Source organism: Gopherus flavomarginatus, chromosome 7 (genome assembly GCF_025201925.1).
Source record: "Gopherus flavomarginatus isolate rGopFla2 chromosome 7, rGopFla2.mat.asm, whole genome shotgun sequence".
NCBI classification, from domain to species: Eukaryota; Metazoa; Chordata; order Testudines; family Testudinidae; genus Gopherus; species Gopherus flavomarginatus.
The window spans coordinates 59,094,206-59,333,177 of NC_066623.1; the positions used below are offsets into that span (position 1 = coordinate 59,094,206).

At 43.3% G+C, this 238,972-nt stretch overlaps 4 protein-coding genes across 13 annotated transcripts; 3 read left to right on the forward strand and 1 right to left on the reverse strand.

Moving 5' to 3' along the window:
• Positions 1 to 205: 205 nt before the first annotated feature.
• On the reverse strand, positions 206 to 14,716 carry LOC127055827 (torsin-1A-interacting protein 2-like). Of its 2 annotated transcripts, XR_007775628.1 has the most exons (6): positions 14,544 to 14,716; positions 12,997 to 13,171; positions 9,458 to 10,030; positions 8,094 to 8,183; positions 5,289 to 6,123; positions 206 to 2,193 (listed from the first exon to the last, which is right to left on the reverse strand). XR_007775628.1 is itself a non-coding variant. In XM_050963275.1 (5 exons), the coding sequence occupies exons 2-5, from the start codon at positions 13,028 to 13,030 to the stop codon at positions 5,339 to 5,341; spliced, it is 1,482 nt and encodes a 493-aa protein (XP_050819232.1). In that variant the 5' UTR covers positions 13,031 to 13,171; positions 14,544 to 14,716; the 3' UTR covers positions 206 to 5,338. The 2 variants fall into 2 exon arrangements, 1 of the variants encoding a protein (XP_050819232.1); XM_050963275.1 differs by having other exon boundaries at positions 206 to 6,123.
• Positions 14,717 to 19,411: 4,695 nt separating this feature from the next.
• Positions 19,412 to 41,330, forward strand: LOC127055826 (torsin-1A-interacting protein 1-like). Its single transcript, XM_050963274.1, has 8 exons — positions 19,412 to 19,625; positions 22,164 to 22,238; positions 23,871 to 23,945; positions 25,066 to 25,113; positions 32,683 to 32,838; positions 35,811 to 35,870; positions 37,082 to 37,144; positions 38,710 to 41,330. The coding sequence occupies exons 1-8, from the start codon at positions 19,424 to 19,426 to the stop codon at positions 39,510 to 39,512; spliced, it is 1,482 nt and encodes a 493-aa protein (XP_050819231.1). The 5' UTR covers positions 19,412 to 19,423; the 3' UTR covers positions 39,513 to 41,330.
• Positions 41,331 to 49,150: 7,820 nt separating this feature from the next.
• On the forward strand, positions 49,151 to 226,982 carry CEP350 (centrosomal protein 350). Of its 8 annotated transcripts, none has more exons than XM_050962940.1 (39): positions 49,151 to 49,385; positions 66,223 to 66,308; positions 68,492 to 68,535; positions 70,094 to 70,208; positions 71,323 to 71,494; positions 88,939 to 89,585; positions 91,614 to 91,727; positions 101,684 to 101,797; positions 107,389 to 107,535; positions 120,440 to 121,104; positions 121,790 to 121,911; positions 129,602 to 130,662; positions 133,016 to 133,169; positions 136,742 to 136,905; positions 138,169 to 138,352; positions 146,022 to 146,239; positions 146,632 to 146,795; positions 147,470 to 147,580; positions 147,842 to 147,982; positions 149,337 to 149,473; positions 149,950 to 150,069; positions 151,930 to 152,096; positions 152,808 to 153,004; positions 161,209 to 161,393; positions 162,045 to 162,132; positions 162,533 to 162,679; positions 164,317 to 164,474; positions 170,319 to 170,441; positions 182,711 to 182,910; positions 185,171 to 185,382; positions 192,697 to 192,841; positions 206,436 to 206,596; positions 207,123 to 207,259; positions 208,545 to 208,627; positions 209,674 to 211,757; positions 212,852 to 213,253; positions 213,343 to 213,489; positions 214,753 to 214,875; positions 226,784 to 226,982. In XM_050962940.1, the coding sequence occupies exons 2-39, from the start codon at positions 66,236 to 66,238 to the stop codon at positions 226,946 to 226,948; spliced, it is 9,591 nt and encodes a 3,196-aa protein (XP_050818897.1). In that variant the 5' UTR covers positions 49,151 to 49,385; positions 66,223 to 66,235; the 3' UTR covers positions 226,949 to 226,982. The 8 variants fall into 8 exon arrangements, with proteins under 8 accessions (XP_050818897.1, XP_050818900.1, XP_050818899.1 ...); XM_050962943.1 differs by having other exon boundaries at positions 212,852 to 213,241; XM_050962942.1 differs by having other exon boundaries at positions 151,933 to 152,096.
• Positions 170,450 to 176,748, forward strand: LOC127055875 (myb/SANT-like DNA-binding domain-containing protein 2). Of its 2 annotated transcripts, XR_007775633.1 has the most exons (3): positions 170,450 to 172,628; positions 173,655 to 174,078; positions 175,822 to 176,748. XR_007775633.1 is itself a non-coding variant. In XM_050963412.1 (2 exons), exons 1-2 carry the CDS (start codon positions 172,079 to 172,081, stop codon positions 173,834 to 173,836), a joined length of 732 nt encoding a protein of 243 aa, XP_050819369.1. In that variant the 5' UTR covers positions 170,450 to 172,078; the 3' UTR covers positions 173,837 to 174,280. The 2 variants fall into 2 exon arrangements, 1 of the variants encoding a protein (XP_050819369.1); XM_050963412.1 differs by lacking the exon at positions 175,822 to 176,748 and having other exon boundaries at positions 173,655 to 174,280.
• Positions 226,983 to 238,972: the final 11,990 nt, after the last annotated feature.

The window sequence follows — 238,972 nt, forward strand, 5'->3', positions numbered from 1 at the left end:
GCTTTGGATCAAGCTTTTAGATGGGCTATGTTAGCATTGGACCTGTTCTAAGTATGGCTCTGTCCTATACAACAGATTGTCACGTATGTGCACTAAAATTCATTAGAAATGTATGAACAGTTTATAAAAAGACAAAGTTTTCAGTCTAACATTTAAGTCTTCACTGGGTTCTTTTACAACCTCATGATTTATTTATTTTTTAAAAAAAACTACTTTAAGAAGCACAAGGAAGTTTTTCTTTAAAAAAGCATAAAATTTCTCTACGCTGCAACAGCTCAACTGGTTAATGCTCATGGGCCATATTGCCCACAGTGCCTTATGTGCCTGAGAATCATTCCTTTCCATTGCACAGAAGACAATGCAGTAGAAACGGAATACATAAAATTATCTGTGTGTGGCACTTGACTTTTAGATGTTAATATTTTTTCAAATCATTGAACTTGCACCATAGACTGATCTCTTGCTGACTATTAAGTCAAAGCAAACAATAAATCCCAAGCCACACAGAAAAACAAGAAAGTGCTTCCATGTTGAGCACTTTGATTAAAAATGAAAAGCAGCCAAATACCCCTACCCCAAATTTTGTACAAAAATGTTCTTTGGACTGGACCCCTTGGTTTGCTGAATGTCAGCGAAGAGAGACTTTTTACAGCCACAGTTATTCATTATTTTCCTTAAAACCTGATATAGCCGAGTGTTAGAATGTTGATTGTGTCCTAAGAAACACTTCAGAACACCAGCCCACCTTCTGTAGTAAAACCTATTTCCATTCTGCAGAGGAGAAAAAAGCACATGCTTTTCAATACAAGAATTGGATGACATATAAAATGCCAACTACATAGGAAAAATGAACAACAGTCCCAAGACATGTCTTGAAATGGCCAGTCGTGCTGAAAAACCACATCCAACGCATTCTGTTTGCAAGAATAAAAGCAGACTCTATTTTCAAAGCAAAATCTCCACCTCCACCCCAACCCCACCCCCAAAAAATTCAGTCTCAATCCTGAGATTTGGAAATGCAGATGGGCTGCACCCCTGGGGCTGTAGTGAAATGAGTGAATACTGTGAGCTATGCTGTGAGTCAGCTTAGTCTTCCTTTGGAATGGTTCAGCAAGGCACCGCTGGTGTGCGGCACAGGCAGCATTGGTGTACAGTCATTAGAGGATATTTTACAAAGTTACCCATCTCAGAGCGTCCAAGCATGTTCCTGTTGTTGCTTAATTAAAGCCTATGTCTTTGTAAGGCCTATTGTGGGCAGCTCACCTTGATTGCTCGATCCTTCAGCCCTCATATAGATCGTGCTGATCACAACATGTCTTCCATTTGGGCAGTTATACTTGGAAGTAAGCTCCACTTCTTGCCACAGCCTCTTCTTCTCCAACCGGAAGAGACCTGGGCCCTGATTTTGCAATGTGATCTGTGCATTCCGACTCTCTGCACCCACACAGGTGCAGGGAGTCTGCCTGCAGAGATCTCATTGCAGGATTGGAGCCTTTAGAGCTTTAGCCTAGTAACCTGAGTCCCCTCCAGCATGACCTTAGTAGCTCTTCTCTAGACACTTCCCAGAATGCATCAGTACCTATGGAAGTAACATGCCCCCAAGTGGCTCAAGCGCTTCCTATGTTATGTACAGAAGATGATGTGCAACATGCACTGGTGTGCACCAAGCTGGGGATTCATAAGCTTTCAAACAGTGCATAAAGTATTAGCTCGTTACCAGCCATCAGTGCACTCAGTTCCCCAGCCATATGAAGCACTCCTATTACTCTGAGTGGCTGCTCCCCCCGGCTGGCGAGAAGGTGAGCTCTCCCTATGCAGAGAGATCCCATTGCGATATGTCCTATAGGGGCTGAAATAAATACCTCTATTAACAATTGTCTAGGGAACTAAAAGTTAATCATAAGAGCTACTTATAGAGAGACCTAGAGGCAACTGTGAATTACAAGATTATGATGTCCCTTTGCTGTTATCAGTAACATTACAAACCATGGGCCGATCACCCTTCCCAGGGCTCTGGTGGGGGAGGACCTCGCCCTGAGAAAAGCCCTTGCCAAATTCCTCCTGGCCCCATCCAGCTTCCATCTTGTTCTCCAGACTGAACCTCCACAGGATCTGGGGATACACTGCTACAGCGGTGGCTACGACTGCCCCTTCTGTATGGGAGGGAGCAGGTGTGCAGGTGGAAGGTCCCCTCTGTACAGAAAAAACAATGAGGGAAATTATTTTGGCAAGGAGCAGAGTGTGAGTGGCCTGGGACATCACCAGTGACCCAAAGAGGCCATTACAGCCTTGCTGCTGAAAGCTAATTTCTTTGAAAGGGGTTGTGATGGCTGGCTGGCTGGCTGGCTGGCTGTCCATAAGGTGTGATAACTGAAAGGCGGGGACAAGGGGGGTAGCTCCCTTATGGACATCCAGCCAGCCAGTTAGCTGTAAAATCCCTCTTGGTGTTTGTTCTCTGCTTGCTTTACCTGTAAAGGGTTAACAAGCCCACAGGTAAAAGGAAAGGAGTGGGCACCTGACCAAAAGAGCCAATGGGAAGGTAGAACTTTTTAAAATTGGGAAAGAAACTTTCCCTTTGTTGGTTGTTCTCTGGGCTGCAGGGACACAGAGCAGCAATACTGTAAGCAGCTTTAAGCCAGGTTTGATTATAGATTATCAATTCATACCTCAAACCTACTTATCTGAAGCCTCAGATATGTAAGTAAAATTAGGGAATGTCTAAAAAGATGTGATTAGGGTTATTTTATTTCTTATTGGCTTGTGGATGCCTCTGTGCTAACCCCAGATGCTTTTGTTTGCTTGTAACCTTTAAGCTGAACCCCCAAGAAAGCTATTTTGGGTGCTTGATTTTTGGAATTGCTCTTTTAAAAACTAGAAAAAGCCAAAGTTCCAGATGTATTTTCTTTCTTTTTGTTTTTAATAAAATTTACCTTTTTTAAGAACAGGATTGGATTTTTGGTGTCCTAAGAAGTTTGTGCATATGCTGTTTGATTAGCTGGTGGCAACAGCTAATTTCCTTTGTTTTCTTTCTCAGCTCTTCCCCGGAGAGGGGTGTGTGAAAGGGCTTGAGGGTACCCCACAGAGAGCAATTCCCAAGTGTGCCTTCCTGGATCCAAGGGAGTTTTTTTGCATTTGGGTAGTGGCAACATTTACCAAGCCAATGTCAGAGAAAAGCTGTAACCTTGGGAGTTTAATACAAGCCTGGAGAGTGGAAAGTATTAATTTTTAGAATCCTTGTGGGCCCCAACTTTCTGCACTCAGAGTGACACAGTGGGGATTCAGCCTTGACAGGGGCCATGTCAAGTTAAATATTTAAAAAAAAAACCCAAGCCAACAACCTTCCTTCACCTGTATTTTTAATATCATCCTAGTTTAAATAATCTAATTGAATTTTAAAAATCTAATCTGGTTTTAACACCATCAAATTAATTACCTTCTTGCATTTCTGTCAGTTTGGACAAAGAAATCACCTTCCAGTTAGTTTCATTTTCAGGTTCTCTTGCACTAACACAATGATGTGGGCCTGGTTCGGATGCTCTGACCACTGGCCAGATGCTCCAGTGTGATAAGTCCACTGTGCACCATGTAAACCAGTGCAAAGTGGACTAAGAGGATTGAGAGAGCCTGTGGAACTCTCTGCTTGTGGAAAGCTGGCAAAGTCATCTCCATCGCCAAACTGCACCAATGGGACATCTCATTCTATTTAACATGAGCAAGATGATCTGGATCTGGCCCTTGGTTTGCAAATACTGCAGAGGGTTATGTGTGGTTCAGAAAGGCCTTCCACTGGAATTTTTAATAAAAATCTAGTTTGGTTTTAGGTTTTGTCTGATACAGTTTGGGGGCAGATATGATCTGACAGGTTCCCTTCTTGGATAATATGGATCAATATTTTATCACTATTTTCCCTCCCACTACTACTCCCCTGCTCCCTTCTCTACCTGTCACTTTTCCTTCTTCTCTTTCTCCCACTTTCAGAATGGCCTCTCCTTTAACCATTACCAAATAGTGTCACTTGAAATGCAGCATTGTCACACAAATCTAAGACTCTTGAGATGCACAGCAGCTGGGAGACGTGGCACCTTTCCATATACAAGGGTTTCATATTAGATTGAAGGAGCTATGAAGTAGCTACTTCAATAATAACAACTTCAGATTTCAAAATCTCCCTGAGGAATACCTCAGGATACCCCCTCATCCCCTAGGAGGAATCCTTAGAACCACTGTCAACCTGACATTTTTTTTAATTGACTACTACTTTTAAAATTGCCATTTCTGGTTGAACACCCTATATACAGTGAACCAGCGCCTCAGCTGGTGTAAATCAGTATCAAGGGAGCTGTGCTGATTTACAACAGCTGAGGCTGTGGCCAGTATATCCTAATTTTCTTTTTAAAATATCCCTTAAGTATCTTTAACTGGGGTGTTCTGCTCCCCCATTTCTTTCAGTCAGGGAGAAAGAAACTGACACTGCAAAGGAAACAATGAAATCAACTTTTGCAAAGTGCTGTCAAATGTAAACAAATGGGACTGCGGGGGAAGATAAATATTTCAACCTAGTTGTTTCTGTCAGTTATAGTAACCTCCTGTGTTACATGTATCTATAAAAGGTACAATCTTTTCCAGGATAAATCTGCTTTTCATGGTGTTGTTATCCCTTCAATAACCACTCCCCTTCCTATCTATTCTCTCCATTGGCCATAATCTTCTAGCTGTGCAGTTAGCACTTTAAAGTACTAGCTCTTCCCATCTATTAATCCACAAATGGGAAGCATCATTCTAGTGTCTATTCAACATGATTGGCTGAGATGGCTTAGCGGCCAGGGGTCGGCAACCTTTCAGAAGTGGGGTACCAAGTCTTCATTTATTTACTCACTCTAATTTAAGGTTTCGCGTGCCAGTAATACATTTTAACAGTTTTAAAAAGTCTCTTTCTATAAATCTATAATATATAACTAAACTACTGTTGTATATAAAGTAAATAAGGTTTTTAAAATGTTTAAGAAGCTTCATTTAAAATTAAATTAAAATGCAGAGCCCCCCAGACTGGTGGCCAGGACCTGGGCAGTGTGAATGCCACTGAAAATCAGCTCACGGGCTGCCTTTGGCACGCGTGCCATAGGTTGCCTACCCCTGGCTTAGCCAGTTACGCCTGCACCATTGGGTCTCACTTTGAAAATTATAAAATCTTGCCAAGAGGTAAAAATAGATGTGACAGTGTCATGCTATTATAAAGTGAGCTCATTGTTCATTAATGGCTCCAGATCCCTGGCTTAGTAATAACTTGCCTCCTCTACACAAAGGCTTTGGCTGTCCTGGAAGCTGATTTCATTCAACACTATGGTTTGGTTTGGAAAGAACAGCCATTGTTCTCTATGGCTTTTACTGGATGGATGGGCAGGACCAAGTGGGAGATGCGGCTCCACAATCCACTCAGCTTGTCGGTGTCCATGTGGTTGTAGGAGCTGGGAGTGTCGGCATTGGTGAATTTGGCCCAGAGGAAATCACGAACTCTCTCCTCGACTTGCTGTAGGTGTATATTAGCCTCTAGCTTCTCTTCCTCCAGCAGGACCGTTAAGAGCAGTGCCACGTCTTTGAAGGCTGCGCTCTCATGGTCGCAGTACTTGTAAAAGATCAAGGTGGAGCCAGCAGGTAGCGACTCGAACCGGTGCACCACTGCGGCCCTCTTGCCCTCCTCAAAGCCGGTGCTCAGCTCATAATCTACCTCCAGTTTAGCTTTGTCGCTGTTGAGTGTGGCTTTACCAGCCCCGTCAACCTGGATCGTACTGGCACGGAGTGAGGTGGAGTAGGCATCTGCAATACAGTTGCTCAGGCACTTCAAGGTTTCTTCACCTTCGCGGGCAGCAGTAAAGATTAAAATAGCTGGCTCACTATGACTGGAAGTGTTGAGATGCCTCTGCAATAATTTTCGCCCTCTAACCCACAGGTAAGAGCTCTGGCCTGGAAAGCTGTCCTTCAGCTGGTTAAACCTAGACAAGAAGGCCTCCAAGGCTGGATTTTCTGGCACATAGTGGGGCTGTGAAGTATAGTAGCCATTGCAATATATGCTGAAACAAACCACAACTACCAGGAATCCCAGTGAAGCTGCAGGAAAGGCAAGACCTGTTAGAGAAGATTGAGGGGAAGGGACAAGAGAGAGAGTGAAAGAGTCTGACATGAGTACAGTGGCATGCTGGAGGCTGGCATAGAGATATGATTGTCTTCATCCACCTCCCAGATCCCAGCATCTACTTTCTAGAAATGATAGGCTCACCACATCAACCTAGTGATGGCCCTGAAAATGTTTAATGTAGCACTGAAAAAGAACCCTCTTCCTTGAGGTTAGGGGACTAGCTCTGCCACTGAGCAGAGGGCTCTACAAACCCACAGACTGAGCTATGGCCCGCAGCTTTGGAACCATGGCATGAGATCCTACACTTTCCCTTGGGAAACTTCAGTCCTTTGTGTGATTTATTGCCTTTCCCCCTAGAATTTAATGCACAAAATCCCAATCCGACAGCACTTTTTCACAGCTCTTTACTAATGCAGTTTTGTAGGCCATCAAGTTTAGGGCACTCAGTGGCGTGGTGGAGCTGCTGGGTGCTCAGGCTTCCAAAATCCAGTCTGCTTACTATCTAAGGTACTTATATGGTCCCTAGTGCTGTAGTGTCTGAGTGCCTCACCACCTTCAGTGGGCCTATCCTTAACAGCCCTCCGAGGTAGGGATGTATTACTCCTGTTTTATGGATGGGAAACCAAGGCACAGAGATAGCAAGGCCCAGATCCGTATGGGTATTTAGGCCCCTCATTCTCATTGATTTAAATGGGAGTGAAGTATCAGAGGGGTAGCCGTGTTAGTCTGGATCTGTTAAAGTGGCAAAGAGTTCTTTGGCACCTTATAAACTAACAAACATATTGGAGCATGAACTTTCGTGGGTGAATACCCACTTCATCGGATGTATGTGGAAGTGGGTATTCACCCACAAAAGCTCATGCTCCAATATGTTTGTTAGTTCAAATGGGAGTGAGGTGCCTAAATATCTTACCAGATCTGGGGCTAAGGGCCAGATTGTTAACTATATTTATTTAGACATTGCTGTGCTCAGCATTGCAATGCCTAACTGACTTGGAAGCCTAAATCTCATTTTCAAAGGGATTGGGGTATTTGGAATCCTAAAAGCCATTGGCTTTCAATGGGATTTTGGCCCCCCCCACAAGTGCCTAAATCCCTTTTGCAAACGAGATTTAGCCTCCTCACTCAGTTAGGCGGCACAAAGCTGAGTGCAGCAACACCTAAATACCTTTAAAACTCTGGGCCTTAGAGAATTGCCCAAGACCCCATACATGCCAAACAGAGGATTGAATCCTGGTCTCCTAAGTCCCAGACTAGCCACCTAGCCACTGGACCAGCCTCAGCCTTTTAGCTCAAATCTTAAATAAAGATTTAGCAGCTTAACTTTAGTCAACTTTTCTTAAAATCTTTGCCACTATTGCCGAGTACAAGTACCTTGTTGATATTTATTTTAAAGAGACAGTGGCCACCTTACGATGTCCGTGCAGGGAGGAGGGGACAAGTTACTTGGAGGGCCCTGTCATTGTTGCCAAGGCATGGTGCTGTGGGGTTGGGCTATGGGGAAGGAAGCATACCTTCCTGCACAGCGAGCAGGCGTGTCCCTGCACACCTTTCCATGCCCTGGGAACTTTAGGGAAAGCCCATGTATTATGGGACTGAGCCAGATGCACCTTCGTTATGGATGAGAGCTACTTTCCATTTCAAACCCACTTCTCTAAAATCCCCAGTAAACTAAATTTGCAGCAGTTTTTGCAAATCCTGGGCAAAAGGGTTAATCCACCTCCGCAAGAGCCTCCCGTCAACACAGGGGGTTAGGCTGGTATAACCACATCGCTCAAGGGTGTGGATTTTTCACATCACTGAGTGATGTAGCTATACCGATGTCAGTTTGTAGTACAAATCTGGCCTGAGAGGCTTGAGTGAAAGGGCTGAATGTGTTTCGTTATCTGATCCTGGTTGCTGACTGTTTCCAAGGGAACTGTGAACAATGAAACGCACAAAGAAACCTTCCCGTTCTCACCATTGCCTAAAAAGGACTTCTCCTTCTCTGGCGTTGCTTCCTGCCTGGTCTCTGTCTCTTGTGGATGGGCTTCAGCCTCTGACTTCCCCGCTGTGGGTCAGATATTTAAAAAAAGGGAGATGAAGTTTGCCACTCACTAGTAAAGGCAAAAATCAGTCTAATCACACTACTAAAAATAAAGTCTGCATCCATAGAACACAAGACAAATCTGTGAGACTGCTTTCAGCTGCAGACACCTCTGCTTTGGGAGGCTGTCATCACCCTGCAAAGAATGGAAAGAAACATGCAGCTCTTTAAAGCCTCACAATTTCCCTTCTTCCCGAGCTGGAGAGAGCCACTCAGTGAGAATGAGCCAGCTGGGATCTGTGCTGAGCTGGAGATAGCTTCATCCCTGCTCAGCTCTTTAGAAATTGCAGCTTGCCCCTGGGTCAGCTCAGCCTCCAAATTTTGGGTAGGGCAAGGATCTTTATAAGATGCTCCACCAGCAAGAATCAGTGGGGATGGGGCAGAGAGGCTGATGAGGGTTGTTTCTTATGCAGCTAAGGTCTCTGCAATAGCTGCAAAGCTGGGTGAAATGTCCTACAAACAGAAGCTGCCCTCGATTGTGATTAAATGCTTAAAGTGCGGTTCTGCTCTGAAAAGTGTCTGTGTACAAACGGAACCTTCTCAGAATAGCTCTGCTCTCGGTCTGTGCTCAGTCAGACTTCCTGAGTTTAGTGACAAAAGCACATTCTTGCTGCTCATTACTTCGGAACCAGCGCAACCCAGAGAGAGTGAGCTAGAGCAGCAGTTCTCAGCCAGGGGCCTGAGGCATCCTGGGTGGCCCTGAGCAGGTCTCAGGGGGTCCACCAAGCAGGGCCGGCATTAGACTCACTAAAGCAGAGGGCAGAAAGCCGAAGCCTTGCCGCTCCGAGCCCTGCCACCTGGGGCTGAAGCCAAAGCATGAGCAACTTAGGGGTTTCAATGAAACAAAACTATTCATGAACAAAGCCCCTGGTTGTTGTGAAGACTTTCAACTTTTTGTTGGAAAAAACAAACCTGCAAAAACCAAAAAAGCTTTCGTTTTACGATTAAAAGTCTAAATTTTCCACAGAACAGAAACTCATTTGCTGACTAGCTGTAGAAGCAACCATGTTGACTCTGAGGCCAGAATGAGTTTGCAGTGCTGGCAATCTGGGAAAACATCTTCCTACTTGTAAACCCAGCATAGGTGATCTGAAATCCTTGACTGAGAGACAAAACCCTCAATGCCATTCTTACAAAGCCCCTTTTCAGAGATTAACCACACATTAAGTTGAAGGTAAGGGGTCTGCAGAGACATTAAACATGGCAGCACTTTGTCATGCAAACTACTGTTGACTCACCTTCTGTCAAGTGTCTCTTCCTTGCTGTGTCTTGGGGTCTCTCCCCCTCCTTGTTTGAGATACTCTCTTTCATTGGTTCCAGGAAGTCTGCAGATGGAAGTGTGGTTTCTTGGATTATGGTATCTTGTGGCTCTCCTCTGGGGGTGGGTACACTGTTCTCCTTTTCTGTTGGGGGTTCCCCTATGATTTTCTCTTCCAGAGCAACTGGCCCTGAATGTGTTTTCCTTTCACCTAAGGAAGATACCATGTCTTTGTCCAGGGAATAGTCTGGTAAACTCATTGTGTTAAGGTTCAGAAGGCCTGGGGACTCCTCAGTGTTTGTTCTCAGAGAAATTCCATCAGAACTCACTGGTCTTCCCTCTGAGGAATCCTCTTCATTTACTGCAGAGGGGCTTCCAGACACACTGTTTGTCTCTTGGGGACCTAGTGTTTCTATTTCTGGGGAGGTTTTCAGTTGGACAGAACCAGAATCTTCAATCATCTTCTCTTGGTGGGTCCTCAATACAGTTTCACCTTCTTGGACCTGGGGAGTCCTCTCCTCCTCTCTTCTCACCAATTCTTGGGCCGGGTAGGCTGTGGGATCAAAAAGTCAAATACTGTTTATTTTCTTTAATATAATGGTCAAGAATACTGAGTTGCTGACTAGTTTTCTATAAACTCCCACCAAAACTCCTAGTCCTATATGCTCCAAAACTGACACACAACAAGAATGGAGATGAGATTCCCATGACTCCTCACCACCAATGAACTACACTGGACCATCTTCATAGAGGTCTCAACCTGGCCTCTAAATTTGTGCCTGCCACTCTGCAAATACAATCATTTGTTCACGCTAATGGTCCTGCAAAGATTGGATCCTGGCTATTTTAGAAATTTACCCCTCTTTCTGTAATATGCACCCAGCTGTCAAGACCAGCTGGGACATATAAATGGTCACCGAGAGTCTTAGGTGCAAGTCCTTTGACTCTGTAAATATAGTATAGTCCATCAAATTGCAGAATATGTCATAAGGCCTAACTATGTATCTGGGGTTTCCCTAGTTGATATGTCAAGGAGAAGAGGATGTAGATTATGTTTTGTAGTTTGGGGAGTTTCTGCTAGTGGTGTTGACATGGTAGCAGATTGATCTGAGTGAATTCAAAACATTTCTTTGCAACTACTGTACATAAAAAATGTAACTTGCTTCTGCTATATTTCTGATCTTTTTTCATTGACTTTCTGTGATTGTTCTACCAAAGAATTTAGGTTTGTTTGCAGAAACAGAAATGTAAAGCAAATATTAGAGAATATTTGCACAGAGGAAGTTTTGAACTCATAAATATGAGTATCTGTGCCAGGAACTTTAATCTTAGACTTCCAATCAGGGAACAAACAACAGATATAAGAGAGCTATAGGATCTAGCAAAACCAACCTACATGGTTCAGATTTCAAATACTGAATATTTGGAACAACCTGCTCACAAAAAATCTACAGCTCAAGAACTATTATCATATGGAAATTATTCAGCAAATAATTTTGAATACAAAATAAATCTGACAAAATTGTAAGATGCTCTCAGACAATTCAAGAACAGTGAAACAAATATATATTTGTTGAATACAATCTTTACTATGAATTACCCACTGAATTCTTTTAGCACAGGTGTGGATTAGGTAAAATGAATTTATGTGTTCAAGAGTTCTCTAGGGGTAAGGGGGACTGTAATTTATCTATTTTACACTAGCACAGTGGTTCTCAAACTTATTTGATCACGCCCCCTTCATTGTGTCTGTAGTAGTTTATGCCCTGCACCACACCACTACATATACCGATAAAAAACAATCAATTTGCAACTCTCACTAAATATGAAAAACAGTAAGGCACTGATTCAAACAGAGCCAACAGACAATTGTAATGAGTAAAAGCAACACTGAAATTGTGGTTGATGCTTACAATTAAAGGTGCACCCAGTGTCATAGCAAACAGATTAACATACAAATGGCAATGACTCTGTATAATGCTATTCATTCTTACCAGAAATCTGTCAAAATGCACATTGGGGACCTGAGGACCTGATATGTTTGGAGGAATCAGCTTTGCTAGTTATTCATTGCTGTGGGTAAAATGTGCACATTTTTCCCCCCTAAAGCTTTTCACACCCAATTTGAGAACCTCTGTACTAGAAAACAGAAGTACGCAGTATACATAGAAACAAAAATAAATTGTCCAGTTAGGCTTCTGAATACCCAAGTTGTGCACAGGTAATTGCTGTGAGGATCATTCTGGTTTACATATGCAAAATCTGGGGCCAGCAAGCTGGAGGCCATGTGTTGAACAGTTGGTCTATGATGTGACCAGCTATAATTTCCTGATCTCTGGGTTCTATGGAATTTGGATCTCAGAAGTGATCCAATTCTTCTTTGTATGGAAAACATGTCCCCCACAGGGGTTCTGGAACAATTTTATAGTGGGGGTACTGAGAGCCATTGAACCAAACTGTAAACCCTGTATATAATGAAAATCACTTCAAGCCAGGGGGTGCAGCAGCAACATCCCCAGCACTCACTTCTCAAACATAACCATATTCATGTTCTTAGGGAAACTGGGAACTTTAAATTCAGCTCTGCTTCCATTAGTCAGTTCATCTGCAATAAAAGCTACTTTGTTAATTGCCCCAAATGTTGGCCTGTGGGACCTCTGCCCACCCCTGCTTGAAGCTTAATTATTTCAGAGGTCAGAAGGAGGGATAGCTCACTGGTTTGAGCATTGGCATGCTAGACCAGGGTTGTGAGGTCAGTCCTTGAGGTGACCACATAGGGATTTGGGGTAAAACATCTGTCTGGGGATTGGTCCTGCTTCAAGCAGGGAGCTGGACTAGATGACCTCCTGAGGTCCCTTCCAACCCTGAGATTCTATGAAAGAAATTCCCCTCTATCCTCTACAGCAGAGAACAATTAGGTAACTGTACTGTGTTGAGGTGCAGGGTGGAAAAGGCTCTCTTGGTCTGAAGCACTGGTCACTGTCATGGATAGAACCCTGGACCTAGGATAGGTATCTATGGCCTTGTCAACACAGGGATGGCTTGTTCTCACAGGACTCTGAAATTCAAACCGCTAGCTTTGCTTTAAGTATGAGAGTGACTGTCAGGGGCTTCCTTTTATTGAACAGGAAATACAGAAATGAAACAGGTTTTTTCCTTTCCAGGTTTTAGTTTCATTGAGGAGATTTTCTCTTCCAGTGTGTCTGAAAATGCAGTAGCTAGGGACTATAGCACTGGAGACATGCATGGAACTCCCTTAAGACTCAGCTTTTCAACGAGAACTTTGTTTAAACACAGATGCCCCAGCACGCGCGCACACACCGGAATCCAGCCCATCTCTGCAAGCATTCACCCACTGTGTCCCCACCCTATTCTTAAAGGACCAACTCCTATTTCTCTTATTATATAACTAGTAATAATGACAAATACAACAGTACACAAATATTGAAAATTATTATTAAATATTAATCTATTTGTAAAACATCTATTCCAGGGGCCTCACATTCACACCAGACTTACTCCAGTGAGGATCCTGGTCTCCGTTTTCTGCCATTCTCTTGATTGTTTGGTGTTTTGGTTTTTTGACTTGATTGTTACACTTCCTGATTAATCATACAGATACCTGCTATCTTCTTTCTGGTCCGAATAGCTTGATTAGTCTCAACCAGCTCATGGAGACCATCCCCTGAGACAACTAAATACAAAGAATAAAGCAATGACTCATACTGGGAAACTTTAGACCTTCCCCACCACCACCAAAGCCATTAATAAAGCTGTTTGGAGCTGTGTGAGCTTGTTACCTTTGTGATGGAATATACCAAGATGCACCTCAGATAATCAGTGACATCTGAACACTTCAGGCCTAGTGCTGTTAACAAGCAGCAAATATGACTGTAAAGGTGCTCACCTGGGTCTATATGGGTGATCTTCAATTATGTTAAGATAATTTGACTGGAAAAAAAAAACAACACTTTTGCCCACGTATACAGAGCCCATATAGACCAGGCCTAAGCCCTTATATCTGAATCCCATTGGTGGGACGGTGATTTGGGAAATCACACTGTACCTGTCGGTGCTGTCTCTGTGGTCAGAGGACTTCAATCTCCAGGGCAGTCGCACCAGCAATTTAATCCACTCATTTAAAATAAGTTTGAATCAAACTGCCACACACAGAATATAAATGCTAGGGGTTGGGAGGGAGGGTGGATTTTTTTTTCATTTTTTTTTAGGTGAAGATATATTTACCATTGAAATAAACTGACATTGGAGGCCAGGGCATAGGCAGTTGTGAGCCAGATCTAATGCTGCTGCAGCCAGCGTGAATGCTGGATACAAACCCCAGGAAAGGCACCGCACCAACAAGTCCAGGGCTGTTCTCCCTACATCTCACGAGGCTTGGAACAGCCAAGCTCGAAAGGAAAAGGAAAGAGGAGGAATGCCTCTCAACCTGCTAAGGTGTAAGAATGTGAGCCTGGCTTTTGAACAGTCGCAAAGGCCCTAAGTGAGGGAAGGACACAAATAACACAGAAGAGCGATGTGGGATTCAGTTTCTTCACGTAATAATGTTTTCTGTCATTTCAGTTTCAAGATGATGCATTTTGTGATGCCAATCATGTATAGTCAACACTAGTGAGCAATGTATCCTGTTTTCAGACTTTGCTAAGAGGAATGAGTAAGTACATGGGCAATTGAAAAGAGAAACTTTCCCTGATGGCAATTGGCTTGCATACAAGATTTCTGCTTAGTACAGGATCTATATGCACAGGACCAGTAGTCTGTGCCCTCTGTCCCTAATACAGAGTCTAATAAGAGACTTCCCCACACCAGATGGCCTACCGTCTCTATTGTCATGCCCTCTAACTGAAGGCAATACCATATCTGGAGTTAAACAAACAAAACTGGTCCCTATGGAGGCAAGTGGTCAGATTTACAGCTCACCCCCCAGGAATTTCTGCACTCTGCCGCCCACTCCAACCCACCAGCTTTTGATTCTTCCTTTGTGTTATTTAGAAAGAGCAGGAAGCGAGAAATTAAAAGTACAGTAACTCCAAGAGTTGAACACTTACTTGTGTGGATTGCAGCAGCTGCTCTTAGCGGGGATTTCTTAGCAGAGGCGTTGTTACAGGCGGATCCAAACTGGTCCCTAACACAAATGTCCCAAGGGCCCTTCAGTTTCGATGTTAGAGGGAAAACAGATCCTCTCAAATACACACACCCATAAACTCTTAATCCTTCCACTGTCAACGTGACAGTGAACTTTGCACCCATTAAAGGTGCCATAGTGTGGAATGCTGGGATATGTAGTTCTGCCCCCACTCTTTGACTACAGCCACGTTTCTTTGAATGAATAGTCTCTAGTTGTAGATCAGTCAGTGGCTTTGTTCTGATTAGAAACGTGTATTTTCAGGAAATAACTCATCTGTTTGGACTTATTTACAGAATTCTACAATTGTACAGAGCATTCTTCAAACAGACTATCTCAAACCACTTTAGATGTTAAATAATAGAATTAAATTTATTGCAGCAGCAACAGCAGCATGGCAAATTCCAAAGGGACCTAGCCTCCTTGCAGCTCAAGTGGATCTTGAGATCAGATGAATCTCTAGCTCAGTCCTTAAGTTGGTCTGGCTGGATGTTCAGTCTATGCCTATCATTCATGACCTTATCGCACCACTGAATTGCCACCAAGCAGCCTCCAGATAATCCTCCAGATTTTAGCCAGCTCAGTATTAACCTGTCTCTATGGGACACTGAGCAGGTATCAACTGTTAAATACTTAAGAAGCATCTGTGCTTCAGCAGTGCTGAAGGATGCTCAAAAGATGTAGATGCTTGTATAGCAGGAGGTACTGCCATAGTTCAAGCCTTTCAGTGATCTCTGTGGGGACATCATGACATTAAGCTTGCTATGAAGCTGCAGATCTATAGAACCCTGGTTACACCAACTTTGTTGTACAGCAGTGAAATGTGGACATTGAGGAAGGCTGAAGAGAGTGGATTGATGTTTTTGATTCTTCATCAGCTGCTCCATATTAAGAAGCAGAACAAGATCAGCAGTGAGGATATTAACTGAACCCAGCAACTGTCTCTGTCAGCCCTGGTGACTTTCTTAATACAGATCTATTATTAGGATGGAAGACCAATTAACAGAATTACAACAGAGGGAGAAATTATAAAGAGGCATAAGGCAAGGGAGAAAAGAGGCAATTTATGTAAGTAAAAAAAAAAAAAAGCAGATACTAAGACATCACACTCTGGGCCATGTGTCTATGGAGTCAGTTCCTGTGAGCTGAAAAACGAAACTAGAACTGGCCAGTGGGGGATTAGGAAGGGAGTGGTGCGCAGAGTGATGCAGCTGGAAAATCACTGATCAGTCAGTATCTACAGCACTGGCAATGTAATATAGAAAGTGGGAAAGAAAAATCAGGGAAGCCAAGATTTATTGTTTTATCTTCTGGAACCCAAAACATCCCCATTTAGAAAATAAAGTGTCCAGCCCTTTTCCCGGTGGCCTTCCTTGCCTAGGGTCACTTCATTAAGCCAGCCTTGTAGAATACCAGGCTCCAGACTGGAGCAGGCGCAAAAAGGCTCACTTCAGTGTTAAAGATGGGACTGTTCAAATGTTACTATTATGCTAGGCAGCTTAAGAAGCAAAACTAAGCTGGAGTCAAGGGCCTTTTGTTTTTATCCCCTTCACTGATCTTTTAACAAATTTTCAAAGCAGCTTCATCTATTTAGTCATACCAAGGAATGCACTCACAGAGGGCATTATTTAGAAACTGGTTTGAAAATGTTCTCCTGTATATGAGAGCAGCTTGCTTCTTGGATATGCTTCCATTCACCTCTGGATGCATTGACAGGGCTGACTGTAAGAATGAGCTATTGCATGGATACTCAGTGGTTTAAGGGCTCCTCAACTCCTCCTAGCAAAAGGAGAAGAGAAAGAAAAAAGCCAAAGCCTGAAACCCACTCTCTTGGAACTTGGAGCCTCACAAAATGGAAAGGAATAGCACAGGCTGAGATGCACTGAAGGAGAATCTATTCTGTTTGTGTTCTTATACATCTGGTACATGGCTCACAGAGATATAAAACATGTCCTTCTGGGTCATGTGGCATAATCTTTTCCTTAATCCACATTTCACAAACAAAACGTATTTGCCACTCTCATAAATTAATAGATTTTAAGGCCATGCATTTTCCCATTATATGAGGTATTAATTTTCAAATGATATCTCACAAGGCATATTTTGTACAAAGATTATTACAGTAGAGTGTAGGGTGTGATACAGGAATACATTCGGTCACACAAGCTTGAAAACATAAAGCTAAACAGTTTTTGAGTTACAGGTGATTATAAACTACTCTGATTGGAAATGTTGACTTTGTCTAATTTTCTTTGTCTCCATCTAGCAAAATTATAACTTGTCACAATCCTGTTGTGCTTTGATAGGTGTGTATATATTGTCACTTAGCAACATTAACTTTTTTTTAAACTAAGGTTTTTGGGTTTTTTAGAAATATACCAAGTTAAAGAAGGTCAACAAATCAGTTTGTAGCACAGTAGTCCACTAGATTACGCAGAGCATATCTTGGAGTGCTGCTTTCATTTCAGTCAGTAACCCACATAATTTAATTCTTGTAAAGCCCGTTGAGACCTTCGGATGAGGTGACATGTAAAGGTTTTACCTGCATATTTACCAGATGAATCTATGAAAGATTATAATTAATTTACTAGATCTCTTTCTGCATAGTTCTGTGGACTTTAAAACCTCAAGATTAGATGATTATCTCTGTTACATCCTTTTGTGTTACTTAATAAAACAATGCTCAAATTCTTTGTTCTCCTATTCCATTTTAGAAGACTGACAGTTCATACATCTATTCCTGGCACAAAAGAAGGCATGCATAATTTACATAACAAAATTTCACTTGCTTCTAAACATAAATTGAACTTCTAGAGCACAATTGTACAACATTATTTAACACTTCTTTCTTCTTTAATAAACATCCGACTTGAGAGGTAGAGAGGCTAGGAAATGAGGAAAGCTGTCATCCCACATTCTTGCTTAGGAAGTGCTCATAGCATATCCATGTCTCCCCAAACACAATTTATAACCTTGCAGTACAAAAAAAGGCATCTTCCTGACTGTTATATATATTCTAAATAAGATGGACTTTGCTGAAGAAATCGCAGGAAGGAAATGCTCCCTTTCCCCTACCCATCCCCTTTCAGTAAAATGTAAACCCCTTAGGACCTCTTCATTTTGCAGTTAAATTTGCCTTTCCTAAATCGTGTTTACAGATATTCTTTGCTCAAATCCATACGAGCAAAATAAACCTAATAATGATCTTGAATTTATATCACAGCTTGTATCCAGAAGATCCCAGTTAACTTTATATGCTGTATTAGTAAAATCCTCTGGAAGTGACACACGCGTATGGTTAAACATGGTATTTAAAAAAAATCAAACTTCCATACTGTATGTTATAGGAATACTACTACTTTATGTTATTAGTTTTTAATCTGAGCATCTCATAGCACTTTTACATATATTAGTGAATTGCAACTGTAACAACCCTCTGAGGTAGGTATTTTATTAGTCCCATTTTATAGCATAACTTAAGTACAGAGTCATTAAGCCCCAATCCAGCAAATGCTAATGTTTGGGAGCAACTTTATACACTGTGTAGTTCCAGTGACTTCAAGGGGTTACTCATGGGAGTCAGGTTTAGCGTGTGTAACAGCTTGTCCAAGAACAGGCAAGAAAGCCAAGAAAAGAACTCTGCACTCCAAGCCCAGATCCACCTCATTGCCTTCACTGGCATACTTGTGTGGGTCAAGCTTTTGCATTGCTCTCAACAGGAGCAATACAAGGCCCAATCAGCATCACTTTTGTTGCTACTTCCTTTCACAAGCCATTCCCTCTGTCTCTCCCCTCCCGACGTTTGTTTAAAACAAGTCACCGGGGGACTGACTGAGGAGCTTCCCAGAACCATTTCCAATGCTCTAGGCTCTCTTAACTGCTGGATTTAACAAAGCTACGTGTGTGGGGGGTCATAGTCGATCCAAGAGCTTCCAGCAGCACCATCAGGGGGAGGAGGAGGAGGGTTGGGGTGAGCCTTTTTTAAAATCTATTTCAGAGACTATAGCCCAGCAAAGCCCCATGGCAGCAAGGACCCACCCTGCTCGTTCCTTTTTGGGGAGGGCTTCCCCCTCTCCCTGGACTCACTGGGGAGCCACTCCAACTGCCACTTTCCCATAGGTGTGGGAGCAAGGCAAGCTGCTGCACCCCTTGCTTTGAAGTGGTTTTCATCACATCCAGGGTTTACAGTTTGGTTCAATGGCGCTCAGCACCCCCACTACACAAATTGTTCCTGCGCCCCCTCGCCTGACCCTTGCTTTGCCGAGGTGCCTGGGGGAGGGGGTGGAACACGGGGCAAACAGACTTTCAATGGGAACTGGTGGAGATCCCCTCACTGCCAACCCCCTCCTCTGGGGGAAAAGGGACAGGAGCATAGGGAGAAGGAAGGATAGAAAAGGGCAGTAGAAGGGAAGAAAGAGGGAGCTGGGAGCGGATCGACAGATCCAGCTCTTGTGTTGGGCAGAGCTGCTGCTGGAGCCGCAGGTTTCTCCGCATCTAGAGCTGCGATGGGAGAGACAGGCGCTGACAGAGCCAGGCCACACCGGAGCGTTCAGCCTTGCGCGAGCTGGGCTACTGCCGCCTAACGCCCCGTCGCGTCCCAGTGAGGAGAGAGGCCGCTCCGGAAAAGCACAAAACGCCCCTCAAAATGGCGGCCGCCCTATGGAACGGGTTCCCCTAATAAACTTCCGCCCCTCAACATGGCCGACAGGAAGTGAGGTTAATCGAAGCAACAGAGCCTATCACCAGCGGGCTGCAGTGCGGCGGCTTCAGCCCGAGGAGGGGTGCGGCGGAGGGTGTATCCGGATGGAAACGCGGGTGGTGGAGGAGGCGTTCCGCGAGGACGAAGGCGGGAGAGCAGAGAAGGCGCAAACGCCGAGAGGAGCCTATTATCTGCGCTCCAGGCAGCCGCTGCGCCAGGAAGCGGTGGAGATGCAGACTCGGCAGAGAACCGGGGCCAAGCAGCTGGGGCCGGAGGCCAGGCGGCGGGACGCCCAGGCTTTGGAAAGTGAGTGACTGGGCAGCCGTTGCCGACCCGCGCTCTTGGTGCGGGCGGGCCCGCGTCGCGCCCCTGCTGTATCCTGTGGTTCAGAGCACACTGGGGTGCGGTGAAGGGACGCGGGCGGGGGGCTCGGAGCGCTGCGGGATGTCCGGGGAGGGAGCGGTGTAATGGGGGGCGCGGGCATGATCCCGTACCGGCGTGGGGGGTGGGGCTGGGTAGGCTGTGTCCCGTTCGCCCAGGGGAGGAGGGCGCCCTGGTCTCTGCCTCACCCGCTCCCTGCAGCCGGTCGGGCTCCGTGGGGCGGGGCCCAGGGGGAGGGGGTGTGTCAGGGTCCTGAGCCCCCATTGGGTTCAGTGAGAGCTGCCGTGCTCAGCAATCTAGGCTGGGGATCGGGGGGACCATCACCGTGGTCTGGGTCACGGTGCACCCCGTGTGTGTGCATGCTGGACCCGCCACGTGCGGGTCTCCCCAGGGGAGAGACACCGCGTGGCTGCCGCACGCTGGGGCTGGGTTGGGTTTCCGTTCCCCGGGTCTCAGCTTCTCCCTGAGTTTGCCTGCCCAGTGCCCAGAGTGGACAGCTTAAACGCAGCAGACTTTACTTCTATCATATGCAGCTAAACTGCTTCATAGGGGCAGGTGAAAAATGCAGGCAGCAAAAGTCTCCTTCGCTAGCAGGAGTGGCATTACATGCTTCCCTTAAAACTGTTTCCAAGATAAAGAAGGCTGGGCAGACCCAGGTGCAGAAGATGGGACAACCTGGCTCCATAGGAATCCTTAATGTGACAGTGACATCTGGCTAGTAAACTAATCTGCTTAAGCAAATCAGTTGTGCTGCAAGAAACAGGGGAGGGCCAACTGGCTTTTGAAAGCAGAATAACAGCTTTATTTTGGGAATTACATTCCATTCTCTTAACTGCTTGCACCTTTTTTCTTTCATACAGTCAATGTGTATCTTTTGTTTCTAGCATGATTGCCATTTTGAGGAGGGTAGAGTTTGCTATTAACCTTCAGTGGTCTGGCCTGTCTGAGGTAGGAAGGGAAGAGATGTGGTACAGGGGACATCTAGCTTGGGCATTGTGCTGAGCATTTTCCCACCAGTTTTTGTCTATGGTAAAAATCTTTAGGGAATCTGCATGGAGATGGTTGAGTTGTGCAGTGTGCTACATTCTTCTTAGCTATCTCCCCACAACATAACTTTGTATCCAGCATCAGTTTTCTTTCAAAGGACCAGGAAGTGTTTAAAAATACACCATCTGCCAATGAATTGTAGTTATCAAATAGTTGAGATGTTACATTAAAGTTGTATAGAAGGTATTTTTAAAAGTGAATCCCCAAAAGACTGGAATGACAAAGCTGAAGTTACTTGTACACCATTAATTCAGCCCCCTTGTAAGTACTGTGTTGTAATACATATTTAATTATATGATTGTGTACTTTTTTGCGGGCTCCTGCCTCGTTCATTGTGCCGGTTGGACTCTGCACTGTGAAGACTTAATTCAGCTACTATTACTCATGTTGAGTAATACCATATTACTTACGCAGTAGCATTGATCTTAGTGAGTAAAGGTAGCAGAATTGGACTCTGTGTGTAAAGTGTGTGACATATTTAAATAGCTCACTGAAACAAGTGAAGAGTCAGGCTGTGCACTATACAATTGCTATGTCTGTTGACATGGAACACTTCCTCAATGGAAATAAAACTTACTCAAGTATTTTAAACTAAATAACTTGTAGATCTGTGCTTACTGCGTTATTTTGATCCTCCACAATGAGTTCACTCTTGCCTTATTCCCTATGCACCAGAGACCAAAATTTGCTCTGTTACTTCAGTATACATTTAAAACAGGGAATTCAGCTTTACTTTGTAGCAGTGTTAATTGGTAAACAGGCCTCCCCCATTCTCCATGTAGTAAATCTAAAGTGTGGTAAAACTTCTGGCTTGTACATAGTTCTAGATTTGTGCATGAGAAGGGGCTATCTTTTATAGCTGCTGTCCTGCAAAGTTCTTCACATCCCTTAATGTATTTCACACTTCTCTGAATAATTGTTTCAGGCTCTCTGCCGACTTTGTCAGGCTTCATTACATCCGTTTCCAGTCAGCTCACAGTGCAACCATAAGGGGTTGAGACGTCATTTTTTATTTTTTTTTTTGTTTTTACGCACCAGTTTAATTTCTGGTAGGGATGTAAATACTGTTTAAAAGTTAACTGTTTAAACAATAAAAAATATTTAATTTAAATGGTTAATTGCCGAGATCTATTTCCTCTCCTATCCCTATACTCTTAAAATTAAGCAGGAAGGCTCAAGTTGAATAGTAAAGCCCATGCATTTCAATATTTAATGACAAGTCTTTTATGCACAGCTTGCCTCTTATGTGGTTATATGAGTGACTTTACTAGTTCAATCTCAGTGCTCTTATAAACTGAATAAAAATTGAATTTCCAGACTGATTCACACATTTTTATTTCTATAGATATGTGCACGCTAAATTACCTGTTTGTTTCTAAAGTACCTGTGTTTTTTTTTTCTGTGAATGTTTTGAAGATGAAGTGTCCGCATACAGAACCAGAAGACAAAGGGACAACACAAATTACAACAGCCAGACACACTTGACAGAAGGTAACAGTGGGCTTCCTTTCCCTTCCCAGTTAGAGGAAGTCTTCCCCTCCCAGATCTTACGAATTGCTATCAACAATAAATCAGTTCCTTAAAATATCTACAATATCCAGTTTCAATAATTTACCTATCTGCAGAGAAATATTAGACTTCGCTCTAGAGTATTGTGTCTTCTTTCAAATACTTAAGGTAGGCACTACTAGATTTTTAAATGGCCATTACACAGTAAAGGCACTCTTGTGCTCTTTCAGATATTTCAAATTAAGAGGATAGTTACTGTGAAAAAGGTAGCCAAAGCCCTTTGCAAGGAAATTAGTAGGAGTCTGATTGTTATTTTTTTGTATAGTCTCCATTAATTTATGATTAATAAAAATATAGTATTACAAAAAATATTTATTATTGAGGCCCCTTGGGTCTCAGCACATTGTTTGATTTTGATGTATCTAAACTTTTGTATGTAGGATTCTGCTAGGCCAAAAAAACCCAGTATTTATTTATTTGTTGTTCATACAATGGTGTATTCTTGAATCAACGATTGGTTTCCTAATCCATTGGTATTCAGTTGTTCCACATGGTTAGGGATTAGAAGGATGGTATTACTAAACAATTTTTTTTTAGGACTTGTTCTCTTGCTTTTATTCATCTCTGGGCCTCTTTGATGCTTTAACCTCTCTAGGATTAGGGTTTTTGAGAAGGGTTGGGTGAGGAACTTCACTTCCTCTTTAGCTCCCCGATAACACATGGGGAAGTTTCATGGAGCCTAATCATTGATTCTTTAGGATTGATCTAGGGGCAGATTTTGGGGCAAGAACAAACATTGCTTCATGTAGAGAAGTTTGGTCTGACTCACCCGGTGAATGAATGACTTCAAAGCATGTCCTGTCTCAGTCCCTGACATAGAATCTTACGCTGTCACTCATTCAGGACTGAATTCTGCCTGACCTGCATCTTAAGCTAGTGCAGTTTTTGACCTTCAGATCCAGAGCACTGGCCAGTACCCCTTGAACTAACTAACTGAGCGACTGCTTGCGGTAGTAGATTGTAAGCTTCTGTGTAGACCCGCTGTTAGAGGGTGATGAGGCACACACTTTGTCAGTGGGTTTTGCAGCTATTTGCCATATGGCAGAAGAATGCTGAGACTTGAGGATCCTGGGATCGATTCCAGCCTCCAGAGAAGTGTCCTCTAGTGGTAATAGACCCTTCTAATGCATTCCCCTTGTTTGTCTCTGCCACTCTCAGCTCCTGTTCCTGTCCCCGTATCCCCTTTGCTTCTGCTCCCACTTTGCTGCCCATACCCTGGATACACTAGCCACTTCTTGTCCTGCACAGACCCTACAAACCTCAGGAAAATTGCCAAACTGGAGTTGTGGACTTGAGAAGACCATGTTCTTGAAGAGATGGAGTAGAGGGTTAAAGTACTTGTGGGGGAGGAGTGACTGCTTCGTTGACTCTCTGATCTTATTTGCCATACCTAACAGTCTCATAAGAGTTAACAGTCCACCAATCAGAAACTAGCATATTTATAGAGCATTTTCTCTGCTTAGCGGAAGTATGTCAAACTGTTCTATAAACCCATCAGAACCCAGTTTTTCAAAATGTTACACTTTTAACGTATTCCTCTCTCTCTTGTTTTAGGGAGTGAAAGTGCATTTGGCATAGTAGATATATCGCCTTTGGTTCGACCGAGTATAAGAAAGAGTCGACAGACAGGTAAATTAACTTTTAAACCTAAAGGATGGGGCTTTTGCTAGTTACAGTATGTTAGTGAAACACACACAGGACTTGTGGGAGCATAGTTAAGTGATGACAGCCGGGAGTGGGAATTAGGGGACCTCAGTTCTATTTCTGACTTTGCTGTTGACTTGCTGTATAATCTTGGGCAAGTCACTTAATCTCTCTGCATTTTGCTTTTTTCTCTAAAATGGGGGTGGTACTCTTCTATCTCACAGGAGTTTGTGAGGATTAATGTACGTATGTAAAGCCTCTGAGATCATCAGATGGAAAGTGCTATACAAGCATATATTGTTTTACAGTGCATGAGTTGCAGTAATAGTTGGCTGGGATATTGCAACATATAGTAATTGAGTCAGATAGCATTGTGTGGTTTTGTAAAAGCACTGAGTAAATGCTATGACCAATAGTATCTGTATTTATGCAAGCTAAGAGAAGGGTAATAATTTGTATCTTGAAGCATGAGATCTTAACAAGGATTTTGGTGGCACCTTAGAGATTAACAGATTTATTTGGGCATAAGCTTTCGTGGGTAAAAAACCACTTCAAATGCGAAGAAGTGGTTTTTTATCCACGAAAGCTTATGCCAAAATAAATCTGTTAGTCTGTAAGGTGCCACTGGGCTCCTTGTTGTTTTTGTGGACACAGACTAACATGGCTACCCCCTGATACTTGAAGATATAAATTGACTCTCTCAAAAGGGTTGGGAAGGGATCCCTCCCAGACCATCCAATGTATAGCATTACACTTCACCAAATGCATTATTGGGATTTGACAGTACCACCTCTAAAGCATCAAGCATAGACCACTGCCAGATGCGGGTTCCTGGGCTTGATAGACTAATGATTAGGTGTAATTTGGCACATCCCATGTTTTGTTAAAAAACAAAAATATGAAGGACGTAATGAAGTTTTAAATTGCCAACCTCTAGTGGTTGGGAGGGGAGCTAGGTCTGTTTTACAAGTGAGTGTGCAGCCTTTGCAGTGTCCTGAGAAATGTATCAGTCACTGCATCAGATAACCACAGCACGAACATGACTGCTTCGTTTCCTTCCTTTTTTTCCTTTTGTTAATCGTTCTTGTGGTGTTTTGTCTTACAGAAAACACGCTCTCCAGTGCAAGTAGAGATCTCAAAAGGAATGAGTCAGGTTGGTTCAAGTGACTTTTTTTCCCCTTTTAAATATTCTGGTCTGCTTACTGTTATAGGATTGTTTCTGTGAGTTTTGCTTGTTATGACTGTAATGCCCAGATCGAGAGAGAATAAGAGCACATACAGAAATGAATGTTGACAGTGGAGTTTGCTGCTACTTGAAAAATGCCGAGATGTTGAGTGTTCCAAGTATAGACCTTTGACAATGTGCTATTGCAATGACTTTTTCTGACTTCCGCCCCCACCCCTACAGTAAGGTTGAGGTCTAACTTCATGACACTGGAAGCTGATTGGGTGGATTTTTCTTTCGAAAGGATTGTAGTTTACTCAGCACTGCATTTGCTATGACACCTCCGTGAGTAGAACTGAAACTTAAAAACCAGTATCCTAGTGCAAAAACTTCAAATAGCATGTGACACAGTTGCAGCAATGCCTCTTAGTGGTTTAAGCACAGACACTCACTACAGCGACAGGAGGGGTTCTCCCATTGCTGTAGTTAATCCACCTCCTTGAGAGGCAGTAGGAGGGGGATGGAAGAATTCTTCTGTTGACTTTTTGCTGCAAACAACGAGGGTTAGGTCATCTTACCTATATCATTCAGGGGTGTGGATTTTTCACACCCAGGAGTGATGTAGATGGGTCAACCTAGCTTTTTAGTGTAGACCTGGCCTCAGATGTCAGCTATATTTTTTAAGCTATATATTTAAAATTTATGTAAATGAAGAAAGATTAAGAAAGTTATAAATGTCAGTGCTCTTATTGTTTTAAAAACAAAACCCTCCATTTTGTAAGTGATTTTTGAGCTGAATGCTTGTGGGGTGGATTTGAAGTCTGGTCCTGAAGTTTTTTTGCTGCAGGATGGCCACCTTAAGGTCTGCTATAGTGTGGCAGAGTTGGCATCGAGATGGAACTCTGCCCACATATCTACACCAGCGACACCATCACAGGACCTAACCAGATCAGACACACCATCACCGGTTCGTTCACCTGCCCGTCCACCAATGTAACATACGCCATCATATGCCAGCAATGCTCCTCTGCTATGTACATCGGCCAAACTGGACAGTCTCTACGGAAAAGGATAAATGGACACAAATCAGATATTAGGAATGGCAATCTACAGAAACCTGTAGGAGAACACTTCAACCTCCTTGGCCACACTATAGCAGACCTTAAGGTGGCAATCCTGCAGCAAAAAAACTTCAGGACCAGACTTCAAAGAGAAACTGCTGAGCTTCAGTTCATCTGCAAATTTGACACCATCAGCTCAGGATTAAACAAAGACTGTGAATGGCTTGCCAGCTACAAAACCAGTTTCTCTTCCCTTGGTTTTCACACCTCAACTGCTAGAACAGGACTTCATCCTCCCTGATTGAACTAACCTCATTATCTCTAGCTTGCTTGTATATATATACCTGCCCCTGGAAATTTCCACTACATGCATCTGACGAAGCAGGTATTCACCTACGAAAGCTCATGCTCCAAAACCTCTGTTAGTCTATAAGGTGCCACAGGATTCTTTGCTGCTTTTACAGATCCAGACTAACACGGCTACCCTTCTGATACTTGTCACTTTGCATAGTGGATTTTGATAACTGTAGGAATGGCTGAGCTCTATACCGGTTTTAAAAACTGGATTCTGAAGAGTTTAAAGAACAGTCTTATATGCTTTGGCTATCAGAAAATACTCTAGAAATGGTAGATTCTAATTGGCTGGGATGTTACCCTACTGTTGGGTGTGTCAAATAAGATCAGTCACCCAAAGAGGGATGCTCTGAAGACCCACCATGTAGGCAGGTGATAGGCACAGTCTAAAGCTGCTGATTACAGCAGTCTTGTGTTAGATGTGGCTTGTTAACTTCTCCATTCCTATAAGGGAGGTGGGAGTGATTCTTTGGGCAGAAGGATCCAGGGTCTGGGACAGTAGGGGCCAGAGGGAAGAACCTAGGAAAAGCTAAGCCTGAGGACAAGGCTCAGTCTGGAATTTGTTTCCCTTTTTGATAAAGCCAGACTCCAGGCAGAGTGAGAGTTTGCTGTACTAAGAGCAGGTTAAAAATGCTACCTGTTCACACAATAACTTTTTCCTTCTCAGTCAGGTAGTTTGTGTTACTAGCTGGTGAAATTAGGCAAGATTTATACCCTAGTATTTAGTTTCACGAGGGAAGTGAAATTGCAGATCTCTGCATCTTCCTCTTTCCTGTGACTTTTGTTCCTGTAATAGAGAGCTTATGAAAAAACCCTCCAGTTGACAAATAACTGTTTAATTCTGCAGATTTCTTTTAGGATGGGTTTGTTTCTTAAAAGGAACTTGACACTGAACCTTGTAAAAAGAAACCAAGCTGTGGCTTACGTAGCTGAAAAGGATGGTCTATACCCTTTTGCTGTTGTTTCAGAGATTTCTGTTTGCATAATTTCATCCCCCTCACAGCCCAGTTTCTCCAAGATGATAGACCACTGTTACCTGAGTTAAAGGAGACTCCTCATTAACCGTTAGTGTTATAGGGCCCAAGACATACAGTTGAACATTTGAAAGTTGCTCTTGAACTGAATTCTTATGTTTCCCGAACTTCTGTCCATAGCAAATATTACAGCCAGGTTAAAACTCTTTGGAACTGCTAAAGTCTGTAAGGGAATTAATAGCTATTGTGATAAACTCAGGACAGACAGCTGCAAGGGAGGGGTAGGAATCAGTACCAGAAGGTTAAAAGGCCCTCCTCCTTATCAACTGAGAGGCAACCACAGGTCAATCAGGTTCAGCTGCGAAAGGTTACCAAGGTAGCAAATTAGAATCAGCTGAGGGGGGAGCTACCTGAGGTTAATTGGGACCAGCTGATTCCAACTTGGGGCTGCCTGAGACCTTTTTAAACCCTTCCCTGTGGAAGGAAGGAGGGGAGAGTAGAGAGAGAAGAAGCCCTGCTGCCAGGAGTGCAGGAGCAGAAAAACAGCGAGACCCTCCAGGAGGAGAGGCAGTACTTTCTCCCACAAAGGGGTAAGAATTCGCTAGCCAGGACTAGTGGAGATATGGGGAGCAAACTTCCCTTGTGTCACAAGGGGGACTGCATTACCTGAGCCTGTCTCACCAGGGCTAAAAGCAGCAGAGACTGGGGAGATTGAGAAGGTGCCTTGCCACACTATATTAATAGTAGTAATTTAAGTAATATTAGTAATTTAAGGAACTGTTGTATTGTTCAATACAGACATCTGATTTTATATTTGCAGCTTTTACATGCTATAGCAGTGAGTTTTATTTCACAGAAGATTAAAATAATCTCCCACTGTTTCATTATGCTGTTCTTATTGTTTGATAACTGGAGAGTATTTTTAAAACTGGACAAATACATTTTAAATTTAGCACAAAAATTGGTGAGAGTTGTTCCTAGAATAAGTATCACTTTTTGTTTCCTTTCCTTTCCTTCCATCTAAAGAGAGACTGCGAGATGATTTGCACGATTCACCTGCATGTATGTTGCCTAAACTATTAGGAGTGCATGAGTGTCTGGATAGCCTAAGAATGTTAAAGATGAATTGACAAGTAGTTAAGGCCCCAAATGTAGGTGTTGCATGAAAGACTCTAATGAAAATAAGCTATACTGGTGTAAGCAGCTTTATACCCATGTAATTGTGTCCACAGTGTGGAGTTGCACCAATCCGAACGATCAGGTTTTAAATTGATATAGGTAAGTCAGTACTTAAACTGTGTGTAGACCAGCCCTTAGCATAAAGAAATGTCTTTGTGAAAATTTAAATAAACACTTCAGCAAAAACAGTGTCATATTCTTTTGGTGGTGAAATATTCCGCAAGAGTGTTGGACCTCTGGCACCCTCACAAAACTGAGATGCAATTGTGCTATTGCGTGAGAGCCAGGAAGTGAATCTAAGTAAAAGTGAAACTGACTAGACTAGTTTTCTGATCAAGTTGAATGTGATGCAAACCAGACTGCATGCACTCTGTGTTTTTTTAAGTAGAGGTTTCTGAATATGTGAGCAGTCTGTCTTGAGTTCCTTGACTATTTACTTTTCTGATAGCATATTGCAACAGTCTTGAAAACCCATCTTCCCTAGATTTGCGGAAAGGTCTTGCACTTGACCCATGACATTGATGTTCTAAAATCTTGAAAACTGGTAATGGAAAAAGCTGATTATCCCATCTACCAAGGGTCAGGGTAGGACTGTTCCTATAGTATATTTTCCAGTAGTTCTAGATGCTGTAAGTGAGGAGGCAGCAGTCTATTAATTACTTATTGCAGTAGAACCTCAAAGATATGAACACCAGAGTTATGGAGACCAGTCAACTAGACACCATGTGAAACTGGAAGTAACCAATCAGGTAGCAGCAGAGACCCCCTCCCTCCCTCCAAACAACAACAAAAGAGATACTGTACTGTGCCTGTATTGCATCTTAAAGGTAGGCATGTCTGGGCTTCCTGTTCCCATCCCACCACCAAGCACGGGGCAGCCACTTACAGCTAGGATGTGAAGATGTTGGGGCTGCCAGCCCAAGGCAGCCTGAGACAGCGGAGCAGGAGCAACACTGGGGTCTGTGCCGCTTCTCCCCCACTCCCCCCAGCTGGGAGGGGGATGCATTTTTTTTCAGTCCCCCGTCCGGAAGCGGGATATGCTGTTTACTTACACACTCTCAATACCCCCCCACCCCACACACATCTGGCTGGGAGAGGGACAAGCTTGCAAACTCAATCCGACCCAGGGAAAGAAGCTGCCTGCAAGGAAGTTGCTGGTGCTGAGGAGGGAGCTCAGCTGCTAGATCTGAAGCCTGAACTGCACTTTGTTCGGAGTTACGAACATTTTAGAGTTACGGACAACTTCCATTCCCAAGGTGTCCATAACTCTGAGGTTCTACTGTAATAATGACCTTACAAATAGCCAGGCAATTTGTTTTGTAAACATCACCGATATTCCATTAGTAGAACTAATTCACTTCTTTTATTTTGCACTGATACGTTCATTTTGTAGATAGGAAATTCCTATTACATTTAAACAGGATGTTTAGAACCCAAGATACAAAAAAAACTTCCCCACTTGCTCTCTTTCTAGAGTAAATCCTAATCTATCAGACAAACAATTTAGAGTGAAGCATATAAATTCCTTTTAAATAGGCAAACAGACTGCTGTTGAATCACTGACTGACACTGTTGCAACAGAAGCAGTTTTTTAGTAGTTAAATCTCCTGGAATCCCAAAAGATTTCAAAGAAAGTAAAGCCCTGTCTGAGCTGTTATTGGTTTTTGAGATGTTTGAAAGCTGTACATATTTCTTACATGCTATTAGGGCGTAAAATAGCAGTCTTCCCTAAACTGGTCTTGGTGGCCACTGTGAGCCACACTGTTTGCATTATAGAGGGGAGTTTTTAACTATTAATCGCAAGTTTAGGCTTGGAAGAAGCCCCAGTACATTTTTAGAAGTGAAGATTGAAATAACTTAATGTGGAAAGGCAAATCTGAGATCTTGAGCACAGTTTGAGAGCAAATGACTATGAACAGCTTCTGCAGCTATCAGCCATGTAAAAATACCTGGCCTAATGGGTTTGTTGTGAATACAGTGGTGACTGTGGCACACTTCAGGAGTAAAAAAAACTTTTGCTAATACTTGCTATGCCCCTTTTTATGTAAGTTTTAAACTAACCCCCTCCTTTGGAGATGATGGGGAGCTGTAACTGCAGAAAAGTATAGTGTAGAAATCAGTAGTCTTGGGGGTCCCCAGTCATGGGCCATACTAGCATCAAGAGGCTTCTTGCCTCTACCAGCACCATTTCCCCCTACTATGTGTTGATCCTTGACTTTTTGCAACCTTGTATTTCAATATGAGATTCCTACTTGTGGACTGAGATTTTAAAACAAACCAAAAAAACACATTTATCAAAAGGAAATACACCTCTACCTCGATATAACGCTGTCCTTGGGAGCCAAAAAATCTTATTGCGTTATAGGTGAAACTGTGTTTGTATTGAACTTGCTTTGATCCACCGGAGTGCGCAGCCTCCCCCTCCCTCCGGAGCATTGCTTTACTGTGTTATATCCAAATTCGTGTTATATTGGGTGGCGTTATATCGAGGTAGCAGTGTAATTGTATTTGTGGAAGGAATATTAAACTTTATGCTTCAGGGCTTAAGCCCATCTCTAACTGCTAGAGATCAGGAAGAGACCGAACGTGGGGGTCATAGTACTCCACATCTGCTAGTTGTGCAGTTCTTACCCCTACCTCTGAAGTGTCTAGTGCTGGCCACTGTCAGAAATGTGATAATGGACTAGATGGACCTCTGGTCTGATTTAGTCTGGTGGTTCCTATCCAACTCTGTTCACTTAAAGTTCTCAGGTTTGTTTAGACTGTGGCTTCTGAATTAGAAAGCCCATGACTTCAGTGATACAATGCAATATTATTTTGTGAGGTATCTTTAATATAGACTTAGAGTTAAATATAACTAGGGGGTGGATGTGAAACTGAGGCTACGTCTTCACTACCCGCCGATACGGCGGGTAGCAATTCATTGCTCGGGGATCAATATATCGCGTCTCATCTAGACATGATATATCGATCCCCAAACGCTCTTATATCGATTCCGGGACTCCACCAACCCCAGCGGAGTTGCGGAGTTGACATTGGGAGCCGCGGACGTCGATCCCGCGCCGTGAGGACGGTGAGTAATTCGATCTTAGCTACTTCTACTTCAGCTAAGCTATTCATGTAGCTGAAGTTGCGTATCTGAGATCGATTTTTTTCCCCCATAGTGTAGACCAGCCCTGAGAGTTAATTATTATTTCACAGATGAGAAGTTTTGTCACCTAAGATTTGAAATGAAAAGGAGTAATATAGAAGAACTGTTTTGGATGGCAGGAACTGCAGAATAGGCAATGATATTTTTATGAAGGAATGCTGAGAAGGCTGGTATTACACAAGGCAGGAAAGGGCTATTTCTTTAACAAAACCAAAAAACTCTTCAGACCTTTATTGTAGTCTTAAGAGAGGCCAGTCTGAATTGGTCACCTTTCACCTTCAAGGTGCTGTACAGCTCTGCTCTTCCATTCACAGCCTCTTCTCTGTTCGTGCCCCATGCTTTGTCAGCCCTGTGCATTTGGTCACCCTCTTGATTTCCTCCCACGGTCTGCTCTGTGCCATCTATCATGCTACATCCCTACTGAACACCTGAAATATCCCTCTGATTCTGTGCACCATATGGTGGTACCTCGCTCTTTCAAATCCTTCTCCTAGCTTGATTCTCTTGGTTGACCTGCCATCTTGCTGGACTTCGCCCCTTCCTAGTATTAACATTACCCAAGGGAGAACTGTAGTGCCCAAACAGTTGCACAAGTTGCCAAAATAGCAACTAACAAGATATGTACATCCAGTAGTTTGTCTTACAGCCTTTCCTGTTGTGGCCTTCAACTTTTGGTGTCCCATGATTAGTGTAGGCCATAAACTTCTTGAGACAGAGACCTGTCCTTTTTATTCTGTAAAATGTCATGCATACAGGTAGTGCTGTTGGCCATATATAATAGCCTTTGGGTTGTGTGGCAAGCAGTTCTTAATCTTTATATAACCTGTTGTCTTTGCAGATGATGATGAGGAGGAGGAAGATGAAGAGAATGCTGATGGCTACAGTGATGACAATGAATCTGAAAATGATGGGGAAAATTATAAGACGACTAATGTGTGTCAACCACCAAGCAATAATGGAAGCGATGTTTTGCAGTCGTCCCTTCTGTCAAAGGGTTTGTCTCCAATGATTATCAGTTCAGTTTTTTACACTTGTAAACTTTGGGCCAGAACAAAGCAAAATGTGAGAGATCATTACAGTACGGTCCTGTATACATGGCAGTACAGTTCTGTAGTTCAGTGTAGCATTCTGAAAATTTGGGCAGAGAGAACCACTCTTTGATACGTATGAAATATTTGTACAGTTGAGGCAAAGTTGGTGAGGTTTCATCTTTTGTTGGAGCAAGTTCTTGGTGAGAGAGGCTTTCAAGCTACATAGAGCTCTTCTGCTGTGGGAGGGTACTAAGAATGTCACAGCTAAATGAAAGATTGAACAGATAGCTTATGCTAACTACTCATGATATATTCTAAGGGACCATTCAAGCTGAAGTGAGCTGTTAACACCCCTGAAGTCATAGGACTAAAAGGGAGTTAGTGGGTTACAGATTGTTGTAACAAGACATAAATTAGTGTCTCTTTATTAAGACCATGATTTTTAGTGTTTAGCAAAGTTATGAATTTAAGCTCCGAGGCTCATCTTTTGAAAGTGTTGTGCAGGTTTCCTTTGAGGATGAGGACTGTTTGCCAACAGGTGATCTGGTATTTTTATCTTTTTCCTGTGAGTTCATTTGAGAGCTTAATTACTAGTTTCACCACATAGTTGTTGAGGCATTTAGTGCACTGGATGAGTAGGACCCATGGATCTTGAAGGATGTTTTGTGTGGTGGGGTGGGGGTGTTGATCACTGTATTAGTTAGGTTAGGTTTTGCGTCTGTTGTTCTGACTGAGTCTGGTACCGCTTTGAGTTGGTGTGCCCTGGTCTGTGGTGTCTTGGGCTTCTGATGATGGACATTTGCCATCTCTTGCTGGAGGTTGCTGAAAAGTAACAAACATATGACACAACATAGTAGCCAAGATTCATTTTCTAGCCTGCTTAAATCCTGTTTAAACATGAGAAATCTACTATAAATCATTTCGTTTAAATATAATAAAGTTGAAGCTCTCCTAATTTTATTAAAGGAGCACTGTTAATTTGAAACCTAGTCAGTTGAAAAAAGCTCCTTGACAATTTTTGTGGATTTATATATTTATTTATTTTACATAATCACTATACCGTTGTGTTAGGCCAAAATGCTCAAAAGTGAAATCCTAAATTTAAGTGCACATATAGGCTCTGGTCCTGCAAACACTTAAGATACATGCTTGATGAGACTCATGTAAATAACTTTATTTCTGTGTTTTCAGGAGTGGGGCCATAGCCACTTAATTAGGTGGCCTTATTTTTTTCCTAGAAGAGCTGTGTTACTAACAGCTCCTAATGACTCCGGCAATGGAAACTAACTATACCTGGTGCTATCAAATAAAGCGATGACAGAGAATTTTTTCCTCTACTCTTTCTCAGTTAGTCATCTTAGATGTGACTTGTAACAGTATGAAAAGACTTTGACAGAAGTGGGTTTTTTAAAGTTGAGGGCCCCTTTAAGACATGATTTAAGATAAATTGATTTGCAGTTTCTTCAACTGATACTAAAGTGTCTGAATAGATACACTGGTGGAGGACTGGGTGATTGAGGACTGGTAATAGGTTTTGGTATGAATCCAGTCTGGTCAAAATCGAATCAACTTGCTATATGATTGCTTATGGGAGAAGACCAGGGAAGCAGCTAGGTGCTCTAACCTGACAAAGCACAGAGATGAACTGGACTTGGAGATGAGAGAGGTGCATGCAAAAGCAGAGCTGTGCTGGCCTTCGTTCAGTTTCAAGGAGGTACCTACACAGTCAGTATGCTTTAGCACCCTTGCCCCTAGGCATGACCCCTCAGACTTCAGGTGCATGGTGAGATGACTGGCCTTGTTATTAAACAAGTGGTTTTAGTTCCAAAAGGCGTGAGTCTGGTGGTGCCTCTCATGAGAATTAATTTCACTTTAGTTATAACTTTCCATCCTCTGTTTAGAACTCCAGTGACTGAATTCAAAGACTAGCAAATAAAGACAGCTAAGAGCATAGGTAGGGACAGGCTGCATGAGAAAGAAGTGACTGTTTTAAATTGCCCCCAGCATCCCAAATGCCAAGCTGCCCTTTGAGTAGCAGTTTGGAAGTACTATGTCCATGATTGATTTGTCTCCAAATTGGTCAGTGTCTGTTAAATTTATGATCTCTGTTCATTTTATTGTGGTTCTGCTTCTGTGATTTGAATGTAATCATATGTTGAATTTCAAACAATGAGCAGCCACTAATGAGGACACTGCCCAATGTGACAGGCATGTGTGGCTGCAGCTGAGCAAACACTGTGTTGAAGTATTAGACATGATACATAGCATTCATGTCCTGTATGTTCACTTCTGAGTGTGTGTGCTCCTAAACCTCTGATCAGGGTCAATTGTTTTAGGTTATCTCCTGGGATTCTGGGCTACCTTTCCATTACCCATTCATCTTCCTTGCTCAGATTCTGCCTGCCTGTTTCTGCTAGCGTCCTCTACTCTCTCTCCATTTGTGACTATGCATCTATATACTTATCTATATCTGAGATCTTTCATCTTTGAGGCAATTGCTGTGATTACACAGGATTGATTTGACTTTAGGAGCCATAAATGTAGGTGGTTTTGTACCATGTGAGTAAACATTACATGTACCCTCACTGAAACCATAACAACAGATAACTGCATGGTGTGCACATTCATACATGTTGATGGAATGCAGTTTACACAGTCCTTTTCAGGAGTTACTTTTTAGTATCTTTTACCTTCTCATATTTTTTTACATGAATACTCCCAAGGCTCACTTTGATATAAAAGCTTGCATTTTGGGTTATAAAGCACTATCTGGTCCAGTTTTCTCATGGTGTTACACAGCACGTTGGTGTGCAGAAGAAACGTTGAAGACTGAGATTGTGCTTGACAAAACTACTTTTCTTCTGTTTCTTGAATCTCATATGGTAATAGTATTGCTTTAAATTATGCATGTGTTTCTTCTGTTACTATGTTCCAGATCCCCCAACAGTTGTACAAAAACGAGTGTTTAACCAGAAGATGACATTCAGGAGATCAAGTATGTGGATAAAACTCTGCCTCTTGTTTACCTATTATGACAGATCCAAAGCAGTGGGTTACAGGAGTCTGGTAGAGGGCAAATATACTAGTCACTGGATGAGTAGTTTTCTGTTCCCTGAGTGACTAATCAGGAACCTGCTAGAACCAATTAAGGCAGGCAGGCTGATTAGAACACCTGCAGCCAATCAAGGCAGGCTAATCAGGGCACCTGGATTTAAAAAGGAGCTCACGCCAGTCAGGTGGGGGGAGCCAGAGGAGAGGAAGTGCGTGTGAGGAGCTGGGAGCAAGAGGCACAAGGAGCTGAGAGTGAGAGGGTGTGCTGCTGGAGGACCAAGGAGTACAAGCGTTATCAGACACCAGGAGGAAGGTCCTGTGGTGAGGATAAAGAAGGTGTTTGGAGGAGGCCATGGGGAAGTAGCCCAGGGAGTTGTAGCTGTCATGCAGCTGTTACAAGAGGCACTCCTAGACAGCTGCAATCCACAGGGTCCTGGGCTGGAACTCGGAGTAGAAGGCGGGCCCGGGTTCCCCCCAAACCCCCCAACTCCTGATCAGACACAGGAGGAATTGACCCAGACTAGGGGGGAAGATCACTGAGGTGAGCAAATCTGCCAATCAGTGCAGGACCCACCAAGGTAGAGAGGAACTTTGTCACACTATGTATAGACTGATTGCTATTTTCTTTTGGTTGTTCAGCATTTGAGGAGTTTGTTAGCTCTACATAAGCATGTTTGGTTATTTGTGCTTTTCTGAAAACGGGACTTGGGAGGAGAGTGGATGGGAAAATGAAGCTGGTCTGCCAGTTGAAAGAGATCAGTTTGCTGGCCTGAAATAGTTGTGAACTTGCCATTGTATTTGTCTCTGGGGATGGGGCAGGGCTGGCTTTGAACTCTTTGATGCAAACCTGAAATGAAATCCTTTCCAACTGATTATTTGTTACAGTAGCAACTAGGACTGCTGAGTTCATAGTCCCTTCCTCACTTCTGTTAGTGAGACAATGCTGGCTAAGCAGTGTTCTCAGTGAGGTCAAGTCATTTAACTTTTAACCTTTCTGCCTGTTTTACTGTAGAATTAATCTTCAAAAAGAAGGAGCTAGACAGAGTTTAGAGCTAAAATCAGTTTTCATAATTTCTCACCCCTTCCATTGATAACTAGATAAATGCATCAGGATTCTGTCATCTTAACTCCCCTTCCTTCCAATCACTCCAACAGATGAAGCTGAATCTCAAGTTCAACCCAGTACGCTGAAGAAGCATTCACAGCCTGCAGCCAAAAGTAAGATTTATGCTTTCAGATTGTTTAATGTATATATAGCATGTAACCATTTTTGTGCCCATCCTTGTATTCAAGCTCCTTTAACTTGGTGCTGTATAGTGGGTCCTGCTAGAACAGACCTGCATTACAGATCCTGCTTATCAGGAGACGTATTTTCAGCACTGAGGGAAAGACAACTCAAGAGGCCTCTTGTCTAATCTCTGATTTCCACCTGGTTTGCCCTCTACTCCTTTGACTCTGGCATCAATATGAGATTACATTTGGAGCACACATAGTGATAGTTCTGTGTTCCATAGGCTTTTTAAATTAGATGCTTCAAATTCAGTTATAGTAATATACAGAGAACTTTTGTCATCCTGTTTTCTGATGTATTTAGGATCCAAGAAATGCATCTCCTTACTATGGGTCTGGTCCTGCTTCCAAAGAAATCAATGGGAGTTTTCTTAGTGACTTCATTGGAAGCAGAATCAGACCCTGTAGGATTCGGGGAGGAGGAGGAGATTTCTAAGAACATGATACAAGCTATATTAATGTTAACAATAACCCTGGTTAATAGTTTAATCATTTTGTTAAATTAACATTTAAAAAACAAGCTTGTAATCCATCTTCAAATGTCTGATTTCCCATGCATTTCAATGGTAAGATGCATTTCCTGTGTTCTCTTCATCCTCTGCTTTTACTTTTTGCGTTCTCTGAATGAATGGATGAGACCATTTCACTTCTGGGTTCTTATGCACTAGCACACTGGTTCTCAAACTTTCTGTATTGGTGACCCCTTTCACACAGCAAGGCTCTGAGTGCGACCTCGTACCCCCTTTTAAAAAAATGTCATTTTAATGTATTTAACACTATTTTAAAGTGATATTTGTATGATCAATGTCACTTTTCGCAGCAGACTTACTAGCGCAGACTTCACAGCAGACTTGGTAGGTAGCTGGCAGGCATTTACTTGCAACCCCCACAATATGACCGTGCGACCCCTAGTTTGAGAACCCCGGCACTAGCACAATGCAGTAATGTTTGAGTTGCAAACAATGGCAAAGAATGTTCATTTTGTTTAAAAATGGCTTTGAGATTGGTTTCTATGGCTTTACTTTTTTCCTTTCTGTTGCCTTCAGATTTTGTAGAAGATTATTCTTACAAAACTTAAATATCGGGCCAGGTTTGACCTGCCTCTTTAAGATACATTTTAATGTGTTTTTAATAACGTATAATTCTTTGATTAGATAGAATGGTTAGAATGTGAGCACAATTTTCAAAAAATGCCTCAAGTCCCATTTTCAAACTGTGACTTATGTGCTTAAGTTGTTTAGGTGATTTTGAAAAATTTACCCTATGTCTTGCATTACCCTGCAGTTTTTCCTTTAAGGAAGTTAAGTCCTTCTTTCTCACTCCAGGGTGTCTCCATTATCTTGTGGTGTTCAGTTGTTTATGGGATAGGAAAATGAGTCTTTTCAAATGTCACTGTTCACTCATCCATACTAATTGATTCCTCATTTAGCATGACGAAAGCATTTGCTTATTTTTAACATCCAACCCCTCTGCCCCCATTCTCTTTTGTGCAGAGCCTGTTGGACAGTCCAGTTCAGGATGGTTTAGGATGTGCATTTTGGTATTAGCAGTAGCTTCCGTTACTGTTGTATGGCATGTCTGGAAGAATCAATCCTCCAAGACTTTGCCGAGGGAAGAAATCAAAGTTGTGCAAGCATTTGAGACCCAGATGAAGAAACTTAGGAATGTCTATCCAAATCAGGATCCAAGACTGTGGGAGAGAATCCAAATGTTCCTTGTGAAACGACTCAATACCACCCATCCCCACTCGCAGCCTGCCATCTTACTGCTCACAGCTGCTCAAGAAGCTGAAAAGTCTCTAAAGTGCTTAAGTAACCAGATTGCTGAAGCTTATTCCTCCTCGCTGAGTGCTGCCACAATCGAGATTGATGGGGCTGGAAAAGCCACGCTGGATAGTGATGTTGTCAAGCTGGAGGTAGATAATAAGCTAAGCTCTGGGTTCAAGGAAGGTAAAAAAGCAGCTGTGGTGCATCGATTTGAGTCTCTGCCTGCAGGCTCCACTTTGATCTTCTACAAGTACTGTGACCATGAAAATGCAGCATTTAAGGATGTAACTCTTCTGCTAACCGTCCTTCTGGATGAGAAGTCACTGGGAAAGAACCTCAGGCTGCTGGATGTTGAGGAGAAAGTGCGGGATTTTCTCTGGGACAAATTCACCAATTCAGACACTCCCAGCTCCTATAATCACATGGACACAGATAAGCTGAGTGGACTGTGGAGCCGCATATCCCACCTGGTCCTGCCTGTTTGGCCTGAAAATGCTCTCTCTAAAGAGGGCTGCTTACAGATGGATTAAATATAAGACATGTGAGGATAGGAAAACAGTGTTGTGGTATCTGGGCAGTGCAGAACTTAACTGCTGAGCTGAGGCAGCACACAATATTCTCTGTGCAGAGCAAGGATTGGTAGGGTTATTCCATTTAAAAGAACTGGAGTTCTCTCTAGACAGTTGGAGAACATAAGTATGGAGCACAGCTGTTAGGTTGGTCTCTCCTCAGTAACTCACTGGGCCCAGTGCTCTGTAGGTAGAAATATCTTGCCCCCATTGTAGAGCCATCCCTCTGTATGTAAAGCTGTTCTTGTGTGCAGTAGACAAGTGTCTCTCTGCTGAAACTTTTCCAGCAGTAGGTAGTACTGCTATTGGGTCTGGCAAGATAATGGGATTTAGCGGATTCTACAGACTCTTCTCCTGTCTCCTCTACCTACTTGCAATCTACCAGAATAACATTTCCCCTCTATTCTCAGAGGCTTAATTTTATTAATTGGCAATGGAGATGGGGCTACATGTATCCAGCCATCAGCTTTCTTTCTCCAGCTGACCATGGCCTTGGGTATAAGTTACCTCTGCATGTTTCCTGGACTGGCTGAATTGTATAGAAGATTTTCTGGTTCAGGAGAGACTTCTCAAAGCTGTTTTTGTTCTGTTTAGAAGATCCTGGTGCCTCCCTCCCTCTTCCCCCCCCCCCCCCAAAAAAAAAAAAAAAAAAAAAGCTCTGGAGGCTGGGATGAACAAGGTGCAAGTGATTGCTCTGGGTGTTGTTAACACATCAGTTAACAAAGTAACCTCTTAGTGCATCTGCTTCCCAGAGCACCCAGGAATCCTCTGTTCTGCATCCAGTTTTAAGACCTACAAATCTTGAGGAGGAAGTGTTAAATGCTGTTCCAGTGTGTGCTAAAAAGACCTCACCAAACCCTTCTCAAAGGCCTAAGATGTGTACATTCTGAACAGATTATTTTGGCTAGGCCAAAGGTTTTATTCAAAGAGTATTTTTACATCAAGAGGATTTGTTTATTACAGTTGTAAGCCTTGTCCCAAATGAGTCCCCTGTATGTCTGCATAAAACCTAATGCTTCCTATGTAAATTTTAAGAAAAATAGACTTGATATGCGTGTGTTGAACATATTTTATTGAGCGGCTCATGCCAAAAATCCCTAAAATTTATCACCAAATGAAAATCATGTATGTATTTCTATACCCACAGAAGAATTGTCATACTTTCATGCATCTCTGCTGCCTAGTATCTCATCTTGGTTGTCTCTTGTTCCAGATCCATTCAGTTTTTTTGGATTTGAAGGAAACTGCTCACATTTAAGAAACGTTTTCTTATAATTGCTGTCAGATTGATGGCACTCTAACACATCCATTACTCAATCTTCCCCTTGCCTTGCTATAAAAGTCCTTAAAAGGGATTTATCTGTAGGGGGTGGAAGGGCAGCTAAGTCCGCATGCTGAGACTACCAGAAAAGACACTGGTTTGCAATCTGAAATGGGCTGGATTAATGACCAGTGCAAGAAAACTCCATAGACTTGGAGCTGTGACCACTTATGCCAGTGGTGGATTTGGCTCTTCTTCTTTGAGAACTGGAAACTGACCACGAATTTGTTTTATGTAGTGGTATTTATACAGCAAAGAGACATGGAAGTGCTGCCATTTTGTGTGTAAGAACAGCTCATGAAGAAAAGAGATTTAAATGTTACAAACACTTCCGCTGGACAAGGGTTTTTTAAAATCATATGTTAGTTTATCAGTTGGAAATGACCAGTGATTTGTAAATAATTTAAAGAACCTATTTTAGTAACCATGAGAAATAAATTTACCTATTTGTTTTATAACCTGTTCTAAGACTGCTGATAAAATTTTAAGATGTGATCAACTTTTTTTTTTTTTACAGGCCAGCATTTTCAAATGTAGTTACTTCTGAAAATCAGTCCACTTTGATTTAGGTACTTGAATGTAGACTTAGTGCCTAATTTTGGGCACCTAAACTTGACAACTTTGGCCAAGATCCTTGAATTATACGTAAATCCAGACAGAGCTGTTTGAAGAGGCAGAGGCTGGTCTACAGAGACACCCCCTCCCTATCATCTGAGCTGTTACATAAACTTCATGAAAATAATTTTTGGCTAGTGGGAGAAAGCTGCATCACATTCAAGTAGATTGGGAGTAGTTGAGAACTTCCTCATACCTGGTGTTCTTGCATCATTTCTTACTAGGGACTCTGAATTGGACATACTTATTCTGAGTTGTAAATTGTTTGTCTGAGATTTTTAACCTTGTCAGCTGTCCTTTTCACCTCACCCAGACAGTTTGCATTCAGACTGAAAACACGAAGTTGTTACCTGTTTTTAATGTAGGAGGCACCTGTAATTGCAGTTGGTTTTTCAAGATTGAGGGAAGAATGATGCAGTGTCTACTCTGCCACCTTGCAGGCTGCACTTCAGTTTCCAGTCTTTTTAGTAATTGGTATGATGGAAGTGATTCACAGGTGTTTTCTTACCTGTCTAAGCATTTCCACACAGGCCGAAGAGCTAGAAAACCAAATGTTTGGCATTTATAGGGGATGTCACTGGAGGATATCAACATGCTTTTACAAGCATTAATTCATTAAACTTCACCCAGCAATTATACTTTTTTCTTCTTTCTTCATGTACATTTGATGCTTGTGAACTGTCAATGACAGCCCTGGAGGTGTATGTTCTCTGTCGTATCACAGAACAGTTACAGCACAGACCTCAGAAGCGCAGGTTTCTCTACACTGTTCAAAGGTGCCCCAACCATGCACTGGAGAAAACACTCTTAGGTAGCGTAGTCTCCTTGTCTTCTGTGAGACTGCCTCTAGGAGATTAATGAGAGTGTTGGACCAGGAATACTAGTCCTAACAGCTGTTGAAATAATCTCTCGATCATAGCCAGTACAGAGAAGGCTTCAGTTTATGACTTGGAGATGAAAGGCTCCATGTTCCTCTACCAATAATTACTTGAGCCATCCAGTTCCCTCAGAAGGGAGCTGATTTTGAAGGGCTGTGTGTTTAGAAGAGGAATTTTTTTCTGTCTGAAAAGGTGAAATGAGACCTTGTTTAGTACATGCCTCTCTTTTACTCCTCACTGAAGATGTAAAGGAATTTCAGATATTCTTTGGCTAGCTGGGATAAAGCAGCATCATGTTACATGTATGTAAAATGGAATATAGTTCCAGATGTAGATTGCGGCACTTATCTCAGGGTGGGGAAGTAAATTTAAAAGAGAAAAGCTATAACCTGGCCCACATTTGACTGTTCGTATACCACCTCAGTCAGGTGAAATGAGGGCTGTATGCATCCTTCACGTGGTGGCTGCTGACCATTGTCCTCTTCAGGCTTCCCTTTCCATTACAATGTCACACCTTCCATTGAAAGTCTTTTCCAACCACTCCACAACACCTTGGCTTCTAGAGCAACCTCCTCGCTGGAGAGTGAAGCGGAGTTGGATCTAGCTGTCACAGACCAGTGAACCCAGCCCACGGAAATGAGTGAGTGTGCTTGTAGCAGCTAGAGCAAGGAAAAGTGTAATTCACTTTTGTCTGATAAAAATAAAAGTCCTACTTTGTGTTCTGCAGGCATATGCTGGAGTAGTGTTTTAAGCTTTGATTGGAGATTCTGGGGGCGGTTGAGACATCATCTTTAGTGTTTGCAAGTGAAAATGAAGGGCAGCTGAACCAATTACAGTAGCATAAAGTGCTGTATAAATACTGTGGCTATGAGCAGCCAGGGTCCAGTGGAGTCAGTCAGGAGGAAAGCAAGTTAGTTATATCAGGGCAAAAACTCTGAAAGAGGAACCATAGTCTAGAGTAAACTTAGAGGGAATGTAGTTACCTATATTACAGACAAATACTCAGGGCAATTGATTTGTTTTTAATAGTGATGAACAAAACCGCTCTAAAGAGTACAGTATACATGGTAAGAAGCAGCAAACTCAAACATAGACTGAAAACATACCCAATGACAGAACTGAAGATTGATGGCTTTCCATGTCTAAAGTGCTGTATTACAGATAAAAGTACTAGGAAAGGAAAAGAACGTAGCATTATGAGAACAAGAAACATGGGCAAGTCAGTGTGTGGTGCCTAAAGGTGAAAAACATGTAATACTGGCTGTACGTAGTAAATTGTTCAGGGTAGCACATCAACAGAAGAGACTCCAACCCATCTCCCTGTTTGTTGCCCTCTCCACCATTCATCCAGGGTGGTTAGCTACCACTTCCAGTTACCCATCCCTGAACTTCTTGACCTGGGACCTTGCCTGAGTTCCTCTCCTCAGTAGGCACAGTTCAAACCATTCCTCTTGCTCTGGGCAGATGACTGGAGCTGTATGGTGACAGTGATGGATCCTGCCCTCCTGATCCCGTGTCTCCTCGCCGTGGTGGCCCAGTCCTCCTAGCAGAGGGCTTTGCAGCAGTTCCTGCTTGTCCCACCTGCTTGCCCTGAGTTTGAGAATACAGCTCTCCCCTCCAGTGGTTTATGACATCACAAGCACCTAAAACAATGCACAACCAATCAGTACGCTTTGTCTTTCACATCCTGCTCTAACTGAGTGGTCAGTAATGTTCTCTGCTGCTACAATGGGCAAAGAAGAATCTTGAATTTGGTTTGCAGGTTAGTAAAAAAAAGGCTGATTTCCCCCCCCCCCCCCCACATTTTTCAAAAAAATAAGTGTATATCCAGGAATATGGAATCCTTACTTTAACTTTGTGTGTTGACTGGCAGGTATTTGGGTAGATTCTCAATTTGGTACACAAGTGCAGATGTGCATACATGTTGAAATAGATATATAGGTAAATTAGTAAATACACTGCTTTTTATACATTATTGTTGTATACCATCTGGTTAATTGGCAGCGTATAACATACAGAAAAGAGAGCCTGCTCTTGGTGCTGCATACTGATATGTGTGCGTGTGCACACACCTGTAATCAAATTTTGTACCAAGGTATGTAGATGACTGGGAAGCTCTCTTGTATGATGATCAGTGTGTGCAATATCTAATACAAACGGGGAGCTAACATCTAAATACCCTACAGTACAGCTGTTCGTACTTTGTTTTATGAGCCCAGATCATACACAGGAAATTTTCATTTTCTTTATATAAATTTTCCAGTTCACCTTTTAAAATTCTAATATAAACGTATGTACCATATTTTCCTGCAACTAGTTTTGTACCATTTCACAGTTGTCTTGTGCCCTGTTTTTACTGTTGGGTTTTGGCAGCTGGATTTATAACTGAATGCCTGCCCAACCCAGTCCATGTTCAGCAGGTGGAGATAACCCTTTCCAAAATTCCTGGATGGCTTTAAGGAAGCTTGTCAGTCAAAGAAAGGGGAAGAGGGGGGGGATTTACAGGGTCGTCTTTCAGGCACAATAGCCAGCTGCCCCTCTCTATTTTTAGAAGGGGTGTGCTTGGGTACTATGGAGTGGAAAACTTTCCACAGCCTGGGTGTTAAAAGCTGTAATAGTCAGCACAGTGTAAAATGAGATGGTGCTTCTTTATGTTTAGTCCTCCTTCCGGCCACTGCTTTCTAGCGCTTGTGCTGCACTGCTGCAATATATTCAATAATGCTGCCTGGTTCTGTTACCAGTTCGTCAAAGTCATATTGGAATTGAGGGCACTTGTTTCTTCCTTTCTCTGTTAGCCAAGGCTGTTTCCAGGTAAAGGATTTACTTTGTCTCTAAAAAGGCTAATAATTTTAGCAAATTTAATTGAAAAGAGCTTAATTTTCACAAGAAAATTAAGGGAATTTAAATTCATCAGGTGTTGTCTCCAATTTTTTTTACATGAAAGCTGACTCTGGAAGCAGCATATTCTTTGATCATTTGCTTTAAGATTTCGTGCAAGAGTTAGAATTGAATTCTATTGCTACATAGAAAAGTCCTGACATTTTGCTAATGTGGGAATAATGTGGAAGCAAAGTCAGGGCAGAGGGGATCTTACTTCTTAATTTTGTGTAATGACTAAAAATAAAGAAGCTAAATTAGTGACTTTCCTATTCAGTGTAAATTCTAATGCACCCTAGTTGTCTGGAGAACGAGGGAAGAGTGAGGAACTAAATTAACTGCTAATGAGTAAAATAAAATGTTACGTTCAAAGACAATTTGAGGCAATATGTTACAGAAAGTGATGAATAGGTGAAGAGATCTGCCAGTAAAGTACTATTAAGCAACAGATTTAAGCAAACACTAGGTGACTATATGGGATCTAATCAGAATTAAGAGGTCTTGGTCTATGGCTGGAACTGTTAAGCACTTTGGTAATACAAATAATAGTCACTTTGGTGCTTGGGCTACCTTTCTTAGGAGTCAGGAGGGAATTAATCACGATCATGCTCCTTTTCCCTACTAGAGATCTGTTTTGTCTTTGTTGGCAGGGATTTTTTTCTCCTCTGGCAAAACAGATACATATAATTTTAAATTTTAAGATAGAGATGTTAATTGCTCTGAACATTTCAAACACCCTGAGGCCTGTGCTGTGCACTGAATGAAGCAGGGTCATATGGAAAATACAGTACACAATAATGTAATTTAACGCTATTGTACTACCTATGCAGGAGGGAACAGAATGTTGAATGGGCAGCCTTTAATTCTAACACTTTGAAAGTACTGAGTGCTTGGCTTTGCAACCTTAATGTTCTTTTAACATAATGGTGGGGGTCTTTTGCACGTATTATCAGAGGCAGGGCTTGTCACTGCCTATTAAGGTTGCCCAAGACATCTTATAAGACACTGGATTCCAGTTGCTTATAACTTTGCCAAACATCAGCTGTTTGGGCTGAAATTTTCCAAACAAATTCAGCCCACTACTGACAACCAGCATGGAAAATTTCAGCCAAAATGGTTCAGAGTGAGGCTAGGGAAAAGTGTTTTGCGCGTGCGCACCCACACCCACCCCGAAAAGATTAGCATCTGCATGATGACTGTAATTTATTCTGAGAATCAAGGAAGATTAACAAAGCAAAAAACTTTGGACTCATGCACCTTGGTCTTGATGTGTCAAGCAATAAAAATACCTGTTGGAGTTACACATGAGATTATGCTGAATCGTATACTATTAACTTTTTTTTAAACTGAAAGTAAAACTTTTCTGAGTTTTCTGCCTCTGTGTTGATCAATAATGGATTTGAAGTGAGGAGGTCTCATTTTTCAAATTAGGTGACATACTGTTTCTTTAAGCAAGTAGCATGATGAAAGTGGATAAAGTTGTAGGTAGAAGCCCTTAAGTGAAGCAGGCATGTGCCCACATGCCTATACATATACAATTGGCTCTTTAAGAATAATGCTGTTTTTCCTTTTCTAATGACTTTCCTTCTTCAGTGTTAGAAGAAATACTTTACCTGTGTTGCCTTAGTGCAGGGGGCTTGACTAGATGACCTTCTGAGGTCTCTTCCAGCCCTACATTTCTTTGATTCTATAGCTGCATGATATCACATGCCTGCTTTTCAAATACAGTCCTCTTTTTATAATGTACCTATGATGAGGGGGAGAAAAATCCTGCAAGGTAAAGAAGTATTGGAGGTATTCTAAAAATGATATCCTAAACATTTCCCCTTCCCTGCATTTTTAATGAAACTTTATTAAAAGTGAAAGAACTTAACTTCAGTTTTCATTGTATTTATTTAAACTGCTTGTTTGCTACATTTTTCACTTAGAATTCACTTTAAATTTCTTTAAAAATATTTAATTGATTTTTTTTAAAAAGGTGTAAACATCTGTACTCCTACTTTTTATAAATTTTTTCCTGTTATTTGCCTAAACATTATGTTCTGGGTCTCAGTGAAACAGTCACTTTAATTAGTCTTTTTTTTAATTAAGTGGTTCTTATAAGAATGATTTTTTCAGTAGATACAAAAGTTGGAAAAATAACTCCCCGTTTTGGAGTAAGGAGGCAGGTTCAAAGATTTGGCATATGTAGACTTCCTGGAACCCCAGGTTTATTAACCCTGCACCATTTATTCAGGCATCAGAAATAGACTGAGTTTCAGGCAGATTTCTGTCTGTATAACATTTGGATGGGCCTTTACAAAGCAAATTGTTCTTTCACTCTGATAGCCATTTATGTAAAAACTAGAGTTGGTCAAAAAGTGGTGGAGAAAAATTATAAACTAAATTTTGAAGTAATTTCTGTTTTGTGGGTTTTGAAAAAACTTTTAACTCATTCAAAAAATTGCACATTGCTTTTGAAATGGAAAATATTTTAATAACTTAGTTTTTTAAAATTTTTAATTGTTTGATTTTTCCTGTTTCTTCCTTAGTTTGATTTTTGCACTGAAAAGGGAAGAGGAAAAAGGGGGAAATAAAATCATGGGGAATAATCCTGAATGTTTTGTTTTCTTTTTTTTAAAAAAGAGTAAAGCATAGTGGGAGGCAGAAAAAAAAGTTGAGGGTAATAGATCTAAAAATTTCCTTATTTGAAAAATTGACTATCCCTATACCACCCCAGGGCCCTATTAAGACTTGGGTAAGAACTGAGGTGTTACCTCTGATGTCATTGATTGCAGTCCTCCTATTTGAGTTGTGTAAGGGCAGCAGCTCACCCCTAGCACAACAGTGTTGGCTGCAGTTAATTAATCTGGGCTACAGCACCACTTGATAGGGCCCTGCTGTGAAAAACATCGTGGATGGTGAAATCTGGTCTCCTCTGTGACATTTGTATAGTACAGGGTAAAAGTACACAAAAGATCATGATTTCATGTGGAAGATCAGTGTTTCTCAAAGTGGGGATCCTCACCCAAAAGTGGGCTGTGGGAGAGGGGTGTTTGCAATGTTATTGTAGGGGGTCCCAATATTGCTACCCTTACTTCTATGCTACCTTTAGAGCTGGGTGCCTAGAACGTAGCAGCTGCTGGCCAACTGCTCAGCTCTGAAGACAGCATCCTGCCAGCATTACTGCAGAAATAAGGGTGGCAATGCTGTAAACTCTCCCACCCTCACCCCACAACTCCTGTTTGGGTCAGGACCCCTACAGTTACAATACCATAACATTTCAGATTTTAAAATCTGAAGACTGTGACATTGAAGAAAATGGATTGTGAATTTGGTAGGACCTTTTTCATTGATTTTAATGGAGGTTAGGAGACTACACTACCTTTGTGGAGCTACTTTTGGATTCACTGTCCCAAAATTTTCTTAACGGAGAGTTAAGATGGCGTAACCACCAACACTGAATACATCTAAACATAAACCCTTGAAAAGCAGCCATTCCAGGGTTAAGGTATACACCACACCAGCTCTGCAATAGACGTCCTGCAGGTCTTAAACTATGTCTCAACCTTAGCTGTAGGGGTGGTCTCCATCCCTTACAAAGGGCAGAAGAAATAGCTGGTTCTAGGTACTGAGGTTCTAGTCAAACCATTGCCACTCTGGGAGCACGTTTTGTGAGGAATCTTTCCTCTCCTTCACTGCTCAGCTGTTGTCCCTCCAAAGGGTAGCTCTGCCTTCTCTCAGATCTAAAGCTGAGGTGCCAGTGCCTGAGTATTACATCGCAGCTGAGGCAGGTGCGCCGTGACATATGCAGGAAGCTGTGCCACACCCAATATGGCCGAAGTATAGTTTGGGGCAGGAAGTCGTAGGGGCGCCGCCATGTTTGGAAGGTCATAGATTAGGCCGTTCTCGCGAGGCGTGGCCGGCTGTTCCCGCCCTGCCTCGCGCCGCTGTCGCCGCCGCTCCGTGTCAGTCGTTGGCCGGTAATGGCGGCCGGTGAGCTCCCCTGAGGCGATCGAACCCGTGCCGGGCCCAGGGTAGGACGCAGCCGCCCGTGGAGGAGCAAAGCGAGGGGTTCTGCTAACTGCACCGGGCTCCCAGCCCCCCCAGGATGCGTTGGGAGCTGCCCCCGGGGTGGGAGGCGGTGGCGGCGGCGACTCTCAGGTGAGGAGCCTGAAGGGGGAGAGCGGCTGGCAGCGGCCTGTCCTCCGTCCTCAGCCGGGCCCTGCCCTGCCTCGCCCCGCGGCCGCCTCGGCTCCTGGTCTCCTGGGACGAGGTGGAGCCCCGGGGGTGGGACGCCCTGAGGTCGGGCTCCGGGGCTCCATCCCCCGTAGAGCCGGTGTCCGGGCCGTGACTCGCCCCCAGCGCTGCCAGACCCACTGGACCTCCGCCGCCGGGTCTCCATAGCGCTGGGCAGCCCTGGCTCCGGGCCATGCTGTCATTCCCTGTTTAAAGAGACCATCCTGTAGGGCTATGCCCCGCACTAGCCAGCGGCGCTTTCTGCCGGGCTGCTAACGCCGCCGCGAGCGAAACCTGAGCCAGCTGCTCCGCTCAGATGTGTCTAGGGGCTGGCTGCTCTGCTTCTGCTCCGCTTGGAAAATGAAACTGGGTTAGCCTCGATCACGGCCCTTCCTAGCCCAGTTCCCTTTCTGCTTCCCATGCTCGGGCATGACATCTGGGTGGTGAACGCTGTTCAATGTTCACAGCCACTTTTCATTTTAAATGTATCTATTTAAAAAAGTCTCACACACCCCCTTGTGTTAATATTAGGCTTGTAAAACCTTGTTTTAAAATACCAAGTGTACATTTGGTGATGGATTGACTTTCATAGCCTTGTCCTCACTTGTCTACAAAAGTGTTGAAATGCTTTGAATGTACAATATCTATATGTACACCTTGCATGCACTCATAACACAGCAGGCATTTTACAAATTTTTGGTTAAGCTATTTGTTTGTGGCCTGATCTTTACACAGATTTTGTACTGCTGTGACTGTGATTTTGGGTTGTGATACTTTTTTAAAAAAACTAATATCATTATACTGGTACAACTGCTAATGTGGATTTGGCTATACTGGTATCACTTAGAGTATGGCTACATTTGGAACTTCAAAGCGCTGCCCCGGCAGTGCTGCAGGAGCGCTGCCCCGGCAGCACTTTGAAGTGTGAGTGTAGTCGGAGCGGCAGCGCTGGGAGAGAGCTCTCCCAGTGCTGCATGTAAACCACATCCCTTACTCGTGTAGCGTGCAGTGCTGGGAGCCGCGCTCCCAGCGCTGCTGCCCTGATTACACTGACGCTTTACAGCGCTGTATCTTGCAGCGCTCAGGGGGGTGTTTTTTCGCACCCCAGTTGCAACGCTGTAAAGTGTGAGTGTAGCCAAGGCCTCACTTCCCTTTCTGTGAGCTTGGCTACACTGGCACTTTACAGCACTGCAGCTTTCTCGCTCAGGGGTGTGCAAAAACACCTCCCTGAGTGCAGCAAGTTACAGCGCTGCAAAGCGCCAGTGTAAACACTGCCACAGCGCTGTAAGCTAATCCCTATGGGGAGGTGGAGTATGTGCAGCGCTGGGAGAGAACAGCGCTGGTGCCGAGACCACATTCACACTTCAAAGCACTGCCACGGGAGCGCGCTGTGCAGCTCTAAGTGTAGCCATACCCTGTGAGGGTCTGTCTTCACTACCAGTGATAAAGCTACGTGTACTTGCTATACCAGTGCTGGGAGAGAGCTGTCCCAGCTCAGTAAAAAAGCCACCCAACCAAGGGAGTAGCTACTGGTGCACTGTCTACACTGCCACTTTACAGTGCTAAAACTTGTGTCGCTCAGGGAGGTATTTTTTTCACACCCCTGAGTGGGAAAGTTTCAGTGCTGTAAAGTGGCAGTGTAGACAAGGCCTAAAGGAATGAGTTATACTGGTATAACAACTGCATCTGCAGTTGTGGCGGGGAATTATCCTACTTTAACTGTAATTAAAGCAGGTAAAATTTCTTGCGTAGACAAGCCCTGTAGGGCCTGGAAATATAGGTTTTTATTTTAATGCGTGGTTGAATTTGTGCAGATCTACATCTAGACTGGTCAATTTTACTTTCTGGTTCTCTTTCAGTTTACACCATAAAACAATACCTTTCATCTGAAAAATGGCTAAAAATTCTGCTCTCAGCAAAAATTCTGGGCAATCTGGGATAGATACTATGCCTTAAGAGTCCCAGAATGTACTGATGCATCCAAATTTCTAAGGCACACTGAGTGTGGATTCAGTTAAATGTTTCTGTCAAACTCTGATATTGTGTGGACGCACTAACCTGTTATAAGGGCAAGTGAGACAACTAGCTGCTTCATGCAATCTTTGTCACTAAAACAGTTTCATTACTAAAATGATAATGTTAATGGTGTGTCCACACTAACACAGTAAACTTTTTGGAGCAAAGAGAGAGATGCTATTAAAACAAAGGTATGCGGTGTCTCTTGAATACAATTTAAATTTGTTTTAAGAATTGTCAGGAATGTTCGTTTGTCTCACACCCATGAATCAGATTACTCACATGAATATTCCATTGATTTTAATGGGACCATTCTTGGCTCAGATGAAGCAATGTTTTTATGCCCATGTTCTTAAGCCTAACTTTAAGCATCAGAATAATACCAGTTGAAGTCAGTAGGATTACTAGTGTACTTAAAATTAGACTTTGTCTACAACTTTTATATTGGTATAGCCATATCAATTAGAGGTGTGACTACCAACATATTTTACCAGCTACTGTCAATATAAGCCCTAGTATGGACACAATTACACTAGTATAGCTTATATTAGTTTGAACTGACATAAACTATACTGGTATAACTGTCCACAGTGGACGGGTTTTGCCAGTTAACAGCATAGGTGCCGACCCTGTGGGTGCTCCGGGGCTGGAGCCCATCGGCAGCTCTCTGCCCCAGATCACCTCCGCCTCCTCCCCCGAGGGTGCCTTCCCCGCTTCTCCCCCTAACTCTGAGCACTTGGAAAGTGCTGGGAGGGAGTGAGGAGGAGGGGGAACACGGTGCGCTTGAGGAAGAGGAAGGGCTGGGGTGAGGATTTGGGGAAGGGGTCCAACAGGATCAGGGAGGAGGCGGGGACTTTGGAGAAGGGGTTGGAATGGGGTGGGTCTGGGCCAAGAGGAGGCGGGGCAGGGGTGGAGTCGGGTCACGGCTGGGTCAGGGGTGAGGGCAGGGGTGTTGAGCACTCACCAGTGCCGGGAAAAGTTGCCTATGATTAACAGTACAGGTATAACCATACTGGCAAAACTCTCCTAGTGCGGACAAGACATTAGGCATGTGCTGAAGTACTTTTCTGAATTGAGATACATATGAGTAAAGTTTCTCATGGCCATAAGCGTTTGCAAGTTGTACAGGTGTTACAAACTTGAAATATTCTCATGACTTCTGTCTAGTGTGACTTCAGTGGGACTAGTTAAGTGAGTAAGGTTACGCACAGGCACAAGTTTGCAGAATCAGATACAGTATTTGGTTGGAAGACTTGTATGAAAGAACCACAAACAAAATGGGAAATAAGTTTAACTCATTGACTATACCAAGTCAATTGAAACTGACCAATAACAGAGAGTGAAATCCTGATCTCATGTAAGTCAATGGCAAAATGTCCATTGACTTCAGGGGGTCCAAGATTTCACAAAGTGCTGTCAAATACAAAAAGTAAACAAATGACAAAAATGGAAGTTTTTTTCTTCTAATCTTCAATTATTAATATTACATGTAATAATAGTAGGTAAAAATCAATCAGACGGAGGTGTGATTCCTTTTTTAAGTTGATGTTCCTGTTAAATTGATACAGACAACTCTCATGAATGAAAATCCAGCAAATGTCAGCGTTCCTAATGAGGAAGATGATTTGTAAATGCCAGGAACTGTATGGTCAAGTCTTGGGAAGATTTCTAGGTTCTTTATTGCTGTAGATAAAAGTAGCATTTTCTTTCCAGGATGCAGACACTAGCCATAAAGGTGGTATAGCACACAATGCTAGCTATCAAGATGGTACAGCAGAAGAGAAATTATCCATGAAAGAAAAACATAGTTTCCAAGTTATACTATTTTGAGCTCTATGTACATGACAGCCTGAATTCACTGTGCTAAAATCAGTCATGTGCTTTGGGATTTTGGGAGAAAACTTCTGATACACTGTGATGAAAACAATGTTCAACATCTTAAAGTTTTCTGAATGTCTGTTTCTTACTGATATTCTTTTTGTATTAATGTAGGTGGAATATATGGGCCCAGAGTCAAAGGTGTTAACATAAGCCAGTCACTGTCCACCATTAAATAATGTTAAACTATATTATGGGTTTAGTATACAGAGACTTCAGCATGCTTAATACCATGGAGCAAACAGCGTTAAAAATCCTTTTAACATTTTCTTGGAGATACAAAGAAGAAGGGGAAAACAATTTAAGCTTTTGAAATGTAAAACATTAAATTAGGCTTTCATTTAAAAAATATCCATTGTTCCCTTTCCCTTTAACTGGAGACAATCTTTAAAGGAAAAAAAAACCCTTGTTTGACTCTCTCTTGTGTGGTATTAAAGATGATGATAACTTGTCCTTTGTGGGGAAAAGAGAAGTTAGTTGGAATGGGCTGGTGATGCTGCTGCGGCTTTTGTTGTTAAAGTCTAATCCCGTTTCCTAGAAGACAAAACAAGACAGACACACAAGTGAGAAAAGAAAAGAACAGAACAGCAAAGGTGGAAAATGCAGCTTCTGTCTCTGGTGTTGACTCTCACTTGCATACTCACTGCTGGAAAAACACAGGCAGAGCACACTCTCTTGTCAGCCACTCTAAGGCTTGTCTACACTACTGGGGTAAGTCGACTTAAGTTATTCAACTACAGCTCGTGAATAACATAGCTAGAGTCGACGTAGCTTAGCTCGACTTATTGCGGTGTCTACACTGCCCTGCGTTGACGGAAGACACTTTCCTGTCGACTTAACTTAGGGCTTGTCTACATCAGAAAGTTGCAGCGCTGGTGAGGGAGTTACAGCGCTGCAACTTAGGAGGTGTACACATCTGCAGGGCACCACCAGCGCTGCAACTCCCTGTTTGCAGCGCTGGCCGTACTCCCGTTTTGTCTCGGGTGTAGAGGATCCAGCGCTGGTGATCCAGCGCTGGTAATCAAATATAGACACTTACCAGCGCTTTTCTTGACCTCCGTGGAATAAGCAGGTATCCCAGCATACCTGAGGAAGCCTCTGGTAATCAAGCTGGTCTCCTTCCCCGGTTTGCTCTCGCGTTCCCCGAACCCCGAGCAAGCAGGTCTCCTTCCCTGAGGTTTGCTGGGTGGTTCCGGGAACGCGAGAGCAAACCGGGAAAGGAGACCAGCTTCGCCGCGGTTTGCTCTCGCGTTCCCCGAACCCCGAGCAAGCAGGTCTCCTTCCCTGAGGTTTGCTGGGTGGTTCCGGGAACGCGAGAGCAAACCGGGAAAGGAGACCAGCTTCGCCGCGGTTTGCTCTCGCGTTTCCCGGAACCACCCTGCAAACCGCAGGGAAGGAGACCTGCTTGTTCGGGGAACGCGAGAGCAAACCGCGGCGAAGCTGGTCTCCTTTCCCGGGTTTGCTCTCGCGTTCCCCGAACCACTCAGCAAACCGCAGGGAAGGAGACCTGCTTGTTCGGGGGTTCGGGGAACGAGAGAGCAAACCGGGAAAGGAGACCAGCTTCGCCGCGGTTTGCTCTCGCGTTCCCCGAACCTCCCTTGAAGCCGCCCAACAGCGCTGCAGTGTGGCCACATCTAACACCACTTGCAGCGCTGGTTGCTGTAAGTGTGGCCACTCTGCAGCGCTGGCCCTATACAGCTGTACTAATACAGCTGTAACAACCAGCGCTGCAAAATTTTAGATGTAGACATGGCCTTATTCCTCTTGTTCCAGTGGAATATCAGAGTCGACTGGAGATTGCTCTGCGGTCACTTAAGTGGGTCTTCAGCTAGTGTTCCCTCTAATTTTTTACGTTCACGTGGGGAATGAATTCTGTTGTGTGCACCAATATGGAGGTGATATTTGACACATCACCTTCATATTGGTGCACATAACAAAATTAATGTGGTGGAGGTGGCACTGAGGGGTTCAGCTTGTGGGAGGGGGCTCAGGATTGGGGCAGAGGGTTGAGGTGCTGGGGAGCAGGGCAAGGGCTCTGGCTAGGGGTGTGGGGTTTGGGTGTGGGCTGCCCCAGGGCTGTGGTGGGAGAAAAGACTCTCCTTAGCCCTCTCTCTCCACAGAGAGCAGCTCCGGTGGGCCTGAGATGGGCCAGCGGGGAGGGGCGCCTCTCGCCTGGCCACGACACGGCGGCGCTAGGGGAGAGGCCTCTCTCCCTACTGCAGTCCTGAGCCCCTGCCTGGGGCTTAATAGGCAGTTGCATGGCTTAGAGGGAATTTAGGTCTTCACTAGACCCACTAAATCGATCCCTGCTGCAGCGATTGTAGCAAAATCTGTCCATGGTAAGTGTAGACATGGCCTGAGACTTGGCATACTTGTACCAGCATCGGAGTTTTTAGGGCATTGCATTTAGTTGCCTCTCTGATCACACGGCAGTGTTGCAGAATACACAGTCTTGGTCAGTTAAGCTGGACTTTTATTGGACCAAAAAAAAGAGGAGAGAGACATAATTGGGGAGGATCTGTGGGGGACAAACTCTCACATCCCAGAGGATATTTGGGATTTAGCTGGAGCTGGCGATGTTATCTAGCTCACTCTGTGCCCCCTTCTGGTTAGTACATCTTTGAGGATCGGGATGAAGAAGTTCTGGGGTTCCCAAGAGACAGTAGGCATGGCAGCCATGATGATAAAGCTCACTGCAGTGGTTGTTTGCAGAGAGCAGCTGCTTCTGCTAATTTTTGCAAAAGGTATTTTCTTTGTAAGGGAGTGTAGGGTGGAATAGTCCATCTTCTCATTATTTTATCCACCAATAGGTCCAATTTCAACAATTAATTTTTGGTTAATTCATTTCCAGTCCTCTTCATCTCTGATTTACCAGTTTTTTCTTAACACAGTCCTTGAATGGGATCAGTAAATCCCTTTCTGTTTAAATTAATTGTCTTTCTTAAACAATTTTATATAACAGAACATTGGTGACTATTTGTGAACTTTCACTCATTGTTTATAGATAATCTTACAATTAGGCAGTTATTACAACAACTTGTCCTCACTAGGTATCAATAAACAGTAATTTTTCTTAGAGGGTCTCTGTGTATTCCTTCACTTGGAATCCAGGCATTTGCTTGGCAAGGTTCTGGACTATCCTTAAAGCTATTTCTGTTGGAGGCAGTGTGGTCCGTGCTTCATAGCACTGAGTGTTCAAAGCCCGAAGTTATAAGTTATTGACTGCACTTCCCTTTTCAGTTTCTACCTTCTTGTCATACTTGGCGGGTGTCGGAATATTAAGCTTGTGCCTGAATCAGACCACATCAAATGTTCCTCTTTATGCAAACCTTTGGTAAATAATTGTAAGGTATTTTAGTTGTGTTTAGCTGTGTGTGTGTGTGAGAGAGATAACTTAGCTTGTAGAACCACTGTGGTTCCAGTGCTAGCTATTGCTAGGTGGTACTTTACCTGGGCCATCATACTTGAGTGAGTTAGCCGTAGCCTGCCTTTCTCCACCTTTTTGTTGGGACTGAATTGGCGAAAGAAAAGTAGTGGCATTCTCAGATACTTGCCCAGAAACCAAGCTCTGCAAGCTTCAGATGAAAAAATGAGACACCTATTGATTATGCAGATCTTTCTTTGATGATCATTCCTCAGCTGATCAGTCTTTCTGACAGAGAATTTTTTTTTAAATGAAACCTTAGATTCTGATGCACAGGCTGGTAGACAACTCCTCTCCCCTCCCAATTTCAACTGGCTGAGCTACGCTAAGCGAGCCAGTTTGAGCCTTAACTTTCTTCAAGGCTATGCCAGAGAAGGCATGTTGCCTGTGTGAGTTTTCCCTCAACTAAACTATCTCTGGTTGGTGAGGGACTCGGTAATTTGGATGAAGTCTACCTGGCTTGGCTTTCTTGCTTCCTCTCATCCTTTATTTTTGTCTCTCATAGACTTTAAGACCAGAAGAGACCATCAAGATTGTCTAGTCCAGGGGTTCTCAAACTGGGGGTTGTGACCCCTCAAGGGGTCACAAGGTTATTACATGGGGTGTCACAAGCTGTCAGTCTCCACCCTCAACCCGCTTTGCCTCCAGCATTTACAATAGTGTTAAATACAAATTTATTTAGTTGTTTTCATTTGGGGGTGGAGGTCGCACTCATAGGTTTGCTGTGTGAAAGGGGTCACCAATACAAAAGTTTGAGAAACACTTGTCTCGTCTGACCTCCTGCACGTTGCAGGCCACAGAACCTCACTCACCCAGTGCTGTAATAGACCCCAAACCTCTTGCTGAGGTTGTTCTCCATGTCCACTGAAGCTAGGACAAGAATTAATGGGCTTAAACTGTAGCAAGGAAGATTTAGGTTAGATCAGTGATACTCAGATTGAGGCTTGTGAGCCACAAGTGGCTCTTCAATGTATCTCTTGTGGCTCTTTGGGAAATGCTATGCAGTTTTTATGCAGATTCTGTTGTTACTGTGCTGGTGGAAGCTGAGGCAATGAAAATGGTTTAAAGATATGGAAGACTTCCATACGAAGAGAGCTGAAAATATTAGGAATTTGTAGTTTAGCATGGAGAGGAATAAGAGATTGCATGAATAGTATATAGAGCAGGGGTCGGCAACCTGTCAGAAGTGGTGTGCTGAGTCTTCATTTATTCACTCTAATGTAAGGTTTCACATGCTAGTAATACATTTTAACATTTTTAGAATGTCTGTTTCTATAAGTCTATGATATACAACTGAACTATTGTTGTATGTAAAGTAAATAAGGTTTTTAAAATGTTTAAGAAGCTTCATTTAAAATTAAATTAAAATGCAGAGCCCTCCGGACTGGTGGCTAGGAACCGGGCAGTGTGAATGCCATTGAAAATCAGCTTGTGTGCGGCCTTCGGCACACATGCCGTAGGTTGCCTACCCCTGATATAGAGGTTGGTTAGGAGCCCCTAATTCTCATAATAGAAGAGCAAGGGAAAAACATTAAAAATAAAAGGTAATAAATGTAAGTGATAAAAGGAAGCACTTTTTTTTTTCTTTTTTAACACTCTGGATACAGCTAACATGTGGAACTCTGCTTGCATACATGATTGAGGCAAAGAGCTTAGCAGAATTCCAGGACCTTATGCTTATTACATAGTTGTCCATTAGGAGGTTTTACGTCTTCTTGGAAGCATGTTACTTGCTACTGTCAGAGACAGGCATCTGTGCTAAATGGACCAGTGGTCTTATCTGTTACGTCATTCTGAATTCTTAGTTAGAAGAAGGATTATGAAAAGTGCCTGCCATGGGGGGGAGGGGGAGGGAAGAGAATTGGGCTATCTATAAACATGTTGATTATATAAAGAGCTTCCAAAGATTTGCTGCTGTTTGGGATTTTTATGATGTCTTACAACATTACATTAGTTTTTGAAAACACAAGAATAAAAGATGTACTTTTAAACTGGTTTGTTTCAGTTAAATATCAACATTTGGGTCATTAACAGTAGTGCATAATATAACACAATTAAACATGTGACTTCAAGAATTTAGATTGCACATCTCTCTAACAGTAGCAGAGTAATTTAGGATTTAAAAGCAATTTCTCTAATATTAATAGGTTTACAGCTAAATAGGTGATGACTCTTTAAGTGGGCTGTTTGTTCTACCTTTGAGCACATATTTCAGTGGGTTTTTCAGAGAGTAGCTATATCCTCAGACTTTTCTGGTAAATGTTCCTTCCTGCTTTTTACACCCTGTTCTTTCAGTCTACCACCTTAGTTTACAGGATAAGTATTTGACTAGTATTTTAAAGGAAATTTGGTTTGTCATTGTTTATAACAACTTAAGAAATTGACCAGCAAGGGAGCCAGGCACCTTCCCACTTAGCCAATACTGACTTGATTTTCAGTAAGTTTTTAGATATGAATTCGTGTGTGTGAAAATGCATATTTATTTTGCTCTTGCAGTAATTGATATTTATATGCAAATCCTTAATTGCATACCCACATGTCTAGAGTGGTGCGATTTTATCATGCGTGCATGAGTAAATTGTGGATTTGCTTGTGCATCTGATAAAGTGTGCACAAAATAGGTTGTGGTGTTTGGCACACATTTGCTTATGTACGTATATACTGAAAATGAGTCCCAATTTTCCAAGTTAAATTCAATCCTTACTTTAAGTTTTGTGTATTTGAGTATAATACTGATGGATCTAAAGCCAGTTGAATATAAAGAATTTCCTGTTGTCTTTCCTCAGCAGTCACTTCAGAATGTTATTTTTAGAATGCATATTTTTCTGATATTACTGAAATTTTGAGATAACTGGTTATTATGTTGATATATAAAACTATATACAAATGAAGTTTGAGCTGTTTGTGTGTAAAGCTATTTTACGAACTATCCTTTCCAAATCATTATTCATGTCAATAAATATAAGAGTTCAATCAACATTATCATGGGTGGTAAGCTTAAAAATAGACATACTAGCTGTGTTATGATTTGCCAGCATATAAATGTGATGTTATACTTCTTTCTACCTGTCTTTGTCACGCTGAGCAGGCAGGGTGTTGAACTACACAAGAGGGTAGGGTTAGGTTCTCTGCCTGCATTATCTGAGTTGAAACAGTGGAAAGATCTGAAGCCTATCTCCCTGGACCAAAACAAAACGCAGTGTGCGTCAACATCATTGTAAATAGGGCTTGAAAAGCCATTTAATGTTTTTCAAGCCCTTATAGTCAAATGGGATGCAATATTGTCTTTCTGAATCTGTAAACTGCTCCAGTATTCCCGATCCCCTCATATTTTTCTCAAACAGCAACAGTATGAGATTAACAAGACTGGCTAGTTGCACTGCTGTTCACATCTCTGTGTGCAGAAATGAAACTGACAAGAATCATATACAGTAGAACTGCAGAGTTATGAACAACCTCGGGAATGAAGGTTGTTCATAACGCTGAACAAAACATGGTGGTTCTTTCAAAAGTTTACAACTGAATTTTGACTTAATATACCTTTGAAACTTTACTATGCAGAAGAAAAAGGCTGCTTTTAACCATTTTAATTGAAATGAAACTAGTATAGAAACAGTTTTCTTACCTTGTCAAATCTTTTTTTTTAAACTTTCCCTTTATTTTTTAGTTGGTTTTTTTTTTCTTTTTTTTTTTTGTGTGTCTCTGCTGCTGCCTGATTGCATACTTCCAGTTCTAAATGAGGTGTGTGGTTGACCGGTCAGCTCATAACTTTGGGGTTCTACTGTAATTGAATAGCAGAGGCAGGCAGTGGAGCTATTCACAAGGTGGAGTAGAGCAGAGCATACCATGCCCCTGTTTGTAGAAGCTTGGAGCTGGGGAGAAGTTGCGTAGCAATTGGGATGCTGAGGTAGTAGACCTTTATACTCCTGTTGTGGCTGTGTTCTTAACCAATAGTGATTGTCTGCAGTGGAAGAAGTTCAGAAATTTAAGAAAATGTCAGCTGTATATTTACAGTTTTGTTCTTTTGTATTGCCTTGGTTCAGCTCAATCCACTTGACTTTTTGCTCTGGATGCAAGTTGCAAGCCACAACTTTGAAGAATATTTTTTAACTTCTCTATTAAAAGCTTTGGGAACACATAGAGTTCAACATTATACTGCATTGTTACAGAGTAGTGAAATATAAAATGTAAAATGTTTGGTATTTTTACAGCACCTACCACGGCTGGGTCCTGATCCATAACTAGGGCGTATAGGTACCACTATGGCTGGTCCACAACTGGGGCTCATAGGTGAATAATAAATACAGTTAGTTACACAGAACTTTTTATTTTATCTCATCTCTATATTAAGAAAAGGTGCACTGGCTAGAAGTACTTTTTGGCCATAATTGCTGTCCAGTAGCTTCCAGTATGTTGCTGTTTGGGCTAAGATCTTGGGATGGATGCACCTGAACTCTCAAAATTGCCTTTGTGAAAGGATGGAAAGTTCTTTTCATAAACATTTGCTTTCCACTTTTCTAATATAGCAGTTTTCAGCTGGTTCATGTCTCTTTGTCACTGGATGAGATTTCTAATATAGGGCAACATTGTGCCTTGCAGCCTGAATCATTTGATACCGAAAGCAGCTGATCGGCATGAATGGTTTCTCCAGTCTCCATTCCAGAAGCAGAGTTCTGGAACTTAGCTTGCCTGATTCTTGTGACTCTTGATATTAAATTTAGCGCTGTCTAGAACAGTAGTCACCAACTGGTAGATTGCAATCAATTGGTTGATCGTGGAGCCTCTGTCAGTCGATCTCGGTCACAGTCTAGGGTTGCCAACCTTCCTGCAGCCAAACTGGGAAATCTGCCACTAACAGTCCAGTGGCGCAGCAGGGCTAGCCTGCCCTGGTCCTGCGCTGCTCCCAGAAGTGGCTGGTATGTCCAGCAGTGGCTCCTGGGGGTTGAGGGTCTCTGCACACTGACCTTGCCTGCTCCCATTGGCTGCCTGCACCCCAACCCACTGCCCAAGCCCTGAGCCCCGTCCCTGAACCAGCACCATGCACCTCCACCTCGTGCCCCAGCCCTGAGCCCCCTTCTGCACCCAAACTCCCTCCCAGAGCCTGCACCTTTAACTCCCTTCTGTACCCCAACTCCCTGCCCCACACTCCGAACTCCTCGTCCCCAGCCCAGAGCCTGCACCCACTCCCGCACTCCAACTCCCTGTCCTAGCCCTATGAAAGTGAGTGAGGGTGTGGGAGAGCCAGCGACAGAAGAAGCAGAGATGGAGTGAGCAGGTGGGGCCTCGGAGAAGGGGCGGGGCAGGGGTGAGGATTCGGGGTGGGGCAAGGGTGTTTGAGTTTGTGTGATTACTGTTGTTTCTACATTTTCTTTAAGGTAGAGCCTGGGTTGCACTTAAATTCAAAAAGTGGTCTTGTGCTTAAAAAGTTTGGAGACCTCTGCTCTACAATTTCTGCAGTGCTTACATTTCTACACTATTACACACTCCACTAATGTGTATGTTCCCTCTTCCACCCATTGCCTTTCCAGCACTTAGCTAGGTATGTCTGCTTTAAATTTTCTCTAAAGCAAGGGGAATCTAAAGGTCTGGACACTACAGCAACTTGATGAACCTCTCCTTTCTTACAGCTTTTGGGAGGCATTGAGACACCTTCTATAGGGTAAGTTATATGTAGTGTAGTTGTAGCCATGTCAGTCCTAGGATATTAGAGAGATAAGGCAGGTGAGGTAATATCTTTTATTGGACCAACTTCTGTTTGTGATAAAGACAAGCTTTCGAGCCACACAGAGCTCTTCTTTGGATCTTGTAAAGTTTCTCCAAGTGTCACAGCTAAGTGCAAGGTGGAACAGACTGTTTAGCATGAGCTAAATCCAATGTGTCTGTTCAGTCCATGATTTTTAGTGTTTAGCAAAGTTATGAATTTAAGCTCCCAGGTTTGTCTTTTGAAAGTGTTGTGCAGGTTTCCTTTGAGGATGAGGACTGATAGGTCAGACAGAATGATCGTCTTGTGAAAAGTGTTCACTCAGGTCATAGGGTGTTCTTGTCTTTTATAATTTTTCTGTGAGAGTTTATTGAAGAGCATAGTGATTGTCTGGTTTCACCCGCATAGTTGTTGTTTAGGCATTTAGTTAACTTTATGTGGTATACCACATAGTGTGATGGGCATGAGTAGTTACTCATGCGGCTGAAGTGGTAGCAGTCGAAGTGGGAGATCTGAGAGTCCAGGTTTCAAATTTTGCCATTGACCCTTTTGGATGTCCTTGTAGTTTACATGATAGATTTACCATTCACAGAAAATACTAGAGGTGACCTATTGGCTAGCAAAGTGGTGTAAATTAGAAGGTTTTGGTTTCATGGAGCATTGGGCCACCTTTTATGGGAAGAGAGGCCCTGTATAATTGGGTGGCCTTCATCTCAACAGTCGAGGAACAAGTCCTATGGGTAACAGGGGAATTTGGGAAGTAATGGAGGAAGAGCCTCTCATTCAGAACTGCTGGGCTCCACAACAGGAGGAGAAGGTTCGTGTCTGTGGGTATGGGGTAGAGGAGAGAGGGAACTAGTTTTCTCATCCCAACTCTACAGTCATTGATGAAGAGCAGGGTGGATCTTTCATGTAGTGACCTGCCTTCTGGATAATTTGTTAAGGGTTGACATCAGTTATTCTGAAGGGCACTAAGAATAGCTCTTATAACTTCCAGTATAAATCTTGATCACATTTTAATGTTCATTTTCTAATTTTGCTTTTTCATCCTCCATAACAAGAATTTCCTCAAAACCTTGTGGTAATTGTTGAGCTATTGGTAGACTATATTTAAGTTCATGGGCTTTGAGGGAAAAAGAGTTGCTGACTAATGAGATATCTTGTTGACTGTGGGGCATCTTTTCAGGACTCTTAAAACACAGTCCTCTTAAAATCACTTTATTCCTTTGTACTGCTCTTGTTTCAAAGCACTTTCCTTTTAAATACTCCCACTCCCAACCTTTATTTGCTTTTTAAAGAAAATTCATATGTATTATGTAATCACTTTTTGCATAAGTTACTTATTTTTTCTAAGAGATCATCAATCCATACTATTGAGTTGTTTTTTTCATTCTTTTTCAGGCAAGAATAACCAATAGTATTGAAGGAATTTGGATGTGTTCCTTGGCCTTAGAACATGCATGATAGTGTTCAATGGGAGTTTTACCATTGATTTCACTGAGAGCAAGATTGGGGCCTTGGTCTAATTCAGGGGTCAGCAACCTTTCAGAAGTGGTGTGCTGAGTCTTCGTTTATTCACTTTAATTTAAGGTTTCGCGTGCCAATATTTTTAAACCTTTTTAGAAGGTCTCTTTCTATAAGTCTATAATATATAACTAAGCTATTGTTGTATGTAAAGTAAATAAGGTTTTTAAAATATTTAAGAAGCTTCATTTAAAATTAAATTAAAATGCAGAGCCCTCTGGACTGGTGGCCAGGACCTGGGCAGTGTGAGTGCCACCAAAAATCAGCTCGTGTGCTGCCTTTGGCACCTGTGCCATAGGTTGCCTACCCCTGCTCTATTTCCTGCTTCCAGCGTTGTGCTCTGCAATCTAGCCTGTCTCTACAGAAAGTAGTCTTAATTTTCTCACAGAAAGGTCTTACTTACCGTATATACTCGCTCATAAGCTGAATTTTTTTAGTAAAAAAGGAAAGCACCAGAGAAGGGGGTTGGCTTATGAATGAATATAGAGAGGGAGAGGTGGGACACAGCCCCTCCCCCCAACAGAGGGAGCAGGGAGAGTCTGCACAGCCAGCAGAGACAGAAGGGAAGAGATAGGGCCAGATTCTCTCCACTTCTGGCCACAATGCTCTCCCTCAGCCTCCAAAGCAGCTGCAGCTCCGAGTCTGGCAGGCTGCGGCCCCGCCACCGGAGCAGGCTGCGGCCAGGTCAGAAATATCCTCCCCTGGCCCTCCCCAGATAAGGTGGGAAGGGATAGGATGGGGAGAGTGTAGAGGTCCCGGGCTAGGGATGGGGTCATGTGGGGGGTGGTCACAGGGGTTACTCCCCTGACTCCCAGCTTCTCCCTCCCAAAAATTTCCCCACCAATTGCTGTCCCGGCCCATCAGGATAAGTAGCTGGCGTGCTGGGACACTTTGTTTACTTAGGTTTACCTCTGTGCCTGCAGACGCTCAAAGTAAACAAACCATCTCGGCCCACCAGTGGCTTTTCCGGATGGCCTAGGAGCCAAAGTTTGCTAACCTCTGAATTATAGGGTCGGCTTATGAACAGATTATAAAAATTTTCCATTTTTACTTATCCATCTTGGGGAGAGTCAGCTTATAAACGAACTGGCTTATGATCGAGTATATATGGTATATAACCCTCTGAAGACAGCTATTTAAAAATTTGTTTTCACTGTTCTGTGGAAGTGGGTCTACATGGGAGTCTGCTTCACACCGAAGTGACAGGAAGAGCCATTTCAGATACTAGGATACTATTACAATAATGTGGGCTATATAAATCCCTAGATTGGCTTCAGGACAGAGGTCCATCAACCTGAGGAATTTCTGGGGCCATTGGTGTCAGATGACCCAGAATGGCAGGATGATTACCGGTCTTTAACCTTCAAAGTTTGTTCCTCTGTCAACTTTAATCTTCTTGGTTTTACCCTACCCGAAGCTCTTTAAGGATAGCTTCTGACTGTTTGGGTTTAGAGGGGGTACTTGGATGCATGAGCAGATCTGTACAGGAAACTGCTTTTGGTGTTCTTCTAGCCTTTAAATTGTGTCATCTCTCTGAAGCTTTTGGAAAGATGTCACTGAATATTGAGTTGTCTTATGCTCTTTTAAAAAAAATGTCTAATTATTACTTTTATTGTCATGCTTCTCGATCTCAGTCAGACTTCAGACCCTTATTCCTTTTAAAGGCTAAGGTGGCACATGTGTCAGTTGTTCCTTTCATTCATCCATTGGCAGAGCCAGACATTTTCAAAGCTTTTCAAAATTCTCTAGGGATGACCCTTGACTGTGTTTTATTTCCTCGGTTCGCTGTTAATGTAGCCTCTTTATCAGGGTTCGTCTTATCATTTCTGCAGACTTAGTGGAGCGCTTGTTGCTGTGGACTGACAGGTTCTCTCTGTCTTTCTATATTGAAATCTATTATAGTGTTAGAAGCCTTACCTCATACCTTCTGGATTTTTGTCTCTGGTCACCTTCAACCTCCTTTGTAAACATTCTTATTCACAGTGTCTCCCATTGTCAGTAGTAGTTCACTCTTGTTCCTTTTTAAGAGAATTACAAGCTGTAGTCACCTTTTTGGAAACTCAGTGTTGCCTGTCTGATCCAACTGGTGATGTATATAGTTTCAAAATGTAATTTGAAGGTAAAACATTTTCTTTGGTCTTATTGATCAAGATAAGAGAGATCTTTCTTCACTTTTATTTTGTATACTTTTGGTCCTTAGTGAATGTTTCTGTTTGTAGGTAAACTAACAGGATGTGGAGCAACAAATCGAAGGAGGTGCCTTTACAAAACCCAAGGCACACTCAGAACAGGGATTCCCTCAGAGGTATGGATTTGCTCTGTTGTATCACTTTGCTTTAGAAGCCATTTTATCCTAGATAGTGTAATATTTTATACTGTATTGTAAATTTTGTAGATATAATTTGTCTTAATTGAGTCAAAGGCTAAAACCATATCTTACATAAGAACGGCCATACTGGGTCAGACCAAAGGTCCATCTAGCCCAGTATCCTGTCTACCGACAGTGGCCAATGCCAGGTGCCCCAGAGGGAGTGAACCTAATATTTAATGATCAGGTAATCCCTTTCCTGCCATGCATCTCCACCCTCTGACGAACAGAGGCTAGGGACACCATTCCTTACCCATCCTGGCTAATAGCCATTAATGGACTTAACCTCCATGAATTTATCCAGTTCTCTTTTAAATTCTGTTATAGTCCTAGCCTTCACAACCTCCTCAGGCAATGAGTTCCACAAGTTGACTGTGCACTGTGTGAAGAAGAATTTCCTTTTATTTGTTTTAAACCTGCTGCCCATTAATTTCATTTGGTGGCCCCTAGTTCTTGTATTATGGGAACAAGTAAATAACTTTTCCTAATTTACTTTCTCCACATCACTCATGATTTTATATACCTCTAATATATCCCCCCAAGTCTCCTCTTTTCCAAGCTGAAAAGTCTTAGCCTCTTTAATCTCTCCTCATATGGGACCTGTTCCAAACCTCTAATCATTTTAGTTGCCCTTCTCTGAACCTTTTCTAATGGCAGTATATCTTTTTTGAGATGAGATGACCACATCTGTACTCGGTATTCAAGATGTGGGCATACCATGGATTTATATAATGGCAATAAGATACTCTTCGTCTTATTCTCTATCCCCTTTTTAATGATTCCTAACATCCTGTTTGCTTTTTCTGACCGCCACTGTACACTGTGTGGATGTCTTCAGAGAACTATCCACGATGACACCAAGATCCTTTTCCTGACTCATTGTAGCAAAATTAGCCCCCATCATATTGTATGTATAGTTGGGGTTATTTTTTCCAATGTGCATTACTTCACATTTATCCACATAAATTTTCATTTGCCATTTTGTTGCCCAATCACTTAGTTTTGTGAGATCTTTTTGAAGTTCTTCACAATCTGCTTTGGTCTTAACTATCTTAAGCAGTTTAGTATCATCTGCAAACTTTGCCACCTCACTTTTTACCCCTTTCTCCAGATCATTTATGAATAAGTCGAATAGGATTGGTCCTAGGACTGTCCCTTGAGGAACACCACTAGTTACCTCTGTCCATTCTGAGAATTTACCATTTATTCCTATCCTTTGTTCCCTGTCTTTTAACCAGTTCTCTATCCACGAAAGGACCTTCCCTTTTATCCCATGACATCTTAATTTACGTAAGAGCCTTTGGTGAGAATCCTTCTCAGAGGCTTTCTGGAAATCTAAGTGCAGTGTAGCCCTGATCCTGATTGGGGCTTTTGAGCACTACTGTAACATGTAATTACATTTAGCAATACTTAAAGCTGACTTCTTTTTACAAAGTGTTTGTCCATATAGTCTAAGGAAAAAGATCGTACTTAAATATTATTTCAATAATTTTGGTCATATTTCTAGATTTGTGAAGATAGTTAACTTTATGAATTTAGCTTGTAGAGGTGAAGTAAGTAAAGCTTATGAACCTATCACCCATTCTTTGGAAATCTTGGCTATATGTATTGTATATGTAACCTGTGAAACTTAAATATATAAATTGGTATTCAAGAGTAACAAGCTGACAACTTGTAGTCTAAATGGGAGCTTCCATTGACAATATATCCATAGCCTGTTTGTAAAATAAATAAAAATTCAAAGCATGAGATATAATGGAAAAACTCCATAGATATTTGTGTGTCACATGGGTAGTGAATTTGCTATGGATTTTTAAAATATATAGGTGTTCTGGCTTTAGCTGGAATAAGAAACTCAGCTTAATTTGTGTAACTCTTGTTAACTTGGATTTTTTTTGTTAAAAATATAGTTTTTAAAGAAAATCATAATATTGCATTGCTGTGTTTTAATGATGCTGTCTAATAATTACTCCACACACAGGAGTTTCATAGATTGGGATGAATTCATTAAAAGGAATTAGTTAGTGAGCCATGCAAAACTGTTTTAAAATGTTTTGTTTCATTGTGATACTTGAATTAATAGGAAACTTGTTTTTATTCTTTTATTTTTGTTTTGTGAGATCTAACCACAGCCTGGGATACTTTTTCTCAAACTAAGGCTGCAGTAAGTATAATTTTTTCTAGATTGAAATCAGTTAATGGCCATGGCAGTTTTATTTAATGCATTATTTTCCCCATAGTTTGATGGTTATAAATGTAAAAAATGGGACAGGTAGTTGGTGGCATGAAGATGATGGATGTTCTTATTGCTTTGGACCGCAATTCTGACAATGTAACTTAGTGGTACAAGAAGCTCAGTACTGAGGTTAATGAAAAATCAGTCTTGCTTGGCTACTATAAAACTAACACCATTATCAATGAATAGTATTGTTTGTATCAGTCAGAATGGTATAACGAATGTATGGGTAACTTGTGCTAAATATTTTTGTAATTTGTTTTTAATTATTGCATAAAAGATGTAAATGTGAACTAGAATCTTGTGCTATCTTTACACTGAAGATTTTAACTAATATTAAATATTTCTTTATTTCTTTATTTGTATTATCATAGCGCCTAGGAACCCCAGTCATTGGCCAGGACCCCCTGGTGTTAGGCACTGTACACAAACAGAACAAAAAGACAGTCCATTCCCCAAAGAATTTCCAACCCCTGAAAGCACATAAGCTGCCAACTGGTAGCTCTATAGTAATCCTGGGCCACCAAATTACATGTCAGCTTTCACCAAACTGAATATTATAAAGAATCATTCTCCTGAAAACCTTAGTTAGAGCTAGTAAATATCAAGGCCAAAGTTTTTCAAAAGTGACTAATAATTTTGGGTGCCTAATTTTGCCACTTTAAAGTGTACTGGTTTTCAGAAAGTAATGAATGCCCATCCTCTGAAAATCCAGACTCCTTTACAATGTCAAAGTTGGGCACTTAAAGTCACTGCTTACATTTGAAAATCTCCAAAATCCCTGCAGGTGTGAGCTGTAGAGTGAGATCCCTCTGTTCATCATTTTAAAGGAACTAACTGTCCTCTCCTTACCTTCAGAGATAGAGACTGTTGAAGCAATATACATATGTTTCATAGTTCCATATGTACTGCACCAACCATGGAATTACTACCATGATGTGTGAACTTAAGCGATATACTCATGATGCAATGCTACATTTTCTATAAACTGGGGTACAGTGATATCAAGATGCTAAATTTCTTTGACAACTTAGGGAATTTATCTGTATGTTCATTACCCCTCTCATTTTTAATAGCTGAGTGAAGTGGTACAGTTTTATATGTGGAATCCTATTTCGTGTTACCTCTAGAGTAGAGCATTATAGAATACAGTGTGTTTTCGTTCTTAGTGGTTATGTTTCAATGAGGCCAAGTGTTAAGACCTTTAGCATTTTGTATAATTCTGCTGTTGGCAATGACCCACTTGTGGAAACAGGTTTAGTCAACAGAACTTAATTTGAATAATCTTTTTTATACTAATCTTCATCATCTAATGTTTCTGGTCACAAGACTATACAAGTTTATACCACCAGACTTTTAAAGCTGTTCTTCCCTGTAATTGTTTCTCACTATGAAAGTCAGAGGAGGTCTGTATTTTTTTTTTAAAGTTGTATCCTCAACATTCAAAAAATGAACCTGAATATTGTTTTGTGTCTTGAAATTCTAGTTGCGTCATATTGAGAATAAACTGGAGGTAGCGCCTACCAGCACAGCAGTGTTTGATTCTGTCATGGATGCCAAGAAACCCTCTGCCAGTGCTACCAGGAAAATAAGCAGGAAAGGTGTGTATTACTTATATAGGGCAGAGTAAGAATAAGTCTTTCTTAGTAGTATCATTTTTATTCTTTTAATCCTCTTTTCCTGGTTTCCTTTGTTTATGAACTTGAGAGAAAGTTGGAGCAATGTTTCTCTTCTGAATACATTGTCTTGGGGGAAAAAAAAAGATGCTGCCTATCTGGTGATGGTATTTGGAACTCACTAGAAAGGTGCTTTGCTGCAACTTGTCCTTGCCATAGCCTGTTACCTTGTTTCTACGGCATTCCAGCTAACAGCTACACACGCTGATGGCTAGCTCCAACAGTAGTATTACATTGGAGTGACCATCTAAATTTTTAACATTTCTTTAACTGGTTAACTTATTTTAACAGTTTCACAACACTCATTTTCAAGGATAAATGCCCTTATATTGCCTTTTTAGAGTGATTGTAATCATGACAACAAGGCTATGAAAGGAGGAAAAATCATATTCTAATGCTACTTTTAGAACTTAAACCACTTATGAAAAAATGTGTTCCTATTTGCAGAGTGTGTTTTCCTCATCTCTGTTCAGCCCCTATGGTTAGTCGTAATTTAACTCATTTGGCATTCTCATATGTTTTATATCAGGGGTTCTCAAACTGGGGGTCGCGACCCCTGAGGGTCACAGGGTTGTTACAAGTGGGTTGTAAACAGTCTGCTCAGTGAGGCTGACACCCCCGAGCCCCCATTAAATTAAATTCCCCCCCGCCGCCCCATTTTTAATTTCTAGATGGGGTCACAGTCAGAAGCTTGCTGTGTGAAAGGGGTCACCAATACAAAAAGTTTGAAAACCACTGTTTTATATTGACATGTCAGAGCAGCAAGAAAACTGGTTGGATCTCTATATTTCTCTCATTCAGTCAACTCTCTTAGGCTTAATCATTCCCTGTTATGATTTTTTAAATATTCTTTTAGAAATTTTATATGAAGAACTAGTGCAATGATTTGCTTGAGTGTTTACCACTTACCCCTGGTAGCTTGAAACAGCTTGCTGGTGAAGAGAAGGTGATAACTTAAGTACTATTCTTGAGCACTAATTGAATTGGAAGAGAGCTGCATTCTAAACCACTCGGCCCTATGAGCCTTCTCTTCCTGCAGATGTTAGGTACCTAGAGGATTCCTTGGTTTCTGCTTCAGCCTCCAGGTCCTCCAGCCAAAATAAGTCACGCAAAGAGAAGTCCTCCCGCAGTCCTCTTCGAGCTACAACTCTGGAGAGCAATGTGAAAAAGAGTAGCCGTGTGGAATTTCGTGAACCCTTGGCTTCATACGGGTTAGTGCAAGAGAGAACTGACATTTACTGTGAAATACACAAACTGGAACAGAGCTGTTGCCAATGTTCTTTTGAATACTTCAGGACTGGATTTATTTTTTTTCTGCTAATAGGTGGAGAATGAACAAAACCTCTTGGTTTTAGATTGAGCAAGTATAATGTCTGATGTGTTGCATAAGGGGCTTTATCATCCGTTTACAGGAGGATGGACACAATGATCCAATAGGTCTCTTATGTCTTTAACTTCAGTGATAATCCCCCAATATTTGGAATATCACAAAAGTGTTGTATTTGTTGCTGAAAATTCATTCTTGTTCTTTTTCTGCTTCTGCTAACCACCTATATTAAAATAATATGCTGTAATTATACTGTCTACTAAATCCAAGCATTTCATTCTTAGTATTGAGGCAAAACATTTGTTTTTAAAGATCAAGGAGCTGTCTTAACTGGGATTTTTAAAGGGGTTTAAGTGGGTTAGGAACTCAAGTCCCTTAAACTGTTCTGAAAATTCCAGCCCTAATGGTGACTAGTCACTATGACAACTTGTTTAAAAGGCTGCCCTTAACAGAGCTGCCACTGTTTACCAATATTTTAATTTTCTATACAGTGTACAGAATAAGCCAAAGAATCTTCTTCAGCACTGGTATTGCAAATGATAACAGAAAGACTGAAATGTTTTATTTAACTGCTGAATTGCTGTTGCAAAGCCAGCAGAGGAAGTAGAAAGCATTATTTCAAGTCATATGGAATTAGTAGCTATTTCTTATCTTCTTGGCAGTGGTGATAGATTTTAAAAACAACTTTTCCTACTTTTGATTCATCTTAGAATCTTTTTTCTAATGTATAATATTGGTGATGTAGAGAGAATGTTTTCTATCTTGATAACATTTTTTCTTTGCTCTTTTGAGGACTTTGATTGAGGACCAGCTCTTTTATTATTGCCATAACCAACAGAACGTGACACTTCATTTATTTTTGAACATCATAAGTAATGATAAAGTTTTCTTGGCTGTTGTCATGCATTCATGTAATTTAAATTTTTTTACTTCCTTGACATTTTACTTGTGGAATTTTTGCACCCTATTAAGTCAGCAGACAAACTGGTAAACTATTGTATAAACTTAGAGTCTTTAAAGAAACACCTTTAAAATTGCATAGGAGAGTATTGAACAGCAGGGGATCACTGTCCCTGTTGTAGGGAACACTGTCTGTGTCTCTCACATGTGCACGGGTGCAGAGAATCTTGCTAACTTTAAGAAAATATTGGTTGGGGGCAGTTGGAAGGTGTGTGGTGGGGAGAAATAATGATTACAAGGTACCCAAAAACCTAAAACAAGCTTGTCACTGCAGAGTTAGTTTGGTTAGTACTTAAGATTTCTGAGACTTGTAACATTTCACCATAAGTCCTTCATTACTTTTTTTCTCAGTTTGTGGCAAACCTTGGCCCTAGTCATAATGAATGACTTGTTTAAATTGATAATGTGTAGGATTTTTTAAAGTGCTGAACCTCTGCCTAACTCAGATCCCACTGAAGTCAATGGTAAAACTGTTGACTTTAATAAGAGCTGAATTAGGCCACCACTGACTGTTTCTTTAAAATCCCACCCTTTATCTCTTTATTTATAATGGGCCCAGCACCAACGTTATCTCAGTACTAGTAGGAATGAAACATAAGCAAACACAGAAGTTCTATCTTGCCTGCAGGCTCCTCATTCCAACTGTGGATTTTCCTCATTGACTACATGAGAGGCAGAGTTGGACCTGTCAGGCTGGGGGCTCTTTTGCTAATTAAACTGCTCCTATTGTTAGTTCCCCATCTGGAATAATTTTTTCCCAGACATCAGTTGCTTGGTGTAAAAACAGTGTATCAAATTGTTTGACTTCAAATGCAGGGGGGGAAACCATGAACAGATGAACTCTTATCAACCTAATATCCATTTCTCATTCAAATATACTTAGATATAAAGAAATCTAAAGTACAGGTAATGAAAAAGACTAGCTTTTGACATTGTGAAGATTGTAAGATCAAGTATTCAAGTCAAGGCATTCAAATTGTTATGCTTGTGCTGATTATGTTAATTCTGTCCTATTGCGTGCCCTGTATACTTTTATGATATACATTACTAAGAGTGTGATACCTGAAGGTCTGTATTTGACAGTGAAAAGAGAAATAGAAAATGCTGTGTGTATGCAATGTTATGCACATGGCTTCAAAAAGCTCCCTTGAACATATACTTGCCTAAGGACTAAGCCTACTAGCCTAGATGAAAAACAGTGTCACCTCAGTACTTCTGCCATTGGCACATATTCAACCCCTCTTCAATAAACCTTAAATAAATTCTGCCCTCATAGCATGCACACATCCTGGAATACCAAAAGAGCTGACTGAGAGATCTGAGCCATCAGCAAATGTTCAAAAAGTCTTGGAAGCCAGGAGAGATTTTAGAGGACTGGAAAAGGGAAAATATAGTGCCAATCTATAAGAAGGAAACAAGGACAACCCAGGGAATTACAGGCCAGTCAGCTGAATTTCAGATAATGGAGCAAATAATCAAACTGCAAACACCTAGAAGATAATAAAGTGATAAGTTACAGTCGTCATGGATTTGTCAAGAAAAATTGTGTCAAACCAACCTAACAGCCTTCTTTGACAGTAACAGGTTTTGTAGATGGGGGGGAAACAGTAGATGTGTATCTTGACTTTGCAAGACTTTTGATAGAGTCCTGCATGACCGTCTCATAAACAAACTAGGGAAATACAACCTAGGTGGAGGGTGCATGATTGATTGTAAAACTGTTCCCAGAGATAGTTACCAGTGGTTCACAGTCAAGCTGAAAGGGCATATCGAGTGGGGTCCCATGGGGATTGGTCCTGGGTCTGGTTCTGTTCAATATCTTCATTAATGATTTAGATAATGGCATATAGAGTACACTTATAAAGTTTGCAGACGATACCAAGCTGGGAAGGATTGCAAGTGCTTTGGAGGATAGGATTAAAATTCAAAATGATCTGGACAAGCTGGAAAAATGATCTGAAGTAAATAGGATGAAATTCAATAAGGACAAATGCAAAGTACTTCACTTAGAAAGGAACAATCAATTGCACGCATACAAAATGGGAAATGACTGCCTAGGAAGAAGTACTGTGGAAAGGGATCTGGGGCCATAGTGGATCACAAGCTAAATATGAGTCAACAGTCATTCTGGGATGTATTAGCAGGAGTGTTGTAAGCAGGTATCATACCTTTAGTCCCAGATTTGGACCTTAGCGTCCAAAATATGGGGGTTAGCATGAAAACCTCCAAGCTTAGTTACCAGCTTGGACCTGGTACTTGCTGCCACCACCCAAAAAATTAGTGTGTTTTGGGGCACTTTGGTCCCCCTGAAAAACCTTCCCTGGGGACCCCAAGACCCAAATCCCTTGAGTCTCACAACAAAGGGAAATAATCCTTTTTCCCTTCCCCCCTCCAGGTGCTCCTGGAGAGATACACAGACACAAGCTCTGTGAATCCAAACAGAGTGACTCCCCCTCTCCGTTCCCAGTCCTGGAAACAAAAGCACTTTCCTCTTCACCCAGAGGGAATGCAAAATCAGGCTAGCAAATCCAACACACACAGATCTCCCCCTGATTTCTTCCTCCCACCAATTCCCTGGTGAGTACAGACTCAATTTCCCTGAAATGTCTCAGTAAAGAAAACTTTAACAGGTTTTAAAAAGAAAGCTTTATATAAAAAAGAAAGAAAAATACATACAAATGGTCTCTCTGTATTAAGGTGACAAATACAGGGTTAATTGCTTAGAAGAAATATGAATAAACAGCCTTATTCAAAAAGAATACAAATCAAAGCACTCCAGCACTTATATTCATGCAAATACCAAAGAAAAGAAACCATATAACTTACTATCTGATCTCTTTGTCCTTACACTTAGAAACAGAAGATTAGAAAGCAGAAACTACTTCTCCAAAGCTCAGAGAAAACAGGCAGACAGAAAACAAAGACCTCAAACACACAATTCCCTCCACCCAAAGTTGAAAAAATCCGGTTTCCTGATTGGTCCTCTGGTCAGGTGCTTCAGGTGAAAGAGACATTAACCCTTAGCTATCTGTTTATGACACGCCCCCCAAATTGCAGACAGTGGGGAAGCTCACTGGCGGCGATTTCCTTCTAGAACTTTAAAATAAACAGATTACTACAACACATGCACCTTTACATATACTACTAAGAATATAACTAACAGACTTCTACATTTTAAGAACACTTTTTAACTACTGAATTCTGGGAAACTCTCACGGGAGAGTGCATCAGCAACTTTGTTAGAAGCTCCTGTGATGTGTTGAATTTTAAAATCAAAATCTTGGAGAGCTAAACTCCAACGAAGAAGTTTCTTGTTGTTCCCCTTGGCAGTATGAAGCCACTTTAGTGCAGCATGGTCAGTTTGTAGTTGGAACCGCCATCCCCAAACATATGGGCGTAGCTTTTCCAGGGCGTACACAATGGCATAGCATTCCTTTTCACTGACTGACCAGTGACTTTCCCTCTCAGACAGTTTCTTGCTGAGAAACACGACAGGATGGAAGTTGTGATCTGTTGCTTCCTGCATGAGCACTGCTCCTATACCACGCTCAGATGCATCCGTGGTTACTAGGAATGGCTTGTCAAAGTCCGGGGCCCTGAGTACAGGGTCAGACATGAGCGTCGCCTTAAGTTGGGTAAAGGCCTTTTGACACTCATCAGTCCACTTAACTGCATTTGGCTGGGTCTTTTTAGTCAGGTCGGTCAGTGGGGCAGCGATTTGGCTGTAGTGTGGTACAAATCGCCTGTAGTATCCGGCCAAGCCTAAGAAGGATTGGACCTGCTTTTTGGACCGTGGGACAGGCCACTTTTGGATAGCATCCACCTTGGCCTGTAGGGGGTTTATGGTTCCTCGACCCACCTGGTGCCCCAGGTAAGTCACTCTGTTTTGGCCTATTTGACACTTTTTGGCCTTAACAGTTTGTCCGGCCTGCCTGATGCGCTCAAAGACCTTTTCCAGGTGTAGTAGGTGTTCGGGCCAGGAGTCTGAAAAAATGGCCACATCATCGAGGTAGGCAACTGCAAATTCTCCCAGTCCAGCTAGTAGACCATCTACCAGCCTCTGGAAGGTGGCGGGTGCATTTCGGAGGCCGAAAGGAAGGACATTGAATTCATACACCCCCGCATGGGTGACGAATGCTGACCTCTCCTTGGCAGGTTCATCTAGCGGTACTTGCCAGTAACCCTTGGTTAAGTCTATTGTAGAGATGAACTGGGCACGTCCCAACTTCTCCAGTAGCTCATCGGTACGTGGCATTGGATAGTTGTCCGGACGAGTTACAGCATTTAGCTTACGGTAGTCCACGCAAAAGCGTATTTCCCCATCTGGTTTGGGTACCAGAACCACTGGAGATGCCCATGCACTGGTAGATGAGCGGATTATACCCATCTGTAGCATGTTCTGGATCTTCCGTTCTATAGCAGCTTGGGCATGAGGAGACACCCGGTAGGGTGGGGTTCTGATTGGGTGAGCATTACCTGTGTCAATGGAGTGGTATGCCCGTTCAGTCCGTCCTGGGGTGGCTGAGAACAATGGGGGAAGCTAGTGCACAGCTCCTTGATTTGTCGCCGCTGCAGACGTTCCAGGGTGGTTGAGAGGTTCACCTCTTCCACGCCACCGTCTTTTTTTTCCGTCATAGTAGACACCGTCAGGCCACTCAGCATCATTTCCGTGGACTGTAAACTGACAAACCTGTAAGTCTCTGGAATAGAAAGGCTTGAGAGAATTAACATGGTACACTCTAGGCTTTAGTGAGGAATTGGGAAATGCTATGAGGTAGTTTACAGTTCCCAGGCGCTCTTGGACCGTGAATGGCCCTTCCCATGATGCTTCCATCTTATGGGCCTGTTGCGCCTTCAAGACCATAACCTGGTCTCCTACCTTGAAGGAACGTTCTCTGGCATGTCTATCATACCAGGCCTTTTGCTCTTCCTGAGTATCCTTTAGGTTCTCTCTAGCAAGGGCTAAAGAGTGTCGGAGGGTGCTTTGTAGGTTGCTTACAAAGTCCAGAATGTTAGTTCCTGGAGAAGGCGTAAACCCCTCCCATTGTTGCTTCACCAACTGTAATGGCCCCTTAACCTTGTGACCATACACAAGTTCAAACGGTGAAAACTCTAAACTGGGATGTGGTACAGCCCTGTAGGCAAACAGCAACTGCTGCAACACTAGGTCCCAATTATTGGAGAATTCGTTGATGAATTTTCGTATCATGGCCCCCAAAGTTCCATTGAACCTTTCCACCAGGCCATTGGTTTGATGGTGGTACAGTGTGGCAACCAAGTGATTCACCCCATGAGTTTCCCACAGTTTTTCCATGGTCCCTGCCAGGAAATTAGACCCTGAATCTGTAAGGATGTCGGAGGGCCAACCTACCCTGGCAAAGATGTCTGTTAGGGCCAGGCACACAGTGTTAGCCCTGGTGTTGCCTAGAGCTACTGCTTCCAGCCATCGGGTAGCAAAGTCCACTAAAGTCAGTACGTACTGCTTTCCTCTGGGCGTCTTTTTTGGGAAAGGGCCCAGAATATCCACAGCTACTCGCTGAAATGGGACCTCAATTATGGGGAGTGGCTGGAGAGGGTCCTTGACCTGGTCTTGAGGCTTTCCCACTCTTTGGCATACCTCACAAGACCGGACATACTTGGCAACGTCCTTGCCCATCCCCTCCCAGTGGAAGGACTTCCCCAACCGGTCCTTGGTTCTGTTCACCCCAGCATGGCCACTGGGATGATCATGGGCTGAGCTTAAAAGCTTCCCCCGGTACTTAGTTGGAACCACCAACTGTTTTTGCGGCTGCCATTGTTCCCGGTGTCCACCAGAAAGAATTTCCTTGTATAAAAGTCCTTGGTCTATAACAAACCGGGATCGATTAGAAGAGCTGAGAGGCGGTGGGGTGCTCCGTGCCGCCGCCCAAGCTTTCTGAAGGCTGTCATCTGCTTCCTGCTCAGTCTGGAACTGTTCCCTTGAGGCTGGGGTCACCAGTTCTTCCTCAGACTGTGGACTTGGGCTTGGTCCCTCTGGAAGCAATGTAGGTGATGGGGTTGTTTTCGTTGCTGGTGAACCGCTCTCCGCTGGTGCACCTGAGGTTATTTCAGGCTCTGGCTGAGCCTTTTGGGTATGGCTGTCTGTTGCTTCTGCCAGTTCTGGCTCGCTGGCGCCCTCTGGCGTTGAGTTTGAAGATGTGGTTGCACTTGCTGGTGCTGGTTGCTGTTCCAGTTCCGGGCCTGGGACTGGAGGTGTTGTGGCTGTTTCAGTGGTTGGCATGGAATCCGGGTCCACTACCTCTGTCTGGGTCTCTGGTAACCCAGACGGGGCATCTGTGGATGGCTCAGGAACAGGAATAGGTCTGGAAGCTTGCCTGGTTTGGCTACGTGTAACCATTCCCACTCGCTTGGCCCGCTTCACCTGGTTGGCCAAGTCTTCTCCCAGTAGCATGGGGATAGGATAATTGTCATAGACTGCAAAAGTCCACATTCCTGACCAGCCTTTGTACTGGACAGGCAGTTGAGCTGTAGGCAAGTCTACAGCTTGTGACATGAAGGGGTAAATTGTAACTTTGGCCTTTGGGTTGATGAATTTGGGGTCAACGAAGGATTGGTGGATAGCTGACACTTGTGCCCCCGTGTCTCTCCACGCAGTAACCTTCTTTCCGCCCACTCTCAAATTTTCCCTTCGCTCCAAGGGTATTTGAGAGGCATCCGGGCCTGGGGATCTTTGGTGTGATGGTGGTGTAATGAATTGCACTCGCATGGTGTTCTTTGGACAGTTGGCCTTGATATGTCCCAGTTCATTACACTTAAATCATCTTCCATCTGATGGGTCACTGGGCCGAGGTGAGTTACTGGAGACTGGTGAGGTGGAATAGTAGGGTGTGTGTGGCTTTACTTGGGTGGTATGTGGGGTCTTTGGCTGTCCTCGGTTGTAGGGTTTATGGTCAGTGTGCCCCCTGGGGTAATCGTTCCCCTTGACAGTAGCTTTCTTGCTTTCTGCCACTTCCATCCATTTGGCTCCAATCTCCCCCGCCTCAGCGAGATCTTTGGGTTTTCCGTCTTGTATGTACCGTGTGATGTCTTCAGGAACACCATCCAAGAACTGCTCCATTTGTATGAGGAGGTACAGTTCTTCCAAGGTTTTAACATTGTGTCCTGATATCCAGGCCTCATAATTTTTTGCAACGTAGTAGGCGTGTTTGGGAAATGACACCTCTGGTTTCCACTTTTGGGTTCTGAAGCGCCGACAGGCATGCTCTGGGGTTATCCCCATTCTGTATCTGGCCTTGGTTTGAAAAAGTTTATAGTCATTCATTTGCTGCTTAGGCATTTCAGCTGCCACCTCTGCTAAAGGTCCACTGAGCTGTGACCTCAATTCTACCATGTACCGGTCTTCAGGGATGCTGTACCCAAGACAGGCTCTTTCAAAATTTTCCAAGAAGGCCTCAGTGTCATCACCTGCCTTGTAGGTGGGAAATTTTCTGTGATGTGGAACCATAATTGGCGAAGGGTTGTTAGGATTGGCTGGCACATGCAGCCCAGCTTGCGCCAAGTCCAGTTCATGTTTTCTCTGTTTTTCCTTCTCTTCATTTTCTTTTTGTTGTTTTTCCATTGCTTTTTGTTGTTTTTCCATGTCTCGGCGGTGCCGCCTCTTCTTCTTCTTGCTTCCTTCTGTGGGCCAACTCATCTTCTGCTTGTTTCCTTCGGTGGGCCAACTCTTCTTCTTCTAGTTTTCTTTTGTGTGCTGCCTGTTTGATTTGTTCTTCTCTTTCTTTCATCTCCATCTCTTTTTCGTTTTATTTCCAGTTGTCGCCTGTGTTCAGCTTCTTTGATTTGTTCTTCGGCCTCAATTTTTGCCTTAGAAGTCATGGTTCCTGTTTTCTTGGGTTGGGGTGCCCTCCGGTGTTTATCTTCTGCACTGCAGGCTCTGTTGCCTCCTAGAGTCTGCCTAGCAACAGTGCCTTTAGCTAATCTTCAATGTTAAGTAAACCTGAAAAACCACTTTATTTGCATGTATATAGTGCTGGTAATGACTCTCAATGTGAGAGCTATTGTCACAAAAGATTCTTTGTCACAGCTTAATGGTCTCTTGCTTATTATGCAAGCCACAAACTGCCAGAGAGAGCAGAAAAAAAAAATTCTTTTTTAAACCCAAACTGTTTCTCTCTGCTAAAAAGCCCTTAGCAGAGAAGAGAAAAAAATAATATTCCTACTGGCCTCTGGATTTTGTCTATCCCGTAACCGCTGCCACTCATATCATACCTTTAGTCCCAGATTTGGACCTTAGCGTCCAAAATATGGGGGTTAGCATGAAAACCTCCAAGCTTAGTTACCAGCTTGGACCTGGTACTTGCTGCCACCACCCAAAAAATTAGTGTGTTTTGGGGCACTTTGGTCCCCCTGAAAAACCTTCCTTGGGGACCCCAAAACCCAAATCCCTTGAGTCTCACAACAAAGGAAAATAATCCTTTTTCCCTTCCCCCCTCCAGGTGCTCCTGGAGGGATACACAGACACAAGCTCTGTGAATCCAAACAGAGTGACTCCCCCTCTCCGTTCCCAGTCCTGGAAACAAAAGCACTTTCCTCTTCACCCAGAGGGAATGCAAAATCAGGCTAGCAAATCCAACACACACAGATCTCCCCCTGATTTCTTCCTCCCACCAATTCCCTGGTGAGTACAGACTCAATTTCCCTGAAATGTCTCAGTAAAGAAAACTTTAACAGGTTTTAAAAAGAAAGCTTTATATAAAAAAGAAAGAAAAATACATACAAATGGTCTCTCTGTATTAAGGTGACAAATACAGGGTTAATTGCTTAGAAGAAATATGAATAAACAGCCTTATTCAAAAAGAATACAAATCAAAGCACTCCAGCACTTATATTCATGCAAATACCAAAGAAAAGAAACCATATAACTTACTATCTGATCTCTTTGTCCTTACACTTAGAAACAGAAGATTAGAAAGCAGAAACTACTTCTCCAAAGCTCAGAGAAAACAGGCAGACAGAAAACAAAGACCTCAAACACACAATTCCCTCCACCCAAAGTTGAAAAAATCCGGTTTCCTGATTGGTCCTCTGGTCAGGTGCTTCAGGTGAAAGAGACATTAACCCTTAGCTATCTGTTTATAACAGCAGGACATGAGAAGTACTGTATATACTCGTTCATAAGCCAAATTTTTTTAGTAAAAAAGGGAAGCACCAGAGAAGTGGGTCAGCTTATGAATGGGTATAGAGAGGGAGAGGTGGGACACAAGGAGCAAGGAGAGGCAGCACAGCCAGCAGAGACAGAAGGGAAGAGGTGGGGCCAGAGTGTCTCCGCTTGTGGCCACGCTGCTCTCCCCGCAGCCTTCGAAGCAGCTGCAACTCTGGGGCTGGCAGGCTGCAGCCATGCTGCTCGGCCCCACCCCACAGAGCAGGCTGTGGCTGCACCCCCTGGCCTGCTGGAGCACGCTGTGGCTGCACCGCCCAGTCTGACCTGCTGGAGCAGGCTGCGGCCACACTTCCCAGCCTGCCAGAGCAGCTCCAGCCAGGCCAGAGACATCCTCCCAAGATAAGGTGGGAACGAATGAGATGGGGAGAGTGTGGGGGCCCCGGGCTAGGGATGGGGTCATGTGGTGGTGGTCACAGGGGTTACTCTCCTGACTCCCAGCTTCTTTCCCACCCCCCTCACAAAATTTCCCCACCAGTTGCTGTCCAAGCCCGTCAGGGTAAGCAGCTGGTGCGCTGGGACACTTTGTTTACTTAGGTTTACCTCTGTGCCTGTGGATGCTCGAGGTAAACAAACCATCTCAGCCCACCAGTGGCTTATCCTGATGGCCCAGGAGCCAAAGTTTGCTGACCCCTGAATTATAGGATAGGCTTATGAACAGGTTATGAAATTTTTCCTTTTTTATTTATCCATCTTGGGTGGGGGAGGGGTCAGCTTATAAATGAACCGGCTTATGATCAAGTACATACAGTAATTCTTCTGCTCTACTCCGTGCTGATTAGGTCTCCACGAGAGTATAGTGTCCAGTTCTGAGCGCCATGTTTCAGGAAATTGGAGGAAGTCCAGCGGAGAGCAACAAAATGATTAAAGGTCTAGAAAACATGATGAGGGAAGATTGAAAAAATTGGGTTTTTTTTAGTCTGGGGTAAAGAAGACTGAGGGGGGACATGACAACTGTTTTCAAATATGTAAAATGTTGTTACAAGGAGGAGGGAGAAAAATTGTTCTTGTTAATCTCTAAGGATAGGAGAAGCAGCAATGGGCTTAAATTGCAGTATAGGAGGTTTAGGTTAGATATTAGGAAAAACTTCCTAATTGTCAGGGTAGTTAAGCACTGGAACAAACTGCCTAGGGAGGTTGTGGAATCTCCATCACTAAAGGTTTTTAAGAGCACATTAGACAAGCACCTGTCAGGGATGGTCTAGATGATACTTGGTCCTGCTTTGAGTGCAGGGGACTGGACTAAAAGACCTCTCAAGGTCCCTTCCAGTTCTGTGATTCTATAGGTTTTTGCGAACAGGGCTGCTAACAAGGACTTTTGCAAGGGAGTTCTCCAGGAGAAGGAGGAGCAAATACAGCATTCTTGGGGTAAGTAGCTGTCTGTAGTTTGTGTTTGAAGGTTACTTGCTGTGTGCTGAACTTGTGTTTGTCTGTCCATTTGGTTGTTTGAAGGACCATGTGCTGTGGCTGGCAGTTGGAAGCTGTGAGCCTCAAAGTAAGGTTTGAAAGCTAGAAGCCTCTGTTAATTGGCTGAGCCTTAGTCAGCGGGCGGGGCTATCAAGAAGGCCAGGGCTTTATAAAGCAGTGAGCATGTGCCAGGGAGCTTTGCGACCAGGGCTGCTAACAGGGAGTTTTGCAAGGGAGTTTGGAAGGGGAGTGGAAAAGGGGTAAGGTTCACCTGTCATTCTTTAAAACCTGTAAACTAAACTACATTAAAAACATCTTAATTTAAACAAAACCCTTTGATTAACTTAGGTAGCTGTAGGAGAGAACGCAGGCAGAAGCCCAGCAGCAGAGTGGGGGCTATCCAGTTTATTGCGTTGAGTGCAGAATGTATGATTACCTGCCCTGTGGATGGGTGGCGTTTGTGTGCATTCGGTGCAAGGAGACTGCGTACAGGCTTTGGAGGCCAGGGTGGTGGAACTGGAGGAGCTAAGGGAGGCAGAGAGATATGTTGATGAGGCTTTCTGGGACACTGTAGAATTGTCTCACCTCTGGTTAGATAGCCCGTGCGCTGTTGAGGAGCATGAAAGACCCAGGGAAGTAGAGCAGTCAGCGGGAGCAGAGGGAAACCTTCCTATAGTTGGGACCCTCCTTCCAGATGGTTTTAAGGTATCCTCTCACACTGAGGCTACCTCTCCAGGGAGGGAACTCCAGTCACTAGGAAAAGGCAGGTGTTAGTAATGGGAGATTTGATCATTAGAAACATAGATAGCTGAGTTTGTGAAGACCAGGAGAACCGTATGGTGACTTGCCTGCCTGGTGCGAAGGTTGCAGATCTCTCGAGGCATCTAGATAGACTTATGTGTAGTGCTAGGGAGGAGCCGGTGGTTGTGGTACATGTAGGTACCAATGACATAGGGAAGGGTAGGAGAGATGTCCTGGAAACCAAATTTAGGCTGCTAGGGAAGAGACTGAAATCCAGGACCTCTATGGTGGCATTCTCAGAAATGCTCCCAGTTCCATGTGCAGGGCCGGGTAGGCAGGCAGAGCTTTTGAGTCTCAATGCATGGATGAGACGATTGTCTAGAGAGGAGGGGTTTAGATTCATTAGGAACTGGGGAAACTTTTGCATTGGTGGAGCCTGTACAGGAGAGATGGGCTCCACCTAAATCAAAGTGGAACCAGACTGCTGGCACTTAACATTAAAAAGGTTGCAGAGCAGTTTTTAAACTAGGAGATGGGGAAAAGCTGACTGCTGCAGAGGAGCACGTGGATTGGACAGAGACTTCTCTTAGAGGAGAGTCTATTGACAGAGATTTTCTAGGTTTTAATCAGGAGGAGAGGATGGAAGAGAATAATGTAAGGGCCAGATCAGACGAGAAACATTCACATAAAAAAGAATCTGACACATCAGAAAAGGGCAGACAAATAAACAGTGACAAGTTCTTAAAGTGCTTGTACATAAATGCTAGAAGTCTAAATAAGATGGGTGAACTAGAGTGCCTCATGATAAAGGAGGATATTGATATAATACGCATCACAGAAACCTGCAGGACTGAGGACAATCAATATATCGGAAGGACAGAACAGGTCGGGGGAAGGGGACTATATGTGAAAGAAAATGAAGAATCAACTGAAGTAAAAATCTTAAGTGAATCCATGTGTTCCATAGAATCTCTATGGATAGTAATTTCATGCTCTGATAAGAATATAACATTAGGGATCTATTATTGACCACCTGACCAGGGAACAGTGATAGTGACAAAATGCTAAGGGAGATTAAAGAAGATATGAAAATTAAGAACTCAATAATAGTGGGGGATTTCAATTATCCCCGTATTGACTGGGAACATGTCACTTCAGGATGAAATGCAGAGACAAAATTTCTCAATATTTTAAATGACTGCTTCTTGGAGCAGCTGGTACAGGAACCCACAAGGGGAGAGGCAACTCTTGATTTAGTCCTGAGTGGAGCGCAGGAGCTGGTCTAACAGGTAACTATAACAGGACCACTTGGAAATAGTGACCATAATATAACAACATTTAACATCCCTATGGTGGGAAGAACATCTCAACAGCCCAACACTGTGACATTTAATGTCAAAAGGGGAACTATGCAAAAAATGTGGGGATTTATTAAACAGAAATTAAAAGGTACAGTGACTAAAGTGAAATCTCTGCAAGCTGCATGGCTGCTTTTCAAAGACACCATAATAGACGCCCAACTTAAATGTATAACCCAAATTAAAAAACACAGTAAAAGAACTAAAGAAGAGCCACCGTGGCTTAACAACCATGTAAAAAGCAGTGAGAGATAAGAAGGCATCTTTTAAAAAGTTAAATCCTAGTGAGGTAAATAGAAAGAAGCATAAACACTGCCAAATTAAGTGTAAAAATGTAATAAGAAAAGCCAAAGAGGAGTTTGAAGAACGGCTAGCCAAAACTTCAAAAGGTAATAACAAAATGTTTTTTGAGTACATCAGAAGCAGGAAGCTTGCTAAACAACCAGTGGGGCCCCTGGACAATGGAGATACAAAAGGAGCTCTTAAAGACGATAAAATCATTGCGGAAAAACTAAATGGATTCTTTGCTTCAGTCTTCAAGGCTGAGGATGTTAGGGAGATTCCCAAACCTGAGCCGGCTTTTGTAGGTGACAGATCTGAGGAATTGTCACAGATTGAAGTGTCACTAGAGGAGATTTTGGAATTGATTGATAAATTTAACAGTAACAAATCACGGGGACCAGATGGCATTCACCCAAGAGTTCTGAAAGAGCTCAAATGTGAAGTTGCGGAACTATTAACTATGGTTTGTGACCTGTCCTTTAAATCGGATTCTGTACCCAGTGACTGGAAGATAGCTAATGTAACAGCAATATTTAAAAGGGGTTCTAGAGGTGATCCTGTCAATTACAGACCAGTAAGTCTAATGTCAGTGCCAGGCAAATTAGTTGAAACAATAGTAAACAATAAAATTGTCAGACACATAGAAGAACATAAATTGTTGAGCAAAGGTCAACATGGTTTCTGTAAAGGGAAATCATGTCTTACTAATCTATTAGAGTTATTTGAAGGGGTCAACAAACGTGGACAAGGGGGATCCAGTGAACATAGTGTACTTAAATTTCCAGAAAACCTTTGACAAGGTTCCTCACCAAAGGCTCTTACATAAATTAAGTTGTCATGGGGTAGAAGGGAAGGTCCTTTCGTGGATTGAGAACTGGTTAAAAGACAGGGAACAAAGGATAGGAATGGTAAATTCTCAGAATGGACAGAGGTAACTAGTGGTGTTCCTCAAGGGACTGTCCTAGGACCAATCCTATTCGACTTATTCATAAATGATCTGGAGAAAGGGGTAAAAAGTGAAGTGGCAAAGTTTGCAGATGATACTAAACTGCTTAAGATAGTTAAGACCAAAGCAGATTGTGAAGAACTTCAAAAAGATCTCACAAAACTAAGTGATTGGGCAACAAAATGGCAAATGAAATTTAATGTGGATAAATGTAAAGTAATGCACATTGGAAAAAATAACCCCGACTATACATACAATATGATGGGGGCTAATTTAGCTACAATGAATCAGGAAAGAGATCTTGGTGTCATCGTGGATAGTTCTCTGAAGACATCCACACAGTGTGCAGTGGCGGTCAAAAAAACAAACAGGATGTTAAGAATCATTAAAAGGGGATAGAGAATAAGACGGAGAGTATTTTATTGCCATTATATAAATCCATGGTACGCCCACATCTTGAATACTGAGTACAGATGTGGTCATCTCATCTCAAAAAAGATATACTGCCATTAGAAAAGGTTCAGAGAAGGGCAACTAAAATGATTAGGAGTTTGGAACAGGTCCAATATGAGGAGAGATTAGAGGCTAGGCCTGTTCAGCTTGGAAAAGAGGAGACTTAGGGGGGATATATTAGAGGCATATAAAATCATGAGTGATGTGGAGAAAGTAAATTAGGAAAAGTTATTTACTTGTTCCCATAATACAGTAACTAGGGGTCACCAAATGAAATTAATGGGCAGCAGGTTTAAAACAAATAAAAGGAAGTTCTTCACACAGTGCACAGTCAACTTGTGGAACTCGTTGCCTGAGGAGGTTGTGAAGGCAAGGACTATAACAGCGTTTAAAAGAGAACTGGATAAATTCATGGAGGTTAAGTCCATTAATGGCTATTAGCCAGGATGGGTAGGGAATGGTGTCCCTAGCCTCTGTTTGTCAGAGGGTGGAGATAGATGGCAGGAGAGAGATCACTTGATCATTACCTGTTAAGTTGTCTCCCTCGGGGGTACCTGGCATTGGCCGCTCTCGGCAGACAGGATACTCATCTAGATAGACCTTTGGTCTGACCCAGTACGGCCGTTCTTATGTTCTAGGTTGAATCATTTCTACCCCATCTCTTTCCAGGCTGTCTGTTCTCAGTATGCTGCCCAAAGAGATGGCATCTACCTTCCTAGGTGCAGATCTCTTTTTTCACTTGAGTCTTTTATACCTAGATTCTTCCTCCCTTTTTTTTAAGGCAACAGAAGCTGTGGTCCACTCTACTTCTCACTCTTCCACCCTCCTATAAAAATGTAGCAGATCTAGCTGTTATAATTCCTTCTTTCCGTAAAATGTGCTGTAGTGTTTGGGCCACTCTGTTCCCAGTCCCCCTCGTTCTCTTCAAGGAAAGCTGCTGAAAACTGCTTTGCCCACTCAGTTCATTTGTTTGGCCAAAACCTATGCATACCTGAATCAGTAGATGTTACAAACTCTGATTCTGCACATTTGCATTAAAATACGGCATAAAAGAAATTTTGTCAGTCAGCTTCTGAAACAGCCTTATCTTTTGGCATTTTCTTGCTTCTGATTGCATGTTACTTGCAAACTGTTAACATCCCATTAACAGTTGTTGGGTTTTTAAAAGGGAGAGAACTGTTGGGAAGGAAGATACTGGGAGGTAATTAGCTTGCTGAGCTGATCACCTCTATTAGTGAACCTTGTTAAGTTCACTGCTCTACCCCCAATTCTGTCTGAAAGATCGGTAAGTTCCTTTCTCATCAGTTTTTCTATGCTGTGCACACGTCAGATGCAAGTTCCTTTTTCTGCAACTTAGAAGCTTCATTGTCTACTATACATTTTCTGAACTAAGAAGTGCTAACTTAAGGAACTGTGCACACATTTTTTTCACTCTTGTTAAACCTAAGCTACTGAAGGGATTTTGCTCAAACTTTCCAGGGGATGGGAAGGAATCACTTTCAAGGCAGCAACCAAGTATAGAAAATTTCAGCTGAAGTAGGGAAACATTCGAAAAGTAGTGAGCGTATAAAAATAGGATCATAATATAAACTTTTGCAACTTTCATTATATTAGGTAACATTAAGTGCCCATTGTAATAAACAAAGTAATTGTTTCCATGAGTCATCTAATAGGTGTTGCAGATTGGCATCTAGAAATCTATACTCTTCAGAGGTTTTCTGGTGTGTGTAAAAGTTAGTTTATCTCAGCAGATGTTGAAACCATTATTATGCTGACCATTATAGTTTAGGCAGCATAAGCGAACATCACAAATGTTAAAATTGGTAGATTTTTATACAGTGAATAACATTCTCTCTGATTTAAGAAACTCACAGGCGTTCATACTGTATACTTCATGTAGGTGATGATGACTACAGAGTTAATTCAAACCTAGTTTGTGGTGAATTTACTGTTGTGTTTCTAATGTTGACTTTCTTTTGTGGTAGGGAGACTTATGGTGCACCATCTTATCAAAGTGCTAGTCAATTGGAGGCAAAATGTTTGCTGTCTGGTTTAGACCGTAATGAAGCACAGGACAAGACTGAAGGAATGAGCTGTATGATATATGACAGGAATGAAAGTGACTTACATAACAGAAATTTTGAAAGCCCACATTCTTCTGCTGCAGATGACACAGTTGTTAGGTATTTGAATGACCGACCAGCAATTGATGCTTTGCAGAACATTGAATCTGTTTTTAAAACTTTAACCCCTACAAGATCAGAGGAGGAAAAGACTAATGGATCCAGAAGAGATGAGAGCAGCACTAAAACTCCTTTGAGTAGCACAGCCCAGGATGTGGAATTGAAAGGGATAAGGCTGGCAGAATCTTCTCCTTCCTCTACTAGTACTTCTAGTGCCCACAGGCTGGAAATCTTAAAACGGAGGCAGCATGACTCTAAATTGCATGATGCTAAATTGGAGAAGCTGAAGGAGCGGATTAGGAAACAATGGGAGCATTCGGAAGAATTAGGCAGCAAGGGACAACTTCTGGGATATGCCGAGCAGCCTGTAGTGGTAACAAATGTGGAGAACACAGTGACGCCAAAAGTCAGAAAAGTGGCAGTTGCACCCCCTGCTCCAACATATAAAGGTATGTAGACCCTCTATCTCATGTTATTTACATGTAGGGGGGGAGAGAGAGAGAAAGCAGAGTTTGTGTAGCGTGTCAAAATATGGGAATTGGCTTGTGACTTCTGTCTGTCTGGGTAGAAATTATTTAAATATGACCACAGGCAAGAAATTATGCCATCTAAATGTACACCTTCAGTATATTTTACATCATTTACAATTCCTCCTGCACCTTCTCCCCAGTCAAAATAGAAAATTAGAGCATGCCATCTCATTACTCTCTTAGGTTATCTGTATACTAGATGCATTTTCATGTAGTCCTGTGCAGGATTTGGTAATTTATATATGCTGAAAATTTTTTTCTTCTAATCACTTTGTCAAAGGTATGTTAAACACCAGTTGCATTTAAAACTGTTTAAAGGTTTGAAGCAAAAGCCAGGAAGTGCAAGGTTAAGCTTTTCACTTTGTATTTCAGCATGAACACAAAGAATTAAGACCAAGTATTTGTCCTAACTTCAGGCTCCCATAATTTCTGAGAGTCTAGAATGGCAGTGGTGGTGTTCTAACATAGTTTCTTAATAAAATTTAGACTTTTTTACAAAGAGAAAAATGCAGAAACCTCAAAAGGTACAATTACTGACTTTAACCAAAACATCCTTCAGAGTTCAGGTTATCCAATATGGGGCCTCTTTAGATTATATGACCGTATTATATTCTTATATACTGTTTAAAAGTATTGTTCACTCATTGAGTGAGTTAGGTTTTTTGTTTTTTTAAAAGCTGTTGCTGACTATAACGGAAATACAGTCTTGAGCACAAGAGCTGTTTTAATGGAACCTTTTTTAAATTGTTTGTTGCACATGCGCTAGAAATGGGCCCTTTCTGTGAAATTAGGATCCGGCTTTCCCCCAAACTCAGTGATATTTTTGTGAGTGAATAGAGAGTGGGTCTGCCTATAAATACATGTGGAATCCACTCCAAAGATTAAGGGTGCCTAGGCCCCTCTTTATGCACAGTAACTTCTTTTGAAATCTAATGTCTTGGTTGGTTTACACACTTCTCTGAAATCTCTAAAGATGAATCCTGGTCTTTTATTCTCTAAATGTGAGATATGGAATAGGTATGAATTTCTGATAAGACTTGGAAAATCAGGCCTTATCTGTACTTTTGGTAATGTTCCTTGTTAACCTGGTGCTTGTCAACTGTTTGCAGTGTAGTACTTTCTCCTAATGTAATATACCTTGGCAACTGAAAACAGCCTTAAGCACCATATAAAAGATATGTCTCTATTACAAAGATAAGTCAACCTGTGTTAGGTCGATGTACAGCCACTGCATTAATTACTGCAGTGGCTGGTGTCCACACTACCCTCTTTGTGTCTGTGGTGTGTGCCCTCACAAGGAGTGCTTCCACCGTCTGATGAGGGGCAGTGTCGGGGACTGAGAGCCAGGGCTCTTAGCTCCATGTAGCTCCCCACCAGGAGCCCAGCTGCTCCACGGGGCTTCTTGCCTTCCCGCTCCCACCTTGGAGTGGTGGGGCAGCTGCCTGGAGCACCTTGCCTCCATCAGGGAGATCTGCACTCAGAGTCTGGTCAGCTGCTGCATTCCCAGCGGGAAGCCAGGACCCTGGGAGGTGGTAGGGCTCCCACTGGGGAGTTGGGAGCCCGGGTGGCAGTCCAAGCTGGGAGCCTGGGTGGCACCCCGGCTTGAAGCAGAGACCGGGCCGCAGCCCTCTTGGGAGCTGGGAGTTCGTTTTCTTGTCAGTTTGGAGCTGTGAAACTGACAAGAATGACAGCCAAAATCTGATGTAAGGAACGCAGTGTCTACTAGACCTAATTACACCAACATAAGCTCTATACCTCTCAGTGAGGTGATTTTATTATGTTGGCATAGCAGGGGAGTTACATCAGTGAGAAGAGCATTTCAGTGTGTACATCTCCACTGTTTTGTCAACAAAACCATGTAGTGTAGACAAGGCGTAATAGCACAATTTTTTTCTCAAGGTTTTTAAAGTATTCTGCAAAATCTAGATAAAACTCTGTTTATCATAGGTTTCAATCCTGCTGAGATAAAGATTCGCACTCCTGATGGAAAGGTGTGGCATGAAGAGGAATTTCAAAACATCAGTAGGGAGTTGTATCGAGATATAGCACTCCAATTAACAGGTGAGAAGCAGATCTAAGCTTATTAATACACACAGGCTTCTTTGAGAAGCATCTAGGTATGCTACACACACAACTTAACTGACACAAACGCATGGGAAATGAAAAGTAGAGCTACCTAATAGTGCATAGCCTGGATTTCAGTGTTTCTTAAATGTATTTGATCACACCATTCTTTGCGTCTATAGTAGTTTATGCCCCCCTGCCACACAAGTAAATACACCAATAAAAAAAATCAACATGCAAGTCTTGCTAAATGTTAAAAATAGGAAGGCACTGATTCAAACAGAGCCATTTAAGTATGTAGTAAAGTAAATTTTAAGTGAGATGCTGCAGTTTTGGGCACCTGGCCAGCAGCCACCACTCTTCGGCTTCCTAGTTCTGAAGGCAAAGCAGAGGGCAGCATAAAATGTGCATAGTACATTTTTTTTCTTAAGCTTCCCACAGCAGAATACATTCTGTGGCTCCCAGTTTGAGACACTCTGCTGTACTCCATCCACAGGCACTAGAACTGGTTGAAAAAACTTTTGCCCCCCACAGGATTTTTTTTAAATAAGTCAAATGATTGTTTTATTTTGTATTATAATAAAAAATGCAGACTGAAGTGGAACAATTTTTCATTTAATTTTGAAATTTCCTATTGAAAAATTTAATCAGATCTTTTCCCACAATAAAATTGTTTTTGATGAGACCCCACTTTTTTGGGGTAAAATTTTTCATTTGAAAAAATGCAGACAGTTCTAACAAATGCACACCTTTCAGTTACCACAACTACTACCACTATGTGGCGCATCTTTAATTCTGCCCCTTCAACACTCCTTTTTACTAAATTACCCACTCCCAAAATTAGTTGTGGAGATGTTTTGTGTTGTAGTGTGTTCCTCTATGAGGTAGCTTAACTTCTCCTAAATTGTCAGGAGTGGAAAGTCTTGTCATATGCTAATCAAAAGATCACTGGACAGTACGGATACTTCAGGACCCAAAAAGGGACTTTTGTTGTCTTGACAACTCTTATCCTAGTTTCTCTTATAAGGAGTAAATTAAATCAAACCAGGTATTCTCCCTCAGCTCAAGGGAAACAGAAGATTCAGGTGTATCCAACTTTCAAAAGAGGAGGAGGAGTGGAAAAGTTTTTCCAGTAAGGAGGGTGCCAGGATAACTCTTCCCACAATCACGTTGCTATGTAACTCTTCTCTAAAGAAGGGAGACAAAAAGGGTGAACTAGCAGGAAATGAAAAAAACATTGTCATGATGTGCTATGATTTTTTTTTCCCTTACAGCACTCCTACATCGTTTTTGTCTGTTGTGAGGATTGGATAGGATCTTGGGGATTTTATAATTTTACTTTTTGTTTCTTTACTGCTACTTTGTTAACAATAATTTGATTTCAGGGTTTTGAGTTTTTCACAAGGGCTTGGCTTTGCTTATTTTACACTACCAAATGAACTTTTTTCTTTAAATGTTTAATAAATACACACACAAAAAGGGAGTGGGGGAGGGAAACAAAGAAAATGTTCAAAACTCAATGCAAGTGAATTGTTATCGGTAATATCCTTTGTTCCCTCTGTTTGTATAGAGAACAAAACTTTGCTTGATAGTCTTTTAAATAGCATTAAATGTCTTTGTGACAGGGGATCAATTTTAGTGCTAGTACTCAGGTTTTGTTAAGGCAAATGCTGTTTCTTAAGACAAATGCATACAAAGGACAAAAAGAAAATAGTAACCAAAGATGCTAAAATGTAGCCTGGCTTTGCTTACAGTTCAGTTGCTGAAAGACCACAAGTATAGCACATGCCCATTTAGCCACTCCAAGTCCTTGGCTTCACTCATCCTGGCTCTGGAAAATGTTTGGCTGCTGTTAATTGTCCTCACTTTCCTCTGGCAAGTCTGTAGAATATTTTTACTGAGATAAGGCTACTTTTTAGTTTGTCAGACTGGCTACATCAAAATTATACTGTTAAATAGCTTCTGATTCACTAAGCCAGGGAAGAAGAAGAGATGAGAGTAATAAAGTGACTATGGAAATTGACACACTAAGAGGGCGTAATGAGGATCTTACGCTTTCATCTCCGGAGTTGCTTGGATCATATCAAAGATAAATGTTGCCCGAATACCTGTACTTATCTGGGCAGAACATATTTCAGGCAAAGGAAAAGGACCAATTGTGTAATAGTAAATCTTTGGGCCCCAGTGTTAATGATGCTGGCTGAAGTAATGGTGGTTGTGATCCGTCTTCCTACTCACTCAGAACTTGCTGCCAAGTTGAAGAAGTTGACAAGTGATCCTCACAAAAATGTCCAGAAAGAACAACAATCTATTTTTATCAAAATTACCCAGTCAAAACAAGCTTTCAATGGTCCACATATGTATGTTCTGCCATATTTGTAACTTCACCAGGAGCCTCGAAGGCTCCTAATTTAAGTGGTGTTTTTAGTTCAAACAAGTTTAATTTGCATTTGAATAACTTTATTGAATTATGTGCTTTTTGAAATATTTTTGTCACTTTTACTCGTCAAAAAGATTGTTTACATCTTTCACCCACTTAAAATATTTCAAGATTTTAACCCAGGGTAGGATTCAACACATGTCCTAGTAGATGCCATCTCTGTTCAGAAATGGTCATTTTAAGTACAGTCCTTCCCTAAGCTCCAAAATGTTAAGCCTATACAAGTCATTTTCTAACACCCTCCCCTCCAGACGCACACACATACACGCGCATGCACACACTCTTCCTATGCATTCTCTTCCAGTAAAATTTGGGATTTCATAGTATAAGAATATTGTAAGTTGTGGTTCTGACATGGGGTTATTGACATTATTGAGAGTAGATCTAGAAATATTGTCTTTGGTTTTTTTTGCGGTGCCTTGCTGTTTTAAAAATATGCTGAGATCACATAAATTATCCTGCAAACATCTCCCAACAAAAAATAACTGGAGAATTCTGCACAAACTCTCTGGACTTTTATGGCTTTGTTATATAAGTATTAAAGATCCATTTTGCCTGTGAGAGACTGTTTAGTTTCTAAAAATTCAAAGTTCTTTTGTCATTAAACCTATTCTTTAATTAATTTCAAAATGATTTAATGTAATTATTTTTTCTCTGTATTTAAAAATCAGCACAAGAAAACAATCTAAACTCTTCACAAAGTCAGTTGGGGCTCACTTTGAGAACTATAAGCAAAATTTAGCTTTTCCCAGCTCTCTGTTAAAATCTTGTGGAATCCTCCTTAGCTATGTGTTATCTATCTGCTGTTGACCTTTCCACTCAAATTCACATTTGTTATCCTAGAGTTTTGGAAATGTCCATTAGATGTACCTTCACAATATCCCACAGCAGATGACTGTTCTCCCCAGATGATGATAATGTTGTGAGGTTTTTCTAACTTTTTGTGAGACCAACTTGCAAGGTGCGTGTTGTCATTCTGCCAGCAGAATCAGACACATGCTAAATAGCATACAAACAATTCAAAATGTATGCATGGTAATATAATCTTCAGATTTCTGGCTCTGTCACCTACACTACATTGATACCACTTAAAAGATTTATCTTGAGCAACCAAACCTATTTCTTTTACCTTTCTGTAGACTTAAACTTCTCCTTCTGACTTACAGGTTGTATTTTATGGATTCATGAAGTTCTAAATCTTTGGTGCCTTTCTGGCTACTTGTGACACTCTGTCAGTTCAAAGCAGCTGTAAACCTGGCAGATCAGTCTGCTGGTGATTTTTCTAGAGTAGTGATGATCCCCATTTAGAGTTAGACCCACCCTTCTTATGGCCCTTGGTGAAGGAATTATGGCTTGGGTCACAGTTCTGACAGTGATCCTTTGCTGCTGGAATTGCCTCAAAGGGCTTTGGGAAGCTGGGTGCAATTTAGAACTGGCCTGAAGTGGTTCAGAATTTCATCAGGGACTGGACCTGCTCTTGACTAGTACCATGACTGGGGAGCCACAGAGTTGTCTTAAAGCAATTTTGCTTCCTTTGCTGAAGTTCTAACCCGGGGTAGTCAATGGTGGACTGCGGACCAAATCCAGACCACCAGACTCTTTTGAATGGATCCTGAAATATTTTTATTTACTTACTTACTTCTCTAGAGTCTGGACCATGACTATACCTTGACCAAGAAATTTGGACCTTGACAAAAAATAGACTACCCCTGTTTTTGCTTAGGGTTTTTATTCAGATTACTCCAGAGGTGGGCAAACTATGGCCCACAAGCCACATCCAGTCCACGGGACCCTTCAGCTCGGCCCCTGAGCTCCTGGCCTGGGAGACTACCTCCGGCCACTCCCCTGCTGCTTCCCCTCCCCCGCAGCCTCAGCTTGCTCCGCCGCTGGTGCAATGTTCTGGCTGGCGGGGCTGCGAACTCCTGGGGCAGCGCAGCTGCAGAGCCCAGCGGCGATGTCGTGGCAGGCTCCAGCCAGGTGGCACGGCTGTAGCACCGCCAGCCACCGGTGTTCCAGGCAGTGCGGTAAGGGGGCAGGAAGCTGGGGGGTTGGATAAGGGGCAGGGGAGTTTGGGGGGTTGGTCAGGGGCAGGAGTTTGTATAGGAGTCAGAGCAATCAGAGGGTGGAGAACAGGGGGTGTTGAATGGGGGCAGAGATCTGGGTGGGGGCAGTCAGGAATAAGAGGAGGGGTTGGATGGGACAGCGGATAGAGGGTGGGGGCTGGGCCACGACCCCCTCCCCTAACTGGCCCTCCATACAATTTCTGAAACCTGGCCCTGAGGCCAAAAAGTTTTCCCGCCCCTGGATTACTCTAATGTTTATAGCTATCTTATTATGTTTAACTTACCTTCTTTTTTTTCTAGAAATCCAGTTTTTCTTTAAAAGTTTTATATAAACAGAGTTGTCCGAATTAAATAAACATCTAGTCCATTTCTCACGTTTTCCAGGGGACACATTTCAATAAGAGGAATGAGTTGTATGCAAGTTTGGCCATATGCCGCTCTTGATGCCATGTGTACACCAGCTGTCTGGAATGATCTCCTTCATTTGAAAAGATCATATCAAATAGCTGATTCTAAGTAACCAATCTATAGTCATACAAAGTACATACTGTAAATATATATCGAGGTTGTTCTATTAAAAGTGAACACATGGACAGAAAATCTAACATAGATATATTCACCATGTACTGTATGGACAGCTGAACCTATATTCTTTTCCAATCTGGTACTGAAATTAGCAGCATACCTGAAAAGTCTGCAGCACCTTCAAGAACATATCTTAGTGATTGAGGTTTTTCTTTAATTATGAAAATTAATACGTCTAATATAGAATCTCATGACTTGTTTTTTTAATTGTGATAGTGGCTACATGTATCCTACTCAGTGGGTATGTTGATTCTGAATCCCACCCTTGGGTTCATCTCTATCAGCTAAACACATGTTAAAATAAATCTTGTCCTGTCTACCCTAGAGTTTAAAACAATGTGTTAAAACACTTTAGCTAAATGCATTTTAAAATACCGTATTTATCTTAGTCTACACAAGTCCATTGGTAACAATGCACTGACTTGCATTTGGCTCACTTTTTGAATGCTTTCTTTGCAGCCATAAGGGCTAAGGCTTCAGTCTTTTTTTTTAATGAAAGCTTAAATGATGCAGAAAAATTTTGAATCAGTGAATATGTCTACACCGCAAACAAACACCCATGGCTGGCCTGGGTCAACTGACTCAGGCTCAGGCTGCAGGCCTGTAAAATTGTGGTGTAGAGGTTTGCCCCGTGAGCCAGAGTCAACTGACACAGGCCAGCAGTGGGTGTTTAATTGCAGTGTAGACATACCCAGTTGATGTATTCTGTGGCAAATTCTGCAGGCACAGTTGCAGAAAGTGCAATTCTCCGTTATTTAGTCTGTCACATTCTGATGGTTTGGTTGGGAGCCAAGGATTAAATGTGCTAGCATGTATAATGTAAAGTTAGAGGTCATGTATTCAACAATGAAGGAGCTAGACGAAGCCCATTCAGGTGGAGCATTAATATGTACTTTGTAAAACTTAATTTGTCCTTCAGTAGAATAAAAAAGCAACATTAGCTCAGATATGCCAAACTATTAACATGACTTCTAAATCCCAAAGTGAACTTCCTAACTATCTGTTACGGCTGTTATCTGTGCATACTTATGACTTTGCAGTTTTCTAGTATTTATATAGACAGTGTTTGAGGCAAAATGTTCATTCTTAGTGTGTTTGGGCAAAGCTATAAGGGTAAGCCTAAGCAATGCATTGTGGAGTCTAACCCGTGGGCCTTGGAGTAGCAGTAGAATTCTACCTACTGGTGAGCGTGGTACATGTAGGTACCAGCGACATGGAGAAGGATAGGAGAGAGATCCTGGAGGCCAAATTTAGGCTGCTAGATAAGAGATTGAAGTCCAGGACCTCCATGGTAGCATTCTTTGAAATGCTTCCAGTTCCACGCACAGGGTCGGTTAGACAGGCAGAACTGCAGGCTCTCAATGTGTGGATGAGATGATGGTGTAGAGAGGAGGGGTTTAGATTTATTAGGAACTGGGGAAGCTTTTGGGAAAGGGTGAGCCTATACAGGAAGGATGGGCTCCACCTAAACCAAAATGGAACCAGTTTGCTTGTGCTTAAAATTAAAAAGGTAATAGAACAGTTTTTTTAAACTAAAGGATTGGGGGAAAGCTGACAGGTGCATAGGAGCATGTGGTTTGGACATCCCTTTTGGGAGGATCTATAAACGGAGATTCCCTATGTCCTAATAAGGAGGAGAGGATGGAAAATGATAAAATACAGGGAGGATCTGATGAGAAACAGTCAAATGAAAAAAGTCCCATTCAATTACATCATGCAAAAAAATGACAAGTTTTTAAAATGCTTATATACCAGTGCTAGAAATCTAAATAATAGGATGGGTGAACTCGAGTGCCTAGTATTAAATGAGGATATTGATATAATAGGCATCACAGAAACCTGATGGAATGAGGATAATCAATGGGACACAGTAATACCAGGGTACAAAATATATCAGGAGGACAGAACAGGTTGTGCTGGTGAGAGAGTGGCATTATATGTGAAAGCATAGAATCATATGAAGTAAAAGTCTTAGATGAACTAAATTGTACTATAGAATCTCTGTGGATAGTAATTCCATGCCTGAAAAATAAGAATATAGCAATAGGGCTATATTACAGGCCACCTGACCAGGATGGTGTTAGTGACTCTGAAATGCTCAGGAAGATTAGAGAGCCTGTTAAAATAAAAAACTCAATAATAATAATGGGGAATTTCAACAATCCCCATATTGACTGGGTACATATCACCTCAGGAAGGGATGCTGAGATAAAGTTTCTTGACATCTTAAATGACTGCTTCTTGGAGCAGCTAGTCCTGGAACCCACAAGAGGAGAAGCAATTCTTGATTTAATCCTAAATGGAGCACAGAATCAGGTCCAAGAGGTGAATATAGCTGGACCGCTTGGTAATAGTGACCATAATATAATTAAATTTAACATCCCTGTGGTGGGGAAAACTCCACAGCTCCTCAACACTGTAGCATTTAATTTCAGAAAGGGGAACTACACAAAAATGAGGAGGTTAGTGAAACAGAAATTAAAATTTACAGTACCAAAAGTAAAATCCCTGCAAGCTGTGTGAAAACTTTTTAAAGACACCATAATAGAGGCTCAACTTAAATGTATAGACCAATTTAAAAAAACGTAGTAAAAGAACCAAAAAAGAGCCACTGTGGTTAAACAGCAAAGTAAAAGAAGCAATGAGAGATAAAAAGGCATCCTTTAAAAAGTGGAAGATAAATCCTAATGAGGAAAATAGAAAAGAGCATAAACTCTTGAAGATGAAGTATAAAAATATAATTAGAAAGACCAAAAAAAGGATTTGAATAAAGGCTAGCCAAAGATTCCAAAAGTGATAGCAAAACATGTTTTTAAATACATCAGAAGCAGAAACAACCACTGGGGCCACTGGACAATCGAGATGCTAAAGGAACACTCAAAGATCAGGCCATTGCGGAGAAACTAAATGAATTCTTTGCATCGGCCTTCACTGTTGAAGATGTGAGGGAGATTCTCAAACCTGAGCCATTCTTTTTGGGTGACAGATCTGAGGAACTGTCCCAAATTGAGGTGTCATTAGAGGAGGTTTTGGAACAAATTGATCAACTAAACAGTAATAAGTCTCCAGGATCTGATGGTATTCACTCAAGAGTTCTGAAGGAACTCGGATGTGAAATTGCAGGACTACTAACTGTCATCTGTAACCTATAATTTAAATCAGCTTCTGTACCAAGTGACTGGAGGATAGCTAATTGCAATGCCAATTTTTAAAAAGGGCTCCAGAGGTGACCCTGGCAACTACAGGCCGATAACTTCAGTACTGGGCAAATTGGTTGAAACTATAGTAAAGAACAAAATTGTCAGACGCATAGATGAACGTAATTTGTTGGGAAATAGTCAACATGGTTTGTGTAAAGGGAAATCATGCTTCACCAATCTATTAGATTTCTTTCAGGGGATCAACAAGCATGAGGACAAAGGAGATCCAGTGGATATAGTGTATTTAGATTTTCAGAAAGCCTTTGACAAGGTCCCTCACCAAAGCTCTTAAGCAAAATAAGCAGTCATGGGATAAGAGGGAAGGTTCTCTCATGGCTTGGTAACTGGTTAAAAGATAGGAAACAAAGGGTAGGAATAAATGGTCAGTTTTCAGAATGGAAAGAGGTAAATAGTGGTGTCCCCCAGGGATTTGTATTGGGCTCAGTCCTATTTAACATATTCATAAACAATCAGGAAAAAGGAGTAAACAGTGAGTTAGCAAAATTTGCAGGTGATACAAAGCTACTCAAGATAATTAAGTCCCACGCAGACTGCGAAGAGCTACAAAAGGATCTCACAAAAGTGGGTGACTGAACAACAAAATGGCAGATGAAATTTAATCTTGATAAATGCAAAGTAATGCACATTGGAAAACATAATCCTAACTATATATATACAGAGATGGGGTCTAAATTAGCTGTTGCCACTCAAGAAAGAGATCTGGGAGTCATTGTGGATAGTTCTCTGAAATCATCCACTCAGTGTGCATTGGCAATCAAAAAAGTGAACAGAATGTTGGGAATCATCAAGAAAGAGATAGACAATAAGACTGAAAATATCATATTGCCTCTATATAAATCCATGGTACGCCCACACCTTGAATACTGCGTGCAAATGTGGTTGCCTCATCTCAAAAAAGATGTATTGGAAAAGGTTCGGAAAAGGGCAATAAAAATGATTAGGAGTATAGAACGGCTTCCATATGAGGAGAGATTAATAAGACTGGGACTTTTCAGCTTGGAAAACAGGCAACTAAGGGGGATATGATAGAGGTTTAAAATCATGAGAGGTATAGCGAAAGTAAATAAGGAAGTGTTATTTACTCCTCCTCATAATACAAGAACAAGGGGCCATCAAATGAAGTTAACAGGCAGTAAGTTTAAAACAAACACAGAAATTATTTTTTCACACAACGCACTGTCAACCTCTGGAACTCCTTGCCAGAAGGTGTTGTGAAGGCCAGTACTGTAATGGGGTTCAAAAGGGAGCTGGATAGAATCAGGGAAGATAGGTCCATCAATCACTATTAGCCAGGATGGGCAGGAATGGATTGGGTGACAGGATATGGATCGCTTGATGATAACCTGTCTGTTCATTCCTTTTGGGGCACCTGCCATTGGCCACTGTCAGAGGACAGGATACTGGGCTTGATGGACATTTTGTCTGACCCAGTATGACTTTTCTTATGTACCTAGCTCTTTCTATAGCAGATGGAACTGCTGGATTCTAAGGTAGTGGGTATGACCTAAGGAGTGATCATGCTGCAGTTCTTTGACTAATCCCCACTTAATCAAGGTAAATGCTGAAGCAAGTTAGCTTCTGTGTTTTATTTTTCCTTCCCATGGGGTATCAACTAACAGTTCACACATACTGTCTGCTTTTCAGAAGATTCAACAGGGAAAGAGAAACCCCTTGGGAAATGCAAGGAGAAGAAAGCAACCAGACCAGTGCGCAAGGTCCAAAAGCTAACCAGGTCATCAAGCCCAGATTCCAAACCAGGTGAACAGTAGTACTCTTGACATAGGCTTCTTTCTAGATGTGTATGTTCACTGATTAGTTATGCCCAAACTGGTGAAAAAAGCTGTAGTTTAAAGGCACCCCGTTGACTTGAACTCTGGTCTGTTGCACAAAATATCCTAAAGGTTATTTGGTATTTTATATCAGCCCTGTATCCCCCACCAGTTTTTTTTCTTCTGTTTACAAAATTTTCCTTTTCCCTGCTGCTGTGTGCAACTCTCAGAAACAGCAGAAGATTGTATATGTATTTCACAGGGGTTGTCTGAGGACATTCACCAGAGAACTGGAGACCAGCAGCAACAGCAGAACTTCCTTACTCTTCTCTTCTGCCTATGTCATCTTTCGTCTCTGTGGAAGAGCCGGGATGTGTGTGTGTGTGTGATGTACTTCTCTGGGGTGCAGCCTGAAACTAGGATACCACTGAGCTCTCTGTCTCACCAACCTGGGCTCTCTCTCCCACAAACTGAAGACCTCTCCCAGTCCTCCAGTCACACAAACATTTACAGGCAGTGATACACCCTAGTGAGTTACATGAATGCTTTTTCCATCCACATATGGACCAACAATACGCCGGCTCCAGCCACTTCCACCCCAGCTCCCAAGCCTAGGAACCCACAGCTGTACCATCTTGTCGTGGTCAGAAGCCTGACCAGTGTAAGTTATTTACCCAGTTCGCCCCTCCTTCATGTGGAGAGGACGTGCACCAGCCTCTGTTCCTGAGCAGATTTCCCTTTAAACTTCAAACAACTGTTATTTACACTGTTCTAGGTAAATAAATAAATAAATAAACATAAAACAGATTTATTAACTACAGAAAGAAAGATTTTTAGTGATTATAAGTAATAAGTGTACAAATCAAAGTAGATTACTTAAGAAATAAAACAACCACAATCTAAGTTCTATAAACTAGACAGGATTTGAATCAAGCAGTGTCTCACCCTGATGGTACAAACAGTTCACAAATTTTCCATACAGAGGCTGAGGGGACTCCTTTCCAGCCTGGGACCAGCTTCCCAGTCAAAGTCTTTGTTCCTGAGGTGTTTCCAGGTATTGAGTTGTGGGGGGAGTGAGGCCAAGTGATGATGTCACTTTCCTGTTTTACAGCTTCAATGTGGAGGGAACTTAATTGTCCAAAACACAGCCTCCAGCACAGTTAGTGGAAAAGTACATGCACAAGATGGAGACCAGTGTCACATAAGCTGGTCACATGCTCTTGCATGCTTCGATGAGTCATAGCAGGGGCCATTACCCAAATTCTGGCTAGAACATTCAGAGGAAAGTTCATCGGGTAGGGATAAGCTTCTTCCATGACCCATTGAGTTCACTGATGGGCCATCAACTTGAATAATCCATTCACAATGTGCTGGCTAGACCAGATGTAAACTACCTTGTGAGAGTTACCACAGGAGCAAACACATTTGAAATACAGTAACTCCTCACTTAAAGTTGTCCCCCTTAACATTGTTTCGTTGTTACATTGCTGATCAATTAGGGAACATACTCCTTTAAAGTTGTGCAATGCTCCACTCTTCCTTTGTTTGGCTGCCTACTTTCTCCACAGCTGGCAGCCTCCTACTCCCCCCTGTTGGCAGACCATGCAGATCAGTACCTTCCCCCTCCTCCTGCCCCCAGCAATCAGCTGGCTTGCGGCGTTTTGGAGGCGGGGGGGGGGAGCGAGGACTCGGCGCGCAGGCTCCCCCTTCCTCCCCTGCCTCCTGAATGCCACATGCCAGCTGATTGCCCTGGGCAGGAAGTGGGTGGGGGGGAGCCTGCATCAAGTCCTCACTCCTCCCTCCAAAATGCTGCAAGCCAGCTGATTGGCGCTGGCAGGAGGCAGGGGAAGGAGGAGGAGGTGTGCCAAATCCTTGCTCCTCTCCTCTCCCCTCCCTCCTGCCTGGGGCAATCAACTGGCTTGCGGTGTTTTGGAGGGAGGGGGGAGGAGCGAGGGCTTGGCACGCAGGTTCCCCCTCCCTCCCCTGCCTCCTGAAATCCACAAACCAGCTGATTGCCCTGGGCAGGAGGCAGGGGGGAGGGAGGGAGAGCCTGCATCAAGTCCTTGCTCCTCCCCCCTCCCTCCTAAACGCCACAAGCCAGCTGATGGCCCCGGACAGGAGGGTGAGGGGAGGAGCAAGGACTCAGCGCGCCTCCTTGCCCCCTCCCCTGCCTCCCGAACGCAGCAATCAGCTGGCTTGCGGCATTTAGAAGGGAGGGAGGAGGAGCCAGAATGCAGTGTGCAAAGTAAAGGGGGAGGAGGGTGGAGGGAGAAGAGGTGGGTCTAGGGTGGGAGCTTGGGGGAAGGGGTGGAGTTGGGCAGGCTGAGGGTTGAGCCCCCTGCCCCTGGTGCTTGCAGAGTAGGGGAAGCTGCCCTGGAACCTAACCCCTGCCCCCATTTACATGAATTCTTATGGGGAAATTGGATTCGCTTAACATCGTTTCGCTTAAAGTCACATTTTTCAGGAACATAACTACAATGTTAAGTGAGGAATTACTGTACAGGTACATAGTCAATATTCATAACTTCAGATACAAAAATAATACATGCATACAAATAGGATAATCATATTCAGCAAACCGTAACTTTTTCATTAACGTCTCACATGACACATTTTGTACAAGATTTGTTGCAATTATAACGCTGGTGAATACGGGGGTGCCAGGGTTTTGCTTTGGGGTACAGAGTATCACAGTGGAACGCTGCATGTTGCTTTCCTGTTGCCTATCCTATCTCACAGACAGATGCCAGCAATGAGGGAGGGGCCGGCAGCCTCCACTGCTAATAGGTGGGGTGAGATCAATGGAACCTGTTGTGTTATCATCCTGTGGCCTGATGGATTAGGAATAGAATGAAGGAGTTGTCCCTCTCCTTCTTCCTCATCTTCCCCCCCCCCCGCCCCTTCCTGTATACAGGTCCAGGTCTGTGGAGGGGAACAACTTCCTTCTCCGTTGCTTTTCCTGTACCCCAACTAAAAAAATGAAGGGAGGCATTTTTCCTTTAAATTGTACTAATCTTTGGTATTACAAGTAACAAAAGTAAATGGAAAACCTTTCAGATAGAATTATTTTTTAATTGAACTTTCATGTCAAATAAGCAATCATCAGGATCAACCCAATCAATATACTGACATAGCTTAAAGAATGCATAGGGCATTTATTTTTGCATATTTAACCTCAGAATGTACTGTGGTCTGTAGTTAGCTCCTTTTTTCTTTAACTAAGCTTATAAAGTTAAGCCATATACAAATTTATTACTCCCAAAGAGTTTCAGGAACAAAGTTAATGTGGCACAATATAGAAATTGTGCACTCAGTATATAGTACTCAGGGGAGCGGTGTGTAAATGTCTCATTTTAGTAATGATGGCTAATAGCTGAAACTGGTATTGAAAGTAAATGTTAGATATGAAGCTGTTTCTTTGTGCTCTGTTGAATTCATGTTGTTCAGGAACTGTGAATGGCTAAGCCTCCTCCCTTATATAGAAAGTAGAGTTATCAAAACTTTAACAGAAGTTGTGTGTTCTAGATTCATCTTTAAAGTAGCTTGAATTTTAGAGCTACTGCTACCTTCAGTTTGGTTTTCTTTGGGAATCTGAGAATGGATTTCCCAGACAAAGATGAAAAGGTAGCCTGAACTAAGCAATGCTTGTGGGCCTATGGATTAAGAATGGAACCAAATGTCTCCTTAAAAAGAAAAATAATCAAGAGTTTTCCATAAAATATTTGTGACCATATCATTAGTCCAGAAAGGGGGAGTAGCACAGAGGCAGTTGAACTCCGTAACCATGTTGATTTTATGGTGTTATCCAGCTGCACCTATCTCTGTATTGGACTACATAATCTCCTCATGCTTTTGTGCTGAAATTCTTAGAGGAGAGGCATCAGAGCTGGCTCAGTGTTATATCTGTAATGATGTTCCCTCCCCCTTCAGTCACTGCAGTAACAGAATGCATAACACAGCCAAGTACTATAAATAACTGCAGCTCATATTCTTCTTTGTTAGCTTCTTTTAGTGTGGACAGCTGACCTGAAATAGAAGATGAGCTCTTCCTTCTGGTTTTGTGGAGGGGTATAGAAATAATTAAGAGCAGCAAGTTGGGCAAGAAAATCTCTTTGGCTGGTGCATGTTTTAAAAAGGTTCATGGTAACCTGTTTCTAGTTCAAGTGACAGGTTCATAAACAGGTTGCATAGTTTATCATTTAAGTAGCCACTGAAATGGTGTCTTTTCAACCTTTTATCTTAGAAGTCTATTGCTTTCATTAAAGGAGCATTGAAGATATTGAATGTCAAAACATATTAGATCTGCTGTCTTGGTTTCATTTTTTAATTTAGTTAGATTCAAAGTCTAGGCTTCTCAGAGCCCTGTAGGGCCAGTAGGCTGATATCCTTATGTATTTATGGCTAGTTTTTAAACTATGCTCATGCTCTAGAGTATGAACGTGTATGGTTGGAAATCCCAACTGAGAGACAAATTGACCTGATTATTAATTACCTGCAAATTAGGTGTTTCTCAGCAGATATTATAGTGATAAATGGCCCAAATTAAATAATTTAGTGTACCGCTTTGCACTTTATATATATATATACTTTTCATCCAAGGACTTGGTACTTTACTTCAAAAGGTCATTAAATATTGTGTGGGAAGCTAACGGGAAGAAAAACTAGTCAGATGAATTTATATGTTTAATCTTATAAGCATTCAGTGAAGATACCTTTGTGCCAGATCTGCCAGCCTCTGATTTGATGTAGGATCATTGAATAATATTAATGCATGTTTGAAAAAAAAATTGTGATGTAACCCTTTATAACTGCATTCTGTTCCTAAGCAATGCATAAACCATTAAGATAGTGTCTTAACCTTTTAAACTTCCCCTTCACGGAATTCCTTGCTAGAATCCAGTGGATTTGCATAGCCCAGAACTGTTGTTGACTCACATTTGTACATTCGTAAGAGCCATCTATTTCAGTAGCAAATTTGCTCTTGAAAATGCTATTGCTTTCTAAAGTCCTTTCTGTAAACTAAACTGATGCTCATTTAGCCTCAGTACTTAAAAATGAACCATTCATTCTACCGCCCCCCCCCCCACCCCATTCTGGGCCTCCTTTTATTCTCGTTACTCTGAAATTTTATCTTTCTCTTGTTCTATTTCTGCTCTTCTTTCTCATTTTCCTACCCTCCACTCAAGATACAAAGCCTGTTTTCTCAACTTCACAATCTTCTACAGATTCTCTGTCTCTCTTTCTTTATTTTTACTAACACTTGTCTTCAGATCTTTTAGGCCAGCACTGGACTATTACTTCTACAGTTTTTTGTAGGGATACAAGTTACTGCAAGATGCTTTGGATTTTTACTTTGTGCTGTATCTCGGTAATAAACCTTATACCTCAACCTTCATGTGCTTTTATGCTTCGAGGCTATTTATTAGTCCTGAGTTGCGCAACTGAAGTAGCACCATATTTGTTTGGAATATAGTGATATTCTTAGTGTAATAATAAGTAGAAGGGTAATGGTAAGTACTAGGTACATTCAAGATGCACTGGAAAATACATTCAGTATTTCATTATTTGCTCTTTGTTTAGGTGGAGGTCATCTGATAAGTACATCTTCCTGGCGGGATGGACAAAAACTAGTGAAAAAGATACTGGGTCCAGCACCTAAAGTAGAGCAACAGCACAAAAAAGCAACATCCAGTGACAGAAATGGAAGAGAGAGAGCTGCTAAATCTCGTAAGCTGTGCTGTATTTAACACTAGCTTTTTCTGTTGGTTTTAATTTTTTATTTAACAACTTTGCAAACTTCTAAGATTTGTGGAGGCTCCTACTATATTAGGAACATCCAGCAGTTAAGGTTGCAATTCAACCTGCTTTTGTTATAAAGCCCTATTTTTATCTCATATGACTTTGACTTGGAAAACTAGTTTGGCCTGAAAATTGTCAGTTCTTTGTGTCTTTGGATCCCACTGCAGGTGTATATGAATGTGAGAGCAGAATCTTTTTGAATAGCTGTGTCCACTGGGGCTGTGTCTGCACCTTTCATGCCTGTGTGCCTCCCCTTTCCCACCTCAAAAGCATAAAGGGTAGAGCAGCCGTACAGTCCCTCTGTTCCCTCTTACCAGCCTTGGCAGTGAGACAGAACTAGTAGCATTTGTCTGCTACCCCTTATTGTTCCTTCTCCTCTTAACTCAGGGCTAATTTTTCCCTTTTTATCCTCTGTTATTCTTTATTTCTTATTTTTCTGTTTGAATTGTCTCTTAAAAAAAGCAAAGGCACCTCTTTCTGCACGAAAATGGCAGATTCAAAGTCTTCAAACTGTAAACTACATCTTTTCTGGATGGCTTAATCCCTCTCATTATTGGCCACAGCCACCATTTATTCTGCCTTGGTGAGAGCCACATTCCAGGTTGGTGTTTGATGGGTTGGACGTTTTTCCACAAGGACATGGAAATTCAGGGAAGCCTATATAAAGTTTCACTGCCTCAGACAGTGTATAGGGTCACTTCAGACCCTGAAGATGGAGGATCAACTTCTAAGACAGATCCAACCACTGTTAAGTTCTAGTCTGCTAGTGCCCCTGCTACCCAGCACATGACTCCCAAATGGGTGCCAACAAAAACTTGTTGGCATCAGGCAAGGCTCCGGCACCAAAGTCTGTGCTGGCACTGAAGACTGGTGCAGCCTCTTCTGTGAGACAAGAGAGGTCCAAATATAGAGACAGACATGGCTCCTGGCACCAGTCCCTATCTTTCTGTAAGGAAGGGCCCTAACATCATTTCTCCAGGGAACAAATCACTATGCCTCTGTCCATCACAGGAGGACTAAGTGATGCTGGCTCAACCGTCAGCTTGGTGCTGAAGAAGCATTAGCCGCATGTGGTATCAGTGCTTACAATACCACTGGCACAGGCATTGACACAGGTGGCAGCTTCAATATCAGCACCATCTTTGGAATTCCTAACAGTGCCTGATGACTTTTTACTGGAGGAGATTATCTTGTACCCGGTGATGTTTTTGGTACTAAGATTTTCATAATTGGCACCAGTGCATAATTTTGGCTTCTTGGCCAAGAAATTCTTGGCTTCAAGGTCTCCCCAGAGGTCAAGCTGTCCCTTGACTGTTTCTTTGTTGTCCTCCTCACTAGAGCGCACACTTTCTCCTGTGTCTAGCAAGGAGTCTTCTCACCTCATATCACTACAGACAAGAGGCTCTTCCTTTACAGCTCCTACACACACACACCCATCACAGGCATAACAAATGGCCTGGTCAACCTGATCTGAACCAGTCTTACCAATACAGTGGGCCATAGTGGGATTGTGCATATTGGGGGTCTTGGTCCTGGATATCCAGGAGACCTTCCTACCATTCTAAGTAGTAGAGTAGATCTCTGTTTCCCCTCCACTTCTATGCCCCGATCACTATCATTTGAGAGAGATGAGTGAGCAAGTGGCTGAGGAGGAACAGACGCCAGAGAACCTGAGGAGCAACATCCTTTGCATTTCAGGCACACATTGTCTTCTTTCCCCAGCCAAAGCTGTTTCTTCAACCCTTGTACCAGAATCTGATGACTTCAAAAGTTTCAAGACCTGCGCCACAGAATTGCCAAGAGACGTTTCAGTGTCAAGTGTATCACTTTAAAAAGAAAATTTAAAAAAAAAAGGCTCTCACAAGCTTCTTGATATTCTGCACTCATCTGCTTCTGCTAGGATAGTACAACCTGTCAACGAGGACCTCCTGGATCTAGCTAAGACCTTGTGGCAAACACCAGCTACTCTATCTTCTACGGCTAACAGAGTAGAGAAACACTGCCAGCTGTCCTAAAAGGTGTAGGAGCAGTTTTTTATTCCCCTGACAGCAGGCTCTTTGGTGGTCTCTCCTGTGCTTGAAAATCTAAGCTGAGAGATATCCCAAGAAACTGAGCTCATTTGGGAGAATGGCCTGTTCATCAGCCTGGCTACAATTTAGATTTGTCAATTAACAGGCCCTGTCTGAAAAATGTAATTATCTTGTCTCCTTACATATCCAGGCTCCCACAAGATGCCAGAAAGGAGCTGAAAGGTATCATTAAGGAAGGCCCAGCTAGTATCCAAAACATTGCTACCCAGCAGCCATTGATACCTCAGATGCTGGCTAGACAAGTCATCCATGTCTATGCATATCTAGATTATTAGCTAATCAAAGGCTTATCCGATCAGGAGCTTACTGCAGCTTTGAACTATGTCCTTCACTTGTTCATTCAAATGGGCCTTTTAGTGAACTACGAGAAATAGTCTCCCATCCCATCACAGGCAAAAGAATTAATAGAGAAGTCTTGACTGACTCCAAATTGGTGATGTCATATCTTTCTGAAGACCGATTTCAGTTTCTTCAGTCAGTAATCACCAGTATTAAATTGAATCCAGCATGCACGGTATGGAGCTGTCTCGGATTTCTAGGCTCTGTCACTCTGCACTTACATGAAGCTTCTTGCCAAACTTCACGCGCACTTGTTACATGCCTGGATAAAGTTGGTGTACTGTCCTGCAAGAGATCAAATTAGTATGAAAACTGTGGACCCATCACTCATCCCATCAGCACTGAACTGGTGATCCAACCCCAAGAATTTCCAAAATGAGTTCTCTTCTCTCTAATTCCTGCAAAGATGCTGATCACTGACACATGATGAGCAGGTTAGTGTGTTCACCTGGACCACCTCCAGAGACAAAAGATTTGATCTCAAAAGAAAATAACTCTTCACATAAATGTTCTGAAGCTACAAGCAATTAAATTAACTTCCTTGGCATTCCATACTGTCCTATGGAATTCCACAGTACAGTTTCATACAGTCAGCACACATGCAGGTGCATCCGATGGGTAGGAAAGATAGAAAATGTGGCAAAAGACCACCTGGGTTTAACCACGAGATCTTGCATGACCTGCAAAATAAAAAGGAGTCATATAAAAAATGGAAACTAGATCAGATTACAAAGGATGAATATAGGCAAATAACACAGGAATGCAGGGGCAAGATTAGAAAGGCAGAGGCACAAAATGAGCTCAAACTAGCTATGGGAATAAAGGGAAACAAGAAGACTTCTTATCAATACATTAGAAGCAAGAGGAAGACCAAGGACAGGGTAGGCCCACTGCTCAGTGAGGAGGGAGAAACAGTAACAGGAAACTTGGAAATGACAGAGATGCTTAATGACTTCTTTGTTTCGGTCTTCACTGAGAAGTCTGAAGGAATGTCTAACATAGTGAATGCTTATGGAAAGGGGGTAGGTTTAGAAGATAAAATAAAAAAAGAGCAAGTTAAAAATCACTTAGAAAGGTTAGATGCCTGCAAGTCACCAGGGCCTGATGAAATGCATCCTAGAATACTCAAGGAATTAATAGAGGAGGTATCTAAGCCTCTGGCTATTATCTTTGGAAAGTCATGGGAGACGGGAGAGATTCCAGAAGACTGGAAAAGGGCAAATATAGTGCCCATCTATAAGAAGGGAAATAAAAACAACCCAGGAAACTACAGACCAGTTAGTTTAACTTCTGTGCCAGGGAAGATAATGGAGCAAGTAATTAAAGAAGTCATCTGCAAACACTTGGAAGGTGGTAAGGTGATAGGGAATAGCCAGCATGGATTTGTAAAGAACAAATCGTGTCAAACCAATCTGATTTCTTTCTTTCATAGGATAACGAGCCCTGTGGATAAGGGAGAAGCGGTGGATGTGTAATACCTAGACTTTAGTAAGGCATTTGATACGGTCTCACATTATATCCTTATCGATAAACTAGGCAAATACAATTTAGATGGGGCTACTATAAGGTGGGTGCATAACTGGCTGGATAACCGTACTCAGAGAGTAGTTATTAATGGCTCCCAATCCTGCTGGAAAGGTATAACAAGTGGGGTTCTGCAGGGGTCTGTTTTGGGACCGGCTCTGTTCAATATCTTCATCAACGACTTAGATGTTGGCATAGAAAGTACGCTTATTAAGTTTGCACACGATACCAAACTGGGAGAGATTGCAACTGCTTTGGAGGACAGGGTCAAAATTCAAGATGATCTGGACAAATTGGAGAAATGGTCTGAGGTAAACCGGATGAAGTTCAATAAAGATAAATGCAAAGTGCTCCACTTAGGAAGGAACAATCAGTTTCACACATACAGAATGGGAAGAGACTGTCTAGGAAGGAGTATGGCAGAAAGAGATCTAGGGGTCATAGCGGACCACAAGCTAAATATGAGTCAACAGTGTGATACTGTTGCAAAAAAAGCAAACGTGATTCTTGGATGCATTAACAGGTGTGTTGTAAACAAGACATGAGAAGTCATTCTTCCACTCTACTCTGCGCTGGTTAGGCCTCAACTGGAGTACTGTGTCCAGTTCTGGGCACCGCATTTCAAGAAAGATGTGGAGAAATTGGAGAGGGTCCAGAGAAGAGCAACAAGAATGATTAAAGGTCTTGAGAACATGACTTATGAAGGAAGGCTGAAAGAATTGGGTTTATTTAGTTTGGAAAAGAGAAGACTGAGAGGGGACATGATAGCAGTTTTCAGGTATCTAAAAGGATGTCATCAGGAGGAGGGAGAAAACTTGTTCACCTTAGCCTCTAATGATAGAACAAGAAGCAATGGGCTTAAACTGCAGCAAGAGAGATTTAGGTTGGACATTAGGAAAAAGTTCCTAACTGTCAGGGTAGTTAAACACTGGAATAAATTGCCTAGGGAGGTTGTGGAATCTCCATCTCTGGAGATATTTAAGAGTAGGTTAGATAAATGTCTATCAGAGATGGTCTAGACAGTATTTGGTCCTGCCATGAGGGCAGGGGACTGGACTCGATGACCTCTTGAGGTCCCTTCCAGTCCTAGAGTCTATGAATCTGCACCTGCTTATTATCCCCATGTCAAGAAGCTATCAAGTTATGGACATTGTGCCAACAACCCAGGTAACATCTCTCCATCTCACAGGAGTCAGCAAAGTTTAGCATACTACTAAGCAGACAATTCATCTTCAACTACGAGTGGTCTCTGAAGAGATTTATCAAGCTGATTTTTTTTCACTAGAGGGGAAATCCTGTCATAGACTTGTTTGTCACCAAAGATCATCTGAAATTTCCAGCATTTTGTTCTGGGGAGGCAAGATGCCTGTCTCATACTGATGGATCAAGGTCTCATATAAGCATTCTCACCAATTCCCATGATTCTCAGAATGACATGCAAGATCACATGAGACAGGGTATCTCTCATTAGTCCTGATGGTCCCATACAAATCAATACAGTTCTGGTTGATAGACCTTCCGCAGACGTCTGTCTGCTTAGCCTCCCATTCCACTTCCAAACTGCCCAAATATAGTTGAGCTTGGCAGAACTCAATTTTTGTTTTTTTATTTTAAATATTTTTTTCTATTAACTATTTTTATTTTTATGATTGTAGGGAGAAGGTTGAAGTTAGAGTTAGGGCAGTGCTGACCGTGATGAGCTGCAGAGAGCTTCCTGTATGGCTGAGGAGCCCAAGACATCAGGGCTCTGTTGATTACAGATTGCTCTCGCCCCTCGCTCCACCGATATGGCCACCAGGTGCCCGTTATCTACCGGGTAATGAGCGTTGGAATAGGGCGGAGGTTCGATCACTGGATGCCCTGGGGGGGGTGACAAGTGCCCAAGGGTAGTGACGGGGATAACGCAAGCAATTAGTCGTAGTGTTAAAGATTGAGGATTTATTAAATGAGCCACGGATAAGGATAAGGGATAACACAATTAGTTACAGCTTGGGCTTACAATATAATACTAAAACAAATAACACAAATACTGCAATTACAAATAGAAGCTGGCCCTGGTATTTTTCTAAGTCCCAATAATTATACAGGTCATCCCAGGGGTTAGTAAAGGTGATATTGGTACTATTAATAATCATAAATGCAGCAACTAATCTTACTAAGCACAAATTGCGAGGCTCAACTGGTCCCCCTTGCGTTCAAGGTTTCCTGGTCAACGGGTTTCCCCTAGCAGGAGCCTTGGGGCGGCTGGAATCAGTCTTTGCCTCTTATCTAGGAGCACAGATATACAGATATCCTTAACAGCTATTTCTACTTACACATACAAACCACAAAAGTTTCATTACGGCCGGCAAGCAGTCAGGCTCCAGGGAACACGTGAGCCAGGAGAGAGAGCTTCAGGTTGATCAAGCCTGGATACGGTTCGACGGGAATTCGATTTCTCTCTGCCCGTCCCCGGGAGGGGGTCAGGAATATATAACGAATTTTTCGTCATAATTTATGATAAGCCAATTGCAGGGTCGCGAGTGGCTCATGCCCATACAAGGGAGGCAATCGGGCCCCAGCCTCTCTACCCAGGAAGCGACTGTCGTGGGGGAACTTCCCCTCCTCAGGTCGGCCGACCGCAAGGTGCTGTTTCCTGTTACAAGTTCTGCTTTCTGAGCAGCTATGTGATCAGTGGCAGTTCTGGGGGCTGGGGGAAAATTCCGTTGGGGGGTGGAGGCCGGAGCACCTGCTGTCTGGCCCTGGGGCCCAACTTGGGGGTCTAACAGGCTCAAGATGCGGTGCACAGGTGGGGGGGGATCACCCTGGCCGGGCAGAGCAGAGCCCTCTGCAGCCAGGACTGTAAGGAGGACAACGAGTCCTTGGCCATGGGAGAGGCCACCCTGCAGCTGAACAGTTCCTGCTTGGGGACAGCTCCCATGCTCCTGGCTGGTAAGTAAATGAGCAAGTCCATGACAGCGGAGCTGTAGAGTGCTCCCTGCACAGCCATGGGACTGGTGACAGTCAATCCCAGTAGTCACAAGGTGCAGGAAAGTCTGGGGTCCAAGTAGGGCATAGCAGAGATCTCCAGCCAGAGCCTCAAGGAGGAAAAGTTCTTGGCTGTGGGGGAGGTCACCCTGCTGCTGCATGGCTCCAGCCAGGGGATGAAATCATTCAGCGGCTGGATGACTTCCTCTGCAACGGGGGAGAGGACTCCTCCCTGCAGTTCTGGCCAGGTGTTTCTGCTCTGCTGGGTCCGGATCACAGTCTTTCCCACACCTTATGCCTGTCAGGATTGAGTCTCACCAGCCGGGAGTGTGGGAACCAACCAGTGGGGCCCCTTGATGATCAAAATACAAAAGGAGCGCTTAAAGACGATAAAGTCATTGTGGAGAAACTAAATGGATTCTTTGCTTCAGTCTTCACGGCTGAGGATGTTAGGGAGATTCCCAAACCTGAGCCAGCTTTTGTAGGTGACAAATCTGAGGAACTGTCACAGATTGAAGTGTCACTAGAGGAGGTTTTGGAATTAATTGATAAACTCAACATTAACAAGTCACCGGGACCAGATGGAATTCACCCAAGAGTTCTGAAAGAACTCAAATGTGAAGTTGCGAAACTGTTAACTAAGGTTTGTAACCTGTCCTTTAAATCGGCTTCGGTACCCAATGACTGGAAGTTAGCTAATGTAACGCCAATATTTAAAAAGGACTCTAGAGGTGATCCCGGCAATTACAGACCAGTAAGTCTAACGTCAGTACCGGGCAAATTAGTTGAAACAGTAGTTAAGAATAAAATTGTCAGACACATAGAAAAACATAAACTATTGAGCAATAGTCAGCATGGTATCTGTAAAGGGAAATCGTGTCTTACTAATCTGTTAGTTATTTGAAGGGGTCAACAAACATGTGGACAAGGGGGATCCAGTGGACATAGTGTACTTAGATTTTCAGAAAGCCTTTGACAAGGTCCATCACCAAAGGCTCTTACGTAAATTAAGCTGTCATGGGATAAAAGGGAAGGTCTTTCATGGATTGAGAACTGGTTAAAAGACAGGGAACAAAGGGTAGGAATTAATGGTAAATTCTCAGAATGGAGAAGGGGTAACTAGTGGTGTTCACCAAGGGTCAGTTCTAGGACCAATCCTATTCAATTTATTCATAAATGATCTGGAGAAAGGGGTAAACAGTGAGGTGGCAAAGTTTGCAGATGATACTAAACTACTCAAGATAGTTAAGACCAAAGCAGATTGTGAAGAACTTCAAAAAGATCTCACAAAACTAAGTGATTGGGCAACAAAATGGCAAATGAAATTTAATGTGGATAAATGTAAAGTAATGCACGTTGGAAAAAATAACCCCAACTATACATACAATATGATGGGGGCTAATTTTGCTACAACGAGTCAGGAAAGAGATCTTGGTGTCATCGTGGATAGTTCTCTGAAGATGTCCATGCAGTGTACAGAGGCGATCAGAAAAGCAAACAGGACGTTAGGAATCATTAAAAAGGGGATAGAGAATAAGACTGAGAATATATTATTGCCCTTGTATAAATCCATGGTACGCCCACATCTCGAATACTGTGTACAGATGTGGTCTCCTCACCTCAAAAAAGATATTCTAGCACTAGAAAAGGTTCAGAAGAGGGCAACTAAAATGATTCGGGGTTTGGAGAGGGTCCCATACGAGGAAAGATTAAAGAGGCTAGGCCTGTTCAGCTTGGAAAAGAGGAGACTAAGGGAGGATATGATAGAGGTATATAAAATCATGGGTGATGTGGAGAAAGTGGATAAGGAAAAGTTATTTACTTATTCCCATAATGCAAGAACTAGGGGTCACCAAATGAAATTAATAGGTAGCAAGTTTAAAACAAATAAAAGGAAGTTGTTCTTCACACAGCGCACAGTCACTTGTGGAACTCCTTACTTGAGGAGGTTGTGAAGGCTGGGACTATAACAATGTTTAAAAGGGAACTGGATAAATTCATGGTGGCTAAGTCCATAAATGGCTATTAGCCAGGAAGGATAAAGAATGGTGTCCCTAGCCTCTGTTCATCAGAGGATGGAGATGGATGGCAGGAGAGAGATCACTTGATCATTACCTGTTAGCTTCACTCCCTCTGGGGCACCTGGCATTGGCCACTGTCGGTAGACAGATACTGGTCTAGATGGACCTTTGATCTGACCCGGTACGGCCATTCTTATGTTCTTATTCCCAAACAGGAAATTCTCAGTAGTGCAGTGACTTCCCCTACAGCCAGAAGCTTGTCCTCGTCCTTGCAATCCTGGCCAGGGGTCTCTCTTCCACTGAGGGAAGGGATCGCTCAGGGGTTTGAGCATTGGCCTGCTAAACCCAGGGTTGTGAGCTCAATCCTTGAGGGGGCTATTTAGGGTACTGGGGTAAATATCTGTCTGGGGATTGGTCCTGCTTTGAGCAAGGGATTGGACTAGATGACCTCCTGAGGTCCCTTCCAACCCTGATATACTAGGATTCTATGACAACTGCAGCCTCCCTGACACCTTGTTCCTTCAGGGATCGGGTGTGACTGGCCCTGTGGCTATGCAGGGAGCCCTCTTCAGCTGCACTATCATGGCACCTTACTCCTGTGAAAGTGGAACAGCAGAGGTCTCCCTGCATGGTCAGTGGCACCCAGTCCCTGCAGGGACACGGTGTAGAGATGGCTGCAATCCTGGATGGGCAGACCAGAGACCCCCGGCATTCTCAGCTGGTGAGAGGGAGTGGGGTCCATGATAGTGGGCTGCAGATGGCTCCCTGCACTGTTGCAGGAGCCATTCAGCAATGGAGTGGCCTCCCCTGCTGTTGGGGGCTCCTCCTCCTTGCAGTCCTGATCAGTGGTCTCTGCTCTGCCATGCCAGGACTACAGCCTCCTTCTGTTCTTTGTGCCTGTAAGTATTGAGTGTCACCAACCCTGAGGCAGCTCAGGGAGCCCTTTGAAGCTCCGCTGTCTCTTACCCACTCACGTACTCCTGTGACAGCAAGGTTGCAGGGGATTCGTTGCAGGACTGGTGATATCCGATCCCAGTAGGCACACTGGCTATTACTGATTGATATTTTTTTCATCGATTTCAGTGTGTCAGCTGAAAATCAACATTTATCGACAGTTAGCAATTAAAATTTAACCCTGCCAAGCCTAAATGTAGTATTGCAGCATCAAGGTCAGATACTACATCAAGACCAAGGGTCACTGCATCTGATAGTCTGGATGTAGGCTTGTTGAGCGCTACTGACTGAGACAGCTCTCTACAAGATCCTATTCCAAAGCAGAAATCCCTCCATGAGGAAGCCTTTTTCCTGTAAGTGGGGGGAAAAAATTTCAACTTGAGTAGCTCAGCACAACTTTGACTTGCTGAAAGCTTTTATACCAAAGATTCTTGACTATATCGTATATTTGAAACATTCTGGATTTTTTTCAATTACATTACAATCCACCTTGCAGCATTCGCTTCATGTCATGCACTTGTCCAGTCATTTTTTTTCTTTTTTAATCCTATGGTATCCAGATTTCTAAAGGGGTTGCTGCATTCTTACCCAATAGTCAGAGAACTCTCTCCTGCATGGAATCCTTGCAAAACTCATGATGTCACTCTTGGAGCACCTTTTAGTACGCTCTTTCTACCACCTCTCATTTTCTTGACTGTCTTTTTAATCCTATCACATGGGCCAGTAGTTAAAAGCAACCTCCAAGCTCTTGTGGTTGATCTTCCATACACAATGTTCTGCAGAGGCAGATGATGTTGACACCTCATCCGAGGTTTTTCTAACGTCTGGATTTAATTTAAACTGGTCCATCAATTTACCTATTTTCTCCAGGCCTTGATGTTTCGAGGGCTTTATTATACTACCCTTTCAGGACAAATCCTTTGACTGTCTTCCAGTCTTTTTATTGCCTTTTCTCCAATGACCTGAAGGGCTAAATCATCTCCTCCCAGAGTATCAAAACGGGTTACTCAGTGCATCAGTTTGCTACTGTATGGCTGTGATATCTCTTCCTTCAAAGGTAAAAGCATATACCACTGGAGCATAAACTGCTTCCTTTTCTTGTTTCAGAAACCTCCCCATATCTGACATTTGCAAGTCAGCTGCATGCACCCCTTGAGCGTTCCCTTGATCTGACTGCAGGATCAGATGCCAAGTTCTGGACTGCAGTATTATAACCATTCTTTAGTGGCAGTTTGGACTCCTTTATACCACCTCCAGATGGGGCACTGCTTATCAGTCACTTGGATTGGGATCCACATGGATATGTTTGATTAAGAAAAAGTGGTTATTTACCTTTATAGTAACTGCTTTTTCAAGATGTCATTATCTATGTGGATCCCACTCCACAATCCAACCTCAATTCCCCACTTTTTTGAAGTTCTCTGAATTAACCAGGGAACTGAGGGAGAGTTGCAACTGCTATGCCCTATATGCCCTTGTGTGGGGGGAAGGGACAAGGGAGAGTGTGAGGACATTCAGGATGCAGGCACCCAGCCCCACTGGACACTGCTTTTTTCCAAAGATCAAGGCACTGTGTTGGGCACCTGGAGTGGGATCTGTACAGACAAAAACATCTTGGAGAGCCACAGATACTGTAAGATAAGTAACGAGGTGTGAGGGTTTTTGTTCGTTTTTTGCTTTTAAGGCAAAGAGGATTTCTGCAAAGTTGAAAGAAAATTCATCTGTGTTTTAAATTAAAAAAGAGTGGTGTTGGACCAATTTGCAGCTTTGTGTACTGATGTAAGTATTCACACACAGTTGCAGTGGATTAGCTCATTTGATGCAACATTACACCTATAATTAAAACTAGTGAAACTTGTGTGTATAGATAAGCCCAGGGTTGTAGTCTAAGATCTGCAGTTGTGTTTTATTATGGAATCAGTTATACCTTTTTGTAACCCTTGCTATAATTAAGAACCCTGGTTGTAAACTTGGAGGCTAATTCTGATCTGCATCTTATAGCAAAAACAAAATCCTTGAACTCTCAGATTTTCATATTTGTAGTTATGATGTTAAGAGAAGAGTAAGTCCAAAGCTTCATGACACAAAATTATCACAGTACAGATCAAGAAGGATTTTTTCCAATGTTAGAGGGCTGTAATAGTGTATTACAAGAATTCTTCTTTCCTTTGAAGCAGCAGATTTTGGCCACCTTTGGTCTTAATGGCTATAGTCCAATCCAATATGGCAAATCTATATTTTTACTTAAGATTAATATGATAGCTCATATAGCTCCATATATGGACTGACACTATGGTCCATACAATTTAATGTGGCCATTTTGATTTAAAAAACTGTAAAGAAAAGACTATAAAACTTGCAAGATTCTTTGGTATTCCAACAGTGTACACATTTCACATCAAATTTGGAAGAAAAATTGCACTTCTAATCATTTCTTTGCCCAATGTCTAGTTTCATTTTGAAGCAAACTTTACAGCATATCTGTAAAGCTGTACGGAAGGGATTTAATTATAAACTGATAGATCCTGAACTATAGTAGTGCTAATGGAAACTATTAAAATATGTGCATTTTGGTAGCAGTGTCCTGGCTACAGCCTATCTGTTTCCAATTAATACTAATAAGAGCTTTGGACATCATTGGCTCTGCTTGGTGCATTACAATTCTTTGCAGATATTTCAGTGGTGGCTTCTACTTCCCAAATCTTTGCTTTATATATCAAAGCTTTTTAGCACAGTGCTTTTAATATATAAAACAGGATGTTTTCTCTTTCGAGTGGAACTGACAAGAGAATACTAGTTCATCTCCTTACTTTTTATGCTCTTCAATTATTGACCGTTTTTATATGATTGGTTTGAAACAAAGAAAATCTCCCCTCCCTACCTTTCTTTCCCATTCAAAATGTTTAGATGTAGCATCTGACACCTTTCATTCTTTAGCAGGCCTCATTGGAAGGACAGGGTCAGATCCCAGACTGGATGTTACCCACAAAACCTGTCCAAGAAGTTCTGAATGGTCAAGGAGTAAAGTACAGTCTGAGAGTAACCTGAAGAAATTGGACTCTACTCTTCCAGATAGTAAAGAAGATGAAGACCATACCTCCTTAAATAAGGACTTTCTGCCCATAGAGATACGTGGAATTCTTGATGACCTACAGTTGGACTCAGTGATTCCAAGTACAAAGCAAGAGAAAGATGGGGAAAGGCAAAGTCAGAAATCTGCAGTGCCTACACAAGGTGCCAGGAGTCACAGTCCAACAAAAAGGAAACCAGACAAGTTAGCTGCTAGTGAAGAGCCTCAAGTTATCTCCAAGAAACGTCACTATGACACAGATGAGGTTCGCCAGTACATTATTAGACAGCAAGAGGAAAGGAAGAGGAGGCAGAATGAAGAGAAGAAGGCACAGAAAGAGGCAACAGAACGGAAGAACAAACGACTTCAAGAGCTTTACAAGAAACAGAGAGAGGCTTTTGCTAAGGCAAAGAACATTCCAACTTCTGAACCTTCAGCAGCTAGGCGACTACAGGAAACCTATTCTAAACTGTTGCTGGAACACACTTTGCTAGAAGAAACTTCTCAGCTCCCTGTCGCGCAGGAAATGCAGGTATGTCAGTTTCACTACCTCAGTATTTTAAAGATAGGCATAGAAATAGAGGGTAGACTACTTAGGAAGGTCCTGAATTATCTTTATTAAGATAGCAGTTAAGGAAAGAAGCAGAGTATATCTATGAAAACAATGATCTATATTAAAAACCAAAATTTTATTTGCCCACAAGACAGATAAACTGCAGAATCTCCTCGCATCAGCAAGACACACAATAATAGTGAATGGCAATTTCAGTCTCTTATAATTCTAACTAGCATCTGAGTTTAATGTATTGATTAACTGATACAATGATTGAAACTTAAGAAATGCATATAATAAAATCCTCAGACTGAATGAGGGGCTTCAGTTCAGCTTACTTTGGCAGAGCTGTGACTAATGGCGTAATTCAACTCACTGCTGTTTGAGGCTGAATGTGAAACATGGTTGTTAGATGACAGGTCATTACTGTTAACTTTCCTGGTTCCTTTTGGGCTGGCTCTGTGTGTGAGTAAAACTTGTGTCCCACCAGTCAGTTTTGTTGGGACAAAAATCTTGAATGCCCTCTCCTTTTTTCTGTTTTTGCATGCTAGTAAAACTTTAATGTTGAGTTTCTGCTAGTCCCTTTGACTTTGAGACTTAAGCTCCTCAGTCACTGTAGGCGCTTCTGAAAATTCTGCTGTTAGAGTCTTCTTTTTATTTCTAGCCCAGGCCTGTATATCAACCATCTGGGGAATCTGACAAAGAAAACAAGGCACAGGAACGTTCACCTAGTGCATCTTCCAGTAGTGATATGTCCCTGTCGGAACCTCCACAGCCTCTTGTTAGGTAAGTAGGTATGGACGTTTATCAGAGACTTCTAGTTCTTCGAGTGATTGCTCATATCCATTCCAGTTAGGTGTGTGCGCCGCGCGTGCACATTCGTTGGAAAACTTTTACCCTAGCAACTCAGTGGGCCTGCAGGTCGCCCCCTAGAGTGGCGCCGTCATGGTGCTCGATATATACCCCCTGCTGGCCCACCCACTCCTCAGTTCCTTCTTACCGCCCGTGTCGGTCGTTGGAACAGTGGAGCGCGGCTTAGCTGACCTCCACTTCCCTAGCTACTCGTAGTTCTCGTATATAGTTATGTTATAATCCTTTTATATATATATTTCTATAGTTATACGTTTTTTCTTTTCTAACATAGTTAGTTTAGTAATAGTTAGTGGGGTTCAGGAAGTAGCCCCTTCCCTACACCCGGTGCCGGAGCCCATGCCCGGCTCACCGGGTATTAAAATGGGCTCGGCATGCCAGAAGCCGATGCCGAGGGGAGATCCACACGACTCCTGTTTGAAGTGCCTCAGGGAATCACACTTGACAGCTAAGTGCCCCATTTGCAAGGCTTTTAAGCCGAGAACAAGAAGGAGCGGGACTTTCACTTACCCCTCCACCTATGGCACCGAGCGATGATCAAGCGGGTGGCAGAAGCGCCTCCTCGGCACCGGACCCCGCCGGTACTACCAAGGCCTTTCGGCACCGGCTGTCGCCGGCACCGAAGTCGACTCGGCACCGCTCCCTTCCTCCGAGGTCGAGAAAGCCTACAATTCCCGCTGGTGCCTGACGGCTCCCCGGCACGCGCCGTGGTTGAGCCCCCTGCTCCTGCTGCTTCCGTGCCACCCTCATCGCAGCCAGAGAGCTCGTCTAAGTCGGATCGCCCGGCACCGACACCTGCAGAGGCACCGATGACGTCGGCACCGTCGATCCCGGTCCCACAAGGGCCGTCGAATCCGGTGCCTGACAGCTCCCCGGCACGCGCCGTGGTTGAGCCCCCTACTCCTGCTGCTTCCGTGCCAATGGCACCGCAGCCAGAGAGCTCGTCTAAGTCGGATCGCCCGGCACCGACACCTGCTGAGGCACCGACGACGTCGGCACCGTCGATCCCGGTCCCACAAGGGCCGTCGAATCCGGTGGCTGACAGCTCCCCGGCACGCGCCGTGGTTGAGTTTACTGCTCCTGCTGCTTCCGTGCCAACTGCACCGCAGCCAGAGGGCTCGTTTAAGTCGGATCGCCCGGCACCGACACCTACCGAGGCTCTGACGACCTCGGTACCGTCGATCCCGGTCCCACGAGGGCCGTCGAATCCGGTGCCTGACAGCTCCCCAGTATGCACTGTGGTTGAGCCTGCTGTTCCCTCCACGCCGGAGACATTACCAACGGCGAGGGATCTCATTGCCATGACAGAGTCGATGCTGCCTGACCCCGGCACCGCCGGTGCGGGTAATACAGTCTCTTCATATGACCGTCCTCTGTCAGCACAGCAGAGCGGCACCGTTCATGATCACGGTCCCGCAGACGCTCCAGGTGCTGTCGGCACGCCCGACACCACTTGCAGTCCCGGTGCTGTTTTCCTCATCGGTACTGGTCGCACTCGCCGCACCGGTCGGTATCCCGTTCGCCGACCCGCTACTATCGGCACCGTTCCGACTCCCGGCACCGAGACAGGTACCATGACTCCCGTAGCCTCTCCCTGAGCCTCGAGATCTCGGTCGACCTCCCGGCACCGTTCTGGTTGCAGGTCTGGATCTCGTTCCAGGTACCGGTGCCGGTCCCCGGTCCCGAGTTGGGCAAGGTCAGATAGAGTCAGAGACTCTGCCCATGCCTTTTTTTAGTACCTCCATGGCCATCCAGACACGCATCCGTGTCATCCCACATGCGCAGATCTTATGCTCAGGACCATGATTCTGATACGCCCCCCGACAACCTGAGGTGGAGAAGGTCCCAGAGGTAGAGGACCCGGTATGGTGCCCTCTAAGGGGTACGACTACTCGTCTGTCCGCTCTCCTCTCTGCTCACTAGTCTTTCAGTCTGTTAAGGAGAGGTATTGGCATGGCCAGCGGGCGCCAGCCCCGAAACTGAAGGAGGCTTGGCGAATGAACCTACTTGGCTGCCAGGTGTGCTCTGCAGAGGCCCTGCAGCTCTGGGTAGCAAAGCAACAAGCCTTGCTTAGCTGCTATAATTATAGCACCTGGGTGAAGGTAGTTTAGTTTATGGAGTTTCTCCCTCAAAACTCCCGCCAAGAGTTTGCTGCCGTCTTGGAGGACGGGGGAAAAAGGTACCCAGAGCGTCCCTCAAGGCCTTGTTGGACGCAGCAGACTCAGCAGCCAGGACTCTGGCCTTTGGTGTCGCCATGAGGTGCATCTCATGGTTTCAGGTTTCAAACCTCCGGCCGGAGCTGCAGTATGCCATTCAGGACTTACCCTTTGTTGGTAAAGGCCTCTTCGCGGCAAAGACAGCCCCAGGCTGCGAAGCCTGATGGACAACAGGGTCCTAATGCGCTCTCTCAGCATGCATATGCCAGCGACCAAACGCAGGCCTTTCTGTCCCCAGCCGCCATACTCTGTGCCTAGCCAGAGACAGGACTTTGGCAAAAGGCGAGGCCAAGGTGGTTGCAGACAAATGTCAGGACCCCTAAAGAGCCAAGGTCAAGGTCCCTCGCAATTACCACTGGGACCAAAGATGAACCTTCCAAGGTGCGCCTGAGGGCAGTGTACCAGTCACAGGCCGGGATCCCAATTCCGCTTTCTCCTGGCGTGGCCCAGTTAATTTCAGATCGCTGGGTCCTGCGCACGGTGGAGCATGGATACCACCTCTAATCTGTTCCAACCCTGTCCCCCTTCAGGGACCCCTCTCACGAGCATTTCCTCATACAAGAGGTGCAGACGCCGACGGACGAAAGGGGCAAGGGGTTTTACTCCCGTTATGCCCTAGTCCCCCACTTGAACGGAGGTCTCAGACCTTCCTAGTCCTGCGCGGTCTCAACCAGTTTAGGATAAGGTTGGAGTTCCGCATGGTATCTCTGGGAACCATTATCCCATCCTTGCCTCCTGGGGACTGCTATGCCGCCCTCGATATGAAGGACGCGTACTTTCACATCGCCATCTTCCCTCCGCACAGGAGATACCTCCGCTTTCTAGCCAACTGTCAGTACTTCTGGTTTACGGTCCTGCTGTTTGGCTTTTCTACAGCCCCACGGGTATTGTCCAAGTGTATGGCCATAGTCGCCGCCTACCTTCGCTGATGTCGGATATGCGTTTTCCATATCTGGACGATTCACTTATCCAAGGAGACTCCGAGACACAAACCACTCAGCACGTGGTCATCGTCACGGTCTTATTCACAGGTCTAGGCCTGATGATTACTATAGAGCAATCCACTCTGGTTCTCACGCAGAGGTTGGACTTCCTAGGGGCTATCCTGGTCTCCGATCTAGCCGGAGCCTGCTTACCACAGCCGCGGTTTTAGGCGATGGCAACAATCATCCGAGGTCTGCAGACTTTCCCAACGACCTCGGCTCGCACTTGTCTCATCTCCTGGGTCCATGGCTGCCCGCAAGTTTGTAACCAAACACGCCAAGCTCCGCCTCCGTCCTCTCCAAGTCCGGCTCACCTCGGCGTACCGCCCGGACAGGGAACCAATGGTCATGGTAGTCACCGTTCCCTCGAGCACCTTAGGCTCCCTAGAGTGGTGGCTAACTCCCTCCCTGGTGTGGGCAGGGATGCGGTTCCATCCACCCCAGACCTCAATGCCCCTGACGATGGACGCATCATCTCTCTGCTCGAGTGCTCATGGTCACCTCCAAGCTTAAGGCCTTTGGTCTTCTCGGGAGCTGGCATTCCACATCAATGCCCCAAAAATGAGAGTAGTCTGCCTGGCGTGCCAGGGGTTCCAGCGGCAGCTGTGAGGCCGTGGTATCTCGGTGTTTACAGCCAACGCAACGGCCATGTGCTTCATAAATAACCAGGGAGGGACGTGGTCCTCCCCCCCTTTTGTCAGGAGGCCATCCATTTCTGGGACTTTTGCATGGCCCACTCGATGGAGCTGGTGACGTCCTTTCTCCCAGGCGTTCGGAACGCCTTGGCGCTTTGACTCAGCAGGTCTTTCCTGTCTTACGAGAAGTCACTCTGCCCCATGTGAGGTGTTCTGCTTTCCAGAAGTGGAAATTTTTCCTCACATAGACCTGTTTGCTCACGGCAAGAGCAGAAAATGCCAGATGTTCTGCTCCTTCCAAGGTCTCTCCTCGGGATCGATCTTGGACGCATTCCTGATGCCGTGGAAAGGCCAACTCCTTTATGCCTTCCCACTGTTCCCCCTGGTTCATTAGGTCCTACTCAAACTCCGCAGGGGCAGAGCGCGCATCATCATGATCACTCCAGCGTGGTCCAGGCAGCACTGATATACCACGTTGCTCAGCCTGTCAATAACCAACCCAATTACCCTGCCACCCCACCCAGACCTCATCACTCAGGGCCACGACAGGCTTCGTCACCTGGACCTGCAGCCTCTTCGCCTCACGGTGTGGCTGCTGCGTAACTGAGCCGGGGTGGCAGGAAGCCTTCCACCTGGTCAACGTACCTGGCCGAGTGGACGCGTTTCTTCTACAGGTGCAATACGCTCGATCTTGCTCCTACTGAGGTCTCGATCCCCTCTATTTGGCCTGCCTCTGGCCTTCAGCGGCAGGACCTGGCGGTATCATCGCTGAGGGTACACTTGGCAGCCATCTCTACCTTCCAGCCAGGCTAAGGTGGACGTTCCATGTTCTCACACTCTATGGGTTCGAGGTCCCTCAAGGGCTTGGAGCGCTTGCACCCTCGAGTGCGCCACCCAGCCCCAACCTGGGACCTCAACCTAGTTTTAACCAGACTTATGTCTCCCCCATTCGAGCCGTTCACGACCGGCCCTCTGCAATACCTGTCTTGGACGACAACTTTCCTCGTAGCTGTTACATCGGCCAGACGAGTCTCCGAGCTCAGAGCTCTTACGGTGGTTCCGCCGTACACTAGGTTTCACAAAGACAAGGTGCAGTTATTACCACACCCGGCTTTCCTCCCTAAGGTGGTTTCGGCCTTTCATGTTACCCACAGCTCAACGCAATGGGCGCAACAATTGCACTCCCTGGACATCTGTAGAGTGCTCGCATTTATATTGCGCTGACAGAACCATTTCGTAAGGTGCCCCAGCTCTGTCACGGTAGCAGACCAAAGGGAAGGCTTGCTTGTTTTCCTCTCAGAGGATCTCATCTTGGGTGATGGCGTACATCCTCACTTGTTATGATTTGGCTCATATTTCCCCAAGCCACATCCGTGCATTCTACCAGGACTCAGGCTTCATCTGCCGCCTTGCTGGCTCGTGTTCCTACCCACGAGATCTGTCGCGCAGCTCCATTGGTCCTCGGTCCATACCTTTGCTTCGCAGTATGCCCTGGTTCAACAGTCAAGAGATGCTGTAGCCTCTGGCTCAGCAGTTTTCATTCTGCCACATTTCACTCCGACCCCACCGCCTACGTAAGGCTTGGGATTCACCTAACTGGAATGGATATGAGCAATCACTCGAAGAAGAAAAGACGGTTACTCACCTTTGTAACTGTTGTTCTTCGAGATGTGTTGCTCATATCCATTCCACACCCACCCTCCTTCCCCACTGTCGGAGTAGCCGGCAAGAAGGAACTGAGGAGCGGGTGGGCCAGCAGGGGGTATATATCGAGCACCATGACAGCGCCACTCTAGGGGGCGACCTGCCGGCCCACTGAGTTGCTAGGGTAAAAGTTTTCCGACGAATGTGCACGCGCGGCGCACACACCTAACTGGAATGGATATGAGCAACACATCTCGAAGAACAACAGTTACAAAGGTGAGTAACGGTCTTTTCTCCTTGGAACATATAGTACACTTCTGAAATGATTGCTTTTATAGTGATTAGTGATATAAAAGTGTTCTATGACAGTAGGAATATTTGAAGTGCAGTAATAAATTTTTATTTTGAGGTTGTACAGGAATCTGATTTACAAAAAATTAAATTTTAATTACCAATCTGCCTCAAAATTATAGCATCTATAAATAGTATTTGAAATATAATTGACATCAACTGCTACTGTTATTCTTCTATAGATATCTCAGAGAGATGTGCATTCCGCATCAGGGACTGGTCTTTCCTTTGTCATCACCCCGGTGCAGGAACAAGTAATCATATAACCATATCTGCAAGTTAGATTGCATTCTCTGTTTGAATCACCTCGTTATTTTCTTCCTCACTTTCAGACTGAGGTTCCAGCTTTTGATGCTCACCTTCGGGCTCCACACAAATCTGTTTCTGCCTGCATCTCTGGTCTAACTTCTTCCTATTCCCCAGCTTGCTCCTATTTTCCCTCTTCTGCTTCCTCCAAAATGCTCAGTTTATATCCATCCACCATTGCCTTCATACATGAAATAATCTCTCTCCTCTTGTGTAGCAAGCAGACTCTTGCTCATTATCTGGGAAGCTTTTCATTAATTCACTAAAGTCAGAAACAGCATGGAGTGGAATCTCTGTACAGTGTTTTGACACTGAACTGTCATCTGGTCATTTGATATATTGTCTAATTTAGGTTGTAAGTCCTTTGCAGCATCGACTGTCTTTTTTTCTGGACATTTAAACTAATGGACAACACTTAATAAATGTAATCAAATTTATGTTAACAACATATTCAGGATGCACATTGAAACATGCAAAAGTGAGGAAATGACTGTTAAGGCTACGTACACATCCTTAACTCCATCCCCTTGTACATATGCCCTATGATCTGGTCTTTAATTACATGATCACTTACTGTTTCTTAAATGTATATATCTCATTACCTTGATCAAATTAAAACACAGTTTTGTTGTGTAGCAATACTTGTCTCTTAGGAAGAGTTTTAGCTAGGGCTAGGAAATTCAAGTGGTAATAGTTCAAATATTACACTGGTATTGCTGTATAATGCAATATTAATATACTACTGTGATGGGCACCTTAGCAATACCTAGGTGTGGGTGCTAATAACAGGGAAGAACTGAGACTAGAATGGCTGCATAATTTATTTGGAGAACCAAGTAGGAAGTTGAGAAGCAGGACTTAGCTGTTGGGTTTCTCAGGAAACCTAATATCCAGACTATGCTAGTAAGATTAAAGAAGGAAATTCCAAGACACTGGATCACTGGAAGAGGAATGCATTTGTAGATCCCTAGTTAGGGGAAACTTGGGTATCTATAATAAAAGGCTTTTATTTTATTTATAGATTTGTGTTATGCTTATATTCCACACTAAATGTGTCTTAGTCCTTGCCCAGTGCTATGAAGTGTTGGGAGGGTAAAGTGAGTAAAACTGGAGAGGATTCTCTGGGCTTGGAAGACAGGAGTGGCAGAGAAAGCAAGGTGTCATCTGAACTGTATTCTGTAAACTTCTGCAAAAATCTTGCTTTTTTTTACCAAAGAATATTGTCTGGTACAACATAATGCAATTTGAGAGTGTTTAGACTTTGTATGTATATGCTGTATATTTTATGTATATACAGTATAGTGCGTTTTTTTTTTTTGGTACATCTATAATTTCTATTTCCCAAAAGATTGTTGTATTTTGATGTCTGTGAAAAACCCTTTTGTTGCAAAGATATAAGTTCACATGAGCTCTTAGTACTTCACAAATGTTGCACTTGGTCACAAATTTCAGTCTTGTCTTTTGATTCTAGAAATGATTTCATGGAGCCTACGTGGATACAGCCAGATAGACTGAGTCCAAGAGTCCAACTCTCTCACCCACAACCTCTTGCTGGCTCAAGCGGAGGACTTTTCTCCCAGCTTTTGGATCTAGAACAGATGGGCCTTTTGCCAAAGGACTTTGACTCAGTACTGTCAACCAGGAGGAACCACAACACAGCTGTGGGATCCTTGACTTTGACACCTCAGCCTTTCCTGACTTCATCTGCTGCACAGCAAGATCTCTTGGTAAAGTCTGGTGCCAGCCAATATAAGAGTAAACTGGATCGTATTGAAGCCCTGAAAGCTACAGCTGCTTCTTTGTCTAGCAGAATTGAAAGTGAAGCCAAGAAGTTAGCTGGGGCAAGCATCAACTATGGCTCAGTGTGGAACTCTGAGCAACTACTGCGAGGGAAGCAGGATGATGGACACTGGACTAAGGCTGTGAGTCCCCCTGTGAGAGAGGATAATGAAGATGTTTTTTCAGCCAGAATTCAGAAAATGTTGGTTACTTGTGTGTCTCATACAACCTTTGATGATAACCTTCCTGGAGTGGGCAACCTTAGTGAATTTAAAAAGCTCCCTGAGACTATCAGGCCTCATACTGCTGCAGTCAGCCTTGGAATGAGATCCCTAGCGAGTCAGAGACCTGAAGGAATGCTAGGACATTTATCAAAGAGGCAAACTGACTCCCCTGGGTCTGAAAATCAGGCTTATAGTCAAAACAAAGGCATAATTCCTCACGATTCCAGCACAGATTCAATTAGTGAAGGACCTCTTCTAAGTGAGGGGAGTCTCTCTGAGGAGGAAGGTGACCAATGTAGGCAGTCTCCTTTGAAAATTGCTGAGGTGTTAAAAGAAAAGGAGTTCTGTGTTGGGGAGAGAACTGCTTTTGAGCCCATAAAAGAGTTTCAGAAGGAGGCAGAAAAGTATTTACCACTCTTCACACAGACAAGTGGCACACAAAGCAAGGGACCATGGGAGGAACTGGCCAAGGGAAGTCCACATAGTGTCATCAACATATTTGCAAAATCTTACCAACTACATGGAAAAGGTAAGGAAAAGAAATGGAAGTATTACACATTCATAATTTTCATATTGACTGCATTTTGTAGTTGAATTCACTGGTGATGACTCAATTTTCAAGTATCTCAATAAATATGAAGATGGATTAATAAGAAACTGTTATTAAGGCATAAGTGTGAATGAGGAAGTGTTATTTATTCCTTCATATAACCCAAGAACCAGAGTCACCCAATGAAATTAATAGGCAGCAGGTTCAAAACAAACAAAAAGTATTTCTTCTTCACATAACACATAGCCAACCTTGGAACTCGTTGCCAGGGGATGTTGTGAAATCCAAAACTATTACTGGTTCAAAAAAGAATTAGATAAGTTCATGGAGGATAGGTCCATCAGTAGCTATTAGCCAGTATGGTCAGGGATGCAATCCCATGCTCTGGATGTCCCTAATCTCTGACTGCCAGAAGCTAGGCGTGGACGATACAGGATGAATCACTCAATTACCTGTTCTGTTCATTCCTTGTGAAGCACCTGGCATTGACCCTTGTTGGAAGATTGGATACTGACCTAGGTGGACCATTGGTCTGATCTGCCATAACCATTCTTATGATTCACAGGAAACTTTTATGGATGTAGTTTTGAGTAATAAGTGATTGACCTGATTTTATTTTTTCCTACTTCAGGAAGAGAATTCCATTGTTTTTGGAAGCAGAAGACTGCTTTTGTGTTTAGGTTGCTACACTCCTGCAGAGTGTAGGTAATTAGAACCTTGGACCTATTCAACTATTAAATGCAACACAGTCTAATTTGGGAGTGAATTGTATTTTTTACATGTATTTACCATGATTTTAGAACATTGAACTATATGTGGTATAAGTTAATTTTATATGTTTTTAGAATTGTATACTTAGGTTTTATCAGGTATCTTGTCATATGCAAAGTGCTATGCTACACCTAACTATCTTGGGCTGGGTTTGAGGATCAGAATGTGTTTGATAGTTGACTTCACCCCTTACAGTACCAAACAATTTCTCCATAGAAATCTCCCTAACTTCTTTTTATTTGTAAGCCACTTGTATTTTTCTCTTTCCCTTCCGATTCTGTTCACCTCAGTTCCATATATGCTCAGTGTCCCTTTAAATATACTTCAAATACATGCTGTTGTGGACATCTTTCTGTTTGGCATCAATTACTATTTTCAGACCGCTTTGCCAGCGTCTGGGTTGGAAATTTATTTTTTTTAATTAAATAATAAAAGGGTCTTGTTGCTGAGAAAAAGGTAAGTCCTGCCCCTCTTCTTTCTTTTCAGGTTTCTTTAATGTAGCTGGGCAAGTGGAGCCAACAGGGAGAGCTGAGCCAGTGGTTGGGAGTATGCTTCCTCCTACCACAGCTCCATTTCAAATCCACCCACCAATCCCACCGATGCGATTTCTTAAGTGAGTTATTTCTAACAAAAGGATCGAGCTTTGTGCCAAAGCTTTAACAGCATTTCATCCCATTCTCTTCCCATTTCAGTTATTCCTGAAAGATGGAATGCATACTATTTGCAAGATTTGCTTAATGTAGTAATGTCAGTGACTGTATATATGCCAGATTCTCTTTACTCACCAAAATAATGCTGCACAGTCAGGGTAGGTTACTTTGGTAGAGGGTAGATTTTTCTTTTTTTTTTGTTTTTAACTTCAACTCTGCATATGTTGTCTTATCCAGTGGTAGCTCTGAAAAATAGTTTGGCAGACAACAGACAGTTAATGAACTGAGATCTCTGTAGCAATCTCTGGTCTTCATAGATTAGGCACTGGTGGTATATCAATAGGCAGGATCTTTCTTACTAAGTGAGCAAGTTTATAGTGTTAATTGCTCTATTTGGTGCCTTGTTGCATAGTTTCCAGAATCTTCATGCAGGACATTGCAGTCCATTCTTGTACATAGCTTTTCTGTCCTTTTACCGGTGCACTTAATTCTCCTCTGTGAGGCACTTGCTCTTGCCTTCAGGTACTGTAGTTGTTTGCTGCTGAATGTTTTCTACAAATTAGTTTACATATATCCTTTTTGATTATTTTTTTCATTCTTCAAAGATGATGGAATTTACTCCCTCTTGCTCTCCGGATGGCTCCACTCCCAAGCATCATGTTATTCAGATAATGTTTTCTAAGTGGCTTGTTACTTCAGTATAGAAAAGAGGCAGAATTTAGTTGACATTTTGTATTAGACATCCAACGGCAGTTCTATCATGTTCATTTAGCATGCTTCTATTGGGAAGGCATTCTTTCTTACTCAGTACTGGTGGAAGTATTTAAAGCTTGCAGCCTCATTGCCTGTCATGGAGTTTAGTATCAACTGTCTCTCTTTTTTTTTTTTTTTTTTTTTTTCCTTTTTCGCAGGATTTGAGGAAAGGTCAAATGGAGGGTCTCCAATCTTGCGACCTTTACTTCCTACCATGAGCCCTCCAGATAGTGTTGTTTCGTATGAAGATGACTTTGTTTCATCACAGGGCAGTGGAACTTTGACAGACAAACAGATTGCTCTTGAGCCTAGGTAATTATGTAGAAACATTTGGAGAAAATGTAAATGAAAAATGATACTGAATTTTTGAGAGTACTTATAAGCAGCTTCCTTTTTGCATCAAGTAATGTGTGGATATCCCCCAAAAGGGTACTATTACACTATTTTATCCCATTAGTGAAAAAGACGATTCCTTACAGTAGGATTTGACAAATTATTTACAGTAGAACTTCAGAGTTAGGAACACCTCAGGAATGGAGGTTATTCATAACTCTGAAACATCCATAACTCTGTGTCCCTTTAAATCTACTTCAAATACATGCTGTTGTGGACATCTTTCAGTTTGGCATCTATAACTATGGTTCTTTCAAAAGTTTATAACTGAATGTTGACTTAATATAGGTTTGAAACTTTACTATACAGAAGAAAAATGGCAGTTTTTTACCATCTTAATTTAAGGAAACAGTTTCCTTACCTTATCAAATCTTTTTTTTTATTCCCTTTATTTTTAGTAGTTTACATTTAACACTGTACTGTGTTTGCTTAATTTTTTTTGGATCTCTGCTGCTGCCTGGTGCCAAATGAAGTGTATGGTTGACCAGTCAGTTCATATCTCTGGGTTTCATAACTCTGAGGTTCTGACATGCATCTGAGGAAGTGGGTATTCACCCACGAAAGCTCATGCTCCAAAACGTCTGTTAGTCTATAAGGTGCTACAGGATTCTTTGCTGCTTTTTGAGGTTCTACTGTATCTGTGGCCCTACACAGCTAATATGTCAAGCCACATGGCCTCGGAGCAAGCAGTGTAGGACACAAAATTGAGTGCTCCTGAAACCTAATCCCGGTTCTGCCCTGACTTTTTGTGTGGGCTTGGGCAAGTCACTTAACTCTTCTGAGTCTTTTGCCCCATCTGTAGAATGTGAGAAGAATAGTTCCTAATCTTTCATAGCTGTTATGCGACTTAATGTTCAGAACACTTTGAAAATATTAAGTCCTATGCAATTGCCAAATTATAATTTGTTACTGTCTTTTTGTAGGTTTCAGAGTGGTAACCATGTTAGTCTGTATCAGCAAAAAGAACGAGGACTACTGGTGGCACCCTAGAGACTAACAAATGTATTTGAGCATAAGCTTTCGTGAGCTAAAACCGACTTCATCGGATGCATGCAGTGAAAAATACAGTAGGAGGATATATATACACAGAGGACATGAAAAAAATGCCATCCTGATTATCACTACAAAAGTTTTTTTTCTCCTGCTGATAATAGCCTGTACAAGAGTTCACCGGGGCTCGACCCTCTCCAGGGTGGAGGGGAGCCACGCCGGCTCACTACACACCGATGGGTCCGGGGAAATAGTCCGTCCGGGGGTCTCCCTCAGTAGCCCTTGCGGTAATCGGCTGCACTGTGGTTACGTCTGGCCCGGCTCCATCAGGGCAACAACCGCTGGGTCAGGAGGCTCAGGCCCTCAGGCAGGGCTGAGCTGTGACAACAGTTATGAGCCCAGCCCTAGGTCAGGGCAACACACACTGAGTCAGAATGCTCAGGTCCTCAGGCAGGGCTGAGCAGTAATAGTAGTTTTAAGCCCGGCCCTAGGTCAGGGCGGGGCAAGAACCACTCAGTCAGGCTGCTCATGCCTTCAGGCAGGGCTGAGCAGTAATAATAGGCTTTGGCCTCCTCAGGCCAGGGAGAGGGGGAGTCTGCCACCCCGGAGTTGGGTGCCAGAGGGGGACGCAGGCCCTCCCACTCCACTGCTTCCCAGCTTGGGGCCCTAGCAGTGGCTGAAGATCCGCTGCTTAGTCAGTGGGGATCCTGGCCACAATACACTGACATAGGCTGTGGTAATGCTGCAGCCAGACTGGAGTCGGCTGCCGCCGGGCCACTTCCACACTCCCCCTCGGGCCCTACCTAGGTTCTGGCATCGGCCTCTACAGGGTCCAGGAGCATGGGTTGGTTGGCAGGTCCAGCAACTCCTCCGGGTAGCGGGCATGTGGTAGCTCCGGCAGCTCCTCCAGGTAGTGGGCGCGGGGTAGTTCCAGCCAGTCTCAAGCTCCCCTAGGGATGTCTGCTCTCTCCGGCGGCTGGGCTCCTACTGAGCTCTGAGGGCCGGCCTTTATAGTTCCGGGTCGCCGCCTGACCCTTTGAGGGGCAGACTCAGAGCTCCCTAGCTCCGCCCATTCTGGCCTCCGGCTGGGCTCTTCCTCCTCCGGGGCGGAGGGGAGCCGCACCACCTCACTACATAGCCCACCTTAATTGATTACTCTTGTTATAGTTAGTATGGCAACACCCTGTGCGTATATATCTTCCTACTGTATTTTCCACTGCATGCATCGGATGAAGTGGGTTTTAGCCCATGAAAGCTTATGCTCAAATAAATTTGTTAGTCTCTAAGGTGCCACAAATACTCCTCGTTTTTTTGTCTTTTTGTAGTAGTTTGTTGTAAATGTCTAGATTTTTTTTCAAGGTTGCAGTAAGGCTTAGTAACAGAAATATATATTTTTTTCAATTCTGTTAGAATTTTAAAACCTTTTCTGTAACTGCTTGGAATTTCAAGGCCATGACATTTCAGATCTTCCAATTTATTGTGAAAATGGTTGGATTCGATGTAGCTGAATTTTGAAAAAATTCAGCAAGAAATTTGAGTTTTCCATCTTTATAGCTCAGATTTGAGGGGCTTGGAGTGGGATAGGGGAGAAGTGACAACCCTAACAACTTTTTGGGGAAGGAGGGCAGCAACACGTTTGTCTACAGTTTTTGTCGTGGCCTGAATAAGGAGGACAGAGCACATTTTTCACGTTGATTATATGGCTAGCTGTAAAAATGTTCTCTTACCGAAGAAAACAAATATTACAATTTAGCTTCTAATACAACTTACCACCTTTCACATAAGACTATCCCTTTAATTTTTTTCATAAATGCATGACCCTATTGAAAAAGTCTATAGTTCTACAACTTTATCAATAATATCAGACGTCCATGTGTAATTTAGATTTCCATCAACTTAACGGTAATACATATGTATATCCAAATCTGTAGCTGAATGCCCATGAAAACTTGTATCTGAAATTACGCAAATATCCATCTTTTGTAATTTTACATCTGGGCTGAAATTCAGTGCACTTAGAATCAGGTCTAACACCTGGGCTACCCTAGCAGGGTGGTTCGAACTAAGGTACACAAGCATAGCTGAAGGTGAAGTATCTTAGTTCAACTTATCTGGCCGTCCTCACGGCGGCGAGTCGACTGCTGCAGCTCCCCCATCAACTCCGCTTACTCCTCCTGCCAAGGTGGAGTATGGGCGTCAATTCGCGGATCGATTTATCCCGTCCAGATGAGACACGATAAATCGATCCTTGATACATCGAACACTACCTGCCGATCTGGCAGGTAGTATAGACGTACCCTAATTTCTGAGTGTCCTAGCAACTTCCTACTCATATCTAATACCAAAAGTCATCTTGTTTCTCAAGATGGATTTGTAATGCAGCAATATAAAATTGGCCCTGATTGTAATCATCTGTCTCCTCAAAAAAGTCATGTAGATTTCTTGTGTCATGGAATAGAGGAGTTGAGAATCTTCTGCTAGTGTTTTTTGTTCTATGGCAGTATCAGTGGCAGCAGCAATTCCAGCATTCAAGAAGAGCTTCCCAGCAGGAAGTCTCCCCATGAACACCGATCTATAGAGCTAACCTCCCAGCATTCACCTGGACCCTGGTCTGCAGCATCTTCTCGCTCATCTGGATCTTCTAAAAGGAGAGGGAAAAAGGAAAGTAAGTACAATGCCGAGTGTAGATGCACTTTTATCACTTTTGTCAGCTGGTTATATTGGTATGTTCACATTTTAAAAGGATTTTTTCTGGGATTATTTAGTGTGTTTGATTAAGCATTTTCACTTTTCCAGTGGTTGATGGTACAGCATCTGTAAATCTAGTACCAGTGTAGTAGGAAGCCTTGTTTACTCTTAACCTTGTATGAAAATGTCTGCTTCCATTACATTACTATTCTGAAGAGAGAGCAAATGTCTGTTTTCAGCAGTTACTTTCTCATGCTTTGACCATGTAAGATGCTCATTTGTAACTCAGTCTGTTACAAATTCGGTGAATATTGAACCTGAGCTGTTAACACTATTTCTACCAGAAACCTCACTGTACAGTTTGGGGTGATCTTTTTTTTGGCCTTGTCATATAGTAACTGCTAAAAACAAACAGTTGAGAAACTTAATAGTATCGTGATAAAATGTGCTATATTAAGCAAACTGTTTAAAAAATAACCTCGCTTTATTTTTTATATAACCTAGAGATTATCCTCAAATTGTAAAATTAATTTTAAAAAAATCCATTCAGCTTCTGTGAAATTAAAATAATGGCCACCCTATACAATATATAGTCCATCATTAGGCTATGAAACATCTGTATTTTATTTATAAATGAATGAATATCAGGCTTCTTATGGTAGTTTCTGTTACATTAGAAAGGAAGCAAAATATGATATGACAAATGGGAAATTAGTTTTATGCTTTTAAAAAAACAAATAATGGACAATAAGATGAGAGTACTAAATTTAAAATGTGGTTACAGTCAGAAAAGAAATTGTCACATTGGAGGTTCCATATTTTCTCTGTGGCTTCTGTGTCACAATTCCTCAGTGTTGCAAGACAAGATAGGAATTTTTCTAACCACCACCACCACCAAAACTGATATTTTCAGTTTAAGTTGCCAGTAATTGTGTGTGAAGTTGGGGGTTAGCTGACTATTTTGATGAAGAATGTGTGAGGCAGAACAGAATTGGCCATTATACATTCATGGCTGGATTGGCTCTGCAGTGCAGCAGGCACTCTATTACTAAATTTAAGTAGATGTGATTCAGAACAGGAGCTAGTCTTGAGTAAAAAGGTGCCATATTTATTTAAGAGCACTTTAGGCTAGATAAGGCCCTTTTTAAGTGAGGGAAAAGTCCACTCAATTGTTTCTTTGTAGCTGATAACTGCTGAACTTTGGATTTAACTTTGCCGGTATTATACTTTGCACGGATAGAATCTTTCAATGGAAGTTCACACCACTTTCCTGTGGAAGACGACAAAACACTATCTGAGTCAGAGCGTGGGTCCCAGCAAGCAAAGAAGTCCTTGCCTAACAGCAGAGTTTCCAATAGAGATCCTGAACAGAATGCAGATACTGATAGCACTTTGGAAGAATTGTCTGGACATTCTTTGCTGAGGTAAAGTGGACCTTTCAAAGACATCGTGCACATATTACTAGAACTTGATGTTGAGTTTTAATATGTAGTGTGTAGTACAAGTGCAACCATAATGTAGAGGGTGAGAGAGGATTTGCAGCTTGATCTGCTGTTTCAGCACTATATTGAATAACTTGGTATAAAAGTCTTAAATTATAGCCTGGGTCCTGAAAATTCTGCCGTCTATCTGGATAAGTTAGTAGTAGTAATTCACAGTGTTTACTAGTGAAACACATGTACTTGAAATAAACATAGTTTAAAAGATGCTATCTGATTAATTTTAAAAATGAATTAATTTAAAGAAAATATTGAAGCTTACACTATCGTTCTGGGAGAGGACATAGAGTTTGAATATTTGTAAGTTTGTGCAGCTTTTGTAATCAATACAGCTACCTCATTTCAGCGCAGAAATGATCCTCAGAGTCTTGTCTGTCTTGTTTAATGCTCAGAAGGAAACTGTCAACTTCAGTTCTTTGAAATGGACTAGTTTAAGAGAATCAGTTTTTTGATGGAATACCGTTTAAACACAATGTTGTGAAAACCTTTTAATTTTTGGAAATATTTGAGAGTTTTTCTTAGGGCTGTCGATTAATCGCAGTTAATTCACACGATTAACTCAAAAAAATTAATTATTATTATTTAAAAAATTGATTGCAGGTTTAATTGCACCATTAAGCAATAGAATACCAATTGAAATTTATTAAATATTTTTGGATGTTTTTCTACATTTTCAAATACACCAGACCCTTGCTAGAATGCGGGATTTGGGATCCATGCACAGTACCATGTTAACATGGGGACCGCGTTAAAATGAATTGCAATTAAAGTTGTTATATTTGGGATCCATGGCCGCGACCGCGTTATATGTGAATTCATGCTATATAGATGCGCATTCTAGCGAGTGTCCGGTGTATATTTATTTCGATTACAACACAGAATACAAAGCATATAGTGCTCACTTTATCATTTTTACAGTGCAAATATTTGTAATAAAAATAATATGAACAAAAGTAATAGTATTTTTCAATTATTATTTAGCATGTGCATAGTTCTCTAGCCAAGCAATAGCATCTTCAGTGGTGCGATGCAGTTCTAGGCCACCACTGAAACAAGTCAGCAGTCATTCATCAACAATGTGTTTCATTGTCTGTGTTGTGCCACAGCTGCACAATGGACTGTCTCAAAAGGTCCAGCGATACTGGTTAGCTGCACAAAGACCTTGCCCGGTCCGGAACCTGTTCAACAGGGACCATTGGTGACGGGCCAGGTCAAAATCAGGCTGGCAGATTGTGGGGTCGGCAGCAAGGGACTGGTTGGGGATTATAATAGATATCCATTCCTCTCACCAGAGTGTTTCCACCCTAACATCCTGATGTGACGGATCAGACCGTAATGTGCGATGTGACAGCAAACATGTAGCTGGTGATTTTAAAAGGTCATTGTGCGGTGACAGGCTTGGGTTGATGCTTAGTTTCTCTAGTAACTTGCCAGTGGCAACCTCTCATCTAATATAAGGAGGAGCAATATTGCTCAGAACTGGAAGCCAGGGGAGCGGTGTCAGACTCAGGGTGCTGGAGACGATCCGCATGGCGGCATGTAACTGCTTATCCACCAGTTTGGTGTGTGATGTTCGACTCCATACTGGTGCACAATACTCCGCCACTGAATACGAGGTGACAAGAGCTGACAGCCGCAGAGTTGTAGCATGGGCACCCCATGACGAACTTATCAGTTTGCTAAGAAGGTTGTTACACATCTTAACTTTATCTGCTGTCTTCTTCAGGTGGGCATGGCAACTCAGTGAGTGATCTAAGGTCACACCTAGATAGACCAGTTCTACTTCATGCTTCGCCTTCTGACCATTCAGATAAACATTCAGTTCTCGGGTTGCGCTAGACTGTTTTTATGACGCTTGACTGAAGGAGCCAAGTCTTACAGTAGTCAGCTAACTTTAACATGTCCTGGCTTAAGGTGGCATCAAGCTCTTGAAATGTCAGGGCTGGGTACCGCAGCAGATGTCTCCGTAAATGAACTTTCATGACTCCGTTGTTGGCAGGTCATTGATGTAAAGGTTGAACAGGGTTGGAGAAAGCACAGAACCCTGGGGTAACCCGTTGCTCAGTCATCTCCAAACACTCGTCTTCTCCCCCATATGGACTCTGAATTGCCTATCACGGAGGAACAGTTCAGCAATGCCTGTGACCCAAGGTAGCAGGACCCATGATACTTCATGAGCAGGCCAGTGTCCCATACCGTATTATACGCCGCTGTTAGATCAATGAAAACACCTATTTTCAAGGGTCTTTGGAAGCTATTTTCAATAAATACTGTCAGTGAGAGTAGTTGGTTGCATATACTACGACCTTGAATGCTGAAAGCCGGCTTGGTAAGGACTCAAAATTCTCTCCACATCTCTCCATTGTAGGACTAGGCACTCCAGTGCCTTGAAGCACACTGACAGTAATGATATGGAACAATAGCTTGATGCTTGACTTGAGTCCTTTCCAGGCTTTAGGAGGTCAATGATTTTTGCGGTGCACCATTTTTCGGTAGTCTGCCTTCACTGATGACCCTGGTGAAGAATTTCACAAGCCAATGCTGAGCACAGGGGCCAAGGTTTTTCAGGAATTCTGGAAATACGTTGTCATAGCCTGCAGCTGTTCCACATTTGATGCTTCCCAGTGTCTGTTACAGTGAATGGTTCTGGGCAGCTTCTGATCTGGTGTACACGTTTAAGCATATGCCATTCATTCCTCACTTGTCTTCGCACCTGTTTCTCCAAAGGTGCTCTGGCCACTTTAAGTAGGTATCCTGGTTGGGTGTCACTGAGGGTCGGTAGAGTGCAGGTGACTGCTGTGCTATTCCAAGGCATTGAAGCAGACTTCAACACTTTTGTGGCTGGAGTGGGTAAAGCTCATTCTGTTGGTCATCTCCTCCCATCTGGCTCGGCGAGCAGTGTCCAGTGATTCGATCAGATGGTCAGCGTCTTCTGGGCCACCAGATACCTCATACTGCTCAAGCAAGGCAGCGCTCTCCTTGTCAAAACAGAATGTAGACCGGGCAGCAACCATGTGGGATGGCTTTGCAGGCTGCTTTATAGATAGCACTACAGAAGTGACAGTCGATCTCATTTGCCAAGATATGCTGGGCTGGTATTGTCACCGCACTCTTCTCCAGTGCTTCCCTATGTTTTCCCCAGTCAGCCTTTTGGAAGTTCCACCCGCTTATTTTTGGAAACCTTGACAAATGGGAGCTGTAGCCCTATATGGATCAGCAACCAGCTCTGTTAGCTATGTGGAAAGTTATTCAAGACTTGGTATGTTCCTGGCTGAGGATGGCCATGAACTGAACTGACCCAGCACAAATCAGGAGAATAGTCATGATCCCATCGAGAGTGAATGGAACGTGCCTTACAGCTTAGCATCATGGATAAGGACGAGGTCATTTCAAGATGTTCTGGCTGCAAGTTGTTCACCATCAGTGTCAACCTCCTTATACCCCGAGTCTGTGTGATGGCTGTTGAAGTCTCCAACGTAGACAGCTGGGTGTGGCACACTTGATAGAACCTGTTGGTTCCAGCTGACGCTTGGAGGCTTGCAAACATTTGCTAGCCAGATATCGCCAACCTGGATGGCATCACAGAATTCAGTAGACAATAGTTGAGTGGCATCTGCAATATCGGACCGAATGTATGTGGCTTAGCCATGCTTCGGGTGTGTCACATGGCACAACAGGTCGAAGCCGTTGATACTGTAACGCCCGGTTTCGGCAGTTGCCCATGTGTGTGTCTCTTGCAAGCAGATTATATCGATAGTGTGTCGATGAGCGAGAACACTGAGTAAAGCATGCCTGGCAATTGACAAACCCTTCATGTTAGGTTGTAACACACGTAGAGCTGGAAGAGGCAAATCCTCAATTTTCAGTTCACCTCATACAAGTACCACTGTGCAATCTCTTTATCATGAAAGTGCAACTTACAAATGTAGATTTATTTTGTTGCTGTTACGTAACTGTACTCAAAAACTAAACAACGTAAAACTTTAGCATCTGCAAGTCTACTTAGTCCTATTTCTTGTTCAGCCAATCGTTAAGACAAACAAGTTTGTTTACATTTACAGGAGATAATGCTGCCCTCTTCTTATTTACAGTGTCACCTGTAAGTGAGAACAGGCATTTGCATGGCACTTTTGTAGCCGGTATTGCAAGGTATTTACTTGCCAAATATGCTAAACGTTCATATGCTCCTTCATGCTTTGGCCACCATTCCAGAGGACATGCTTCTATACTTACGATGCTCGTTAAAAAAAAGTGTTAGTTAATTTTTTGACTGAACTCCTTGGAGGAGAATGGCATGTTTCCTGCTCCGTTTTACTCACATTCTGCCATATATTTCATGTTATAGCAGTCTTGGATGATGACCCGGTATGTTGTTTGTTTTAACAACACTTTCACTGCAAATTTGACAAAATGCAAAGAAGTTACCAATGTGAAATTTCTAAAGATAGCTACTGCACTTGACCCACGGTTTAAGAATTTGAAATGCCTTCCAAAATATAAGAGGAATGACCTGTAGAGCGTGCTTTCAGAAGTCTTAAAAGAACAATACTCCGATGCGGAAACTACAGAACCTGAACCACCCAGAAAGAAAATCAACCTTCTGCTGGTGGCATCTGACTCATGATGATGAAAGTGAACATGCGTCAGTCCAAAGTAGTGCAGACCGTTATTGAGCGGAACCCGTCACCAGCATAGACGCATGTCCTCTGGAATGGTGGTTGAAACATGAAGGGATGTACGAATCTTTAGCACATCTGGCACATAAATATCTTGCCACATCAACTACAACCGTGCCATGCAAACATCTATTCTCTCTTTCAGGTGACATTGTAAACAAGAAGCGGGCAACATTAACTCCTGACAATGTAAACAGACTTGTTTGTCTGAGTGATGGGCTGAACAAGAAGTAGGACAGAGTGGACTTATAGACTCTAAAGTTTTACATTGTTTTATTTTTGAGTGCAGTTTTTTTATATATTTCTACATTTGTAAGTTCAACTTCCATGATAAAGAGATTGCATTACAGTACTTGTATGAGGTGAATTGAAAAATACCATTCCTTGTTTTTTACAGTGCAGATATTTATAATCAGAAGTGAAGTGAGCATTGTACACTTTGTATTCTGTGTTGTAATTGAAATCAATATATTTGAAAATGTAGAAAACATCTAAAAATATTTAAATGAATTATAGTCTATTATTGTTTAACAGTGTGATTAATTTTTTTATTTGTGCGATTAATCGCAATTAATTTTTTAAATCATTTGACAGTCCTAATTTTTCTGCCTCTCTGATATTAAGAACAGCCTTTAGGGTGCACCCAAGTGCAACATCAAATGTTCTCAGGATTACTCCTCTTTCTCCTATTTTTTCTTTCTGGATATATGCCTACCTGTTGCCTTTTCAGTTTTAATTTCAGTTTTGTTGCAGCTACTATGGGTAAAAACCTTTGTGCAGGGGCTGTGAAAGTGTGTGTGAGTTCTTCTCCCTCACCCCTGCCAGAACATTGTATCAGTGGTGGTGACGTACCAGTATATGAGACTGGAAGAGCAACTGATGAACAACACATTGAAACAGACTCCACACTGTGCTGTCAAATTTACAAAATAAACATGGAAAAATTAGAGACTCTTTTTTTCTCTAGACCGGCTTAATTATGATAGTCTTAGATGTTATCTGTAGCAATAGCAGGTACAAAATAGAATTGATTTTCAAATTTACATTGTCCCCTTTAATTTTCATTTCTGTACCAAACAAGTTAAAAGAAAACCATGGCCAATACAGGGATCTTTCAGTTTAATTGCTGAAAAGGCACTGAAGCTAACTTTTCTTTTTCCGTCTTCACAAGAGTGTGTAAGAAGCTAAAAGAAATAGGCAAACTACCTATAAAGAGCTGTTAGAATCTCTGCCAGTAGAAACCACAAGAATGTCTCTTTGGCTGGGGTGACTGCAGTCTCCCTGATGAATGAGTTTATGACAGTGTGATGTTTTGTGCAAAGACAGGTTGCTGCTCCAAAGGAGTGTAGTGGGGGAGAGAATTTAATACCCATCCTTGCTGCTGCTGCAGTTCATGTTTCCATTAACCGTGTCATTGAAAATAAAATCTTGTCTCAAATCTCCTTCTAAAAAGACATGCAAATTAGTTTTCATGTGTCTTCACTGAGGGCATACAGAGTAATTGTGATGAATTGGCTTAGTTTAATTGAAATATTGAACCCAGTATTGGGTTTGAAAACCACCTCCTGGCCAAATGAGATGATGAAATGAGTTGTGCTATTATTTTAATGTGTATCTGGGAGGCTTCCCCGTGATTTAAGCATTGACTCTTGATCATCTTTGCTTTCATAATTTTGGAATGTTAACATTTTTGTATGTATTTGAATCATTTTCTGAAAGTTTTTGGAAAGCGTTGTACTGAAACTTCCCTCCACAGCAGTTTTCATGTTGTATTTTATTAACTATTACTATGTACTGCAAATTTAGGACTCTTTGGCATTTACCTCATTTTGCAAAGGGAGATTAATATTTAAAGGTAACAGCTCTGTCACAACCACTTGCACCTCTAGAGCATTTCCAAACTGTAGAGGGCTTCTATAATGTCAGGTTCTTCTGTAGGTTTAATTAATTTTCTGTAGGTAAAATTAAGTTCCTGGCCAAGACTTTCAAAACAGGGTGCCTAAAGTTAGACTCCTAAATCCATATTTAGGCACCTGAATGTGGTCTGATTTTCAGAAGTGCTGAGTTCCTATCAAATTCCAATGAAATAGATAGGAGCTGCTGGATAATCAGACCATTTATTCTGGTGCCTAAGAATAGAATTAAGGGGCTAACCTTAGGCACTTATTTTTGAAAATCTTTGCCCCATGGTACAGAGAGAAGTTTGTATCTATGGGATAGTCAAGGAGTCCTATCACCTTTTGATGTACTTATTTAGGTGAAGGATTATAGGGTAATTTCTACAGTATGTTACTGGCCTTGATACTTTAATGACAGTTTATAAATTTGACTCATATGAGGTTTTTTCTATGTTTAGAACCTGTAAGTAATCCTTGTTCCTTTGTTATTTATATACTAACTATGCTTGATACTACAGAACAACTTTATCAAAATGTGTCCCAAAGTGGAATGCATGTATAACATCCCTGTAGTGAGCCACTTCTTAAATGCAGGGTGGGCACCTGCAAACCATAGGAGAGCATTCCTTGTACATAGTCTGTTCAAATGTAGACAAACAGGGGATTTAGGTTATTACTATGTAAACCAGAGGTCCCCAATGCGGTGCCCACAGGCGCATCTAAATGTGCCCACGTCCTGGCCGGCGGTCGAGCATCCGCCGAAATGCCGCCAAATTTCTGTGGCATTTCGGCTGTGACACCTCTTCCCGCCAACAAACGACATCATCGAGAGGCGTTGCTGCCGAAATGTCGCAGAAATTGGGCGGCATTTCGGCAGATGCTCGACCACTGCCACAGTCTTTTGGCTGGCGCCCACCAGGCAAAAAGGTTGAGGACCACTGATGTAAACTGTCATCCTTGCACTTAAATGGCTGGGCATTGGTGAATACTGATCTTTTTCTGGTTTGATTTTTCTGTCAGTCTCTCAGACAAGAGAAGGTCCCAGAAGACCCTAACCTCTCCCCCATCTCCAGGCTCCCAGAAGCTGTTACAGTTTGACTCTCTAGGAAATACAGCGGAAAGAGCCAGGTCCCCTGCAGGCTTTCCTGGGACTACAGCTTCAGGGTTCAAGCCCAGTGTACCCATCTCTGACTTCAGCCTGGGAACTAGCAAGACAGGAGCAGCAGCAGCAGTGGCTGGTGAGCTGGATCATTCAAACCCAACTAATTCCATAAAATTTCCTCTTTTTTTTTTTCTCTTTGTATTTATGTATAATTTCTGTGATACAGGCTAAGGGCTTGTCTACACTTGAAATGCTACAGCTGCAGTGCGGCAGCTGCATTGCTGTAGCTCTTCAGCACAGACACTCCTGTTATGTTCTTATGTCGTAGGTAATCCACCTCCCCAAGAGGTGGAATTCTTCTGTTGACCTGGCACTACCTACACAGGGACTTAGATTGGCTTAACTACATCGTTCATGGGGTGTGGATTTTTTATACCCCTAAGCAGGATAGCTGGGTCAATCTAATTTTTTTTAGTGTAGACCAGCCCTAAGTCCTATAAATGTTAAATAGTAAGTATTCTCTTACAGGATCCATGCGCTTCTCTCCTGCTGGTCTCCAGCATCGTTTGTCAGCAGAGCTCAACTACCTGAGTGCCATTGAGGAATCTGTACGGCAACTCTCAGATGTAGAACGAGTGCGGGGCATATCACTTGCCCAGCAGGAAAGTGTTTCACTGGCTCAGATCCTAAAGGTGACTGGAAACGTTCTTTTACGTGCTTTAACCCTCTTGTTCTGTATTTTGTGAGGAAAAAATAACCAAAGCACTGTGATTTAAATAGTTCTGCTGCTGATTTGAAACAATCCACAGCTGAGGTGATGCAGTCTGTTTGAAAATGTCCAATATATTTTAAGATCAATACCTGCATCATCTTCCCTGTTCTTATCAATACACCAGTGGTGAGTCAGGAGCTCCTACCATTAGTATGTCATTGGCTGAAATAATTGTTTTTACTGCATATCATGATAAAACTAGAGTTTATTTACTTGCTAGATTTGATACTTGGCCCTTTAGGCAACACAATGGTGGTTGTTCAGGCTGGGTTCTGGGTCTTATTCCAGGTATATCTTGGTTGAAATCTGTTCCTCTTGACAAGATTAGCTACTTCCCAAAGCAGAACAAGTAAACCTTCCAGATTCTGATTTCTTTTGTACCCAGAGGGAAAGGGGGGGGAAGGAGTATACATAGTTGTCAGCTCCCTCACCAACAAGATATTGGTGCCAGAAGAGAGATTGAAGGTTTGACTTTAGCACAGAAAGCTTCAAGTAGAACAGCATTCTGACTGTCAGTTAGCTACAGTTAGCGGGGTGGGTTGTGGAATCTAAATGCAGATTCCTTTACTTAACACTAAAATTCTCAATTTATAGGCACAGCAGCAGCGACATGAGCGGGACTTGGCTCTTTTGAAACTCAAGGCTGAGCAAGAGGCTTTAGAGAGTCAAAGACAGTTGGAGGAAGCGAGGCAGAAAGCGGCTCAGGTAATGCCTACCTTCAAAAAATATGAAGTGCCTAAGAGACAGAGCTTTGAATCTGTAAGTAAAACCTGTCTCCAGAAGTATTCTTAATGTGAAGTCCATGGGTGGTCTGGAATGAGTGAAGGAATTTGAAGTATCTGACCAAAACACATCAGAGACAAATCTTAATTTCAAACTGATTTTTTTCTTTTAGGCTATAAACTCAAAACTAATAGTAATACTGCCACCAAGAGTAATTATAACTGTGCTGTTTTTTCTTTATAGGCCCATGCAGAATCTCTGCAGCATCTGGTCCAGTCACGACAGGAGGCAGCAGAAGCGCTACAGGAGACGACATGTAAAATTGCAGCCCAACAGGTGGAAGCTGCTCTGCTCACCACGGATGCAGCTCGCCAGATCCGTGAGGTGAGATTCTGTATGAAAGACTTGATGAAAATGTTCCATTGCCAAGTTGTCTTGCTCCTAAAACATTTGCTCTTCAGTGTAGCTTCTTCACCTTTCAGCATGCTAGTGCTGGGTGGATATTCAGTAGAACTTCTGGCACTGCTATTTAGAAAAAAGTGAGTGGCCTTATAATCCCCACGCACTCCCCAGAGCATCTTACTAAGAGATAAGAACTATTCAAAGAAAGGGAAGTCATGGGCTAGAGAGGAAGTCAAGTTGATGGGCTAGAGAGAGAGTTTTTGGGTCCGTGTTCAGAAGAAGCTAGGACAAAACTGAATTGAATTTCCATAGAGTTAAATGGAACATAATGCTGTATAGTGAATACCTGTCTTCAATGCACCAAGCACATTTGCTGGGCACGCACCATACTTTCCTTAAGTATAAAGGGAGTTAAGTTTTCCCACTATTTTCAATAATGTACATATATATGTATACAAGAAAACATGATGATGTGATGCAAGTTCATCAGTGTGTATTTAAGGTTGCTACATTACTCACGAATGATGAAGACATGAGCAAGTGATGTAGATCATTCCAACCAAAAATATTTTATGCTGCCACACTATCTGTTCTGCATAAGCCATATATTTTACAGAAAAATTATTTTAGAAATTTATTTAGTAAGTTCTTGAAAAATATTATTGGAACTGATTTTTTTGTGCCCATTCACCAAGCTTTTAGTCTCCCAAGTCTGAACGTACGGACTTCCTGAGGAAGAGGAAGATTTAAAACTAGTAAATCTTGAGTTTCTAAAAGTAGAGTTTCCACATATTTTGATATGTTTGATGTATTTTGTGTACCTGATTAGAAACAAACGCCTTATTCCACTGAAAAGAGGAAATTCCTGGGTTTCTGATTATATAATACCATTTCTAGTCCTTATGGTTTGCATGATATTGGACCATAAAATTTATGACTAGTCTTGAACAAGTGTCGTCAGTATCACTCATCAAACAAGTATTATTTTTGAGGAAAGAAGAAAATGATATTTGGGCAGATTTTCTTAAAAAAATAAATCTGTTAAGCTGTTTGGAGTTTTGGAATGTTTGTCTAAGTGAAGATCATTTAGTGAACAGAGTTCAGGTTAGTTGGCCAAAGTAGCATGATTGATATAGTCTATCACATGGCTTTTCCCCCTCTGTGTGTGTAAATAAATGTACAGAGCAATCTGCTCCTCTTTCTTAGTTGAAATTGAGCCATCTTTAGGTGTAAATCATTCGTATGTCACGGTGATGTGTGTTGTATATATGCCTGCAACAATTAAGAGTTTCACATAGGGAATGCAGCTGTGTATTAAGTATATTCCTGTATTCAGATGACAGAGTTGGCACGAACACAGATCTCAGATGCAGTCAGTGCTCCAGCAGCTCCAATCACCACACTGTTTGACCATCAGCGGCAACATCATTCAAAGTTCATGAAAGAGCTTAGAGATCGAGCCGATACAAACAGGTATTTGCCCAATACAACCTCTCACAAACATAGCACTTTAGGAAAAGCAGTAGCAGTTGTTGTGGCCTCTTATACTAGTTCTCCCACCATTTTGTAGTGAAAATCTTATGGCGCTTTAATAAAAGAGCATTATATAAAGGAGTTCTATGTGAATAGAGTGGATAGACTAGGAAGATGAACTTATCTTAATGTAAGAGTACAAAGACAGAATTTTTTCCCATGGTTTATGTATCATCTGTTCTGTAAAGAGTTGTACATAAATGAGAAGTGAAACTGCTTACTCTTTTCATTGGATAGTTTTCATCCTGTTTAGTTTGGTTCGATTTTAACTGCCCTATCCTTTAAATCCTCCATTCTCTTTACTCAACAGACCCTTATTTCTCCTATTAAATTGAAATAGACTTGTAAAAACCTTTCTTTTTTTATTCTTTATTCCAAGACTACTCAAATTTATCCAGAATATTTTCCTTTGACAGGAAAAATGAATCTGGAACCCCTTCACAAAGTAAAGAGAAGACAGCTGACTCAAAGCAGACATACTCCCCATTATTTGATAGTTACTCAGAATCCTCAAGATCCAAGAATCATGATCAGAGGTGAAAAGAGATTAAATTATGCCATCTATTTCTACTTCAAAATTGTAGTAAAGTAAAAATACATACAAATGAATGCTCTGGAAAAGTGGTATGTATTGGAATTTTAACTTGCCCCCGATGAAAATTTCTTCTTAATTCCCAGTAGTTCGAGATTGGTTTTATGTCCCAAAGCTTGAAGATTTCTATACCTTCCAAAACTTGGGTTGTTTTTTTTTAATATTTACTATTATAACTCTGAATATTAGTGTTATTTATATAAATAATCCTTAATCTAATCTTTTTGTGTGTTTCCTGCTAAACTCTGTGCCTCAGATGAAAACTTGTTGCAATATATTCCACAGTCTCATGGTGTGATGTGAAGATATTTTTTTTCCGTTTTTAAATTTGCCACTGTCCAGTTTCATTAAATGTCCACTTATTCTTCCTGTCTCATGGAACAAGAACAGAAACTCTTCTTCTGCCTTCTCTATACCATTAATTATTTTGTATATTTTTTATCTTGTCCCCTTTCTGCCATGTTCCCATTTGTGTCCTTTGTAAAGTAAACTGTACTAATCTTTTCAGTTTCTCTTTGTATGCAGTTTTTTCCCATGTCCCTAATCAATCTTTTGTTGCCTTTCTCTGAAACCTCTCTGATTCTGTTATGTATGTTTTGATATGGGGTAACTGGAACAGTAAATGGTATCCCTGGTGAAGACATACCATTGGTCTATATTATTGCTTTACAATATATGTCATATTCTGTGTTCGATTCTTCATATACCCTGACATTTGGTCTGTTTTTATTTGGCAGCTGCTCTGCACTGAGCAGAAGTCTTCATTGAGCTGTTTATAGGTGCCTAGGTCTCCTTCCTGGGAGCTATTTGTTAATTTAGAACCCAGTAAGGTGTGTGAGACCCTTGTGTTATTCCATCCATTACTTATTATCTTGAATCTGTCAACACTTAATTTAGTCTTTCATTATATTGTACATTCTCTCCTAGTTTGGTTAGGTAGTTCTGAAGTTCCTCATAGTTGTGTCTGGTCTTGGCATATCCAAATAATTTTGTGTCTTCTGCATATTTTACCACCTCACCAATAACTTTTTATCCAGAGGAAAATTGACCACTTATTCCAACTTTTAGTTTTCTGTCTGTTGGCCAGTTTGTTTCCCCTCCCTAATAATAATAATAATAATAATAAATAATTTAAAAAGCTAAAACAACCGTCCCCCCCCCCCAATAAATCTTTAAAGACTTGTAAAAGAAAAAGGCAGTGGTCCCCAACCTTTTCATCTGGCAGGTGCCAGACGAAGTACTGTGGCAGCGGTCGAGCATCCGCCAAAATGGCACCGAATTTCTGCGGCATTTCATCGGCAACGCTTCTCGATGATGTCGCTTGTCAGCGGCAAGCGGTGTCATCGAGAGATGTCGCTGCCAAAATGCCGCAGAAATTCGGCAGCATTTCAGCAGATGCTTGACCGCCGGCCAGGACATTGGGGAACCCTGGAAAAAGGGAATGATTGGCATGATTTATCGTCAGTACCCATTGCGGGGTAAAAGATGTACACGCTTACAGGCTTGTTTGTTTCCCTGGCTGTTCCTTTCTATCTTAGACCAGAAGTGAGAATTTTCAGTGTGGATTTCCAATTTAGTTAGGCCTGGGATTTTGCAAAAGCCAAACTGCTTTTGTTTAACCTAAGTATTTTTTTAACTAGGGTTCTTACTCAGTAGGAGATAAGTTAAGAATACAATTTTTCTTTTTTTTAATGTTGAAGGAGTGAACAAGCAGAACTGTCAAATACCTGTGTGACATTTCTATGTCTTGGTTCTGGTGGAGAAAAGCAGAAACAAGTAAAAAGTGTTTGTTCTTGTTAAATAGTAGCAGCAGCAGCCGGCAGGAGAGTCCTTCAGTTCCTTCTTCCAAGGAGAATGAGAAGAAGCCCCTCCAACGTGAAAAGACAAGCAGCTCCATAGAAGAGCAGGCTCGTACTGGTGTGGATGATTCCTTGCGGAGCGATAGTATTCCATCGCTACCAGATGAGAAAGGTTAGACGTATTCTTGATCCTTGGTGAACTTAGAGAATAGTGCCTTGGAATTAAAAGTCTTTGAGACAAGTGGAGGGGGAATGCAAGTGAAGAAAAAATGAGCCTCTGGACTATATGGTAGTCTGTGAAGAGATAACAGAGGATGACACCGTGGGAAGGAATCATTTAAACTGTTCTGTATTTAGGGGGCAATTGATTTCATAGGCTATTTTATTTTCTGGTAATTTTACTGTTGCCAGATGTTCATTTACTGTTATATCAGAATATATGCTGAAGGCCAGATGTTTCAGCTATCATAAAAATGCATTTGTATAGTTATTCAAAAAAAAAATTCAGACTGTGAAGTGGCACTGGATATCTTCTGTATGAAGCCTTCATTAGCTAAATAATACTATTAATTAAAAATGTCTGATATTCTACTTCATTATAATCTCCAAGGGATGAGCACACATTTTTTCTAATAGGCTTTCTCTGCAGGATATTAACTGTAGTTCAGACTAGTATTTTTATTTTGGCTTATACATTTTTCACAGTATTAGCATTCATTCTGTGATATAACATTTTTGCCCATTATTTGGCTGAATTGTTCAGTCTGAGTTTCCACACAACACTTTATATCTTTGCTGAGGCTAGATCCACTTCAAAGCCCATGTGTGCATAATGAAGACTCTCACTGGAGAATAAACTCTTTTTTTCTGATTCCTCCCTCAGACTCAGTTTCCATTGCAACAGAGTATTCCCTGAAATTTGATGAGTCCATGACAGAAGATGAGATAGAGGAAAAGTCTTTCCGGTCTTTGCTACCTTCTGAGAGCCATCGCAGGATTAACATGGAGAAGAAACGAGGTCATCGGGATGATTCTGATGAGGAAGTCTCCCCAGAAAAGACAGCCCTGTCATCTGTCAAGGTAGGTCTCAAATACCATGCAACTGTAGTTACGGAGAATAAATACAATTGAGGTTCTTCTTCGAGTGCTTGCTCATATCCATTCCAGTTAGGTGTGCGCGTGCCGCGTGCACGCTCGTCGGAGACTTTTTTTACCCTAGCAACACTCGGTGGGCCAGCAGGTCGCCCCCTGGAGTGGCGCCGGCATGGCGCCTTATATATACCCCTGCTGGTCCGCCCGCTCCTCAGTTCCTTCTTACCGCCCGTGTCGGTCGTTGGAACTGTGGAGCACGCCTAGCCGTTCTCCACCTCCCTAGCGTTTCACTCTTCTGTAGTCTAGTGTATATAGTTTAGTTATTATAGTGTTAGTTGTAGTTATAAAGTTAAATAAGTATAGTTGTAAATAATTATACTGAGGATCGGGGGTTCGCCCCTTTTTCCTCCCCGCAGTGCTGGGGCCCATGCCCGGTTCACCCGGCTTTAAGCCTTGTGCGGCCTGTCATCGGCCGATGCCAACAGGAGACCCGCACGACTCCTGTCTGAGGTGCCTAGGCGAGTCCCACCTTGTGGACAAGTGTCGGATCTGCAAGGCGTTCAAGCCCCGAACTAAGAAGGAGCGGGACAGTCGCCTGAAGCAGATCCTGATGGAGGCAGCGCTGACTCCCCCACCGTCGGCACCGACTCCGGCACCGGGACCAAGTGTCGCCTCCGCTCCAGACCGCCCGGCGCCGGCGAGGGCTCCAACTTCCCTCTCGGCACCGGCCCGGCACCCTAGCCGGCACCGCTCCCTCTCCCCGAGGAGCAAAAAGCACAGGGCTCCTGCAGTGCCTGCAACTGCACCACAGTCAGAGCATGCCTCAAAATCTGACCGCCTGGCACCGTCATCTGCCGCGGCACCGAGCGTCGCTGCACCGTCGACTCCGGCCCCTCAGAGACCGTTGAGTCCGGTGCCATTCAGCTCCCCGATGAGGACAGGGGTCGAGCTCGTCGCGCCCTCCACGCTGGAGACCTTCTCAGCGGCACGCGACATCATCGCATTGACAGAGCCCGAGCTGCCCCAACCCCCGGCACCGCCGGTGCGGGTTATACAATCGCTGGGCAAGCCCGCCATGGTACGGCCGCATTCGCCAGGCACTACCGAGCAGCGGTCCCGATCTAAATCGAGGGACCACTCACAGCGTTGCCGCTCGAGATCTAGACACCGCTCGCAGTCCCGGGACCGCTACCTGCTGCACCGGTCGTACTCGCGGCACCGTTCGAGATCCCGGTCGCCGTCGTACTACTCTCGGCACTGGTCTAGATCGCGGCACTGACGTTCATACCGCAGCCGATCCTGGCACGGCAGTGGCTGGCACCGGTCGACCTCCCGTCACCGAGCCGGTAGCAGGTCCCGGTCTAGATCACGGTACCGCCATGACTCCCGGTACCGTTCACCAACACCACGCAGCGACGTCGGGATGCGCAGAGGCCTGCCACAGTCATCGGCGGCTCCTCCCTGGCCTTCGAGGCACTCGTCCGCTTCGTCCCATATGTACAGCGCCTCTTACGAGGGTTCAGATGTGCACGCCCGCACGGACCAGGGTCCACCTCAATGGTCCTTTTGGACGCCCTGGGCATACCACCAAGCCCAGGGCGAACCTTCGGGACAAGCTCGCTCCAACCCACCGGAGCGTCATGCACCAGAGGCCACAATCAGTCGGCCCCCCCCTCAGGTACGGAGGAAGACCCCACGGATACCATGGGGCAGCAGGATTCCCGGGAAACGGAGGCCCCTCTGGACGAGGCTTCAGTGCAAGAACCGCTTCTCCCTGGGGTGTCTTCGTCCTCGTCCCCGGATGAGGCGGTAGCTGGCACGTCTTCATCAGGGCCCCCGCCGATCGATCTCCGGGCACATCAGGACCTGTTGAGGCGAGTGGCCCAAAACATAAACCTTCCTGTAGAGGAAGTCCCGGAAGTAGAGGACCCGGTAGTAAGTATCCTCTCGGCGGAGGCACCAACCAGGGTAGCCCTCCCCTTCATTAAGTCGATCCAGGCAAAGGCGGACACCATCTGGCAGTCTCCGGCCTCCGTTCCACCCACTGCCCGCGGCGTGGAAAGGAAGTATATGGTACCATCCAAGGGGTATGAGTACCTCTACGTACACCCCGCTCCCTGCTCCTTGGTGGTACAGTCAGTCAATGACCGGGAACGCCACGGCCAACAGGCTCCTGCTCCAAAATCCAGGGAAGCCAGACGCATGGACTTGCTGAGACGTAAAATTTATTCTGCTGGAGGCCTTCAGCTCCGTGTGGCGAACCAGCAGGCCCTCCTGAGCCGTTACAGCCACAACACCTGGGAGGGTGTCGGCAAATTTGCAGAGCTGCTTCCTCAGGACTCACGCCAGGAATTTTCATCTCTCCTGGAAGAGGGCAGGAGGGTCGCCAGAACCTCGCTACAGGCGTCCTTAGATGCCGCAGATTCAGCAGCGAGGACTCTGGCGTCGGGCGTACCCATGCGCCGTATATCGTGGCTGCAGTCTTCCGGACTACCGCCGGAGCTGCAATACACGATCCAGGACCTGCCATTCGACCAGCAGGGCCTCTTCTCTGAAAAGACGGATCCCAGGCTACAGAGCCTAAAGGATAACCGGGTCATCATGCGTTCTCTGGGAATGCACACGCCTCAGACTCAGGGAAGGCCATTCCGCCCCTACCATCAGCGCACTTACCCCCCCGCCTCGCCCCAGACAAGACTTCAGCCGGAGGCGAGGCCGGACAAATCGCAGACGACAGTCAGGTCCTCAAAGGGGTAACACTTCCGGGTCCGGAAAGCCACCGCAGGGACCACTTTTGAACTTTTGAACTTTTGAAGATGCGCCCGAGAGCAGCTTACCAATCCCCTCTCTGGATCCACTTCATTTCCTCAACCGCCTCCGCCACTTCCTACCGTCATGGTCCCAGCTGACTTCGGATCGTTGGGTCCTGAGCACGGTGCAGTTTGGTTACCATCTTCAGTTTGTTTCTCCACCCCCCTCCCATCCTCCCTCCTCGTCCCTCTTCAGGGACCCCTCTCACGAGCAACTTATTGTCCAGGAGGTTCACAAGCTCCTGTCCATTGGGGCTATAGAGGAAGTGCCAAGGGAGCTAAGGGGCAAGGGGTTTTATTCCCGGTACTTCTTAATCCCTAAATCAAAAGGGGGCCAACGACCCATCCTGGACCTGCGAGGCCTGAACAAATTCATCAAAAAGTTCAAGTTCCGCATGGTAACATTAGGAACCATCATTCCTTCCCTGGATTCCGGAGATTGGTACGCCGCTCTCGACATGAAGGATGCATACTTCCACATTGCGATCTTCCCCCCGCACAGGCGGTATCTCCGCTTTGTGGTGAATCAGGACCACTACCAGTTCACGGTCCTCCCCTTTGGGCTCTCCTCGGCCCCCCGGGTGTTCACCAAATGTATGGCGGTCGTCGCTGCTGCCCTGCGACGTCATCGTATCCATGTCTTCCCTTACCTCGACGACTGGCTCATCCGAGGCACGTCGGAAGAGCAGGTGACCGGACACATCGCCATCATCACGGAGCTGTTTGCGAGCCTAGGCCTGACCATCAATCCAGACAAGTCCACTCTAGTGCCTACGCGGAGCATAGAATTCATAGGGGCAGTGCTGGACTCCAACCTCGCGACGGCCAGCCTCCCCCGGCACCGATTCCAAGCCATAGTGTCCATGGTCACAAGCCTGCGGGCCTTCCCGACCACATCTGCTCGAACGTGCCTCGCTCTCCTGGGGCACATGGCCGCATGCACCTTCGTCACCAGACACGCAAGACTCTTCATGCGCCCGTTGCAGACCTGGCTCGCGTCGGTCTATCAACCACGCAGGGATGCCATAGACACAATCGTAATGATTCCACCGAATGTTCTAGGCTCCCTAGGCTGGTGGACAATGCCCTCCCAAGTGTGTGCGGGCCTCCCGTTTCACGCCCCACAGCCATCAGCGTCCCTGACAACGGACGCATCATCGCTGGGCTGGGGGGCGCACCTGGGGACCCTGCGTACACAGGGCCTGTGGTCACAGAGAGAGTTGACTCTTCACATCAATGTGCGGGAGCTACGGGCCGTTCGCCTAGCATGCCAGACATTCCAACGCCATTTGCACGGTCGTTGTGTTGCGGTATTCACGGACAACACAACGGCCATGTATTACATCAACAAGAAGAGCGGGACCCGGTCCTCCCCGCTGTGTCAGGAAGCAATACGTCTGTGGGACTTTTGCATAGCCCACTCTATTCATCTAGTGGCCTCCTTTCTCCCGGGAGTGCGGAACACCCTGGCGGATCACCTGAGCAGATCCTTCTTGTCCCACGAATGGTCCATCCGTCCGGACGTCCTCTATGTCATATTCCAGAGGTGGGGGTTTCCCCAGATAGACCTGTTCGCCTCCAGATCGAACAGGAAATGCCAGGTGTTCTGCTCTCTGCAGGGTCGCTCCCCGGGCTCCCTGTCGGACGCGTTTCTCATACCGTGGACGGGTCGCCTTTGCTACACCTTCCCACCCTTCCCTCTCGTCCATCGAGTCCTGATCAAAGTCCGGAGAGACAAGGCCCGCCTCATCCTGATCTCTCCGGCATGGCCGCGGCAGCCTTGGTACACCATGCTGCTCGATCTGTCCCTGGCAAATCCGATTGCCCTACCTCTTTGGCCGGACCTGATCACGCAGGACTTCGGCAGGATGCGCCATCCGGATCTACAGTCCATCCATCTGTCTGCATGGCTCCTGGCTGGTTAAGCCAATCCGAGTTGCGCTGTTCCGATGCAGTACAACAAGTGTTGTTGGGCAGCAGGAAGCCTTCCACGCGTTCAACCTACCTAGCGAAATGGAAACGCTTCTGCTGCTGGTGCAGTCAGCACAACCACGATCCACTCGCCGTACTAGTCCCCACCATCTTGGACTACGTGTGGTCTCTCAAGCAGCACGGCTTGGCGATCTCCTCTCTACGCGTCCACCTCGCGGCTATATCCACCTTCCACCCAGGCGAGGCTGGCAAGTCCGTCTTTTCTCACCCAATGGTGTCAAGATTTATCAAGGGCCTGGAGCGGCTCTACCCCCAGGTCAGACGGCCTACCCCTACTTGGGACCTGAACCTGGTTCTAACCAGGCTCATGGCGCCCCCCTTCGAGCCCTTAGCCACATGCTTGCTGCTGTACCTATCCTGGAAGGTGGCCTTCCTAGTCGCTATTACATCGGCCCGGCGAGTCTCGGAGCTTCGGGCTCTGACCGTGGACCCTCCGTACACGGTGTTCCATAAGGACAAGGTACAGCTGCGACCGCACCCGGCGTTCCTCCCTAAGGTCGTTTCCACCTTCCATATTAACCAAGACGTCTTCCTGCCAGTCTTTTACCCAAAGCCGCATTCATCCCGAAGAGAGCAACAGCTCCACTCCTTGGACGTCCGAAGAGCTCTCGCGTTCTACATTGAGAGAACAAAACCCTTCCGGCGTTCACCACAATTGTTTGTGGCAGTAGCAGAACGCATGAGAGGCATGGCAATATCCTCCCAGCGTATCGCATCCTGGGTCACGTCCTGCATCAGGACATGTTACGACTTGGCCAGTGTGCCAACGGGACCCCTGACCGCCCATTCTACCAGGGCTCAGGCTTCCTCGACCGCGTTTTTGGCTCATGTCCCCATACAGGAAATCTGCCGTGCGGCCACATGGTCTTCTGTGCACACCTTCGCATCACACTATGCGCTGGTACAGCAAGCTAGAGACGATGCCGCTTTTGGCGCAGCGGTTTTGCTGTCCGCAACGTCTCACTCCGACCCCACCGCCTAGGTAAGGCTTGGGAATCACCTAACTGGAATGGATATGAGCAAGCACTCGAAGAAGAAAAGACGGTTACTCACCTTTGTAACTGTTGTTCTTTGAGATGTGTTGCTCATATCCATTCCACACCCGCCCTCCTTCCCCACTGTCGGAGTAGCCGGCAAGAAGGAACTGAGGAGCGGGCGGGCCAGCAGGGGTATATATCAGGCGCCATGCCGGCGCCACTCCAGGGGGCGACCTGCTGGCCCACCGAGTGTTGCTAGGGTAAAAAGTCTCCGACGAGCGTGCACGCGGCGCGCGCACACCTAACTGGAATGGATATGAGCAACACATCTCGAAGAACAACAGTTACAAAGGTGAGTAACCGTCTTTTCTTCCCTAGGTACTCAATCTCTTGGTGACTTTGAAATGAACCATCTTTTGTCAAACACTGTAAAACACTCAAAGGATAATTGTATATACGCATTGTGACAAATGTAAAGCTAGTAGAGAATGAAGCTTTCCCTTTGCACTGAATTTCAGTTGTACATAATATAACTTGTTTAACATTTTGCCTTTTAAAAACAAAACTTTTTGGAAATCACATAATAAAACTCTGATAAAAACTTATTTAGCTTTCAAGTCAGGCACTTGAGAATTACAAAATGCCAGAATTATGATTGTCAGCGCAATTTTAATTCTGCCTCATTATATGTTTTTTAATTACATGATCACACTTTTTCCGCAGGACTGCTGCCTCATTCAGTGCACAGGAGGGACATAACTCACAGGGGGACAGAATTAAGGTTGCATAGGCAACCATAAATCAGACATTTCCAAACGTTTGAATGTTTGATTGCAACCTAAATAATGTTTTTACCATTTTATTTTTATGTAATCTTTCAACTATTTCAATAAACACATATGAATGTCTACTTAATACAGACTTCTCTAATAATTATACAGCTATCCCAGTGTCTCCCCACATTATTATCCTTCAAACAAAAACCTCTAACTTAGAATTAAGCAAATCACATGAACGCAGTTGCTGAAAATCTAGAAATCACATTTCCCCAACTATGTATTTGTCACTTTTCCTTCTTCTCTACATCCATCAAATACCTATACCACTCAGACCTACTCTATCACACATGTAGCCCTCTTCCTGCCACTGCCACCAGTTCAGCCCCTATTATTGACAGGGTGGGAGGCAGGAAGAATTAAGAGACTTGTAGCTAAAGGTACTTCAACTCTGGTCCAGAGGTGACTTTCCTTCTGACAACTCCTAGTGGTTCACCGTGGTCCCAGTTTGTTGGGCTTTGGATGTTCCAAGCCCAGCTGACCTACAGTTGGGCAGGGTTAAGATTTACCAGGGAGGATATGTGGACATGGATATGGCATGGAAAGCACTCTCCTATTGTGCCACTTCCCCCATTAGATCAACAGACTTTTTGGAACTGTCATCCAACTATCAATTGGCTACGGTAGTTTTGTAAAACAAAATATAGAAACCTTTAGGAAAGGAAGATGACAGTTTCTCCTCTCTTAGTTTTCACACCTCAACTGCTAGAACAGGGCCTCATCCTCCCTGATTGAACTGACCTCGTTATCTCTAGCTTGCTTGCTAGCATATCTATACCTGCCCCTGGAAATTTCCACTACATGCATCTGAGGAAGTGAGTATTCACCCACGAAAACTCATGCTCCAAAACGTCTGTTAGTCTATAAGGTGCCACAGGATTCTTTGCTGCTTTAGGAAAGGGTAAAGCTGAAACATGTAAGTAGAAAATCTACCCTGTGTTTGAAGCATTTAAATTTATTCTCTGCTGTTGTGTTTGGGGTACATTCTTCTGCTTCTCTGTTGCTTTGTGGCCTTGTCAGCCACAATGGAGAAAAGAAAAGGAACTAAAAATGGCATCAAAATTTAAAAAAAAAAACCCAAATGTCCCTAGACCAGGAAGAGCACTAAGAGTTTTTCAGGTGAAAAGGACATTTTCAAGTGGATGTAAAGAACAGACTAACAACTTGGGGAAATTAATCTTACATTAATGTAAGATGTTGGAAAGTTAAGACTGAGCAAAAATTTATAAGGAAAACTCTTTCTCAGTGTGTGGTATGTAATTCTCAGCCTGTACTTTAAATGCAGCATAATTGTCTAACAGTAAGGTAGCTCAATGTCCTTGTAAAATTAAAAAAAAACAAACAAACCACACCACCACCAACTGGGGATCTTAACTTGCCCCTCCCTCTTCTGTTTCATACCATCTCTTCAAATATCCCCTGGTATGAGTTTCAATCTCAACATGTAGTTGGGTACTGGTATTGTATATGCAGAATGCTGGCCCTCAACCTCTTTCACTTAGATAATTTGGGTCTGATGAAATATTACTTGAGGTCCTTTTTGTGGGGATTAACTGGAATTTCTCTTGCTTCCCCAGGAGCTAAGTATGCCATTCTCAGGGGGGCAGGATAGTTTCTCTAAATTCACCATGGAGATGGTACGGCAGTATATGAAGGAAGAGGAAATGCGAGCAGCTCATCAGTCTTCACTGCTTCGGCTCCGTGAAAAGGCACTGAAAGAGAAAACCAAGGCTGAGTTAGCCTGGCTGGAACACCAGAAAAAGTAAGAGAACTCTGAATATGTAGTCTCACTGATGATTCCTGCACTTGTGCTTCTACCTGGGTAGTTTTTTTATGGCTTCTTTATGTTCTGTTTTTTAAAATCGATTAAATGTTCTTTGTAAACTATTCATCTAAAATCACCGTATGCATATAAAAAATGTAAAAAATGTAAAAATGACCCCCTTTCTATAATTCCCATACCACCGACCAGCAAAGGCCCTGCATTGCAGTAAACAACCATAACTCTTTCCTTTACTCTAGGATTTCATGTGTCAGGCAGGGAACTATTAGAGAGTGACCTGAAGCATTTTTTTCACTCACTGTCTTTCAAATGACTGTGCTGTGAATATCTGTCCTGGGCATGAGACACAATGTCTGGCATCACCTACATTGACTCTCTCTTAACTTTTTATGCCTTTGCTACAGAATTGTATCTCAAATAGAGCCAAACTAAAAATAGCAAAACTGATTCTGTTTAGACCCTAAAGAACACAGGATAGTTCACTGAAGATAATATTCCTGATGGAGTTTTGACATGCAAAATGGTACTACTCTGTTTTGGAGATGTAAGATTGCAGAGTAGAAAAGTATTGCTGTATTTGGAAGCAAGAGAAATCAAGGCTATTTCTTCCTTTTCCCAATCTCTTTGCAGACATTTACGAGACAAAGGAGAGGATGACAAGATGCCACCTATCCGAAAGAGACAGCGTGGTCTGCTATTGAGGCTGCAGCAGGAGAAGGTAAATGCTGCCCTATTAAAAAAAAAAAATCCAGTTGAATCCATTGTATAGTCAGTCGCTGGACAGCTCTGACATTGTATCGATTCTTAAGAATTGAACAAGAACCACTGAACCAGGTCCTTGGATCCTAAGCTTATTGTGGTTCTCATTATTATTTTTATTTATTTGTATTATAATAGCATCTAGCATTAATAAGTTGAGCCCTTTACACCAGGACACAGTTATTAGTGGTGATATAGTAATTGATCAGCTGTCCTTGCTCTTAGAGTAGCTGAACAAAATTATCAAAATAACGTAATGCTGTGACTAATTATACGGCACAGACCTTACGGCAGCCTCAGCATGCATTCCAGGCAACTGGCTCTACAGTTCTTTTGCTGCATCTTTCCTACCTTTAAAGGCGGAAATAAAGCGTTTGCAAGAGGCCAGTAAGGCAGCTCGGAAGGAGAGACAACTGATACTTAAGCAGCAGGAGGAGATAGAACGAATCCGCCAGACTACCATAAAACTGCAGGAAAAACTGAAGTCTGCGGGGGAAAATAAGCTGGTAAGTAACATTACAGAAGCTGTATCTTACCCATACAAATGGTAATTGACTTCAGTGTTATAGCAATGGAAAGTTATCATGTTGAATATATAGCCTACAGATTTGCTTCTCCTCCTCCTAAATCTTTCCTCATCCCTTGGGTTTATGAGCAGTTTTGTCTGTCTGATCTGTTTACTTTATTGTGGAAGGAAAAAACAGCCATATGGCAATGACTTTCAAAAGATGTTTATTTTTTGACCTGGATCGGAAATTATGTTAATTGTTAAGATTTTCAAAAGTTACTAGTGATTTTGGGTATCTTGATTTATGGATACCAGCTTGAGATACTTTAAAAGGGTCTGATTTTCAGAAAATGCTGGATTTTTGCCTTTTGAAAATCAGGCTGTTTTATGGAGTCTCAAGTTAGGCCCTGAAAAATTGAGGTACCCAAAGTCACTTTTGAAAATCGTGACTAATAAAACCAGTTTTCCTCACTATACGTTTCTAGTTTAATCTGGAGAGACTAAAGCTTTCTGTTGATTTTAGACGATTTAATTCAGTCTTCCAGTTGCACAGGGTATAAGAGATTAGGGACCTAAAATGTCAGGAAGCCTCTGTATCATGGGCAATACTAGATGCTGTGCTTCCTGAATGAAAGACCTCTTTGGAAAGTGAACGTGCTTGTTACGGTACAGGTTTGTTGATTATCGCAGCAGCAGGATTCGTGGACTTTCCAGACCATGCAAAGAGTGCATTCACTGTGAGTAAAAGAAAGCAAAAGGAAGGCATAGTCATCTAGGAAAGAAAGAAACCCATGTAGTTAACTTGTTAAGTAAGTCCTTTTTAGAGACAGAGGAAGGTAAAATGTAGAATTGAGATTCTGTAGAATATATCCTACCCACAAAGGGAGGAAGAGAACAAGACTGAGAAAAAGACATGAGAGAGGGGTGGAAGCGCAATACTTTGAAATGTGTAGATAGTATGGTTTGAGGTCTTGACCTTTAATCTTGCATGTTTCTTTCTCTAGGTAGAAAAATAGGAGAGGTCACCTTACCGATGCTAAACTCTTTACAAAATCTCAGATGAGGCTTTATTCTAGTAATATGGAAAGGATTACTCAGTATTTAAGAAACTATCAGTGGAGACCTTAAGTTACAGAGCAGCAGAGTACTGAAGGGATTTATGCTGAATTTTAAAAATTGTTAGTATATGAAATAAGCTACCAAGCGTCTGCAATAGGAACTAGTGCCTCAATTTTCTAAAGTATTGTCGGATTGGTGTTGAGTGGGAGATAAATATGGGATAAATTGATAAAATAAAAAAGAAACTTGAAAAGGTTAAATAAAAAGAATTACCCGTCTTCTTTTTGGCTCAGTAGTTTTCTCAGTAGAGGTTTCTTATGGATTTATTTTCTTGATTGCTTAAAGTTGCATTGTGTTTGAGTTTTAGTAACCTCAGGATAAACTCTAGATAGACTGCTTGGATCCAAGGATTAACCTGACTAAAGCGGTGTGGTAATAACTATTGTTTACAGGGCCAAATTTTGTGTTTTAAGCTGGAGAAAGGAGGAAAGCGGATCAATATTCAAAAAGTTATTTTTTCACTCTTCACTCCAAGCCCATGATACTTTTCTTAATTTTGTTCTGCTTTTGTTGTAGGAGGTTCGCAGTGAGGATGATATAAAGCAGAGCAGCGCTTCCAGCCCACTTCCAACTGATGTAGAGACCCGTAGCCCTTCCTCAATCTCCATCTCCAGTAGTGAGACTAGTAGCATCATGCAGAAGCTCAAGAAAATGCGTAGCCGAATGGATGAAAAGTAATTAGTTTTGTCTATTTTAATAAAACTAGTAGCAGAAAATAAGTAAATGCTTTGCTTTATTAGCAATAGATGACACTGTCAAGGCTGCTCCCTTTTACTACAGCAGCACTTAAGTTTAAATGACCATGCCATTAATTTATATGAGGAGTTGAAATGGAGTTGAGTTCAATCGAGTACAACTTGGGAAAGTGTCCCCTGCAGTTCAGTTCAGATAGATCTTTAAGACTACTAAGATACAATGCCTGTGTCCTCTGGGCATCTCACTTTATCCCTTTCACTTTTTAAAGGGGAAATTTATGTAATAATGCTCTGTTACAGTAAATCTTTGCCCTGCATTCTAACAGAAATCTCCTGGCAGACTAGTTGACTTCAGATTCTGATTTGCAGATCACTGGCTAGCTGATCATATGGGCCTGGCTCTCCTTGTTTTTAACTGCTAAATTGCATTGAAAGTCATCTAAAGATAAATTACTTTTCACTTAAGCAATTGCTGTAGGTGGCATGAGGTGGTGTTTGACCATGAATGGGAAGGGGAGATGGTCTGAATGATCATGAAGGAAACAGCAGGCATTCCATGAGATAATCTGCTGTTAATATGTGGTCCATACACTGAGAAAAATTGAGAACATGTGAGCCACAGGCACTTACTGGAAAGCAGAATACAGTCTAAAAGGTGGGGGTATTTAAATTCAGTTTAGTTTAGTTTATAAATGGCTTTTACAGAACGCTTGCTTAAAGGAGATACAACCTAATTGGAGGGCACTAGATGCGGTACAATGAATAAAGAGATTCTATCGGATCCAGATCTTCCTTCAGGGAATTTTGGATGGTATAAATTTCACAGTGAATTAACCCTTATTCCCTAAAGATCGGTATTAGCTATGGCTCTACATTCCTGGTGTACAAGGTAATGAAGGAGAAAATTAATTGCTTCATGGTTAATAAAATTTTTCCTTGAGGCATGCCCTTTGTGTAATGCCTGTATAGTATATATGTCAAAGGATATAAATACTTATTGCAGAACCACTAGTTCCTTTTCTTATTTCATTGGTTAAGTATCACATTTTCAAATCAGAAATGTTTAGGCCATCAAAGACTGCGACTTGAAGGGCACGTAAAAGATAATTTCGTCAGAGCTTGTAGACAAACTCAAGCTGATCTGAACAGATGAGATATTTGTAAAATACAAGTATGGAATTCTTCACTGAAAATCTGCAGAAGCAATTCAATATGGGAGTTTCTTGTTCTGCTTTAAAAGTCCCACATACATCTAAAATAAGTTAACTATTATGATTCCATGTGTCCACTAATCTTGGATATTAAGCTACTACCTCAAAGTTACCAAATAAAAAATGTGGCCCCAACTGCCTTCAACTTTTATTTTTTGACCTTTAACTATGGGTCACCACTATTAATAGACTTAAAATAATTGCTGTAAATAGCTTTAAACTTGTTACTAGTTAAGGTAATTATAATTTAGTCCATATTATGCAGATTTTCTGCTGTTTTTTCTCTTTGTCTCTAGTATCCCAGGATGATGGGTCCAAAGAAAAGGTCATGAATCAAATGTTCCACATCTTGTAATGACAAGATATCTATGACTCATTAGCATATTGGATACTTGAAAATGCCTGCGGAAGGGCATAAATCCTCCCAATGTTAGATTCTCAGTAACTATGGTAATGAAAGCTCAGATAGTAATGGGGCCTATATAATAGGAAAAAACATGACAGAAGGTCAGTCTGATTTCACAGTCTTTACCCACTTTGGGTCTAAAAACAGGGGTGAGCAAACTATGGCCCAGGGGCTGCATCCGGCCCTTCAGATGTTTTAATCTGGCCCTCGAGCTCCAGCCAGGGAGCAGGGTCAGGGATTGCCCTACTCTGCATGGCTTTGAGAAGCAGTGGCATGTCCCCCCCCACCCCACCCCCCCGGCTCCTACACGTAGGGCAGCCAAGGGGCTCTGCACTCTGACCCTGCCCCAAGCGCCGCCCCTGCAGCTCCCATTGGCCAGGGGGGCACATACTTTTGCTTCTCAGAGCTGCTTGAGGTAAGCGCTGCCCGGAGCCTGCACCTCTGACCCTCTCCTGCACCCTAACCCCCTGCCCCAGCATTCATCCCCCTTCCACTCTCTGAACCCCTCAGTCCCAGCCCGGAGCACCATCATGCACCCCCAACCCCTCATCTCCAGCCCCACCCCAGCGCCCTCACTCCCAGATGGGGGCTCCCCTCCCCCTCCCCCCCCGCCAGGCGTCCCCTCTCGCACTCTAAAGTCCTCATTTCTGGCCCCACTCCAGAGCCCACACCCCCAGCTGGAGCCATCACCCCCTCCCGCATCCCAGCCCCATTTTGTGAGCTTTCATGGCCTGCCATACAATTTCCATATCGAGATGTGGCCCTCAGGCCAAAAAGTTTGCCCACTCCTGATCTAAAAGGAAGTCTTTTGACCCATACTCCTCTGATTAGTTTTGAGTGCCTGAGCCTTCAGTTCTCTTCTTTAAAGAAGAAACAGCATTCAGGACAACTGAGGCCATGTCTACATCTAAAATTTTGCAGCGCTGGTTGTTACAGCTGTATTAGTACAGCTGTATAGGGCCAGCGCTGCAGAGTGGCCACACTTACAGCAACCAGCGTTGCAAGTGGTGTTAGATGTGGCCACACTGCAGCGCTGTTGGGCGGCTTCAAGGGGTTTTGGGGAAGGCGAGAGCAAACCGGGGAAGGAAACCAGCTTCGCCGCGGTTTGCTCTCGCGTTCCGCGAACCACCCTGCAAACCGCAGGGAAGGAGACCTGCTTGCTCGGGGGTTCGGCGAACGCGAGAGCAAACCGGGGAAGGAGACCAGCTTCGCCGCGGTTTGCTCTCGCGTTCCCCGAACAAGCAGGTCTCCTTCCCTGCGGTTTGCAGGGTGGTTCGCGGAACGCGAGAGCAAACCGGGGAAGGAGACCAGCTTCGCCGCGGTTTGCTCTCGCGTTCCCCGAACAAGCAGGTCTCCTTCCCTGCGGTTTGCAGGGTGGTTCGCGGAACGCGAGAGCAAACCGCGGCGAAGCTGGTCTCCTTCCCCGGTTTGCTCTCGCGTTCGCCGAACCCCCGAGCAAGCAGGTCTCCTTCCCTGCGGTTTGCAGGGTGGTTCGCGGAACGCGAGAGCAAACCGCGGCGAAGCTGGTTTCCTTCCCCGGTTTGCTCTCGCCTTCCCGGAACCACCCAGCAAACCTCAGGGAAGGAGACCTGCTTGCTCGGGGTTCGGGGAACGCGAGAGCAAGCCGGGGAAGGAGACCAGCTTGATTACCAGAGGCTTCCTCAGGTATGCTGGGATACCTGCTTATTCCACGGAGGTCAAGAAAAGCGCTGGTAAGTGACTATACTTGATTACCAGCGCTGGATCACCAGCGCTGGATCCTCTACACCCGAGACAAAACGGGAGTACGGCCAGCGCTGCAAACAGGGAGTTGCAGCGCTGGTGGTGCCCTGCAGATGTGTACACCTCCTAAGTTGCAGCGCTGTAACTCCCTCACCAGCGCTGCAACTTTCTGATGTAGACAAACCCTGAGACACTGACTATGAAGTCTTAAGGATCTGTGCCTCCCACATGCTGAACCAAGACCATCTTTATACAAGAAGGGTTGAGATTGAACTATGCCCTAACACAGACAAATCCTTTTAGAATGGGGGGGGCCCACCCTTTTTATGGGCAATAATGGATTCCAGAGTTCTCCAAAAAGAAAGGGTTTTTCTCCTGAATCTTTCTCCTCAGAACAAAAGAAGGTCTTTGAGTCCTCAAGGCTAAGAATCAGTCAGATTGATCAGAAGAATGAAATTTCCAGTGGTGACAGATACCATAATTCAGAATTGGTTCACGGTTCTTGAATTTTGAAATTGTATTTACATACCTTGATAACACAGTAGCTCTATAGGAAGTATCATAGGTGACTGATACACTTTTTAACTGAAGTATTTTTATGCCAATATTTTTTTTGGTAATATTTAATTTTCATCTTGTATTGTAATAGACACCTGTCTTCTTTCTCCGGGAGTGTAGATCATTAAATAATACTTATCTTTACAGAAAAAAAGAGTTCGTTACTGACAGATAACTACCCCTGTTGCAGTTTTATAAAATTGTTATAATAACTTCAGCCTTAGCACACAGTATGTTCCACCTTTAAGATGATAGGAAAAAGCCTAATGATATTTTAGGTGCCAATCAAAACAATTGTCCTAGTTCAGTAGTATTTTCAAGACTGGCTAGCAGAATAGTTGCCCTCCTTTATCGCTGCTCTGAGTAGTAAGAATGGAAACTGTGCCTTTGTGTGGTTTAATGTATCCTTCCAACGTTATCTCATTACTTCTTATGCTGTGGATTTTGTATGTGTTTGGTAGAAGTTTAGGGTAGAGTAGCACTTTCTTTAAACTTAAATTTAACTTTTATTTTTGCCAAATAATGCAAAATGGATTTTTTTTTACATAATATTTTGCTACATTGCTCTGAAACTGTATGTTTGTTCATAAAAACCAGCATTGCAGACTGCAGTGTTCTCCCGAGGATGTAGCAAAGAACACTGTTAAATCAAAGCAGTACAGCAAGACAGTATTGGCAGAATTTTTGCAGGTGGGGAAGGGAAAGCCATCCTTTGAAAGAGAACTAATATTGAATTAGTCTCATTGCATAAGGTGCAGGAAAGAAACTGAATGATAAGAATTAACTAAAAGCAAACTGGAGAGGAAGAGGGCTTTAAAAGCCTGCTATACTTCAGACTGGAAAAGAATGCTGGACTTGCTGTACTCTGGCAAAGGAGAGATTCTTCTCACTTCTGTGACAGCTTCAATACCTATTTTCTGCTAAGAAGAAAAGAGAGGGAGAGTTGTGTCTTAATCCTTGTGGTATGCATGTGAACAGGAGCATGCTCTGTCAAAGAGAATTAACACTTTTTTTCCTCCTTGTGTCCTTTGCATATGCAGCTTCAACAACAATCATCCATGCACCATAGGAAATAGAGGAACTAACCTAATCTTTTGCTTTATCTTAACGTGTTTCTTACCTTGCACTATAATAGCGAGCTGTCTGTAGCATGGCTTTTTCCTCTGAATAACTTGTCGGGGCAACACTATATTTTAAGTATTATCATCCAGCTAGCTTCAGGAATTTTGTAATATGGATACAATTTTATTGCACTTTAGTATTTTTAAGTGAAACAGGCAGTGTGTAAACCTGAAAAATGTGAGACCAAGTTAGTGCTTTGCTGAGAATGAAAAATGGCAACATTTGCATTCGAGCTAGAAACAGATGTACCAGTGAACATTTCAGGCTATTTTTATGAATCACTTCACTATTTTTGAACCAGGTGGTGCTACTAATTAGGTCAGTGGCATTTACCTTTGGAAAAATTGTCTGATTCATGTTTGAACCTACAAGTGAAAATGTGTTTAGGAGTTTCAGACTAGTACCATTGTCCGCATCGTAAAACAAGCAAGTCCTCTACTGAGGACTGGATAGCAGGAGATGCTAAAGACTCAGGATTGAGGTGTGTGCACAGAACTGCAAATGGAAGCTTATACACAAGCAACAAAATTATTAACAAAATCTAGAGGGGAAATTAACCTAGATAACAATATGAAAAGAAGCTTGCATTTAATTGGCAGAATCAACTGTTACATTTTATGCATAGAAGTAGTTATGTTCTGTTGCCTTTGGAGTGACAACATACAATTTTTCTGTTTAAGATGAGGTGATGTAATCTATGCAATGTTAACACATTTTAAAAATTCTTTGTTAGCTGCTCTCCTTTTCTCGTTCTTTCTGTCTTTTTGATATCTTGGTTTTAAACTCTTCCTCCTTATTTTGTAGACACTGCTCTCCTGTTCACTACTTCTTCTCTGTCTTTACGTCTCACCACTGGGCCTCTCTCAGTGTCTGTTTTCCCAACCTCCATCCCAAATTCCAGCTGTATATCTACAACCAGTTGGTCAGGTAACTGCACCTTTTTCAGTGGTGTACTCTTTGATAGAGCATGCTCTGTTCATTCCTAAACAGCCAGGACGGGAGGCTCCTCATCAGATTAGAATTCCAACAGACTTTCCTCACTGTTTCCAAATTAATCTGCTATTGCTGAAAATAATTTCCTGAGCGATAGGTAAGAACATGAAATGGACTGCGTATTATCGAGCTGCTGCAATGGAGCAGTAATTGAAAACTTTATCTAGCCTGGGCTTCAAGTCTGTACACCTCAGCTTCTATTTAGTTATTGCATCAGTGTTTGGAGAGAGCACCACATTTAACCTTTTAAATTGCACAAATAAGTTTTCCTTATTCAATGGTTTCTATTAACCTTTCAGAACTGATGGGTTAAAAAATACAGCATTAGCATAGTTAGCCTTTGAAAATAGTAATGATGTGGTGTGAATGCCTTTCTCTTCCCTGCTTCTCACTGACAAACAAAAAAACCCTCTTGCCTAGTATGTATTAGAGTTTTCATTGGATTATTTTCTGTAGAGATCTCTGCTCTATAGGATGCATGTGCACGCCTGGTGTTACATTGGAACACTTTAGAATACAGCAAATATTGAGATTGTATGCGTATTCTCTTGTGGTTTTGACCATTGAGTCCCATAGGTTGTAAAAGGAACTACAGTTCCCACCCATCTCTTTCTTTTCTCTTTGTAGATTGAGGGTCAAATCCTTTGTTCTCTCTGGGCTTCTTTTGGCTTGTTCAGTTAGTGTCATCACAAATAGTTAATGTTTGTGTAGCTGTTAATTTTTATGGCAAGTTAATTGGTTCTCCATGTTATTCTTTGGCTTGATACAGTAGGCATCTGGTTTGGTATGGCTTTGTCAGCTTCTGTTCTTTTGATTCTGTTTATTTCCATTGTCATAGTGGCTGGGTCTGAGAAGAATCTGAGTTTGAAGTAATGTACATTGTATGAAGCAAATATTTTTTTGTATTCAGACCAGTGTATCCAGTTCGTGGGTGAGTGATGCTCCCCACAGAGCATATACTTTATGCAGATTTCCGCCACTTCCCCTCCCAAAATACTCAAGAGTGAGAGTCCCACCTCTATGTGTTGAAGAAAGTCCGACAGGTTAATCTGATTTTAGCTTAAATGTGTTAATGAATAGGAGTCTGGAACATCTTCAGAGTCTAAAGATGCCTAGAAGTCCAACTCTGAGAAATCACTGGGTTCAAGAATGCCTCAAGGACGTGAGTGCCCATTAGGCTCAGGCCTGGTCTACACTACGCGTTTAAACCAAATTTAGCAACATTAAACTGATTTAACCCTGCAGCCGTCCACACAACGAGGCCCTTTATATTGATATAAAGGACTCTTAAAACCGGTTTCTGTACTCCTCCCCGACGACAGGAGTAGCGCTGAAATCAGTATTGCAATGTAGGATTAGGGTTAGTGAGGCCGCAAATCGACGGTATTGGCCTCCGTGAGGTATCCCACAGTGCACCATTGTGACCGCTCTGGAAAGCCATCTGAACTTGGAGGCACTGGCCAGGTAGACAGGAAAAGCCTCACAAACTTTTGAATTTCATTTCCTGTTTGGCCAGCGTGGAGAGCTCTCCAGCACAGGTGACCACACAGAGCTCATCAGCTTAAGTAACAATGCAGTCTCCTGAGAATCGAAAAAGAGCTCCAGCATGGACCGCACTGGAGGTACTGGATCTGATCGCTATATGGGGAGAGGATTCAGTGCTAACAGAACTCCGTTCCAAAAGACGAAATGAAAAACCATTTGAAAAAATTTCCAAGGCCATGATGCAGAGAGGCCACAGAAGGGACTCAGTACAGTGCCGTGTGAAAGTTAAGGAGCTCAGACAAGCCTACCAGAAAACCAAAGAAGCAAACGGAAGGTCCAGGGCAGGGCCGAAAACATGCCGCTTCTACGCTGAGCTGCGTGCAATTCTAGGGGTGTCCGCCACCAGTTCCCCACCCCTGTCTGTGGATTCCGAGGTGGGGGTGGTAATCTCAGCCATGGCTGAGGATTCTACGGACGGGGAAGATGAGGAGGAGGAAGAGGAGAACGAGCTTGCAGAGAGCACACAGCACTCCGTTCTCCCCAACAGCCAGGAACTTTTTCTCACCCTGACAGAATTACCCTCCCAGCCCTCCCAAGCCACTAGCCCAGACAATGAAGCCATGGAAGCGACCTCTGGTGAGTGTACCTTTGTTAATATAAAACATGGATTAAAAGCAAGCATTTTTTAATGATTAATTTGCCCTGAGAACTTTGGATGCATTCATGGCCAGTACAGATATTGGAAAAGTCTGTTAACATGTCTGGGGATGGAGTGGAAATCCTCCAGGGACATTTCCATGACGCTCTCCTGGAGGTACTCCAAAAGCCTTTGCAGACGGTTTCTGGGCAGGGCAGCCTTATTCCGTCCTCCATGGTAGGACACTTGACCATGCCATGCATGTAGCAAGTAATCGAGTATCATTGCATGACAAAGCCTAGCTGCATATGGTCCCGGTGATTGCTGGCATTCAAGCAACATCTGTTCTTTATCTCACTGTGTTATCCTCAGGAGAGTGATATCGTTCATGGTAAACTAGTTGAAATTCAGTAATTTAATTAAGGGGACAGACATGGCCATTCCTACTGGCCTGTTTGCCTGTTGCTTAAAAGAAATCCTTCCTTGCAGGTAGGCAAGCGGGTGGGGTGGGGGGGGTGATTGGCGCTGAGCTTTTTCGCGTTTGGCTAGCAGGGATCTTCCCTGCTACCAGTCACACGGGGGCGGGGGTGTGTGTGTTGTTGTGCAGTGATCTTCCATGATACCAGCCACGCGATGGGGGAGGGGTAAAATGATCATCCCAGAGAATTGGATTGGGGGGTGGTTTCTGCTGCTGCATGTTAACAGGAAAGAAGCAGCACTGAACGGGATTTGCTTGGTATTTGGGAAAGGAGGGCACTGTGTATATGAAGGCTGCAGAAGCCGAAAGACAATGGCTTACCATGGCCGCATGCAAGCTGAATTCTGATGCCCAGACCTGCGTCTGTGAGATCTCTAACACCAGAGCCGCAGGCACTCAATATTAAGATGCAAAATGCGACCTTGTAGTGAAATCGCATGCGCTATGTAAGGTGAATAGTGTTGTTCACCGTGAAAGAGTATAACCATTGTTCTGTAAAATGTATCTTTTTAAATACTTCTCTCCCTTTTTTCCCTCCCTCATGCAGCTGCACATTTTTCAAGCCTCCCTACTCCATCCCGAAGGCTATCTCAGATAAGGCGGCGGAAAAAAAAGATGCGAAATGAAATGTTCTCGGAAATCATGGAAGTGACCTGCAATGAAAGAGCTCATCTGAATGAGTGGAAGGACGTGATATCAAATTACAGGAAAGATGCCAGTGAACGTTAGGACAGAAGGGACCAACATGAGGACAGGAGGGATGCTCAAGATGAGAGGTGACGGCAGGAAGATCAGAGGTGTAGGCAGGAAGATCAGTGGTGGCGGGATGCAACGCTGGGGCTGTTGCGTGATCAAACTGACATCCTCTGACGTCTGGTGGAGCTTCAGGAACAGCAGCAGGATCACAGAGTGCCACTGCAGCCCCTTTGTAACCACCCTAACCATGTTGCATATCCTCCTCACCCAGACATGTAAGAACGCATGAGGGAAGGCTTTGTGCATCTGCCCACTCCACCCCCGTGGACAGCCCAACAAAAAGGCTGTCATTACTTTGAAATTTTTTTAGTGGCCTTTTCCTTCCCTCCTATCCTCCTCCCAAACCACACCCGGGCTACCTTGTCAGTTCTCTCCTCCTTTTTATAATTAATTAATAAAGAATACATGATTTTTAAACGGAGTGACTTTATTTCCTTAGAAAGCAAGTTGTAATTGAAGTGGGAAGGTGGGTTGCTTACAGGGAATGAGTCAATCAAGGGTGGAGGTTCATCAAGGGGAAACAAACACAGCAGTCAGACCATACCCTGGCCCGTGATGAAACTCATTATCAAAGCTGCTCTGATGCACACTGCTTCCTGATGTGCTCTTCTAATCGCCCTTGTATCTGGCTGCGCATAATCAGCGGCCAGGTGATTTGCCTCAGCCTCCCACCCCGCCATAAAGGTCTCCCCCTTACTCTCACAGAGATTGTGGAGCACACAGGAAGCAGCAGTAACAATGGGGACATTGATTTGCCTGAGATCAGAGCGAGTCAGTAATGTGCGCCAGCGCGCCTTTAAATGGCCAAATGCACATTCTACCACCATTCTGCACTTGCTCAGCCTGTAGTTGAAAAACTCCTGACTACTGTCCAGGCTGCCTGTGTAAGGCTTCATGATTCATGGCATCAAGGAGTAGGCTGGGTCCCCCAGGATAACTACAGGCATTTCAACATCCCCAACTGTTATTTTCTGGTCTGGGAAGTAATTCCCTTGCTGGAGCCGTTTAAACAGAGTAGTGTTCCTGAAGACGCGAGCATCATGAACCCTTCCCGGCCATCCCATGTGGATGTTGGTGAAACATCCCTTGTGATCCACCAGTGCTTGCAGCACTGTTGAAAAGTACCCCTTACGGTTTACATACTGGGTGCCCTGGTGCTCCAGTGCCAAGATAGGGATATGGGTTCCATCTATCACCCCCCCCACCACTGTTAGGGAATCCCATTGCAGCAAAGCCATGCACTATGACCTGCACATTTCCCAGAGTCATAACCTTTCGTAGCAGCAGCTTAATGATTGCTTTGGCTACTTGCATCACAGCAGCCCCCACAGTAGATTTTCCCACTCCAAATTGATTCCCGACTGACCAGTAGCTGTCTGGCGTTGCAAGCTTCCAGAGGGCTGTTGCCACTCGCTTCTCAACTGTGAGGGCTGCTCTCATCTTGGTATTCTGGCATTTCAGGGTAGGGGAAAGCAAGTCACAAAGTTCCATGAAAGTGCCCTTATGCATGCGAAAGTTTCGCAGCCACTGTGAATCGTCCCAAACCTGAAAAACTATGCGGTCCCACCAGTCTATGCTTGTTTCCTGGGCCCAAAATCGCCGTTCAATGGCTAGAACCTGCCCCATTACCAGCAGGATCTCCAAAGCGCAGGGACCTGCAGTTTGAGAAAATTCTGTGTCCATGTCCTCATCACTCTTGTTGCCGAGTTGCCGTAGCTGCCGCCTCCTCGCCTGGTTTTGCAGGTCCTGGTTCAGCATAGACTGCATGAAAATGCGTGAGGTGTTTACAATGTCCACTATTGCGGTCTTGAGCTGAGCAGGGTCCATGCTTGCTGTGCTATGATGTTTGCACAGTTCAGCCAGGAAAAAAGGCGCGAAACGGTTGTCTGCTGCTTTCATGGAGGGAGGGGTGAGGCTGTACCCAGAACCACCTGCAACAATGTTTTTTGCCTCATCAGGCACAGGGATCTCAACCCAGAATTCCAAGGGGCAGGAGAGACTGCAGGAACTATGGGATAGCTACCCACAGTGCAACGCTCAGGAAATCGACACTAGCCTCAGTACATGGACGTACACCGCCGAATTAATGTGCTTAGTGTGGCCGCGTGCACTCGACTTTATACAATCTGTTTTACAAAACCGGTTTATGTAAAATCGGAATAATCCCATAGTGTAGATGTACCCTCAGATACCACTATTCCCTCTCTTGGAAGGAAGATGTTTCTCTTGGTCCTTTATAGATTCATGAAATAAGTTATGGAGGCTTTGACCTCTCTGAAGATCAAGCTAGGATGCAGTTTAAGGTCTGCTCCAGTGTTCTGAAACCTGTCAGGCATCTATGCAAAATCCTTCTGAAATAATCATAAGAAATCCACATGGCCTTGGACCTGTTGGCCCAGCAGTCTCAATCCTTTTCCTCTGTATGAAGGATAAAGAAGAAACAGAGAATAATCATTCAAGTAGCTGCTGCTTCCTCCTCTTCAACTGATGAGTCTGTGCATACATACCATCCTTTTATGTCTCCATTTGATGACTTTAGGAAGTTTCAGGAGTTATTGAGCAGAATGGCAGAGGAGTTGTATATTTTAAATTTGGATAATCCATGGAACGTCATCTCACTACTTGTATACTATTATTCAGCTCCAGCAGAACACAGCAGCTATCCCCTTATTCCTTCTGAGAACCTCTAACTACCATCCACCTCTATCCCGCAGACGTTTAACCCTGCCGATAATCACCAAATCCCAAAACTCTTCAGTTAATTAGAAAACAAAGCAAAGAAGGGTTAACCCATCATGATCAGAATGTTGGGGAAGTAATTGTATTCCTCTGCTGTGCTTCAGAAAAGAATAAGGATTCATCAAGTGATATTTGAACAGTAAAATTTCTTGCCTGGGACAGACTTCTCCTATTAATGGACAAGCTTCCAAAATAGTTTAAAAAAGAAGCCAGGGTAGTTGTGCCTGAAGATCAAAAGGAGGCAAAGCATGCCTCTCATGTGGCTTGATTTCTTAGTCACAACTCATTTGGTAGTCATGGCAGTGACTTAGCAGTGAATTATGTCTAAGGAGCCCAGACATTCCACAAGATGTTCTAGCAAGTAGAAATAGCTTCCTTTTGAGGTTCTCCACATATTTAATGAGAAGACAGATTATATAATGGAAGAGAGAAAGATTCTAGGTCTTGGAAATTTTTGACTGGATTAATCCTCCTACAGGAAAAAGCTAACTTTCCAGTATCCAAGTACAGCAGAGCAATCATCTGAACACTTCGAGAAACCCCCGTCAGAGACTGTCATTCAGGCAGAAAAAACTTTAGTTAGCAGAGATAAAGGAACTTATCTACAGGTTGGTGGTCTGTGCCAGTGGCTTCCAAGGCGTATTGGTTCATGTACCACTAACTTAAAAAAAATGTATGAAGTGAATGGACGGAATATCAAGCTCATGTGCTACCCATGGTACATGTTCCATATAGTTTGGCAGCCCCTCATCTAGGCATCGTTTTTGAGGCAGCAAATTTAATATGCATGGAAGAGCCTTAAGATGATAAATGTGGCAGGTTATTTTCCTTTCTGCTTAGGGAACCAACTTCTTTCTTTATTTTTCATGAATCATAGAGTTGGAATTACCTCAGGCAGATGAGTGTTTGAGGTTGGTTTCAAAAAGATTATGCCATCTTATTCCACTCTATGCTTCTTACCAATCTTTTCTTACCAGTTACTAAAATATACTGAGAAGTAACTGTCTTCTTTAATTGGAAAAAGATAGCAAATGTCACCTCTGTGGCCTACCTAAATAGACTAGGGTAGGCTGAAGGAGTTGAGCTTCATCCTGTTCCATGGGGGTCAGAGGAACTTTTTGCAATCTACTAACCAGCTGGCTGTCCAATTTAGCTGATCATTTATGTGATTGGCTTTAAATCTGAAGATCTTGTACCAGGAAAATTATCTCTGAATCCTGCTTTGTTCCAATGGATAATATGCTCATTGACTTTTAACACATCAGTCTGTTTTGTAGCAGCAGCAAGATAACACTTTATTCAAAAAAATGAGTCTGGTGGCACCTTAAAGACTAACAGATTTATTTGGGCATAAGCTTTCATGGGTAAAAAACCCACTTCTTCAGAGGCATGGAGTGAAAATTACAGATGCAGGAATTATATAATGAGACATGAAGAGAAGGGAGTTACCTCTCAAATAGAGAACCAGTGTTGACAGGGCCAATTCGATCAAGGTGGATGTAGTCCACTCCCAATAACAGATGAGGAGGTGTCAATTCCAGGAGAGGCAGAGCTGCTTTTGTAATGAGTCAGCCACTCCCAGTCCCTATTCAAGCCCAAATTAATGGTGTTAAATTTGCAAATGAATTTTAGTTCTGCTGTTTCTCTTTGAAGTCTGTTTCTGAAATTTTTTTGTACAAGTATAGCTACTTTTAAACCTGTTATCGAATGTTCAGGAAGATTGAAGTGTTCTCCAGTGGCTTTTGTATGTTACCATTCCTGATGTCTGATTTGTGTCCATTTATTCTTTTACGTAGGGACTGTCCAGTTTGGCCAATGAAATCAAAGGGACTGACAAAGGAGGTGCTGTAGTCATAATGAACACTCTTACAGCAGGATTATTTGGCTATTTGAACTCTCTCCTCAGACCCTGCTGTAACAGTGCTGATGCCTGAGATGATGGGGCATCCAGGGTTTCCAGGTTTACGGATCTTGGGTAGCAGATAGAATACTCCTGGTCAGGGCTCTGGGTGTGTGTCTGTGTAGATTTGCTCCTGTACTGTAGCAGGGAGTTTCTTGAGCAGATAGTATATTTTCTTTTGGTACTCCTCAGTGGGATCAGAGGATAGTGGTCTGTAGAATGTGGTGCTGGAGAGTTGCCTGGCAGCCTCCTGTTCATAGTCCGACCTGTTCATTATGACTACAACACCTTTGTCAGTCCTTTTGATTACATTGGCCAAACTGGACAGTTCCTACGTAAAAGAATAAATGGACACAAATCAGACATCAGGAATGGTAACATACAAAAGCCAGTAGGAGAACACTTCAATCTTCCTGGACATTCTATAATGAGTGTCCAGGAAGTAGCTATACTTGTACAAAAAAGTAGCTATACTTGTACAAAAAAATTTCAGAAACAGACTTCAAAGAGAAACAGCAGAACTAAAATTCATTTGGAAATTTAACACCATTAATTTGGGCTTGAATAGGGACTGGGAGTGGCTGGCTCATTACAAAAGCAGCTTTGCCTCTCCTGGAATTGACACCTCCTCATCTGTTATTGGGAGTGGACTACATCCACCTTGATCGAACTGGCCTTGTCAACACTGGTTCTCTATTTGAGAGGTAACTCCCTTCTGTTCATGTCTCATTATATAATGCCTGCATCTGTAACTTTCACTCCATGCATCTGAAAAAGTGTGTTGTTTACCCACGAAAACTTATGCCCAAATAAATCTGTTAGTTTTTAAGGTGCCACCGGACTCCTTGTTGGTTTTTGTGGATACAGACTAGCATGGCTACCCCCTGATACTTGACTTTATTCAAAGGCGATTGCAACAGATGCCTGTCATAGCAGTGCCCAAAGGATGTTTTTATACACCTTCCCTTCTGTGCCCCTTCTAATAAAAATGATTCAGAAAACAGAGAGCCAGAGAACATAATCTTAGTGGCACCCCATTGTTTGCAGTGGTCTTGTAGCCCATATTGGTCCAAGAATATGAGAGACAACATAAGTGAGATAATATCTTTTATTTCACCAACTTCTGTTCGTGGAAGATATACGCTCTTGAGCTAAATAGAGCTCTGCCTCAGGTTTGAGGGATGGAAGCAGAATGTCTTAGCTAAATACAAGTTAAGCAGAAGTAGGTAAGTTTGTTGACGGTCATCGCTTGAAATTAAGTGGGTTATTGCGGGTTAGATTATCATGCATAAAGGGTTTGAAATGGGCAGTTAAGGATAGCAGACAGTGCAGTATTATAAATAGTTGTAATGAGTCATAAAACCAGTATCCCTGTTAAGTGCATGTTTTTTGGTAGCTAGCAGAGTTATGAAGGTAAGTTTCCAGGATTGCCTTTTGGAGGTATTGTGCAGGTTTCCCTTGAGGACAAGTACTGAAAAATCACCTTTGGAGTGATCGCTGTGTGAAAAATGTTCCCCCATGGATGATATGATAGTTTTGTCATCTTCTGTGATTTTTCTATCTGAGCTTATTCAAGAGTGCAGTGATTGTCTGGTTTCACTCACTTAGTTGTTAATGAGGCATTTGATGCACTGGATAAAGTACACCACATGTAATAAACATATGTAGGACCCATGAATCTTGACTATGTGTTGTGAGGGATATTGATCATCATAACAGTGGAGATGTGTCTGGAGGTTTTGCATCTTGTTCTGGCAGGGTCTGGTGCCTCTTTGAGTTGGCGTGTACTGGTCTGTGAGGTGCATGTTTCTGATGATGAGCTGGGCAAGGTTGATGGGTTGTTTGAAGGCTGGAAGAAGGGGATTCAGGAAGGGTTTCTTTCAGGATGCAGTCCCTATCAAATATGGAGTATCATCAAACAATTACAACCCATAAGGGTTTCAGTGTGGGGTGGTAAGTAACAACTAGGGGAGCTCGGCCAGGGTCTTTTTCTTTTATGTATTAAACAGGTTCTCCTGGTGTATTTGGGTGGCCCTTTCCATGATGTGATCTACTTCTATGGTGGAGTGTCCTTGTTTAGTGAAAGCCACTTTAAATGTGTTTAGGTGTGCATCTTGGACTTTCTCTTTGGAGCAAATTATGTGATATCTGAGTGCCTAGCTGTAAATAACAAATTATTTGGTGTGTCTGGAATGGTTGCTGGGTCTGTGGAGGTAAGTGTAGTGATCAGTGGGTTTCTTGTGTATAGTCATTTGTAGGATTCCATTATTTAAGCTAATCATGGTGTCCAGGAAATGGATGCTGGTGTGGAAGTGTTCTAGCACCCCATTGGAAGATGAGACTTTGGTTTTCACTGCGGATACATTTACTTAACTACCTTTTGACTGTTATGACAATTGGACTCATACTTCTGGAATCCAGTCAGCCACAAAGAACTGGGAATTCGAAACACATCAGCCTGGCTGCTGAATGAAGCAAGACAGAGGTAGTTACCGTAATGAGGTCATTGTCACCTAATTGGTCTCCATAAAAGTTTCTGGGTCAAGGACCTACTTGACTAACTGGAATGGCTATGACATGCGTAATTGAAAACAGGGACTAAAAAGTTAAACAGTCTTGGTGAAGAAACAAATGTGGACTCCATAGCGATCCAAGTATTGTCAATTACAGTTCCCTCAAGATGCCTTATCCAGGGGTTTTGTACTAGGACTTTAAATGATACATAGGCCCTAAATTCAGTTGTTTGCTGCCAGGTAGAGGGATCACTTATAGGCCAGCAGCATGTATCATATCATATTTTTTCAAAGTACTGAAGAAGCTCAGACCTCCAAAGGGATTAATATGTCCAACATGGAGTCTCAATTTAATCTTAAAATCCCTCATTTCACATCCCTTTGAACAATTAAACTAAGTTTCTCTATACTGATTTAGTCCTAGTGTGTTTAATGATACCAATCACATCTCCATGCCAAGTATAAGAGATTCAGAATACTTTACATGTGAATTATAAATATGTCCCCAAGGACAGAATAATGTTGAGAACCGAGGAGAAATTCATCCCCTTCAGAGGTGGTCAGTGTTCCACAGAGCCCAAGATATAGCTCTACCTTCCTTCTACCTCCATTTCTCAATGCAGGAAAAATAAGCTGTGGCACACCCTGGATGTCTGATGGCTTCTGAAAATATATCTTCATATAATTATTCAGAAAATCTAATTTTTATTTTGGAGCTTCCATGTAGTTAAATGAAGGAAGAAAGCATGCAAAGACAAAATTTCCAAGAGCAGGGATCCAGACAGACAATATTAAAAGAAGGGTTTCTTATCAGTACATATAGTTCTTCAAGTGGATCGTCAGCATGGAACCATATGCTCTCTTCTTATGGTTGCTTGTGTATTTGGAAAGAACTTGAGACATTTAGGTTTGCAATATCTTCTATACCAGTGAGGACAGTTGGGAGAACGTTGGGATCCTTGAAAAAGAATGCTCACGATCCCAATGGTCACTGTTTTCTAGAGGTTCTGACTTAATGCCAGCAGCCTTTTTGTATGCCCAGGAATGGGGACCACTACAGACAATCTGTTCAAATTGGTTACTGGTGAGTAACCCTTCTATGTATAACTACAGTATTTAAAATCCTCAAAATTTGTAGGTGATTAGCTCCCTCCAGATTAATATCTGCTTATCATACTGTATTATAAAAACTGGGCCTCAGAGTTATCCTAAGTGACCAGAACTTAATTATGGCTTTGTTGGCTTTCTGCTTAGTGAGCCTGGTACTAGGTCAAGCTTGAACCTCTTTGAAGGGGACAGGCATTTAAAAAATTCAAAATGGTGGGCCTCTTGGTACATTAAGAATTTGCCATCATAGTTTTTACGTTAAAGACTTGCCCACTTCTTATAGAAAGGAAATGTGTGGAAAGATGTGAATTGGAAGATATATTACGTTTCTGATTTTTTTTTCTGTGCTGTTCTACATAATTTGTCAATGAACAGCAATAAGTCCTACAGAGTAGTAACAATAAGTCACTTGCCTCCTTTTATTATATAGTTTTTTGGAGATCTGTGGACCGTCACAACATTGATATTGACTTAGAAAATGACTTCTATTTATACAAGTCTATACATTGTGACGATAAGAGCATCTTGCCATTGGGTCTTTTGGCTGTGGTAGACTGTTTTCCCATTGTCTTCTGATATGTTTATCAGGTTCCTGACTAAGCGAGAACAGAAGCTGATGCAGCGGCGACAACATGCTGAAGAACTGCTGGAGTGGAAGCGCCGTCTAGATGCAGAGGAAGCAGAGATACGTCGAATGGAGAAACAAGCCTTAGCTGCTTGGGACAAAGAGAGACTCAAAACAAAAACAGCCAAGAAGGAACTGGGGGACCAGAGGGCTGAACCCAAAGGTAAAACCATGTCCTGCTCAAAGAGTGACCCAATGCAAATAATGACTGGGGCAAAACATAGCATATCATAAACTATTAGCCTCTGGTAAGCTCATATTTTTGTATTTTCTTCATGTGTGGTGGTGATTGTTCCTCTCTGGACACAGAATTGTGTTCTATCCTCTGCTCTTTATTATCTTCTACCTCTTATGATTATCTTTAACCTTAGCTACCACTTTTACGTTGATATTCAACAGTATATCTTTAATGATTTTGTTCACCCTCACTTCTTGCATTGACCAAGTAAATGTGTTGCTTTGTTTCAACTTTCCAGCGCTAAATACCTCTGATAGAATTGCTTCTCTTACACAAGATGAGCATTCTCAAGCACCACTCCATCTTCTCTTCAACTCAAAGCTTTTGGCCTCCAGTGGCCTTAACTTGCTGACATCTTTGACGCTGTACCCTTCTTTATATTCTACATATTGTATCTTGAAATACACCTGAAACCGCTTCTGCAACTTTATCCATGTGTCTCAGTGCCTGTTTGTGTCTGTTATTCTAATCCATATCTTTTATCTTTTTGCGTTAACTGCTGCAACTCTATTGGCTCCAGGTGCCAGCTCTTCAAACTTTAGTATTTGTACAGTGCCACTGTCCACTGCCTGTCATCTCATGTGTACAGAGAAGCGTGGCCACGTCATTCATATATTTCATGATCCAGTTTAAATTTTATTTTTTCTTTTTAAAACACAAATACCATGCTCTTTCACCTAGCCTGCCTCACAGACATTCCCTCTTAAATCCCCTTTTCATTTCAGTGCTGTTCTCTTCTATCTCCCTACCAGCCATCTTACTACGATTCGTGCCATCAGAGGGAGCCTTCTCCTGCCTCACAATTTGTATTTCATATCAGTGAAAAGCTGTTTATCTTCCCTGCCTTTGACTTTTATTTTCTCTTGCTATGTCATTGACTCTGCAACTATACATGACTAAAGTACTTTTGGATGCAGTTTGTATGAAAGGTTCTTCTGTATGCAAAATAAACTTGCTTCGATGCAGCTCCCAAAATGAGTCTCATTCAGTCTTCCTATGGCAGTTTGTAGCTTCAGCATGAGGTATAGAGGGCAGGGAGTCTAAGTGAAGAAAATACTGGTATCTTCAAGGATTGTCCTAGAGGATCTTAATTTTCCTTTCTCCCCTCACCAAAATAAAGCACATCTTTTGAATCTATGAGGCAGTTCAGTGTTATGGTCAGTTTCACTCATCATTGCAAACTCCACTTGACCTCACACAGCTGTATGACAATTGAAAAAGAATGGTGAAATACAAAGTTTTAGTGAACAAAAACTCCAGTGTGTTGAATGTATTTGTATTCCCTCCACTAATTTTATCTACCTACTAGGGTTGGAGCACAGTCAGCCTGGAGAATGGACTGAGGTGATTCCTTTCCCTAGCCTCTGCCCCAATATTGAGTAATTTTCTAAGGCTTTTTTCAATAGTACGCTATATCCTATAAAAGTTAGAAAACAGGAATTTTATAACTCAGTCCTGATTTCTGGATTCTGTCTGCCATCTGCCAAGAGTTGATGAAATCATAACATCTAAAATAGTGCAAGAAACATTTTCCCACTGTTTCCCCTGTTTTAGGTTTGTCCTCAACTGTTTCACGAGAAGCATAGAATTTTGAACTCAGGATTTGGTTTTCAACCAGTCACAGCTAACCATGCAGTTTTGTTGAGGGGTGAGGAATTATTTCCATAGGCATATTCCATGCTCCAGCATTGATCTCTGGCAGTTGACTTCACTATATCAGTGACTGCTGAGGTTTGTAATTGAATAGGGGAGCCTGTCTTTGGGGGATGTTGGAAGATGTTTAAGAACCACAGAGCTTGGAAAATGTTAATTTAGAATATGCTGAAATCCTTTGTTTTAGGCATCCAGCAGCCACTACTAACATTTGGCATTTTGTTTTGTTGAAATTCCTTAATTAAATATCTCCTTGTTAAACAATTCAGTACCATATAATGTGAAGTAACACTATGCAATCAGAATGGTGTAAACTTGAAAGCTTGTCTTTCACCAACAGAAGCTGGTGCAAATAGTACCTCACCCTCTTTGTTTCTTTAATGTACAATCTGGCATTTAAACACAGCTTGTGACAGAGTTTGTTTGATCAAATGCAGTAATCAGAACTATCTTAGATTTATGTAAATAGTGCAAGTTCTTGCTTGGCTGACTATACTATGTGCTCTCTTTTACCTCTACTATCTCATTTCAGAAGCAGCCAGTGAAGAGGAGTCTCCAGTGCTTTCCTATACTCATGTAAACAGTGAAAGCTCTGTCCCAGAAGAACTAGGCAGTCCAGCTGGTGAACCTGTCCAATCAGAGGCTGTGGACCAAGGGAAGCCAGTAAGCCCAGATCATAGTACACGTACTGAAGAAATGGTTTACTCACAGGATCTAGAGTCTGCTACCTCACCAGGCAAGCTTGTGAGTGAACTTTATGCTTTACACTTACATGTTCTAGTACTAGTAAAGAACCATCAGAAGAGAAATAGAAAATAAACTTTCTGGTAGCCGTTTAAAGCCTTCTGCACAGAGATTAGACTTTTTGTAGCTGTAATGCTATATCCGAGGGTGTCAAAAAATATTGCACTCACATAATTCCTTTAAAATCTTTAGGGGAAAAAAATTGTTTGGGAATGGGGTCAGTTAAGCATTTTTAACTTGTGTGCAGACTTACAACAGATTTTGAATGTGCCAGTGGGGCTACGCAGCATAATCAGTAGAATTCTAGCCCAGAATACCAGTGTAACTTGGATGGATGATAGTTTGTCACGATTACATCAGGCACAGGAAGCTAATACTATGATTTTGATTTGAGTAATGCATTATGAAGTGTTTGTAAGTATTCCATAGCATCAGGAACACAGCTGTGCCTCACACGTAGTCTTGCAGGTTACAGCATATAATGCCAGCTTGCTAGATAATTCTGGTTCTTCTTCGAGTGATTGCTCATATCCATTCCAGTTAGGTGTGCGCGCTGTGCATGCACATTCGTTGGAAGATTTTTACCCTAGCAACTCCAGTGGGTCGGCAGGTTGCCCCCTGGAGTGGCGCCGCTATGGCGCCTGATATATACCCCTGCCGGCCCATCCGCTCCTCAGTTCCTTCTTACCGCTGTGTCAGTTGTTGGAACTGTGGAGCGCGGCATAGCTGTCCTCCACGTACCTAGCTTCTCCTTGTTCACTCGTTGTATATAGTTATCGTTAGTGTGTAGAGTAATTAGTTCGTAGTTGTCAATTAGTTATTGTATATAGTTTAGTGGGTTCGGGCTCTAGCCCTTCCCCGTACCCGGTGCCCGGGCTCATGCCCGGTTCGCCGGGATTCAAGCCATGCTCGGCCTGCAAAAAGCCAATGCCCACGAGTGATCCCCACGACGCCTGCCTAAAGTGCCTGGGGGAATCGCACATATCTGAGAAGTGCCGCATTTGTAAGGCCTTCAAGCCGCGGACCGAGAAGGAGAGAGACCATCGTTTAAAGACTCTCCTTATGGAGGCAGCTCTTAACCCTCCTTCCTCGGCACCGAGTGCTGACACCACTCCAGCACCGGACCGCGCCGGCACCGCGAAGATTCCTCAGCACCGGCCTTCCCCAGCGCAGGGTCCCAACAGAAGAACATCGGCTGCCTCTACTCCTGCGACGCAGACTCGTGCGGACCACCCGGCACCGACTCCTGCCGCGGCCCCGGCGCCAGTGATACCGTTGACTCCGGGCCCGAGAGGTCCGTCGAGTCCGGTCTTGGAGAGCTCCCCGTTGAGACCCGTGGTCGAGCTGGCGGTCCCCTCTACGCCACAAACATTCTCGTCGGCCAGGGACTTTATCGCAATGACCGAGTCTGCTCTGCCTCAACCCCCGGCACCGCCAGTGCGGGTTCTTCAGTCAAGAGGCAAGCTGGCAGCCATGAGACCTCCGTCCCTGGAGTCAGCGGGCCGGCACCGATCTCCACCTAAGTCCCGGCACTGCTCCAGGTCCCGTGGAAGATCTTGATCGAGGCGCCGCTCGCAGTCCCGGTACAGCTCACCATGGCGGTACCGGTCGTACTCGCGGCGCAGATCCACCTCCCGGTACTCTCTGCACCACTCCGGTTCTAGTCATCACTACCGGCACCGAGACTCCCGCAGCCGCTCGTGCCGTCGGCGTTCCCGATCCCGGTCGACCTCCCGGCACCGAGCTGGTGGCAGGTCACGGTCGTGATCTCGGCACCGTTATGACTCCCTGTACTAGTCTCCGGCACCGAGGAGGTCTCCACCAACGGGGGCGAGGGACCCATACCAGCCTCGTTCGGCCCCCCCCGGCCATCCCGCTAGCTGTCTGTGTCCTCTCAGGTGGATAGCCTATATGCCCCAGACACAGACGTACCTGCCATCTTGTTCCACGAACCCCAGCATCAAGAGCATGGACCGCAGCAGTGGGGGTTCTGGACGCCTTGGGCTTACCATCAAGCCCAAGGCCTTCAGCTGGGTCCCTCACGTTCCAATGTCTTGGAGCATAGGGTTCCTGAGGCCACAATTTCCCGTCCTCCTCCCCCTCCCACGGAGGAAAGGTTGTCCCAGCCTCAAGACCCCGAACCCCCTGCGGAGTCGGATGCAGTTCTTCAGGCAGAGCCCTCCGCAGACCCGCTCCTCCCAGGTCTCTCCTCTTCATCCTCTCTGGACGAGGCTGTGGCTGGAACATCATCTACCAGCCCGCCTCCACTTGACCTTAGGGCGCACCAGAACCTCCTCAGGCGTGTTGCACAGAACATGAACCTGCAGGCCGAGGAGGTCTCAGAAGTACAAGATCCAGTGGTGGACATATTGTCAGCGGATGCCCCCACTAGGGTTGCCCTTCCGTTTATTAAAGCCATTCAAGCCAACGCCACTACCATCTGGCAGTCTCCGGCTTCTGTTCCCCCCGCTGTGCGAGGGGTGGAACGTAAATACATGGTCCCCTCAAAGGGGTATGAATACTTCTATGTCCACCCTCCCCATTGTTCCCTCGTCGTCCAATCTGTGAATGAGAGGGAGCGACATGGTCAGCAGACCCCGGCCCCAAAATCCAAGGAGGCGAGACGCATGGACTTACTCGGCCGAAAAGTCTACTCTGCGGGGGCCCTCCAGCTCCGCGTCTCCAATCAGCAGGCCCTCCTTAGCTGCTACAACTATAACACCTGGGCCGCAGCAGACAAATTTAAGGAGCTGCTCCCTCAGGAAGCACATCAGGAGTTCTCTGCGATCCTTGATGAGGGCAAAAAAGGTCGCGAGAACTTGCCTGCAGGCTTCCCTAGATGCCGCGGACTCAGCTGCACGTACTCTGGCATCTGGCATTACTATGCACCGTATCTCATGGTTGCAGGTCTCCGGCCTCCCCCTGGAACTCCAGTATACCACCCAAGACCTCCCATTTGAGGGCCAAGGCCTGTTCTCTGACAAAACTGACCCTAGGCTGCAAAGCCTAAAAGACAATAGGGTCATTATGCGCTCCTTGGGGATGCATACACCCGTTACCCAGCGCAGAGCCTTCCGGCCGCAGCAACAACACCGGCCTTACCCCCAACTCCGGCAGAGGCAAGACTTCGCCAGACAGCGAGGCAGGAATGGTCGCCGCAGACAATCCGGCAACCAAGGAGGCCAAAACCAGAACCCCTCCAAGCCTTCTTCCGGGCTGAAACCTTCCTTTTGAAGGTGCGCCCGAGGGCATTGTACCAGTTTCATTGATGGATCCATCCCCTCCTTTTTCCAACCGTCTTTCCCTTTTCCTCCCTGCGTGGTCCCAACTAACATCGGACTGCTGGGTCTTACGCACGGTGGAACTTGGATACCACCTGCAATTTGTTTTAAACCCTCCTTCCCACCCCCCTCCCTCGTCCTTCTTCAGGGACCCCTCTCACGAGCAACTCCTCCTACAGGAGGTGCGAGCGCTCCTCACCAAAGGAGCCATAGAGGAGGTTCCCGAGTTCAAGCGGGGCTAGGGATTTTATTCCCGCTACTTTCTAATCCCCAAGGCGAAGGGAGGTCTCAGACCTATTCTCTATCTGAGGGAACTCAACAGATACCTAGTAAAGTTGAAGTTCCGTATGGTATCCCTGGGGACCATTATCCCATCCCTGGATCCTGGTACACTGCCCTCGACATGCAAGATGCCTACTTCCATATAGCCATCTTCCCACCCCGCAGGAGTGTCCTCCAGTTTGTGGTCAACCGGCAACATTTCCAATTCGCGGTCCTCCCGTTGGGCCTATCTACAGCCCCAAGAGTGTTCACCAAGTGTATGGCTGTAGTCGTCACCCACCTTCGCCGCAGTCGTATACACGTATTCCCATACCTAGACGACTGGCTTATCCAGGGGACTTCCGAGGCACAAGTCCTCAGGCACTTCCGCATTGTCAAGAAGCTGTTCTTAAGCCTAGGTCTACTGATCAATGTGGAGAAATCGACGCTAATCCCCACACAGAGGATAGAGTTTATCAGCGCCACCCTGGACTCCACCCTTGCCAAAGCCTCTCTGCCTCTGTCGAGGTTCCAAACTATGGCAGCCATCATACGGAAACTGCAAGCAGCGCCCCTGACCTCGGTGCACACCTGCTTTACCCTCCTGGGCCACATGGCGGCCTGCACGTTCGTAACAAACTATGCAAGGCTCCGCCTAAGACTCCTCCAGTCCTGGTTCAACGCTTAATACCGTCCGGCCAGAGATCCAATCGACATGGTTGTCACAATTCCCCAGGGCGTCTTGGACTCCCTCCAGTGGTGGCTGGACCCTTCCGTGGTGTGTGCGGGGCTCCCATTCCATCCGCCCCAACCCTCGGTGTCCCTGACAACAGATGCCTCCTCCGTTGGTTGGGGGGCTCACCTCGGGCTCCTGCAAAACCAAGGCCTGTGGTCATCTCGTGAGCTAGCCCTCCACATCAACGTCCGGGAGTTGAGAGCGGTCCGCCTTGCTTATCAGGCATTCCGTCACCATCTGCAGGGCTGTTATGTCTCGGTATTCACCGACAACACGACGACCATGTATTATATAAACAAGCAGGGAGGCACGAGATCCTCTCCCATGTGTCAAGAGACCTTACAGCTCTGGCACTTCTGTATAGCCCATTCTATTCACCTCATCGCGTCCTTTCTCCCCGGGGTTCGGAACACGCTGGCGGATCATCTCAGCAGGTCCTTCCTTTCCCACGAATGGTGCCTTCGCCCGGACATTGCTCTTTCGCTCTTCCGGAGGTGGGGGTTTCCCCAAATGGATCTCTTCGCATCCCGCGGGAACAGGAAATGCCAGATGTTCTGCTCCTTTCAGGGCCTCTCACCGTGTTCGGTGGCAGACGCCTTCCTTGTTCTGTGAACGACGCACCTGCTCTATGCCTTTCCACCGTTTCCGCTCGTTCACAAGGTCCTATCGAAGGTGCGCAGAGACAGGGCCCGCTTGATCATGATAGCTCCAGCATGGTCCCAGCAGCACTGGTACTCCATGCTGCTGGACCTTGCCATAGCCGACCCTTTCCCTCTGCCCCTTCATGTGGACCTGATCACTCAGGACCACGGCAAGCTCCGTCACCCGGACCTTCAATCGCTCCATCTCACGGCGTGGCTTCTGAGTGGCTGACCCGGTCTGAGCTCCGTTGCTCTACCCCAGTACGGCAGGTGCTCCTGGGCAGCAGGAAGCCTTCCACTAGAGCGACGTATTCGGCCAAATGGAAGCGTTTCACCTGCTGGTGCGCGGAACGGAATTTCCTTCCCACCGAGGTCTCCACTGCTAATATCTTAGACTACATCTGGTCCCTCAAGCAACAGGGCCTAGCGATATCATCTCTCCGGGTTCACCTGGCAGCCATCTCCACCTTTCACTCAGGGGGGGATGGCCACTCGGTGTCCTCTCACCCTATGTTGACTAGATTCCTTAAGGGCTTAGAGCGTCTCTACCCCCAGGTTCACCACCCTGTCCCTACCTGGGACCTTAACCTGGTTCTGACCTGGCTCATGTCCCCTCCATTTGAACCATTAGCGACTTGCTCCCTTCTCTACCTCTCATGGAAAACCGCATTCCTGGTGGCCATCACATCAGCAAGACGGGTCTCGGAGCTTCGGGCCCTCACGGTAGATTCCCCGTATAGTGTGTTCCACAGGGACAAGGTGCAGCTGAGACCGCACCCAGCCTTTCTCCCCAAGGTGGTATCGGTTTTCCATGTTAACTAGGAGATCTTCCTACCTGTCTTCTTCCCAAAACCCCATTCAACTCGCAGGGAGCAGCAGCTACACTCACTGGACGTCCGTAGGGCGCTCGCCTTTTACATAGAGCGAACTAAGCCATTCCGCAAAAACCCCCAACTCTTTGTTGCGGTGGCGGAATGTGTCAAGGGGTTACCCGTCTCCTCTCAGAGGATTTCCTCGTGGGTAACATCCTGCATCCGCGCCTGTTATGAATTGGTGCACGCCCCCCCAGGCCACGTGACTGCGCAGTCCACCAGGGCTCAAGCCTCATCGGCTGCTTTCCTTGCTCACGTGCACATTCAGGAAATCTGCCGGGCAGCAACCTGGTCTTCTGTCCATTCCTTCGCTTCCCACTACGCCCTGGTTCAGCAACCTAGGAATGACGCAGCCTTCGGCTCCGCCGTGTTGCACTCTGCAACATCTCTCTCCGACCCCACCGCCTAGGTAAGGCTTGGGAATCACCTAACTGGAATGGATATGAGCAATCACTCGAAGAAGAAAAGACAGTTACTCACCTTTGTAACTGTTGTTCTTCGAGATGTGTGGCTCACATCCATTCCACACCCGCCCTCCTTCCCCACTGTCGGAGTAGCCGGCAAGAAGGAACTGAGGAGCGGACGGGCCGGCAGGGGTATATATCAGGCGCCATAGCGGTGCCACTCCAGGGGGCGACCTGCCGACCCACCGGAGTTGCGCGCACACCTAACTGGAATGGATATGAGCAACACATCTCGAAGAACAACAGTTACAAAGGTGAGTAACCATCTTTTTTCTACTCTGTTCCAAGTATTATGTCTGCTTGGCTTTTTAAGTTGCATCATGGTAATTCTTGTTCTCTGGGCTTTACACCTGGATTAAGCTGTGAGGCTGAAGATGCTGTCAGCCACTGTCTGTGGAGACACTGCTCGTCTTGACTTACATTGAGTTTTACAAACACTTTTTCCTCTGGGAAAGTCCATTTAGAATGTGCAGCTGAAGAGCTAGTGCAGTATAACATCTAATGTGCCAAAGATTGTATTCTGTCTCGATAAAAGGGCTGTGACAAGTATACTGTTAGTGCTGTAAATAGATATCTGGAAGAGAATCTGCCCTTAAGAGAAGTTTTGCCTGGCTGAAAGTTGAGTCCATGTTGTGGTGGTTGATATAGGGTAATGCCTTGCACTTCCTCATATTGAGAGATGTCCTTTCAGTTTAGCAGATATATTTGGCAGCAGTTTTTACAGAAGTGTGGTTGCATCAACAAATATTCTAATCTGAAGCATACAAGTTTTCTTGTATAGCAATAAACTAGACCATGTAAGACAATTACTGAGGTCCAGCTCAAGATAAGTGTCAGCTTTTGCTACTTTAGGTAGTTTTGTTCTAATGCATAACACACTGAGTAAGATAAAGCTTATGTTAATGTATCTGGATAGGTAGTTAGCTATTTGTTATTGCTAAAGATTTATGACTAGATAATACTTTCCTTCCTTGTAATTAACGCCTTTTGACGATGATCTCATATTTTTAAATTGAGCTTCACAAGTAGTTACTTATTTTTTCTTTCCTCTTTGAACAGTCTCCTTCAAAAAGCAGTACATCTATCTCAAAGCAGGATTCCATCAAAGGAAGCCACAGAACTGGAGGACAGCTGCATTTACCTGTGAAATCCCCTCAAGTATCCCACAGTTGGTCTGATGAATCTTTATCCATGACACAGTCAGGTAAGATTGAAGATATCAAGAATACATTGTCTTGTGTTTAAATTCATTTCTCATACTCTGTGTTTTTGCAACCCAGTAAATTAACTCATAAATCTAATTAAGTAAACTGAAAATATTTGAAATTGCGGTGACTTCAGGATACTGTGGGAGGGTTTTTATATTGAAGTTGATCACTTCAGTGTACAGCAATGAACAAAGTTTCCTAAATTGTGATGTCATTAACTGTTCTAGAAGCAATACAGAACCTGAAAATCTGGTCTTAGAAGTTGGAGGAAATGATCTTTCAGATCCTTTGTTTTAAACCATATTGAGTTTTTTGTACTTAAACACGCATCCCTACTGATATGAATGAGATCTTAAACATGTTTTTTTCATCAGTTCACTTTTAATGAAGCTGATGTTACTGACTTGGGGAACCTCTGTTTGGAATACTTTGACTTAGTTATTCACATCCAGGGACATTCTGCAGTTTGTGAGCGTCAGAATGCCACCTTCATTGTAGGGAAGCTTGCACTGGAATTGTATGTCTGTGCTTTATCTGCTCTATAGGATGTAATTTATCATCCTCTTAGTTGCTGTACCTGACAACCTTTACCAGTAAGGAATTGTTTTTAAAAAATGGAAAAGGAGAAAATTGAAGCAGAATTCCTCTGACAGCAAATGACTTGTATTAAAATTAATCCTGAATTTAGAATTTGTGTGTGCCTATATACAAACAACAGAAAGTGTCGGCCACCTCCAGTGCAAAAAAGTTAACACCTGGCATAGTATATTATAGGTGGAACTGGTAATACCAATCTATTAAGGTTGCCTGATATTTCCATTATAAGACCTGTGTGTTTAGTTGCTTGCAGTTTTGATAAACTGCAACCATTTGGGCTGCAATTTTCCATGCTGGATATCTGCTTCAGACTGAATTTTCTTAGAAAATTTCAGTCAAAATGATTCGGGTGTTTCTGAAACCAAGGCTAGGAAAAAATACATTGTTTTGGCCATATAGAAAAATTCTGGCGCACTTTTTTGAGAGGCTGTAGAGCAAGGACTTTAGAGCAAGGACTTGAAATTTAACAGAGGGGTTGCCTTTGTGTCAAGAATATACCTTTTTGCCTTCCCCATAGAAATCCACCCAAATTTGGCCAAGTTATAAGCCTTGGAAAAATCAGTACACACATGCTCAATAGAGACTTTCTAGAGTTTAGCACAGGGATCTCAAACTCAAATCATCACAAGGGCCACATGAGGAATAGTTCATTGGCCCGAGGGCCACATCACTGAAACCTTTCCATACGACGATACAAAAGTATAGTCAAAAGTGAAAAAAAAAAAAGAGTAATATAGTATGCTATTAAAAGTCAATGTATTAACTTTTTTAAAACTCTAATGCCCCGCCTCCATTCCAATCCCTTCTCTGCCTCAACTCCACCTCCTCCCTGCCCCTATTCCAACCCCTTCCCCAAATCCCGGCCCCGGCCCTGCCTCTTCTCCGCCTCCTCCCCTGAGCGCACCACGTTCCCACTTCTCCACCTTCCCTTCTGGAAAGTCCTAAGTGCTGCCAAACAGCTGTTTGGCAACAGGAAGCACTGGGAGTTAGGTGGAGGAGCAGGGACATGGCACGCAGGGGGAGAGGGGAGCTTGGCTGCCGGTGGAGTCAATGTCTATGGCAGGCCACAATGCGACCCTCGGGCTGTGTGTTTGAGACCCCTGGTTTAGCAGCTAGGATCTCCAAAAGTTCTGAGGCAAGAGAACTGGGAGTGGCTGGGTAAAACAACTGCTATAAGGAGCTAGGAGGTTGGAGAGAGACACTGAGATAGGCCAAAGAGCCCAGGGAGGAAGACTGGGATTGAAAGCTAATGGGGATACAGAGGGAAGAAGAGAGACAGGGTGCGGGGGACTGGGACTGGGAGTAAGGTGCTTGGGGGGCAGGACTGGGATGAAGAGTCCAGAAGGGATTCTAGGACTGACTGGACAAGGACACTGGGACTGGGAGGAGAAGCCTGAGGGCTGAAGACTGCGACTGGCTGAGTGAAGAGAATGGGACCAGGACAAGGTGCTAGGGGGGAAAGAGATGGGACTGAGACAGGTTTGAAGGGACAGAAGAATCTGTGCCCACTAGATGTGCTACCTTCCAGAGCTTGGACTAGAAACCAAGATCCCTAAGTCTCACCTGTCCTCTGCTGTCAGTAATACCTGTGGAACCCACTGGCAAAGTGTCTCATCTCCCTCTAGTGCTGATCCATATAAAGGATAACAACCTACTGATGCTATCAGTTACGCTATTAGCTCAAAGGGAAGAGGTTTCTGTAGTGTATCTAACAGTTCCAGCCCTGCTGACGACCTATGTGAGTGACAGTATGATGCCACATGATGGAATTTGCGGTTTTTCAGCTTGCCTTTTAAAAATCTAGGAGATTACACACACAAATGCTACACACAGGAACGTTAAGATTGCACAGTGAAGCAGTCAGAAGCTAGGAAAATCCAGAATTAATGTTGCCTGTGCACCCTTAATTTGTCTTCCTCATGTGTATGCATTATGATACAGTCTTTAATTACATGACCATGTACTATTTTTTCACATGACCCTTGCATGCACAAGTGAACAGGATGGAAGGTGCTCATGTAATGAGCAGCTATTCAATATTTTATTTTATTTTTCATTGTGCATTGTGTGGCCTTAAGCCTCATTTGCTGGACACTATTCAAACCCTGTTCTGAAGACAGAATTATTAATTCATTCATGGACTTTTCTGTAGTGCTTATCACATAGTATCAGAGTACTTCACAAACGCTGTCATTTTTACAACTTCCCTATGTGAAGAGAAGGTGGTATTATTCTCATTCTATAGATGGGGAAGTGAGGCACAGACAGTAAGGTCAAAGGTGTCCACTTATTTTGGGTGCCCAGTTTGAGGCACCTAGGACCTGCTTTTCAGAGTACTTTTCATTACATAGCACTTTCTGTGCTCAAAGCACAGCTCTCACTGACTTCAGTTGCAGCTGTGAGCACTCAACGCTTCTGCAAATCAAACTCCAGAGTCTCACCTTAGGCACCCAGAAAATGAGGAACATCTAATTAGTGACCATGTGTGAGAGGTTTGGTGTAAGTGACCTGCCTGACATGAGACAGGAACTCTGGGAGAACAGGGATAGAATTCAGTTCTCTGGGCCAGCATTTGATTGCCTTTAACCATGAGATCATCCCTTCTTTTTCTGCAGTCCCCTGCCTCATTCACTGCAGTCCTTCCAACTTCTGCAACAAATGAAGCAGGGGTCCTCTACATATCTCCACAGCAGGTCCATCCTGTACACTGAATGAAGTGGGGGTCACATGGAAAAAATAGTGTGTAATCATGTACATTAAACATGTATCATAAAGAATAAGCAGAAAGGGACTAAATTCAGGTTGCATAGGCAACCTTAATTCTGACATTTCCTAGCTTTTCAGTGTTTAACTTTGCAATCTTAATAATCTTATAACAGCTTTTGTGTGCACTAGAAAATAACAGGACCTGTCAGGACAAGTGTTTTCCATTTTGATATAAAAATGAATACATAAAATAAACACATTCACACTGATTAATTTTTAATAGCGTGCCACCTTCAGGGCACTGCAACATAATTAAAACATGCAATAACTTGATAACATTCTCTTAAAGTTGAAACAGAGAAAACCAAATAAACATATCAGTATGAATAGATTAAAAATAATGAATATGGGGGGCCAACAGTGATCATAATGAGCTCTTTTGAAATAAATAGTCTTTCAAGTATTTGGTATTTTAAAATATGATGGAGAGACTAAGACTGATGTCAGCTGGAGGAGGGATTTGGGGATGCATCACTGCATTCTAATGTTGGTCTGCACTGTTGCCCTTTTTTCCACACCATATGTAAAATCATCTCGGTTCATTAAAAAGACATTGTTGAGTTAAAAATAGATATTGCAGATTTATTTGCGTTGTAACTGATGTCTGAGATAAGTAAAGACTTTTTAAAAATTAATTTACTTCTCACCATTCACTGTTTGTTTCCACTTCTGCATTTTTTTGTCAGCTTGAAACATGAAAATAGAATAGTCAATTTCATGTTTGTTTATAATCTATTTCTGGTTCATATGTGGTACTGATACTTGAAAACACTTTAGAGGAAAGCTGTTCCTTTAAAAAAAAATGCATTAAAATTTTTCAGATGTCTTGGCAATAGATTCCTTTTAGGCTTTGTAGAAACTTGCTTTATACAAAACCTGAATTTGGGCCTAATTAACGTGAAGTTGCTATCACTTAAGCAGGAGGAATTAATTGTAATCAAGATACTTGCTGGAAAATAGGTACACTACCTCAGACTATAAGGAGAGATCACATTCTTCCTGTCACACACACACACACATATTTTGTGTACTGCTTGTTTAAAAACACTTTCATAAATATTTAACTACAAAACTTTACTGAAAAAGGAATGCATCACATTTACTAGCTGCTGGTAGTGAAATACCTTACAGCTACTTACTGTTGCTGCCTTTGGTGAAATGAGGCACTGGTTATCGATATGAAGTGTAAATTGCTATTGTGCCATGAAGAACTAGCTCGTCACCTGGTGCTGCTGACTTTTCTTCTTAATTTCAGCTGGTTTTATAGTCATCGATGCTCTTCATTGCAGCAAATGGTCTGGATCCCTGTAAAAGTGGCTAGAAGCTGCCTCTACTAGGGGTTGCTGCTACACAGAAGGAGGAGAGGAGACAGGAGCACCCCTGGGGCTGAAGTTTTCAGCCACCAGGGAGAATTGCCAATGGGACTGTAAATTAGACTGAAAACTATTAATAATATTTATTTGTATTTTGGTAGTGCCAGTCATGGACTAGGACCCCATTGTGCTAGGTGCTTTACAGACATGGAACAGACTCCTGCTCCAAAGAGCTTACAGCCTAAGGGCTTGTCTACACTTACAGCACTGCTGTGGTGCAACTGCCCATTGGAGCTGCATTGCTGTAGCGCTTAAAGAAGATGCTACCTATGCCGACAGGAGAGCATCTCTGGTCGACATAGCGCTGTCTACACCAGGAGTTAGGTCGGTATAACTCCATCACTCTGGGGTATGGAAAATCTACACATAGTTATACTGGCATAAGTAGATAGGGTAGACCAAGTCTAGGTATAAAACAAGACACAACAGGTAGATACAGACAGATGAGGATGCACAAGGAATCAATGAGACAATAAGACCGTGCCTTTCTATATGTTTTACAGTCTTGACTGGGCCTTAGTCATTACAGAAATACAAAAACATTTATATTAATGGCGATGACTCTACTGTGGAGAAGGAAATCAATCAGCTGAACATGACTTCCAATAGACTAGAGGGAGAGGACCACCAGGAGGATTGGACGACCAGACAGTAGGGAATCTTAGGGGAGGGGAAGAGGAACAGAATGGATGGTAATGAAATTGCAAAAGGAAATCATGTGATTTTCTTTTTAAAGGAAAAGGAAAATATTTGTTCAAGTGAGCAGTGGCTACATTCACCACAGGGATATTGTTGTTACGAATGACATAATAGGTGGTCTGCAAAATTGAGACTAGAAGCATAAGTGATCCATGCAGTTCTTCTTCGAGTGATTGCTCATATCCATTCCAGTTAAGTGTGTGCGCCGCGCGTGCACGTTCGTCAGAAGACTTTTTACCCTAGCAACTCCAGTGGGCTGGCAGGTCGCCCCCTAGAGTGGCGCCGGCATGGCTCTCAATATATACCCCTGCCGGCCCACCTGCTCCTCAGTTCCTTCTTACCGCCGTGTCGGTCGTTGGAACTGTGGAGCGCAGCATAGCTGTCCTCCACGTCCTTAGCTCTCCTTTGTTCTCATAATTGTAGATAGTAGTAGTTAGTTAGTAAATTGTAGTTGGACTTTTAGTTATTGTTAATTTTAGTATAGCTGTATATACTTAGTTAGCGGGCTTGGGCTGTAGTCCTCCCCCGCACCCGGCACCGGGCCCATGCCTGGTTCGCCGGGGTTCAGACAGTGTTCGGCCTGCAAAAAGCCGACGCCAACAAGCAATCCCCACGACTCCTGTCTGAAGTGCCTGGGGGAATCGCACATTTCAGATAAGTGCCGCATCTGTAAGGCTTTTAAGCCTTGGACAAAGAAGGAGAGGGACCAGAGGTTAAGGACTCTCCTGATGGAAGCGGCACTTAACCCTGTGGCCCCGACGCAGAGCGCCGGCTCCGTGCCGGCACCGGAAAGATGCCCCGGCACCGACCTTCCCCGGCACCGGGACTCAATGCAAGGCCCTCGAAGTCTGCCACTCCATCTTCGCAGACTCGAGCGGAGCGCCCGGCACCTACCTCTGCCACGACACCACCAGCAGGGATTCCATCGACTCCGGGCCCCGGAGGTCTGTGGAGTCCGGTCCCGCCTAGCTCCCCTATAAGATCCGGGGTTGAGCTGTTGGTCCCTTTGATGCCAGAGACATTCACTTCGGCGCGGGACCTAATTGCTGTCACGGAGCCCGCCCAGCCTCAACCCCCGGTGCCCCCGGTGCGGGTTTTATCTAGAGGCAAGCCTGCGACAATGAGGGCGCTGTCTCCGGACTCGCCCAGCTGGCACCGATCGAGGTCCCGGCACCGTGGACGTTCTCGCTCCAGGTGCCACTCGCAGTCCCGGCACCGCTCCCCCCGGCGGTACCGGTCGTACTCGCGGTGCCGGTCATCTTCCAGACGGTCTCGCTACTCCCGGCACCGGTCTAGATCGAGTCGACGCTACCGGCACCGAGACTCCAGGAGCTGTTCTCGTCGGCGGTCAGCACCCCGGTCGACCTCCCGGCACCGTGCTGGTGACAGGTCTCGGTCCCGATCCCGGCACCGGTACGATTTCCGGTACCGGTCCCCGGCACCAAGGAGGTCATCGACGTCGAGACCGAGGGAGCCCTATCAGCCACGTTCGGCCCCACCATGGCCTTCCTGGCAGCTGTCTGTCTCATCGCAGGCAGACAGCATGTACGCCCTGGACGCGGACAGACCCACGGCCCTCTTCCATGACCCTCCTCCGCAGGATCAGGAACCACAGCAGTGGGGCTTCTGGACACCCTGGGCGTACCATCAAGCCCAGGGCCCTCAGCACATTCCACCTCAACCAGCGACATCTGAGCGCAGGGCTCTGGAGGCCTCGTTGTCTCACCCTCCCCCTTCTCCGATGGGGGAAGACCGATCTAACCAGCAGGACCCTGAGCTCCCTCCAGGATCGGAGGCGCTGGTACAGACGGAGCCCCCCGTGGACCCGCTCCTACCGCGGGTCTCCTCATCGTCCTCCCCCGATGAGGCAGTGGCAGGAACGTCATCCTACAGTCCCCCCCCATTCGACCTCAGGGCACACCAGGACCTCCTCAGGCGTGTAGCGCAAAACTTGAACTTGCAGGCTGAGGAGGTCTCGGAAATAGAAGATCCTGTGGTGAGCATTCTCTCAGCGGATGCTCCCACCAGAGTCGCCCTTCCCTTCATCAGAACTATTCAAGCCAATGCTAATACCATCTGGCAGTCACCAGCCTCCATCCCTCCTGCTGCATGCGGGGTGGAGCGCAAGTATATGGCACCCTCCAAGGGGTATGAGTACCTGCATGTCCACCTGCCCCCGGGCTACCTTGTCGTGCAGTCTGTGAACGAGAGGGAGCGCCACGGGCAGCAGGCCCCAGCACCGAAATCCAAGGAAGCGAGGCGCATGGACCTGCTAGACCGGAAGGTCTACTCAGCAGGCGCCCTCCAGCTCAGGGTCTCTAACCAACAGGCACTCCTTAGCCGCTATGCCTATAACTCCTGGGTAGCGGTGGATAAGTTCAAGGAGTTGTTGCCTCAGGATGCGCGTCAAGAATTCGTGGCAATTCTTGATGAAGGCAAGAAGGTTGCAAGAACTTCATTGCAGGCATCCTTGGACGTGGCGGACTCGGCCGCCAGAACTCTGGCTTCAGGGGTTACCATGCGCCGCATCTCCTGGTTACAGGTTTCTGGCCTTCCTCCGGAGCTCCAACATACTATCCAGGACCTCCCATTTGAAGGTCAGGGCCTGTTTTCAGAGAAGACTGATCCCAGGCTGAAAAGCCTGAAAGACAATAGAGTCGTCATGCGCTCTCTAGGGATGCACACGCCCGGGACGCAGCGCAGACCCTTCCGGCCGCAGCAGCAGCAGCAGTGCCAGTCCTATCCCCAGTATCGCCAGCGTCAAGACTTTAGTAGGCGCTGAAGCAGGAATGGCCGGCGCAGACAATCGGGCAGCCAAGGGGGGCAGAATCAGGGCTCCTCTAAAGCCCCACCTGGCCCAAAACCTTCGTTTTGAAGGTGCGCCCGAGGACGCTGTACCAGTTTCATCCACGGATCCGTCCCCTCCATTTTCCAACCGCCTTTCGTTCTTCCTCCCAGTGTGGACCCAAATAACTTCCGACCGTTGGGTCTTACGCACAGTGCAAACGGGATACCGTCTGCAATTTATTTCACACCCTCCCTCCCGCCCCCCCACCCTCGTCCCTCTTCAGGGACCCCTCTCACGAGCAGTTCCTCCTTCAGGAAGTGCAGACGCTCCTCGACAAAGGAGCCATAGAGGCGGTTCCGGAGAATGAAAAGGGCAAGGGGTTTTATTCCCACTACTTTGTGATCCCCAAGGCCAAGGGAGGCCTCAGACCCATCCTCGACCTGCGGGAAATCAACAAATATATGGTGAAGTTAGAATTCTGCATGGTATCCCTGGGGACCATTATCCCATCTCTGGATCCTGGAGACTGGTATGTCGCCCTCGACATGCAGGACGCTTATTTTTATATAGCCATTTTCCCACAACACAGACGCTTCCTTCGGTTCGTGATCGACCGCCACCATTATCAATTTGCGGTCCTCCCGTTTGGCCTCTCCACGGCCCCGAGGGTATTGACGAAATGCATGGCTGTCGTTGTCGTCTATCTTCAACGCAGTCGCATACACATATTCCCCTACCTCGACGACTGGCTGATTCGAGGCATGTCAGAGTCGCAGGTCCTCAACCACGTCTGCAAGATCAGCAGACTCTTTGTAGATTTGGGCCTCATCATCAACGTGGACAAGTCCACTCTGCTTCCCATGCAGAGGATAGAGTTCATCGGAGCCATTCTGGACTCCACCTTGGCCAAGGCCGTTCTGGCGCTGTCCAGGTTCCAGATGCTGTCGGCCATCATTCGGCGTCTACAGGCGGCTCCCTTGACCTCTATAAGGACGTGCCTAACCCTCTTAGGCCACATGGCAGCCTGCACCTTTGTTACGGGTTATGCACAGCTTCGCATGAGGCCCCTCCAGTCCTGGCTTATCAGCCAAGACCGTCCGGCCAGGCATCTGCTGGACGTGGTTATCACCATTCCACAGGAGGTATTGGATTCCCTTCGGTGGTGGCTAGATCAGTCCGTAGTGTGTGCGGGGCTCCCATTTCATCCGCCACAACCCTCGGTATCCCTAACAACGGATGCCTCAGACCTGGGTTTGGGGGCCCACCTTGGAACCCTGCAGACACAGGGCCAGTGGTCTCCTCAGGAAGTGGCCCTCCACATCAACATACGGGAGTTGAGAGCTGTCCGCCTTGCTTGCCAAGTGTTCTCCCATCAGCTTCACGGTCGCTGTGTCTCGGTATTCACCGACAACACGACGACCATGTACTATATCAACAAGCAGGGCGGCACGAGATCCTCTCCCCTATGTCAGAAGGCGTTGCAGCTCTGGGACTTTTGTATAGCCCACTCCATTCACCTCATGGCATCCTTTCTCCCCAGAGCACGGAACACGCTGGCAGACCGTCTGAGCAGATCCTTCCTTTCGCACGAATGGTCCCTTCATCCGGACGTCGCCCTCTCGCTCTTCCAGAGGTGGGGTTGTCCCCGGATGGACCTCTTCGCGTCCAGAGGGAACAGGAAATGCCAGATGTTCTGCTCTTTTCAAGGCCTGGAACCAGGGTCGGTAGCGGATGCCTTCCTTATTCTGTGGACGACGCACCTGTTCTATGCATTCCTTCCATTCCCGCTTATCCACAAGGTCCTTCTGAAGGCGCGCAGGGACAGGGCCCGCTTGATTATGATAGCTCCAGCGTGGCCCAGGCAGCATTGGTATCCGATGTTGCTGGACCTGTCTCTAGCCCACCCAGTTCCCCTGCCCCTTCACCTGGACCTGATCACCCAGGACCACGGCAGGCTCCGTCACCCGGACCTACAGTCTCTGCACCTCACGACGTGGCTCCTGAGTGACTGACTAGGTCGGAACTGCGATGCTCTACCCCGGTACGTCAAGTACTCCTGGGCAGCAGGAAACCTTCCACTAGAGCGACATATTCGGCCAAGTGGAAGCCTTTCTCCTGTTGGTGCACGGAGAGGGGTTCCCTCCCTATGGAGGTTTCTATCGCCAGTATTCTAGATTACATCTGGTCCCTCAAGCAGCAGAGCCTGGCGATATCATCCCTTCAGGTTCACCTGGTGGCCATCTCCACCTTTCATCCGGGGGGAGATGGCCGTTCGGTTTTCTCTCACTCTATGGTGACCAGATTCCTGAAAGGATTAGAACGTCTCTACCCCCAGGTTCGACCCCCTGCCCCTACCTGGGATCTCAACCTGGTTCTGACTCGGCTCATGGGCCCTCCATTTGAGCCGTTAGCTACTTGCTCCCTGCTCTATCTCTCCTGGAAGACTGCTTTCCTGATGGCCATCACTTCAGCCAGATGGGTGTCAGAACTCCGGGCCCTCACGGTAGATCCCCCGTATACGGTCTTCCATAAAGACAAGGTGCAGCTGATGCCACACCCCGCCTTTCTCCCCAAGGTGGTCTCAGCTTTTCATGTCAACCAGGAGATCTTTCTCCTCGTCTTTTTCCCAAAGCCCCATTCGTCCCACAGGGAGCAACAACTCCACTCACTTAATGTCCGCCGGACACTCGCGTTTTATGTGGAGAGGACCAAACCGTTCCGCAAATCCCCCCAGCTCTTCGTGGCAGTAGCGGACCGAATCAAAGGACTACCCATTTCCTCACAGAGTATCTCCTCGTGGGTGACGTCCTGTATCAGGACCTGTTATGACTTGGCTCACACCCCTACAGGCCATGTGACTGTGCACTCCACCAGGGCACAAGCATCATCGATGGCTTTCCTCACCCGCATGCCCATCCAGAAGATTTGTAGGGTGGCAACCTGGTCCTCCGTCCACACCTTCGCTTCCCATTATGCCCTGGTCCAGCAGTCCAGAGATGACGCTGCCTTCGGCTCTGCAGTGCTCCATGCCGCAACCTCTCACTCCGACCCCACCGCCTAGGTAAGGCTTGGGATTCACCTAACTGGAATGGATATGAGCAATCACTCGAAGAAGAAAAGACGGTTACTCACCTTTGTAACTGTTGTTCTTCGAGATGTGTTGCTCATATCCATTCCACACCCGCCCTCCTTCCCCACTGTCGGAGTAGCCGGCAAGAAGGAACTGAGGAGCAGGTGGGCTGGCAGGGGTATATATCGAGCACCATGCCGGCACCACTCTAGGGGCGACCTGCCGGCCCACTGGAGTTGCTAGGGTTAAAAGTCTTCCGACAAACGTGCACGCGCAGCGCGCACACCTAACTGGAATGGATATGAGCAACACATCTTGAAGAACAACAGTTACAAAGATGAGTAACCGTCTTTTGTGAATGGAATGTAAGGTGACCCATGAGACAATCTCTCTCAAAATGTGGTTCTCTGTACCCGTAAGTTTGAGAATTCCAGAAATAAGTTATCAAACAGGAGGGTTTAACAGTTAAAATTACTACCATGATCAAACTGCTTCTCTTTCTAACTGAACTTAACTAGTCATCCTCCAGTCCTAGTGAATTTGTTTAGTCTAAGAGATTTAAAACCTGGTGGTCTTATTGTACTCCATCTATAGTTTTGCTGGAGACCTAGTTTACTTCTGGAACATACTATTACAAATTAAATACTCACCATTAAAATAATACCTCATGTAGCATAAGAGTGTTTAAGGTGAATTTAAAAGCTTTTAAACACAAATTTTAAAAATATATACATTCTTAAACCATTAAAAAGTGTCATGCTGAAAAACATAAGATTAAAATACTGTTTCCTCTGTTTCCAAGCAGTTAATGACAAATCCTTACGTCTTTATCCAGACAAGTGCTCACTGAATTGAATGAATGAGAACTGAGTAAAGGTTACTGGATGCTTGTGCTATGTGTGTCTGTGATGTCCTTAACAAAACACGGAAGCCTGAACTTACTGCTAAGCAGGGAGAGGAGGCAATGACTTTCAGATACTTATTATATCTAAAATATATATTTGAAACACATTTCTCTCATCTATAAATTAACCATTTGCATTCTAGACACACAGCATAGTTTTGAACGTTGAGCTAAGTTTCAATCCTGATATTCTTCTGTAGATCAGATTCAGTCCATTCTATGTCACCTTCATAGCATAAGGGTATGTCTACACTTGGAGCTGGGGGTCTGAGTCCCATCTTCAGGAGACAAATTCACACTAGCTTTTATCAAGCTAGCACACTAAAACTAGAATGAAGCTTCAGCAGCATGAGCTTCAGGACAGACTAGTCATTCTGAATATGTGCCCCTGGAAAACCCTAGGCACATCCTTGGGGCAGCTAGCCTGTCCTGCCTTCTGTTAGTAGCGTGCTAGCTCAATGAAAGCTAGTGTGAGTTTGTCTCCTGAAGATGAGAATCACACCCAGCCCCAAGTGCAGACATGCTCTGAGTTTGTCATTCAGTAGGCTAATATGCATATTAAATGGAGAAAATACTATGTATTGGTTTTGTTTATTTAACTGTGCCTGCACTTTCAGCATCTCAGTTCTGTGTGGTCTAGACTATAGACTAGGCTGTGGGACAGGGAATTAAGAGGCTTCAAATCTACTTCCTATTCTGCCACTGACATGCTGACCTGGGGCAATTCACTTAACTGTCCTGTGCCTCAGTTTTTTTCTATCTGCAAAATGGGTATAAAAATACCGATCTTTGTAAAGAGGTTTGGGATTCTCAGATTACATGTGCTATATGAGAGCAGAAAGGTGTTCATTCACTTTACACTTTTTACCTTTTGTATTTTTTAAAACTATTTTTAAATATGTTTGCATATACCAGCTTGTATAGATTTTCTGAAATATACCTGCAGGATAAGCACAGAGTCCACCCAAGACATGCGTTTGTTTAATTGTTTGCCTTTTGTATCATAGAATTGCTGCTGTATTTGAATGTTATCTATCTTGGTTATTCAGCAGTGTCTCTGATGCCTTCTTTCAGTGTAGGAATCACAAAGTTAAGTGACTTTGGCTTTTTAAGGATGTACAAGATAACTAGGAACATAACCGTTTTATACATCATGTCTTTGCCAAACTCAGTACGGTCTGGTGTAGCGTTTTTCTTCCTTACCATATTGTTAAAATAAGAAATGCTTACTTAGGAAGTATTTATTTTGATGAGATTAGCATGTTAAAAATAAATTTACTAATATTTTATGTGATGTAATTTAAATTCATTAACTGAAGATTTTGTACTTTGGATAGCAATACTTGTAATGTGTGAGGTTGTTTGAGAGTTAAAACTAAGCTATCTTTTTCAGAAACCACATCTGACCAGAGTGACATTGAAGGCCGGATCAGGGCCCTAAAAGATGAGCTACGGAAAAGGAAGTCTGTTGTTTATCAGCTGAAAAAGGAACAAAAGAAGAGGCAGAAGGAGAGGCTGAAAGCCCAGGAGGCCAGTTTGATCAAACAGCTAGAGGTTAGGAACAGTTAGAAGGGCTAAGCAACAAGTCAAACTGCTAGCATAGTATGAATTGGTATATTACAGTCAGTTGTTGAAGAAATCCTTTCTCTTGGGCTTATTGATGCACCTTGTTATGACAGCAGCACCTCCATTCTGTTACTGGTTTAAATATTTCCAGTAATTCTATAGTAGCCCATGTGGTACTGTTATGATGGGCTATCCTCTTCAGGCTAATTCACCAGTAGATTGATGTAGGGAGGTTGGGTTTTTGGATTTGTTTTTGGGGGTTTTTTTTAAGTAGTATATTGACTCAGACTTGACAGACACTGTTGGAGTCTATAATAATAAAATATTAAAACTCCAGCTGTTACTTGTGCAAATAAGCTATTTGTCCACACGCACATGAAGACTTCTTGCTTTGAGAGCAGTCTTCTAAAAGGAAAGGATGCGCTTTATTCATTTGATAACTTCTGTTTGCTGATTGATTCTTCCAAGAAGTTGTGATTTGGAAAATTAACAATCTTAACTTTTTCACACTCAGTCTTATGATGAGTTCATAAAGAAGACTGAAGCAGAGCTGAGCCAAGACCTGGAGGCATCACCCATAGCTAAACCTCAGATTAAAACTCCATCCTCATCTACTGAAAAACCTAAAATCAAGCCACCTCCACTCCATAGGTAACTTGGAGCTCTTTGTAATTTAACATTACCTTGAGAGCATTTTTCTAGGTCAACTGTACAAATGCCTCTTTCAGAATGTGCTACAGTTATAATATAAAGTAGTTGTGTGAAGATACTTCTGAATGAACATGTCAGAAAAGTACAATGTGTGCAAGCTTCTCTGTTCCTCAAGAGAATAGATCTCTGTTATGTACTTGGAGAACTTTAATCTATCTGAAACTAAACAAAAACGTGTGTGTGTGTGTGTGTGTGTGTGTGTGTGTGTGTGTGAACACTCAATAGCATTTTGGAGGGAGAGGGAAAGTTGATGCTATCTCAGAAAATGCAGCAATCATTGGTATAGGGGAAAATCACAGGGAGGAAACCTGAAGACCACGGCTCCCTAGGCCATTGGAGAATGGCAGTGTGTTGATGCCTTATGCCAGCCCAGTCAGCAAACACATCGTCAAACAGACAAGCATAGTATAAAGTTCCCATGCACAGTATCAGGGTATTCTATTCTTGTCCTATCTCATCCAAGTGTCCTAATCTAGGTTTTTCTGAGCAGCAGCAGCTCCTGGCTATATGGAATTGTGACAAATATTATGGATGGCTTTCTGAGCTGGACAGTTCTCTTCCTGGTCCCCTGTGCAAGTGCCCTTCCTCCCCATCCCCCCACCATAGAAACCATTCATACTTATAACTTAAACCTAGTTTACAATCCAGGGTTTCAGAGGTAGTGCATTAGCCCACTACACCTCTTGGTGCATCTCCTTATGGTTCTGTTTCTCACCCCAAGAGGTGGTGCTAAAAATCCCATTGGCCTCTCAGTAGTAGGTTTACATGCTCTCATACTGCAGAGGGTAATATTTCTTACTAAGCTAATCTTTATTAGAAAGAAACCCTCCCCAGAATGTATCGTATCCCATTCGTACATACACGTACCTTTTACACGCATGGGGCACTGGTCACTTGCTGGAAGATTCTCTGCACTTTGAGGTCTTTAAACCACGATTTGAGGACTTCAAAAACTCAGACATAGGTTAGGGGTTTGTTACAGGAGTGGGTGGGTGAGATTCTGTGACCTGCATTGTGCAGGAGGTCAAACTAGATGATCATAATGGTCCCTTCTGACTTTAAAGTCTATGAGTCTATAATTAGTTTCTACAGTCATCTCACCCTTAATGCACTCTTGCATTGGGGTACAAGATTCTTTAATTATTGCTGTTTGCACTTACACTATGACTAGCAATTCCAACATCTGAAACATTTGTGCTTCACTTTATTGACTTTTCAACCCTAGGCCTGAGGCAACCAAGAATTGGAAATCACTGACTGAGTCAGAGTGGTCCAGAGTATCTTTGGAATCCATTGCAGAGCATGTTGGTATGTAATTGGACAATAAATGCTGCAGATGGAGACCTCCTTTCATAAATCTTGAAGAATTCTATTCCCTGTGTTTTTTAAAATACCCATTTTTTCATAATCTCTAACTGTTTGCTGCAAGGTGAGAAGGGATTTAGAGAGAGATTGGTTAAGTCAAAATTGAATGCATAGTACACACTTTTTTTTTCTTTATAGTTGTATTTTTTTTTCACATTTACATTTGTTTTGATTCTAACATTAATCTTCTGAAGAACAAATTTCACTATTCCTCCCCTTAGGTGTAAAGCATCTTATTCGGGTCTCTTCCTTTAAGAGACTTTAATAATAAACAGCCAAAACGTAGTGGAAAGAAAATGGTAAATTTTAGAAGACTATTTTAACTAAGACAAAATGATAGCATCTTGGCTTTTTCTTCTTAAGAGACAGCAAAAGCAAACAATGTGCTGAACCACTAATATTTGGTTCTATCCTTGCTGAGACTTATGTGAAACGTCAAAAGTATTACAACTGTTTTTCTTTTTGTCTTTTGTGTTTCCCAGCATCATATAATTTGAGAACACTGCCCTTGAAAAAGCCAAAAACAATTAAAGATTTTCTTCTTTTGTTCAGATATTTTCAGTGGTTTACTATTAATGTTTATCTCTTCGCATACATTTATAACCTTGTTTACCTTTGTGACCTCCAGACAAATACCTGAGCTTTTACCTCCTATAACAAAGTCCCATTCCTCAATAATAAACTCTTCACAGAACAGCAGCAGAGGTAGGAGGTTAGAAAGAAAGCTATGGAGACATAATACATACGGAATACAGAGGATGCTGTTATTATTTACAGAACGGTCCAGGAGCCTGTGAAACTTTCACAGAACCCTGTTAATATCCTTTTGTCTCAAATCTTTTGACTAATCAGCTGTTTAACTTTGGCTGCAGTTTCCCAATAAAATAACAGGCATTCCTGATCACACCTTGCTCTGATAGGATTAAAAGATATCAAAAGATTATTCTGGATGATTTAGTATTGTGATGATTAATTTTTTTTTATTTAAGATGCTGAGAGGTCTGTGTCTGTACACATCAAGAGACTCATTGACTCAGAGGTTCATGCAGAAGAACCTTCCCGAACCCTATCCCCAGTCTTCAAGTCACCAAGGAGATCCAGAGCTGAATCTGGTGATTCCTTGGACAGTGTGCCCTCATCAGCTCTTCTCCAAGATCTAAGAGATGGTGGTAGAGTATCCCATGTGTTAGTGAGCAAGTCAGAAGATGTATCCAGTGATGATATTGTGTCCAGTCACAAATCTGATATACAAGAGGAGATGGAGTACATAAAATCAGAAGAATCCGAGGTTGAAGATGCTAATAATAAACATTCAGAGAGTTCTGGTGCCTTGTTGATGCTAGAGATACACCAGGAAAGCTTACCAGAAGTTTTTCCAAAGAGAGACCTCCATTCTGACATTGAACAGTCTCAGAAGGAACTATTTAGCGTGACTGCTGAAAATATTCAGAGTACAGAAGAGATTTCAAAACAGAGACAGACAATCAAAGATGATGTAGGGAGTGATCAAAGTTACAGATCAGAAAAGTCCTCTCTCAGCTTGAGCAAGTTGGCACAGGAAAAAGACTTCTCTCTTCCAGAACAAGTTTTTACTCAAAAAGAGCCATCATACTCTGAAGATTTTGTGGGGTCCTCCCCCAGAAAAGAGACATCAGTTGAAGAAACTCCTTCTGCTGAATGTTTCAAAGATGATTTTGAGATACCTACATTGTCACACAGAAAAGATTCTCAATCACTTAGAGAGAAGTCACAACATACAAAACCCCCTAGAAGCAGATCCACAAGCCTTGGCAGTGAAGATGAAATCAGTGAATATCTCAGTGACAAATCTCTCTCTGTCTCTGGCAGTGTGCATTCAGAGAGATTATTAGAACTCAAGTCACCAACAGAGCTCATAAAAAATAAAGAACGCAGTGATGTGGAGAAAGAACAAGCCCCCACTGAATCACCACTTTGGGTCTCAATTTCCATCACAGAAGAAGCAAATACACTGGTAAATTTCAATATTGGTGACAGGATACTTGTCAGTAACGTCCAGCCTGGAACACTGCGATTCAAAGGTCTGACCAGTTTTGCCAAAGGGTTTTGGGCTGGTGTGGAGCTGGATAAACCTGAAGGAAACAACAATGGGACTTACGATGGTATTAAATATTTTGATTGTAAGGAAAAGCACGGTATTTTTGCTCCTCCTGAAAAGATCTCTCACATTTTAGAAAGTTTTGATACCTATATAGACACGAATGAAGATGAAGACTCGTTCTTCGATGACAGATTGGGTCAGCACCACAAATCCAAGGAGAAAGACAAAGAAAGTTCCAAATCTGGCAAAGATGAAGAAAGCAAGGGAAGAGATGCAACTGAGAAATCGTCCCAAGATAAAGCTCCACCGGGCATGACTGCTTTAGAAGCCTCTGTTGGGCAAAAAGTTGATGATTACTCCAGTTCTGAAGTAAACCATATAAAGGAGGTTTTCACAGCTGCTGGACCACTTGCCAAAGAGCAGTCTGTGGTGGACTGTCTGAAAGATGCTGTAAAAGATGAGATTGTCCATGCACTGTCTGTTTCTACTATAGAAAATGTTGTCACCATTCTATTGGAAGGTACCTCAGATGGTATATTGTCTGAAAAGCTGGAGAGGCAGCAGTCCTCAAGGGAGGAATGTACTGAAAAGTCAGATAATTTTTCTTCTGGAGTTTTGGAAAAGCCTGCAACTCCGCTTCTGGACCTATTGACCAAGGAAAAGAATCAGTTAGAAGCCCAACTTAGACTGCCTCTTGGAGAGGAAGAGAAGTCAAAAGACCAGCTAGAAAAGGTCTCCTTGTTGACAGACAGTCTACTCAAGGATTTTGTTAAGGACACTGTCAATCAGCTACAGCAAATCAAGAAGGTCAGGAATGAGAAGATTCATTTTAGCAATCAGGAGCTCTGTGATGTTCAAGAGGAATTATCATCCAGAACCACAGCCCAGCATATGGAGGAGCAGGTAGCAAAGGACCTGCAGAACTTTTTTTTAAGTTCTGAATTGGAAGATGAAAGAGAAGAAGTTTCCTCTCCAGATATGTGTCCCAGACCAGTGAGTATATAGCTTGCATTGATTTCAGACGCTAATATATTAATTGTTTGTTTATTTGGATAATTATTGAATCTGAAGATTTTGTTTTCTACCAATTTTGTTTCTCCCAAGTGTTGTCAGGTGACCTCCAGTGTGTCTCTCGCTTTATGGTACATTCTGAAACATTTTGGGGATTTACAAAGATGTACGAAACACCTACTCATATCACATGAAAAACTGAAAAATATTCTACTTAGAGAGCATTCTGCTTACATATATCGTCTTTCGTGTATTAGCCTACCCTGTTTTTCATAATCCTAATTGAATCTGCATGAATGCGACTCTTGTATTTGAAGAGTAAGTTTGCTTCTGCTTACTCTCCATATATAATAATCATCCTCTGACCTTACAGTTAGTTGCTATAGAGATCATTAAGATGTCAAGCAGCTAAAGGTGCTGGGTTAACAGCTCTCTGATAAGTGAAGTTTTATATCCACTGGACAGATATATCATGAACAGTGGAAGTTCAAGCTTCCCCAGAACCACCTCTGAGGGTAAGAATATAAGACATGGATTCTTTGCTGAGGCTCTTAATAAAGCTGATAACTGTGGTGATATTCTCAATATGTTACTATCACAGAAAGCACCAGCTCACTTTAACATATGCCACCAAACAGCCGTCAGTTTGTAATGGCTTTTAGTCTACTGATTTAAGCTAGATTGATACTGGTGGTAAATGAAGTGGAAAGTTACATATTCCATTACCAAACTGGTCAGCCACCCAACCCCTCACAAACAAATTGGTTTCAGGGCAGAATGAGCAACAAGAACAGATGATCTATTTTAAAAAATGCTTCTCTCTGTTGTAAACTCCGTAATACAGTAACTTTTCAAAAATATTGGGGAAGAAATGATGAAAGTGCAGTTATATGAGTAGAATCAAATGTTTCCACTGGTTTGGGGGTTTTGAGATAATTATTCAAAAGTGCTTTATAAACACTGACAATCATATCAGAAGTACATTTCAAAATCGAATTATAAGAAGAGTTTGTTGGTCAATAGAGTACATTACTGCTTTGAATAGTAACTCTGTAATTCTGTTTCTTATTCCACAGGAGAGTCCAGTGTTTGGTGCAAGCGGACAGGAAGAGCTTGCTAAGAGGCTGGCAGAACTGGAGATCAGCCGGGAATTCCTGAGTGTGTTAGGAGATGATCAAGACTGGTTTGATGAGGACTTTGGCTTGAACTCCCACAAGGTCCTGCAGAAGCAAACTGAAGAATCAGCGGTGCTGCCCAAGACAGAGCCACAAAAAGTGCCACCTAAGCCATGTGAGGAGCCTTTGGCTGTTCCACATACTGCAGTGGAAGTAGAAGTCATGGTGTATGCAGCAGCTGAGCAGCTGTGGAAGTTGAAAGAGCTGGGTCGTGATCTTCAGAATATCAGCCTTCCCATAGACCTTGGTAATACCACCAAAGAGCAGGACATGGAGACTATAAGCAAACAGGTCTATAAACAGGTACAACCCTGGGGAACACTGATCTCATCCCCTGGATACTTGCCCTCAGAAGCTGAAGTTTTAATTTTGACCTTTTTCTTTTTGTCAAGGCGGTATTTGACTTGACGAGAGAGATTTTTCGGGAAATCTTTGCTGAGGATCCTAATCTGAATCAACCTATTTGGATGAAACCATGTAGAATTACCTCCACTTACTTTCGGCGAGTAAAAGATCCAAATGACCTTGATGAGATCAAGGTAGGAAAGATGCTATTAAGTTGAGACTGTCCTCATATCATGTAATGCTTATATAGCATTTTTTCATTTGTAGCCCACTGAATGCTATGTGTAGGTAGGCAAGCATTACCTGGACTTTAACAGATGTAGCATTTGAGCACAGAGAGGTTTCAAGAATGGCTATTTGCTGAAAAGCAATTATGTAAAGATGGTTGCTTTTTTTGTTCAATAGATTTACCACCCTCTCTTTCTGGGATGTATTTGCTGACTTTAGTGACTTTAAAAAAATTCCTTTACTGCAGATCTAACAGACCTCAGTCCTGCAATCTGATCTGTCTTGGCAGATCCATACGCCTATGTGGACTTCAGTGGTACTCTATGCAAGGGTCTGTTGTCATGGATCTGGTTCGGGATTGGGGCTAAAGGAGTGAGCTGGATTTTATGCTTTCTTGTGCATTATATTTGTATGCTTAACTTCAATCGGATACACCTGTGCCAACCCCAGTGAAGGCAATGGAGTTGCACAGATGGACTAAAGGCATAGTTTGAAGATGAAATGTGTGCACTGCTGTAACTGAGGGCCTAGTTTGGTCTGCAGGCTTTTTATTACTAGTGGTAATGCTCAAGAAAGAAAAATCTCAGCTTGTTGCTGAACCCAGATTTAATTTACAGGTCTGTATGTTAGAAAAAAATATGTCAAACTAGCACTTTTCATATGGAAATCATTGGGACACAAACAAGGAATATCCTCTGCCTCCAGTGCTGTTTTTCCAAAGTTATTTTTCAGAGTAGAACTGCATTTAAAGTAACTTGCCCAAGATAACACATTTAATCTTTGGCAGAGTCAAGGACAGAACCTAGGTCTATCAAGACATAGCTGTCCTTGAACTGTTAATAGCAGGGAAGAATAAAGTTAAAAGGATAAAGGACTGTCAGTCTCTAACCCTATTTTCCTACAGTGTCCTTTCATAAACTGAATTAGTTTTAGTTTCCAGTTTACTGTATCGTTTAAATGAAAGTTGTGCTCTATGGTTAGTCAAAGCTCTAAGGGCTAAAAAAAATTTCAGCCCTTTTTTAAATATAGTATACGTACTGCATAATGTTGCCTCTAAGATTAGGTTATTGCTCAGTGCTTCCATTGTAAATCTCTTGCACTGCAATGTACATTTCACAGTTAAACAGAAATCCACCCTGTATTTTAAGATCAGATTTTGAAGGGCAGGTGCTCTGTACGGGATTCACTTCTTCCCTCAAATACAATATTAACTCTTCCCTTTCCCCTAGAGTTTCATTGTAGCTGAAGTACTAAAATTGTTCAGCTTGAGGAAGGAACCTAATCACAAAACAGATTGGCAGAAGATGATGAAGTTTGGACGCAAGAAACGGGACAGAGTGGATCATATACTGGTCAGTGGATAAAAGCATCCAGTAGATTGATTGTATTCTATCCCCTGAATACAAAGTGTTTGTTACTTATATCCCAAAAGAAGGCATGAACCTTTTGGCAAAAGGTAGTTAATCCTAGGTGCACAATTTAGAACTATATTTAAGTTCCATATGGTCCACTTACATTTTTGTCTCTTTTGGGTACTTGCAATGAACAGAATAACTTTTAAACAGAGCATTATGTATGGGTAGAGAGAGTAAGAAGAGGAGAAAGTTGAGAAGCATAAAAAGTTAAAACCATTAATTTAAACAGTGAATTTGTTACAATGTAAAATGCATAACTGAAAGGGTAGCCTTTTTTTCTTTGAACCAAAATTGGTATTCCTACCCATCACAAATTCTAGGAGGACTGGCTTTCTGCCTTGATGAACCAAAATATTTATTCTTTAGTAATGTTGTTTCCACTGTGACAAGTGATACTGAAATCCAAATAGATTAAGCTTCTTCATGTGACAGAATTCTGATACAGCATTTCTTGGCTTTTTCAAGAGTTCTGCAGTTAAGACCAGTACAGAGTTTGAAATAGCATTGTAATTTAAAAGTGACTATATCGTCTTCATAGTACTGTGGTAGCAGCTATGCCACATGGTTCCCCCAGCATGTTCACTAAACTAGCATTGAGCAGCATTGCTGCTTCTATAATACCTCTGCATGTAAGCTGTGTTGAACAATATATGCTGCCAACGCTGATGCAGGGATGGAGGATAACTCATGGGGGCAAGCTTTTTAAAGTTGATCTTTGGGTGATTTTACTGAATGGTTTACTCATCTGTGATGAGTCCACTTGGCAACATAAGAGTTCCCAACACATTGCTTTTATCTTAACTATAACCTAAATTGGTATATAAAATTACCAGTTAATTCAAACCATGGATATCTTTGATCTTTTGTTCTCTCACCTGTGGAAGATTTCCAGCAAAGCATTAGGAACACTCTTCCGCCAGGGACAAAGTTGCACCCTAGCTAGGTAAAGGATTTAAAGTTAGGGTCAAGTATCCTGGGATATCTGGGCTTTATTAGTATATGTGTTGTAACTAATATAATTTATAATAAGCTAAAGTACAGCCACATTAGGTATGGAACATGCAGCTATTGTGTGTCTGCACCAGCTCACTCTACCAGTTTTCAGTTATTATAAATTAGTCTCAATTGGAAACATTCAAAAAAGTGAATCAGGTAGAATGAGGTTGAAAATTCAGGCACTAATGTACAATAGTCTTGAGACCTTCCAGATTTCATACAAGAATCCAGGTGTCAAAAGGTTAAAACACTTTAATCCATATATTTTAATAAATACAGTCTGACAAGCCTGTGTTTCATTCCACCTCAGTCACACAAAGAAACAGAGGTAAAACAGCCACCATTGTAGCTGAAGTATGGGAAGAATATAGACAGACAAACTCTATGATATACTGTTTGCTTTAGGATTTGGCATTGCTTAGTGACATTGTTGCTAAACTTATCACTGCAACGTAAGCAACCAAGAGAGAAACTTCTAGCTTAGAAGTTTTCTAGGGTTTGGCTACTTTTTCTATAAACATATTTGCTAAAACCTCTTTAAACTGTTAAGCAGCTGGTTAACTAATCAGCTTCCAGCATCTGCCACTTTTGTTTCTGTGGTCATTGTGAGAATACAATTGTGAGAATACAAACACTGGATCATGGCAGCATCACTGACTGAATCAGGGGCTTTGCTAAATAGCAGTGTTCAAAAAGGAATAGAACATGATGATTTAACTGGAATTTCGAAAACCCAGTTTCATGTTTTCCTGAGCATGGCAATAGTCCAGTAAAGGAACAAATCAAATTTGGTTCCAAATTTAGATTTTGTAGACATTTGTCTTCAGAAATCCAAGAGCCACAGAAATATTTCCATTAGTTTTTGTCTGTGTTCTTATGTATAAGTTTATTTAAGAAATATATCTCTGCAACTCGAATACTGTCTGTCATGCTCGGGAGTGGCTCACAACTGAGTGCCAACCGCAGGGCAGACACACCAAGCTGGTAGTGTGTTCTATAATTAGAATTCACCAAACCAATAACAAGTGTGAACTCCTAGATCACTACCAGTCTTACCATGGAGTCACAGACAGTCCCCTGGGATTCTCCAGGGGGCTTTGCCACCCAGACAAACTGGACTTTGTGGTAAAAGGTCACTCAAACCAGAAATCATGTCACATAAGGTTGACCCCCGTCCCAAGAGACCTCCAGGTCAGTTGGTATTTTATATCTTACACCAAAGTCTACACTGGCAGCCAACTCTATTGTAAATGAACCAGAGGTTTATTATCTAAGAAAAGGCAATGAGAATTAAGAGGTTAAAGCAGGTAAAATATATGCAGAAATGAGTCACTCTTTATCATTCCAAATGGTGGCAGTCATGTAATAAACTGCCAGTTTCCCAAAAGTCTTTTCAGGGTACCCAGATTGTCTTTGGGATCTCCGCTTATATCTGGTACACATCCCAAACAGTCCAGAGATGAATGCTCTTTCCTTGAATCCATTCTTAAAGCTGCTTCTTACAGAAATCAAGCTGACAGCGTCACTGCTCACATGGGCTTTTCCTTTGACAGAGTGAGGAATGCATTTTGAGGCTTTGACCTCCAATCATCATGATGACCACTTGCTTTGAAATTAGCATTTTTCTGTTGAAGTTCTTCATTTGCATTTCAAAAGGCTTGTTTCTTATCTGATGGATTATTTAGTTACAGAGGTATTTACAATATAAATATTTGCTATTGCATTATAACAGGATACAGATAAGTGAAAACAATGCAAGTAACAACTCATTAGTTTTTCATTACATTTAAACGCCAGATACTCTCTTATACATTTAACAATTACTTGGAGCTATACTAATGCACAAGTGAATTGACCTGTGGCTTCAGCATCAGCTGGCACCTGGTCTGCCAGTGTTACATTGTCATCATACTAAAATAGAATCTAGAAGTTAAACTGTAGCTAGTCTGTTTATAACGGCTGATTTATTGTCCAGATTTGATTTTCTCCTTGTAAAGGACTATTGAAGCGCAGAAAATAAATATAGTGAAAATTAAGTTATAATTATTTTCATTTTTAATAATGTGAGGCAGAGATTCTAAAACTTTCATTGTCTGAAATGAGACGTTAGTAGAGTCTCTTGCAGGCTTCTTTCCTTCCCGTTCATAATTGTGTAACATCCTGTGACAATTACAGCAATTGCTTATTTGGAAAAGTATTCTTAGTAAAGTATATACTTTTGGCTGTATTAAATATAATGTAGCAGCTGGAAACAAGGAGAGCTAGCACCATGTGACTATCCAGCATGCTGGGAACCACAATTTGGAAACCACCAGTGTAATGTGTTTGTGATATAGGCAAGGAAAATTGTTGTACCTTCCTCTTCTCCCAGCCTACCAATAATGACAGTCAAGTACTTATAGTGTTGTGACTCTTTACCTCTTTGCTTCCTGGTAGGCAATAATTCTGTCAGGCAAGCCCTGCATGTAAGGCCCCATTTTAGAGATTTCTCTTTACTTTTGTTTTTCCTTTTGTTCCTATTTCCTCTTGCCCAGCTTTGTCTTTCCCCTTTTCCTCATTTCTAAGCCCAGAACTGAAGAAAAGGACAAGTACAGTTGTTGGGTTTAGTGCTGGGTGGCATTGGTGGCTTATGATATACAGGAGATCAAACTAGAGACCTGGTGGTTCCTTCTGGCCTTAAACTTCACGACTCTACACAGAACGGGGCACAAAATAGACCTCAAAAAGAGAGCAGAAAAACCGAGGGGGAAGGATGATCAGCAGAGACAACCTCTACTGAGGATTCCCCTACCTTCAGCAGAGACAACCTTGTGGCGGAGTGTCAGTAACACACAAAGCAGCACAGCATTCCAAGAACTCTCCCATCAATCAGGTTTCCATTAATATTGGAGCTGGTCAAAAATGGGGAGGAAAGGGGATTTTGCAAAAATTTTGAAAGTTTTCATTTTGCAGGGCTCAAAGCATCCTTCACCTAAGGAGACATAAAGGAAGTGAGCAGTTTGAGCTCTGTGAAGTGGCTGACCACAGTCTGGTCAGCCATGCTGGAAAAAGAGACTTGCTGCGAAATACATCTTTTAACAAACTAGAGTCTCTTGTACAATCAGGTTTAGTTTTAGAAGCGTATTTTTACTTTTGTTTGCTTGTGACTTTTTCTATCTTTATTCCTTATACTTGGTATCACTTAAACCTGTGACTTCTTGTTTAACAAAGTTGTTTAATTTTTACTATAAACTATTCATTGCTTTGATTAAAATAGTGTTCCTTAACACAGTTAATGTAATAAGTTGCTAGGTATTTTCTCTTTAAGGGACCAGTGAAATGGATCACTTCTGTAAATGATCAAGGTGAGGCTGGACGCTGCAGAGCAGACAGTTTTTTGGGGAAAATTTGGGTCTGTGAGAGTATTGGGGTCACCCTAAAAAAAGTAACTGGGTGGTAGAAGCCAGGGTGTGATCTGCATGTTTGTATGCTGGCTGTTGGTGTCAAGGCTGTTAGCCACATCAGCATTGCATTTAAGGCACTCCAAGTTTCAGGGCAGGCAGTGACGAAACCCCTTACTGGTCTGAGTTGAACCCCAAAGTGTCACAGGTGTCCAATTCCCAATTGGCTTTCACTGCAAATTTGGTATCGACCTGCCCTTTGCACCTTTGAAAATTTCCCCTTCAGTCTTCAAGAAGGTCCCTCCTCTTCTAAATCTTGATGCTTTTTTTATTATGTTCAGGCACAGATGGTAGATTGGCTTGCCTCTGCAACAACAGCCAGAGTACCCTGCTTTTTCACTTGGGCGGTTAGGCCTAAAGCCCTGTCCACAAGTATATTTATCATAGGACTGGAAGGGACCTCGAGATGTCATCTAGTCCAGTCCCCTGCACTCGTAGCAGGACTAAGTATTATCTAGACCATTCCTGACAGATTTGTCTAACCTGGAGTTTCCACAGCCTCCCCTAGGCAATTTATTCCAGTGCTTAACCACCTTGACAGCTAGGATGTTTTTTCTAATGTCCAACCGAAACCTCCCTTGCTGCAATTTAAGCCCATCACATCTTGTCCTTTCCTCGGAGGTTAAGAAGAACAATTTTTCTCCCTCCTCCTTGTAACAATCTTTTCTGTACTTGAAAACTGTTATGTCCCCTCTGTCTTCTCCAGACTAAACAGACCCAACTTTTTCAATCTTCCCTCGTAGGTCATGTTTTCTAGACCTTTAATCATTTGTGTTGCTCTTCTCTGGACTTTCTCCAGTTTGTCCACATCTTTCCTGAAATGTGGTGCCCAGAACTGGACACAATACTCCAGTCGAGGCTTAATCAGTGCAGAGTGGAGTGGAAGAATTACTACTCATGTCTTGCTTGCAACACTCCTATTTATACATCCCAGAATGATGATGATGGATTTTTTTCTTTTTCTTTTGTCAACATTGTTATATTGTTGTATCATATTTAGCTTGTGATCCACTATGATCCCCAGATCCCTTTTCACAGTACTCCTTCCTAGGCAGTCATTTCCCATTTTACATATGTGCAACTGATTGTTCCTTCCTAAATGGAGTACTTTGCATTTGTCCTTATTGAATTTCATCCCATTTACTTCAAACCATTTCTCCAGTTTGTCCAGATCATTTTGAATTTTAATCCTTGCAACCCCTCCCAGCTTGGTATCATCTGCAAACTTCATGAGTGCACTCTCTATGCCATTATCTAAATCATTGATGAAGATGTTGAACAGAACTGGACCTAGAACTGATCCCTGCAGGACCCCATTCATTATGCGCTTCCAGCATGACTGTGAATCACTCTCTGGGAATGGTTTTTCAACCAGTTTTGCACTCACGTTATAGTAGCTCCATGTAGGTTGCATTTTCCTAGTTTGTTTCTAAGATCATGTGAGACAGTTTCAGAAGCTCAACTAAAGTCAAGATATACCACATTTACCGCTTCCCCCTTATCCACAATGCTTGTTATCGTGTCAGAGAAAGCTATCAGGTTGCTTTGACACAATTTGTTCTTGACAATTCAATGCTGACTGTTATTTATCACCTTATTATCTTCTAGATGTTTGCAAATTGGTTGCTTAATTATTTGCTCAATTACCTTTCCGCATACAGAAGTTAAGCTGACTGGTCTGTAATTCCCCGGGTTGTCCTTATTTCCCTTTTTATAGATTGGCACTATATTTACCCTTTTCCAGTCTTCTGGAATTTCTCCAATCTTCTATGACTTTTCAAAGATAATCACTAATGGCTCAGATATCTCCTCAGTCAGCACCTTCAGTATTCTAGGATGCATTTCATCAGACTCTGGTGACTTGAAGACATCTAACTTGTCTAAGTAATTTTTAACTTGTTCTTTTCCTATTTTAGCCTCTGATCCTACCTCATTTTCACTGGTATTGACTATGTTAAACATCCAATTTCTAGCTAGTTTGAACTCATTTTGTGCCTTGGTCTTTCTAATTTTGTTCCTACATACTTGTGTTGTTCATATTCATCCTTTGTAATTTGACCTAGTTTCCACTTTTTGTAGGACTTTATTTTTTTTCTTTTTTAGATCATTGACAATTTCCAGATTAAGCTAGGGTGGTCTCTTACCATACTTCCTATCTTTCCTATGCAGTGGGATAGTTTTCTCTTGTGCCCTTAATTATGTCTCTTTGAAAAACTGTCAACTATCTTCAATTGTTTTTCCCTTTAGACTTGCTTCCCAGGGGATAATACCTACCAACTCCCTAAGTTTGCTAAAGTCTACCTTATTGAAATCCATTGTCTTTATTTTGCTGTTCTCCCTCCTGCCATTCTTTGGGATTGTGAACTCTACCATTTCATGATCACTTTCACTCAAGCTGCCTTCCATTTTCAAATTCTCAACCATTTGTCAGAATTGAATCTAGAACAGCCTCTCCTCTACTAGCTTTCTCTAGCTTCTGAAATAAAAAGTTGTCTCCATTACATTCTAAGAACTTGTTGGATAATCTGTGCCCTGCTATGTTATTTGCCCAACAGATGTCTGAGTAGTTGAAGTCCTCCATCACCACCAAGTCCTGTGTTTTGGATGATAGTTAGTTGTTTAAAAAAAGCCTCATCCACCTCTCCTTCCTGTTAAGGTGGTCTGTAGTAGACCCCTACCACAACATCACCCTGTGTTTTACCCCTTTTATCCTTAACCAGAGACTTTCAACAAGTCTGTTTCCTATTTCCATCTCAACCCTTAGTCCAATTATATATATTTTTAATATAATAAGACAACAGCTCCCTTTTTTCCCTGCCTGTCCTTCCTGAGCAAGCAAGACCCTTCTATACTAATATTCTAGTCATATGTATTGTCCCGCCAAGTCTCTGTGATGCCAACTATGTCATAGTTGTTTATTTACTAGCATTTCAAGTTTTTCTTGCTTATTCCCCATACTTCTCACATTAGTATACAGTAATCTAAGATACTGATTTGGTTCCCCCCACCTTCAGTTCTGTCTTGTCTCTCCCTTATCCCTACTATAACAGCCTATGCTCCCCCCAAATTTCAACGCTTCTCCCAGGTCTCCGTGTTTTTTACTTACCTGTGGGCTTTGGTCACCTGCCCACCTGTATGGAACTAGGACAAGGAGCTATACCACTGTTTTCTTCCTCTATCCCTTTTCAGAGTTTTTTGAGGAAGGTAAAGTAGGGCAAAGCAGAGGTAATGCTGTGAAGCCTCTTGAAGGCCCATGCCCTTAGTTTTTTGAGTTGATGAGCCTGTCATTGGCCATTGCTTGACCTTCTGGACCTGTTGATCCAAGGCCCACAATCTTTCTTGTTCAGTGTGATTTGGAGAGATTGGAAATAAAGCAAAGCTTCTTCCTAGAAGAGGAAATCTGTTCTGAAATTAGCCTTTCTAGCTAGCAACAGAGAGCCTGCTCCTGTGAAATACGCATGAATTTGGAACTGTTTTTTTGTTCAGTGGGGCAACAAGAAGAATATCAATGCCTGCGCAAGACATATTATTGCCGTCTTTGCAGGGTTTCAAAAAGAGCTCAGTGTCTATAACCTAAGCGTCTGCTCTTCTGTCCTCTCTCTTACTGGAGTTCTTTCAGGAGCAGGGACACTAGTTCCCAAGTGATTTTTATTCAGTTTTGTTGGAGACCCCTGCATCATCCAGTAACTCCTCAGTGGGACCTGTCCTTCATTTTGCAGGTACTCATATATTTGCATTTGAATCCCAGGAGGAAGTCTCCTTCTGCAGATGCTGCCCAAGCTACCCTTTTAAAGTGCTACTTTTAATTGTCATAATACTTTGTCAGACAGATGGGAGAATTTTAAGCTCCCTCATTTTCTCTCTCTCCTACACATCTGTGCACACCTCCTTCAGTTTTTTCCAGGTAAGATTGTATTCGTTCTCCTGCCAGAATTCATCCTTGAGCAGGGACATGAATTCTGCTTCAGTTAACCTGTCCTGTTCACAACTTTAGCCAAGCCCTGCTGCTCTCCAAGGTGGGAAACTTCAGTCCTGTTGTCAGCGGTGTGAAGTTCTACTGAATTCTTTCATGAGAGTTCAGAAAGTTTTAACAATTTTGTGTGCTTTTAAGACTGCTGCAAGGGTGTAAAAACTCACTTTAACCACCAAATAGGTAATGACCAGTATCATTTGCTTATTAGCCAGCCAAGTGCTAGTGTACCAGTTTGGTCAATCATCACCTGCTAAAGGTCTCACAGTAACTTCATGGACTGAGGCCTCTTTGAAAAAATGTAAAGCCACATGGCACTCTCCACCCCGTGTTCATAAAGCACTATAACCTAGACTGCCTGCACCTGAGTGTTCCTTCAGTTATAGAGCTCTGCAATCAGCATGATAAGGTAGACCCTCCTCAGAGCACCGCTTGGTGCATGCAGTGTATGTCTTTGACTGAATCCATTGGAAGGATAGGAGAAGAGTGGTGTAGAACAAAAGAAATTTAGTCTCTGTAATTCCTTTTCTTAGTCTTCTCCCCTGTCATCCTTCATCCCACCCTCCTTTCCTCTGAGGAGAGGTGCCACCCTATATTCTTGTACCTTTTTCTAATTTCTTTAACTGTCTGTGACGCTCCCCTGGTGTTATCTGGACCAGTGATCTGTTAGGTCACTCCAATCCTCCACTCTGGGAGCCAGCCTCACCCTGCTCTGCTGTGAGAACTCCCACTCCTGGGCTGTTCATGCACAACCTTTGGCATGTAAGCTGCTTGGATTGTGCAACCGAATGACACTAGCCAATATCTCTGGTCCCAGACACAACCCTAGGAACCTCCGTCTTTCAGTGTCCAGTTATTCCTGCTGGACGCTGCAAGCTTATATGAGTTTGTCAGTTTAACAAACAAATTGATGCATACCAGGCTTGTTATCCCAAGGGGAGTCTCTGACACACTTCAAACCAAACACACTGCCTCAGGTAGAGTAAATGAACAAATTTATAAAATCTATCTTTGTAGTTAAAGTGATTATAAGTCAGATTTGGTCAAATGAAATAAAAGCAAAACACATGCTAAGCTGATCTTAACACTTTCAATGCCTTTACAAACGTAGATGCTTCTCACCGTAAACTGGCTGGTTTCCCTTCAGCCAGGCTCTCCCCTTTGATCAGTGCTCAAGTTGCTTGGTGGTGGTGGTCTGTAGATGGAGGTGGAAGAGAGAGCCGCTATGGCAAATGTCTCTCCCTTTTATCATGTTCTTTCTTCCCTCTTGGCTCTCTCCCCCCACCCTCAACTCAGGTGAGCATTATCTCATCAGAGTCCCAAACTGACCAAGGGAAGGGAGGTGACTCACTCAAGAGACCAACAGATCCTTTGTGGCTGCCTAGGCCAGTGTCCTTTGTTCCTGTGAGGCTGGGCTGGGTTTGTCCCATACATGCCTTGATGAGATGTGAACTGCCCCTCTTCTCCTGGAAAGTTTTGCCTGGCCCTCTGCTCCTGGAGAGTTTTTGCCTGGGCTTGTTTTAAGCCAAGAGGACACATTTTCAGTTTCATAACTATATACATGAATTTACAACCTGTAACATTACTATTAGTATAACAACAATGCTCAGTGCATCACGAGACTTCCAAAGACACTTGACATGACAAACTTTGCATTGGATACCACACAATCATATTATAAGGATGAACATGGAGGTGCAGGGTGTTTCCCTGAGGTACAAAGTGTCACACTGTCCTCTCAGAGCCTCTCCTGTGGGGAGGTGAAAGAACTGATTTCTGTTATACAGGGCTTGGTTGACAGAGTCTTTGCCACCTTGTTTCCTTGTTGTCAAAGCCATAGCACATTGTCCTTAACTGTTGGTTCCCGTTAGCCCTCTTTTTTCCCCCCCATACTGCTATGACAAAAAGGAATTATTAGGGAGTGATTTTCCTTTGTCTTATACAAGTATGAATGACAGGTTCTTTAACTACACTAGGGTGGATCTATGGAAGTGTGCAGAGCACTAATGAAAGTGTGGGACACCTAAAAATTGCCCTTTCACGCTTGTTTGGTAAGGTGCATTTTTTTCCAAACTCTTCAATAAGTATAAAAGGAGCTGTCATACTGAAACCACGTGCATAACTGAGGGCTTGTAAACATAGTTAGAACCTTGGAAGTTCTTTTCCTATATGGTCTCCATTGCAGCCTGTTGGGGCTTCACATTACTTTTGGATTATTAAATTGCAAAGAATTCTTGTACAGTAGATTGCCCCCTTTCACACACTCAACAGATGAAGTCCCCTTGTGTAGACAACTCAAAGGACTAAACAAAGAGGAAAAGGGTACTGGGTTTATTTCAGTTCTCCCTCTTTCCCTGCTCCCTTATTATATAAATAGAGTAAAATACCATAGATGTTGATATCATAACTAATACAATTATCACAAGCAAAGTTTTTCAGCCTTGTTTTGACCATGTATTCCAAAGTAATGTCTGCCTGATCATCTTACTAGTTGTCCATATGTATTTTGGGATAGCTTTTATCCACAATGAGGTTCCTTCTTTTCCTTTTCTGATTATATAATATAAATATATTTTAATTAAGATGAACAGATACTCTTGTGCCAAATATAAGGTTCATGGCTCAGTGTGGGTTAGCACTGAAGCTGAGCAAATAGTGGAAGAGTTTTCAAGAGATACTCCCTAGCAGTCAAAAGAATGTTTTATTTGATTTCATGTTCTTTCTGAACAAGTTGAAGCACTCAAGGTTTACTAATGTGAATACATATGGAAGCAAAATTTTAGCATAAATGCTCAAAAGGTCTAATTTCCAATTGTAATATTTGTAACATGCAGTTTGACTATAGCCTTTGGATTATGCATTATTTGCTGATGATTTCTGTCTGTGTTCTTGAATGGAGCCCGTCATCTGGGGTAATTATGAATAACAATTAAGAATTGCAGGATCTGCTCATGGACAAGAAAAAGAAAAATCATCAAATTGTTAGAAATTATGTAGCTGTACGTAGCATAATTCAGTTAGTACTAATGCTTTCAAGAGCAGTGAAGCATAAAATATGCTATATTTCAATTTGAATTCACACTATTGATCAGGAATGATGACACATCAGTAGTGTTTTTCAAGCACAAAACTTATATAAAAATAGAATGGATTTCTTTAAAATGAACAGTAAGCCAAAGGGGAAAAATTAAAAAATAAAAATATTCTGATAAAAGTAATGTATCTGGTTAAGAGATCAGCTGTATAATATAACTCTTCATTTTACTGCACTAAGAATTGTTGTGGAACAACTTATATATATAAAAACAATTCTGTCATTGCCAGTTATTTCTTATTCTACTTTTTCTGTGCTTGTTTTGTACTTGTCCTAGAAGGCCTGAAGAATAATAATCCAAGAAACAGTGGAGTGTTAATACATTTTTTTCCTCTAAAATCCAAGGTGCAGGAACTCCATGAGGAAGAAGCTCAGTGGGTGAATTATGATGAGGATGAGCTCTGTGTGAAGATGCAGTTGGCAGATGGGATCTTCGAGGCCTTAATCAGAGACACTATTAATGTTCTGAACCAGATAAATGAAAAACAAGGGAGACTACTGCTTTTGTGACATCCATGATAATAAACCAGAAACTGCGAAACAACTTGTCATGGGCTTTCTGACTCCTGACGTATATTACATCTCCACCATAGCAATATTGCTGCTGGACGTAAATACATGGTTTTAAAGGCAGTTCAGATGTGATAATGGAACACAGTATTACATCCCGCTGCCTTTAGAAACCTTACACTGGATTTGTTGTTGTAAACAAGCATGGTCTTTCACTTGATGCTGGCTTGTGGTGTGTTCACACCATCCTTTTGCTAATTCAGCACAGAGATTATATGTCAGCATCTCTCCGTTGTCTCAGACTGGGACTGTGAACTTCAGATTGTACTCTGAAAGTGGTTGGATGTGGTTGGGCTGAGGTACTGGCCACTTGGCCCAAAATTACTGTCAGCAATCTGAACCGAAATGATCTTTAGAAAGGTGTATTGGGTGATTTTGATAACTGCTTGTCAGTTTTTAGCCATAAATGGACATTACAGCAATTAATAGTGTTACATTATTAACCACTTTGTATCTGCAGTCCTAACAATACACATCAATTTTTCCACTCAAGAGTCCATTTAATTCCCTTGAAGTCCATTCCCGTCTTTCTTCATGCTATGTGGTACCAGACACGATCGGTGGGCTAACAAAGGGGAACATGGATGAGCTTGCTTTTTTGCATTCATCTAAAGAATTCTTACTTGTTTTCTGTCTAATTTGCTTCAGTCAAGAGTTAAGAGCAAAGTAAAGGCCACCAAAAACTGGGCATAATAGACTAGACATTGGTCAGCTTTACTCCTACCATGCAGCATTTCTTCATCTCCTGAACTACCAGCAGCTCTTAGATAAATGGATACTCAGGATTCTCTCAGGCAGTAGACGTGCAGGAGTGGACAATGTTTCTTCACAAAACTTTGGCCTTCAATAGCTTGGCTTCCTCCTTTGCTACCACTCAACCCTAATAAAACTGCTTCTCTGATATTTGAACGATTAGGGAAATGAGTATTCACCAAAGAAAGCGATGTCCAGTGCTTGACTGTGTACTTGTTCTGTGGTTGTGGGATTTTTAACTTATTTTAAGATAATTTATTAAATTGGAGTTAAGGAAAGTGTCCAGTGCAGTGGTTGCACTGTCTTAGGTTTTGAAACAACAGAACCTGTGAAAGGTACCTATGTAATATTGCATCTGTCCTGGAAACTTCTAGGGTCCATATTCTTTGCACAAAAATCCAGTTTCTTGAGACAGGGGGTCAAAAAGAAACAAACTTCAGTGATCAAATGTGGGAAGGAAAGGGGAAGACTATGAAAAGAGCATCACCTGGACAAATTTCAGTGATTGTGGAGTGTTTAAGGGAGTAATCTGAAGACAAGATGCGAAAATATTTCCTGCTCCCTCTCACGAATGTTCTTTTTCCAGAGCATTAGGTAGTAGGCAGCCACCCTGTTGTATTTTTGGAGCTGTGCCCTTCGTCTTTGAGTGCTTTCTTAGTCTATCCTCCCTTTTTGTGTTTCTTGGATGAACACAGACAATCTGGGATTGAGTATTAATGCCTTAATAATGGAAGTCCTGTTCACTAACATGGGATGAGACCCAAAGCAGATTCATGTTCTCCAGGCACGTTGGAGTATTGAAGTGCATGCAAAAGCATGTTAGGAGGCACCCAAAGATGCTCCAGTGCATGATATGCATGTGGGGAGATTTCTGCTCCTTTCCTTCCATCTGTTTTTGTTTCTTGGATTTCCTATTGTGCATATGTGTGCTACTGCTCCATTAATGTTTCTCTCTCTTTCCATCTTTCCTTTTTGGGAAACTATCATTGAAATATTTGCATTTTGCACAATGACACACAACTGATAATTCTTTAAATCAGGGACAGCACTGAGAAATGTTGGCTTTTCAGTCCAATCAGATTCTCAGATGTAGTAGTGCCAGCACCTCATGTGTGAGTTATTAATGGTGAGCCACATCCATGAGAGCTTATCGAGCAAAGAACAAACAGGAGCAAATAGTGTCTTGGAACACCTCAGATAGGGCAAACGTGTCAATCTGTATGTGGTAGCATTCTTTCTAGCTGTCCAGAAGTCAGATGATTTTCATGGGTGGCATGCATCTTTTTCATGAGTGATTCACTTGTGTCTGTAAATTAGCATTCTGATGTTGAACCTCAACATTATCTTAAGCATTTGACAAAAACCAACTACAGCTGCTGTTTAACCAGTATGGTGTTACTAATCAGGTCACTGTCTGTTTCCTTTTTCTGGGCCTATCTTCTTTTCAACAGAGAATATTGTTATTTTTATACATAGTTATAGAAGAGGGCAGAGTACCAGCAGAAGGAGAGAAACCTGCAGAGTATGTCTGTGGCATGGGATTCATAGAAATAAGTTAGTTTCCATCCCTAGGAACGGTGACCATTGCTGAGATAGTAAGATGGCCTGCATCTATGAGGCTTCCTGCTGGGCTGTAGAGTTTGTGCATGTGTGGTACATGCACCAGCAGAGAGTGTATTATACTGGCAGTCTTTCAAGATGTGGAAGAAGATTGGAGATTATTTGTGCCCTTATTGGCTTGAGTAAGCAAATATCTAGGTATCAGCTGCAGAAACAGTTGCTACCTCTCCAGCTCTTTGGGCAAAAAGAAACTGTGTAAAAGTAATGGTTTTGGAGAGATCACAATTTATTTTTGGTACCAATTTGTAATGGGAGCAGCCTAGACTAAAACAACTATGGCTGTTAAATTACATTCTCAACACTTGATAATTGTTGAGGTACACTGGAGGCTAGGACTGATGATCATCAACACTTGGCGATGGTCCTTTCAGGTCAGGCTTTGTGATCAATTGTTGAAGCAGTATGGGGAAGCCTTGAGTTGAATAAAGAGAAGCTGAATTTTCTCTTCTCCCCCGCCTCCCTTTTTATGTCAAGCCCAGGATGTTCTGTCTGGGTCTTGGATGAATTATCTTGGTGCAACAGTGTTGGAAAATCCAAGGTTGAGGGAACATGGAAACTCCAAAATTTTTCTGAGCCCAAAAATAGGGTGATCCCTCTATGGCAGAGTCAGAAAGTGCTGGATAGAGTCGATATGAAGACCTATGTCCCTTTTCAGTCTAGGAGGAGGTCTGTTAATGCAAGGTAGAACAGCCTAGGTTTTTATGAATATGGAGAGAGACCACTTCTCAGACTAGGATAATGCCTGAGCTACAGATCTGGGCTATTACTACTTTACCTTTCAGAAAAGGTTTTGTTGCTCATAAGGTTTTGTGGCCTGTTTGAAAAATCTATCTTGTTCACTTTCCTTTCTTGAAAAAGTGGCCTTAGCTTTTTGCAATACTTGAATAAATTGTGTATGTGCAAAAGATTTTCAGTAGCACAGCGTTAGAGAGCATTTAAATAACTCTTCTGCAAAGAACTGAGTGTAGTTCAGGCTTTCAGATCCCATTTCTACCTTAAGAATACTAGGAAAATAAATTCTATTCAGCAGAGTAACAGTTGAAACTTACAAGGTATTTAGTTCAAATTGTAGGAATTTTTAAGTGTTTACAAATCAGCTAAAATGGAGAAAAGCAAAATATCCAGAACATATTTGAAATATAAAAATTAAAAATGCAAAAATATATACAGATGAAAAAGGAGTACTGTAATTAACCTGCATTTAATAGGGTTTTTCCTTGACTTTGCAGAGCCTTTTTATATACATTTGCAAAGCCGCCTTGGGAGACCCTCTCTCCCTGTGTCCTGTATTGTGCAGATATTAAAATAAATAAACCTGTTTACTGTGTTTGTGTAAATAACCCGTTAACCTGGTTTCCATGCCAGTTTTCAGCCAATAATCGCATCCAGTGCAGCTTTGCACAGTAGAGTTAAGGATGTGGGTTTTTTTGTAATTATGAACTGTAAAATAACCAGGGTTGTCCCTGTGTATACCAATGTAAATATCTTTGTTAACTGAAATGTACTTTGAGGATAAAACCTGTAAATAAACTGATTTATAAATTAATTCTTATTTCCTGTTTCTTTATAAAATGGAGTGTAATTACACAAATAGCTGATAATTCTGAAGGTGCCCGTGGATTTGTTTTTGGTAACATATTCCACCTTATCTCTGATGCTGCACTTTGGCTCCCAGTTACAATCTGCTAAATCCCATTATAATTGCCTTAATTGTAATAATACCTTATAGTGTGTCCTTGCATGTTGGTTAAAGCTGGCTGAGTGTTGTGGCAAAAAATAGAAAAAATCGTTGCTTTGTTTTTCAAAAATACAAGTCACAATTTTTAATTGGAAAGATTAAAAATGAGTCATGGTCAACTTTTCAAAATGGACTTTAAAAATCTTCCTTTTAAAATTATACTAAAAATGTGTTATTTCCTTTCAAATAGGAAATATTAATAATGTATTTAAGAAGTAGATAAAATTTTCCTAGAAATGATCCTAGATCTTGTTATATATTCCTAAATGAGATGGTTTTATGGGTCTGCTCTTGTCTTCTCTGAACTCATCTTTATATAGTAAAAAGAGTGTTCTCCAGAAGGTTGCTAGGAAGGCAGCACTGCATCCATTACACTTGATTCATATTTGGAAGATTACCTTCATAATTGTAAGGGTTAGAAGTGTAGTAATTTTAAAAATGAAAGCTAGTGGAGCTCTGCAGAAGGCTATTGAGCAGCCACGACTTTGACTGTAAATTGCAGAAATCACAGGATTCATGACAACCGGCCCTAGTCATCGTTAAATGCAAAAAAACTAGCACTGATTCAATATTAAAGTTTCAAGATCAAGCACTTCAGTCAAGATGTTCCTACAACTAAGCTTGCTGTCTAGCTATTTTAACTCCTCCACATTACACATCCTGTTTATTTTATGCTGTACATTGATAGAATAATAGGTTAGGGTTTCCATTTAATAAGGAAAAGAGGCATAATGAATTCTACCTATATGAATCATGGGGGAGTTATTGTTGCCAGAGCAACCTTATCTTTTTGGAGTTTCCTGGGAATTTGAGTATTTGATTTCACAACTTTAATATTGCATTAATAGTAATAATACCTGGCTCTTATGTGGTGCTTTTAGTAGATCTCAAAGCACTTTACGAAGGTCAGCCTCATTGTCCCCATTTTACAGATGGGGAAATTAAGGCATGATGCATTTGTGCCATCTTCATGGGCACAAAGTGTATGTGTGTCGCAAGTGGGATCCACATGGACAACTTATCTGGAAGAACCACAGCTACTGTAAGGTAAGTAACCTTTTGGTTTTTTTACAAATCAAATCATCCAGTCTTCTGTGAGGACTCGATCCGTGTCAGATTTCAAATTGGTTCATTGTTCATGTGTGGTTGAAATTGTTTAAATAGAAAGTGAGCGGAGAATTAAGTACTTCATTCCCAACGAGGAATGTTTTGGAAAATTCTTAGCATGTAGGAACCAAGTTAGAAACAAGTCTTACAGTGATCAATTCACTCAGGCTTTTGGATTTGTGCATACCAGAGCACTGAGATGGGTTGCTGGTTGGACAAATGGATATAACAGAATAGTGTCTAAATTGGTGCTTCAAACAGGGAGAGCATGCATTGTTGTCCATCCCCACCCTTGAACTAATTTCCACTACATCGCCTGTCCTTTAGGACACATTTTGCTGTCATAATGCCTATGCTCATGATGGGAGCATATTCACTGGGAATCAGTGTTTGGTGCATTTCAGGTTAGAAACTTAATCTTTGGATTTGTCTTCATTTTTGAAAACCTTGGCAAAGGACAACATTGTCACCATTAATTGGAGAATAGCGCAGCAAGCTGCTGCATCACTGCTTTGGGCCCTTCCCAACACAGCCTGTAAACAAGCTGATGCAGCCCCATATTCCCTGATTTGCGAATTCCTATTACTTCACCCTGGCATTGACTATCTACAGCATTAACACTTCCCTGCACCACTTAAGGTGTGCAGTCACATTATAAATTCTTTCAAACAAGCACTCCCAGCCCTAGAATTTTGTTACCTAATGAAATTCTCTGAATGAGCAATGCCAGGGCAGGTACTTCCTAAAGTCCACAGCGTTAATTCTGGTGGGCACTGTCTAGCATCTATTGTACACTCAGCTGCCTCTTAATCTGGGGCTATACAGCCTACGATGCCTTGCTTGAACATTGTTGGGCCTGAAATGTAACACTGCTTCAGATTTTGGAGCATCCTGCAAAGCAAAGTGTTTCTGGAAAGTTCAGTCCTTCATATGAATGGACTGCAGAAAGAAAGGTGCTAGCCAGAAGACACTGCTCCAGGAGCCCACCTTAGAGCACAAGCATTGGAAGAGGACAGTTGCGGCTCACTGGCCTGATGTTACCATTCTGTGAGAGCCCAGCCCAAAATGCGGGTAACTGGAAGGCAGGCTGGCTGGAAGAAATATGTATGAGTTATAACAATGTTTATGGTAGATGGCATGATCAGGGTTGGAGATGCAAGCAAAACACAGGGCTGGGAAGTGCACTAGTTTCTGGAGAAGGAAGTGAGATGCAGCAGAGTCTGAAGTAACAAATGAACAAACAGAGATGTACTAGTGACCGTCCCACCCCTGAGTGTTATCTTCTTTCTTCCTGTGCCCTTCCTGCCTTTTCTAGGATATGGTGCTGTTTGAAATACACATGCAGAAATCTCCAGGAAAGGATAAAGAACGGACATTATGGGAAAACAAATGGTTAACAAAATAGAGGGCCAATGGGTGTTTATAGGAGAAGGTACTTAAAGTAGGACCAAGGAAGAAAAGGGACATCTAAGGAAAGGTAGCCGCCTTTTCTGCAGCAGCTCGGAGGTAACCTTGTCAGAAGAGTGGAAAAAGAAGCCTATTTGGCTTCAAATCTAGATGTTCATCTCAGCCTAGCTTTTCACCACTGGAGTCTAAATATTTGGGGCCCCAATCATTTCTTCAATAGCAATCATCCCACTGAGATCAGTTGCAGGTAGCTTCCACTAACAGACTGATCAAGGGCCTGGATTTGAAGTCTGATTTGTCTGTCTCTTTAATCTCTGTGGTGCTTGGTTTAGGTGGTATCTAAATAAAATACTGTATGTAAGTCTGTTAATGTTGAAGAAATTGGATTTAAAGGGGAAAAAATGAAGGCCTAGGTATAAACTCAATCAAGTTATTTATGGGTCTTGGTACTACCACACCTGTCAACTGGAATTCAATGGTAACTGGACACTTTATTCCCTCTGACTCCTTTCAAAATCCCAGGGTAAAGTGCTAGTCGACGGTGTTGCCAGCGTTCACAATTTCAGCACAAGTCTCACAATGTTTAGTGTTTCTTAAGTCCAAGCTCCTGGAGTCATGTGACTGTGAGAATCTTGGCCTTAATTAAAAAAAGAAAGAATGTTCTTAGGGCTCATAGTTGTGGAGACAAGCTTGACACCATGACCAGTTAAAGTCTCAAAAACTAGGGAGCAACTGAAAAAAGCCCCCCCTGAATTTTAAAAATCACATTAATTTTAAGTTCATGACAATTTGAGGCCTTTTTGAACCTTTCTGTCTGACGGTGCTACACAGGTAAGGAACCTTGTAACACTTGCATTCATGGAGTCCCTTCAGCTATGCCAAGGACTGAATATAAGTAAATCAGTCTGAATTTTCTTAACCCCTCTCCAATCTAGTATACTACCATCATAGAGGCTCTTATAGTCCATGAGAATGCTCGATCTTTGGCAATATGGGCTTCATCCAAAGCTCATTGAAGTCCATGGAAAAACGGTTTATTCAGTGAGCCCTAGAACAGGGGCCATATGAGATCTGACCTTAACATTGAGCTAAGGGACCAATTTTTCCTCTTCTTCATTTCATCTTAAAACAATTCACCAGGAGACTTTTAAAATACATATATTTTATAAAAGTTCTTCCAGAAGTAAAAGGTGTGAAAGAAACTGATCCCTCATTAATTCTTCTGGCATAATGGCTGCTGCTGTTGTTTTACGATTACAGTCGAGCTCTTTCCAGTTCCAGGGGAAGGAAACATCCAGTCTCCTCTTTAGGAGAGGGTTTAAAAAAATGCTATTCAAGCACCATTACGCAATGAAAAGCACGCACTGTCAATGAATGAGGATGTATGCCATTCTTCCTTCTCCCATCTTTGGACTAATGAAGGGATGGTCATAACAGGCTACATGAATCTAGCTCCTAGGGTATCAGGAAGCATGGAAAATAACTTGCAACATGGAAGAGTGTCACTTTGTAAGGAGTTGAAGCATTTGAGGTGTGGACTCTTTCCCTTCACTTTGCATAACTGATGCACGTATAAAGATGCTAGAGTTGCAGCTAGAATGAATCATCAAATTTGGGCTAATTAGATAGGAGGATGTGGCTTTTTAGCAGGTTTGCCGGAGAATAAGTAATTGATTTTTGACACGTATGTAATTCATGATGCTAGAGTAACTTAATGAAATCAAGTCGCTGTCTCTTTAAAATGACATAAGCAGATGTGCCCTGGGGAAAGAATCAATATGGTAAAGCAACAGCCCCAGCTGTCATTTCTATGGCAGAAAAGTGGAAGTCCCAAGTCAGGACTCGGTCTTCTAACTCACTCCTTAGAAGAGATGGGGCATTGCAAAGTATCTGCCAGTGCCTTGCAAGCAAAGATGCAGTTCTTGTTTTTTCATAGCACTCTAATGGCAGGTGAGATGGACCCATCTGTTGCAATTGCTAGAGTGAAGGAGAGCTTAACAAATCAAATCAAATTGTTCCAAGCCTGAAAAGGCTGAGAGAACCTGAGTCACATTCCACTTCATATGGTGGGACTGGAATGTCCTGTCTTGAAGAATGAGTAAGCATGGCAAGGAGCACAATGAAAATGTCTTGTAAAAAAGCTGAGGCTTCCTTGAAATGTTGAATCATTCTTATGGCATTAGAGAAGCAAAAAACATCCATCACCACAACCACTACAGTTCAGTTATGTTATTTTTGTAATATAGGCGAGGGCCATTGATGGCCTTAGCAGTGAAGAAAAGGTAACCGCAGATTTATATCTGCGATGGGGGGAGGGAGTGAGTTCTGGGTAGGGTGACCGGATGAGAGACATGAAATATCGAGATGAGGGGGGTGCTGGCGGAGCAACCCAAAAAAGGGTGGGGGGAAGGGAGCCGCTGGAGCATAGGAAAAATTGGTGGGGGCTGAGCACCCACCAGAAGCTCCATGGCCAACTCCCCCTTACCAGCTCGCCTTTGCTCTGCCTCCACCTCCACCTCCCCTGCGCGGCTGCCGCGTCCTGCTTCTCCCCCATCCCTCCAGCACTTGCGCCGGCATACAGCTGATTAGCACAAGCCTGGGAGGGAGAGGTGAGGAGGAGGAATGTGGCGTGCTTGCGGGTCCAGGGCGGGGATTTGGGGAGGGAAGGAGGGGCAGAGTCAGGGCAGGGCTGGGGTGGAGTTGGGGTGAGGGGGCACGAGCCCCTTCCGCCCGTGCGCTGGAGGGCAAAATATCGGGACAATTCGCGTCCCGATCAAACATAGGTCGGGATGTGGGATGAACAAGTAAATATAGGGACAGTCCCAATAAAATCAGGACATCTGGTCACCCTAGTTCTGGACGGGGAACACAGGGACTGGAGTAAGTCTCTCTGGGTACTCTAATCTGCCCCACCCCTCTGAGCACTGAACTGGGGCAGGGACTGTCTCTTTATCTGTATTAGCACTGCACTTGGTACACTGGGAACGTGATGGTCACTAGGACTGCCACAAAATAAATGATATACCAGTGGTGGCCAACCTGTGGCTCTGGAGCCACATGTAGCTCTTCAGAAGTTAAATATGCAGCTCCTTGAATAGGCATCGATTCCGGGGCTGGAGCTACAGGTACCAACTTTCCAGTGTGCTGGGGGGTGCTCACTGCTCTGCTGCAGGCCCTGTCCCCACTCCACTCCTCCCCCCCCTCCCCTGAGACTGCCATGCCCTCGCTCCTCTTCCCTTCCCCCCCCCCCCAGGGCTTCCTGCATGCTGTGAAACAGCTGATTGGGAGGGCGGGGGAGGCGCTGATCAGGGGGGTTGCTGGTAGGTAGGGGAGCTGATGCAGGGGGGATGCTGACGTATTACTGTGGCTCTTTGGCAAATGTACATTGGTAAATTCTGGCTCCTTCTCAGGCTCAGGTTGGCCACCCCTGTGATATACCATCTGGAAATCTATCCATAGACCTCACAGGGCAGTAATGTTTTGGAAGCCCTAAACCACAGTTACCAAAGAATGGGGAGAGTTACATACTAATTCCACTCCCTGGTGAAATGCAACCAAAACTGCTAGAATTCATTAGGATCTCTGTGCTAATCCCTGTGCATTGAAAACACGGTCTCATAAATGCACTGGAATCTTCACATGAAACCCATCTCTAGTCTTACCCGTGGCAACCAAAGTGCCCACTGTCTTTCCACTAATCTCCCTGGGAACTAAAGCATTGTACAGTGAGATAGTCACTGAAGGTCCTCAGTATTTCATTTAGATGGAAGGTTTGTAATTTTGTATTTGTAATATTGATTATCATCATAGCACCTAAGGGCATGGGTCAGGACTGGGGCCTGGCTGGGTTAGACGCTGTAAAAACATCCCTCTTGCATGAAGATGGTTTGCTCAGGAAAGCAGAGTAGTCATGTCACAACAAATGCTCCATACAAGAGCTTGCTGCATCTCTTGTCAAGTGCTGGAATGCTAATGGCCTCTCAGAATCCTGTTCTTCTAGCAGAGCAAGTTGCCTTAAATATCTAGGTGTAGCTCTGGGAAGATGAGCTTTCTGAGACCTGAACCAATAAACAAAGCCATAAATAAAGGGGAGTGCCATTAACAACCACGATTCCTGGGAGACCAGTGGATCTGAAACACACGCTGTCAAAAGGCCAAGGTGTTAATTTTCTCTGCTTTTATGTATTATTGTGTGTGACTTTATAGTGCCCTGAAATGTGCTTCTGTAATGGAGGAGGAGGACTCGATTCCTGCCCCAGCGTGCTTGCAACGACTGTTATAGTGTTGCAATGCAGGAGTGGGTGACCAGGAATAGGGAGGGTTTGGGGGGAAGCAGGATAAGAATGATAGCAATAAGATCACGTGGTAACTAACTACAGACGTGCTCTCCTGATGCTTCTGTTAAGTGTTCCCCTCGTATTTATCTATATAAAATAAAGCAGATTAAAACAGAACAGTAAATACTAAGTATTTCATTGTTGAATTGCTTCCCAGTGCACCCCACTGTAAAGATGGGGGAGGAGGAGCAAATGAGCTTCAAAAAAGGAGGGGCTATCAGTTTAAATAAATGTGTATAAATACGCAGGTTTCAGAGGCTAAGGCCAGGCTTTCCTGTGGGTGATGGAGCATGGAGGTTAAAGGTGGTTCTGAATTCAAAAGTGTAACTACTCAATTCCATTTGTCATTGGAGCCCTGATTTCTGTGATATTTTCCATGGTTTTTTTTTTTTTTCTTATCCATTAATTTTTGCATGTCGGTGGGTGGATGAGATGGTAACATTAAATGATTTCACTGACGAGTTAGTGTTTTGCCAAGATAAAGCTGCGCTGCATGGGAGTCTAATGTAAAGAGCAAAAAGGTCAGCAGCATTATGCTGGCACAAGGGAACAGAGCAAGGAACCCTCAGTAAGATATTTTAATGCAAGACAAATTTTCTGCTGATGTAAACTGGCCTAGTTCCATTGCAGGTGACACCAGCAGAGAATTTTTCTCCAACAAGTTGAAAGAATAAACATGGAGTGTGGAATTGGTTTGCAAAGCTTAGCTGGCTCTTGTGTGGCATCTATGTTCAGATCAATTTCCATGTTGCAGCCCAAATACAATTTTAGTGTTTTGTACCAAAATGGAAAAATAAAGATTATCTAGGATACAGAAAAATGCCTGTGACTTCTGACTTTATGTATATTTCCATGTCATGGCTTTTCTTAAACAGTTAAAAAAGCTTGAACAAAAATACTGTCCTACAATAACTAGATAGGTCCTATCTAATCTCCTCTTTTAAAAAAAAAAAGTGTGTGTGAGTGAGTGAGAGAGAGAGAGAGAGAGAGAGACCAGTTCAT

Coding starts and splice junctions, on each gene's coding strand:
- LOC127055827 (XM_050963275.1), bottom strand. CDS start 13,030: ATGGCAGAAAACGGAGACCAGGATCCTCACTGGA. Junction 10,031..12,996: donor AGACCAGGATCCTCACTGGA/GTAAGTCTGGTG, acceptor TTGATCCCACAG/CCTACCCGGCCCAAGAATTG. Junction 8,184..9,457: donor GAAGAGACACTTGACAGAAG/GTGAGTCAACAG, acceptor TCTGACCCACAG/CGGGGAAGTCAGAGGCTGAA.
- LOC127055826 (XM_050963274.1), top strand. CDS start 19,424: ATGGAAACGCGGGTGGTGGAGGAGGCGTTCCGCGAGGACGAAGGCGGG. Junction 19,626..22,163: donor GGACGCCCAGGCTTTGGAAA/GTGAGTGACTGG, acceptor AATGTTTTGAAG/ATGAAGTGTCCGCATACAGA. Junction 23,946..25,065: donor AAGAAAGAGTCGACAGACAG/GTAAATTAACTT, acceptor TTTGTCTTACAG/AAAACACGCTCTCCAGTGCA.
- LOC127055875 (XM_050963412.1), top strand. CDS start 172,079: ATGCAGTCTCCTGAGAATCGAAAAAGAGCTCCAGCATGGACCGCACTG. Junction 172,629..173,654: donor AGCCATGGAAGCGACCTCTG/GTGAGTGTACCT, acceptor TCCCTCATGCAG/CTGCACATTTTTCAAGCCTC.
- CEP350 (XM_050962940.1), top strand. CDS start 66,236: ATGTGGAGCAACAAATCGAAGGAGGTGCCTTTACAAAACCCAAGGCAC. Junction 146,240..146,631: donor AGCAGCAGCAGCAGTGGCTG/GTGAGCTGGATC, acceptor ATTCTCTTACAG/GATCCATGCGCTTCTCTCCT. Junction 185,383..192,696: donor CTACCTCACCAGGCAAGCTT/GTGAGTGAACTT, acceptor CTCTTTGAACAG/TCTCCTTCAAAAAGCAGTAC.